This window comes from Pseudonaja textilis, chromosome Z (assembly GCF_049901715.1).
Source record: "Pseudonaja textilis isolate UNSWEBS1 chromosome Z, rPseTex1.2, whole genome shotgun sequence".
NCBI classification, from domain to species: Eukaryota; Metazoa; Chordata; class Lepidosauria; order Squamata; family Elapidae; genus Pseudonaja; species Pseudonaja textilis.
In genome coordinates, this window is record NC_142008.1 from 5,648,223 (window position 1) to 5,936,580 (window position 288,358).

The 288,358-nt window shown below is 40.9% G+C and overlaps 2 protein-coding genes and 1 long non-coding RNA gene across 13 annotated transcripts; 1 reads left to right on the top strand and 2 right to left on the bottom strand.

Annotated features, from left to right (window-relative positions):
• Window positions 1-96,708: 96,708 nt before the first annotated feature.
• Window positions 96,709-125,067, bottom strand: EXOG (exo/endonuclease G). The gene is made up of 6 exons (XM_026718501.2): window positions 123,346-125,067; window positions 120,960-121,109; window positions 117,810-117,949; window positions 116,814-116,890; window positions 113,106-113,220; window positions 96,709-98,174 (listed from the first exon to the last, which is right to left on the bottom strand). Exons 1-6 carry the CDS (start codon window positions 123,539-123,541, stop codon window positions 97,713-97,715), a joined length of 1,140 nt encoding a protein of 379 aa, XP_026574286.1. The 5' UTR covers window positions 123,542-125,067; the 3' UTR covers window positions 96,709-97,712.
• A 3,447-nt stretch (window positions 125,068-128,514) lies between these two features.
• Window positions 128,515-195,165, bottom strand: ACVR2B (activin A receptor type 2B). 11 transcript variants are annotated; one of them, XM_026718504.2, is made up of 13 exons: window positions 194,173-195,165; window positions 151,854-152,061; window positions 149,471-149,580; window positions 149,322-149,378; window positions 146,913-147,064; window positions 146,004-146,147; window positions 143,631-143,774; window positions 142,023-142,171; window positions 139,898-140,024; window positions 138,789-138,927; window positions 137,302-137,432; window positions 136,856-136,970; window positions 128,515-132,590 (listed from the first exon to the last, which is right to left on the bottom strand). In XM_026718504.2, the coding sequence occupies exons 1-13, from the start codon at window positions 194,222-194,224 to the stop codon at window positions 132,457-132,459; spliced, it is 1,662 nt and encodes a 553-aa protein (XP_026574289.1). In that variant the 5' UTR covers window positions 194,225-195,165; the 3' UTR covers window positions 128,515-132,456. The 11 variants fall into 11 exon arrangements, with proteins under 11 accessions (XP_026574289.1, XP_087773035.1, XP_087773037.1 ...); XM_087916909.1 differs by having other exon boundaries at window positions 136,789-136,970; window positions 139,910-140,024; window positions 194,173-195,146; XM_087916911.1 differs by having other exon boundaries at window positions 136,784-136,970; window positions 139,910-140,024; window positions 194,173-195,146.
• Window positions 167,780-190,033, top strand: LOC148123898 (uncharacterized). The gene is made up of 3 exons (XR_015740204.1): window positions 167,780-167,839; window positions 183,672-183,757; window positions 188,897-190,033. It is a non-coding gene; the product is annotated as an uncharacterized LOC148123898 (long non-coding RNA).
• Window positions 195,166-288,358: the final 93,193 nt, after the last annotated feature.

Consider the following 288,358-nt stretch of genomic DNA (forward strand, 5'->3'; position numbering starts at 1 on the left):
TTTTTTTTTAAAGGAATGTTTTGGGATTGCTAGTTTTTGTACTTCTTTAACCAGTGCTATGATGGTCATTGTAGGCATGAATGCAGTGGCCATCACAAGGTATTTAACTGGTAGTGTTTCATAATATTCATACATTCCTTGATGAGTAATATACTGTAGAGAGGTCCCTTATTTTATTAATATATTTAAAATGAGTGTAATATTCTACAAAACCCACTTTTCCCCTGGCAGCTCACAACTGTGTAAATTCTCACAAAATTCAAGATGAATTAGAACTTGTCATAATGTTATAGAGGTCTAGAAAAGGAATGAAATCCTAGCCATTTCTAGTTATACATTTGTGGAGAGCAAAATAAAGAATTATTTCTCCTGCAGAAGAGTATATAATTATATGTGTTTTTATAGCTCTTTCACCCACAAAAAATTACTATGTAAAATTTTTAATATTCTTTGCTTACCTGATTATTTTTTCATCAGTGCATCCTGTTTGTGCACAGTGGGATTATACACTGCTCAGAGTCAGAGTGGCATAGAAACCTAGCAGGATAAATATATAAAACTATAAAAATAAAGTACAAATATATAGCATTATGTATGAATATATAGCATTGAAATATATACACAAATATATAGCATTATTCACAAATACATAACATTAAATCTACAAGGTTGGTTGTAACATTAAATTTACAAAAGCAGAAGTCCAAATGAAAAATGATTAAACCACCTCGTATTCCAATATCTGGCAGAATAAAAATATCTTAGCTTGATGCTCTAAAGTTTTTATTAAGTAGGTCGAAGCATTACTGGTAGTTTGTAGTTACCAACACAATTAGGAATGGTAATTCTGCCACTAAGTGACGGAGTTATTTTTTAAAAATAAATCACATGGTCGTACCTGACTTAGAAAGGCAATTCATTGGATCTGATCACAGTCATTAAGTGAATCACCACTGGTCATTAAGCACAAAGTCACACAATTATGACTTTTGACTTCCTTCAGCCTTCCCAATTGATTTTGTTGGCCAGAAGCTGGTAGTGAGGTTTTCAAATTGTGATCATGTGACTGCATAGATGCTATAATGGCAACAACTTCAAGGATTGGTCATAAGTCTCCTTATTAAGTACACCATAATATCCATCAGTCACTGAATGTATGATCATTAAGTGAGGACTATTTCTAAGTGCAAGTTTGATTCAGTACAGATTCCATTCAGATCGGATCAGCCTTTCTCTGCAAGTTTGATGAAAAGTTCAAATCTAAATATATATATGAGAGAGACAGAGACAGACAGACAGACAGACAGACAGAGACAGAGGCAGGGAGGGAGGATGGGAGAGGGAGAGGGATGGAGGAGAGAGAGTGGGGAGGGGGAGATAGATAGGAGACAATCAAAATGCCAGAAAGAAAACAATACCTTCTCGCCAGCAATCAACACCCAAATGAGTAGAAATTAACACCAAGATTAATATTAGACCAACAATCAAGAAGTAAACAACACCCCAATCAAGGAACTGCCAAAGAAACTATAAACAACAGCACAATTAAGGAACTATCAAACCATATGCACCAACACTGACTGGGCAAGACACTAGAATAGAAAATGAGAACACCCCCCTACTAGCACTGATGATGTTATTTAGTTTGGTAATGAAACATCTGCAAGAAGACAATCGAACTAAGTGAGCACCAAGGACCCCACAATTCAACTCTGAGCTACAGATATTCTCTTCTTCACAGACAAATATAAGACAACCAACCAAAGGCTTTCCAGTGGAATGCAAACATCTCCAGTACTCCCAACCAACACTGATAATCAAGGGTCAATAAAGAATTTTCAATGAAATTTAGATTCAAGTGTAGATTCAGATTCTGAGTAAAATCATGTACTGATTTTACAATCAGCAAATTGAGAATCAAACCACAGTGTAAAAATCCTAGTGTTATCCCTGTTCAGATCATCCTAATTTGGAATTTGAGGTTTTACAGAAGCAACTCATAAATGCTTAAGATGTTGGAGATCGTAATAATTAGCAGAAGTGAACTGACTACAGAATATATGAATTTAAGATTGTAGAATCCCAGAAAAGATTATGCATTGTTTCCAACTTTGATATGTGAAGCTTCAGTTCCTAGAATTCTGTAACAGTTTGGTAAATTTAGCAAATTTAAAATGTGTGGTCTTCAACCCCCAGGATTCATGCTGGCTGGGGAATTCTGGGGAAAAATTAGAACATTTGAATGTTAACAAAACAAAAGAGATTTTAGAAAGAGACAGCATAGTTGCACTTCGCTTTATATCAAGGCTGCAGCTGTGGAAGTGGTCAACAGTATTAAGTATCTGAGGGTGCAGATAACTAACAATCTGAATCGGGCTCTCCACATGTCATCCTTAGCGAAGCCTGCAAACCAGCCTCTGCATTTCCTGCATTGGATGAGGACATCTTTTTTCTTCTGTCCTGGCCACTTTTTACAGAGCCACAATTAAGAGTGTTTTAACAAACTGCATCCCTGTTTGGTTTGGGGGCATCAGTGCCTCAGATAAAAGGTCCCTACAGAGAGTGGTGAGAACAGTGGAGAAGATTATAGGAAGCTTGCTTCCCGTTATTCAAGCTTATAAGCGCTGTGTGCTTAGAGCTTGAAGCATTGTTAGAAAACCCTACACACACACCCACTGCACGGTCTCTGTTTCTGTTGCTCCCCTCTGGGAGGAGGTTTTGAAGTATTTCTAGCAGGACTACCAGATTCTGTAACAGTTTTGTCACAGCTTTGTTCCTTAATGCCATCCCTCTTGTAAATTTGCAAGATTTTTTTTTTGCCAAGTATATGTATGCATCTGAACTAGACTTTGATGTTTCCGTGTTATATGTGTGTGTGTGTGTGTGTGTGTGGAAATGCATAATGTTATCTTTTGAGAACTGAATGCAACAAAATTTCATTTTAATGTATGAATGCTTAGTGTACATTTCAAGTGACAGTAAAGTTTTATTCTATTCTAACTAAGAAAAATTTTCTGACAGAACAATTCAGCAATGAACGCCTTTCCTCCAGAAGTTGTGGCTGCTTCATCACTGGAGTTTTTTAAAGAAGAGATTGGACAGCCATTTGTCTGAAACGGTATAGGGCAGTGGTGGCTAATCTTTTTGGACTCCTGTGCCAAAAATTTTGTGTGCGCCAGCACCCAGAAGGCAATACACACGCCCCCCCATGCTCCCTGCACATGCACATGCAATTTCCTCCCCGCCACCATCCCCTTACCTGCACTGCACCTCCCAGCTAATTTAAGGCCTTTTTTGGCCTTGCAGAGGCTTGAGAGAAGCATCTGCAGGCTTTGCAGGCTGAAAAATGGGCCTGTTTCATCACTTTGGGTATTTCTGGAAATACAGAAAGTGATGAAACAGGCCTATTTTTCAGCCTGCAAAGCCTGCAGAGGCTTCCCTCAAGCCTCTGGCAGGCCAAAAAAGGCCTGAAAATCAGCTGGGAGGGGCGCGCATGCACAGTGAGGTAAGTTTGCCTGGGGCTCGCATGCCTGCACAAATGGGCCTGCGTGCCACTTGTGGCGCTTGTGTCATAGGCTCACCATCACGGGGATAGGGTCTCCTGCTTGGGAAGGGGGTTGGGCTAGAAGACTTTCAAGGTGCCTTCCGGCTCTATTCTATTCTGTTGTCTAAAATTTGGCCCTGGGCTGGGTTCAAAACCATAGAGCTGTGAGTTTCTGTGTGCTGCAATGACACATTTTTCAAAGACGTAAAAAGGACAATGAGAACAATTAACCAGTGGAACCACTTCCCTGCAGAAGTTGTGGGTGATCCATCACTGGAGGTTTTTAAGGAGGAGGTTGTACAGGGGTTGCAACATCCTTTCCAGTTTGCTTACTGTGTTAAGGTTAACCCTAATCCCTAACTCTAACCCTAATCTAATACAAAGAATGCCTACCTTCATAACAACCCCAATATGGGTAACCCAAATGAAATGCCATGGCTGAGCAGACTTGCTTTTATCTCGTACATTTTCAAGTCCTTTGGGGAAACAAAATCTGGGTTTCCATATGTGAGGAAAGAGACATTTGAAAGAGGTGGGAATCGTGTAGGGTTGTCCTTAGAAGGTTAAAATTCTGCAAAGTCAGGCCTTCCAGCAAACTCCTGGCAAGCTGATTTGCTTGCAACAATCGGAGACTACAGAACTCTGCAGTCAGACCTGAGGCTCTGCAAAGCGTTGTTGATTTATCATGGCTTTTCCCACACAGCATATTTGCTATAGTTGGGGAGAAGCCTATATAGGTCAGAAATGCAAAAATAGGCTGCCTCCGCCCTCCTGCTTCCAAAATAGAAAGCAACAGCCCTCCTGGTGTTGCAGCCTAAACATTCAGAAAGTGAAGGCACGGTGGGACAAGAATGAATGGAGCCCAAGACGAAAGCTTTAGGGGATAGGAGTTCATTCAGGTGGCCTCCAAAAAGCTAGCATGGCAGGCAGAAGACATTCCCGTGCTTCTCATCCTTAGCATCTCTAAGACATATGGACTTCAACTCCCAGGATCCCCAGCCGGCAAGAATTCTGGGAGTTGAAGTCTACGCATCTTAGAGTGGCCACATTTCAAAAGCGATCCTATAGGAGTCCTGACAGAATGGTGACAAAACAAGTAGGGTTTACTTAACAAGTTCAACTACTACTTACTAGCCTTAGTAAGACCACATCTGGAATGCTGCATCCAGTTTTCTGGTCACCATTTTATAAAAAAAGAGATATTGAGACTCTGGAAAGAGTTCAGGAAAGAGCAGCAAAGATGATAAGAGAGCTGGAGGCTAAAACATATGAAGAACGGTTGCAAGAATCTAGTCTAGTCTAGTCTAGTGAAAGGAGGAACTAGGGGTGGCATGATAGCAGTGTTCTAATATTTGAGGAGTTGCCACAAAGAAGGGGAAGGTTCTCCAAAGCACCTGAAGACAAGAAGCAATGGAGGGAGACAAGGGGGACAAGCCACCTAAGACAAACTAAGGAGAAGTTTTCTAACGATGAGAACAGTTCAACCAGCTTTCCTTCAGACATTGTGGATACGCCATCACTGTAGGCCAAGGGTCTTCAAACCTGGCTAGTCGAAGACCTGTGGACTTCAGCTCCCAGAATTCCTGCGCTAACAAGACTGGAGGAGGAATTCTGGGAGTTGAAGTCCACAAGTCTTAAAGCTGTCAAGTTTGAAGACCCCTGCTGTAGGCTTTTAAGAAGAGATTTTAAGAAGAGATAACCACTCGTCCAGAATGATATAAGGTCCCTTGCTTGAGCAGGGGGTTGGACTAGTGGATCTCCAAGGTGCCTTCCAACTCTATTATTCTCAGTAACTCTGAATGAGAGCCAGAAGCAGAGTGACACCTTGCGAAGAAGTTTTCTCAACTGTTGACTTCAGAGGTCTCGGGGGACTTACTGAAATGAAATCTCGGCAATGTGTTTTCAGTTTCAGACACACGATGAGAAGACCTAGCTCCCTGGAGGAAGTTCTGAGGCTGAGAAAGGCAGAAGGAAAGAGGAGGAGAAGGTGGCCAACGCGATGGTGGTTGGATTCCATTATGGTGGCATCCCTGGGAGACCTGAAGTGCCAAGTTAGGGACTGATCATCTCAGGAAAAAAAATCATCCATGTGGTCGCTAACAGCTGACATCAATTTGATGCCACTTGATCGATCAATCAATTTGCACTCAGGAGCAATAGGAGCAGGTAAGGTTGGAGGAGAAATTTCCTAAAGTAATAAGGAGCTGAATACAAAACCCCACTCGTAGATATTGTAATTCCCAAATCCTGCCTCTTTTTCCCTTTTTCTTATTCCCAATTCGCAGCTAGGCCACTGAAGATTTTTTTCCCCCTCCCCCATTATTTAGCGAGTTGTCCCTTTTAAGGCGGGATTCCCTGTAGGTGGCTGGTTCTCAGGCAAGCTAAAAAGCAGAATTTAATTAACACCTTCGCCAGCGTTTCTGTCTGCCGCATTCAGACAGGCAAACAGTGCCCTCTAGTGTCTGAATTGCTCAACAGCTCGGGCCCCGCCTGGAAGCCCAACCTAGTTTCATCCTTGCAAGGATCAAAGCTCACACCTTTTGGGACTGGTTGTGTGAAGTCAGAAAATCCAGGGAGCTGTAAGGAGGCCTATTGGCACATGTTTCCTTTGAGTTCTAACAACCAGCAAATCTTCCCCCACAAATGTGATAATATGCAGCCGTCTTAACCATCTGTTCCCAGTTACAAAACCACATCACAACTCTGACAAAAATTCCCAGGTCACTTACAAGAACATACACTTTCCAACTCGCCAAATACTTGATGCAAACATTTATTTGTTTTTTTCCCCCAAAAAGCACATTTGCTGTTTTAAAATGCCCTGTGCAATCTCCTTCTGTTCAGTCAGCCCACTTCTTCCTATCTCTGCCTTTTCCCTCCAGACTCAGTCCTCTATTTCGTTCAAATACCAGCCTTCTGTCCTCTGGCCCACATCGCAACTGCGTTAGTAACATTAAAAGAATAATAATAAAAATGCAAATTCTAATAAAGAAATAGAAATAATTTCTCATTTACAATTCTACCAAACAGCTTTCAAACAGTGTCTCTTCTCACTATTCAAATGGGCAAGTGCATCAATTGGTGCCGTGTCTAGGATAGAAACATAAAGCACTAGTAGCATTAGTGGTAGAGACAGATCTAGATTAATTACAGGTAGTCCTTGAATTAGGGCCACATTTGGTACCAGAACGTCCATTCCTAAGCAGGACAGTTGTTAAGTGAGACATGCTCAACATTATGACCCATTTTTGACCTGGTTGTAAAGCAAATCATTGCGGTCATTAAGAGATGCTGCAACCATCATAAATACATGCCAGTTGACAAGGGTCAAAATTTTGATTATGTGACTGGGATGAAGCTGTAACTGTCATAAGTGCAAGGACCAAATCTCACTGGAAATAAGGAGGAACTTTCTGACAGTGAGAACCATCAACTAATAGAATAGAAGTTGCATTTGGAAGTTGAGACTTTCAAGAAGAGATTGGACTCCCATCTACCAGAAATGGTGTACGGTCTCCTGCTTGAGTGGGGGGGTTGGACTAGATGACCTACAAGATCCTTTCCAACTCTGATTATCTGTTATCAGTCACTAAATGAATGGTTGTAAGTCAAGGATTACCTGTTCTTCAGGTTGAACCCAGGGCATCTCATAACTGAAGATCGCTGGCAGATTAATTTCCTTTAATAGTTGCCCTCTGTGGCAAGTTCTTCCAGAAAGTTGTCAGAAACACAGATTCATGACTAATTAAACCTCAGGTGAGGTTGTCCTTAATGTGGGATACGTGTATAGGTTTCAGAGGTTCTGTGAACTTGGATGGGGAAAAAAATACAGGGAGCCCTGGCTTACAGCCAGTTGTTCAGCAATGGTATAACGTTATAACAGCACTTAAAAACATGGGTTATGAGGCCCTTCCATTAACGATGACCATCAAATTTGCAACTATCACAGCATCCTCATGGTCATTTGATCAAAATTTGGGCACATGGCTACTTGCATGTATTTACAGTGGTTGCAGCATCCTGAGGTCATATGGTCAAAACCCAAAAACTTGGCAACTGGATCGTATTTACGACGGTTGCAGTGTCCAGGGGTCACGTGATCACTTTTTGCAACCTTCTGATAAGAAAAGTCAATGGAGAAGCCATTGAACCACTGTGATACTTACTTGACAACTGCAGTTATTCACTTAACAATGGTGGAAAGAAAGGCTGTAAAATGTGGCAAAAGACACTTAAATTTGGGGGTCTATATATTGCGGTTGTAAATCGAGGACTATTTGTGTATTTATGGGGAACTCTTGAGAGAAAGTCAACAATCCTGTGTCTTGGATAATTTAGCTCGGCGTTTCTTAACTTTGGCAGCTTTAAGATGTGTGGACTTTAACTCCCAGAATTCCCCAGCCAACATAGGGAATTCTGGGAGTTGAAGTCCATGTAGTTTTAAAGTTGTTGAAGTTGAGAAACACTGATTTAGTTAATGCTAGTAAGACTCATAGTCTGTACCCCATTCTTTTTACTATCCCTTTTTTAATCTCAACTATGAAGAAACAATTACAGAAAGAGGAATCAGGTTTTGCATTATCTTGGTAGATATTTAGATTTTTTTTTTTTTGTACATGGAACAAAATAGCTGCGTCTTCCCTTCCCTCATTAACTTCTCAAATAACTTCGCTCCCCGATAGAGGTTCCCCCGCCCCTTCTGCCCTTGATATATGCATGCAATTCCCATTTGAGTTCTCCTAGCATTCTAGCAGGAGAATAGACCCCTATTAGAAGAGGTGGCAGCAAAGAACAACGCCGTGATTAAATGCAAAATTGAAATTATAATGAAAATTGGGGCACTGAAAAGAAATTTAATTAAGTAAGCAACTGCAAATCAAACAGAAATGTATTCATTATTTAATCAAGTAGTGAAGTGCAAAATTTCTTCTAATCAGGAAAAGACTCCGAGAGCAGATAAAGGACCTGGGAAATCAAGGAACAATTTCAAAGCCGAAGGAAAATACCACCTATACCCCGATACAAAGGAACATTTGTCTGAAAAACAAAAGGTTAGCAAGGGAAGCGTTTCTTGCTTTTTCCCCCCTCTTTTTTCCTTTTTAACCCAAACATCAAGACATTGTGATTAGCTGAGCTTGATCAGAGTCTGGGCAATTTTCAAAATATAAAAAGCATAATGCAGATGAATGGAGCTGACCCTTGTTGCCTGAATGAGTCAAAAATATAATCCTTGTGCCATGATTGTCATTTTTTAAAGACCAGCTTCTGTGTCTTTCATAGAGCAACTGGGTAAACCCAGGGGTGGGATTCAAATTTCTTAACAACCGGTTCTGTGGGCGTGGCTTGATGGTCATGTGACTGAGTGGGTGTGGCTTGTGACTGGGTGTGGCTTGGTGGTCATGCAATTGGCTGGGTGTGGCTTGCATGTAAATATTGAATTTTTTATTTTAAAAAAGAGCAACTTTTACCCAAAATCAGGCAAAGCAGGCAGGCAGATTGAGTTGCTCGCAGAATCACAGATTCACTCAGAGATCTACCTTTCTGCAATCTGATGCCTGAGTCTGTCACATAAAATTTGCTTGCAAGCAGATTCATAAAATTTACTAGCAAGCAAGCTCACAAAATTAACTCACAACACACTATCTATGTAAATATTGAATCTTTTATTTAAAAAAGAGAGCAACTTTTACCCAAAACCAGTCAAAGCAGGCAGGCACATTGAGTTGCTGGCAGAATCATAGATTCACTCAAAGATCTACCTTGCTTCAATCTGCTGCCTGAATCTGCACTGAAAAATAGAAGTTTCAGTCCTAAGGAAGGTTCAGGTCTGCTCCCAGGCCACTTCTCCTCCCCGCAACCCCCTGAATACCACCCCTGACTGGGCCTTAGGGAAGCCTCCTGTACAACAGCCATTTAGATTAGCTAGAAAGCGAGAAATCCTATATCGGAACTGTGCAGAATTGTAACAACTGGTTCTATAGAATCCCATCCCTGGATGGACCTCCTTAAGGGAGGAGATCTGTAACATGTCCTGCCTCCCCGCTCTGGTGAGTCAACTAGATGTGGCTGGGAAAAGACAGTCCTTCAAATAACAAGCCAGGTTGGGCTTTGAAGGTGATAACCAACTCCTTGAATTGGACCCAGAAGGAAATTGGCAATCAAGGCAGCTCCCTCGAGACAGGAGACACATGTGCAAATCTAGATTTGAACAAAACTGGGGGGGTTGGGGGGTTGTCCAAACTGCACAGAATCTTAGCTAGGGGTTCTCCCCAACCCCTGCGAATCCCCAGTATAGGCCACCCCTGATCCTATGCCGTACCAGACAAGTGGTTGTCCATTCTCTTCTTTAAAATCTCCAGTGATGAAGGCAAGCTGTTCCATTGGTTAATTGTCCTCACGGTTAGGAAATTAGAAAGGGGGCAGGGCTTTGGCCAGACGTTGTGGCCACTATGTTGACTTTCTTCACAACCACACTCAGATGCCTCCACTTGAATGAACCTTCAGGGAATGAAGTGAGCGAGAGTCCTTGTTAACACTGGGACTTAGCATGCTTAACTAGATTGGTTAAAGTTTAGAGATTAGTTCTGAATTTGATTTATTTATTTGAGGGGCTTTGTAGGTTATCAAGCCCATGTTACGAGTTTATGATTCAATGTGTAACCCCATTTAGCACAGCTGTTATCTCAAAAATCCAGGCTGCCTTATTTTGAATGGAATCTGTGCTTTGGAAAAGATTTTGTACCAAAGTGCACATCTGTTACACTTCGGTACTTATTATTAGCATATTATTGTATGGATTTCTCTCAAACTGGGCATTTACCCCAAAAAATGAAGTTTGAGAAACTCAGCCAGGAGTAGTATTTAAATATTGAAAAGAATATTAAATACTACTTAAATAGTAGTTATACTACAAGAAGTTACAAGAAGCCATGGATGGAAACTAATCAAGGAGAGAAGCAACTCAGAACTAAGGAGAAATTTCCTGACAGTGAGAAAAATTAACCAGTGGAACAACTTGCCTCCAGAAGTTGTGGATTTTCCAACACTGGAAGTTCTTAAGAAGAGACTGGACAGCCATTTGCCTGGAATGGTGTAGGGCAGTGATGGCGAACTATTTGGGCTCCAAGTACCCAAAGTGTGCATGCGCATATCCAAAATGCAAGGTGGGCCCCCCATGTTTGTGCATGCTGCCCCGCACATGTGACCACACTCCCCACATGCGTGTGCATCCCCACATGTACCTGTGCCCCTCCGTGCATATGCCCCGCCCCCATACATGCGTGGCAGAGACCCAAAGGCCAGCTGGCTGGTGGGAGACATGCGCACATGTGTGGTGGAGCTGAGCTGGGGCAAGAGCATGCATGTTCTCTTCTCTGTGTGCCACCTGTGGTATAGGGTCTCCTGCTTGAGCAGGGGGTTGGACTAGACGACCTCCAAGGTCCCTTCCAACTCAGTTAAAAAATAAAATCAGATTGCTGTGTCAAAGCCTCATGTCACATGGAGATATTTGTGTATCATAAATACAGAATTGTTCAGGAAACTTTAGGATAAATGACTTCATGATAAAGCATGTAAAACTAAGGCCACTGCTCTGCATAGAATTTATGTTGATGAAAATTCTGAAGTAATTATTCTTACATAAATAGAAATGAAGCACCTGCTAATTAAGCCGGCTGCAAAATAATAGCGTTTATCTCTTTCAAATGGTGTTTTAAACAAAGTTTAACGAATTGCTAATACGGTAGAAGCATGTCCTTTGCAATTGGTCATGCCACGTGGAGACAGAAGGAACCTTCCTTTGGCTCATTTAGTTCTCTTTCCGTGGGTCATCGTTTTTCAAGCTTGCTGAGGAATTCTGGGAGTTGAAGTCTTAAAAGTTGTCCCATTTGTAAAACACGGCCATGCGTGATTTTAAGATCTGCCATCGGGGTTCATATTCTGAGAAATGGGCTCTGACCTATAAAGGGCTCAGCCTTGGAGGGGTTTTGAATATGCTGTGGTTAATGACCACGGGCAGAATGAGAGGCTGGTTCAGCCGCCCTTGGAGCAGACGGCAGATTGGAGTCCCGATGAAAGGCAGCAAATTCTTAGTTGTTCAATTTGCTATCATTTGATTTTCACGACTGAGGATGGGAATAGCTGGTGAAATGAGTCTGAAATTTTCCATTTGTGCCAAGTAGAGATGTCCTACCAGAAAGCTTTTCTTCTGAGATGTTGCTCAGAGCAACCTTCTTCTTCTGGCGGTCCTACAGCTCCCTACAGAGGCAGATCGTAGTCATGTCTTATCCTGCATCTTCCTTCCTGCCTGAATTAAATGCACCTATGAAGGCCAGTCAGGACTTAGAATTAATGGAGCGGCTGCTCCAGAAGCAAGAAGTGGCAGCTTGAAATATCTTGGCTTAATGCAAGGCCTGATGTTCGCTTGGATGGTTTGGGACATTACTGGTTATTAGGAACCACTCAGGAAGATGTCTCAAACCAGACATTTGTTGGATCCTCTTCTCTTCTCTTCTCTTCTCTTCTCTTCTCTTCTCTTCTCTTCTCTTCTCCTCTCTTTTTCTTCTCTTCTCCACTCTTCTCTTTCTCTTCTCTTCTCTTTGTCTTCTCCTTCTCTTCTCTTCTCTTTCTCTTCTCTCCTCTCCTCTTCTCTTTCTTTTCTCTTCTCTTCTCTTCTCTTCTCTTCTCTTCTCTTCTTTCTCTTCTCTTCTCTTTCTCTTCTCCTTCTCTTCTCTTTGTCTTCTCCTTCTCTTCTCTTCTTTTCTCTTCTCTTCTCTTTGTCTTCTCCTTCTCTTCTCTTCTCCTCTCCTCTCTTCTCTCCCCTCCCCCCCTCCATTACCTTTCTTCTCTTCCTTCTTTTCTTTCCCTCCACACAGTTTTACTCTTTTTTTATTTTCTCTTCTTCTCTCTTCTATCCTCCATTGAAAGGAATTTCTGGTTAAAGAATTCTGAGAATTGAAGTACGCACATCTTAAAGATGCTAAAGCTGAGGATCATTAAAGGCACTCTTTGACTTACAACCACAGTTGAGCCCAGCATTTCTGTTGCTAAGTGAGGCATTTGTTAAGTGAACTTTGTTAATGACCTTCCTTGCCACATTTGTTAAGCGAATCATAGCAGTTGTTAAGTCAGCAATGTGGTTGTTAAGTAAATCTGCTTTCCCCATTGATTTTGCTCACCAGAAGGTCACAAAAGGGGATCAGGTGATTCCAGGATGCTGCAACTGCCCTAAATATGCCAAGTATCCAAATTTTAATCATGTGCATTGGAGATGCTGCAATAGTCATAAATGTGAAAAATGGTTGTAAGTCATTTTCAGCGCTCGTCGTAACTTCAAATGGTCACTAAACAAATGGTTGTAAGTCAAGGACTACCTGTAGTATAAGGCAAGCTGGTTTCTTCCCAACCCAACGCTCTTCTTATAATGGCCAACCACCAAAAGTCAATTCAGACTTCCCATCTTCTAGTCCAGGGCAACTTAATTTTCGATGGTCATCTTTTAATCTATTTTCTCCCCAACACATTCAGGAAAAAAGGTGTAATTACGGACTGGTCTCCAGTTCAGTCGAATGTCCTCCCCTCTCCTTCCCCTCCCTCCCCTTCTTTTTTTTCATTGGGGAAAAATGCAAGCAAATAATAATTCTGCATACTTTAAGTACATTGTATCAGAGTCTAAACAAGAGAACTGTCAGGTTTAATTAGCAGCTTAATTTAATGTTGTGTGAACAGTGACTCACTCTGAGTGAGCAAGGGAGGCTGTGACTTGTCTGGGAGAAAGGAGGCTTGTCTGGGAGAAAGATGTGACAGCGGGAGAGAAATGGAATTGGGGTGGGAGGAGAAGAGATTTATGGTTTGAGTGCAGCTGAATTTGGACGCAGGTAGAGTGAGAGACACCTGGCCGACAAAGGTACATATAATCAAAGCTGTGGTTTTCCCACTAGTAATGTATGGCTGCGAGAGATGGACCATAAGGTAGGCTGAACGCACAAGAATTGATGTGTTCAAACTGTGATGCTGGAGAAGACTCTTGAAGAGTCCCTTGGACTGCAAGGAGATCCAACCAGTCAATCCTCTTCTCTTCTCTTCTCTTCTCTTCTCTTCTCTTCTCTTCTCTTTCTCTTCTCTTTCTTCTCTTCTCTTTCTCTTCTCTTCTCTTTCTCTTCTCTTTCTGTTTTCTTCTCTTCTCTTTCTCTTCTCTTTCTCTTCTCTTTCTCTTCTTTTTTCTTCTCTTTCTCTTCTTTTTTCTTCTCTTTCTCTTCTCTTTTCTTCTCTTCTCTTCTCTTCTCTTCTCTTCTCTTCTCTTCTCTTCTCTTTCTCTTCTAAAGGCAATCAAACCTGACTGTTCTTTGGAAGAACATGAAGCTGAAAGCTCAAATACTTTGATCATGTCTCGTGACAGTTAGAATAATTAATCAGCAGAATGGCTTGCCTTCAGAAGTTATGGGTGCTCCAATCCTAGAGGTTTTTAAGAAGAGATTGGGCAGCCATTTGTCTGAAGAGGTATCAGGTACAGAGGTGGTAATTCATCAGGCTCTGACCAGTTCTGGAGAACTGGTAGCAGAAATATTGAGTAGTTTGGAAAACCAGCAAATCCCACCACTGACTGGAGATTTTACAGTATCCTTCCCCTGCCATGCCCACTAAGCCATGCCCACAGAACCAGAAGTAAAAAAAATTGAATCCCACCACTGATCAGGTCTCCTGCCCGAGCAATGGTTTGGACAGGAACAGGGATCTCCAACCTCAGTAACATTAAGACTTGTGGACTTCAACTCCCAGAATTCCTCAGCCAGTTTGCTGAGGAATTCTGGAAGTTGAAGTCCACAAGTCTTAATGTGGCCAAGGTTGGAGACCCCTAGACTGGAAGACCTCCAAGGTCCCTTCCAACTCTTTTATTCTATTCTCTTCTGCAAAGGAGAGGGGGACGGCAGAGGATGAGCTGGTTAGATGGCGTCATTGATGCAATGAACATGAATTTTGGGCACATACTGAGGGATAGTGGAGGAAAGGGCACCTGGTGTGCAAGCAGGGCTGGACTGTACCAGTTCTCCCCAGTTAGGGCAAACTGGTAGCTAATTTTATCATTTTTAATTACCGGTTCGGCAAACCAGCAAATCTGACTCCTGGCTAGCCCCACCACCCCACCCCAGCCCTCCTAGGCGTCTCCATGCAGCCTGTTTTGGCCAGGTCAAGTGCAGGGCCTGCACAGAGACTCGGGGAGGGCAAAAAACAGGCCTCCCGGAGGCTCCAGAAGGCCAAAAATGAATCCATTTCTGGCCTCCAGAGGGCCTCCGGAGCCTGGGGAGGCCATTTTTGCCCTCCCAGAGGCTCAAGGAAAGCCTCCAGAGCCTGGGGAGGGCAAAAACGCTCTCCTGCCGTGGTGCAGGAGGCTGACTAAGCCACACCCACCATGGCAACGCCCACCCAGCAACAGGGCAACCAACAGCTTGCTAAAGTTTTTGAAGCCCATCCCTGTGTGCAATGGTCCACAGGGTGGTAAAGAATCAGACAAGGGTCACATGACTTAGTGACTGAACAACAACAAAAAAGAGTGAAAAAGAATTGGCATAGTTTGCAGCTTGGGCGTGTTGCCAAGTAATAAACTGGGTGGACACTAATTTTGGAGCTGGTGGATATCTATGGGGACATTTTGTTGTGGGCACTCTTACAAGATAGCAACCCATTTGCAGAACAGTTCTACGGGGACTGGACCAGTTGCAATACTCCTTCTTTATAGTCTTGCTTTATACTACAGCGGTGGGACTATGCTTGCAATACAGTATTGGTCACTACGATACTAAAGAGATGTTGAGACTCTAGAAAGAGTGCAGAGAAGAGCAATAGAGATGATTAGGGGATTGGAGGCTGAAACATAAGGTAGGCAAGTGACAACAAAACATCAATGCCCTGGTGCTTTTTTCTTACAAAGATGGGTGTGGTCAAGCATAATTGTAAAGATCAAACAACGATGCTAAAGAACCTTAAAAGGTTACTTGAGCACTGAAGAGATGAACTTAGTACAAGTGGAGATTTGCTTAATTTTCATTAGCTTATTAATAAGTAATTAAAAACTTTTTGTAATCTATGAATTAACTTTAGCCAGAGTTATTAGTTCTGCCTCTCTCGGCTTGAAGGGTTGACCACAAAGACTCTTTAGGCTGGCCACAAATGTCTATATAGTGAGAGCAATAGGAAAAGTACAAAAGAAATCTGTTTTTTTAACTCCCACTGAATGCAAAGTTGAAAAGTATAAAGCGAGAGATCGCTTCCTGGGTATGCCAGACAGGCTGATCCCTTTATTAAGATGAGACCTTTCGAAGAAGTTAGAAGCAACCTTAACCTATGAGACAGACCAAATAATAATGAAGATTGACAGGCATGCAAAATGGGAAGTTATAGTAGCTATATTGAAAACAAAGAGCACAGTCCAGGCTTAGGAGAGCTAGAGAAAATAAAAAATATGCTGTGTAGGTTGTTAAACAACCAAGAAAAGGTTAAAAAAAATGTAACTTTAATGAAAATAAAAATGAAATTTAAAAAAATCCATTCTATGCTTAAAGCAATATTCAGTTCCGGTAGAAGTCAGGAAAAGTGAAGAAGTTTTCATAGTACATGAAAGGAAGCATTGCAAAGGGATACTTAAAGGTTCTGTCTTGGACCCAGAGCTCTTCAACATCTTGATAAATAATCTAGATCAGGGGTGTCAAACACAAGACATGAGGGCCAATATGGTCAGATCTGGCTTGCAGGGCCGGCCTGAAAAATGTAAGGGGCCGGCAGTGGTGGGATTCAATTTTTTTTACTACCAGTTCTGTGGCCGTGGCTTGGTGGGTGTGGCTGGGGAAGGATACTGTAAAATCCCATTCCCTCCCCACCCCACTAACCTGCTTTCCAGCTCCGTTGTCCTCTGCAGGGCAACAAAAGAAGACCCAGCCAATCAGCTGGGACTCAGGAGGCAGAGAAGAGATGGGGGCGGGGCCAGTCAGAGGTGGGATTTGCCGGTTTTCTGAACTACTCAAAATTTCCACTACCGGTTCTCCAGAACTGGTCAGAACCTGCTGAATACCCACCTCCGGGGGCAGGCCCATGTTGGTTCGGCCAGTCTACCCAATGATAAGAGGAAACATCAGGCCAGCATGGCTTCGGACTGGTCTACCCAGTGCAAAGAGGAAACATGCCAGCAGTTTGGGGAGTGGTGACAATCTGGCCATGCCCACTCAGTCAGCCACACCCAGTGAGTGGTGCCAAGCTGGCTACACCCACCCAGTTGCCCTCCTCCCTCCCCCTGCAAGATCAACCACAGCCCTCAATAAAATTGAATTTGACACTCCTGATCTAGACGTTGGGATAGAAAAGGAACTCCTCAAATGTTCAGGCAGCACTAGGCTGGGAGGAATTGACAACCCTTTGGAAGGTAGACTGAGGGGAAGCTTGTTAAAGAAATATCCAATCCAGAACTAAGGAGAAATTTCCTGACAGTGAGAACAATTGATCGGTGGAACAACTTGCTTCCAGAAGTTGTGAATGCTCCACCACTGGATGTTTTAAAGGAGAGATTGGACAAATATTTGTCTGGAATGGTGTAAAGTCTACTGCCGTGAACAGGGGGGTTGGACTAGAAGACCTCCAAGCTTTTCTAACTATGTTACTCTATACTCTGAAGAGATTACATAGTAGAATATCTTTGACTAGCTCCTGTTAGGAATGTAAGTCACCTAACAGTTGGGTTGGAAATGTATAAACCAGGATAGACATTTTAATACTGTCTCTTTAAGGAAATGCTAAAATTGTAAATGGGTGTGGTTACTCAAACAGCCATAAGATGGAGCCAGAAACCTGGGGTGTTCTGTCCTGAGTGTTGTTAGTTGCTAGATGTTCTGATGTTCGCTGTTTTTGGTTCCTGAATTTTTTCCCTGTTGACTGTTGCTGATCAGAGTTCTTCATGGATTTGATGTAAGTCTGTTACTGAAATGTTTATGATACTGGACTTTGTTTTTGGATTATCCCTGGACTGAATACTGACTGCCTTAACTGTGTATGACTTGGACTGTTTGTTGGACTTTGCTTATCCGTTTACATTTTACCTAAACCTACATTTTACTATACAGTGTATCTGTGTGCTGGTTGTGTGTTATTCCTCACCACTCTCACTACATCTCCCTGTGTGCGCTCATTCTCCTAACTTTTAATACTGTAAAGTTCTTAACAGTTGACCTTCTTAGTGCAGTTCAGTTGGGGGCTGGGGGGTGGGAAAAAGCTTGTTTTGATGGGATGGATCAGCATGGATGACTTCACTTCCTTGCAAAACTGCAGAAATTGTACTGCGGCTTGAAGGCTCCTGAGCTTACCCAGAACAACTTGGGAAAGGGAAAGAAAACGTATATCAACTCACTCTCCATGACTCCAGGTGGATTACAATTATATAAAAAAAACCTCAGTAAAAAACAATGCAGATAGTTCTCGATTTTGCAACCATTTATTTAGTGACAGTTCGAAATTACAACAGCACTGAAAAAAAATGATTTATGACCATTTTTCACACTTACAACCATTGCAGCATCCTCAGAGGCTTGGCCACTGGCGTGTACTCACAACGGTTGGAGTGTCCTGGGGTCATGAGATCCCCTTTTGCAACCTTCTGACAAGCAAAGTCAATGAGGAAATCAGGTTAACTTAACAACCATGTTACTAATTTAACAACTGCTGTGATTCACGTAACAACTGTGGCAAGAAAGATCGTAAAATGGGGCCAAACTCATTTAACAACTATCTTGCTTAGCAACAGGAATTTGGGGCTCAATTGTAGGCGTTAAGTCGAGACCTACCTGTACTTCAAAGGACAAATACCACCAACTCAAATTAAGCCATTTTGCTTGGGTGGGGGCACTTAGAGATCCTCCCCCTGCCTTCCAATTCACAGCCAAATCAAAATTCAAGGCAGCGGCCGAGCCTCTTCCTCTTTTCATCAACTTCTCTGCTCACTAACTTTCTAATCTCTTGGCTGCTGTATATTCAGCCGGTGGAGTCACGAATCTACCGTCCCGTCCTGTTGAGACCTAACAATCTGAAACCTATCCAAGCATTTGATAGAGTGAATGCTATGTTGAATGTATGACAGACATCACACCCATTTTAATTTTTTTCAGGCAGTAGAGCATCAGCAGTGTAAATTTAGCAGGTGCATCTTCTTCTTTTTTTATGCTCACTTCTTGGGCCCACCAGATCATTTTGCTACGGGAAAACGTGCAAAATACTTTGGTTTGCTTGGACTGCTTTTTCCTTCATTCTCGAGAAAACTGGAAATAGGAAACTCTTGGAAAACTCTGAATAGGATCTACACCCTTGCATGTTATCTGTCGAAACTCTTGTTTATTTATTTTTTGCCATCAAATGTTTATTTTACTCTGTTCAAAACTTTAAAATACAAACTTCAAAAAAAAGTGATACAAAAGCAAAACAAAACTAGACAAGACTACACAAAAGTGCATATAAAGGAAAACAAACCCAACATAAATTGTTGCCCCTAGTTGAATATAATCCTGACAAATATATTTCAAAGTCAATAACTTCTCTCCCCCGCCCCCCTTGCAAAGCAAGCATACAATTCATAATTGGGATTTTTAAAGAAGAAATTGGAGAACATTTGTCTGAAATGGTATAAGGTATTCTACCTAAGCAGGGGGTTAGACTAGAAGATCTCTAAGGTCCCTTCCAATTCTGTTATTCTGTTCTGTTAAACACTGGATCACATAGTGATCAGCTGCCATTTGAGAGCTCATAGAGGAAGAAAATTAGCTGGAGAAAACGACTTTCTCCAACTAACGAACATTTTAATTGGATAAATAGCCTAGAAGTTAATATATGGAATACTTACTCTATGCTCATGAATCAACTTATTTTAAAATGTAACCTGTCATTAATATATAATTTCTTAAACTTCTCAACTCTTACAAAATGGACTACATATTTCTATCATACACATACCATAGTATTACATGTTCCTTCTATATAACTTTATTACTATTAACCATGTGTACTGTGCCATACTCTGAATAAATAAATAAATAAATCCTTCATTCTCTCCAAGTTGAACACCTTCTTAGCAATTTATTAGCAATGCTTTTTTTTCTCTCTTTAGCATGATTTGAAAAGAATCTGTTTGAAAGGAAGGAGCATGGTGGATAGTTGATTATTAAAAACTTTTAATTGAAATTTGTTATAAAATAAAATACAAATAGAAACAAAAGTTGAGGATGAAAGAAAAGGTGGCGGTGCAGCCAAATACAAAAAGATACAACCTTAATCTTTTGTTTTCCAATTCTACATATTTCATGCAGTTTCTCTGTAACAATAAAGTCATTCTGGTCATCCATATCTAAAATCAAAGTTTGTTTGTTTGTTTTTCCATTTTGAGCACAAAGTCCAGAAGAGGTTTCCAGGTTAAAACAAACATAGATTCTTCTTCTTAATTAAAGCAGTCCATTCTGCCATCTTCATGAATTGATGTCTTCAGCAAGAAGTGGGAAGACCCACTCGTATACCTACTTGGCTCCTTCTGGGCAGAGATAACATCATCTTGAGGTTCTGGAAAAAAAGATATAAGTGCAAATATTTAGGAACATTGTAGATCGGAGGAACATTTCTGTATAAACTTTCATATAAAAGTCAACATTTTCTGGAGTATGAACTCCTGTATCAGATAAAGGTAAAATGTATGGTCTCTTCTATTTATCCTATGGCAAATAATTTCCAAGAAACTTTAAACCCGGCTTGAAACACCTGCAAAATCTAAGGTGGATCAAGATACTTCCCCAAGTCTTCTCTTTCTCAATTGAGGAGGAAGAGGAAGAGGAGGGGGTTATTCTGAGACCATTTCCCAGAATTCAGCCACATTTGCAGTGGTGTTATCTTACTAACTCAAAGAAGGGGGATTTAATCTTCCTGAAAACATGTCCATCTCTATGACCAGACAGGCCCTGCATTGGGTGGCAAAAATTGGGTTCATTAGCTTCTCAAACCTTGTTCTGCCTCCTTGAAATATATTATCACATCTTTTTCTTAAGGCAGGAAGTCCGGAGTGAATAGCCCTGTGGCTTGTGCAACTTTTATTTATGTATTTATTAATTATTTTATTTATTTTGATTTGTCCATCGCTTACAAGATAATAGGTATAAGTATATACATAGTTATGAATACATGAAACGGGTACATATAAGAAAAATAAAAAGAAACAATAGGACAGGGATGGTAGGCACATTGGTGTGCTTATGCATGCCCCCTACAGACCTCTTAGGAAAGGGGTGAGGTCAATAGTAGACAGTCTAAGGTTAAAGTTTTGGGGGTTTGAGGAAGAAACCACAGAGTGAGGTAGATTATTCCAGACATTGACCCCTCTGTTGCTGAAGTCGTATTTCCTGCAATCAAGTTTGGTGCGATTAACCTTGAGTTTGTATCTATTGTGTGCTCTTGTGTTGTTATGGTTGAAGCTGAAGTATTCATTGACAGGTAAGTCATTGCAATGTACGATTTTATATACCATACTTAGATCAGACTGAAGATGGCATAATTCAAGGTTTTCTAGGTCAAGAATTTCAAGTCTGTTGGCATAAGGTATTCTACAATGAGTAGACGAGTGGAGAACTCATCTTGTGAAATATTTCTGGACCTTCTCAACTGTATTAATATCAGATATGTGATGTGGGTTCCAGACTGATGAGCTGTATTCGAGTATTGGTCTAGCAAATGTTTTGTATGCTCTAGTTAGTAGTGTGTTATTACCAGATAAAAAGCTACGTAAGATTAGGTTAACAACTCTTAATGCCTTTTTGGTTATGTAGTTACAGTGGGCTCTAGCACTTAGATCGTTTGAGATGAGTACTCCAAGGTCTTTTACACAACTTGGATCATCAACAAGGTCTTGACTATTCAGCTTGTATTTTATTTTCTGATTTTTTTAACCTTCTCTCTCCATGGGTGCTAAAATCTGTAATGCAAGCAGTAAAAGAGGCACATTGCTAACATAAAGCAATCCTAGAACTGGGAAGCTGGAGGGATTAGTCAAGATCTCCACAGTGTGCAGGAAAACCAATTAGACCACCCTCTCAAGACATTCAAAATCTCCAAAGAGGGAGACTCCACCATCTCCATAGGTCTATTGTTCTACTGTGGTGCAAACTATACTGCCAGGAAATATTTTTTCTTATACTGAAATGAAATATAAGTAGCTGCAACTTATACCCATATTTTCTCGTCTTAGTTTCTGTGTCCATGGAAAAGAATTCTCGGTCATCTTTCCTGGTTCATGTACTTGTCCTCAACTTACAAGCACAATTTGGATGACAATTTCTATGGCTAAGCAAGCGATCGGTTAAGTACACTGTGCCCGATTTTATGACTCTTTTGCTAGGGCTGCTAAATGAATCACTGCTGTTAAGTGATTTCTGAGATCATTAAGTGAATCTAGTTCCCCACCTCCACCCCGTTGACTGTTTGTCAGAAGCCAGCTGGGAAGGACACAAATTGTGATGCTGCAATTGTTGTCAATACCAGTCAGGTACCAAATTCTCAAATATTTATCACATGACTGTGAAGAGAGTATGACAGTAGACCCGCAAGCCTGTTTTTCCCCCCTGGAAATGAGAAACAACATTCTGCTTAAATCCTGTTGTTTCCAATTTGCATTTGTTGTGTTGGGGTATCCCAGGCAAGCCACAGTTAACCATGGTTTAGGTTCCTGTACAAACATAGTTCCCTAGGGCTTAATGGTTGACCATCCTTGGACAGCCATTTGTCCAGAACGGAATAGGATCTCCTGCAGCCCTCCCAAGGGGGTTAGGCTACTAGAAGAACTCCAAGGTCCCATTCCTTATTCTGTTGTTCTGTTATTATATTAGCAATAGAGATTTATTTTATAGATTTTGGGGCGGGGGAAGGTAAGGAACCAAATTTTAATGCCTATGAAGGGACTGGAAAAATACTGTATGAAAAGGCTTTCTGCCTATTTAAAGAAAATAGTTAAATGGTTTTTCAGCCTCCCTGGAATTGCTAATGACAGCAGGAAAAAAGTCCATCCTCAAGCATGAATGTAAGAAAGCTCTTTTGGAAGACGAGAAAATAGCTTTTATTCTACCTTCCTGTTTATTCAATGTTCAAGTAGATGCTTTGAGAGAAAGGCTGAATCATCTACACTGCAAAAGGTCTTAAATTAAAATGTTGCAAGCCTAAACTGGGTCAGAATGAGACTGAGATAAAAAAAAAAAAACTTTGGTAAACTATTGTCCCTTAATATAGTGATTGATTATTAATGCATCATTCCATGTGTAGAGCTCCTTATTTCAGAGATAAGATCAAACTGAAAATGAGATGAACTTTTATTGCCTGGCATTTTAGATACAGGTATCCTTCTTACAAGCCTTCGTTTAGTGACCGTTTCTAGTTACAGTGGTACTGGAAAAAGTGTATTACAACCATCCTCATACTTACAACCATCACAGCATCCCCCAGGGTCATGTAATCAAAATTCAGGTGCTCAACAACTGGTATGTATTTACAAATGTTTTCAGCATTCCAGGGTCATGAGATTGCAATTTGCAACCTACCCAGGGGGCTTCCAACAAGCAAAGTCAATGGAGGAAGTTGGATTCATACGATTCACTTAACAACAGCAGAGATTCGCTTAACAATCATGGCAAAAAGTCATAAAATTGGGTGTGATTCACTTAACTTGCCTTGATTACCAATGGAAATTCTGGCTTTGATTGTGGCTGTAAATCGAGGACTAACTATACATGGGACAAACCCAAAAGGTATCTTTTAAGAAGCAAACTAGAGCGTGTACCCAATGCACCACCGGATGTAGTCCAAAAAAAGGCAAAATGGTGGCTATGATGGTGAAATTGAAGCTCCACTCATTTTTTAGAAAAATGTGTAAAAAATGGATGCTAGCTAGAGAATTCTGGGAGTTGAATTTCACACATCTTAAAGTTGCTAAAGCTTGGAAATCATGCTTTAGAAAAATCTTACATTATTGCCATTTAGATTTCTCCTGTCCAGGTTATGAATTAATCTCAAGTTTAGGATCATAAATAATATCTTAACAGCTCAACCACTCCTATTCCATTGATTGAATTTCCATTCTTAGGATCCTTTTTTTTTTTTGACATTGATATCTAAAATCCTTTGTAACTGGAGATGCAACTGAATTTTTGCACGTGGAACTTGAGCGTGTTCACTCCTTAGCCTGTTGCTCTAAATTCCATTTTTCCTTCTTCTTATTAATATGTTTATAACGTTCCTGCTAATTAATCTCCTATATTTCCTGCTCATTGTTAAAGGTCAGATGGAATACTTAGAAAGCGTGCATTTTAATTCACCTAATTAATATGAAGCATTGTTCACATTGTTGAGCATTTACAAGATTTAACAGAAAAGATCAACAATTTCTCTCCTTGACTTAGGAGACACGGTCACACAAGCATACAAACCTCTTTAAGCAGGGAAACCCTCCACCCCATATAATCTCAAAAAAAGATCTTCCTATTCATTGCATATTACACTGCATATCTTAGAGGTGTCGTACTTGTGTCGTCATGGCGGTGTCACATAACATATCAGGACTTTTTCCCCCTTCACTAGACCGGGCGGGGACAGGGCCAGCATGTGACGCATCTGGCCTGTGTGCCATGAGTTTGACACCCCTGGTGCATCTGGTTAAGCTACAAAAACAGATTCCCATCAAGTTTTTCCCTGATTGCAGATTCAGAAGTTCAAGGTCAGTCTGAGATCAGTTAAACCTGGCCTCATTTAAGAATAATAGAGTTAGAAGGGACATTGGAGGTCTTCTAGTCCAACCCCCTGTTCAAGCAGAAAACCCTATACCATTCCAGACAAATTGTTGTCCAATCTCTTCCTGTAAAACCTCCAGTCTTGGAGCACCCACAACTTCTGAAGGCAAGTCATTCCACTGATTATTATTCCCACTGTCAGGAAATTTCTTCTTAATTCTAGGTAGGTTCTCTCTTTGGTTAGTTTCCCATCTGTTGCTTCTTGGCTTGCTTTCTGGTGCTTTGCAGAATAAGTTGACCCTTTTCTTTGTGGTCGCCCCTCAGATATCAGAACATCACTGTCATGTCACAATTCTAGAAAAACGAGCTTCATTTCAGAGGTGAAACGGGGTTGGTTGTTTTTATCTTGAAAGAGAGACCACCAGGAAATGCCGAGAGTCTAGGTTCAACTCAGAATGTACATACAGTCCTTCCCAGGGCTACTTATGTCCTAGATTCAAAGTTCCAACAGCTGTCTGTTGCCAAGAAAGCTACGTGTTTAATTCATTAATTTATATGCCACTTTAGCTCTGAAAGATTTTGTAAGTGTAACTATAATAAAACCATTCAAGTCCCCTCAAAGGGTTGAAACTCTGAATGTGTCTTTCTCCCCCTGCCCTTTATTCTAAAGTGAACTAGGGGAAGGTCATCTCTGAGATGCTTTCCTGAATTGCATTCCTGCTTGGGCTCAGATTTCTCTTATCTAACCTTGTCTAGGTTGCTTCTCTCCCTCTTCTTCTTCCAGGTAATTCTGTCCATTACAATTAGATACTGCTAGACAGGAAAGATGATTCCTCGCACTGCCTTGACAGTTAAAACCCCGCCACCAACTTCCCACACTTTACCAACACCACTGAAAGACCTAATCTATTTTATGGATGTAATTCTGCTTTTTAATGACTGCCCCCTGGTGGTTCCACAGTGTAAAATCCAAAGATGAACAAACCAACGACAGCCATTTTGTTAAGGATCCTGCAGCGGCCATTTCCCAAAGCACAGTGTCAACTTTTCCGCTCTCACAATAAGCAGCAAAATACTTCTATCACACTTCAGGAAGAGGCTGTTTAAGTAGTGTTACAACCGCCACCCAACAGGCCACTAAACCATATCTCTGGAGATAAGATAAAACATCAAAGTGATTGATTCCTAACTGTGTATGTCATAGCTCAACATCACCAGTCAACTTCAGCTTATGAAAACTTAGTCCTTGTCGGCGTGAGACTGAAAGCGGAGAATGGGTTGTCAAATTCTCAATTGCTTTTTTTGGTCAACTTTATCTTCCTGCTGTTTACAGCAATTCCTATGCAAAGCCAAATCTCTCTCTCCTCTCTCTCTCTCTCTCTCTCTTTCCTCTCTCTCCTTTCTTTCTCTCTTTAATTTTCTCTCTCCTTCTCTCTCTCTCTCTCTCTTTTTCCTTCTGTCTCTCTCTCTCTCTCTTTTTCTTTCTCTCTCTCTTTTCTCTCTATTTCTCTTTCTGTTTCTCTATTTTGTTATTTCTCTCTCTTTCTCTCTGTCTTTTTCTTTCTTTCTCACTCTTTTTAAAGTTCAACATGGTTTATTATTTATTTAACAATCTTATAATCTGCACCAATATTTATGATATGCTAGCTGAGGTCAAAGTTTCATGGGATTAATCCTAGTTTGAATCACTAGCAAAACTTCAGCATAGCAGAGCCTACCTATACTTTTAGGAAAAGAGAATTTCCTAAGGCTCCTATTGTACAGTTGAATCCAGAACTAGTTTATACAGGTCCTTTTCAAGTTTGGATGTTCTTTTGACAAAGACAGAGCAATGCCAAAATGGTCACCTCAACAGTTAAGCTAGGAAGGCTTCTTGTAATTAACTTTTGTTTAATCCTCTTGACTGCTGCAGCTATGAATAGCATATTTGAGAAGAATCTAGAGCAACTTTGGCAATTTCCCAGTATATGGGAAATTGCCAGAGTTCCAGAATTCCATAGCCATTGCTGAAAATGGGAGTCGAAGTCCGTTCCCCTTCAATTTGTCAAGGTTGGGAAACACTGATCTATAGCTTCATGATCCTTTTTATTCACTTCCATGCTTTCTACACATTGCTCATTGTGATACTGAGGGGATTTACTTTGCATTGTATTAATGAAAGATGCTACCAGATTATAAAACTTTTTCTCAACCTGAGAAACTTTTAAGATGTGTGGGGAAGTGGCTGGGGATACGAGGTGGCTGGGGAATTTGGGGAATTGAAGTCCACACGTCTTTAAAGTTTCTAAGGTTGAGAAATACAGCTTTAAAGGAAACCAGTTCTGCTTCCCAGAAGTTAACAAATTATAAGAGACCAATGGCAAGTTAATACAATTATGTGCAATGAGTACATAGAGAGAGACATACACTGTGCAGACTGTGACTCATTCCTGCTATTGTGTTTCAGTAGGGATATGTTCCTGCAGGGATATTCACATAGGATCTTATTTTTGTAGCTGCTTTTAGCAACCTTGAGACATAAATTTGGAATATGTTGCCACATATTCTGCGTTTGACTCAGTTAAGAGGATGTGGGCTCTTGGGCAGAATTCAGACTGGACAGTTTAATTAAGGCAAGGCTTTGATTAGTTATTTATATTCTATTTCTTTACAGGTATACAACAATTTTATTTTTTTGTCAATTTTCTACACTGCCCATCTCACCTAAATAATCCTGGGCAATTTGTAAATAAAACCATAGAAAGAGACATACTTAAAAATAACATTAAAATAGTTAAAGAGTTAAGAATTACAATTTCACTAGGATTCCAAAGTCTGTCTCACAGTTACTATTTTTGAAACCTGGTTCAAAAACAATAACTGGGAGAAGGACCTTGGTGTCCTAGTGGACGATCCTTTAAATATGAGCTAGAAGTGTGCGACAGCAGCCCCCAAAAACGAATGCAATCCTTGGTGGTATAAACAGAGGCATAGAATCGAAATCATGTGAAGTATTAGTACTGCTTTATAAAACCTTAGTAAGACTACATCTAGAATATGGCATCCAGTTTTGGTCACTACATTATAAAAAAATATGTTGAGACCTTGGAAAAAGTGCAAAGAAGATCAACTAAGATGATTAAAGCCTTGGAGACTAAAACATATGAAGAATTGCAATATTTGGGTTTTCTAGTCTAGAGAAAAGGACTAGGGGTGACATAATAGCAGTATTCCAGTATTTGAGAGGCTACCACAAAGAAGAGGGAGGCTACTTATTTTCCAAAGCACCAGAAGATAAGATAAGAAACAAGGGATGGAAACTGATCAAGGAGAGAAGAAATCTGGAATTAAGAAGAAACTTCCTAACAGAGAGGACAGTTAACCAGTGGAACAGCTTGCCACCAGAAGTTGTTCACCACTGGAGGTTTTTAAGAAGAGATTGGACAATCACTTATCTGAAATGGTACAGGGTTCCTGCTTGAGCAGGGATTTGGACTAGAACAGTGGTCACCAACCAGGAGTGGGATTCAAATTTCTTAACAACCAGTTCTGTGGGTGTGGCCTAATTTATGGGTGTGGCTTGGTGGTCACGTGACTGGCTGGATGAGGCTTGTATGTAAATATTGTAAATGTTTGTGTAAATATTGAATTTTTTATGAAAAAAGAGCAACTTTTACCCAAAATCAGGCAAAACAGGCAGGCAGATTGAGTTGCTCACAGAATCAGATTCACTCAGAGATCTATTTTTCTGCAATCTATTGCCTAAGCCTATCATATAAAATTTGCTAGCAGGCAAACTCACAAAATTAACTCACAACACACCATGTATGTATGCATGTAAATATTGATTTTTTTTAAATAAAAAAGAGCAACTTTTATCCCAAATCAGGCAAAGCAGGCAGGCAGATTGAGTTGCTCACAGAATCACAGATTCACTCAGAGATCTAACATTCTGCAATCTACTGCCTGAGTCTGCACTGAAAAATAGAGACTTCAGTCCTAAGAAAGGTTCAGCTCTTCTTTTAAATTAGCTAGAAAGCAAGAAATCCAACAATTTCTTGCTTTCTAGCTAATCTAAATCTCCTGGCCCAGCAGAACAGCTGACGGTGTGGAAAAAAATAACAATTTACCAAAGGCAGGCAAGTTGAATGGTGCGCATGCCAGGTAAGGAGTGAGTGGGTGGGGAGGGGAGGGGCCAGCTAGTGGAGCGATTTGCCAGTTCTCTGAACTGCGCAGAATCATACCAACCAGTTCTATAGAACTGGACTGACCAGGTAGAATCCAACCCCTGTCACCAACCAATGGGCCGGGGACCACTGGTGGTCCGCAAAGAAAATTTTGGTCATTTGCAGAGAAATGTCACCCCCAAAGCACCCCCCAAAGCAATGAATCCAGGCTGCGTGGGAACACAAGGCTGCGCCGCCCACATGGCCTGCGGGAACACAAGGCTTGTGATGCTTGCATTGCAAACGACATGAGGTAGTGAGAGGAGGGGGGGAACTTGCCCCACTCGCCTCACGAGCCTCGCCTGGCCACTGGGCTGCTTCTTTCCTTTCTTTTTCTGCTTTTGGCTGCAAGCAAGGACAGCAGCAAAAGTCTTTCTTTCTCTCCCCCAAATTCCACCAGACATGCATCTTTGGGACCCTGCAAGGCCTCCTGCTCCAAGAGGCTGCGCTGGCATGACAAGTTTCACAAAGACTCATTTCTGGCAGAATTTGAGGGAGAGAAAGAAAAACTTCTGCTGCTTCCCTTGCATGAAGCCAAAAGTCTATCTGTCTGTCTTTCTCTATCTCTGTCTCTATCTCTGTCTCTCTCTCCCCCCCCCCAATCTTCCCTCTCCCCCCCTCTCCCCCCTCCCCTCTCCCTCCCTCCATCTCTCTCTCTCTCTCTTCCTGAGGACAGAGCTGGAGATGGTATCCGGTATCCGGTGATCCCAAATAAAGAATGATCGATTGGTAGGAAAACGGGATGGGGAATTTTCCTGCAGACTTTTTTGGGGGATTTTCCCAGGGTCTCTGGTTCGCAGGATTTAAAATTATGAATTTGATGGTCCCTGAGATCCAAAAGGTTAGACTAGAAGACTTCTAAGGTCCATTCCAGGTCTATTATGATTAACAAAAGTTAAAAAGTTAATAAAGAGAAGTTGGGATAAGATATGAAGTTGAACAGATAAGGTAAATGTATATATTAAATTGTGTTCATATGGAAATATGATAATTTGGAATTATTCTGTCTTTAAATAAGATGTCTTATTGTTTTTTTCAGAAAAAGATCTCTTATGTTATTATATCCTATGCTTTGTTTGTCTGTATATTGTTTTGTAAAATAAATAAAATTTGTTTAAAAAAAAAGTTTAAAAGGATGAAGAGTATATCCTCAAGCTACCAACTACATTCAGGATTGCATGCTACTCTTAGATCTCTATATTGGCATAGCCAAATCTTTATGCTTTCTGGAATGATGGAAGCCCACCTCACCTCTGTATACTTTTTACAATGTATTAATTGCATACATTGTACCAGACAGGTAGTCCTCGACATACGACCGTAATTGGGACCGCAATTTCCATTGTTAAGCAAGGCAGTTAAATGAGTTGTGCCTGATTTTATGACCTCTTGTCCATGGTTGTTAAACAAATCTAGCTTCTCTCCATTGACTTTGCTTCCAGAAGCCATCTGGGAAAGTTGCAAATAGAATAGATCAGTATAACAGAATTAAAAGGGATGTTGGAGGTCTTCTAGTCCAACCCCCTGCTTAGGCAGGAAACCCTACAATATTTCAGACAAATGGTTATCCAGTCTCGTCTTAAAAACTTTCAGTGTTGGAGCATTCAGAACCTCTGGAGGCAAGTTGTTCCACTGGTTGATTGTTTTCACTGACAAGAAATTTCTCCTTAGTTCTAAGTTGCTTCCCTCCTTGATTACTTTCCATCCATTGCTTCTTGTCCTGCATTCAGGTGCTTTGGAGAAGAGTTTGACTCCCTCTTCTTTGTGGCAGCCTCTGAGATATTGAAACACTGCGATCATGTCTCCTTTAGTCCTTCTCTTCACTAGACTAGCCATCCCCAGTTCCTGCAACCATTCCTCCTATGTTTTAGCCTCCAATCCCCTAACCATCTTTGTTGCTCTTCTCTGCGCTCTTTCTAGAGTGTCAACATCTTTTTTACATCATGGTGACCAAAACTGGATGCAGTATTCCAAGTGTGGCCTTACCAAAGCATTATAAAGTAGTATTAACACTTCACATGATCTTGATTCTATCCCTCTGTTAATGCAGACTAGGACTGTATTTGCTTTTTTGACAGCTGCAGCACACTGCTGACTCATATTTAAATGATTGTTCACTAGGACTCCGAGATCACTCTCACAGTTACCACTATTCAGCAAGGTACCTCATGTACCTGTGCAATTTGTTTTTCTTGCCTAAATGTAGAACCTTACTAAATAGTTGAAGCATGTTGCAACTATTGCAAATGCCCAGATTTTTGACCCGGTGACTCTCAGGATGTTGCGACAGTTGTAATTGAGAGGATTAGTTGTAAATTACATTTTTCAGTATTCATAGCAGAGAATATTTGTAGGTTAGGGCTGAACTGTGGAGTCTGGTGTTCTTTGAGCTTGGTGATTTTCTTGAGACATTTTATTATCAAACTAAGTAATATAATCAGTGCTAGAAAGGTGTAAATTCTGCTCTTGTTTTTATGTAGAAGTTGCTTGCCCTGACAGTGTTGATGGAAGTATTCTTCGTGGTTTCTTGATTAGACTGTTGTAAGCTTGTGTGTCTGTGTTGTTAGTTGCTTGATTAGGTACCTAGTCTGGTAATAAAACATCTGCCAGAAAACCACCAAGCTCAGAAACCAGCAAGTACCCCACATTTTTCAGCACCTTTGTAACTTTGAAAGGTGACTAAACTAATAATCCTAAGCCAAGGATTACCTGTCCTGTAACAATGTACTGAAAATTCAGAAAGCTGAGTATTGAAGACTGGCTTCTTTAGACCAGAACAATCCTGAATTTTAAGAAGGAAATATAGCAGGAAAGGTGGCAACGTGACTAAGCTTGTACAAAAAGTCACCATGGCTATTCTGCCATTATCTCCAGTGCTACCACAGAGATGGAGAAGGCATCTAAGTCAACTGCTAGTGATAGCATCAAAGAAGTAGATAGGCATAGCCAATAAGAGTAGGCAAATTTCTAATGCTGATAGCACAACTCTATTAGGGAAACATGGTGAGGTCTGCCATGGATGTGACAATGATGAACAGTCAGGAAGAAATCCTGAAGGTGTCCCAAAGGTGCTTTTTCAACAGTTGGACTTTCTTTGTTTTCCCTTGAAGACACTTGGCTTCTAATCTAAGAAGCAAAACTAGGCACGCACCCCACCCTAACTACCTCAATTCCAACTACTGCTGGCCTTAAATGCAAGCTACTCAATGCAAGAAGCCTTGTGGATAAAATACCTGAATTTCTCCTCTTACTACATACGGCAACATTCGACATCATATTTGTTTGTGAAACATGGCTCAACGCATTTCTCCCTGACTTCATTACCACAGTAAGAGACTATCATGTTTACCGATCAGATCATGAAATCCGTAGAGGAGGTGGTGTTGCTATCTTACATCTAAAAAACATCCAAGTTACCCAGGACACTTTTATCTTTCTTGGTGACTTCAATCTACCTCACATTAACTGGACCCTAAACAAATGTAAAACTGAACCCATACATGCAACCTTCTACAATGCTGTAACAAATCTGGGACTGGAACAACTAGTAACCAACAATACTAGGCTTAACAACTGCCTCGATCTCATCTTCTGCAATAGTTTGAACTTAATTTATGGAATACAAATTAAAGAACCTTTTTCCAACAGTGACCACAGCATGATTGACTTTTGTCTCAACACATGTCTACACAAAAATCAACACAACGATGTGATCCCCAATTATAACTTCAAAAAAGGCAACTATGATCTTATAGACAATGATCTCTCATCCCTTGATTGGCAATTTCTATTCACTGGATGCAATACTGTTGAAGAGCATTGCAACATATTTTTACTTGAAGTCAAAAGAGTCATCAAACTATATCTACCAATAACAACTCCCCAAACCAGAAAAAAACAATTACCCATAACAATAAGGAAGCTTCAATCCAAAAAGAGATCACTTTGGCGAAAAAACAAATCTGGTCATGTTGCCAACTTCCAAAGCCAATACAAAAAATTATGCCACCAGATAAAGACCGAATGCACCAATGATCACATTAAACAAGAGGAAAACCTTCTACACACCAATTCCACCCGCGCTTTCTACAATTTTGTAAACAACAAACTAAAAGACTCAAGGTCCATCCCACCCCTGAAAGGACCTAATGGTAAAGACTGCAACGACGACACCATTAGAGCCAACATCTTACACACATTCTTTGGCTCAGTATTTGTAAATAGCAATGGATCATGCCCAGTATTTCCTAGTCGAACCACAGACAACTACAATGATCTAATACATATCAATTTTACAGTAGACAATGTTGAAAAAGCACTACGCAATCTAAAACCATCTCTATCTATTGGATCAGATGGAATATGTGCCTACTTCTTAAAAAAGCTATCCACTGCCATAGACGAACCTCTAAGCATAATCTTTGAAAAATCTTTCAGGACCAGCTCCTTGCCAAAACTATGGTCACAAGCCATAGTCATCCCCATCTTCAAAAAGGGAGACCACAGCCTAGTTGAAAATTACAGACCAATCTCTTTATGATGTGTCACCTGTAAAGTCATGGAATCAATTATTAACCAATCCATTATCCTCCACTTAGAGACAAACAACCTACTCACTAATAAACAATTTGGTTTCAGGAAAAAACTATCCTGTAATCTGCAACTCTTTCACTGCAAAAACATATGGACTACACAACTCGATCAGGGCAAAGCAATAGACGCAATCTACATAGACTTCTGTAAAGCCTTTGATTCTGTAGTACATGACAAACTACTCCTAAAACTAAAATCTTATGGTATCTCTAGACACCTGCATAACTAGATAGAAGCATTCTTTCCAAGCAGACAACAAGTGGTCAAAATTGGGAGCGTCCTATCAAATTCTGTACCTGTCAACAGTGGTGTCCCCCAGAGCAGTGTTCTAGGACCAATTCTCTTCATACTCTGCATAAATGACCTCTGTGATCACATTAAGAGCAATTGCATTCTCTTCGCTGACGATGTAAAGCTATTCAACACCACCAACAACACTGCCAACCTTCAAAAAGACCTCGACTATGTATCAGAATGGTCAAATAAATGGCAACTTCAAATCTCAACAAATAAATGCTCTGTCTTACATATTGGCAAAAAAAATAATCCGAAAATAAAATACAGGCTGAATAGTCAAGACCTTGTTGATGATCCAAAGTCTGTCAAGGACCTTGGAGTACTCATCTCTAATGATCTAAGTGCTAGAGCCCACTGTAACCACATAGCCAAAAAGGCATTAAGAGTTGTTAACCTAATCTTACGTAGCTTTTTCTCTAGTAATATTACACTAATAATTAGAGCATACAAAACATTTGCTAGACCAATAATTGAATACAGCTCATCAGTCTGGAACCCACATCACGTATCTGATATTAACACAGTTGAGAAAGTCCAGAAATATTTCACAAGAAGAATTCTCCACTCCTCTACTCGTTGCAGAATACCTTATATGCCACCAGATTTGAAATTCTAGACCTAGAAAACCTACAACTACGCTGCCTTTGGTCCAATCTAAGTATAGTATATAAAATCATACATTGCAATGTCCTACCTGTCAATGAATACTTCAGCTTCAACCATAACAATACAAGAGTAAACAATAGATACAAACTCAAGGTTAATCGCACCAAACTTGATTGCAGGAAATATGACTTCAGCAACAGAGTGGTCAATGTCTGGAATACTCTGCCTGACTCTGTGGTTTCTTCCCCAAACACCAAAAACTTTAACCTTAGACTGTCTACTATTGACCTCACCCCTTTCCTAAGAGGCCTGTAGGGGGCGGGCATAAGCCCATCAACGTGCCTACCGTCCCTGTCCTATTGTTTCTTTTATTTTTCTTTTATGTATCCATGTATTCATAACTGTGTTTTTACTTGTTCCGATTATCTTGTAAGCAATTGACAAACCAAATAAAATAAAATAAATAAATAAATAAATAAAAATAAATAAAGCAAGCAAGCCTCCTCGGTTCAGAACTGAAGAAATTTCTTGGATGAGAAGTAAAATGTCTTCAACAAAGAAAGTCCAGTTGCTTTTTGAAAAAGCACCATTGGAACAACTATGATCTGGATTTGTCCACAGACAAATCCTGCAAATGGATAGTGGGAGAGATCCTTTATTTGTTCCTATCTGAGGAGAGAATGTGGTGAAGTGTAGTCTGGATTCCCAGGAGGAAGGAAGGGGCTGCATTCCGGAAGACAAACAGTCTGCATAGATTAGTTTTCCAGGTGGAAGAGAGTTAAGAAGGCTCAGAGTATATTTTTCATGATGCAATCAGTCAGTTTGGGAAGATTTTTGTCTATCAGTGAGGAACACAAAAGAAAATTCTGTGTGTCTTTCTTGCTTCTTGTGTTCTGACAGAGAGATTGAGAATTTGGGTGAGGGTTATACTGTGTTCATTTAGAGATCATTACAGTTCCTCCCCTCAGCGTCTCCTCCTCTTTCTCCTTTTTCTTTTCATCCTCCTCCATTTCTCTCACTCATCCTCCCCCTCCCATTTTACAGCTCGCTTTTAAGTCAGGAACTCAAAATGATGATTGAATATGTACCTACAATATAGATAGTCCTCAATTTACAACAATTCATTTAGTAACCGTTCAGAGTTACAATAGCACTGAAAAAAGGACATATGAACATTTTTCCCACTTAAGACTGTTGCAGCATCCTCATTATTCATGTGATTTACATTTGGATGCTTGACAACTGATTCATATTTATGACTGTTGCAGTGTCCCAAGGTCACATTTTTGTGATCTTCTGACAAGCAAAGTCAAAAGGGAATCCAGATTCACTTAACAACTGTGTTACAAACTTAACAACAGCAGTGATTCACTGAACAACTGAAGCAAAAGAAGTAATAAAATGGAGAACAAATCACTTTAAAAATTTCTAATTAAACAACAAAATTTTTGGGATCCATTGTGGTCGTAAGTTGAGTACTACCTGTATTGGTGGTGAAAATCCAGTACAAATGTCTGGAAAGTATCAGATTTGGGGAGCGCTAGTTTGAACTGTGTTTTTCACTCTTTAACAACATTCAGAAATCACCCTGTTATTGAATACGCACAGAACAAAACTGGTCTTTGCATGATTCTGTACTAGGAAAATGTAACTTCATGGACTTCTGAACCAAACTGTAACCCAAGAAATGTGGATTTGCTATGTGACAAAGAGATCTGTTGTAAAAGTGGATATAATTTGACAATGAAATGTCCTGATTTTGACATAACTTGCACATAATCCCAGACAGAAGATCCCCAAATAGGTCCTCTGATATTAAATCCTGTTCCAAGTTTTCTTTTCTTTCCTGAATGGAAGCCAAACATTCATGAAATCTCTTATCTGGCAGAGAAAGGATGAATTTAACATGGTAAGACTCTCGTTACAGCACAATTGAAAAACTATGATCCTGGTATTCCAGCCCTTCTGAATGTCCTTTTGCATTTCATTCAGGATGTGTCATGATAACCCACTTCATCAGGGCTGCAGGGACAGTGGGGCACCAAGGAACTGGATCTTCAGGAAAAAAGAACATCATAATTCTCAATCAGAGAAGGTGGAAGATAGGAGAAGGTATGTTGAAAAAAAATGAGATAAGCATTGTGAAGATAGCCTTCACCTTCCAAAAAATTTCAAAACCTTAACATCCATCAGAAGAAGAAATGTAGCACTTACATCAATCCAAAACAGGACACAAAAGGTGTAAGGGAAGTAAAAGGGGAAATTAACTCTGTTTTTAATTTTCTTTTTTTTCTTTGTGGTATACATGTAAGAGAAAATGCAATTGATTATACAAAAGATATGAGAAAATAGAAAACATGAACTAGAAGGGATTATGTGGGAATGTAAAATATTTATAATGAATGTATTATATTTTTGACTAAGTGGAAACAAAGAAAAAAATGAAATGATTATATGAATATCTCTGGAATATATATATATAAGAAATATAGTAGATGGGGGGATATACCATGTGGATCCTAAATGTATTAATCTTATTTTACTTTTACTCATTTTTTCTTTCATCGACTGTCTAATTATATATTGGTCTTGAGAAAGTTATAGATGATAACAATACATAATGTAACGTAAAATAGGTGGTAAGCTGAAAATGGAAATGGGGGATAAAGAATTGAAAATATGTGTGAGGATGAAATGATTTTGATATTGAATTAATGAATTGAAATATGAAAGGGAAATTTATCTACAGATTAATTGAATGGATAATAATTTGAGATGATATTAAGAAAGTTGAAAATGTAACCATGACTATGTTTAAATATTGTAATCTGGAACCACATTGCTCACGTGAAGAGATGTGTAAAAAATAAAAATAAAAAAACTTTGGGGGAAGAAAGAAGAAGAAATGTAGCACTTACATCAATCCAAAATAGGACACAAAAGATGTCTGTCTATGCACATACCCATAATTCTAATTCAACATTCACACATTTGATGCATGCCAGATATGTTGGTACTAAGATGTTCAGCCACATGTTCAGCCAGCATAAATGAATTGTCAGGTATTTCAAGGTCATCCTTTCTGTTTTGAAATCCCTCAGCATTTCTGTATTGAATTATCAGCATTTTGATCTAAGACACCATAAGGCCATCAAGTTGGAAAACGTTGATCAAGAGGCACAATCTATATCCAAACTGGACATTTTAGAACATTGTGGTGAGGTCAACATTTCCATTCTCCAAGTGTAAGAAGCAAAGTTGTACTTTGCAAAGAGCCTGTCAGAAGTGCATTACCACAGTTAGTCCACCACACAGACTGGCAAGATTATCCTTTCTAAGATAGGTTGGCGGGCAAAGTGTCAAGACAATGCTTGATAAGGCAAATTCCTGAGGTCTTGTTTTCCTCTTCTCTTCAAAACTCTGTATGAGAATGGCGATAGTGCTTGACCCTTCCTTAACAAGGTATGCTTTTGTCCAATGTTTTAGTTCTGCTTGAGGACTTCTGGCAAGAGCTCTAATTGCATCCTTACCCCTTCACTCTCAGATCATTTGTGACAAGAAGGCACATCTAGGTTAGAGATGAAGAGTTGCTTCATTTGCAGTTGAATGCAAATGGACCCAATTTTATATTTTTGAACTACAGCATGAAAAGGAATGTAGTATCTTTTAACCTTGCTTCAAAAATTCATCTCTTTAAATAGGTAAGCCACTGTTCATTCCGTTAAGATGTCTCCATGGTTCTTGATGGGTGAGTGCTAATATGTATCCTACTTTTATGAGCGATTTAAATGCCAATCACTGCAGTATTCCCCGCTCAGTTTATTATGGCACTGCTTTGGAAACTGGTCTATCAATCCAGAGCTGTAAAAGTTGACCTGACCTGTCATAAACCATTTACATCAACAAGTGTTTTCCATACATTGGAAAAATGGAAGTGGGTATGTCTAGTCTAGCAAAGGGAAGGACTAAGGCTGACATCATAGCAGTCTTTGAATTTCTAAGGGCTGTCGCAAAGAAGAATGGATCAATCTATTCTCCGAAGCTCCTGAAGGCAGGATAAGGTAGAAATTTATGAAGGAAAGATCCAATCTGAGACAGCCAGAGGTTTAGTCTTCCAGGCTTTCAGATTTATGCTGGAGCCCATCCTCTCTCTAGCAGAGTGGTTTGGGATATTGTATATGTGGTATTTGTTTGCGGCTTTTTAGTTGTTGACTGATAAAAAGCCACACACAACAGGTACTATATAAATACTACACACATAATAGCCCAAAGCATACATTCTGTTAGAGAGAGGTTCCCTAGGGATGGGTTCCAGCAGAAGTCTAAATCCCTAGTCCTGTAACCAACACAGATCCTACAACATTATCCTTGGACATGTATATTCTCCTTCATTTGTGAGATCCAATCTAGAACTAAGGAGAAATTTCCTAATAATGACAATAATTTATCAGGGTTAATTAATTGAATAAGAAGTTGTAGGTGTTCCATCACTAGAGGTCCCGTCACTAGGTTTTTAAGAAGAAATTGGACCGCCATTTGTCTGAAATGGTATAGGTCTAGCTTGAGCATGAGGTTGGACTAGAAGACCTACAGGGTCCCTTTTAGCTCTGTTACTCTAATGTTATTCTGTTAAGATTTTGCTTTTTCCTATTCCATGCCATGAACAGAGGCTTGTAAAGAGCCCTCAATTACTTAACAACCCAAGCAATTAAATTGATGTAGTTCTCTCCTGTTGCAAAGAAGGAAGGGGGACGTGTTGTTGATGAAGTGAAGATCACTTGACTTTTACCATTATGTTATTTATAAGGTCAGGCTGATATGTAGGTAACTTGTTAGCTTTCTGGATTCCTCTTCTTCTCTGCCTTCTTAGAATGGATAAGGGTGGTTGCAGTTCAGATCTTTTGTTCAGAAGCTTTAAGTATTTGAACCAGAAAAGCCTGTGTTTAAAAGCACCCTTTTCACAAGTCTCTCCTATTATGGTTGAAATTATCATTAGGGCTGGAGCACTCACCCCAAGCTTAGAGAATGGGTTAAATTGGATGAAGCTTGTTAATGGCCAATAGAGAAAGTACTCAGAGGTGCACGTATGGTTGTGTGCATATTTTTATGTTTTCTATAAAGGCAAGATGGTAGCAATGGCCATTCAAGCAAATTCCTGTCCTTATGGGTGTTGTGATTGATAGCCCTGATGATACAGGAAAGCTCGGTTTTCAGAGCTGCGGAATTTCTAATCATCCCGTGTTAAAGAACCTATTGTAATCCTAGCCAAAATCTAGCAAAACACTCAATCTTATTATGTTAATACTTGAGAGGCATAAGTAGGCATTATGAGCGCATGATGAAATACCAATAGAAGAGAATATTTGCAGCTCTGTGTTGAACTGTGGAGTCCCTGTTGCTCTCTGAGCTTGGTTGTTTTATTGCGGATACCTCATTACCAAACTGATAATGTTACCTAGTTTGGTAATGAAATGTCTGCAGGAAAACCACCAAGCTCAGAGAGGACCTCACACACAATAATACATCAGTTAATTATCTGCCTTTGCCTTGCCCTGTTTTGCCTCCCTTTCATACTTTTTTCACTCTCCTTCCTCCTTCTCTCTTTCCTTCACTCCCTGCTTTCTTTCTTTTTCTTTCCATCTCAGTCAATGACTCTGAAGCCACTACAATTTTAAAACTATACACGCAATTTAAAACAACTAAAAACCATAAAATCCATGTGTTCAGGGCACTTCTTAATCCAGCCATCTTGGTTCCTCTCACTAGCCACCATATTCAAGTCAAAGATTTTTCATGCCATCTTGAACTGTATTAGAAGATGGGTATGATTTCAAACCGAGGCCTTCAGCATGGAAGGCACAGCCTGTCACATCAAATCCTAGTTCAGCTTCTTTGTGGTTCTTGGAATAACAAAAGAAGCTACTTTCTTCCTATTTAAATGGTTTATCTAGCTCAACATTAGCTGTTCTGACAGGCAACTGCTCTTTCAGAATGCAGCCTAGAAACCTCTATGCGTAACACCAGCAGTGTCCACGTATCCATGGGAATTAATTGTGTGTGTGTCATCAAGTCCTTTTCAACTCTTAGTGACTACATAGATTTTCTCGATCGGTACACAGGGCAGGGGTCAAAAAGGTAAGATGGAGGCCACAAGCGTGCAATCCCCTACCCTTTTTTAAAAACATACACCAATACTTCAATTCCACCTGTAGGAAGTTGGCTGGATCCACACCAAAACCAAAGCAAAGTTTGGAAATTGTGTGAGGCCAGCCAGTTCTTGACTAGATTGTGAAGAAATTCATGTGATCACAACAGCTTGCCAAGGATATCTGCAAGAAAAACCACTTGCTGGTAAGCAAAAACTGGTGAGACTACAAACTAAACAAAGGAATAGACATTGAAGAAGCTAAAGGGCTCTGGGACTTCAAAGAGACAAGTACTTGCCATATAACATGCCAGGTTTAACAATTGTCAATAACAAAGACAAAAAAAATATGGAGAAAATCACAAAATAGAAAGACCTGCAAATAGAAGTCTGACTGGTAAAAGAAAGCAAAGATAGTACCAGTGGTGACAATCCCAAAACATCTGGAGCACCACTTGAACACTGCATTGATAAAATCCCTATCAGTCAATTGCAAAAGGCCCGTTGACTTGGAGCAGCTTACATCCTGTGATGACACCTTTAAGTGTCATCAGACAATTGGACTGGATTGGATTCGGCCACTCCCAAATCCTTGGGAAGGACTCAATAGGTGGACAAAAATGCCAAATCCAGTCTAAACATCGGGTTGATTATATGACCAACCACAACATACTAATACAGCTTATTTATTTAGCATATGGCTAAATACAGTAAACTACAGGTAACCCTTGACTTAAGGCCACAATTGAGCCCAATATTCCTTTGTTAAGTAAGACATTTGTTAAGAGTTTTGCTCCTTTCTTGACACAGTTGTGAAGTGAATCACTGTAGTTCTTCAGCCAGTAGCCCAGTTGTTAAGTGAACCTGGCTTCCCCAATGACTTTGCTTGTCAGAAGTTCGCACATGGTTATCCCATGACCCTGGGATGCTGCAACCATCATAAATATGAGTCAGTTGCCAAGGGTCTGAATTTTGATCACATGACCATGGGGATGCTGCAATGGTTGTAGGTGTGAAAAATGGTCATAAGTAACTTTTTTCAGGGCTGTTACAACTTTGGTCACTAAATGAAACATGGTAAGTCGAGGGCTACTTATATATACTATACCAGCTATACATAAGACCAGAGGTCTCCAAACTTGGCCACTTGAAGACATGTGGACTTCAACTCCCAGAATTCCTCAGCCAGCATAGCTGGCTAAGAAATTCTGAGAATTAAAGTCCACAGCTCTTCAAGTGGCCAAGTTTGTGGACCCCTGCATAAGACAAAGGACAACTACAGAAAAAAATAGCATTAGTCCTGAGCATAATGTATCTTGTTTGGGATATACCTTTGGGGATAACAGATTGGCCTCCAAAATTTTAGGTTCTTCCTCATCACAGTCTGTTGAGGCAGCAGCACCTTTCAATGTGTGCAATCTTAAATGTGTTAGGGCTCAGAACAAGAAGTTGCTCCCCTGGGGAAAAAAATCCAAGAGTTAATTTTAATTGACCAGAATTCCAAATTCTCCTTTGAATTCCAATTTTAATATTCTGTCCTGTTGGATTGCATCCCTAACTTTAGCCAGCACTTTTTTCCCTTGCCAAACACACACCCTAATATAATACGTAGCATATATGTCCCATTTTCACCTTAAAAAAGAAATCCAAGCAAACCTGGGAGCGACAGAGAAAAAGCAATAATTAAACTGAATGCTTGGTGGATTTCATTGTTGCTTTCATTTTTTTCCAGACAGAGGTAAAATATGTCACACTTAATTGTAGCAACCTATAATTCTTCCTTGATAGCACTTATGAAAAAAAAATAATTAATCATGAAATTAGCAAAAACCCCACTCCCACTCTTAATTTTTGTGGCCCAGAATATTACTATACTCTGTTTCCAGGTGGGTATCCCAAATAAACAACACAAATCTTTTAAAAACAGTTTTACCACAATAATTCAGATATGTATTCTTCTTCTTCTTCTTCTTCTTCTTCTTCTTCTTCTTCTTCTTCTTCTTCTTCTTCTTCTTCTTCTTCTTCTTCTTCTTCTTCTTCTTCTTCTTCTTCTTCTTCTTCCTCCTCCTCCTCCTCCTCCTCCTCCTCCTCTTCCTCCTCCTCCTCCTCCTCCTCCTCCTCCCTCTTCCCCTTCTCCTTCTTCTTCCCCTTCTTTATCCATACTTTTTCCATTTTCTCCTTCTCCTTTATTTTCACCTTCTCCTTGTTTATCCCCTTCTTCTCCTTCCCCTTCACTATCTTCTTTTCCTTTCTCCCCCTCCCCCCTTCTTCTTCTTCTACCTTCTGACTTGATTGATATGAAACTTCCTCAACTTTTCTGTATTAACTGCATAGTCTCCCTCAGAGCTGGGTGAAGTGAAAATAGCCCTAATGCAATATTTTTCCATCTCAAAGTTCTATGTACTAGGCAAGTCATTATTTGTATAAATGCATTTAATGTCCTGGTTTATTTTAAAATAAGTGCAATCAGGAAGCAGAGTCTGAGTGAACAAGATTATTTAGCATTGAAACTCTCCTTGCCTAAACCTTGGGCAGTTTGAGGGTTTATTTATCTGTGAATTCCAAAATAAATTGAACCAATCCATTTTACTGAACAACCTTTTCAAACATGGGCCTGGGAGCCTGGGAGATCGTTTGGACTTCATCTCATGCCAGGTCATGCTGACATGCTCAGGGATTATAAGAGTTTTACTTCAAAATATCCCGAGGGCACCGGATTGATTAGTTTTGGGCTGATGAGTACATCTGAACACAGATTTCACAGTTCTCCCAATGCTGATGTGAATTCTCAGTTTACAAAGAAAAAGCATGTAAAGTTATGTATGGAGGGATAAAATATATTTAGAAATCTGTACTTTTGAAGCACATTTAGAATTGCCAATTTTGAAAGTTTTGTATCTGTATTTTTAAAATCACAAAACCTCATTAAAAAAAGGGACAGGGTTAAATTATTAGGGGTATGGGATAAACACCCCAGATCTAATTCCAACCAATTGAATCAAATCAATTTGGAAAAAGGCATGAATATAGAATAATGGAAGGAGATCTTCTAGTCCATCCTCATGCTCAAGCAGGAAATCCTATATACCATTCCAGACAAATGGTTGTCCCAATCTTTTCTTAAAAATCTCCAGTGTTGGAGCACCCCCAATTTCTGGAGGCAAGCTATTCCACTGATTAATTGTTCTATCAGGAAATTTCTAGGTTGCTTCTCTCCTTGATTAGTTTCCACCCATTGCTCCTTGTTCTGCCCTCAAGTGCTTGACTCAGAGGTGGGTATTCAGCAGGTTCTCACCAGTTCTGGAGAACCGCTAGCAGAAATTTTGAGTAGTTCGGAGAACCGGCAAATCCCACCTCTGACTGGCCCCACCTCCATCTCTTCTCTGCCTCCCATTGAGTCCCAGCTGATCGGCTGGGTCTTCTTTTGTTGCCCTGCAGAGGAGAACAGAGCTGGAGAGCAGGTTAGTGGGGTGAGGAGGGAATGGGATATTGCAGTATCCTTCCCCTGCCACACCCACCAAGCCATACCCACCAAGGCACGCCACACCCACCAAGCCACACCCACAGAACCAGTCATAAAAATTTTTGAATCCCACCACTGCTTGACTCTCTCTTCTTTGTGGCAGCCCCTGAGATATTGGAACATCGCTATCATGTCTCCACAAGCCCTTCTTTTCATTAAACTAGACATACCCAGTTCCTGCAACCGTTCCTCATATGTTTTAGCCTCCAGTCTCCTAATCATCTTTGTTGCTCTTCTCTGCACTCTTTCTAGAGTCTCAACTTCTTTTTTTATATTGTGTCAACCAAAACTGGATGCAGTATTCCAAGTGTGGTATTACCAAGGCATTATTAAAGCAGTATTAACACTTCACATGGTCTTGATTCTATCCCTCTGTTAATGCAGCCTAGGGCTACTTCGACTTTTTTGGCAGTTTGGCAGTTATTGATCAACAGTAAAGGAACAAGCAGTCAAGAAATATGACACCAACTAGCACACAGAGATAGTATTGAAGGACTTTGAAAAGGGATTCAAACACCATGAAACTCAAGATTAACATGGTGCATGGTACAGTATTCCCTGTGACAGGGAGTTAAAATTGGACTTCGAAGAAGCAAGATAAGAAAAGTATCAGCTTCTTTAAATTTTGGTGTTGGAGAAGATTCTGGGAATATAGTGGACAGCCAAGGGAAGCAATGAATGGATCATTAAAAATGTCAACACAGAATTCTCGTTCAAAGCGCAAATGTCCAGGCTCAGTTTACCATATTTTGGATATATTATGTGAAGACCTTGAATCATTTCATCACAATTACCGTCATCATCTATTAAATTTATATCCTGCCTGTTATGTCCTTGGGACCAAAGTCCCCAACCAGGTCCGTCCATACTGCGGGGGTGTTTGCAGCTCCCATTGGTTGGCTCCCTTCGACAGCCGGCTATAAAAGCCGGCTGCTAGGTCGAGCCAGCCGCTGTTCGCTGGGCATGTCTGCTTGTTAGTATGCAGACGTGACAGCCCTTTATTCTGATGAATAAAGCTTGTTCTAGTTATTGCTCTGGTCTAGCCTCCCTTATTTCGAGCTACAACATTGGCGACGAAGGTGGGATGTGGCTAACCAGAAGCAACTATCCGAACAGAGCTGAAGACACACCAAGCGCTGAGCCGGAGCCGCGCCGTTTTGAGAGCTCGGTCAGTCGCTGATTGCTGAAGTGAAAGTAGAGCGTTTGTAGCCGCTTGGTTAGAAAGCTACAATAGTGAAAGTCGAGTGCTGAGAGCCTCAGCCGCTCAGCTCGTAAAAGAGCACAGAATTCAAACCGCTGCTGTTTGAATTCTACCGATAAGCAAAGCCGGCACTGTATTCACAGTCGCCCAAGCTCTCCAGAGAGCGCGCAATTTGAATAACTGTCAGTTGCGGCGCTACAGTCATTAGCCGCCAACGCGCTGCGTGAGCGCGAAATTCAAATTGTTGTCAATAACGGCACTATAGCCATAGCCGCCAAGCGCTCACAGGGAGCGTGTTGCACAGAGAACCTCTCAGAGCTGTAAGCACGGAGCAAGGTAGGGCGCTGCAGCCACAGCCGCCTTGATCATTAGGGCCTCGTATACCCAGAGAGATTGATCAGTCTACCAAACAGACTGTTAGCCAAAATGAATTCAAATCCGGCGTTCCCGCCATTTAAGCCAGATGAAGAGAAGTGGGACTCTTACAGAAACCGCTTCAATCACTACATTGACGCCATCGGTCTGGCCGATGCTGCAGAGCACAGAAAGAAGTCATACTTTCTATGCTACTGTGGGGCAGCAGTTTTCGATACCGCCACAGCGTTGTTCGCGCCACGAGAGATAAAGAACGTCCCATGGGCCGAACTATTGGAGACACTCTCCAACCATTATTCCCCAAAGCCATCGCAGATCGCGAGACGTTTTGCCTTCCGGATGAGGAAGCAAGTTGAAGGGGAATCCATCAATCAATACATGGCCGCTCTGAGAACAGCAGCTCTCCACTGCGAGTTCAATAATTACTTGGACGACATGTTATTTGATCAACTCGTCTGCGGAATCAAAGACTTAAGGCTACAGAGGCGTTTGCTGGCCAGAAAAGATCTCAACCTCTCACAAGCGGTCGAAGAAGCCTTAGCTGCAGAACTAGCGACCCAGTCAGCCGCTGAAATCCAAGGTATCGTCCCCAAGCCCGTTCCTGCCTCTGTTCACTCCAAGGAAGTGGTGAGTGAGGACAACCCTGCCGAACACTCAGATGTTCATCGCCTCAAACCTTCTAGACAACCACAGGTAGGGGCAAAGCTCGGGAACAGCAACGCACCAAAACACACCCTGTTATGCCTGTCCTGCGGAGGTTCCCACTCCCGGACGTCTTGCAGGTTCAGAAACGCTACCTGCAACAACTGCAACAAGAAAGGTCACATCGCCAGGGCCTGCCAGGCAACTCACAGTGCACCACAAAAATCTTCGACCTCTTACTCTCCTCCGGGGCCACCAAGGCAAGTAGAAAACTGTTATACGTGCTACCAAGCTAATCACATTTTTCTGACGCCTAATAAAATCACACTTTCCATTTATTTAGAAGGTAAACCTTGTCACATGGAGGTCGATACCGGGTCAGCGCTCTCGATCATCTCGTGGAGTACACTTAAGAAAATCCGGCCCAGCCTGTCTAGGAACCAACTCCAGAAGAGCCACCTCACCTTGAGAGACTATCAAGGAAAGAATATTCCAGTACTCGGAAAAGGCAAGTTCCTCATTAAATTCAAATCCTTTAAAGGCCATCTGCCTTTAGTGGTTGTTGACGGTGCCCTCCCTAGCCTTTTGGGGTTGGAGTGGTTCCCCTATCTCGGTCTTAGCTTAACGGGAGTCCATGCTGTCTCAACTTCTGATATTGACTCCCTGTTTGCAGACTACGCTGATGTGTTCAGCAACGAATTAGGTTGTTACAATGGCACACCCATTTCTTTTTCAGTGGACCCCCAAGCAGTTCCCGTCCGCTTAAAACCGCGTAGAGTACCATTTGCACTATGCCCTAAACTGGACGCAGAACTGGACAAATTACTCAGACAAGGGGTGATTGAGCCCACGGATTTTGCCAAGTGGGAGACCCCGATTGTCACGCCCCTTAAGAAAGATGGCAGTTTAAGAATTTGTTCTGATTATAAGACCACAATCAACCGCTACCTACAGGTCAGCGCTTACCCAGTCCCGGTAATCCAGCACTTACTTCACACATTTGAGCCTGGCACCATTTTCGCCAAATTGGATATGTCACAGGCTTATCAGCAGTTTCCTGTTGACCGTCAAACGGCCGATTTACAAACTATTGTCACTCACAGAGGGGCATTTAGGTGCAAGCGTCTCCAATTTGGCGTTAGTGTTGCCCCAGGCATTTTTCAGTCATTAATGGAACGAATACTTCAAGGCCTCCCCAGCGTAGTTCCGTATTTTGATGACATATTAGTTTCAGCCAGGGATAGACCCCAACTTTTCCACAGAGTCAGAGCAGTATTAGACAAGTTCAGGCAGCATGGCCTCAAACTAAAAAGGGAGAAGTGTGCCATCGCCACTAAACAGGTGGACTTTCTTGGGTATAAAATAGACGCCTCTGGCATCCACCCAGTGGAATCTAAAGTCAAAGCAATCCACGAGGCACCCACACCTTCCACAAAGTCTGAATTACAGGCTTTCCTAGGCTTATTAAATTTCTACGCCTCGTTCCTACCCCACAAAGCATCAGTAGCCGAACCGTTACACAGACTTCTAGACAAAAATACACCGTGGCATTGGGGACCCAAAGAGGATTATGCCTTTAAAGCAGTCAAATCGCTGCTCACCTCGGACGCTGTCCTAATACAATTCGACCAGCGCCTCCCTTTAGTCTTAACCGCAGACACATCCCCCTTCGGGATTGGGGCTGTCTTAAGCCACAGACTACCCAACGGCTCCGAGGCACCAATCGCTTTCTTTTCCAGAACCTTTTCACCAACCGAGCGTAATTACAGCCAAATTGATAAAGAGGCCCTAGCCGCAGTTGCTGCGGTAAAAAAATTCCACGAATTTCTGTTTGGTCACAAATTCGAACTCATCACTGACCACAAGCTGCTTCTGGGACTACTGTCAGGGGACAAACAAACACCCCAAGTCTTGTCACCCAGGATGACAAGGTGGACTTTATTCCTGGCAGCTTACTCGTACAAACTCGTTCACCGCCAGGAAAAACCTAAGCCACGCCGACGCCCTCAGCCGCTGCCCTCTGCCAGCCCCTGTAGAGGACCCGGCTCCGGTCCATGCCATTTTTGATGTAAGCGAGCTCAACCTACCTGTCACTGCTGGCGACATCGCCTTTCACACCAAAAAAGACAAAACAATCGCCCAGGTTCTGGACTGGGTACGGAGGGGATGGCCGGTCACTAACTTTACATCCGAATTCACACCATTTAAAACTCGCCAGCAAGAACTTTCTAGTTTACAGGGCTGCCTGTTATGGGGGACCAGAGTCGTCATTCCAACCCCCCTTCGCACATCCGTCCTGAGGGCGCTACACAAGGGCCACCCAGGTATCGTCCGGATGAAAGCGTTGGCTCGGAGTTACGTCTGGTGGCCGGGCATGGATGACGAGATCGCCAAATGGGTAAGCTCTTGCCGACCCTGTCAGGAATCTAGGCCAGCACCGCCAATCACCACCCCAACCAAGTGGGAAAGTGCCAACGCACCGTGGTCATGGCTGCACATTGACTTGGCCGGGCCAATGCATCGGCAAGACCTTCTTGGTGGTCGTGGATTCAGTATTCCAAGTGGATCGATGTGGCCCTACTTCCCACGACCACCACCCGAGCAGTTGCCCAAGCCCTGACCCGTTTATTTGTAACACACGGGCTGCCAGACACCTTAGTCTCGGACAATGGCCCCCAATTTACATCTACAGAATTCAGCCGGTATGTCACCAACCTAGGCATCCGGCACATCCTAACAGCCCCCTTTCATCCTGCCAGCAACGGGTTGGCAGAGAGAGCTGTTAGGTCAACAAAGGAGGCATTGGCCAGATTCAATCAAGAGGACTGGCATTCTAGACTCTCCCGTTTTCTCTTAAGCCAACACACGACCCTCTGTACAGTTACAAACAAGTCTCCAGCCGAGCTCCTAATGGGCAGACGCCTGAGAACTGTGTTAGACAGACTGCATCCTCACTATTGCCCCAACACACCCATCGGTTCTGACAGTAGGGTTAGAGATTTTGTGTTGCAGGACCCAGTGTTTGTCAGGAACTACGCCGGCGATCCGCTGTGGGTACCCGGGAGAATCGTGGCCATCACCGGTCCAAGGTCGTATCAAGTGCAGCTGGAGGACGGGCGCATTTGGCGGAGGCATCTGGATCAGATAAGGAAGCGCCAGAGCGGTCATGCCAACGCAGAACCATGGACTCCAGTAAACCTCCAATTACCACACCAGAGTCCGATCGGGAACCATCTGCGGGGCCAGTCACCACTGGCCGAGCAGAGGGAACGGACGGTAGACCGGGACCGTCCGCCAGAGATGCCAGCCTTGTCGACCAGTGATGCCACCGGGTTATTGGACAATGACTGTATAACAAACCAACCCGAGGGCAGGGACTATTCACAGACGCCGGAGCAGGTCCCAGAGCAAACCCGCTCTCCTGCACCCACCAATCCTGATTCTCCGAACTCTGTACCACTCAGTGACTCACCAGAACTGCGCCGGTCCGGGCGGCCGCACAGACCACCAACTTATTTAAAAGACTATTCATGTTCGCATCTGGGGGGAAGGGGTGTTATGTCCTTGGGACTGACCAAAGTCCCCAACCAGGTCCGTCCATACTGCGGGGGCGTTTGCAGCTCCCATTGGTTGGCTCCCTTCGACAGCCGGCTATAAAAGCCGGCTGCTAGGTCGAGCCAGCCGCTGTTCGCTGGGCATGTCTGCTTGTTAGTATGCAGACGCGACAGCCCTTTATTCTGATGAATAAAGCTTGTTCTAGTTATTGCTCTGGTCTAGCCTCCCTTATTTTGAGCTACAACACTGCCCATCTCTTAGTGAAGTGGTAGAAGAGAATATTGGTAGCTCAGGTTTGAACTGTGGAGTCCTTGGTGCTCTCTGAGCTTGTTGTTTGGTTTCATTATCTAACTAGGTAATGTTATGGGTGTGATAACATTAGTAATGATGTTACCTAGTTGGGTAATGAAACATCTGCAAGAAAACAAGCTCAGAGAGAACCTCCTGGTAGATTAAATTTCTTTGAAACAGCAGCATTTAAAAGTGTTTAAAAGAACACAGCAAGAGCTGAAAAAATAATACAAGTTTTAAAGAATCCAATAATTAATAAAAGTACTTAATCAAATCCTCAAATTCACACACACACACACACACACACACATTACTTGATATACAACATTACAGAAATCTGAATATGGATGTTTAAATGTTAGCATTTCTCAGACTATATATTTATTATGTATTTGTTCATTAACTATATTACCATCCCTCCAAGGGATTTCTGGGAGGTGACAACGTAACATCATGTAACGATGTCCAATAAAATATTATACAGCCCTACATAATTAAAAATAGCTATAGTTCTTATTTAATGTTTCTCAAAGAACCTTTAAATGTGCTCCTAAGCAATTCTGTCTTTACTGGCTTTTTTAAAAAATGTGAAGGAGAAAGAGTGGTAGGAATCAAAAATTTGTTTACTATCAGTTCTGTGGGCGTGGCTTGGTGGGCATGGCAGGGGAAGGATACTGCAAAATCCCATTCCCTCCCCACACCACTAACCTGCTTTCCAGCTCCGTACTCGTGTGCAGGGCAAGAAAAGGAGACCCAGCCGATCAGCTGGGATTCAATGGGAGGCAGAGAAGAGATGGGGTTGGGGCCAGTCAGAGGTGGGATTTGCCGGTTCTCCAAATTACTCAAAAAATCCGCTACCGGGTCTCCAGAACTGGTCAGAACCTGCTGAATACCCACCTCTGGGGAGAATATTATGTAAATTTCTAGGTAAGGCTGTTTCCTTTCCCACAATTCTCTTGCATGGCAGCAGGGGTACATCAGCATCTATACAGGTAGTTCTCGACTTACAACCACAATTGAGCCCAAAATTTCTGTTGGTAACTGAGACAGTTGTTCAGTGAATTGGCACATTTTACAACTTTTCTTGCCACAATTGTTGTTATGTGAATCACTGAGGTTGTAGTAACACGTTTGTTAAGTGAATCTGGCTTCCCCACTGACTTTGCTTGTCAGAAGGTCGCAAAAAGTGATTACTTGACCTCGGGACATTGCAATACTCATAAATTCAAATCAGTTGCCAAATGTCTAAATTTTGATCATGTGACCATGAGGATGCTGTAATAGTAGTAAGTGTCAAAAATGGTCACAAGTCACTTTTTCCTCCTGTTTTAAAATGGATACCAAATTTGAACTTTGAAGATGTTTAATTGCTTTGGTAGAGAAATAGAATTTCAACACATTCTATTATTTCAATCCTGAAAGTTTTTGTTTCTTAAGTTTAGTTTAGTTTAATTTAGTTTATTGTCATTGCACCTCCTACAACGAAATCAAACACCGTCTTCAGTGCACCTCATGACCATGAAAATAAACAGAAACACACATCCTTCACCCTCCACACATTGAACCGAAACCCCCAACACCGCACCAACACTGCACTATACAGCAGAATTCAAAAGAGCCACTGTCCTGGGATAGAAGCTGTTTTTCAGCCTATTTGTCCTTGTTTTTGTTATTCTGTACCATCTGCCAGATAGTAATAGTTCAAAAAAAAAGGGTTCCCAGGATGAGATGGATCTTTGAGAATGTTTTGGACTTTCTTAAGGCAGCGGGAGCTATAAAGCTCTTCCAAAGAGGGGAGAAGGCAACCAATGATCCTCTGAGAGGCAATGACATTAACCCTCTGGAGTGCTGTCCACTGTGCAATTGGCAAACCATACAGAGGTGCAGTAAGTTAAGATAGTCTTTATGGTGCAGCGGTAGAAGGTCACCAGCAGTTTTTCATTCAATTGTTGTTTTCTGAGAAATCTCAGGTAGTATAATCTCTGCTGGGCCCTTTTGACCAGGCCTGCAGTGTGAGCAGCCCAGGTCAGGATCTCTTTTATGGTAACACCCAGAAACTTAAAACTGGCCACTTGCTCCGCTCAGTCTCCATTGATAAGTAAGGGCTGGATGTCTGACCTGTTCCTTCTATAGTCTACTAGAAGCTCCTTGGTCTTATTGGTATTGAGGACCAAGTTGTTGTCTCCACACCATGAAAGCAAGCGATCCACCTCATCTCAGTAGGCAGACTCATCCCCCACCAGAGATGAGTCCCACCACTGTTGTATCATCTGCAAATTTAGTAATAGTATTACTAGTGTGAATGGGAATGCAGTCATGCACATAAAGTAAGGGACTCAACACGCAACCCTGTGATGCACCAGTGTTAAGAATAAGGGCTGAAGAGGTATGATTACCTAATCTGACCCTCTGTGAGTGTCCAGACAGGAAATCCATAATCCAAAGGCAGATTAAATAAGAAAGGCCAAGGTCCAGAAGTTTAGAAACTAGTCTATGTTGAAGAATTGTGTTAAACGCAGAACTAAAATCTACAAAAAGCATCCTCACTTAGCCCCCCTGCTGTTCTAGATGAGTCAGAGCAGTGTGAAGAGTGATGGCTACAGCTTAGCTATAGTTACTATTGTGTCATTAATGGGACAAAGGAAACAGAAAGTCTTTCAAAGATGATGACTTCAAGCTCAGGATTTTTTATTTTAGTTGTTTGTTTATTTGTTTATTACATTTATTCAACAATTCATAACTTGCAAATTCATAATTTTCTTTAGTTCTTCCAAGAATAGTAGTGAGCAACATTTATTTTTTTCCCCTGAAACCTCAGCTGGATCTGTCCGAAGCTTTCTCCCCATTCCCAGGTGGTCAAATTAATATTTGGATCAAGTTAATTTTCCCATGACTCATTGCTAAGTGATTCAATCTCATTTTGAACAGCTTTGAAATGGAAATGATCTTTCTGTTCAGCTGCAGCAGGCCCAGGTAGAAATTTTAAATCTGATGGAAGCTATTCACACATGCAGAGGCCAAATACCAAAAAAGGTTCATTAGACAGCATGTTGCACACCTAAAAAGAACTGCTTGTGAGGTTTTGATTGCTCATAATTCCCTTGCTGTCTTTTCAACAATACATTTAAAAGCAGTTTTAGACAAATACAATGACAGGTTTCAAAGGTTAACAATACGCCTGGGGCATGTTTTTGCACCAAACACAACACAGGATTTGCATACAATTATAAAATTGGTTCAGAAAATACAACTTCTTTCTTCTTCTTCTTCTTCTTCTTCTTCTTCTTCTTCTTCTTCTTCTTCTTCTTCTTCTTCTTCTTCTTCTTCTTCTTCTTCTTCTTCTTCTTCTTCTTCTTCTTCTTCTTCTTCTTCTTCTTCTTCTTCTTCTTCTTCTTCTTCTTCTCCTCTCCTCCTTCTCCTCCTCCCTCTTCCTTTTTCCTTTCCTTCTCCTCCTCTTGCCCTTTTCTTCCTCTTCCTCCTCTTCCACCTCCTACTCCTCCTTTCCTCCTCCTTCTCCTGCTTCTTCTCCTTCTGTTTCTTCTTTTCTTCCTCCTCCTTCTGTTCAAAACTTTTATTTCAGTACTGAAACAGAAGAGGGTGTCTCTGAATTTCTGTGTTTTTTATACAATTTACCATAGGAAATAAAAGTAAGTCTAGACTAAGGTCTTTGTTTTCAATAAGGCTGTTTAGTTTTCCAAGTTTCATGCTTGGGAATCTTCTTTGTTATTTAGTGTCTCTGAAAGGATAAGGTTGCTAGTAACTTCTTCAAAAGGTCTTATCTTAATAAAGGGATCAGACAATCTGGCATGTACAGAAAATAATGTCTTGATTTCTTTTTCTCAAGTTTGCATTCAATGGGAACAAACAGAATTCTTTTTTCATTGCTCTCACTACAGAAATAGTCTGTTTAGATTATCGGTAAATAATGGAGAAAGAGGCTTAGTTACCACCAAACAAGTTGTTCCTGAATCTACTAAAAATAGTTTCTACTCCATCCCCAGTTTGTTTGGGGGATTGGAAACTATAATATATGAAGAATGAAAGAAAAGAGGCCAGCCTATTCTCCAAAGCACTTGAAGACAAGACAAGAAATAGTGGATGGAAACTAATCATGGAGAGAAGTAACCTAGAACTAAGGAGGAATTTCCTGACAATTAGAACAGTTAATCAATGGAATGACTTGTCTCCAGAAATTGTGGGTGCTCCAACATTAAAGGTTTTTAAGAAGAAATTGGATAATCATTTTCTTGAAATAGTATAGGGTTATCTGCTTGAGCCTCAGGGACCAAAGAAACCGTGCTCCCTTCCTGCTCCAGGCTCCTGCTCCAGGCACTTAGGGTGGGTGTTTCTAAATTGAAAACACCCATCCTAAGTGCCATAGGACACTCACTTTTCTGGTGCTCAGGTTTTTTTCAGACAGCTCGCCCATTTTTCCTCGGGCTTCATGGTTTTTGTTGTAAAGGGGCATTGGTCCTACCTAGCATGGCTCCTCTCAGGGAGTCAAAGGGAGAATCCAGGCTGGGCTGTCTCAAGCCTCGTAGCTCTGCAGACCGAATTGAGATCTGAGGACATGCCCCTCCTGGTAACAGTTCCCAGTTCTGAACAAAGTCAAAGCAAATTCCGCTATTCCTTGTCTTCTGAGAGATAGTCCTTTCGATGAAAATTCCTCTCCTGACTCTGGCCAGACAGACTTCAGTGTGGGACTGGATTCTCCCTTCGACTCCCTGAGAAGAGGTGTACCAGGTAGGAACAATGCCCCTTCTCCACTGAGCTGAAGGGAGAATCTAGGCCGGGACATACCAAAGCTAGCTGATGGCTGTCTTACGGGTGGGAAAAGGTCTGGTCTGAAGTCCCCACCTCTCCATGTATGCCCTGCAGGACTCGCCTGCCAAATGTCACCTCCATTGAGGCAAAAGAGTCAACCCAATAATGTCTGATGAATGGGGTCACAGATGACCGTATTGTAGCTCGAGAAATGTCTAGTACCGATGTCTGCATTGCCCAGGCCACAGTAGTCGCCGCACTTCTGGTTGAGGGCGTGGTGATTCTCCTGGGCACAGGAAGAGCCTGAAACTCATAGGCTTTAGCAATACAGGCTCTGAGCCAGTGACCCATGGTGGAAGGTGTCACCCTGCGGCCTAAAGATGATGGCTGAAAGGAGACGAACAATCTTCCTGAAGGAAGAGATTCGCTTGATGTAGATGCAGAGGGCTCTCCTGATGTCCAAGGTGTGCCATTTCCTCTCCAGAGCATGTTTAGGCTCTGGACAAAAGTCAGGCAAAATCAACTCCTGTGAATAAGGAGTTCACCTTGGGCAGAAAGGTAGGGTCCAACTGCAGAACTACCCTGTCCACATGAAAAATACAAAGGTCCTTTCTAACAGATAAGGCCACCAACTTTGAGATATGCCTGGTCGATGCAATGGCCACTAGGAATGACACCTTGCATGTGAGCAGACGCAGGCTGGCTTCATGCAAAGGTTCAAATAGAGAAGAAGTCAGCACTGCAAGACCTTCGGCAAGTCCCAGGTGGGGTAACGATGAACCACCAGTGGCTTCAAATTTTGTGGCTTCCCAGAGGAAGACTCTCACCCTGGGGTGTTGGGCAAAAGTGTTGAATCATCAGATGAAAGCACTGAGGCCAAAACAGCCACCTCTGTCTTTAAGGTATTGGAGGACAGTCCAAACCATCTTGCAGAAACTCCAACACATCTGCCACTGACACTGAAGTGGGCTCCAATCGATGGCTGGCACATCAACCACAGAAAATCTTCCACCTGGCAGCATATATTCTGGTTGTGGAGGGTTGTCTGGCTGCCTGGATCATTTGGATGACCTGTCGGGAAAACCTACCCCATTTCAGGACCCTCCGCTCAAGCACCAGACTGTTAACTGAACCATTCTGGCTCTGGATGCTCAGTTGGACCCTGGCTGAGGAAGACTCTTTCTGGGAGAATTCTCCAAGGTCTGGTGACCGATAGGCCTACCAGATCAGCGAACATGGTCACCTGGGCCAGTAAGGGGCTACCAACAAAACCTCCACCCTCTCCAACAGAACCTTTCTGATTGTCCCTGGGATCAGGGGAAGGGGGAGGAAGCATACAATAGCCCCTGTGGCCACCTGCACCAGAGAGTGTTGACTCCTTCCGCCACCAGTGCTGGAAACTCGCAAAAAATCTTGGGAGTTGTGAATTCTCTGGAGAGGAAAAGAGGTCCAGAATCGGTCACCTGAACCATTCTGATATCTCTAGGAAAAGACTGGGATGCAGTCACTCCTCCGACTGGGCGACCGTGGCTCTGCTCAACAAGTCTGCCTGCACCTTGGAAACCCCCGAGGTGTGTTCTGCTCATATCAATAACAGGTGTCTCTCTCTGCCCACTGGCACAATGGCGTCGCCTCCTGAATCAGGGATCTGGAGTGAGTATCCCCCTGGTGATTTATGTGGGCCTTGGGGGCCACATTGTTTGTGAGGAGATGGACATGCCTCCCTGTTACCTCCTGCCTTAGAACCTTAAGAGGTAAGTGGGCCACCCTGAGCTCTAGCCAGTTTATGTTGTGGGTGAACTCCTCCTGTTACCACCAGCCCTGGGTAACCTGGGTTCCTAGGTGAGCCCCCCAACCATACAGACTGGCATCAGTGGTGATGGAAATTCTCTGGGGCTCCCTGTACAAACACCCCTGAACAAATGGCTCAGGACTGCCACCAATGGAACGAGCGAAGTACCGCCACAGGCACTCGAACCTTTGTCACTGAGTTTCCCCTGACCTCCCTCTGATAGGGAAGCAGGAACCACTGCAGAGTCTGGGCATGGAAGCAGGCCCAGAAAACAATTCCAATACTCACAATCATATTGCCCAGAAATTGAGACTAAAGTTGACAGGAGCCTCTCTGGAAGACAGGATCGGTGTCACCATGGACTTTATGCTGTCCCAATGCTCCTAGGAAAGGAAGACCTGCCCTGCCAAAGTGTCTATGATTGCCCCCAAATGCAAGAGATGAGTCGATGGAACTAGATGGTATTTGTCCAGATTTATCAAGAACCTGTGCTCCTGAAGTATCCTGATTGTTATTATCAGATCCTCCTTGCCTAGGGTTGGGAAGAGGATTCTATCAGGATGTCATCCAGATAACACAGGATCCTTATGGGTATGGACCTGAGATATGCCGCTAGTGCTGCCAGGAGCTTAGTAAATGTCCATGGGACTAATGCCAGGCCGAACGGAAAAGCTCTGTATTGGAAGTGGCGGCCGCCATAGCAAAACTTCAGGAACTGGTGGTGGTCTAGGTGGATGAGCACATGGAGGTAGGCCTCCATCAGGTCTACCAAAGCCAAAAAGTCTCCCTCTCAAATTCCCTTGAGGATTGAGTGAAGGGAGTGCATCTTGAATCTTCGGTAAATCAGATGTTGAGCTCTTTCAAGATGACGATTGCTTGCCACCCCTACCCACCCCTGAGGCATTTGGGATAACAAACAAAATTGAATAAAAACCGCATCTCCTCTGGTTCCCTGGAACCGGCTGGATAGTGTGGATGTCTAGCAAATGCTGGATCACCAATTCCATGAGAGCCCTCTTTGTCAGGACCCTGGAGACAGGGCAGCATACAAAGGCTTTTTTGTGGGGGGTGGAGAAAGAAACTCCAGGGAGAGCCCTGATCATAAGGTTGCCAGGGCCCAAGCATCTGTCATGGTCTCCTTCCACTTCTGCCAGAAAAGACCCAGATGGCCCCCTATGGGAAAGCTGACCTTGGCATCACTTGTTATGTCTAAAAGGTCTACCGGAGCCTCAGAAAGATCTCTTGCTCTCTGGCCTCTGACAGCCTCTGGCAGAAAAGACCTGTCTGCCTGCCTGAGAAGAAGATCTCTGGAAGAAGGGTCTATTTTGATGGGAAAAGCTTGCCCCAGCCTCCCCCTGTCTAAAGGAGGGCCTCCTGAAATAGGGTGAAGACTGGTAATCAAAACACCTCCCCTGAGATGGGAGGATCTTTCGCTTATCTCCGGTCTCCATTAAAAAGGGGTCCAGAACCTCCCCCCAAAGTATTTCCCCTTTAAAGGGGGCTGACTCCAGCTTCCATTTATTCCTGGAATCCATTTTCCAATTTCGTAGCCAGAGAAGCCTACGAGCTGTTGCAGAGGAGGCAATGTCTCTGGACGAAAATTTGGCTGCAGTGAGGGTGGTATCTGCTGTCAATTGTGCTGTGGCTATTATCTTATTTAGGTCCTGATGCACCCTAAAGTCCTCAGGTGGAATTCTGCCCTGCAACTGCCTCAGCCACTGCAGAGAGGCACATGTGAAAAATGAGGCAGTCGTGGCTGCTCTGGTGGCCCAGGCGTCAGCTTGATGTACTCGGTGGAGCGCCGTCTCCTCCTTCCGGTCCTCCACCTTCAATGCATCCTCCACATCCAGTGGGATGTTGGATGAGGATGTTGAGCTGCCACTGGACAATCCACCTTTGGCATTTCAATCATATCTAAACGGTCCTGGTCTACATTAAATAGAGTCAATTCCGACCCAGTAGGGTGAGTGAACCCCCCCAGGGGAGGCCCGGTGCCTCTTGGTCACATCCAAAAACATTTGGGCCACAGGAACAGCATCCACCACTGATGTTTTCTCAGTGAAGAGATAATCTTCCTGCTTCTCTCCCTCTGGGGGAAGATCTCAGGTGACAGTGTCCTTCTTTAGATGGGCCGTGCTCTTAGCCTTAACCAGCAGAGTCTTAAATAGAGCTGGCTTGAAAAGGCCCTTAAATGAGGGGGTGCCTGCTGCGTCTGTCTCATCTTCCAAAAAGTCCCTTTCCAGTGGGGAGTCCATTTTGGAGCACAAGACTGGCTCCTCCCTGATGGAGATGGAGAACAATCCGTGTTAGGTCAGCTGCTCCCCTGAGGATTGCCAATGCACTCGAGGAATGTCTCTGCCAGTGGCCAAGGATGATAACTGGTGCTGCTGGTTGAATTCTGCTTGAATTTCTTGTCTAATTGCTTGAGAGAACCAGGGTCTCATGAAGGCTGGCATGTCTTGCACCTGATCTTCCTCTGGGCGAAGTCCCACCGCTGTAGGCGTAAAAGTGGCCCCTGGCACAGATCTTGTTCTGCTGGAGGATTGGCCTCCCAGTCTAACAGCCATAAGACCTTCTGACTGCTCAGAAAAAGGATAAGCATCCTCTGCCATGATTTGGAGGTTTCCTTGCAAATCTTGGTTAACTGAGCACCCAGGTGATCAGGCTGTCAAATATTGTCTACTATTTGCCAATTGGTCCTGCCGCATGCTTTCTTGGGGAATCTGAGGAGATATGGCACTAGTGTCCGCCATCTTGGATTCCCTCAAGGCCTTGTTGAATTCTTTATCCAAGACCTTCTGTCTGTGCCTGGCCTGTCTTTCCTCTGCTGTAGAAGGTGCTAGGGCCCTGGCTTTAATTCTTGCTGCTGCCTCTAAACCAGCAGACCTGGGCTTAACTGATCCTCTGGCAGCTCTCTCTCTACGCTGCTGAGGAGCTGACAATTTCTGAGCAGCTCCCCTGGCCGCCATTTTGAGCCCGCCAAAATCAACTGTCAGTGACAGCACAAACATAAGTATTAAAATATTTTTTTAAAAAAATCCTCTAGCCCAAGGCTGGATGGTCCATCTAAAGCAGCTGCCCACCACTTCAAGAGGCAAATGTGATCCAGAAGTGTTAATTAGCTCAGCACAGCTCCACAATATTAGGCAGTTCAAAAGCCTAGGGGAAAAAAGGCGACTGTTTAAAACTGCAGCAAGCCCTGATGGGTCAGCGACTTGTGAGCTGAAGTGCTAGCTGCACTGATAACTCCAGGCAGTCTTAAGCGTCTCGCAGCTGCCACCGTGCTCTGGTTACTAGGAAAAGGGGGTCTGGATCTAATATCCAGGTGGCAGACACTCCCAATCAAGACAAACCTAGAGCAAACTGAAGGATTGTCCAGATAGTTGGAAACAGCCGCCCACACAAAAGGCAGTCTGGCGCACCTTGTGGCTGCTGCAGCTCTCAAATTCAATGGGAAACGTCTTTGGAGACAGACCAAATTCTCGGTGCTGACTCCAGCCCCAGCCCAGGCCACACAGGCTCTCAGGAGCACTCTCTGCCCTCAGTCTGATCGGAACTAACAAAAAATCAATAACCAGCCAAAAATAAAAAAAATGTAAAGGCACAAAAGGAAAAAAAGATGTGAAAAACAAAAAAAAATGGCTAAACCAGCAAGCCAGATAGCTGTCAAACCTCTCCTAATGCCAACGAAAAACCTAGAATCCAGGGAGTAGAAATATTCTTCAAAACGTCCAACAATCTCTTCAACAATTTCAACTATTCAGAACCCTGTAAGGGTGGTCTGATCGAGCTGGTATCGAGTGAAGAACTGGGGACATGTCCTCAGATTTCAACTCTGTTTGCAGAGCTACAAGGCTTGACACAGCCCAGCCTGGATTCTCCCTTCGGCTCAGTGGAGAATTCCTATTCATCTTGATTTCGCTTTTAAAACAAAAACTCTTGTGAAGTCTCCCTACCCACCTCTTGTGTGAGAACACCTTCCTCTCCCCAATTGTTTTGCATACCAAAACCAAACCAAGTTTAGGAAATCACGCGAAGCCCATTTCTTTATCTTGACCACCTATGAATATCGTAGCAGTTTTTGAAGAAGTATAGTTACAGTAGCTTTCCAAAGATAACTGCAAGAAATACTAACTTCATGCAAGCAAGAACTGGTGGGACCACAAAATAGACAAAAATAATAGAAAATGTTTTATTTTGTTCCATGCCAAAACTCAGAATTTTGTCTTCTTTTTATCTTTATTCTTTCTCTCAACTGTCTTTATTCACAAATTATATAACAAATTTCTGCTAACTGGGAATTGGGTATCTCAGCCTCCCCATCCAAGTTCTATTACTTTTTCTCAATATTGTTACTATTTGGTCTGTAAACTGCAGATTCAGCTCCATGCATTTGCTGAATCCTTTTGAACTTGGTCTGTAAACATTCTCAAGGAATATCTAAAAGGCTTGAATGTTGACCCAAGTTGGATTATAGGTTCGAAAAATAATACAAACAACATGGTTAGGATCCTTTCTCTGTAACTATCCCCAACAATTTTGGCATCAGGGATCGGTTTCATGGAAGACAATTTTTCCATGGATGGGGTGGGTGGGAGGCGAGTGTAATTGCACATCCTGCATATGTGCAATTGCACTCACCTCCAGCTATGTGACACTCACCCGCCAGGACTGGTATTGCTCCATGGCACAGGGGTTGTACTAGAAGATTTCCAAGGCCCCTTACAGCTGTAAGAGTCTATTTGCCAGGGTATTGTTTTCCAATTATGGCAGAGATGGAGAATGGGATATAAATCCAAATCATTTCTAATCCAGATCATTCTCACCGCGGTCTGCTTTAAGGTTTGATTGATCATCCCTACTTTTGTTCAAACTTACAAGTGGGTTAGGGTCCTGTACAATTATTCTATTGGAGTCTTTAGTAATTTTCAAATTTACTTTTAGCCCCCACTGCAACATTACTTGTGGGGGGGAGGCAGCGGGAAGTCTCAGGGATGTAAATTAGATATCTCTGAGGTAAAAGTAACAAATTACTTATCTCAATCCATGCAGCTGGGCATCTGAGCATGGACCTGAATTTCAGGGGTGAACTGGATTCAGTAATCCAAGTGTGGTCTTACTACTGCAGTATAAAGTGATACTATCGCTTCTCGTGATCTTGACGTAATCCCTCTGTTCACACAGCCTAGGACTGCATTGGCTTTTTTGGCAGCTACAGCACACGGCTGGCTCATACTTAAGCTGTGGTCCACGAAGACACCTAGGTCCTGCTCACAGTTGAGCAAGGTACTACCTATTCTGTGGTTTTTCATTTGGTTTTTCCTGCCTTAAAAGCTTTTCTCACCACCAAGCTGCATGTTGCTGGATAGGCCCCAATGATCAACTCTATCAATATCCTTCTGGATCTTGGAGTCTTATCTTCCAAAGTGTTGGCAACTTCCCCCAACTCTGTAAATTTGATCCCTGCATCCAAATAACAAAATAACAGAACTGGGAGAGACCTTGGAGGTCTTCCAGTCAAACCCTTTTGCTCAAACCTGAAACTTATACCATTTTGGACAAATGGTTGTTCAATCTCTTCTTTAAAAATTCCAGTGTTGGAGCATCTACAACTTCTGGAGGCAAGATGTTCCACTGATTAATTGTTCCAACTGTCAGGAAATGTCTCCTTAAATTTAGCTTGATTTCCCCCCTTGATTAATTTCTATCCGTTGCTTCTTGTCCTGCCTTCAGGTGCTTTGGAGACTAGGTTAACAGAACAGAACCAAATAACAGAGTTGGAAGGGAACTTAGAGGCGTTCTAGTCCAACCCTCTGCTCAATAGGAAACCCTATACCATTTCAGGTCATTTATGAAGCTATTGAACAGCACTGGGTCCAAGACAAAATCTTTAAGTACCCCACTGCATATTTCCTTCCACACAGATGTAATTCTAGTAAAAAGTGCTCCACTTTTTCTCAGCTGTATCAGAACTGGAAATTGCTTTAAGCATTGAATGGATCTTTTTTCTTTCAATTTTATTTTCATTGAAGTTACACCTTTACTTTTTCTTGATTATCTAACCACCTATATATAGATTACCATGGCATTTTTAAAAATTTCTTCTAGCTCCCCTAAGCCTGGACTGGGCTCTTTGTTATCAATACAGCTGCTGTAACTTTCTATGCTGTGTGCTGCATGAATCTTCATTATTATTTGGTCTGTTTCATAGGTTAAAATTGTTTGTAACTTTTTCAAAAGGTCTCATTTTAATAAAGGGAACAGTCAGTCTGGCATATATAGGAACTGGTGTCTTGCTTTATTCTTCTCAACTTTGCATTCTGTAGGAGTCAAAAAAACATTTTTTATGCTTTTCGTATTGCTCTCACTATATAAATATTTGTGGCCATCCTAAAGAATCTTTGCGGTCAACCCTTCCAGCTGACAGAGGCACAATTAATAACTCTGGCTAAAGTTAATTCATAGATAACAAAAAGTCTCTAATTAATATGTTAATGAAAATTAGGAAAAACTCCACTCATCCTACTTTCTAGCGCTTTGATCATTAGATATGAGTACTCCGAGGTCCTTGACAGAGTGAGAATCATCAACGAAGTCATATCCACCTAGCTTGTATTTGGTGAACTGATTTTTTTTTTAACCAATGTGTAGGGCAGAGCATTTGTTGGTCAAGATTTGGAGTTGCCAACTGTTTGACCATTTGGACACAGAATCAAGGTCACTTTGAAGAACAACTAAAAACGCACAGAGTTTTCAATTAAAAAACTCTGAGCATTTTAGACCAACCCAAGTCCAAAAATGCTAGGGATTTCCTGGAAGCCTGGCACTCAAACAAATCAGCCATTACTGGTCACACAGAGATAAACAACATCTACATATCATTCAAAAGAGATTTAAAACAAAAACAAAAACAAAAAAGGAAACAAAAAGACCAAAACATATCCTCACTAGCAATGAACACCCAATGAGCAGAGATTGACATCAAAATTATCACAGAAATAATCAGGAAGTAAGCAATAGCCCACTCAAGGCATTACCAACTCAGACAAATAAGCTAACAATAAACAAAAGCTTAATCAAGGAACAATAAGACCACTCCTGCCAACACTGACCAAACAACCACTTCTATATAAACAGAGAGCAAATTCTACTCCCTTCTAGTACTGATGATGTTACCTAGTTTGGTGATGAAATATCTGCAATAAAATAACTAAACTCGGTGAGCACCAAGGACCCCATAATATTCTATTTGAATTTGTTCTGTGTTGAGTCTCCTAACCACAAATCATTTACCTACTGCAGTATAGTATTTTGTATCCTTGCTTGGAATTTCCCCTACATCTGAGTTATTAATGTGATATCTGGGTCTTCAAACACAAAGGCTTTCTGGTCCTCCTCATCAGGAGGTATAGAACAAAAAGCATATTTCAAATTTAATACAGTAAACTATCTTGATTGAGAAAGATGGCCAACAAAATATAGGGGTTTGCAACCAGGGGTGGGATTCAAATGTTTTAACAACCGATTCTGTGGGCATGGCTTAGTTGGTGAGCATAGCTTGGTGGTCATGTGACTGGGTGGACATGGCTTGGTCATGTTACTGGCTGGCCGTGGCCAACTCAACATCACTCACATCGAGGCACGCATCTCCTCGCCTGGCCTCTCGTGACTGTGGGGATGCTGCAACAGTGTGAAAAATGGTCATAAGTCACTTTTTTCAGTGCCATTGTAACTTTGAATGACCACTCCACACGAGCAAAGTACCAGCAAAGGAGGGGGAAAAAACTCCAGACACATTCCTGAGACAGGAAGTCTAGACCTGGCAAGAATGTAATAAGGGTTAATGGAGAGGCAGTTTCTGTAAGCAACACCAGAATGTTTCCTTCCTGCCTTCCTTACAGGATTAGCCCAGTAATTTCTTCTAACAACCAGTTCTCCGAACTGCTTAGAATGTTAGCAACCGGTTTTAGCGAACAGGTGCGAACTGGTAGAATCCCACCCCTGTTTGCAACCACTGGGTGGAGAGTCTCAGTTATTTTGTTTACCCCAGTAGTTGACTATTGGGTTCCTTCACTAGTAATATTGGGGTGTTAAAAAGATATTGTCTTCCTTTAATCACAACTTTTTACAAATTTATTATTGTCTTTAAACTTAAACATCAACTTAGAATCCTAGGTCTGGAAGAGATTATGGAGGTTTTCTAGTATCTAGTTCAAACCTGCCCAAAGCAGGAGTGCTTATTGCATCCTGGACAAATGGCTGTCCAGACTTTTCTTGAAGACCTCCAGAGAAGGACCACCCACAACTCTGGGAGGTAAGCTGCTCTTTGATTAATTGTTCCTACTGTCAGGAAATTTCTCCTTAATTCTAGGTTGGATCTCTCTTTAATGAGTTTTTACCCATTGTTTCTTGTTCTGCCTTCAGGTGCTTCAGAGAATAGGTTGACCCCGCTCTTCTCTATGAGAGCCACTCAAGTACAGGAAGGCAGATGTCATGTCATCCCTTATTCTTCTCTTTGTTAGATTAGAAATAACCTAATTCCTTCCATTATTCATTATATGTTTTAGTCTCCAGACCCCTGATCATCTTTGTTGCTCTTCTCTGCACACTTTTTAGGGCCTCAACATCTTTTTTTTTGTAGCATGGTGACCAGAACTTCATGCAGTAAAAGTTATGTGGCCTCACTAGTACATTATAAAGTGGTGCTATCTTGATCTAAACCTTTATTGAAAAATTAAAACATTAAAATACAATACAAATATTTAAAATAAGTGTTATACATGTTACAATCTATTTGGACAGTGCTTGCATTTCAATTGTTATTTCAGTGCATATTTTCTACTCCTATTTGTTCTTATATCTCTCTATCATTCTACATTCCTTATTTATTTATTTCATTTATCCAATGGTACCAATTTTCTCATACTGTATAATAAATTGAGTTGTCCTTCTCTTTTAATTTTGTCCATTTCCACATAGTCAAAGATCTTTTGGATAATTAGACTGTCGGCATCGAATCTCCTTTCCAACATTGTGCAAGTGCTAATCTCACTGCAGGATTAAATATTTTATTTCTTTTGTGTAATTCCCTTTAATGATTCCCAGAAGAAATAATTCTGGTTTAACTTTTATTTGGACTTTCATAATTTCTTTTAACCAATTTTGTATTTTGGCCCAATATTTCTTAACTTTTGGACAAAGCCACCATATGTGAAAGAAGGTACCCTGTATTTGCTTACATTTCTAACTATTTGAATTTGTTAGGATACATTTTAGCTAGTCTCGAAGGAGCTAGATACCACTGATAGCACATTTTGTATTGATTTTCTTTATATGACGCTGATTTTGTTATTGAATAATTTTTTCCAAATCTTTTCCTAATCCTCCAATTCTATTTTATGTTCCAAATTCCTGGCCCATGCTATCATCAGTCCTTTCACTATTTCTTCTGCTAAGTCATATTCTAATGAGTAATTATAAATCTTAGATATCAATTTTTCCTCTGTACCTGTCATTAGTTTATCTAGTTGATTTGGTTCCATCTCAATTCCAAATTCCTCTTGGTCTTTTTTACATTTTGATTTTAATTGAAGGTACAGCATCCAATCTATATTTAAACCCAGACCATGATCTTAATGCTATCTCTCTGCTGATGAAACCTAGGAGTGCATTGGCTTTTTTGGCTGCAGCACAACTGCTGGCTCATGTTTAAGCAGCAGTCCACTAAGACTTCTAGATCTCTCTCACCGTTACTACAGCTGAGCCAATTACTGCCTTTTCTACACCTGGGCACGTGATTTTTCCTGCCTAAATGCACAACTTTTCACACTGTTGAACTGCATCTTGTTGGATAGAGTCCAATGCACAAGTCTGTCAAGACTTTTCTGAATCCTGAGTCTATCTTCCAAAGTGTTAGCAATTCTCCCCAGCTTGGTGTCTTCTGCAAATCTGATGAGTTCCCCTTCTATCCCTACATCTAGATCACTTACGCAGATGTTGAAGAACACTGGGTCCAAGACAGAACCTTGAAGTATCCCATTACATGCATCTATCTATGTAGATGTAGTTCCTTTGAAAATTTCACTTTTTCTGACTTCTACCAGAACTAGATATTGCTTTATGCATAGAATGGATTTTTTTCCCTTTCAAATTATATTTCTAGTTTTTTTTGGTGGTCTAACAGCCTACACAAAAATTGCCACAGTATTTTTTATTTCCTCTAGCATCCTTAAGCCTGGACTAGACTCTTGTTTTCAATAGAGCTGCTATAACTTTCCATCTTTATGCTTGTTGATCATTATTATTTAGTCTTAACTCATAGGTTAAGTTTGTTTGTAACTTTTTCAAAAGGTCTCATCTCAATAAAGGGATCAGACAGTTTGGCATAAACAGGAAACAGATTTTTTTGTTTTACTTTTCTCAACTTTGCATTCAGTGTGGATGGGGAGTCAAAAACAGATATATATTTTTTGCGTTTTTATTCTTGCTATCACTATATAGACATTTAAGGCCAGCCTAAGGAGTGTTTGTCATAGACCTTTCTAACTTGAAAACTAGAAACTTGCTAAGTTCATTTGAAGGGGGGCAGGGAGAGGAAAAGTGGCAGCAGGGATTGAGAAAAAAGAGAATTGGAACAATCCTGATTTCAGAGTGGCTCATGCAGACACTTACTTCTAGTGCTTGATTTATAATCACAACTGGGACCATAGTCCTGGCTGTAAGTCATTGCAGTCACAAGTTGAGGCATCACATGACCAGACCCAAATTTTATGACCATTTTTTGTGGCACTTATTAAGCAAACCTTGCAGTCGTATGTCTGGTTCCACTCCCCCAAACAGGCACATTTTTGCCTTTAAAAAACTAGTTGTAGATTGAGGACTACCTGTATTTAAAACATAGTAATACTTTAATTTTAAATTCAGCCAATCTAAATGCATTTGTTATGGTCAATAACAAATGTATCCAGGAACCATCTGTTGCTCTTCTACCTATGTCTATACTGCAAGTGTTCTTTTCTTTTTTATTCTTTCCAATCCAAATGCCAGAAAGAAATGATATAAAATCACCTGGGGTTTTCAACTATCAGCATAACTTTCTGAAAACTGAATGGGACAGAACAAAATCGGAAGCAGGGAAGAAGCTGCCAAGGAAAATCTGAGTTTTGAAATGGGACTGATCCAGCCCCAGGGGCTAAAGAGGAAAAATATTCATAAATAATTATCTAGGGTAGTATTTCTAAAACTTGGCAACTTTAAGATGTGTGGACTTCAACTCTCAGAATTCTGGGAATTGAAGTACACACATGTCAAAGTTTACCAGATTGAGAGATACCAACTTAGAGCGTTCCTATGTTGCTTATTGCTCCATTTTAAGTCCTCCCCCTTGTCATATGACTCAAAGAAAAGCATATGCAGTCCAGTTTGTGCTTCTCAGTGTGCACAAATAATCCTTGCTTAACAACCGTCCTGTTTAGCAACCATTCAATATTAGAATGGTGCTGAAAAAGTAATTTTGGGACTAGTCCTTGGACTTATGATCACATGTAATTACAACCTGTGTGTGCTTAGTACCAGCACAGCGTTGCAATGTCACCTGACTCCATCTGCACAGTTCACAGCCTGCAAAACCCACAAGCAGAGTCAATGGAGAAGCTAGAAGCAAAACTACAAGTCATGGTTACATGTTGTCTCACTTAATGACTGTGAGTGATTTGCTTATGGCTATGGTGGAAATGAAGTAATAACTCTGCCACAGTTGGGTGATGTCTCACTTAATGCCAGTCCTAAGCAATAAGTGAGGGCTTAAAGCAAGGACTACATGCACAAACACACACACACACAAATGTGCATACACAGAACATAAAGAGAAAGTAGAAACACATAGAAACCCATGCATATGGAACATATATTATCACACAAAACATCACCTATGCCCACTAACATTAAGGTGGGGAATGAATTCAGAATATGGGGCTTGGTAAATATATTCACAAAAAATAGATTTGCAAAAGGTTGTGTAGAAAAATAATTGAAAAATGGGAAAATATGTAGATAATAGCTACACCATTATTCCAAGATATGGTAAGTTTGGGAAATGTTCTAGCTTTGAAATGGTTTTTCCTCCTCCTAAAATATAATGTAATGTATAATAAGTGTGGCTGTGCATCTCAAGCTATCTAAGTCCTTCAACTATCCTAAAGCAAGTTTAGATAATTTCCAGTAAAATATGTCTGTGTTTGTTGCAGGAGGTACAAGAAATAGATGAAATAGATCCAGGAGGCTAGACATAAATGTGCAATTGAAAAAATCCTGATGGAAACAGATTGATCTGTGCTAGGTATTGTTGGGCACAGATTGCTATCCACCATTCTTAAGCTACATTGGAATAAAATGTACCTGTCAAGGTTTCCTTTTGAAAGAGGAGAAGTCCACTTAAACCTAGAAAAAGAGCTAGGTTATATCATGGGTAGGCTGCTGATTTATATATTTATTTGCTACATAGATCTCCAATAGCCAACTCTAAGAAATGGGTGGAGGGAGGAATGGAATTTTAATTAAGTGGTTCTATCACAATCAGATACATTACAGGTTTTCTGCTGGTTCTATCAACAATCTGTATTGGTTGCACTTTTTAACACCCTTGTGGGAAAAGCCAATTCCTTTTTGTCTGGGTATGAGCCATCAATGATTGCCCTGCCTTTGCAGCACAAAACAAGTGCAGAATCCACTTGTTAGAATGCAGAATAACAGAACTGGAGGGACCTTGGATGTCTTCTAATCCAAACCCATGTAAGCAGTCGGCCCTATGCCATTCCCAACAAATGGCTGGCCAGTCTCATCTGAAAAGCATCCAGTGGCGGAACATCCATAACCTCTGGAGACAAGTGGGAAACACTGAGGGAGGAAGGAAGGAAGGAAGGAAGGAAGGAAGGAAGGAAGGAAGGAAGGAAGGAAGGAAGGAAGGAAGGAGCGAGGAAAAGCAAAAGGAGGGAGGAATTAGGGAAGATGAAAGAAAAAGAAAGAAAGAAAGAAAGAAAGAAAGAAAGAAAGAAAGAAAGAAAGAAAGAAAGAAAGAGGGAGGAAGAAGAGAGGGAAGGGAGGGAGGGAGGGAGGAAGGAATGAGAGAGAGAAAGAAAGATGGAAAGAAAGAGAGAGGGAGGAAGGAGGGAGGGAGGGAATGAAGGAAGGAATGAGAGAGAGAGAGAGAGAAAGAAAGAAAGAGGGAGGGAAGGAAGGAAGGAAGGAAGGAAGGAAGGAAGGAAGGAAGGAAGGAAGGAAGGAGTGAGGAAAAGCAAAAGGAGGGAGGAATTAGGAAGATGAAAGAAAAAGAAAGAAAGAAAGAAAGAAAGAAAGAAAGAAAGAAAGAGGGAGGATGAAGAGAGGGAAGGGAGGGAGGGAGGGAGGAAGGAATGAGAGAGAGAAAGAAAGATGGAAAGAAAGAGAGAGGGAGGAAGGAGGGAGGGAGGGAATGAAGGAAGGAATGAGAGAGAGAGAGAGAAAGAAAGAAAGAGGGAGGGAAGGAAGGAAGGAAGGAAGGAAGGAAGGAAGGAAGGAAGGAAGGAAGGAAGGAGCGAGGAAAAGCAAAAGGAGGGAATTAGGGAAGATGAAAGAAAAAGAAAGAAAGAAAGAAAGAAAGAAAGAAAGAAAGAAAGAGGGAGGAAGGAGAGAGGGAAGGAAAGAAGGAAGGGAGGGAGGAAGGAATGAGAGAGAGAAAGAAAGATGGAAAGAAAGAGAGAGGGAGGAAGGAGGGAGGGAGGGAATGAAGGAAGGAATGAGAGAGAGAGAGAAAGAAAGAAAGAGGGAGGGAAGGAAGGAAGGAAGGAAGGAAGGAAGGAAGGAAGGAAGGAAGGAAGGAAGGAAGGAAAGAAGGAAGGAGAGAGACAAGACTGATGTGCACAAATTCTCAGAAGGCATTATTTAAAAAATAATCCTGTTGAATAATGGGAATAGCATTCTGCTTCTGAATCAGCACAGCTGCTTAAAAAAAATCCAGCTGGGAGGAAAGAACATTAATGTAACATAATGAAAGGTGATGCATTTCCTTCCCTGAATTAAGACCTTCCCTCATCTTAATTGTTTAATGCACTCAACCACCAGCAGCTCATCTTCAATGGACTCCAATGCTTTTCACCGACTGGTCTTTCAATCCTAATTAAACTGACCACTATGACATATGTTTGCCTCCTACCATACAATTTAGAAAAAGCTTATGGGAGTAATAAATATATGCACATTGTGGGAGAAGTGTGAACTTCTGCTTAGTGGTGTCAGGCAAAGAAAATCTAGAAATGTTTCAGGGCATTGGGCAAAATGACATCTTTGCTTTTTCAATAAATATTTTATTTTTTAATCTGCATTCAAAATCCAGAATGTAGTATGGGGAAATTTAATGTTAACCTTCTATGAGATGGAAATGCCCGTATATCGCCTGCGTCATCCACTCTAATCACAAAACTTGACCACTGCTGACCTGTCAAGGAATTCTCAGGCAATAAACTAGAGAACCCCTTAAGTTCTTCCATCTCTGTTAAAACTTAGGCTGAAACTAACTGCATTTCCCATTAGAACATTAACAAATACTAGCAACTCAATCATAACAAAAGAAAATCCCGTCTAGATATGGAAATACTTGTGGGCTATGAGGTCTAATTTAACAAAAAGAAGGACTGATATGACAGCAGTCTTCCAGTATTTGAGGGGCTGCTACAAAGAAGAATGGATTGACTTATTCTCCAAAGCAGCTGAGAGCAGGACAAGAAGCAACGGATTGAAATTTATCAAGGAGAGATCCAATCCAGAATTAAGGAGAAAATTTCCTGACAGTGAGAGCAATTACTCATCAGGATGGCTTGCTTTCACACGTTCAGTATGCATCACTGAAGGCTTTCAAGAAGAGATTTGACAGCCATTTGTCTGGAATGGTATAGGATCTCTGGCTTAAACAGGGGGTTGGACTAGAACAGCAGTCGCCAACCGATGGGCGGCGGCCCACTGGTGGGCCGTGAGAAAAATTTGATGGGCTGTAGAGAAATCTCACCCCCAGAGCACCCCCCCAAAGCAATTAATCCAGGCTGCGCAGAAACACAAGGCTGCGCCACCCACATGGCCCGCGGGAACCCTCCTCGCCCACTCACTCCTTACCCGGCAAACTTGCCTGCTAAGTTTTCCTTTTCCCCCCCTGACCATCAGCTGTTCTGCTGTGCCCAGAGATTTAGATTAGATAGAAAGCAGGAAATGGTTGGATTTCTTGCTTTCTAGCTAGTCTTCAGATCTTCAGCTCTGCTTTTAAGCACAGTCAAACCTCCCTTAGGACTGAAGGTTCTATTATTCAGTGCAGACTCACGGCAAGCAATTTTGAGAGATTGAGCTAGCCGATGGCAGATGGACAGATCGCTGAATGATTCTGTGCGCAACTCAATCTGCCTGCCTGCTTTGCCTGATCTGGGGTAAAAGTTGCTCTTTTTTAATAAAAAATTCAATATTTATATAAATATTTATAATATTTACATACAAGCCATGCCCAGCCAGTCACATGACCACCAAGCCAAACCCACAGATTAGGCATGCCCACAGAACCGGTTAGTGGTCCCTGGGATTTAAAATTATGAGTTTGGTGGTCCCTGAGGTCCAAAAGGTTGGCGACCCCAGACTAGAAGACATTCAAGATCCCTTCCAGCTCTGTTATTCTGCCTTCTGAAATCCTTTACTCATACAATGTGAGTCTCTGGATGCCAGATGTATCACCCAAAATTTAGACACACAAAGAAGCAGAGATTATCATACCATGCAGGGTGAGAAAATTGCATTTCTTCCTTACCAGACCCTGTCTTTTAAACTCCTAGCCACCTTCAATTGCTAAACTGTTTGTTATATTGTCAAATAAAGCTTTCTTTTGCTTCAAGCAATTGTTCTGTGTTCTCATTGGAACCTGGCTCAGAATGAACCAGAATTTTCTTCTCACAGTTCCTGTGGCTTTAGTTAGAAAAATAAATGTATCTATTGGGCTACATATGTCTACCTAGAATTCAGTCTGGCTGTACATGTTTATACAACATCAGGCTAAAATGGGATTGAGCAGAATCTGACCATCACACAGATCTCCATTTAACTAATCAATCTGGAGAAGAAGCTGTTATTCCAGAATGTCCATTAAATGAGATGTACATCACTGTACATCACTGCACAACTTAAGTTGCATGATGGTGTCATGGTGTCAATGAATAAGTCATTGGTATTGATTTAGGTCCTTTGTATGAAGATATTATTACTAACTGAGGTGAATTAATCCACTGATATTTAACATAGTTGGGAATAATGGACATTACGCAAATGACATTGACGCAAATAGCCCAAACTGATAGTGGTGACTTAATTTGTTATTTTGTGAATAGAATACTTTATTGGCCAAGTGTGATTGGACACACAAGGAATTTGCCTTGGTGTGAATATTCTCAGTATACATAAAAGAAAAGATACATTTGTTAAGAATCAAGAATCATAATGTACAACACTTAATGATAGTCATAGGCTACAATCAACAATCAAATCATATTAGGAGCCAATATAAATCGTAAGGATACTGTCATGCCCCTGGTGGAGACTGACTCTGAAGAAGAGGAGGAACAGCCAACAGGGAGTGGGAGTGTGACTCCAGAGGTGTTGGAAGAGGCTGGCGAAGGGCAGAGGCCAGCTGAGCAATCAGAAGAGGATCCAGGCCCATCCCCTATACATCCTAGGTCACGCAGAGAGGAGAGGATCAGGGAAAAGCGAGGTCTACTCAGGAGGAGATTACCATGATCCTCCTCGTGGCTTGCAGCTGGGAGCTATGTATATAAGTTTGTAACTGTGCAGTCAGAATTGCTGGAGTCAAATTTTAATGTTTTCTTTGAAAGAGGTTTATCTTTGCTGGCAATCTTCCCATGGACTCTCCTTGGTTAGCCTCCTGGAATGTATGATGAATTATCTTGGCTTGCTTCGGAACTCTCGTCAATGCGGTTTGTTTTGATTTTCTTTTTGCCTCATTATTTACTTTTGTGACTTTAAACTGTGCCTAATAAAACAGTGAAGTTAAGTTGAAGGCATTACCGGACTTTAATTATGTTTTGGGTTTTGGGTTATTTTGAGACTATGGGTCATCACAGGTACAAGCAACAAAGTTACAGTCCTACAATCACAAGTGGGAGGGGATGGGTGATAATGAGTGATGAGAAGATTAACAGTAATAGTAGTGCAGACTTTGTAATAGTTGAACAGTGTTGAGGGAATTATTTGTTTAGCAGAGTGATGGCTTTTGGGAAAAAACTGTCTTATGTCTAGTTGTTCTGGTATGCAGTGCTCTATAGCATCATTTTGAGGGAAGGAGTTGAAACAGTTTATGTCTGGGATGTGAGGGGTCTGTCAATATTTTCATAGCCCTCTTTTTGACTTGTGCAGTATACAGGTCCTTGATTGAAGGCAGGTGGGTAGTAATTGCTTTTTCTGCAGTCCTAATTATCCTCTGAAGTCTGGGTCTGTCTTGTTGGGTTGCAGAACCAAACCAGACAGGTATAGAGGTTCAGATGACAGACTCAATCATTCCTCTGTAGAACTGGATCAGCAGCTCCTTGGGCAGTTTGAGCTCTCTGAGTTGGTGCAGAAAGAACATTCTTTGTTGTGAAATGCAACAACTTCTATCATTATAACACAATGCATTATGGATCACCACAAAAATGTCTTTTACATAAAAAACCCATTGTATTAAGGTCTATTAAAGACTATTAAATCAAATTAAGAAGTGTGGTGCTCAGTGGTTAAAGATGCTGAGCTTGTTGGCTGCAAAGCCAACAGCCTAGTTCAAGACCCAACTGCTAAGCAAAAGGAAAACTGTTACTTGCCTCAGCTCCTGCCCACCTAGAGTTCAAAACATGTACATGCAAGTAGTAGATAAATAAGTAACACTTCAGTGGGAAGGTATACACTTTGGCATATATCCATGACCATGGAAAATAACTTTGGACAATGCTGGCTTCCCTGGCAAGGAAACAGAAATGAGCTCCACCCCTAGAATCAGAAACAACTGCATGGGGGAAATTTTTTACCTTTGTCTTAAATCAAGTTACACTTTATTATGACTTATGTGTTTTGACATTACATCATCTATACACACTGAAACTGTATTTTGTAAATTCAGATTTGGGTTTAAGGACATTATGTGAACCTACAGCCTGAGAATAATCAACCACAGGTAAAAGTAGACTTTACATTAAATTAACAAATGAATATAGAGTGATTTCTCTTAGGTTTTTATCTGAAGTAAAAATATGCAATGTTTGGAACTAGCCAGATTATCCATGAAAAAATACAAAGGGTCAAGAGAGATATGAACAAAGAAAAAATATGTGAAAATTACTCTTCTCTGTGAAAAGAACAGTGAATGATCTTCTTCAGACATAAGATACTTTCGATATTAATTTCAAGCTTTCCTGTTGATTGCCACCCTAGCAACTAATATGCCAGTCCGAACAGAATCATTGCTATATCTTTTTTTATTACATTTATGTAAACATTTCACCTTCTGGAAGGTTTTTGTCTTCAGTGAAGATGCTGTGAAATGGAAATAGGTTTTGGAGCCTGTCTAAAATTCACAGGGCTGTTTCATTTACACCTAGCCTAGGCATTTCCATATAGGCAGCTAAGACCCTGGATCTTTATATAATCTTAAAAATGAAAAGAGCCAGTTCCTGTATACCTTCTGTGAGTGCACAACATGGTAAGATTTCTAGATGTGTGATATATCTCTCCCACTTAGAAAAAAATCCTCTTTTTCCCTCTCTGAAGAAAGCCTAATTAGTGCCAACTTCTTGCAATTTCCTAAGGACAAAAAACAAAACAAAAATAATAAAATAAAAGGTAAGTAGTCCTCAACTTATGACCACAATTGAACCCAAAATTTCATTTGCTAAGCAAGATAATTGTTAATTAAATTTTGCCCCATTTTACAAGCTTTGTTGCCACAGTTGCTAACCAAATCACTGCAGTTGTAAAGTTAGTAATACAATTGTTAAGTGAATCTGGCTTCCCCATTGACTTTGCTCATCAGAAGGTCACAAAAAATTATCACATGATCTTGGGACACTGCAACCATCATAAATATGAGCCAATTGCCAGGGGTCCACCTTTTGCTCACCATGGGGATGCCGCAACAATTGTGTGAAAAATGTTCATAAGTCACCTTTTTTTCAGTTCAGTTCTGGACTTAAATGCAAGCAACTCAAGGCAAGATGCCTTGTGAATAAAATACCTGAATTTCTCCTCTTACTACATACGGCTAAATTCGACATCATATTTGCCTGTGAAACATGGCTCAACACATCTCTCCCTGACTCCATTACCACAGTAAGAGACTATCATGTTTACCGATCAGATCATGAAATCCGTAGAGGAGGTGGTGGTGCTATCTTCTATAAAAAGTTCCTACAATCTAAAAAACATCCAAGTTACCGAGGAGCTCTTCCTGAGACCATCGTCTGTGAACTCTCCTTAAATATCACATTTCAATTCTTACTATGTTACAGAGCACCTGATTATGACATCGAACATGCAAACAAGCTAAATACACTACTAACATGGGCAGCATCCTGCCCATATGCTTTTATCTTTCTTGATGACTTCAATCTACCTCATATTAACCGGACCCTAAACGAATGTAAAACTGAACCCATACATGCAACCTTCTACAATGCTGTTACAAATCTGGGACTGGAACAACTAGTAACCAACAATACTAGACTTAACAACTGCCTCAATCTCATCTCCTGCAATAGTTTGAATTCAATTTATGGAATAGAAATTAAAGAACACTTTTCCAACAGTGACCACAGCATGATTTACTTTGTCTCAACTTATGTCCACACAAAAATCATCATAATGACGGGATCCCCAATTATAACTTCAAAAAAGGCAATTATGATCTTATAGACAACGATCTCTCATCTCTTGATTGGCAATTTCTATTCACTGGATGCAATACGGTGGAAGACCATTACAACATATTTTTACTTAAAGTTAAAAGAGCCATCAAACTATATGTACCAATAACAACTCCCAAAACCAGAAAAAACAAATTACCCATAACAATAAGGAAGCTTCAATCCAAAAAGAAATCACTTTGGGGTGCATAAGCACACCAACATGCCTACGGTCCCTGTCCTATTGTTTCTTTTATTTTTCTTATATGTACCCATTTCATCTATTCATAACTATGTATATACTTATACCTATTATCTTGTAAGTGATTGACAAATCAAATCAAATAAATAAATAAACAAACAAATCTGGGCATGTTGCCAACTTCAAAAGCTGATACAAAAATTTATGGCACCAGATAAAGACTAAATGCACCAATTATCACATTAAACAAGAGGAAAACCTTCTATGCACCAAGTCCACCCGCACTTTCTACAATTTTGTAAACAACAAACTAAAAGACTCAAGGTCCATCCCACCCCTGAAAGGACCTAAATGATAAAGACTGCAATGATGATACCATTAAAGCCAACCTCTTTAACACATTCTTTGGCTCAGTATTTGTAAACAGCAATGGATCATGACCAGTATTTCCTAGTCGAACCACAGACAACTACAATGATCTAATACATATCTATTTTACAGAAGATAATGTTGAAAAAGCACTACACAATCTAAAACCATCTCTATCTATTGGACCGGACAGAATATGTGCCTACTTCTTAAAAAAACTATCCACTGCCATATCCGAACCTCTAAGCATAATCTTTGAAAAATCTTTCAGGACCAGCTACTTGCCAAAACTATGGTCACAAGCCACGGTCATCCCCATCTTCAACTAAGGGAGACCCCACCCTAGTCGAAAATTACAGATCAATCTCTTTATGCTGCATCACCTGTAAAGTCATGGAATCAATTATTAACCAATCCATTATTCCCCACTTAGAGACAAACAACCTACTCTCTAATAAACAATTTGGTTTCAGAAAAAAACTATCCTGTAATCTGCAACTCTTACACTGCAACAGCATATGGACTACACAACTCGATCAGAGCAAAGCAATAGACACAATCTACATAGACGTCTGTAAAGCCTTTGATTCCGTGGTACATGACAAACTACTCCTAAAACTAAAATCCTATGGTATCTCTGGACACCTACATAACTGGATAGAAGCATTCCTGTCAAACAGACAACAAATGGTCAAAATTGGGAGCGTCCTATCAAACTCTGTACCTGTCAACAGTGGTGTCCCCCAAGGCAGTGTTCTAGGACTAACTCTCTTCATACTCTACATAAATGACCTCTGTGATCATATTAAGAGCAACTGCATTCTTTTCACTGATGATGTAAAGCTATTCAACACCACCGACAATACTGCTACCCTTCAAAAAGGCCTTGACTATGTATCAGAATGGTCAAACAAATGGCAACTTCAAATCTCAACAAATAAATGCTCTGTCTTATGTATTGGCAAAAAAAATCAGAAAATAAAATACAAGCTGAATAGTCAAGACCTTGTTGATGATCCAAACTCTGTCAAGGACCTTGGAGTACTCATCTCTAATGATCTAAGTGCTAGAGCCCACTATAACTACATAGCCAAAAAGGCATTAAGAGTGTTAACCTAATCCTGCATAACTTTTTCTTCAGTAATATTACACTACTAACTAGAGCATATAAAATATTTGCTAGACCAGGGATTTCCGGTTTGTCGGCTTCGGTGACAGCAGGGATTCGCTTTTGTCCGCGATCCCAAGGGAAACCTGCCTTTTGATAGAAGGTAAAACCTAAACTCCTTTGTTATAAGTGGGAAGGGAGAGGCTTGGAAAAATTTTTTTTACTCTAAGACTTTGCTGGAGGAGATGCCTTGAAGATAAAGAGAATAGAAATTAATTCTAAAAAAGATTTAAAGCACAGACTGGACATTTTTTCTTTCCCTAATTTGACTTCACCCCTAGAAGAGAAATTGTAAAAAGAAGAAGTTCGTACTCTGCCTGGACTGTTTGATGATTACGGGATTTTGGGACTTTTGGGAACTGTTTTAAGTTTGGAAATAACTGATTGGCTTAATAATCAGAAGAGGATACAGAAAAAGAAGAAGAAACAGTTTAAAATGGCTCTATCTCTTGATGAACTAAAAAAAACAATATTTAAAAATAAGGAAAGAAGGCAAAGATGTTACGGGAGAAGCCCTTTGTTTCCTAGATATGGAGCTTGTCATGTGTCAGCAAATTAAACAATAGCTGGAAGAAGCCGAGGAAGAAGAAGCCATTTTTAATGAACTAAATGGTGTGACTAAGAAAGAAAGGAGAAAGAGAGGAGCGAAAAGGAAGGACTTAAGAAATAAAAAAATATTTATGAAAGAGAAAAAGAAGATGCAAAAACAACAGAATGCTAGAAAGCAAAAGGAAAGAGGAATGCAACAGAAAGGGGAAACCAAGAAGGCAGAGGTTTGGAGAGGAGTGGGTAAAAAGTTTAGGCGGGCTAAGAAGGAAAGGGAAAGGGGGGGGAAATGTTAGAAAGGTATAAAACAAGATGGAGAAAAGAAATTTTTTTTTAGGGATAATGGGTAATGTATGGGTTTTATTTTCTTTAAAAAAGGGGGGGATTCTGCAAAGTACACATGAGTATTATAATAGTGGTATTTGTATTATAAGTAGATAATCAGAACTTTTTAAGATCTAATAAAAGACTAAAATATTAAGGTATAACTTTAAAATGTTTAATAATGAATGATTTTAAGTTTTAATAAAATACTAAAGGGAATGTTTAAAATATTAGTTTAAATATAGAGTTTAATGGATTAATGTGTTGACTGTTATGGATTTATTATTGTAGTATTGGTTTCTGAAATAGTAGAATGTACTAAGCAGAATCTGATTGGGATTTAGGTGTTATTTTAAATTTTAATTTAGGGGAATGATAGAAAGGCATCATACTCTGATTAGTGATTCCAGGGGAAGCTATTCTTTTTTATATCGGAAATGAGACAGATGTAAATGGAGAAATGGACAAAATATATAAAAATATTTTTTTTAAAACAAGATTAAATATATAAAACAGAATTAAGACGAGGCAAAAGTGGAGAGGAGTTATATAATAGATATAGAATGGTAAACAAGATAGGTAATGGTATATAAGAAGAGCATGAATTCAATTGAAGTCCATACAAAAAGAGGTAATCTGGGGCCAAGTTACTTTCTAAAAGAAAGTTCTTTGTTTTTATGTTTATGTCTTATGTGTGTGTGTCCAATTAAGAATTAAATAATAAAATTTGGAGGAAGACTAAAAGAGAACAATTATAAACAAGCCAGAGGAAAATATAAATGTGATGATTGAATAGCAGATAAATTAGAAAGGAAATATGATTGAATAATGATTAAAGAGAAACAATGTGGAATTTGGTAAAGGGAATTTACGTGTTTATATGGAAATGGGATAAATTATAAGTATGTGATATAAAGCAATGTGTTACCTGCCTTGTAAAGATTTACAATGGAAAGAGGTTTTATGTTTTTAATGTTTAATGATGTTTTGTTTTGTTTGTTTGTTTGTAAAATCAATAAAACTTGTTTTTTTAAAAAATAAAAAAAATATTTGCTAGACCAATACTTGAATACAGCTCATCAGTCTGGAACCCGCATTACATATCTGATATTAATACAGTTGAGAAAGTCCAGAAATATTTCACAAGAAGAGTTCTCCACTCCTCTACTTGTTGCAGAATACCTTATGCCACCAGACTTGAAATTCTAGACCTAGAAAACCTAGAACTATGCAACCTTCGGTCTGATCTAAGTATAGTATATAAAATTATATATTGCAATGTCCTACCTGTCAATGAATACTTCAGCTTCAACCATAACAACACAAGAGCACACAATAGATACAAGCTCAAGGTTAACCGCACCAAACTTGATTGCAGGAAATACGACTTCAGCAACGGAGTGGTCAATGTCTGGAATACTCTACCTGACTCTGTGGTTTCTTCCCCAAACCCCAAAAACTTTAACCTTAGACCATCTACTATTGATCTCACCCCTTTCCTAAGAGGTCTGTAGGGGGCGTACATAAGTGCACCAACATGCCTATTGTCCCTGTCCTATTGTTTCTTTTTCTTCTTCTTATATTTATCCATTTCATGTATTCATAACTATGTTTATGCTTATACCTGTTATCTTATAATCACTAGACAAAATAAAATAAATAAATAAACTTTGAATTGTTATTAAACAAATGGTTGTAAGTTGAAGACTACCTGAAAAGGGAATTGTAGGAGATGATAAACCAGATTTGGGACTATATACAATCAAGCTATTAATTTTAAATGAGCTTAAAGTAGTCATCTTGGCCTCTAGCAGTGAGCCAGACAGCACCAAGTCAAAATATAAATTTAATAAATAAATAAATAAGCCCACTAGAGTTGCTTTGGATAGCAAGTTGGATGGCATATAAGTTTAATAAATATCATCTATCTATCCCAAGGAATCAATATTTCAAAGTCTCACTGCTTAACCTCAGGCCCATAATAACTCAAGACTCCCAACAATTTGGATACAGCCTGGAAACCCACAAAACCTATCAAGGAAGGAGCATCTTCATTGTTAATGTTCATTGCTTCCTTTTAGATTCCTTTTCTGCTGGCATCAACTCTCAGATGGAAAAGCAAAGTGGCTGTTATAATCCGCCTCTTATTTATCAGAGGACTAGTTGATTAGAAAGAATTCCAACTTTAATTTAACCACAGCATCAGACAAATGCTGTAGATCAGTGGTGGCTAATCCTTTAGGGCTCCTGTGCTGAAAATTGCGTGTGCTCACGTGCCAACACCCAGAAGGCAATGCACACAGGGGGGCTGCCCCCTGTGCATGCACGTGCAACCTCCCCGCACGCACTTTGAGTCTCTGCGCATGTGTGCACATCTCCCACACACCCCCGTGCTTCCCCCCGCGCATGTGCGCCAGATACCCATCAATCATCTTTTGGGCGGGCAGCGCACACGCATTTGCAGTAGACCTGCTCGCCTGCCAGCAGTAATGGCTCTGCATGTCACTTCCAGCAATGCGTGCCATAGGTTTGCCATCACGGCTGTAGATCATGCCCATTTGGAAATACAGAACTCCCCACCATTCTTGGCTGAATACAGGTAGACCTTAACTTATAACCGAGCCCAAAATTTATGTTGTGACGTGAGACATTTGTTAAGTGAGTTTTTGCCACATTTTATGGCATTTCTTCCAATCATTGTTATGTGAATCACTGCAGTTTGTAAGTTAGTGACCCGGTTGTTAAGTGTATCTGGCTTCCTCGTTGACTTTGCTGATTAGAAGTTTGCAAAAAATGATCACATGACCCTGGGATGCTGCAATGGTCATAAGTATGAACATTTGGCAAGCATCTGAAATTATGATTTTATGAAAATGGTAATGCTGCCAAGGTCGTCTTGGTGAAAAACGGCCATACGTCACTTTTCTTTCAGTGCTGCTTAACTTTGAACGGTCATTAAATGAACTGCTCTGAACGGTCATTAAATGAACTGCTTCATTGTATATCAGTGAAGACTCAATCATCCAGTCCAAAGGTTAAATCATGGAAAACTGGACCAAACATTGTTAATCTTGAGATGTTTCTTTTCCTCATTTCTTTCCACGGTCAGAGCAAAATCAGTTAGGCAGAGAGTCAGAAAATCGTTGGAATGTACCAACTCTTGCCACACCAATTTCAGGGGTTTTCTGCCTAACTCATCTTGCTCCGACTGATGAAGTTGCTCCTAATTGTATTTATTTTCTCAATTAATTAGACTTGTTCGTTGAGAACTCACTGTAAATTGAAAGGGAAACAAAAATATGTATGATTTTGTATCTGGGGAAGAAATTAAATGATTTATATTTTTTTTTTAAAAAAAAACCCACTACTGTATTTTTAATTGGAAAAGCCCAAATGCCAAAATAAGGGGCTGCAATGGCCAAAACTTTGGACCAATTGTAAAACGCCTCATTCAGTGCTGTTATAACTTTGAACAATTACTGATACATGGAAAGTGTGGGCTACCTATATCTACCTATATCTCTATATATTTCTATATATGTGTTGATGGCTGATTTGTCATATTTTCTACTATTTAATGAACTGCATGAAGCCAGTTTTAAGGGTCATAACAAGATGCAAATATAGAACATAGAATATAGAAAAATGGGGTTTCAGGTCTTCCAGTCCAATTCCCAGATCAAGCATTTACCATTTCAGGCAAATTGTCCAATCTCTTCCAGTGATGAAGCACTCATAACTTCTGAAGTTGTTTAATTGTTCTCACTGTCACGAAATTTCTCTTTACTTCTAAGATTTCCACCTATTTCTTATCTGCGCTCAAGTGCTTTGGAGAATAGATCGACCCTATCTTCAATGTGAAAGACACTCAAATACTGGAAGACTACTACCATATCACTCACAGCCTTCTGTTTGTTAGACTAGATGTACCCAATTCCCTCAATTTTTGCATCATAAGGTTTAACCTCCAGACACCTTGTGCTTCTCTCTGCACTTTTTCTAGGGTCTCAGCATCTCCTTTGTATTGAAGTGACCAAAACTGGATACAGTATTCCAAGCGTGGTCTTATTAGGATATTATAAAGTGGTACTAACACTTTATGTGGTCTTGATTCTACCCCTCTGTTAATGCAACCTAGGACTTCATTGGCTTTTTTGGCAGCTGCAGCACACTGCTGGCTCATGCTTAAATGGTAGTCCACTAGGACAGGGGTCCCCAACCACCAAGCCCCGGACCGGTACCAGTCCGTGGATCATTTTCTACCAGGCCGCCGGTTTGCTGGGCGCCACCATCTTGTTTCGACGAGAAAGTGCTTCCGGGTGAGCTTTTCCAGTTGGAAAGCGGAGTTTGGGTCCTGAAGGAATCCTCACGCCTTAGTTTCATTGAAGTGGGGTGGCTTCGAACGAAGAGCTGTCCCGATGGCGGAGGAGATTAAGAAAGCACAAAAAAGCACAAAAAAGGTACAAAGGAGGAGTTGAAGGTGGCAGTGAGAAGTGGGGGACAGCTGGCTGGCCAGTCGCTCAGCTCGCCTTGCCTTGTCATGCGTGCTGATGCCAGTACCAGGCCGCGGATCATTTTGTGATGCCGGTACCGGGCCGTGGCACAAAAAAGGTTGGGGGCCACTGCACTAGGACATCTAGATCCCTCTCACAGTTGCTATTCTCACAATTGCTATATATACGTCTGTTGTGTAAATTTCCTGTGGGTGCAGTAAATTCCAGGGCAGGATGTCTTGCAATCACTTCCTGCCAAAACCTAAATTTATCCAAGAATTAGATACCCATTAGTAAGTGTGGCGGTTGGGTGGTTACTGGTGCTTTTTGGTACTTTTATAAAATGGGTGTCATGCAATGGATCCTTTAAAGAGTAAAAGTATTGCTCTTTCTTAAAAACAAATTGCACAAACCACTGTGACGTGTACAATTTATCCTACCCCCAAATATAAGAATTGCAAAGGATGTGAACATCCTTGTTCAGATATTTCTTAAGTTGGTTCTGCGGAAAGGGAATTAGCAGCTGTTTATGTATTGATTGAAAGGCTTGTCTGGGTGAACAGAAATCCAGTATGGGGAAAGGAAATATTGCTGCCAGCTATCTTGGCCTGGAGTGCCCTAGACTCCTGTCTCCATCTGAAGTAAAAATTTATATGGGATCTCACCAGCAGCTGCTGGCCATGTTCCCCCCACCTCTTAAAAGGCTTGGCAAGTTCATTATAGGAGTGTTAGGGCAGTGTATAGTTTAAAAACTATTTTAAAATCTTCTTATGCAAATACAGTATACCCTCCCTCTATTCTTCAAAGCTGCCCCTCTTTGTTTTAACTTGGGGAGTTTGATTATTCTTCCAATATTTGAGGGACTGCTACAGGAAGAGTGGGGGGTCAACCAGAGGTGGGTATTCAGCAGGTTCTGAGCAGTTCTGGAGAACCAGTAGCTGAAATCTTGAGTAGTTCGGAGAACCGGCAAGTACTACCCCTGACTGGAGATTTCACAGTATCCTTCCTCTGCTACGCCCACCAAGCCACGCCCACAGAACCGGTAGTAAAAGAAAATTGAATCCTACCACTGGGTCAACCTATTCTCCAGAGTACCTGAAGGCAAGACAAGAAATAAAGGGTGGAATCTTATCAAAGATAGATCCAACCTAGAAATAAGGAGAATTTTCCTGTCAGTCAGAAGCATTAATCAGTGGAACAACTTGCCTTCAAAAGTTGTGGGTGTCCAATCACTGGAGGTTTTAAAAAAGAGATACAGTCATTTGTCTGAAAGGGTATAAGTTTTCCTGCTTGAGCTAGGGATTGGATTAGAAGACCTCCAACTCTTATTCTGCAATTCTTTTCTTTTCTTTTTATTTTATTTTTTTATTTTGATTTGTCAATCGCTTACAAGATAATAGGTATAAGGATAAACATATTTATGAATACAAGGACACATATAAGAAAAATAAAAAGAAACAATAGGACAGGGACGGTAGGCACATTGGTGCTCTTATGCATGCCCCCTACAGACCTCTTAGGAAGGGGGTGAGGTCAACAGTAGACAGTCTAAGGTTAAAGTTTTTGGGGTTTGGGGAAGAAACCACAGAGTCAGGTAGAGTATTCCAGACATTGACCACTCTATTGCTGAAGTCGTATTTCCTGCAATCAAATTTGGTGTGGTTAACCTTGAGTTTGTATCTATTGTGTTGTTATGGTTGAAGCTGAAATATTCATTGACAGGTAGGACATTGCAATGTATGATTTTATATACCATAATTAGATCAGACCGAAGACAGCGTAATTCAAGGTTTTCTAGATCTAGAATTTCAAGTCTGGTGGCATAAGGTATTCTGCAGCGAGTAGATGAGTGGAGGACTCTTCTTGTGAAATATTTCTGGACTTTCTCAACTGTGCTAATATCAGATACGTAATGTGGGTTCTATCATGTTTGAAAAAGAGTGGAATAGAGCTACAGAAAGTGCAGAAGTAGTTAAGCAAAATGTTTTGAGGGGGTTGAAAGAAGCCTATTACAAGGAAAGGTTAGAATTTGGGGACCTTTCTGCTTAGATTTTTTTAAAAAACTAAGGGGATAATGTGATCCTGGTTTATAAAACTATAAATGATAACAGGAGGAGCTTTTCTCCTTTCAGGATTAAGACCAGGGATTCTCTAGTGAAACTGATTGGAAGGAGATTTGGAAGAGAAATAATTCTTCCCATGTAATTTGTGCATAATTAACCTATGAAATTTGTTATTGCAAGATGTGATGATAGCCATTGAGTATCTTTAACAGGAAAGTGAATAAATTTGAGGAGGGCAGATCTATTAAGTCTTGTGACTCAATGGTACCTCACTGCTATAGGAAATGAGAATAAGAAAGGGGTAGATTCCCATCTCCTATTTAGGAAAGTCCTAGAATATCTGACCCATACTGTGAAAAACAAAACGCTAGATGACTGCAGAATAGATTGCGACCTGATCCTGCAGGATGTTCTTATTTTCTAGTTAACTAAAGTTCTGAGATACATCTGCTATCTCCAACCTTCATACACACACACACACATATAAATTTATATTTTATTTATTTTATTTATATCCTGTCTTTATATCCTAGATATGTTTGCTGCCTTGAATTATTTATAAAAAAAATAATATTTTTTAAAAAATAATTCAAGGCAGCAAACATATCTAATTCTCCTTCCTCCCTTTGTTTTCCCCACAAAAACACCCTGTGGTGTGGGCTTGGCTGTGAGAGAGACAGGGATTGGCCCAAAATCACTCAGCAGGGCTTTCATGCCTAGGTAGGACTAGAACTCACCACCGTCTCCTGGTGATTGGCCCAATGTCACCCAACCAACTTTCATGGCTGAAACTGAAACTCATAATCTCCCAAGTTCTAGTCTTTTAGTGTCTTAGCAGCGGTTCTTAGACTTATATACCACTTCCCAGTGGTTTACAGCCCTCTCTAAGTGGTTCACAGATTCCCCCAACAATCTGGCTCCTCATTTTAGTGACTTTGGAAGGATGGCAGGCTGAGTCAATCTTGAGTCAGTGAGACTCGAACTGCCAAACTGCTGGCTGTTGGCAGTCAGCAGAATTAGCCTCCAATGCTACATTCTAACCACTGTGCCACTGTGCCACCACTCTTAACTACCAGACCAAACTGGCTAGATTGAACTATTCTGTTGATCTAATTAATTTCCTATAGAATTAACGTCTAGGAGCAAGGCCAGTACTACTGGCCCCAGTCTAGCAATTAAAGCACCCAAGTTTACTGGTCCTTTTGTAGAATCATCAGCATCTCAAGAGCAAGCTTTCCTCTGTTGGTACATTTCTATGTGATGTATAGATTCTCAACGTTTTAAGAGGAAAAGCAACTTCATTTCTGAATTGATAGAGACTATACAGGTAGTCTTTGTCCTTCAACCCTTTGTTTAGTGACTATTCAGTTATGATGGCACTGATAAGAAAATGGCTTGCAATTGGTCCTCCCACTTAGGACAGTAGTAGTACTCCTTCAATCACAGGATTAAAATTTGGGCACTTGATCGCCATTTGTGCCCTTATCAGCTGTCTTCCTACAAGAAAAGTCGATGTGGGAAATCTGATTTGCTTAATGACTGTGAGGTTCATTTAACAACTACAATGATTCGCCTAACAGTCCTAACAAAAAAGATCATAAAACTGGGCAAAATGCATTTAAGAGCCTTGCTGAGCGATGGAAATTCTAATCCCACTTGTGGTATACATCTAGAACTACTTCACCTGTAGAGAGGGAACTTAATTTAATCTGGAATTTTGCTTTCCAAGAAAAAACCCTAAGTGTACAAACATTGGGTATTCTGATTTTCTACAAAGCTCTAACTGCACTTCTAGTAAAAGATAAATTTAAAAAATAGACTGGAACCATAAATGTTATATATCTTATCATTCCTACATTACAGATAGTCTTCAACTTCTACGTGAAGTTGGTATTATAATAATAAGATGCTCTGGTTGTTAACTAACCACGACTACCATGAAGTTTTTACCTCCTTTTTTGTGGTGGACGTTAATTGTATCCATTGTCCCCAATAGGCATTTTTTTTTGCCAGAAACTAGAACTAAACACAAGTTTCTGGCAAAAAAAAAAGGCATAAATCGTGATTCCATGACTGCGGGATACTACAAATGGCCATAAATGCGAGCTAGTTGCCAAGCAGCCAAGATGCAATCATGTAATTGTGGAGCGAGGGATCTGATGTCAGAACTTTGAATCCAAGTCATAATGGTCTCTTGTAAACTTGATATAAACAATCATTAAGTGACATGTCATAAGTCAAGGACTACCTGTTCAGGTTGACGAGGAACCATTTAAATAAGTGAAAGAGAAATGGCTCATTCAGAAAGATTGAAGGGTACTCTCAATCAGCTAATATAAAGGGTGGCTTTCTTTATTTGTGTCTGTCCACTGTAGGACAGAAAAATGTGTACATTTATGACCACAATTGAGCCCAAAATTTCTGTTGTTAAGTGAGACAGTTGTTAAGTGAATTTTGCTCTATTTACTACCTTTCTTGCCACAGTTGTTAAGTTAATCACAGTAGTTGTTAAGTGAATCCGGCTTCCCTATTGACTTTTCTTGTCAAGGGGATCACATGACCTTGGGATACAGCAACGGTCATAAGTATAAACCAGTTGCCAACCCTCTAAATTTTGATCACGTACCATGGGATGCTGCAATGTTCGTGTGAAAAATGGTCATAAGTTAGAACTTTAAACTGTCATTAAATGAACTGCTGTATGTCGAGGACTACCTGTATAAGAAAAATATATAAAGAAAAATCTCTTTGGAGGTTGTGGGTTCTGCACCAATGAAGGTTTTAAGAAGAGGCTGAAATGGATAGGTTTTCCTACATAGTTGAAGTGGGTTAGACTAGATGATCTCTGCAGTTCCATTATTTTGTGCTGCAGACTCTGTTCTAATTAAGATACCTGCCTTTCGTTGTAGGCTGTAGCCCTTCACTCTGTTTTGCATTAAAATCAATAGATTGAAGGTCATTCATAAGAAGCTGTGCCTCTTCTTCCTGGAAGCCAGAGAATGCCATAGAATCCCCACACAACTCAATTAAAGTAACACAAAAGTGATGATATATATGCCCAATGCCTGGCCAATATCAAGCAGCTATCAGCAAAGCTATCAGCAGCTCGAAAATAGCTACCAGCAATAACCAAACTATTGTGTTCCATTCGGAGAATTTACAAAATTAATCTGCATTAGTCATCTACCTGATGTCCTCCAGAAAAGAGAATAACAATATAACAGGGTTGCTGGGGACCTTGGAGGTTTTGTAGTCCAACCCCCTGCTCAGACAGGAAGCCCTATACCGTTTCAGACAAGTGGTTGTCCAATCTCTTCTTAAAAACATCCAGTGTTGGAGCATTCACAACTTCTGGAGGCAAGCGGTTCCACTGATTAATTGCTCTGTCAGGAAATTTCTCCTTAGTCGAGTTATTATTTCCATTTCCCCTCTAATGGCCAACATTTTTCCCTTCCCTGAAAGACCCACAACAATGGTGAAGATTTTTCTGAGGTAGCCAATTTAGCTATCTCAGAAAGAGGAGAAGATTTTAGAATGCTTAGCACCTCCATGAAATCTCCCAGGTATTTCTAAGCAATTCACAATATCCTTGTGTAATAAAAAAAAGAGATATACAGAAGTGGTCCTGAACTTACGAACACCACTGAAACCAAATTTCAGTTGCTAAACAATGCAGTCATTAAGCAAATCATCAGATGACCAGACCCAATTTTACATTTTTAGTGTGGTTGATAAGTGAGATGCGATTATTAAGTGAATCACACATTGTTTAAATGAATCTAGCTTCCCCAATTGATTTTGCTTGTCAAAAGCTGGCTAGGAAGTTGCAAACTGATGTTCACATAACCACAAGATTCTGCAACCAACGTAATTACAAGCTGGTTGCCAAGTGTTCAAATAGTGATCACAGACTGTGGGGTGATAAGATGGTCATAACTTCAAGGACAGATAGTAAGTCACTTTTTTCAGCTCCGTTATAACTCCATCATAACTAAGTGTATTAAATGCACTTAGACTTATATACCACTTTATAGTGCTTAAACCTTAAGCGGTTTACAGAGTCAGCCTATTGCCCACAACAATCTGGACCCCCATTTTACCAACCTAGGAAGGATGGAAGGCTGAGTCAACCTTGAGCCTGATGGGATTTGAACTGCCAAATTGCAGGCAGCCGGCAGGCAGCAGAACTAGCCTGCAGTACTGCATTTTAACCACCGCACCACCATGGCTCATGAATGATTGTAACTTGAGGACTACCTGGAAATTCCTAGGTAAAATGCTACCAAAGGGCTATAAGCTGTAGCTACATTTTATAGCTATGAATGATGAAACAGTGGAACTGCTTGTCTCCTGAAGTTGTGGATTTTCCATCACTGGAGAAAAGATTGGACAGCCATTGCTCCAGGGTGATGATGATTGCTTGACTGATTGATATACCACTTTTCCTTTTTTATGATTATCTCGAGGTGGAGAGATAATTTCCTCCTCCCATTTTTCACATATTAACATCAACCAAAACTGTCTGACTTGAAGTTCTCTAACCCTAACAATCTATGATCTTATGAATCTAATAACTGTGTTCTTCAGAATTATGGTCGTAAGCCGAAGATACCTGTACTTAATTGTAAGGTTATAGTGGCAGAATCTTGCAAGCCAGAAAGTACCGATATGTATATCTCCCCTCATTTATACAGCCAAAGAAACTAGCTAGGGTCCTTAAATGTGAGATGTTTGCCATGTCCCAATTCCTTCTGTGGGCTCAGCTGCCTCTTATCTGACTGTTGCTTAGTCTGTGGCTCTTCCTCCTGTCTCCCAAGGTCAATTCGCATGCTGTCATTACAGCATACATACAGATGGCTTCTACTCTATTTTGAAAAGGAGGAAAGCAACCAAGGTTGTATGCAGGGAAATGGAGGGTCAAGAGAATCAAGATGGTGGCCACAACCCTGCTCCTCCCCTTTTTTGCATGTAAAAAGAGGTGGGGTTCCAATTGCATGATTGTGATTGGCACCTTGACTTTTTTTCATTCTTCAGTAATGTTTCTGCTGCTGGGAAGTGTATATGAAGTTCTATGTCCTCTGCATTCTGATCAAACATTGCTGCAAATCACCTGCTCTTACTTCAACTGCTTTGCCCGTTACTCGCCTCGGCTCCTGCCCACCTAGTAGTTGAAAGCATGCAAATGTGAGTAGATAAATAGGTACCCTTTGGGTGGGAAAGTAACATTGTTTTGTGTGCCTCGGCATACAAAACTTGCTGGCTGCATAACATGGAAGCATCTTTGGACAATGCTGGTGCTCTTGGTTAAGAAATGGAGATAAGCACTGCTCCTAGAGTTGTACATGACTACACAGGGGAAACCTTTATCTTTACTTTTTACCATATACCTAAACTTGGTTTTCAAAAGATTTCTCCCCAGATTCTTTGCTATATTCTCTTGCAACTGAGTTCAGGATGTTTACAGGTCATTTGTTGGTTGGGTTTAAGCCAAGTCATGGTCTTGTTACATGTTTCGATAGACACCATACTTGCTCATGCTTTTTCCAAGACTTAGTATTACAGCTAGTCTTCAACAATATAACGGTCATTTAGTGATCATTTAAAGTCACAACAGCACTGAAAGAAGTGACTCATGAATGTTTTTCACACACTACAGTACAGTAGAACCTCTGGTCATGAATGCTTTTGACCACGACCAAATCGGGTTCCAACCAAAAAATTCACAAAATTTTTGAATCTGGTCATGAACAAATACTCGGGTGGTAATCAAACATGACCCCTGACCCAGAAATTCCTGAAGATGAAACATTGGAAGATGAAGAAATTGCCAAAGTTATGGAACAAATTATGGTCATGACCACAGGTTCTACTGTATCTCAATGGTCACATGATCAAAATTTGGATGAACGTACTTATGATGGTTGCAGTGCCACTGGATCATATGATCACCTTTTGTGACCCTCTGACAGACAAAGTCAAGGGGAAATCAAGATTTACTTAGTAATAGTGTTACTAACTTAACAACTGCAGTGATTCACTTAAAGATTGTGGCAAGAAAGGTTATAAAATGGGGCAAACTTCATTTAACAACAGTCTCACTTAGCAACAGAAATGTTGGGTTCAATTTTGGTTGAGACCTATCTGTATTGTTGTACAACTGCTAAATTTGCCCTTCTCCCTTGGTTCTATGACGGAGGTGAGAAAATACAATGGAAACACATTTTTGTGAACAAAAATGGTTCCAGGAAGCAGAGAATAGCATGATTTTTTTTTAATGTTTTCTTGTTTGACCTGATCCATGAAGGTAGGTTTTCCCAGTATTTTTAGGTACACACCTCAGGCCACTATAGAACACAGTTCCATGATTTATAGCGAAACCAGGTCTTCCCTTAATTATAGCTGTAGATAGCTATTAAGAAATAGCACCATGAAATCTGTGTGTAGGTGGTTTGATTAGACAGTCCTGCAACTAAAGAAAGCACATTTTTCCAACTCTGCTGATTGCAACCCCTTTTCGAGTACACAAGGGAAAGATCCTTCTGGCATTTGCAGGAGAAGCCAATTCCAAAATAACAGGGCAAAAGAGCATCTCCCAAGCAGAGCCAACCTTTTTGAGCCCTTCACATTCACATCTTTCCCTAAAGCCTCATTGCTAGGCAACTAAATTTGCCAGAGAAGATTGATCAAGGCAACATGCTTAATTCCTCATTTGGCTGATGAAGGGGTAAGAGTTGGCAGTACCTAACTTTGGATTCAGCTGGCTGGGCTTCAATTCCCACAATTCCCAGCTAGCATGGGAATACATGAGGAGGACACTTGTTCCAGGAAGGCTACCACTCAACAACTCACCATCACCATGAGGATCAAGTGTCATTAGGAATTTCTCACAAGCCAACAATCCATGCAAAGATTATCAAACAGGCTGTGCCAGAGAGATACATTTCCATCTGCTTCAGACCTGATGCAAATGTTTCCCACTTCCCATTAGCCAATCCTCTTTTTGCAAGCATGTATCATCAGCCAAAACAAGTCCTGCAGTGTAACAGATGGCATACAGAACATCTCTCCTGACTTGACCTTCTGGGTGGTGGCCCATCTCTTCAACCTTTGTTCCACCCAAGCCTTCTGCCTGTTGCATTTAGGGCTTCCCGCAAGATACCTGCCAAAACTCCACACAGAGAGAAGGTACCACAACCAGTGCAGGATGTCACATCCTCTCAGCTGGGTGTTCTGCCACATAACATCCATGATACCAGAGTCAGAAGAACGCTCCAACGATTCTTTCAAAAACAGCTAAATATAATAATGTGAAACGCTTTTCACCAAAGAATGAATCATCTACCAGCTTCAGGTCATTGCTGCCAAAAAATGTGTACACCTGGCAGAGAATTTGATAAGCAGAATTTTTAGGAAAAAGTGTAGGATTTTAAACAGTTTTGATAGGAATGAATTTTTTCCAGCCCTGCCTGTTTGCTTATCCTGTTTCCAAATTAGTACAGGTAGTCCTCAATTTATGATCGGTCTTATGATGAACTCCAAAAGGTACTTAAGACTTGCTTCTGATTATCACATGCTCATCTATTCGTTCTATTGCGTGCCCAGAAACCAGCTTATCTTTATGGCAGTTTGCAGCATCCTATGGTCACATGACTACGATTTTTTTTAATCAAAAAAACATTTACTTCCAGTTGTTGGCAAAAACTGCCCAGAGCAAACAGTGGGCTCTTTTAATGGTAAAATTGGGTTGGTCATGTGAGTGGCCTGCTTTACAACTACCATGACTTATACCCTAATGGGCAAGCTCTATTATGGTTATAAATCAAGGACTTCCTTGTCATTTGCTTTTACATATCCCTTTAACTATCCATGCAATTATCTTGCTGTCTTCCTCACCAGATCCCTGTAAAAGGTTTATTAATCCTTATAAGGCCTCATGGTTAACTGAAAAAAAGAAATAAATTTGAAAAACAGTCTTTCTTGATTTATAGCTTAGATTCTTATCAGTGATTATTCTACTTTTAATTCTAAACTTATTATATTTATTTTGTTTTCCTTGCTAAAATGTTCCAAATCTCTGAAAAATCATTTGCTAGCAAAAGAAGGAGAAAAGAAGCAGAATCGTGCTGAACAGAAACTTAGAAAATGTGGTGGCATGATAGCTGAAAACTGGGACCAGGAGTTTTTAACATTATGAAATAGAAACTTGCTCAGTTTCAGTCTCTACTTTACACAGGAATCCCAGGTTGAGTAACGAACATTTAATGGCCAACCTGAAAAATTTTAGTTTCCTGGGTTTAGCATTAAAAAAATGAAAAATGACTGCATTAAACTTCTTCCAACCAATAGTTTTATAAAACAGATAGGTAGCTCTTGCCTCCACTCTTTACTTCTATGATTTTATAATTAAATAAACAGGAAACCTAGTTTTGTTTCAAGTGCTATTGCTCCTTTTGAAAACTTTAGAAGTGAAATTTCCCATTTAGTTCAAAACTCGAGGTCAATGACAGGAAGACCAGGGAATGTTTTGTTCTGAAACGGCCTTCAAGCCAAGAACATTTTGCCCAATTATGCTACTTTGTTCTCCCATAAAATTTGGAGAAGCTTCTTCTGACCTGGAAAATCTACCCAATTAGATATTGGGGGGAGATTGAATGAGGCTTCTGAAAAGAAAAAGTTAAGATAGGATGTAAGTCTTCAACTCATCCATGCATTCCAACTGCTATCTTGACTTTTCTTTCCTGCCCAGTTTCTCTTTCAAAACCTTAACAGTTCCAATAATCACATTGTCACCAGCAGTTAAAAAAAGTCTCAATCAATAGGGGGGTCTTTCTGAGTGTGTTCCCTTCATCTCAGGAGTAAGTGGTTAGTCCTTCAATTTGCTGCTTGAAAGAGCACTGTTATGTCATTGCTTGTTGTATTCCATTGTGTTTGTGGAGAACCAATTTCTCAAATATCATAAGTCCGGCTTGATTCAGATCCTCAATGAAATCTCATGCATCAAGAAAACCAAAACCAACTGCTTTAGTTATTTGAGTATAGAGAAGGAGAAGCAATTTAGAGATACTATGAAAATCCATTTCCTCGCTCATCCTTTACTAGTCATGAAGCATATTCATCTTCAATTTGCTATTTTTACTGGAACGTTCACAATTTCCCTGAATTACTTGCATATTAGTCTGTACTAATAAAGTAGATAGATAAAGTATCTATCTACTTTATCTACTATAGATAAAGTAGATAATGTATCTGTAGGTCTGTAGACTCTACTTTCCCTTCACTCTACCAACAGGCCATACGGATTTAACAGTCTGTAAATGTGAGTAACACCACCTCTTAGATTATCCTTGGTGATGTTCCCACATCTCAGAAATCTACACAAACTTTTTAGTCATGTGTTTTATTTTCTTACATTGTTGTAAACCATTGGGAGTCACTTATAAGATGGGCAGTGAAGAAATTTAATAAATATTGAATTAATGAATGAAGTAATGAATATAACAATGAGAACAATCAGTGAAAAGGCTTATCTCTAGAAGCTGTGGATGCTCCATCACTGGAGGTTTTCAGAAGAGACTGGACAGCTATTTTGTCCGGAATAGTATGGAATCTCATATGGCAGAACTTCCTAAATTTTTAAAGAGTTTGGTGAGATAAGCCAACCAACATTTGCAGTTCTTGAGTGCCCTCTAAAAACTAAGCATTGTGATTTTCATGGAAATTCTTGGCAAGATGTAAAGCCAAATCTCAAAATTATTCTCCTGAATTTGGCACTTGATAGATTGGACTGGAATTCCAGAAACTTCCAATCGTCTTGCCAACTTTGGCATTGTTCACTGGGAATTTAGGGAGCTGGGATCCCAACATTGAAGGGTATCAGTGTTTTGGAACTATTAAACTCCTGGAAAGCTAGCAGTTTGGGATCAATAGAATCCATAGCATGCTAATTTTTAGAAAGAGTGGAAGCATTTTACGTAGAAAATTTCAGGAAATATTTTTCTGGATGTGAAGGTTAGTAAACTTAAATGTGTTCAATTGCAGAACAAATCAATTACTCTCATTTATCCTTTTTGTTCCTCTGTTATTTTTAAGTAACAGAATCTCTTTAAAAAATCAAGAATATACTTATATTGCTGTTTTACATTTCTGGAGTTTAATTATAAAGCATATATGCAAATGCAACGTAGTCCTAGCAACCTTTTCTATCTTAAAGTGATGAGTTTTAAATAATCAAACCAGACTCCTGAATATGTCAAGATGAGATGGATTAAAGGTTTCTTAAATTCTATGGGCACAAGAAGATGTATAATCCTTTCCCTTTCTTTCTTCTTGTCTGAAATGCCAGTTTGGACAACCATTTTTTAAATTCTCCATTTGTTTTTTTTTAAATAATAATAACCCTGGAATCTCTTCCTTAAGTCCAATACAGCTAGTCCCCAGTTTTCAACCATTCTTTTAGTGACTGTTCAAAGTCACAACAGCACTGAAAAAAGCGACATATGACTAGTCCTAGCATTTATGCAGCATCCTCACAGCCATGTGATCAAGGTTCAGATGCTTGGTGACTGGCATGCATCCCAGGGTCATGTGATCACCATCTTTGACCTCCCCGGCTGGCTTCCGACAAGCAATGTCAACTGCGGGTGGGGGGGACGGGGGAAGGACGGACGACCCCAGATTCACTTAACAACTTCAGATTTGCTTAACAACTGTGGTAAAAAAGGTCATAAAATGAGGGGTGCAAACTCAACAACTCCCTCACTTAGCAATGGAAATTTTGGGCTCAGTTGTGAATGTAAGATGTGGGCTACCTATACTTTAATTGTTATATTGCTGTATTGTACTTTTCTGCAACACAACTACCAATCCTCCTTTTTTCGTGAGGGTTGGTCAAATGCCCAATCCTGCTGCCAAATCATTAAAACTGGTCTACAACTCTTGCTGTGGCCATGAACAGTGAAAACCCCTTTATAGTCTAGAAACGTTTCCTTTAGAATATTATTTGCAACTCTAACCCAAAAACTATACATTAAAATTGAGGCTTCGGCTGTGATTCAGAAAATCACTGAAACAGATGTAAATCTTTGTTTTCCCCTAAACAAAAGTGGTCTTTCCTTCTCATTTTGCAGCTTAAAAAGCAATTTGTGATTTGAAACTGTGGGATAAAGATGGAAAAATAAAAGGAAAACAGTGAAAAAATACCTTTAACTTGCACAGAAAAATGCTAAGGCAGGGTCTCATACCTGATCTTATAATTCTGATAAAAAAACAAAAATCAGAATAGAAATCTTGGGAAAACCTTTATTTCAAAACACTTTATTTATTCAAAATCACAAAATAGCGCTCTCAGGGCATCAACCTATACGTCAAATAAACAAGTTGCATATGGGGAAAAATAAAATCAGTATTAAAACAGGATGTTAATTAGCCAATCCAGAGATGAAGCCACTGTGATAGTAGTAAGAATGCTTAGTCTGAAGAATCAAGAGAGATTTAAATTCAGGATAGTAATACCATTAATATATTATAATAATGTTATTACTACAACAAAAAGCAATCCGTTTTCTTTTTAAAAAAATAGCTGGCCATAATAAAAAAAAATGAGCTGGCCTACTAGAGCAATAAAGATACTCAAATGACTGGATTCACACAGGAAGATATTATATGGTTCATTTAGTTTTACTTTACTAAATTGCCTGACCCAGCCATTGTAAATCCAGTCACTGATGTTTTTATAATTACATCACAGTTTAACAAACCATGGCAGTATATGTGAGCTCAATGTGAGATATTATTGTAAGATGTTTAAACAGAGCGCGTGTGTTTTATGCTGTATACCCAGATTTTAAATTAGAAACGTGGGTTTAATCAAATTCCCATGAAGAAAGCAGCTGAATGGGGAACTGGAGATCAGGGAAGGGAAGAGGAAAGAAGAAAATAATAGATAATATTCTAAAAAACATCAAATTAAAATCAGTGATATAATCTTAGCAGGAAAGAATAAAACACTTTTAAAGTAAATATATTAGAAAAGCATTGAACAGATAGCAATGAAAAAATCCTGCTTATATTCCCAGTAGTTTTTCCCTAGCATTATATGAAAGAATCCCATAAATTTGAATATCTGATGGCTAGCTTAGAAAAGCAGCTCTATCAACCTCCAGCACAGAGAATCTTTCAATTTCATATGGCAAATTATATATTTTGATCATTGGAGAAGAGCCAGATAATGGTTATGAAAGCTTTCTTAACAGCTACATCTCTGAAAATACAACACCAAACTTTTAAAGTTCAACCAACTTTTCTTTCTCTAACTTCTGCTGTGGTTCGTTCAGCTAATTCTTCTTTCTTCTTATTATAAATCTTTAAGAGATACTCATCCGGTTCAATTCCTTTTTCACGTAACTCAGACATGATTTTCCCCAGCCTTTCTGCTGTCCTTGCATTCTGTATTTTCCGAGTTGTGATATACAAAGTAAATTCTTCCAGGGTCATTAGCTTACAAGTATCAACCTCACAGATATTTCTAACATCTTCAGATTTATTCAGTTCTGGAAAGAAAACAAGGCCAGACATTTTCTCCAGATCTTCGATGCCAACTTGGAATTCCTGGAGCTGATGGTCAAATCCAATAGGACGGTTTGGTATCACAAAGGCTCCAAGTAGCAAAGGATCTTGAAGCACTTCACTTCGCCTGGCGAGAATGACTTTGTAGAGATGAGAAGGTACAGCCACTTCATCTTTCCCAATTACCTATCAGCAGAAGGGAGAGACTGTATTACTCAAATTCATCTATCTGTGCAGATTCTCAGTCACCCAGGCATGGTTGTCTCAAAGGTGCTTTTCCAAAAGGCAACTGGACTTTCTTGTTGTTTTCTTTGAAAATATTTCGCTTCTCACTTAAGAAGCTTCTTTAGTTCTAACTGACTGGTGGAGAATGGAAGCATTTATATTTTTGTAGTAGTGATCTAGTCATTAGCACTTTCTCTGAGAGCCATTAAGGCCAATTTGAGGATTTATCTGTATCCTCAGGATCATCTGAATCACAGTGCAAATGAGTGTGGAACTTTCTTGGGACTGCTGAAAGGATCGTGCTGTAAACAGGAGGAAGGTGGTGTCATATCCCTCCCACTCTGTTGAGAGAGGGTTGTTCAACCTTAACCCAGGTGGCCTCTTTGACTCCTTTCAAAAATGTGGTCCTCTCGGTCCAGAATGTGGACTTTGCTGACTTCGCAAGACTGACCCTTGTCTTGCAGATTCAGCAGTCCATCTTCGTCCCCACCATCAAACTAGAACCGAAGAAGCTTCTTGGATGAGAAGCAAAACATTTTTCAAAGAAAAAAAATCAAGAAAGTTCAGTTGCCTTTTGGAAAAACACCTTGAAGATTCAAATTCATCTTAAATTAGGGCACAATCCAGATCTCATTTGGACGAACACAGAACTGCCAACGCAACATTAAGAAGAGTTATTGAATAAACACAAGCCAATGGTTGACAATGTTTCTACCCATTTAAAAAGAAAACAGTTAAAAGGGAAACCAGTTAGGTAATTATCCCTCTAGTTTGATAAAAGGCATTGCAAACAGATTGGAAAGGAGTTGTTAATTCCTGGGAAGGTGGAGGTAGTCCTCAACTTATTACCACAACTGATGCTAATTGAGTCATGGCCTATTTTACAAACTTCACTGCCACTGCTGTTAAGCAAATCACTGCAGTTTAATTTAATAATTCATTAATGAGAGCCAGTTTGGTTATGACACTAGACTAGAAATCAGGAAACTGTGAGTTCTAATCCTGTCTTAGCCATGAAATCTGTCTGGGTAAATTTGGGCCTGTCACTTTTTCTCAGCCCAATCCATCTCACAGAGTTGTTGTTGTAAGGAGGAAGAAAGTGCATTAAGCACGATCGCTTCATTGAGTTACGCATAAAAGTGGGATTAAAAACACCTAATACATAAACAAGTGATACAATCCCTACACATGAACACCTATGTAACAAATATAAGCAGATATATGTAACAGATTGCTGCCCCAAACAAGCCACACAAAAGGGAGACAGAACATTATAATATGTTTGACGATTAATTCAAACTTCAGTAAATATACCACTTTTAAATGGTTCCATGTTGCTGGGATTCTAAATCACAAGAATAAAGCAACACACCAGTGCATCCTGGCTGATATGTGGAGAATTCTTAAATTCTTCATCCTTTTTCCTTTGAGGGTGTATCTGGAGAACATTAGCAAAGAAAGCTTAGTGGTCCCACTGAAATTCTCAAAGTAACATCTGTGCATTTTATCTTTTTAAAGGCTAAATCCACTGAGCGCTATAAAGATATAAGCCTTTCCTGCTTTGTTTGTTATTACAAGAGAGTTTGAAAAATGTGACATTCAGAACATAGATCTGAAATGAAAAGTAGATGGATTCTGCATGTTCAAAGCTTCAGCATCCCTGGGGAGGCTAGGAAGAGGATGGAAGAGAGAGCAGGCCCACTGGCAAACTGTGTGAGACTTAACAATCCACAATGCTCTAAAAACAGGGGTGCCAAACTCAAGGCCTGCGGGCCAGATTCAGCCCATGGGGTGCTTAGATCCGGCCTCTGGAGCTGCCCCGGAAATAGCGAAGGACCAGCCCATGGTGCCTCTGCCAGAGAAAACGGAGCTCGGAAGGGCTGTGCATGGGCCTCCAGGGCTCCGTTTTTGGCCACCCAGCTCCGTTCGCAATCTCCCCAAGCTCCATTTTCATTGGCAGAGGACTGCAGGAGCCCTTCACAGTCCCAACCAAAGGCTGGGCAGGCCACAAGCGGCCTTCTCAAGCTCCATTTTTGCTGGGAAGTGTGGCGGCTCAATGGAGCCTCACAAGTGGCATCGAGCTGGCCACACCCACCCCACCCACACCCATACCCCGGTCTCTTGAGGTCAAACACCATATGGCCCTCAATGAAATTGAGTTTGACACCCCTGCCTTAGAACAAAGGTGGAGAACTATGGCCCTTTTATGACTTGTGGACTTCAACTCCCAGAACTCCTGCACCAGCTGTGTATACCTGACGAGTAGCACGTATGTGTGAGGGGAACTTTTACCTCACTATCTCTGCCTTAGAACATCTGGACTGAAGGAACGGTGCCTATGGAATCATTGCTTTTCAATTCTGGGCTCTAATATTCCTTTGTGATTTACAACGGGTGGTAACAGCATCTTGCCTAGAAGTAGAATCTAACTATTAACCTCCTGACAAACATAGCAACTAAAATCTTATTTTTCACCATGTGAACTGCACTAAGAGACCTTTTGTGATTATAGGGCGTTCTTTAGAGAAGTAATGTACATTGTTCCACATGATTGCTCAGCTCAAAGAAGCCGGAAAAAAAAAATCAGCATGTTAATAAGCTATGTCTGTATAGATTTAAAAGGATTAGCCTCATCCTGAAATATACCATGAGGAAATCCTGAAGCTTGGTTTGTGTGATGCTTTAGCGCCACCCAGTGGATGTTGTAGCCATCCTTCATAACTGTAGCATTCTATCTCCTTTATTTAAGGCCAACAATTCTCTCCCTGTCATTTAGGACAGACAGCTGTGCCCTTCTATGGAGAGACTAGGAAATATAAGAAGATAAAGCCAACACAGTCCTAGGCTGCATTAGCAAAGGGATAAAATCAAGATCACGTGAAGTGTTAATATTGCTTTATAATGCCTTCTTAAGGCCACACTTGGAATACTGCATACACAATACACAAAACAGTAAAAAAGATGTTGAGACTCTAGAAAGACTCTATAATCGCAATCATCCAATATTTGAGGGGCTGCCACAAAGAAGAGGGGGTCAAACTATTCTCCAAAGCAGCTGAGGGCAGAACAAGAAGCAATGGATGGAAACTAATCAAGGAGAGAAGCAACCGAGAACTAAGGAGGAATTTCCAGACAGTGAGAACAATTAATCAGTGGAACAACTTGCCTCCAGAAGTTGTGGGCACTTACTTTATCATTGAAGGTTTGTAAGAGATTGGATAGCCATTTGTCTGAAATGGTACAGGGCTTGAGCAGTGGCTGGGCTAGAACAGGGGTAGGGAAACTTGGCTCTTTTATTACTTATGGACTTCAATTCCCAGAATTCCTGAGTGAGCCATAAAAGGTCCCCCATCCCTGGCCTACTGGTTTTTCAGTTGTGGGGGAAATCAATTTCTGACTTGAATGTTTAATATACAAATGTAGGACAAATATAAGTGTAAGTTTCCCTGCCCCTGAGCTAGAAGATCTCCAAAGTCCCTTCCAACTCCGATTTCTGTCTGATTTGTGAACATCTATTGTATCTACACATAAGAAATGATAAAGGAATAATTATTTATGACAGTAGCAGGGAAACATATTAGCTACAGAACCTTCTTTTCCTTCCCAGCTTAATAGTGACTTGCTATGGTTAAAAGCCAGTACATATTAAACAAAATATAGAACTTTATAGTGCAATTATTTGACATCTTATGCTTCAGTACACTTATATGTTCACATCTGTCCTCTTCTGAATGTCATTCCTGTAGTCAAGGCTCAATATCTCCCTATTTAACTGAAATTAATATGTATCAACCTAGATTTACCTTATTTTGGAATTCTAACTCATCTGAACTTTAGTGCTCGGGCTCACTCCCCCGATCCCACCCCCGTTTGGTGTATCTAAAGCTCACATTTGAAGCTTATTCACAGATTTTTGTTACTGGTACTGTTGCCTATTGGGAGTCACAAGACTGTTTTTATTCCTATATTCTAAACAGAGATAACCAGGAATTCTAGGTATAAGCCCCCACAGGGCTCACACCAGAATTATAAAATTAGTAATAACAGAAGGAAGGATATTGGTTGGCAGCAGATAAGAGGAGGGAAATGGAGTTTAGGGCTGTGATATGTTGAAAAAAACCTGCAGTGAAACAATCACATTCTCTCTTCAGTATCATCTGGTGTGGCTCAGCTCCCCTTGATATTTCATTTTTCATGTGTGTTGTGCTAAAAGAAAGGCTGCAAGGAACTGTTCTGCTTAACCAGAAGTGATGCCTTTAATATGCTATTCTCACACAAGGTAAAACTGCCTCTGCTGAGCACATGAGAAAATGCCAGGATATGGAAGGAAATAGGAAATAGTCAGGTCCTGAAACAGGAAGGCAAAGAGGGCATTCAGGTAGTCCCCAACTTAAGCCAAAATCTATGTTGCTAAGCGAGACGGTGGTTAAGTGCATTTCGCCCCATTTCCCCACTTTTCTTGCCACAGTTATTAAGTGAATCACTGCAGTTGTTAAGTTGGTAACACAGTTGTTTAGTGAACGTGGCTTCCCCATTGACTTCCCTTGTCAGAAAGTCGCAAAAGGGGATCCCATGACCCTGGGACACTGCAACCGTCATAAATATGAGTCAGTTGCCAAGCAGCTGAATTTTGATCACGCAACCACGGGGATGCTACAACAGTTGTAAGTGCAAGAATTAGTTATAAGTCATTTTTTTCAAGTCGCTGTTGTAATGCTAGATCCGTCAATGGCGAACCAATGGCAGGCGTGCCACAGGTGGCACACAGAGCCATTTGTGTCGGCACGTGAGCTGCAGGCAAAGTTACCTCACTGCGCATGTGCGTGCCTCACAACTGATTTTTGGCGGGTTTGAGGCCTTTTTCTGCCTCCCAAAGGCTTGAGGAAGGCTTCTGCAGGCTTCTACAAGCTTTGTAGGCCAAAATCTAGCCCTGTTTCGTCACTTCCAGTATTTTCAGAAAAACAGGAAGTGATGAAATGGGGCTAGATTTTGGCCTACAAAGCTTGTAGAAGCCTGCAGAGGCCTTCCTCAAGCCTTTGGGTGCTGAAAAAGGCCTCAAACCCACTGAAAATCAGTTGAGAAGCATACTGCAGGTAAGGGGGCGGTAGGGGGTGGGGGATTGCATGCACATGCGTAGGAGACTGGGGGGGGGCGTGCATTGCCTTCTGGGTGTTGGAACACAAGTGTGAGCATGCAAAGGAGCCCAAAAAGATTAGCCACCACTGCTCTAGATAGATGCTCTGTGTAGCGGATCTCTCCTTAATCAATGATATAAATGATTGTAAGTGGATGACTATCTGTGTTGTCGAGCTGGGCAGGTGTGTATGAGGAAAACTAATCCTGGGCCACTAGTCACATCCAGAGTTCTTGCAATGAAAAGTATTCCCCTGCAGCTGAAACAGACTAAAACTAGGCACCTGGGCACCCAGTCTGGATGGTTTTCAAAGGGAAGTGAATAGCTTCACGAAGCTATAAATAGCTATTAATGGCTACTCAGTGACCCAGAGTGCTGGACTAAAAAGAAATTGTTCTTTCAACACAAGCAACATAGGAATGTATGGTTTATAACAGAACTTGGCCCCACAATTGGTACGGAGCACAGAGATTCTGAAAACATGAAGTACATAACTTGGGCAACTACTGTATACAGGTAATCCTTGACTTACGATCACAATTGAGCCCAAAATGTATGATGTTAAGTGAGAAACGTGTTGAGTTTTCTCCCACTTTGCGACTTTTCTTACCACATTTTTAAAAAGAATCCCTGAAGTTGTTAAATTAATAACTCAGTTGTTAACTGAATCTGACTTCCCCGTTGTCTTTGCTTGTCAGGGTGTCGCAAAAGGTGATCGCATGACCCCAGGACGCTGCCACGGTCATAAATATGAGCCAGTTGCCAACCATCCGAATGTAAATCGTGTGACCATGGGGATGCTGGCACAGCCATAAGTGTGAAAAATGGTCATGTCACTTTTTGCAGTGCTGTTGTAACTTTGAATGGTTCTCTAAATGAACTAGTCTAAGTCAAGGATTACCAGTATACAGGAAGTTCTCAACTTAAAATTGCAAGCGGGACCAGAAATTCCATTGCTGACCAAGGTGTAGTGAAGTGATTTGTGCCTGATTTTACAACTTTTGTGGGGGGGCACAGTTGTTAAGTAAAATCACTGTAATTGTTAAGTAATCACGCGGTCATTAGGTGAGTCAGGCTTCTTCCACTGACTTTGCTTATGGGAAGCTGGCTGGAGTGTTTCAAATGCTGATCGCATGACTTTGGGATGCCGTAACCATCTCATATATATATATATATGTGTGTGTGTGTGTGTGTGTGTGTGTGTGTGTGTGTGTGTGTGTGTATATATATATATATATATGCCAGCTGCCAAGTGTCCGAATTTTGATCATGTGACTCTGGGGATGCGGCAATGGTCATTAGTGCAAGGACAGTTGTAAATCACTTAACATTTGGGCAAGAAAAAACAACTGTATAAGGACAGACTAGTTCATACTTGGCTTAAGGCCAGTAACACTGAGAGGGATTTTGGCATCCTAGTGGACAATCACTTAAATATGAGCCAACGGTGTGCAGCTGCCGCCCAAAGAGCCAATGTAATCCTAGGCTGCATTAACAGAGGGGCAGAATCATACATGAAGCTCTAGTACCGCTTTACAAAGCCTTAGTAAGGCCACACTTGGAATACTGCATCCAGTTCTGGTCACCATAATACAAAAAACATTTTGAGACTTTGGAAAGAGTGCAGAGAAGAGCAACAAGGATGATTAGGGGGCTGGAGGCTAGAGGCTAAAACACGCAAAGAAAAGTTACAGGAATTGGGTATATCTAGTCTAATGGAAAGAAGGACTAGGGGAGACACAATAGCGGTGTCCCAATATTTGAGGGACTGCTACATAGACAAGGGAAATCAAACTATTTCCCAAAGCATCAAAAGGCAAGATAAGTCACAACGGATGGAAACTAATCAAGAAGAGCTCTAACAGGGATAGCCATCAATCACTGGAATGGATTGCCTTCATAAGTTGTGGGTCATCCATCACTGGAGGCTTTCAAAAAGAGACTGGACAACCATTTGTCTCAAATGGTGTAGGGTCTTCCGTTGAACAAGGGGCTGGACTAGAAGACCTCAAAGATCCCTTCTAACTCTATTTCTCTAGGATCTAGGTTTTATGAACTTTTTTTCAGTATTGCTGTAACAATCATTAAATGAATGGTCTTCAGTCGAGGACTATCTGTACCTCATCAGGACTATTGTTTGTTTATTGGGATATATTTTGACAATAGCGCATTTCTGCTTAAAGGAAAATCTCAATAAAGGCATGCATGACATACTTGTGCTTCATAGGTGTAATCTCAAAAGTGATTTTTATTTTTGAAAAGGCAACTGGGTCAATTTTTTGAGGATTAAAAAGATGTTTCGCTTCCCATCCTGAAAGCTTCATCAGTTATAATGGATGGCGTTTAGAGATGGAAGGACAATTATTGACAGAGGCACCACCAACCCCAATTTATAATTCAGTTCTTTGAGCTGTTTCAAGAAGATTCCACACATCTGATTCAGGTGACCCTGAGGTCACAGATAAAACCTCAAATAACCACAATGGCTCTCAGAGAGGGTTTGACTGCATACAAAATAACAATCTTTCCACTTCCCTCCTCCCTATCTGTGAGAACCCTTCATTCACCAGCATCCCCAAATGAATCTCAACTGTCAATAACTGTCTTTCCATCTCCAATACCATTCATTACAACTGATGAAGCTTCCAGGATAGGAAGCAAAACATCTTATTCTTCCTCAAAAAATCAGTCCAGTTGCCTTTTCAAAAATAAAAAAGCCACCACTTTTGATATAACCAGGGGTGGGATTCTACCAGTTTGCACCTATTCGCTAGAACCGGTTATTAACAGTCTAAGCAGTTTGGAGAACCGGTTGTTAGAAGAAATTATTGGCCTAATCCTGTAAGGAAGGCAGGAAGGAAACATTCTGGTGTTGCTTACAGAAACTGCCTCTCCATTAACCCTTATTACATTCTTGGCAGGACTAGACTTCGTGTCTCAGGAACGTCTCTGGAGTTTTTTTCCCCTCCTTTACTGGTACTTTGCTTGTGTGGAGTGACCATTCAAAGATACAATGGCACTGAAAAAAGTGACTTATAACCATTTTTCACGCTTACGACTGTTGCAGCATCCCCACAGTCTTGAGAAGCCAGGCGAGGAGATGAGTGCCTCGATGTGAGTGATGTTGAGTTGGCCACACCCAGCCAGTCACATGACTACCAAGCCATGCCCACCAACGAAGCTACACCCACAGAACTGGTTGTTAAAAAATTTGAATCCCATCCCTGGATATAACTGTGACCTGGATGACCGAGAATCTCCAAAGACATACTGTAGGTGTAAACTTAAAGTTTAAACTTCACATGCCACACAATGCAAAGAAACTCTATAGCTGTGTGAGAGCTTCTTCAATTCTACGATTCTAATCAGTACTGTACTTTGGAATAAGCTGTTAATATAGTCCAAACGTAATCAGAAAAAAAATCATTACTTGATTTCAAGCCTGCCCCATTTATTGCAATGGAATTTATATGTTCTAGTTTTTGTTGTACCATCATAATAATTTAGCTTATGGCTGATGACAAATGAAATAATCTTCAACAGATTAATCATCACCCTTTCAATCTCTCCCCCTCTCTCGTTTAACAATTAATCCAAATTTCCTATATAATAACAAACCTTTGCTTTTTCTAAAACATTAAAGCAATTTTAAGATATAATAAGCAATACATTATTTTCTATTGTTAAGGAAAGGCCTTTTAAAAATATTTTACATCTCACTTTATTATAGAACAATGCTGCAAAAGCAAAGGATTCTGACTGAGCTGGCAAGCTAGGAGATTTAGTTTCACCAGCTCTTTTGTAATTCTAGATAGGCATCTCATTCTAAACTAAATTATAATGGAAGGAAAGAAATAAAAAGAAACCAGCAGTCCAACACTCTGCATCGCAGGTGTCCTGATGAATGTCTGTCTTAGGCTGAAAACACGTTGTTAAAAACTTTGGATGAAGCTTTGGGCCTGAAAATAAATACTATTTTGAACATTACTGAAAAGTTTTTTCTTTATTTGAAAATAAAAAAATAGGATTGTATGAGTGATCAGATACAGGTAATGCTCAACTTACAACCATTCGTTTAGTGACCGAAGCTACAATGAAAAAGTGATCTGGGACATTTTTCACACTTACAACCATTGAAGCATCCTTATGGTCAAGTGATCAAAATCCAGACACTTGGTAACCGGTTCATATTTATGATGGTTGCAAGTGTCCCTGGCGCTCTCTCTCTCTCTCTCTCTCTCTCTCACACACACACACACACACAGAGAGAGAGAGAGAGAGAGAGAGAGAGGTACATAATTTGCATTCTACAAATTAAATTAAAATTCTGATTTTAATTTAACCAGTGTTGCGTAGAAAATAATACACACATTTAAAAAAAAAAAAACCTGTAATTTATTATTTTAAAAAAAGGCAAGGTTTGTTTTTGAAAAAGAAGGAAAGCCAAATGGAAATCTGTTTTCAACTTGTCCCTAATAAGCAGCCTGAAATGTGACAGTAGTGCGTTCAGCATTTCGGAATCCGTGCGCACAATGTCAAAGGACTCTTTTTCTATACAGGGAAACATCTGTAGCTCAGGGGTCCTTGGTGCTCTGTGCGCTTCCTGGTTTTACTTTGACCACCCGAACAGTAGAAGGTTAGAATTTTGAGCTGTTTTGCTGCCATCTCGTGGCTGTTTGCCATCTGCAGGCCAGCTATGGCAGCCTTAATTAAATAAGAAATATCCTAGTTTGGATTATGAAACGTCTGCAACAAAACAACCAAACTCAGAGAGCACCAAGGACCCCCTCAACTCTTTTCCCTGTTGCCCCAAAGGATGTACTGGAGAAACTAATAGTGGTCAACACCTGAAAACAGAAGTTTCCTGCTGTATTGCAAGGAAGATGTAGAGGATGAAAGATTTATCATGCTCTTACAGACTCAGGGGCAAAGCTACAGTGACCAGAATTAACAAAACTAGGCTTTTGTCACCCTGACTTATATTTTGGGAGTATGGCAATTGCTTAAGACTTCTGCAGGTCAATAGACATAAAATTCCATCAAGACCTGACAGCCAACACACCTGACTGAGCTCTGCAGTTCTCTCTGTATTGAAGGCAATGTCAACAGAAAGTCAAAGAGAAGCCACAAATATTCCTTTTGCAGCCCAATTATCTTTTTGTTTCCAAAACTGCTTCTTGGCGTGAAGATCAAGAATGAATAAACGAATAAATAAATATACTCTACATTATTCTTAAACTGTGTTACTCAACTATAACTGAGGCCTCACCCAATCATGATAAAGGTAGTCCTCGACTTACAATCATTCGTTTAATGAACATTAGAAGTTATAACGGCACTAGGAGAAAAAAAACCAAATTATGACCGTAAGTGTGAAACTTACGACCGCTGCAATATCTCCATGGTCACGTGATCAAAATTTGGGTGTGTGGCAATTGGAATGTTTTTATGATGGCTGCACTGTCCCTTCCTATGATCACCACTGGAGATCCTTCCCAGGTGGTGTCTGATAAGCAAAGACAAGAAGATTTATTTAATGACAATATAAATCACTTAACAATGGCAGAGATCCACCTAACAACCACAGCAAAAAAGGTGTAAAATAGAGCATGACTCAATTTACAACTCTCTTCCTTAGCAACGGAAATCGGCAATTGAAGTCATAAGTTGAGGACAACCTATAATGTCTGTAAAGATGATAAATCAAGCCAAGGAGAGTCAAAAGTAAGAGATGATGGCAATATCAATATCGGCTTACTTACAAATGAACTACTGTAATCCATTTTAAAAGATACTGAGGCTAGGGGGCCATTAAAACATTTAGTTATATCGTAATAATACTACCAATTAATTATATATGGTGCAGACGTTTATTGATTTTAATTCCAGCCAATGGCAATGGATCCTACAGTCAAACTGAACTACAAATATTTCTGATGTATCCTGATTGAAATTAATTTAGCCACAAATTTAAAACCAGAAATGAGGAAAGAGATTGATCACTTCTAGACATCCATTCCGTTGCAGTGGTCTTCTGATACAATTTGGAATCACAATGTCCTTATTTTACATGACGTTTAAGGCTTCTTTTAACTCCAAAGTACTACTGTACTTCACCTGAATTGATACTTGAGTGATGACATAGTGAAGTATAATGTTATTCCAAGGGATCTTACCCCTACAGCCTGGCATCTTTGAGCTATCTTAAAAGGGTCCTTTCAAGAAAGGGAATTAATAAAGAGATCCCTAAATCCACTTGTTACCTTTGTGTTCAGCTAGAATAAGTAGGGTTGGGATATTTTATTGATTTTGTTTGGTAGGAGCCTATTCCCTACCAGAAAATCTACTATTAGAGCTTTTTACAATGTTTTGAGTCAATATTAAGTAAAATATTCTTCCTTTAATGTGTTTTGGGTCAACAATAAGTGAAATCTGATTCCTAGAGGCTTTGAACCCCGTTTCAAACATTGTCAGAAATTATGAAAACATGCAAAACTGATTAAAACAATTCTTCAGAAAAGGTTAATAAATATTTGTTACAGCCCTCCATAAAACTGTAACAAATTCTTCATTATTAAAAGGTCATTATTCTTTTTAAAAAATTGAGAAAACATTAGCATATGCTTAGAATACATTAACTCTTACATTCTGCGTTATTGTGTGTCCTTTTTCAGACTTGTTTCAAAATACTGATGTTACTCTTTAAAAAGATGTGCATGATTCTACTTTTTGTCCTAAACTATAGAAGCAGCCCTGTTATATACTTGCTTTTCAATATCATTTGAAACAATTGCCAGTATATATTTTGGCTGCTAGTCAAGTATACAGTTTTCTTTTATGTTCACTGTTTTGTCAAATTTATAACCCAAATTATAACGCAGGAATGTACAATGGTGCATGTAGCATTTCCTTTTTCAATTTCTCCACTAATAATAACTGAGAAAATATTTAGCCCAAAGTCTTTCAGGTACCTTCCATAGCAAAGGATGGATTTGAAATTGGATCTTTTTCATAGTGACCCATCATCTTAATCCATACATTGCTGGTTGGAATATCTGCGGAGATTCTCAGTCATCCAGGTTTTGTCTCAAAGGTGCTTTTTTTCCCTTTAAAAGGCAATTGTTTTGTTTTGTTTTGTTCTGTTGAGGAAGAAGACATTTCACTTCCCATCCAAGAAGCTTCATCCGTTCTAATGGTAGGGGGATGGAAGTTTTCTTCTCCCAACCGAAGCGATGAAGCTTCTTGGATGAGAAGCAAAACATTTTTCTTCTTCCTCAAGGAAAAAACAGTGCAGTTGCCTTTTGAAGAAGAAGAAAAGGCCCTTTGAGATTGCAGTTGTATCTATCACTGACATTTTCCTGGCTGACTGAAAAATTCACTGTTTTTGACAGTGACGCTGAGGAAAAGCTTCAAAGACTCAGAGGGTTGTGCCAGGAGGACAACAGCAGAGCCAAACTGATTATGCATTTTGCAGCCGGCAAAACTCTACGGAATTGTAATTTCTGCTTTTATTAAATGAAAGGGGTGTGCTCCTAAGAGCAATGTTGCTACATATAAATAGTGAGCCAGTCGACAAATTATAAGAGTACCTCTGCAACAGGCCAATCAGTTCATGGGAAAATTCTGAAGCATCTCCGACTCATTTGATCCCAATATCACCTGGCCACCTATCATAGAAACATAGAATGCCATTCTTTGCAGAAGTTCTACAGGAAATCAGAGACGGAGGGATGGAGGAGGTGTGGGAAGTGACTGATTGTGTGAGTGTTTGTGAATGTGTATAACAGACAGATAGACAGGGAGGGAGATTCTCCAACGCACTTAAGGCTATATGGCTTACAGTCTAAAATGATATCATTTACTTAAACATAACTGTATTTAATTCACTAAATATACCTTTTTTATTATTCCTTGATCTATTTTAAGATTTTTCGACGATTTGTCACAAAACAAAAATTAAACGACGTGATTTCATAAATATGAAGGAAAGCTCAGATCATAGCAAGTGCTGTGATGAAGCTTTAAATTATGTTTTTAATCTGGGTTTGATCTGAGTGAAGCAGAGGAAGAAAAATTATTGGAAAAAAGTTTATTTAGAAGCAAAAAGCTGCCAGAGGACAAAACTCACTATACAGGGGATCCCTAGAGAACAGCATCCCCAAGATTAGATGCTGTCATTTTTATTTATTCTGTTAAAAAATGAAACAGTGTGTTTTGCCTTGTGGTGACATGAATTTTTCCTATGGGTAATTTTTTTTCAATTTCCACACTTAAGAGTATATTTATATTCTGCAAGCGTATCCTCAAATTCCAAGTGTGGTTATCACTCTATATTTTCACCAGACAGTTGGTTTGGGATATGCCAAATTCAGCTGAAGTGAACATGAGCCAAAAGGCAGAAAACTGTTATGTCCAGTGGGCACACTTGGAACTTTGAGAATATTTATGTATTTACTTATATACTCAGAACGCTCAAACTGCCCAAGGAGCTGCTGATCCAGTTCTACAGAGGAATGATTGAGTCTGCCATCTGCACCTCTATAACGGTCTGGTTTGGTTCTGCAACCCAACAGGATAGACCCAGACTTCAGAGGATAATTAGGACTGCAGAAAAAAAAAATGCTACCAACCTGCCTTCCATGGAGGACCCGTATACTGCACGAGTCAAAAAGAGGGCTGTGAAAATATTTACAGACCCCTCACATCCTGGACAAAAACTGTTTCAACTCCTTCCCTCAAAACAACACTATAGAGCACTGCACACCAGAACTAGACACAAGGAGAGTTTTCCCCCTGAATACCATCACGATTTATATTGATCGTTTCCTAGTATGATTTGACTGCTTATTGTACCCTATGACTGTTATTAAGTGTTGTACCTGATGATTCTTGACTCTTGACGGATGTATCTTTTCTTTCATATATACTGAGAGTATTTGCACCAAGACAAATTCCTTGTGCATCTAATCACACTTGGCCAATAAAGAATTCTATTCTATTCTATTCTATTCTATTCTATTCTATTCTATTCTATTCTATTCTATTCTATTCTATTCTATTCTATTCCATTCCATTCCATTCCATTCTATTCTATATCCTACTCTTATTTTTACAAATAACTCAAGGTAGCGAAGATATCCGATAAATACATATCTTCCTCGTTTCCCTCATAACAACCCTGTTAGGTAGACTTGGATGAGAGAGAGAGTAAAAATGAGAGGCCCAAAGTCATCCAGATGGTGTCCATGGTTGATGCAGGAATAGAATTCACTATCTCCTGGTGATTGGCCCGAAGTGAAATAGCTGATTTTCATATTTGTGACAGGACTAGAACTCACCATTTCCTGTTGATTAGCCCAAAGTCATCCAGACGACTTTTATGCTTATGGCGGGACTAGAATTCCCAGTTGCCCAGTTTCTGTGTCTCAACCACTAGGCTCTCGTATATACAGTGTGTGTGTGTTTGTGTGTGTGGAGACTTGTTAATTATCACGTATTGTCACTTACTGTCACTTACCTTTTTTTCAGTAATTCAAGCCTCTAGACTACGTATTTCCTGCGCATGTACGTACACACACACACACACACACACACACACACACACACAGCAAAGTACTCTTCAACTGTCCAGACACTTCTATTTCTGAAACACGTTTTCCTCATGCATGTGAAAACGCAAGACTGCATTCATTACAAGTCCACACAAAAAAAAATGTGCAATAAAATGAAGAGGCAGCCTTCCCAGATTATATTCTAACCTGATAGATAACCTTCTTCTTCCCATCTTCCTCCAACTGAGGTAACGTCAAGGGTCCTGAAACAATCCAGACGTCTTCAAATCTTTCAGTCAGCTCCCGGCAATACATCTCCACTCTGTAAGTATGTCAAACGGACCAGGTAAACTGACAGGCTGGTTCCTTTAATAAAATATCTCGCCTCACCCTCTATAGCAGCGGTGTCAAACTCAAGGCCCCAGGGCCGGATCCGGACTGCAGGGTGCTTAGATCTGGCCCCCCGGGGCCAGCAAAGGACTGGCCTGCAATGCCTCTGACAGCAGAAACGGAGCTTGGGAGGGCTGTTTGCGGGCCTCTTGAGCTCAGTTTTCACTGGCAGAGGGTTGCAGGAGGTTGTCACAGTCAAAACGGAGCTCATGAGCCCGTTTTCCCTGGCAGAGTGCTCAAGCCGCCACAGGCACCCCTGACATGAGCTTCTGGGAAATTCTGGGAGTTGAAGTCCACAGGTCTCAAAAGTTGCCAAGGTTGGACGCCCCTCCTGTATTGCAAAACACCGTTATTTGCATAAGGCTTGAGTTGCACTACTAGATGTTGTTCCACAGAACAGACAGTAAAGCTTCCAAACCTAAAAACTCTGTTTACTTCTATTTTTATACTTTATCTTTATTTCAAGGCAAACTGTACATGGTTAGAAGCAAATTTCAGCCATTTTAAACATTCCTACTTTAAAACTGCAACTTCCTCACGCCAGGGGAGAGGGGAGAAAACTTGGGGCGTGCTTTGCTCTAATAAAAAAAACCTTCCGATTTCTGCCTGATGAAGCAGTTCTGAAGGGCTTTTTTTTTTTTTTTCCCTCAGCATCATCATTTTCCAATGCACAAGTTTCTTGGGGGAGAAAAACACAAGGTTAACTTGTATCTACTGATTTACATTCATTCCTTTCCTTGGGGAAGTTATTAGTGGTGACATTTTAGTGACATTCTGCCTCTGAAGAAGTCGTTGCATTGAAGAGCCCCGGGGATGCAGTGGTTAGAATGCTGCATTGCAGGCAAACTCTGCCCGCTGCCAGGAGTTTGATCCTGAGACCGTCTCGAGGTTGACTCAGTGTCAGCTTTGGAAGCCCTATTCCACACTGTCACATGGCCTGAGAAAGGGTGTGTGGGTGGGTGTGTGTGTGATTTCAGTGGAGTAGTTCTAAGTAGACAAAATAAAATTCTTTTGTAAGCTCAAGGTTATTAAGTGTGGCGCAGGATGGAAAAAGGATCTTACTCTGGAACGGATCGTGATTGGTCCATGTGATGTGATGATGGCTAAAATAGGGGATGGATTGTAGTTTGGGACATTGTGGGAAGTCCAGAAAACTTTTAGTTTCGAGATTCCACAGATGTGCCAGGTGCTATTTTAATAAAGGTACTTTTGAGATTATGCTGGTCTCAGAGTGACTGATTGGAATGGAGGTTTGCTGGAACGCTGAAATAGAATAGGACAGAATAGAATAGAATAGAATAGAATAGAATAGAATAGAATAGAATAGAATAGAATAGAATAGAATAGAATTCTTTATTGTGTGTGATTGGACACACAAGGAATTTGTCTTGGTGTAAATACTCTCAGTATACATAAAAGCAAAGGTACATTAGTTAAGAATCAAGAATCATAATGTACAACACTTAATGATAGTCATAGGCTACAATCAACAATCAAATCATACTAGGAAACAGTCAAGTGGGACGGGATGGGTGATACGGAGTGGTGAGAAGATTAACAGTAACAGTAGTGCACACTTTGTAAATAGTTGAACAGTGTTGAGGGGGTTATTTGTGTAGCAGAGTGATGGCTTTCAGGAAAAAAAAACCTGTCCTTGTGTCTAGTTGTTCTGGAGTGCAGTGCTCTATAGCGTCATTTTGAGGGAAGGAGTTGAAACAGTTTATGTCCGGGATGTGAAGGGTCTCAGAGTTACTGATTGGAATGGAAGTTTGCTGGAACACTGAAATTCCATCCTTCTGAGGTCAGTAAAATGAGGATCCAGGTTGTTAGGGGTAATATGTGACTCTGTAAACCACTTACAGAGGGCTGTAAAAGCACTATGAAGCGGTATATAGGGCTAAGTTATATTGCTGTTGGATTTGCATTCGGCTGATAGGGAGGAAGCAATGGAGGGAGGGAGTTGGATAGATAAGAAATACAATGAATGAATGAATGAATGAATGAATGAATGAATGAATGGCTTGCACTTTGCTGTGGGAATAGAAGTAACAGCATCTCTTTATGTATGGCAAACAGAGAATTGACCATTCATGGACTTGCCTGCATGAGTAGCTACCAAATTAACAAAACTATTATCAATAAAGGAGACTATTTGTAGCTCAGGATTGACATGAGGGGTCCTTGGTGCTCTCTGAGCTTGGTTGTTTCCTTGCAGACGTTTCATTACCCAACTAGGTAACATCACCAGTGCTAGTGATGTTACCTAGTTTAGGTAATGAGACATCTGCACGAAAACAACCAAGCTCAGAGAGCACCAAGGACCCCTTCAAAAATTATTATCATACTGTGTGTCCCGAAGATGCTTTCTCTCACAAGAGAGCTGAACTTTCTTGTTTTGCTAGAAGATATTTTGCTTCTCTCCCAAGAAGCTTATTCAGTTCTGGAAGCTTCTTTAGATGAGAATTGAAACATATTCTAGCAAAACAAGAAAGTCCAGTTGCCCTTTGAAAGAAAACACTTTGGGCACAGCCATGACCAGGACAATGGAGAATCTCCATAGATATTTATCACACTGTTTCCCTTGCTTGAAACTGACTAACTCTGTTTCTCAGCAGTATGGGTCTAATTCATCGATTCCCATCCCATTTCATTAGATCTGTGTATCTTTTAAAGCAGCAGCCCAGAACCCCCAGTCTGCAGGCAGTTGGGAACAGGCCACGCAAATGGCCATGTAGCTGCATTTGAAAAACTACCATCGCTCCCTCCTCCACTGCTGGTCCACAGAGCTGGAAAGGTTAGAGACCACTGCCTTAAAGTGCTATGCGCCATGAGTATTCAAGAAGGGAGGTATTATATATTGTCTCCACTCACACACATACACATAGAGAAACTCTGGACTGGCGTGTCCACCATACATTCTGGGCCAAAATTCTCTCAACTGGATGAGGAAGTTGCAGGGGGTTTGTGGGGCCAGATCACCCAAATTCAAATAGCAGAGATGGTCTTTGACTTACAGGCATTCATTTAGCGACCACTGAAGGTTGCAACGGCAATGAAAAGCCAGCCCTCATAACTGTTACGACACTCCATGGTTGGTGATCAAAACCTGGGCACTTAGCAACTAACAAGAATCTACCTCCGTTGCAGCATCCCTGGGTCCTTCCCAGCTAGCTTTCGACAAGCAAAGTCAATGGGAGAAGCCAGGTTTGCTAAATGATATCATTCATTTAACAATCACAGTGACGTGTTTAACAACTGTGGCAAAATAGTTCGTAAAATCAGTTGCAATTCACTTAGCAACCATCTTGCTTAGTTATAGAAATTCTGGTGGTAATTGTGGTCGTAAGTCGAGGACCATGCTTTCTTTCTCTGAGAACAGTTTTACATCTTTTTTTTCCCTCTGATCTTTTTCCTCCAACTTGAGGTGTTTTGCTTATTTTGGTTATTCCAATTCTGGTTGAAGTGTGATGGTAACAGTTAAACAAAATGCATCCTGCTTTTAGTATACGTGTTAAATGCACCCACCTATTCCAGAAACCAGCATTATTCTCATAGTTCTGAGGCACGATGTTGGATAGATAAAATGTTTCTGCCATGGCTTCCTATTTTTAAAAAATAAGGATTATAAATTGAGTTTCTGATGGATGCCTGCATTAGTTAAGAATCCAGAATTAAGCATCATATTAACAGAATTAAGGTATCAAAATAGAGCTTGTGTTCGGAAGAATATTAATAGACTCATCTACAATTTTTATATCAGTCAGCATTACAGGGCAAGGCTTGATCCTTTGAATTTGGGTCTGCTTTTTAATCAACCTGTTTCCTTCCCTAAAAAGCATAAGTACAAAATTGCAGAGATTCCATAACATCCACATCATTGTTTGGCTGTTCTTTAACAGACTTAGGAATCATAGATTCCAATGTTAAGCAGTTTTATTTATTACATCCTGCCTTTATTATTTTTATAAATAACTCAATAACATCTTCCTCCTCTCCTTTTATCTTACAACAACAACCGTGTGAGGTAAGTTGGGATGAGAGAGAGGGACTGGCCCAAGATCACCCAGTTGGTTTTCATGGCTAAGGCAGGACTAGAATTCAGTCTCCTGGTGCTTGGCACACAGTCACGCAACTGGCTTTCATGCCTAAGGCAGGATTGAATTCATTGTCTTCTAGTGCTTGGCCCAAACAGGCTTTCATGGATAAGGTGGGACTAGAACTCATCATCTCCTAGTAACTGGCTCAAAGCTTTCATGGATAAGGCGGGACTAGGATTCATTGTCTTCTGCTTTCTTGCTTGGTGCCTTAATTACTAGGCCAAACTGGTTCTCTTTGCATTCTTTTTTTTCAAAAAGAAAAAAAAAACTAGCTTTGGATTTTGCATTTTCTCATGCAAAAAAGACTGCGTATTTTTACATGCAATCTTGTTTAGTGGAAAATGGCATAGTGTGAATTGTTTTCAACCTCCCACCCCTTCCCCTTCAAAGAAACAAGGAATCAAACTCTATTGAGCAACCCTACCGGTGAATGTTTGTTGTCCCCTGCTGGTGCCATATGACCTCGTGACCAGCCACTGCCGATGTAATCTTCATTCACAGCACTGAACATAGAAGGGATGTTGGGGTCTGCTTTAAATTTACAATGTTTTCTGTCTGCACTGCCTGTGGGACAAGGCACCAAACAATTTGATTATATTTCCTTTTCAAAAATCAGTTCTGTGCTGAAAGCAACTTACACAATTACAAAGAGAGAGAGAGAGAGAGAGAGAGAGAGAGAGACTTTAAGTGCTTGTATGGCCTCCTAACCATTCTGAGCAGAAAATGTGCCTCCAACATTCCCATACAGGTAGTTCTTGACATATTGTATGATCATAATTGAGTTACAAAGTTTATGTTGCTAAGTGAGACCAGTTGTTAAGCGAGGTTTGTCCCATTTTACTTTCTTGCCACAGTTAAGTGAATCATTGCAATTGTTAAATGAATCTGGCTTCCCCACTGACTTAGCTTGTCAGAAGATCTCAAAAGGGAATCACATGATGCCCTTGGACACTCCAACCGTCATAAATATGAACCAGTTGTCAAGCACCTGAATTTTGATCAAATGACCATGGGGATAATGTAACGGTCATGTGAAAAATGGTCACAAGTCACTTTTTTCAATGCCCTTGTAACTTCAAATGGTCGCTAAACGAATGGTGGCAAGTCAAGGACTACCTGTCTAGTGTTCTGTTCTAGAGAAGATCGGAAGCAAATGATCTTTTTGGATGCTGCACCCTGCCATTGATTTTACTCACTGAGAAACCAGATATCATTTTATACTATTTTGTAATCATTTATTAAGCTAACCAGAGTTGCTGCCAACAGTGAGATGGGCAGCATGTAAATTTAATGAATGAATAAATAAATAGCCAAGCATCTGATGAAATCTAAAGCTCCTTAGAATAGAAATCTCCATGTAAGAGGTAAACTGAATTGAACTTCAAATGCTGAAAAGATTATTCCAAAGGTCTAGTCATTAACAATCTAAGCAGGTATTCCATGAGATACAGGTTCCCTAACTTTGTGACTTCCTTAAATAATACATGAATGTATAAAATTCCCCACATGATTTTTTTTGCTTTTTAATATCCTGTAATTCCTTGCATTGGGGTAGAGTCAGGCCGATTGAATGGAGCTGAGCATTTTCTGGCCAGATGCCCTTCCCAACATCTACACGGAGATCGCAGCAGATATTTTTCTTTGCACCCAGAGAGAAAAATATCTGTTGCTTCTTAGGATCGAACTCACAGCCTCCTTATTGTGAGGGTAGAGCTCCATCTAGGCCACCATGCTGCTCATAAGATTCCCTCCATGAATAATGTTAGGATAATTCTAATGATAGTAATGAGGAGGAGGAGGAAGGAGGTGATGAAGATGGGTGCTTGGTGTAGGATTCCTGTTTTTTATGGCAATTCAGACGGCTTTCAGTAAGGCTTCAAAAGTTTGGAGGCTTGACCACACAAATGCAGGGCCAAGTCAAAAATGCAAGCGAAATCATAAAAGCATAACTATAGAAGCAGAGTTCACCCTATTGGCCACTTCACTGTCCTATTACAGCACATTCCTGATCCAACATTTTGGAGCTGCATTGGAAGTCAGTTCCTATCAGCCATAATTAACAGGATCATACTGAGAACAATGGGAGTTGTAGTCCAACCTAATTGGAAGGCAGGACACAAGTGTCACTCCAAGGGAAACTGACATAATCAAACATGGTATAAAATGATTAGAATATAGATAGTCCTCGAATTACAACCATTTGTTTAGTGACAGGTCAAAGTTACAACAGCACTCAAAAAAGTAACTTATGACCAGTCCTCATTTACAGCAGTTGAAATGTTCCCATGATCAAAATTCAGGTACTGGGCAACGGTATTTATGACAGCTGCATAAATGCATATGATTTGTGGATCACCATTTGCGACTTTCACAGCTTCTGACAACCAAAATCAATCCCATACTTGCTTAGCAACCATGATTTATCTACCAGGATGACTTATTTAATAACTTTTAAAAAGTTGCAAAAGTGGGTGTGAGTCACTTAACAATCACCTTGCTTAGCAAGGAGGTTTCCTGTCTCAATGGTGGCTGTAATTTGAGGATTACCTGTATTTATCTCTAGGTGTTGACTTTCGTTTCTCTCCGCTCCCACACCACCACTACCACAGTACTCTAAAACAGGGCTCTCCAACCTTGGCAACTTTAAGACTTGTGGACTTCAACTCCCAGAGTTCCTCAGCCAACAAAACTGGGAATTGAAGTCCACAAGTCTTAAAGTTGCCAAGGTTGGAGAGCCCTGTTCTAGAATGACACCAAGCCCCTTTCACTTGCCTGAGGATGATGGGATAGGATTCACTGCACCTGGATGCAAGTTGATTGGCAGGAAAAGAAGAAGCAAGCTTGCAAGGCTTGGCAATTAGAAGCAAACTTGTGGTTCACCCCTTGCTTGCAAGCGTCTCCAACAAGGAAGCAGGAAGGCGAATGAACTTAAGAATTCCAAAGCCCATGTACGTAGAAACCTCGATTCATCTTAGACAATAACCCCATGCATATCTCTGTGAAAGTAACCTTGTCTATAAGCGTTATTTTCAGGTGAATTCAGGTAGTCCTTGATTAAATCCACTTTGAAGTTTACAGTGGCTCTGAAAAAAATGACTTATGACTGCTTTTCACACTTATGACTGTTGCAGTATTCTCACCGTCACATGATCAAAATTCAGGCACTTGGCAAATGACTCGTATTTATGACGGTTGCAGTGTCCCTGGTGTCATGCAATCCCCTTTTGTGAGCTTCTGGCAAGCAAAGTCAATGGGGAAGCTGGCTCACTTAAGAACCAGATTACTAACTTAACAAATACAATGATTCACTTAAGAACTGTGGCATGGGGTTATTTTCTAAGGTGAATCGAGGCTTCCCACTTACACACCCTTTGGATAGAACCTTAAGTCTCACTTAGCAACAGAAATTTCAAGATCAGTTGTGGTCATAAGTCAAGGACTACTTGTAAAGATAAAACTGCAGCCAGGGGAACAAATCTTCTGTTGTGATTTTATGATTCGTACATGACAAGGAGCCCTCCCTTCTTAGAAGGAAATTAATTACAATAGCCAGGCAGAGGAACCGTTTAAATACCTGAAGTTTTATATTTGGAAATATGTTCAATCACCCATCTAGGTACTCGTTTTGCCTGATCATAAGAGAGAGCATGATTGGTGTAATGTCTGATCTGAGTTCCAGCTGCAGGAAAGCCGTATCTTTCTAATATAGATTCTGGTCCAGGTTCTAAGAGAGAAAGAAAAAAAAAACACCTTTCTGAAACAAAGGCATAGAGAAATCACATCATATCTTAAAAATTGGAGCCAACTTTTTACAAATAATAGAAAAATAATTATACAGTGTTATATAATCTTTCAGAGATTACACAGCACTGTATAACTGGTTTCAATTTCATATTTTTATAGCAATAGTAATACAGATATGGTTAAGTCACTTCAGTGGTCAAAATATACAATTACCAATAATTCTGCCCTATACTGCAGAAATACAAGGCAGAGAAAACTACTTTTTCAGTAGCCCTGGGTGATTTTCATTGAATGAAGGAAGAAAGGAAATGGAAGGTGTATTTTTTTTTAAATAGACTTGAGTCCTAGGGTTTTCACTTGCAACCTTCCTGGGGAACTTCTGAGAAACAAGGAAACAGATTCACTTAATGTCCACATGATTCACTTAACAACTATACTGATTCATTTAACAACCACAGCAGAAAAAGTCATAACATGGGGCATAACTTATTTAACAACTGCCTTGCTTAGCAATGAGAATTTTGGGCTAAATTGTTGTTGTAAGTTGAGGATTTATTCAGCAACTGTTCAAACTTACGATGGCACTGAAAAACAAGACTTATGACGGCCCTTCAAAGTTGCGGTCAAAGTTGGAGCCTCCTCATGGTCATATGGTCAAAATTCAGAAGCTTGGCAACAAAACTCATATTTATGTCAGTGCAATATCTGAGGTCATGTGATCACTTTTTGTGACCTTCTGGCAAGCAAAGTCAATGGAGAAACCTGATTTATTTTTCAGCTGAGTTATTCACTTCATAATTGTGGCCAGAAGGGCCATACAATGGGGCAAAACTCACTTAACAACTGTCTCACTTAGCAACTTAGGGCTTAACTGCAGTTGTAAGCCAAGGAGTACCTGTTCTCCAAGACAAACTGAAGCTGCTATTCCTTCCCATTCATAGAGAAGAGCTTTGAAAATAATTCCAGGGAACCAAATTAATTCTGACATGATCCTTGGCAGAAGTAAGCTAAAAACAAATTTAGTTTAGTTTAGTTTATTGTCATTGCACCTCGTACAGTGAAATCAAACACCATCTTCAGTGCACATCATGACCATGACCATGAAAATAAACACAAACACACATCCTTCACCCTCCACATATTGAACTGAAACTCCCAACACCACACCAACACTGCGCTATACAGTAGAATTTAAAAGAGCTATTGCTCTGGGATAGAAGCTGTTTTTCAGCTGATTTGTCCTTGTTTTTATTATTCTGTACCGTCTGCCAGATGGTAATAGTTCAAAAAAAGGGTTCCCAGGATGAGATGGATCTTTGAGAATGTTTTGAACTTTCTTAAGGCAGCGGGAGCTATAAAGCCCTTCCAAAGAGGGGAGAGGGCAACCCATGATCCTCTGAAGGGCAATGACGTTAACCCTCTGGAGTGCTGTCCTATCTGCCTCTGTGCAAAACCATAGAGGTGCAGTATGTTAAAATGCTCTCTATGTTGCAGCAGTAGAAGGTCACCAGCAGTTTTTCATTCAATTGTTGTTTTCTGAGAAGTCTCAGGTAGTATAATCTCTGCTGGGCCCTTTTGACCAGGGCTGCAATGTGAGCACCCCAGGTCAGGTCCTCTTTTAGGGTAACACCCAGAAACTTAAAACTGGCCACTTGCTCCACTCGGTCTCCATTGATAAGCAAGGGCTGGATGTCTGATCTGTTCCTTCCTTCTTTAATCCATGCCATATAAATGCCAGGGATCTGATTAATATGAATTAATATGAACACTGCACTAGATTCGGACACCCATAGATTATGTCAAGAGAAGTGATTGATGGGATGTCACATGCTGTGTCTTTATACCGTGAATTACTTCCATCACCTTTCTCCCAATCCAAGTACCATCAGGCCTAACTACCTTACTTTCTGATGGTATGTTGTGCTAAGCCAGAGGTCTCCAAACTTGGCAACTTTAAGACTTGTGGACTTCAACTCCCAGAATTCTGGCTTTCCTGGCTGGAGAATTCTGGGAGTTGAAGTCCATAAAGTTGTTAAGTTTGGGGATCCCTGCGATAAACTACAGCTTTTGTTCTTTTCGCATGGAACGGCTGCTGGCGTTTCCCGCGCCTGCGCACTCGCCCTCTAGCCTCCGCTCAGCCACGCCCACTCTTTCGCGTCATTTCGCCTTCCCGCGGGCGGATCGATCGTTATGCGCTTGCGCAGTCGCCTCCTTACCTCCCAACGGTGGCAGCAGCGACCGAGATGGCTGTGGTTCATCTGGCTGGGGCGCGGCGTCGCTCGGTGGCCAGTCGGGCTTTCTGAGCAGTTTTTTGGCGAGCAGCCCCGAGACGGTGGTACCCAGGGCCGCTCCGCACATGAAACCACCGAAGAAGCGGCTCCGGACGAGATGGGCACCTATCGCCTTTGCCATTCGAATCCCCGTCGGGAAGACAGCCAGGCGGGGAGCGAGGCTTTCCTCCGCCCCCTGCCCGGACTGCGCAGACTCAGAACTCTGCCTCTGGCGAGGAGGGGGGCGGAGAGAGAGAGAAAAGGGCGGGAAAGTCGCGCTTCCCTCAGCCAGGCGTGTGTGCTTCCTCGTCGACCATCATCCCCATCCATCCCCGAATACAGATAGTCCTCGACTTACAACTGTTCTCTGAATCAGCATTCAGCGTTACAACTGCACTGAGAAGAGGACCATTTTTCACAGTTAACACCATTTTGACACCCCCTCCCATGGTCACAGTGATGGGAATTCAGCCACTTGGCAACTGACTCATATTTATGAGGGTTGCAGATAGTCCTCAAATTGCAACTGTTCATTTAGTGATCATTCAAAGTTAAAAGTGCACTATGATTGTTTTTCACTCTTAATGGCCATTGCAGCATTCCCTCCGTGGTCACATGATCAAAATCTGGAGGCTTGGCAACTGACTCCTGTTTATGATGGTTGCAGTGTCCTGGCGTCACATGATCAACTTTTTGTGACTTTCTGAGAGTCAATGGGGAAGCCAGATTCCATTTAACCACGTCACCAACTTAACAAATGCAGTGATTCACTTAACAACTGTGGCAAAAGTTGTAAGTGGGACAAAATTCACCTTAAAATGTCTTGCTTAGCAATAAAAAAAATTGTGCTCAAATGTGGTGATAAGTTGAGGACTACCTCTAGGGCCCAGATTCAAGAGCAGGGGTCATAAGCAGTTAGTGGAGTAAGAGTTGGAGGGGACCTTGGAGGTTGTCTAGCCCAACCCCCTGCTCAAGCAGGAGACCCTATGTCATTCCAGACAAATAACTGTCCAATTTCTTCTTAATAGCCTCCAGTGATGGGGCACACACAACTTCTGGAGGCAATTCCCGATTCATTGTTCTCATTGTCAAAATATTTCTCCTTAGTTCTAGGTTGGATCTCTCCTTGATAAGATAACCCTTACTTCCTAGGCTGCCTTCAGGAGCTTTGGAGAATAGGTTGACCCCACCTATTGTGGTCCACCGGCAGCAGGTGCAGGCAGCTGAGGTCTGGGAGAGCGAGGACTCAGATGAGGGACCTGCGTGTGATACAGGGATGGGGCCAGGACCATCAGGGCAGGGAATGCTGCCTTGGGAGATTGTGGAGGCTGGCAACAGTGAGGAAGAGGACCCCCGAGGAGCCTGTGCCCAATGCAGCTGCGTGCAGGGCTGCTCAAAGGAAAGAGCAGCTGCAGCAGCACAGACAACTCAGGAGTAAGGTTGCAAGGTAATGGCCACTCCCTTAAGAGATAAAAGCCAGCTGAGAAACCGGAGTTCTTTGCAGGAAGCAAATAAGTTTTTCCACTCAAGCCTTGTGGACGTTCGGAATACCTTGGTTGGTGTTTGGAGACTCTTTGTGTTTGAAATATTTCTTAGTAACTTTTATCTAGTGTACTTGGCAGCCTTGCACAACCTTGGCAAGGCTCATTCTTATCAGAGACAATTAGTTTGCAACAGCCTTTTAAACGTGAAGGAACGGAATTTGTAAAGAATAATTAAAAGGTTTTGCTATTACCTCTGTTTCATGTTTGTTTCCTTGGAACAAGGATGGGTCAGAATAACCCCTTTTTGTGGCAGCCCCTCAGATATTGGAACACTGCTATCATGACACCTGTAGTTCATCAAACTGGACATACCCTATTCCTGAAATCATTTTTGTGTGCTTTAGTGTCAAGAAAAAACATGGCTGCATCCATGAAATCATCCGGATTTGAGCTGGGTTTAAAGGAGCCTTTAGTATCAGCAGATAGAGCATCTCATTCAGCCAAGATGTACTCTGAAGCTAAGCAGTTTGGAATGTTTTTTTGTTTTGTTAGGAATCACCAGGAAATTTTGGCCATAGGAGAGGGGGAACCCTTGGAAAACGACTGCTGCAAAACGTGTCTGTGTTTTTTTGCATACAAAAGTCAATTTGAGGGCGTCTTTGTTGTCTTGCATAGCGGAGGTATATTTTCTTCTCTTACTCTGTGCTAGTTTGTAGGCGAAGTTGGCTGGATTCCCAAATCTATAATTGGTTGTCAATCCCAACAGTTTCATGCCATACATCAAGACAAAACTATACCAGTCCCACATGGTTTAGTAGTTTCATCTGTGAACTCAGTGCCAATTTAATTTTGCAAGGAAGCCCCTTTTTAAGAAGTATTTGAGGTTCAACTAACATCCACAGGGGGAGGGCATCGCAAAAATTAAGATAGTTAGGTGTGACATTAATTCAAGCCCTGTTCTTTTGCATGTGTCACATTGCATGTGTATGTAGTCTTCTACTTAAAACCATTTATTAGCAACTTTGAAGTGGCACTCAAAAAATGACTTACACTTACCATCGCTGCCGTATTTTCAGAATTTGGGTACCTGGCAACCAGCATGTATTTGTGATGGTTGCAGTTTCTCAGGTCACTGTTTGCAACTTTCCTAGTTGGCTTCCAACAAGCAAGATCAATGGAGAAAGCCAGATTCACTCAATAACTGTGCTTCACAAGGACTGGTAAAAAACGGTCAGAAAATTGGGCAAAAATCATAAACATCTTGCTTATCAATGGAAATCTCGTCTCAAGGGGGTCATAAATCAAAGACTATCTTTATGTATAATTATCATACTAGCTACAACTTCCACCTTGACTTTTGTTAAACCCTATGCCCCACCTGTGGATTCCTGTGAGTTCAGTGCAGCAAAGATATTTTCCAAACAGAATTCATTGTATTAAACATGGTTGGATTTGCAGTTGCCTAGTGTTTCTCTTTTAAAGAATATATAGGTACTGCATGTGATGGGTCCACATAGTTGATTTTCATGTTTAATTACTCACATCCCCATGGTGAAAATAAACATCAAATAATTGATTGCATGGGTGAGAAGAAAAAATTACAAACAGCCGGTAAGTGGCAATAAAATGTGAAAGATCCTCAATTAAAGCTGAAATGTAGTAATAGCAATTGCCAAGCACTGCTCTCCTAAATGGATACTTGCTATCTTTATTGTGTGCATTTCAGTTGTGAAATTTGATTAGTTTTTAATGTTTGAACTTCACCATCACTTAACTGTTTCCAACCTTCTTTCATATGTACAATTTGACTTTTCCACTCCTGTATTTATCAACTGAGAACATTTTTATTCATCTGATGGATACGGAATGTAATCCTAATGTTAAAATATGCCACATTAAATGTATTGATCTTTGAGTGTATCAAGTATATCTGATCAAAATTATCTTTACACTTTAAAAGCTATGAGGTATTTCCCATTAACTTAGTATGTTACCAAAGTAATTAAAAAATTAGTTGCAAAAAAAGCCATTCAGGTCTGTGAAAGCTACAGTATGTGTGAAAAAAATGTGTGCCTTATAGAAGCAACATGTTCCAGTTTTCCAATACCATATAGTTAATGAAAATTATATGTCAGCTATTAAAAGTTTAGAAATCACCGACTATAAGAAAGTTTGATTATTCTTGATCTAAATCATGACATTTTTAAGTTCTTCCATCAAACTAGAGATTAAATGAGAAGCTGGTGTACTTAAGACTCATAATTATATTAATAACGTATATGTACTTGAATAATAGTATGGGCATTATCTAAATGCATTAGATAATTTAATATAGAATTGTAACTACTGCTAAAATGATATACTTTTTGTTGTATTTTTCCTTTTTTAAAAAAAAACATTTTCTGTGGTTTTTTTTTCTTTGATGGTATATATATTTTTCTCTTGTTTTGCTTTTTTATCATTAAAAAAATATTTGTTCAATTGAGCTTATTGTATTTCTGTTCTCATCAGACCAGAATTGGTTCTGCAATCATTAGAGAGAAATATTGATTGACCATCCCAGGCAGTAATTTAATATGATTCAGTGTCTTTGTCTTTGCCTCATATAATGACCATCTGAGTTTACAATTATGATGAAAAAGTAACTTTGCAACCAGTGCCTGCATTTTACCTCTTGGCATCACCATTGCAGTCAGCAGAGTGGAGAGATTCTTGTTGCTCTCTGAGCTTGGTTGTTTTCCTACAGACATTTCATTACCCAAACTGGGTAACATCATCAGTGTTAGTAAGGAGTGTTAAAAGAGTGTTACCTAGTTTGGGTAATGAAATGTCTGCAAGAAAACAACCAAGCTCAGAGAGCACCAAGGTCAACCCTGAGCTACAAATATTTTATTTTGTTAGTGGAGAGATTGCCTAAGCGTGCTATAACTTCCTGAGCTATTTTTCTCCATAGAGGGGCAAGGCCCTAAAAAATATTTACTGCAAGTTAACAAGCTCAGTTCTGTGATCTTAATTAGTTGATTAGGATTTTTCACTCAGTGACCACTCTGCTTAACAACCAAGTTACTGATCCCAGCTATGGTTTCTAAATGTAAACTATCTAAAAAATGATCATGGGTGTTATGTTTTGATACACATAATCATCTGTACAACAGTGTCTTTTTAAAGCAGGGGTGTCAAACTGGCGGCCCATGGGCTGGATGAGTCACGCATAGGCTATGCCCACCCCAGTTCCACAAAGGGAAAAAAAAGTGAAACATCACATGATGGCAATGTGACGCTATGAGTTTGACACCCATGTCTTAGTGTATAATGAAGTTCACTTTAGAAGTTGGGGCTTTCTGCATTCCCCACAGAATTCCTTTGCAACACTGTCAACTTATTTTTAGTAATTGTTCGGTTCACCACAAATTTTCCCATTTATTAAATCTCTATACTGTAAAATGCATTGCAAGTGTAATACTGATCAATAGTTAACAGTGATTGCAGGAATTAGAATAAATGTAACAGCTACACAAATACAATTAAGTATTGTATAGGTGATTCACCATTGTGGCATGTTACTAAACTGCAAAATCTGTCGTTGATGAAAAAGAATAGAATCAGAATTAAAAATCACAAAACAGATGAATAATTTGCCATGTAATATTTATTTTAATATAGGAAAAAGATAGACTTTGAAATAGTTCTTTCTACATTTCCACCCCCTATTTGCTGCAGTGGAACTGCTTCACACAAGGCAAAAATACTACATTCATACTGTTTTATTTGGGCACCCTGTACTTAGCTGAAGCAGCGATACCCAAACTGGCAGATCTAATTTTCAAACATGAGACTTATTTCTAAAATACAACAGTAAAAAGAAACAAAGATCTATTGCAAATGCATGAATTAGGATACAATGCTTCAAAACATTTCCATTTAAAGAATTGCAATACAGTGAATGTCTTCTTTAGGGCATCTTACATATGCATATCTATATTTATATATAATATAATATATATATATATATAAAAATCAGCACACTTTTTCAGTTCAAAAGGGATTACAGCTATGAGCTCCTCTGTTTAATTCTCTTTCTTTTAAGTGGATACTTATGTTTTGTTAACTCAGTAGTACAAGCTATCTCTGATCTACATTCTTTTTTTTTTTTTAGCTACTACAGTGAAATATAACCCACAAAATTTACATTTCACATATCTTGGTATACAAACAGTACATTGGAATATGAGCTAAGGATTGATAATCTTTTGAATTATTTCACCACCTGATAGAGCTTTCTGCATTTAGTATTTCCTAAATTAATTCTTATTTCTGAAGTTTGTCAGGAATCCAAAACTGAAAATTTTGTATTTTATATCTGGTCTAAACTCCTGTTTATTTATTTATTAATAAGATGCACATTTCACTATGTTAAGGTAATTTTAAGACTTTTATCTGGTTTCCTTGAATAAACCTCACAATTTAGAAATCCTTGAAAAAATAAACAACCACCAAATAGTTGGATTAAATTAGGGATTTTTGTTTTGTTTTCCTTCCACTTTTGTTCTTCAACTTTTAATGTAAATTTCTAATGCTACAAAATAATACAGAAAGCTCCATAGGGAATTGACAAATTGTTGATTTTAGGTTGATTTTAGGTTAGGTTGATTTTACATTAGAGAGAAGTCAGTCATCAAACTTGGGGACAACATATATTGATAGGTGAAAGACTGTAGGGTTTTATTTGCATTTTAAAATGTGGACAGCAGCAAGATTGAAGGCCCTTGGCACTTGTAAATATAGGGCATAGCATTGGAGACCAAGAATAGCAACCACTTTGATGCGTCCAACAATATAAATTAATATGAAAAGTCATTTTAGTAGAGAGGGTGTTTTCCTCTCACTCATCACCAAAAAAATTACGAATAATTGATATACTTATATGTTTAAAAAGAAAAATACACCTGTGAAAGTTAATCTCTGTTGTACCACCGAACTTGAATTTTGATGGGAAGATTTTATTTCAATATATTGATGACCAGTAATGAAAGTTATGGGAATATATAAATAGATTTTTTAAAAAGTGCAGTTCCCTACCAAGTCAAGATCTGTGAAATTAATGCTATAGATTTTCATTCCATAGAAAATGGCAATGTTATATTTTGCTGTAACAAAGTAATGGGGTAGACCAATCTTTTCTAAAGGGCTCAGTAAACAATTCCTGTGCTCAGTCTGTTACACCCCTTTCCCCAAACAATTATCCTGTCGTGATATCCTTCAGGACCTCTTTGCTATTACAAGTAAAAAGCAAAGTTGTCAAGATCATCAGGAAATTTATCCTAATAGAAAACTGAAGCAGTAGAAATCCAAGTATTATAGAAAAGAAGCATTTTTTTCTTGCAACTACATAAATCCAAGAAACTTGTGTTTGACAAAGAAGCCTGTTAGCTGAATCTTTGTAGGAAATAACCACCAACTTATTTTTACATGTTTACCCCTTGATGATCTGTTCCATTCTCCTCTCCCTCAAATTTCTTCATTTTATATAATGATTTCTTGTTTATGAATGTTGCTAGTTTGTTAAGAAGAATCCAGAAATAACTATTGCATTAATGTGAAATTTGAGGATCATCAGATCCCCAAATATATTGGATGAAAGATCAAACCCAGAAATAAGAAAGTTACAAAAACAGTTTCTAACTTCTAAGCCTCACTTTACCATAACCCTGACTCAAAAAAAAGTTTAGAAGAGTTTACAGCAGTTGCTTTGCATTGCAATAAATGAAGGCACAAATTAAAAAGCATTAGAATTCATAGCTATGAGACCTCAAATGGTAACTTCCTTGAGGATGTGTCCACTAAAATAGCCAGTTGCATTTATGACTAAGGGACACTAAACTCAAGTCTCAAATCTTTAAAAATATTCAGAAAGAGCACATATACCTAACAGATTTTAGAAAATTCACTGAAAACCTTTTATTAATTAGCGGACACTGAAATAATTATTAAGTTGTGGACCTATATTCTGTGCCATTGTCTGGCAATAGATTCACCTCTAGAAAAAGTAGAAATGCATAAAATAGAATCTACTGAAAATATTAAGTAGAACATGTTTCACACTAGTACATATATGTTTTAGACCATTAAATTGATTTTAAGCTTTTTGCTGAACTGCCTAAAATTTCTACTTCATATAGCTCACAATACGTACATTATTGATAGATAAAATGGCACCACGCTATGGCATCAATCTTTCCTTGTCTCCTACCAAGCCAGGCAAATATAGCATAAGAAAGACTCAAGAGATGTTTCTTATAAAACATGGATTCCTATCTAGGTTATTGGATTTTACTGTGGGAAAACTGTTGCCAAGTTGCTATGGGTTGTCAAAACAATTATTATGTGGCTGATCATTCTGGAATGCTCAGCATATATTTAAAACTGTGTCTAATGTAGGAATGTATCCCTGAATCAAAAATTCAGATATCTATAAAAATAAATCACTACCTTGAGATATAAAAAAACCAAAACACATCTTCAGGGGATTCTACCTCATGCATATTGCCTTAGCACATCATGACTTAATTCGGTTAGCAGAACAGTCTCCAAGCATTATCATGATTAAGAATTCTGGAGAACTAGATTAAAACTATATGATTTTCTTTTCATGTTTTTTGCTAATGTTGGTATATCAGTGTATCTGAACTGGGGCAGTGGTAAACATAATTAGCTTTTCCCTTACTAATAAATATCAAGATCAAGTTTTAAACTGTTTTTATCCTGTCACTATTGCTAACATTGCAAAACAGATTCACTTGTACTGAAAAATGAGGAAACCCTGTATGTCATAGACTATTGGATAATCGTGAAAATGTTGCATAAGATTGAGGGCTCTAAATATAATGTGCTTTTATTTCTTAAATATATTATTTTTCCTGCTTCTAAATAAGAATTCAAACTTGGCAGTGTCTCTTTATTAAGATCAAAAAATGGCATAGATTCTTTACTCGCTTATTGATTTTAATTTAAGTTTCCCTATGCCAGATAAGGAACAAAATACAGCTACATGGACAGGCTGATCCTAGAGATACAAACATCTCAATTGCAGCAAACTTTTTAAAGAAAGAATTGGACTCGGATTAGACAATTTCATGATTCACACATCACATTAAACGCATCCCTCCAATTCCATTGTGGCTTAATGTGATGAATGAATACAGTATAAAATTAAGTAAGCTGGAGCTCTATCCTCCACCTAACCTGGGAGAAAAGCCTTGGTTTTTTTTTTTTAAGGCCCCTATTTCAGCAAATGAAATATATTCAAACTACCACTACTTATGGTAATTGTCATAATTATATTTAGACCAAATCTGATTTGGATTTTTTTTTCTTTCTCTCATGCATAGCTACACTTGTGATTGAGCTTCCTTATTGCTATATCAAGAACTTTCTTAACATTAAATATACAAGACCAACTGAAGGCCAGGAAGATTAAAGAGATGCACTATTTAAGAAAAAATGCGATTACACAACAGGAAAACTGCATCATTAATAGGTAAATGTGACTGTCAGACACTGGAGATGCTATAAGCTAACCTTTTTCCACCTGGAGTCTGCCAGATGGGTCTGGATTGCAGAATTTTGAGCCAACAGCAGTTTTGGCCAGGAAGTATGAGAATTCTAGGAGATGGGTACCACATTTGGGAAGGCTGAGAATCCAAGAAGCTAACAAAAAAAAAGATATGGACAACATATATTAGCTAAGGAATATGTATATGGTCACATTTGAATCATAGCTAACCACACAACCAAAGCAACTGGCAATGATCTGTAAGCTAGGAAATTTAAGTAAGAAGCCGTCAATCTGGCTGAAAATTAACTTTATTTAACTCAACCAGTCTGATCAACAGACACAGCTTCTCACTTTATGTAGGAAGGACTAAGAGCACTCCTAATGGAAAAAACACAAAAACAACTTCTATATGGCACTTTCAATAAATACTTTAAAGCTTCTCAAAACTTTGTTTCAATGGAAAAGCAAAGCAACTGCTGTATCAAGCTTATTTTAACCATTATATGAATAATGCTGCGAGACAGGAAAAAGCACACTTGAAGCAACACAGCAATAATAACAGTGTATCTTCCTCACTGCTAACCATGCACCTTGACTGTTAGTGACATACAGATGTCAAGGTTTTATTTCATTTTAATGGATCTATTTTCCTTCATTTTGTTTTGCCTAAAACCCCTGTTGTTAAGGGCAACATTATCATCCATAAAGACATAATTAGAACTTTGTTGAGGCCTCCTAATTGGTAGCCTTCTGAATAAAGCCTGCTACTCCTGTATATAAAATGATAGTCTCTTCTCAAAACATGTCTTACATCAAGACTGCAGAAATCAAAGGAGTAGCTAATAACTTGGCAAGGGACAAGTGAGTCCCATGTTGTCTTAGTTTGATTCTCCACAGTGGCTTGAGGCTTTGCAGAGCAAATGTGCCAACCACTTTCTTGTATATTCTGAATGCATTAGATCACTGACTCTTCTAAGACTTTTTTTTCTTAATAGAACCAGTGCCAAATCAAGTTTCTGAATCAATCAGATGCTTAATCTTGATATAAAACAGAGTGAAGAGCGATAAAAGTCTATTCCGGAAAAAAAAGGACAATCCATGACCAATGAAACAATTATCCTGTTTAGTCAATTGTATGCAAAATTAGTCTTTAAGATACTAGTCACTGACAAATGTTGAATAAATTCCCAAGAAGTTCGCGGCGCCTGCAGAAGCTGCAATGATGCCAAAACGACATCTGCTCAGTGATGTAACTCAGCAAATGCCACCATAATGTACAAGTTGCAGAACACCTGAGACAGAATATATACATTATGGCATCTGTATGATTACATACATGTCACCACTTGTTCCCTAATGAAGTCCACTCCAAGTTCAGAAAAGGTGTCTGCATTTGCCATCTACAACCATTTTTGAAGTAATAAATTAACTCATCTTCCTCAATTAATTTTAGCTTATGTAAAAGAAATCTTAACATGTTTCAGGGTTGCTCATAGTTACCTTAAATAGTTCAGAGATTCAAGATTGAGCAAAGAGAAGAAAAGCATCAGCATTTCTGCTTCCTTATTAAGAGAGGCAGCTGTTTCCCAAGAAAAGAATAAAAGCTCAAATTTTAATTCCCCCACCCCTTGAAAGAGATACAGAAGCATGCAGAGTGAAACTATTTTTTTTTTTTTTGCACATTCATAAGCAGTCAAAAGCAACTTTCCTCTTGTCTTACAAAGTGAAAAAGGCAGTTCGTTTTGGACACCTCTGCTTCCCACATGCCCACTTAGCAAGATTAGTTTCCCTTTGCTGTTCTTTATTTGTTAGAAAAGCTTCTCTGATTTTCTCCTGCAGTTAATTAAAATGCCTTGGGGGAAAAGGAATTGCATTGCAACCTTTTTTGTTTTTTACCGAATGACCAAATTTATATTGCATTAACTGGGGATCAGTCAACCAACAGCTGAATAACAAATGTAAAGAAAATAATTTTCATTCATGGATTAGTATCTCCCGGGGAAAATGTTTCATAAAGGAAATGCTATTACTAATAATTTTTTACTAAAACAACTTATGCTCCTACTACTTCCACCAATTTTTTTTTAAAAAAATGGAAACAAGCCTTCACAAGTAATGATGAATATGTCCAGGAATCTTGTACAGCCAATTCCTCTAAAATTGTTTACACTTATTTACAATGGTGCTTTATAGAAAGAAAAAGAAAAGAAGTGGTAGCATTTTTTTTAAAAGATCGGGGGATTTTTTTCTTTTTTCTTCTTCTTTTTTTAAAACTCCCGTTTCATAAAAGCCAACTTACATTAAAATTTACATACTCCAAGATAACACAACTAACAAAATATATAAACTCATACAAGTAGAAAATTTTGAGGTATTTCTGGTTTGAGGTGGTCTGTGGTCATGAAGGTTTTTTTTTTTTTTAGTTAAACCTCAAAAGCCACTTCATGTGTATGTGTTTTCTAAGTATTTTTTTTTTATAAATCATTGCATGTCTTGCAAGTTAAAAAAATATTTAAATGTTATATTGGCAGCATTAGGAGTATTCACTGACTAGAGCGGATTTTATGGCGTAGTAGAATTAAGTATATTGAAAATATGCACCACTGTTAAGACGAAAAAGTTGGGTGACAGACAGTCTTCAGAGAATGAAGAATCAAGAAAAATTCAAAAGCCATCAATTTCAACCAGCTGTGGGCTGTATTGAAAGCAAAGGAATTTGTGTAAAGTGTGAAAGTAAACTTAGAAACAGAAGTCTATAAAAGATGTGAGTAGCCAAGGTTGAGAAACATTGGCCTAAACTATGCCTATTCTTACCATAAATCAAAGAAAGATAGACCACTGTATTCAACTATATTCAACTATATTCAACCGTCATGACTTTTGCCAAAGGACTGTCCAGAGAAAGTGTCAAAAAAGTTAGGATGGCTGTGATCACAGCTGCCATCTTGATTTTTTGTTTTTAAATACACACACATACATTCCCATAAAGTTTTGGGGACAATCGAAGATGGCATTTCTGTGTGTCTTTAATGGGGAATGTTTATCTCCCTTTACAATGCCTGATAGTCATAGCAGCTAAACAGCCTTGACATTTGTCCTGCAGATATTAAGATCTCAGAGTGAGATTAAATTTTATTAGTCCTGGCTACATTTACTTGGAAATAAGTTTTACTGATTTCAATGAGTCTTCAAAGAAAGGCTGTCTCATATCATGAATGACATTGAATACCAAATACATAACTGGATACACTGGTCTTTTTAAAGCTCCAGGTTAGATGCTTGTTGTCTTTTGTATTTATTTATTTTATTATTATTATTATTAAAATGGCAGAAAAATTGTTTAGGGCTGTAACCTTGCCCTGTTAGACAACTGAGGGAAATCTGCAGTTATTGAATCCTAAGACCTCATTCTCTGAACTTATAAATGTAATAGAAAGGGTTGGTTTCACTTAATGTTACCCAAGCCTGAGATATATATAAGAATCCATTTGTATCAGTGATTTTTTGTGACCCAACTTTTTCTGTGTGTTGTAGCAGTTTAATAAGCCTTTCTCAAAACTTGCCCATCCTCTCATTAACTGTTTTCCTGAGAAGTAAACTCTTTAGCCACTGTTTTTGTCCAGATGCTGCGAAAGTCCAATGCCTCTTCCCCACCCAGCCCTAACTTCTCATTTTCAGTTCTACCATCAGAGTTAATATTCTCGACTCAATCACTCCCCACCCTCACCCACAAAAAAAGCACGGCAACACCCGTTAGACCCGTAAAAGACACATCTGCTTTTTTTTTCTTTTTTTTTTAAGCTCACTGTCTAAAATAGGAAAGAAAGAAAGAAAAGGGAAAGTAGGAGGGGTGATCCTTTTTTTGAGAGATGTGATCTCATGGAACAGTCTTGATTTTGCAGCATGGATAAGAAGATGAGTAGGTTGTTTTCTTGTTGTCACTGATATTTGGTGTAAAAATTGCAGGTTAGTTAGAAGAGAAAACAGGTTGAAAAAAAGAAATGAAGAGAGTTCACTGAGGTTTTGAGGTACCTGCACTGTAACTGCATTCATTAGTCGGCACCTGGATGCTTTCAGAGTGATGTCTTTCTCTAATTATTTTTTTTTCTCTTTTCAATACAGTAGAGCAATATGCTGGTAAATTGATTCAATCAAAACAACAACGACAACAACACAACAAATAATAACAATAGCAAGAAAAGTCAAGAAAATAGCAGCTGCAATCATGTATAGGTATGCGTGTGTGTGTTGAATTCTGCAATTTTTTTTTTTTTCAGAAAAAAAAAATCCACTGCGTCTTAAGAGACCAGTGGGAAAAAAAAAAGGCAAACAAGGATTTAGATACTTGACTCTTTGGGCAGCAAATCTACGTTGGTGACAGAGGTCACGATGGAAACAAGGCAGTCGAGGGTACTACCATTGGCTGATTTGCGAATCTGGGCGACACGCTCTTCCACACAACCGGCAGACAGTCTGGCCTCCGCATCATGATCCCAGCATTCTTCAATGGTAACACACAGCTGGGCTATGCCCTGTATGCCCAAGGAGAAGGGAAGGAAGGAAGAAGGGTTTAACCAGAGAAAGTACACCGATGCAAGCTTGAGGATGCCAGGGGTACAGGTCATATTCGTGGTACAACTGTAATGCAGTCTCCCCATTAAGGTTCTAAGTTAAGGGTCTTCAAACTTGGCTGTAAATTGGGGCAAAACTCACTGAACAACTGTCTTGCTTAGCAATGGAAATCTGGATCGTAAGTTGAGGGCTGCTTGAATTGACTTTTATTAAACCATACTGGCCCGCCCAGCCATGGACATTTGGGGATGGGGGGGGGGGGGAATATGCAAATATCAGGAAAGGACCTACAGGGTGTTTAAGCCAGTGGTCCTTGAACACAGGACGCATCTTCTTATGCACCACAATCTCCTGCAGCTCCTCCAGAGATGGGTGCTGGCCGATTTCTTCTTCAAAAGGCAGTAAGTAGTCATCCACGGGGCCTATATTTACAGAAGAAAGGACATTGCTACCATAGGCAATCCACTGGAACCAACAGGTAGCTCCTACCAACTGGCATCTCACAGCTGTATTCAACTGTATGCGTCACACAGATATATGCTGATTACTTATGTCCAAGTTTAAATGGAGTCATTTGTTTGAAGTTAATGTTGCAAATCAACCTTGTTAGCCATCCACCCAACTCTGCAACTCCGTAACAATGAGAGCAGGCTCTCTTGGCCTGATTCCCTCCCTTCTCAATACAATCTGCCTGCACATCACTTCACTTCCTCCTCAAGTAATAGCTGTGTTGTTTGTTTATTTAATTAAAATGTTTCTATGACTGCCCCATCTTCTAGCCAACTCTAGGCAGCTGCTTAAAGAACTACTTAGTGTATTCTTATTACTTCTCTTTATAAAGAGATAGATTGACTAAGGACAGGAAATTTTAAGAAAGATTCTCTAAAAGACAACAGGTTGAATTGCAAGAATTTGGTAAAAATCAGGGGAAAGGAGAATTGTTCTAGTTCAGATTTGTGTCATTTTTACATATTTTTATTCTGAGCTGTTGTTTTTTTCTTCATTTGTTTGTTTTTTTAAAAGCTAAGAAATACAGTGTGTTGATATGCTACAAGTCAACACCTTTGTCAAGATCAAATCAGATAAGTTTGATTTAATTACTTTAATTGGAATTTGCAAAAAGTGACTCCCAGGAAAATTCCTAAAGAAATTTGGCAATAATCTCCATCCCATAACTGTCAGAAATTCAAATCTTACTTTTCTTCACTAAAGGATCATGCTACAGTTCAGGCATGTACTGTTTGGCATTTCATTTATTAGCTTATCAATTCTCGAAGACCCTGCAGTACACATTCCAGCTGCCCCTTAAATAAATTATACTTATAAAACTTGTATATGCCAAAAATCTTAATTGTTTAGATTTACTTGGTCATCCAAACAACAAAAACATCCAAATAATAAAACTAAGCATAGGCTAATAAAGATATACTCTTTAATGACTTACCTTGGTCTCAGTAGTCTCATGTAGATGAAGCAAAGTTTATAAAACCTTTAGCTTTTTTAAAACCTTCTTTGAACAAAAGTCTACCAATTTAAGAAAGACTTTGTATAATTTAAATGTCTCAGAATGCTTACAAATTTCAACCGTTTCCATTATATGGGACTAGATAGTCTATATAAGTATGGGTGACCCAGAGTATCTTTCTTCTGGGAAAAATATCCCTACATAGATATTCTGAATTAAATGTTCATAAACTAACTCCAAATGGGTTGGACATACAGTTTTCGTAATTTCTAAGGAAGTAAGAACAGTATGTAAAAATGATATTGAAACTCACCATCAGCTGCCGTGCATCTGGAAGCCAACTCCCACAAAACCAAGCCCATGGCATACATATCAATTCTCAGGAAGGAATCTCTCTGGAAATTAATTGCTCCTTCCAGGACCTCAGGAGCCATGTATCTTCTTGTTCCCACCTATAATAGACACAGGAATCAGCTACTGAAACTAAACTCATACATTCAAACTCTGGTTCTTTAAAAAGGGAGAGGGAGAGAGGGAGAGAGAGGGAGGGAGAGAGAGGGAGGGAGAAAGAGAAGGGGGGGAACAATGAAAAGGAGAGGAAAAAAGCAGAAGTAATAGCAATTGTTGTTGATATTACCTTGGCTACAGGTAGTCCTCGATTTGTCACACCAAGATGTTGCTGAATGAGAATACTTACAACTGGTCTGTGAAGTTGCAGCTGTCACTGGATTCTCACAATCATGGGATCACGATCTGGGTGCTCAGGTGTCCAGCTCGCAATTATGATGGTTGTAGTGAGCCAATGGTCACATGATTGCCCTTTGCAACCTCTCCCGCTGGCTTCCCATGAGCCGTCAATGGGGAAGCCATCAGGAAAGATCAGAGGTTGTTTCCAACTGCTTTTGTCTCCCAGAGATCTCATACTCTGTGGCACAGACCTCCCTGCCCACCTGTGCTCTGCAGCACCTCCCTGTGGTTTCCCCACTCCCCCAATGATGACCCCATTGGCTACTAGGATGGATGACGTTACCTAGTTGGGTAATGAAATGTCTGCAAGAAAACAACCAATCTCAGAGAGTAGCAAAAACCTCACAATTCAACCTTGAGCTACAAAGATTATCTTCTATTGGCAGGCATTGAACCATCTACCAATGCATTCTTCATCATTTTGACAAGATCAATTGATTGCTGATACTTCAAAAAAAAAAAAAATACAAGTAGTTCTCACTTCCTGATCGCTCGTTCAGTGACCGTTACAATGGCACTGAGAAAGGATAAATTATACACTGTCATGTGTACACAAAAATTGTGACTTGTTTTTCAAAATATAGAACCTAGGTACTATGTGACAATAACATAGATTTGTCTTATCTTCACCTGCCTTCCCAATTAGATTTGCGAAATGAAGTAGTATAAGCTAACCTGCAGGTTTACCTGTCCATGAGTATCTCCTGGGGGCTTCCCGGGTTCAAAACGTACGGCCAGTCCGAAGTCAGCAAGCACGGCAGTCAAATCATTCTTCAACAGCACATTCTTGCTCTTGAAATCCCTGCAAGGAAAAGAAGAGGAGAGAAGAGAAGAGAGGAGAGGAGAAGAGGGGAGGGGACATAAGAGGAGAGAAGAAGAGAAGAGAGGAGAGTGGAGAAAAGGGAAGAGGAGAGAAGGGAAGAGGAGGTATTTAATGTAGCACATTATCAACAGCCAAGATAAAGCCATCTACGTGAGATTTTTGCCACCAATGCCATCAACAACAGGTGGATGCAAACCCCATTTATGAGAAAGGCCACAAAGGAGGAAGAAATCAGAGAGGACATTATCCAGACCAACATTAACACAAGTTATGTGCAGTGGCATCCTTCCCTTATTATTTGCACTCGTAATTCCTTTGTCATCTCTTTCTTAGAAAGCAGGCTTTGGCCTCTAGAACGTTGCCTTGGATTCTGATCTCTACCTGGAGTTTCACTCGGCTGCGTTACTTCCTCATCTGCCTCTTAAATTAAACCCCTGCGCTTATTAAGCGACTCCTGGAGTTTCCTTCAGTAGGGGCGGAGGAGAACAGGGGGGGGGGGTGGGGGAAATAAAGAAAGGGGTTGAATATAATTAAATTACAGACTGGAGGCAGCAGATGGTAGACCCACGTGTGCCTGGCATTATAATTCTCTTGCTGTCAGTTTAATTGACTGTGGTATCCCAGCCGGTTGGATCACAGGACAAACGTGGGGCCAAGTAATATAATTAATGAGGGCAGATTGTGTTTCCCCACCCCCCCTCTCCGGCAAAACGCTCCGTAAGAATACGTTAGGAAGAGAGATGCCACCATGGACAAAAAAAGAGCTCACAAAAGGATGGAGGGGGAATGCAATGAATTCCCAGCGTGTACAGTATCCCAAAGGAAAACCCACCCCTCCTGACCCACAATTTCGTTTCGTTTTGTTTTCCAAGGAAGGAAAGAAAAGAGGGAAGATAGTTCCCAGGCACTGGGTACATGTTAAAGCTGTTAAAGTTGGCAGAGAAACTATCGCAGAGACCTTACGCCAGATTAGTCAAACTTCTGACAGCCAAGTACACCCAAAACCAAGATTCTCACAGAGGCTTCCCCCATCCAGATTTATTAAAAGAGAAAGGGGATTAGGCTGCAGAATTCACAACAACCAAATCCTTTCATTATTCGGACCCCTGTTTGAATTCAGTAAAGCCGTAGCTTTGTGCGTTCCCCTAAGTCGCCGATGAGAGGTCTGTTTTCCGGATAAGAAAAGAAAAGAAAAGGTGCAGATATTTTGGGCTTGTAGTGTTTCACAAACCACCTTTCTCTTTTGCAGGGATTGGAAAGACTAACATTATTTCTACAAGCGGATGAAAATGACTGTTAAGACAAGGGTGGATATTCTATGGATTCCTCAGGAGAGTCCCAGTAGCTGTTTCATGGCCCTTAAGAGTTGTTTTTCTCTCCCCTTCTCTCCTCCCCCCTTCCCTTCTTTCTCTTCCCCTCCCCACCTGCCCTCTCCCATTCATTTTTGTCCAGAGGAGGGGATAGGAAGAATGTCTTTACCGAAGGAAAACGGTAGTCCCAACACAATGAATGATGAAGCTGGAGCGTGTTGGAAGTGGATTTATTGTATCTGAAATTAAGTGCCGTTAGGGGGCAGCACAGCGTCAAAAAGACCCGGGTAATAGTTTTCGATTTCTAGATCGCCACCTTTTTCTGCAGATTCCTTTTATTGGTTAAATCAATCCTCTGTGCAACTAGCACGGAAGCTCCCAGAGGGCTCAGGATGTCCCATTGGATTGCTCTTCCCCGGTCCATTTGGTTCCCCCTCAATCTCACACAAACACACAGCAGTTTAGCCTACTACTTCAAAAGGAAAAACCAAGGAACGGGCTAGCCTTCCGTTCCCATAAAAGGTCATTAATTCCCTTGGAGGAATATGTACTGTTTAGATTGGGAGAGGGAGTGATCCATACACCTCCCCTTGAGCTCCATCAACACCTAGAAGTACGTAGGACAAACTTTGATTTGGCATTAAGGTAGACGAAAAATGGGACCCACCTGTGGGCTATCGCAGGCTTGTGGCCTTCCCCCTTGCACCAAGGGATGTCCTCGTGAAGGTAGGAGAGTCCGCGCGCCATGGTTTCCGCCACGTGGCAGAGCTCATTCCAGTTGACAACGTTCCCCTTCAGATAGTCAGTCAAGGACCCCTGGGGGAACAAACCTAGGTGATGCCTGTGACTCTTTTTGACGCCCTCTCAAATCGGATCCATGAGTCTTTACGCTAGTGTGTGTTTGTGTGTGGTGTGTGTGTGTATGTGTGTGTGTGTGTGGCGTTTACTGTGAGCCCAGCCAGTATTTGAAAGCAGGAATCTTAAGCATGCTTCTCTGGAAGTCAGCCCAAGGGCCAGTATTAAAAGCATGACTCTGCATAGAATATAGACCACCAAAGAGTGCCCAGAATTAACAGAGCGTTGGAAGGCACCTTGGAGGTCTTCTAGTCCAACCCCGTTTAAGCAGCCCTATAACCCGTTTTGGGCTCCTGTGCCAAATTGTGCCAGCGCCCAGAAGGCAATGTGTGCCCCCCCACGCCCCTGCGAATGCGAACACAATCCCCCCACGCCGCCGCCCCCCTTATCTGCACTGCGCCTCACAGCTGATTTTCAGCTGGTTTGAGGCCTTTTTTGGCCTCCCAGGGGCTTGAAAAAAGCCTCTGCAGGCCAAATAGGCCTGTTTTATCACTTCCGGTATTACAGCTGTGAGGTGCACACATGCGTAGTGAGGTAAGTTTGCCTAGGGCTCGCGTGCCGGCACAAATGGCTCTGCCATGCCATATGATTCGCCATCACGGCCGTATACCATTTCAGACAAATGGATGTCCACTCTCGTCTTAAACACCCCACCCAGTGTTGGAGCATTTACAACTTCTGGAAGCAAGCAGTTCCACTGTTTATTGGTTCTAACTGTCGAGAAATTTCTCCTTAGAGAAGTTCTAAATTGTTTCTGTGCCAGTGACATTCATCTGCAGGAGAGAATTAAACACAAACTTAAATATCCTCCAATGGAATAAACAGGATTGAAAATTAATGCTCAACTTGTGTTTATAGCAATGCATCTACAATGACTGAGCCAACTTACAGGTGGGCCCGGTCACCGTAGATGTTATGGACATAATGGAGCCTGCCTACCATGGTCATAACTCCTTAAAGCCCCATGACTGACCTTTTTGGAAGTGAAGTGAATCACTCTGCAGCCACTAAGGGAACCAATGGTTCACGATGAGAGGTTTTTGCCAAAAACTGAAAGTAAACGCTGGTTTTTCACAAAAAAACACACCATAAAATGCAGTCATATGATTGCAATATTAATGTGAGACCCAGTTGCTGAGCAATGGTTGTGTGACCGCCAGGGGCTGTCAGAATTTTTTAATCCAAATTGTAAATACCCCCTCCCCTCAAGTTAGTATTCTGGAACTTCAAACGGTCATTAAGTGACAAAGCCATAAGTCAAAGACCACCTGTACTTAGATCTGTGGGAGCAGCTCTTCTGAACAGGCACCTGTTTGCAGAAGCTCATATATATATATATCTGTGAAATGCTCTCCACGAGGAGATGCGTTCTTGGTCTTTCTGCCATCAACAAAGCGTCAACCTAACGAGTCCTTGTTACCTTCTCGTAGAAAGCTGTGATCAGCCACAGCTCCGTCTCCAAGTTTGTTCCCCTCTTCTCAGCTGCAATAAACTGCAAAAGGTTTTCATGTTTCATTCCCGGGGTGTTGAAGATATCCTTCTCACTTTGCCAAGATTGTTTGTCCTAGAGAGACGGCAGAAGGTTAAAAATGTGAAGAAACAAGACGAAATCTCTGTTCGGAGAACAAAGGACATCCCTAGACATTTGTGGTGCTATAGCCCCCTGAATGCTTCTTTTTATCTCCATCAATAAAAAAAAACATATATATATATAGTCCTGATAATTTGACCATCTTTGTACTTCCTCCCTTTCTTATTTGGCAGAACTCTGACCTTTTCGTAATTTGCAAATGCGAATAGAAATGGAATCAGCAAACATTGCGAGGGGTGTGTGTGGAGGGGGTAGGGGAATAAAAAACGGTATCCTTGCAATTGTAAAACATGTTCAACTTTGCTCAGAAACAAGTATGGCGGGCAGAGGAAGGTGCTGATTGCCCCGCGGATGACTGGTTCACCGGTTCAGACTGCTACCTAGGCCAGGTAACACGATCAACTTTGCAGGGAGGGCCACCTTCTGCGTTTCCTGGATTTACTTTAAATTTAGAAAATTGGGGGAAAAGGCACAGGAACCTGGTAACTCCCACATGCTTTTGTGTGTGTGTGTGTTGTGTGTGTGTGTGTTTGTGTGTGTGTGTGTTTCCTCTTATACTTTGTGTTTCTCCTAGCTACTGCCTTGGCTCAAACTTTCCATTGTCAGTTGGAAAAAGTAGCTAAGCTAGGAAGTCCTTCAAACCTGCAGGAGCAGAGGTTATATCCGGTTGATCGCTTGTCATGTCTCCCCCACTGAAATACCCCTAATGAAGGAGCAGCTATCTGCTTCCTCCTTCGCGTTCCGTTTTCTGATTTATCTGTACGGGAGGATGGTGGATTTAAATAAAAAACCAGGAACCAGAAAAGAAAGTCTATGAAACGATACGAATGCAAATAGACCTCAGCTTACAACCACAAAGGAGCCCAGAATTTCCATTGCTAAGCAAGACAGTTGTTAAGCGAGTTTTGCCCCGTTTTATGATCTCTCTTGGCCATAGTTGTTAAATGAATCGCTGCAGTTGTTTAGTTAGTAAACCAGGTGGTTAAGTGGCCTCCCCACTGTCAAAGGGTCACAAAAGGTGATCACATGACCCCTGGAATGCTGCAACTGTCATAAGTATATTCCACTTGCCATCATGTGACCATGAGGATGCTGCAAAGGTTGTAACTATGAAAACTGTGGTCGTAAGTCATTTTATTCAGTGACTTTATAACTTTGAACAGTCACTAAATGAATTGTTGTAGAGTAAGGAGGGCTTCCTGTAATAAATTATCCCAAAGATACTTCCCCATTTTACATGTTCGACATTGTTTAAGTCTGTATGATGAATGTCTCACAGAAGCTTAAGCTATCCCAAAATCTGTTACCTAGTACTGTAAAATTTGTTTTTTTAGATGACCCAGGGAAAGAAGAATAAAATTTTTAATGATTCCTCTCAATCTGAACATAATGGAGTCCCAGGCCTTTGCCAAGTGCATTATTTATGCTTAATTCTAGCAAGGATGGGCAATCTTTTTGACATTAAATGCAATGACAAGCCATAGATTTAACTATTTTCCTCTTCTTGCATTACAAATTACAATCCTTTGGCAATTCGTGAAAAGGCTTTAGGATATGGTTCCAAGACTTTGGAATCAACGTGCCTTGAAGTGTGATTTGAAATATTTTATCCCTGCTGTCATGCCTGAAGAAGCTGCCAAGATAAATAACATAAAACAGCAATATATAAAATGCTTGCAGATTCACGGAGCTGGGAACTTATTGCCATTCACTTGTGCATAGAACAGAGGCCGCCTGCACACTTACAGAATAAATAATGGCTTAGCGTGAAATCCAAAACGGACCCGCAAGCCATTTGGCTATGTCTTGAATCATGTGATTGGGTTGCAATCTATGAAACAAGGGAGATGTCTCTGCTCAAAATAGGGACAAGATCAATGAACCTTTAAGGGGGCAGAAACGGTAACTCAGTCCTGGGGAAGTGTGAAAATAACCCTTGATTTGTTTGATATAAGATGAGGCAGAGAGAAGCCACCAAGCATTCAAGTTTGTGTTTTTTCTACCTAATTAGGTTTTTCTCAGTCTTGGCAATATTTAAACCATGCAGACATCAGGTGGTCAAGTTTGAGAAACACTGCTACAGACTTTACTTACCTCGAAGACTTAAAACACAAAGCTCTCGATAAAATTGCTAACCTGGAGTTCTGTAAGAACATTTTTACCTTGCTCCAGGTGTTATTGGGAAGTAATTCCATTTCTCACCTGTACGGGGAAGATTTTCACTGCCACAAACTCATTCATCAATTGTGCTTTCCAGACACAGCCAAAACGACCCCTGGCTTTGACCTCTAACAACTGTAGTGGCTTCAGTCCAATCATTGGGGAAGGAGGTGGAGGACTAGGATCCTAGGAGAGAAAGGTAGGGGGTGATAGGAATCAGATAAAATTGAAATATTGTCAGGGTACGGAGGAATTTCTCGCAGGAGTTGTTATGGAGCTGGCAGGTGCCAATGACCGACACAAATTGAGAGGATGTCTATAGAATATCTTATCTTTTCTCAACAGAGAAGTTTTTAAACAAGTCTATGCAGTGGTGGTCTATAGAATATAGAATAGAATATCTTATCTTTTCTCAACAGAGAAGTTTTTAAACAAGTCTACGCAGTGGTGGTCTACACAAAAAGGTAAAGGTTTGATTTAGTTTACTTTATTGTCACTGCACCTCGTACAACGAAATTAAATTTCCCTGTCCAGTCAGGTCCAACTCTAAGGCATAGTGCCCATCTTTGTTTCTTGGCCGAAGGATCCAGCGTTGTCCAAAGACAATTTACATGGTCATGTGGCCAACATGGTATATACGCCAAAGGTGCCTGGAATGCTGCTATCTTCCTACCAAAGTGGTACCTATTTATCTACTTGCGTTTGCATGCTTCAGAACTGCTAGATGGGCAGGAGTTGGAGCAAGTGACGGTAGGTCACTCTGTTGTGTGGAACTTAAGATTTCAAACCTGGGCACTCAGCTCTCCAAGTTCAGCACTTGTAACAACTGAGCCAGTGCCCACTGCGCTCAGGTTTAAATTTGATTTATTTTTCACCACTGGGATGAAGGACAACGCTGAGTTCCTTGAACAGATTACTACTTTACCGGAAACCAATCCCCATTTTACATACCTCGCTGATATCGACGTGCCCATATGGAGGTTTGCGGTGACGGTACATCCAAAAAGCCAGCAGGATGGCAACGGAGAGAGCAGTCATGGGAAACAAGGAATAAACCACAACATGAAGCAAGGACGCATTTGGAGGAGGCGGCTCATAAACCACTGAAAGAAAGAAAATAGTAACCCTGTTTAGATCGGACACAAATGTCGGTCTCCAACATCCTGCCTTCAAGGCAAGGTAGAAGCTACAGGCAGTCCTCAACTTACAACAACTGAACCCAAAATTTCTGTTGCTAAGTCAGACATGTATGGTTTGTCCCAGATTGAGACCTTCCTTGCCACAGTTGTTAAGCGAATCACTTCAAGCTGTTAAGTGAGAAGCCTGGTTGTTAAATGAAACTGGCTTCCCCAATCACATGTTCACAGGATCCCTGCAACCGTCATAAATATGAACTAGTTGCCAAGCGGCTGAATTTTGATCACGTGACCATTCGCGGTGGTGGTAAGGGTGGGGGGGAAAAGGTCGTACGCCACTTTTTTTCAGTGCCGTTGTAACTTTGAACTATTGCAAAATGAACTGTTGTAAGTCGAGGTCTACCTGTATCCTAACGTGACCATTCCAACCAATTTGGTGTGAGGGTTAGTACTTTGCCCGTATTAATAACCGCTGCAGCTTTCTTAAGCATTTGTAAGTTCCACAATATCTTCATCTCTCCTTCTATGGAGAGCCCCCCCCCACCAAAATTCTCCCCCCCCCCACCACCAAAATGATAGTGCTTAAGAGCCCTACCATAATACATTTTTTCTCCCAGGAAAAATCAATTTGAAAGAGAGGTGATGGGGGGGATTGAGTTTGCACCGAAGACCCCAGGCTTCATGGCATCAGACACAGGTTCACATACCTAATGACTGTTACTTTGGGGTCTCAGCATTGAAGCTTTAGCTTCCATTAAGTTTATATGACAGGAATTTCTAAAGCATTATATTGTGGCTTTTAAAATGTTATTTTAATCAAAACATTTTAGAGAGGCATGCATATTATCATTGAACAGGCTCCATAATGTTTTGATTTTGGCTCCTGAAAAATGGTCTATTAGGGACCAATATTTTTCATAATTAGTGCATTCAGCTGATAGAGTGAAGCAAAATTGTAGCGTGGTGGCTTAGCTAGGAATGAACAGTCCATTGGTCCATAATGATCCAGTTATGTCCACCAACTGTCCCTTAAGTGGGCATCATTAACAAACGGCAGTTGTTTTGAAGATGGTTCAACATGTTTGCTATGTCTTCAGAACAAGAAATTCTGAACAGCAACATCTGCAAGAATCTGCAGTGAAACTGAAATGAAGAAGCATAGATCATGACTCTTATCACACAAAACATGTGACTTGAAACTTGCGCTAAGGAATTTGACTCAAGTATTCATCCACATTTGGCATCACTAGGCATTCATCATCAAATTTCCACGAAATTTTCTTATTTATGTATTATTTCATCATTTTTAAAACTCCCCTTACGTCAAACCATCTGTAGTTTGTTCATTTACTGAATCAACAGAGTGCAGCAGCTCAATGTCTATTACTTAAATGATCTCAAGAACTTTGATTCAATTTTTAAATCAGCTATTTCTCATCAGGACAAAGAGCAGACGAGTAGGGTTTGGTCTGTAAATGAAGAACATCGTGTTGTTGTTTTTTTGGATGGGACACTGCATTCTGGATTACTCGTATGTCTTCTAGATCACTGATGTCCTGAATGCCCTGAGAAGAATTGTAGGAAGCGGTGTGACCTGACCTACTACTGAAGACGTCCCTAACCTAAAAAAAACCCCAACCGATCAAAATCATATTTTATACAGGAGAAGTGGAGGAAAAGTAGGAGGGGGACGACCATGAAAGTGTTGAGCAAACTCTTTCTGTGGCCGTAGACTTTTCAACCCATAACCTTTTAACTTTAGCAATGGACTTTTAAAAGCCAGCACTCCCAACAAACGTTCCGCCTGCCAGAATATACCCCGTTATTCTACTGTAAGAGGGAAAGGGATTCTTTTATTTTCATCTCAGAAAATTGCATTGAATTTCAACCAGAATAACAGAGTTGGAAGGGACCTTGGAGGTCTGCTAGTCCAACCCCCTGCTCAAGCAGGAGACCCTATACTGTTTTAGACTAACAGGTGTCCATCCTCTTCTTAAAAACTTCTAGTAATAAAGCACCCATAGTTTATGGAGGCAAGTCGCTCCACCGATTAACTGTGAGGAAATTCCTCCTTAGTTCTAGGTTGGTTCTCTCCTTGATTCGTTTCCATCCGTTGCTTCTTGTCCTGCTTTGAAGAATAGCTTTTCTTTGAGGCAGCCCCTCAGACATTGGAAGGCTGCTCTCATGTCATCCCTAATCCTTCTTTTCATTAAACCAGACATACCCAATTTCTGCAACCGTTCTCCATATCTTTTCAAAGCCATCCTCCTTTTTGCAGGACCTGGGAAAAAACTACATTTTGTAAAAAAAAGAAAACGAAATGAAAAAGGACTTACTGTACTGGGTTCAAATATTTATACCCTTGATTCTCACCTTCTGGGCCATTAACTTCAGGTAAGTGAGTGAATTTTTCATTGCAGAAGTTCCCTTCGCAACAACAGAAATATACTTGTGGATTCTCTTCGGTGGCCACACATTCCTGCCTGTAGATTAAAACAACACCATAGAAAAGAAGCTAAGCCAGTGAATTCCTGTGTTGTCCATGCAACCAAACCTGCTTTACCGTGCAAGCAAATTCTTTTTATTTTTCCTCTTTTGTTGATGCAACGTATTTTATAAGAGGTGTTAAAGGAATAAACTTCCCGGTGGGAGATCTCCAAACCTTAAAAGAAACTTGCAAAAGGTCAAATCAGAGGAAGTAAAGCTATAGTTATAATAGTCACGGGTTGTCCTCACCTTACAACTATAATTGAGACTGGGACCTCCAATGCTAAGCAAAATGGTTAAGTGAATGGTCTGATTTTACCACCTTTTTTGCCATTGTTAAGTGAATCAGTCGTTAAGCGAAGTACCTGGCAGATAAGCACATCTGGTTTCCCCCATTTGACTTGTGCTTGTTGGAATCTGGCTGGGAAAGCCACGAATTGTGATCACATGACTCCAGGCCATTGCAACTATCATGCTAGTTGCCAAAGGCTTGAATTCTGAAACTTGTCACTGCAGGAATGCTACAATAGTTGTAAGTGTGAGGACCAGCACCATCCTAACTTCAAACAGCTGCTGAATGATTGGTTGTAAGTCAAGGACTAGCTATATAATATTATTGGGTTGCAAATATTATCCAGAGACACTTTCCTTGATGTGGGCGGCCAATATAAATTTAATTAATAAATAAACTATAGCTACTATATGTTTGTGTTCTAAGAGAATGTAAACAAACACACAAATAACCTATCCTTTGGGTTTTGAACAAAGGAGAAAGAAGAAATAATATTTCCAGCAAATCATAGAGGTAGTCCTCAACTTATTGACTACAATTGGGCCCAAGGTTTCTGTTGTTAAGTGAGATGTATGTTAAGTGAAATTTGCCCCATTTTAGAGCTTTTCTTGCCCCAGCTGTTAAGTGAATCACTGCAGTTGTTAAGTTAGTAGCACAGTGGTTCAGTGAATCTGGCTTTCCCATTGTCAGATGGTCACAAAAGGGGATCACATGACCCCCAAGGGACACTGCAACTGTCATAGATGCGAGTCAGTTCAGCCAAGCGCCTGAAGACGTGACCAGGGGATGCTCCCAGGATTCTGGGAGTTGACGTCCCCAAGTCTTAAAGTGGCTAAGCCCTTGCTCTCTACGGTCCTGCGAGCACCCTTTGGGTGCTTAGCGACCGATCAAATTCCAAAACCAGGTCCTAGCTTTTTGGAAGGTGGTTTTTTGGAGGTCCGTGGCAGCATCAAGTGGTACCTAACCAACCCATCGCAAGGACTACCTTTAATGCAAATAGAGGCTCCTTGACTCACTTCCTGGTGATTGGAGTGCTTGTAGGAATCGTGACCAGTTCTAAGAAATATTTCTGCCATCAGCCCACGTGGAAAATGCAATGCTTGAAAACAGGCTCAGACCACCCACAATATATTTGTTTTTTTCTCAGCAATGACCATCATCCCACTGCTTGTTATAAATCTAATTTTTTTTTTTCTTTCAACTACTATGACTGATGTGGTTGTAAACATTTAATAAAACTCCTGGAGCAAAGAGGGAGGGGGGGAAAGCCCAACTAAGTGCATTTAAAAGGGAATCCAGTTGAGTGGTTTAGCTGAGGCCGTCAAAAGAAAAACCCAGCAAAATGGGAAGGTGGGTGCTTGTGTGGCCATCCTGAAAAATGGGCAATTAATGGGCAACGGTAGCTCAAAAACAGGTTCCAGTCATTCCACCCTCAACCCCGACTTGTTTTTCTCCAGATTGCCGCTCCAAAATGATTAATATTCTCCTTTTCTACAGAAAACAAGCAAACAAGAGCACATGGTTTGCCATGTACAGGATATTCTTTTGAGCTGGCTGGAAAAGGAACTGGGCTTTCATTGTGCGAAAACACCTGGGGAGATTTTTTTTTTTTAACTTTCCTGGATTCTACAATTACATGGTGGGGGGAAATAGCAGGCGATGGTTGACCTAATGTAGAGACCTTAAATTGAAGTCAGCATGACCGCCAGCCTTCCCACTCCTCAAAGTGGCTCTGTGAAAATAGCCCCTTTTGGCGCGGAAGACTTTCTTAAGGCGGGTGAAGGCAGAGAGGTGTTTTGAACTCAAAGAATGCTCCTGGTTATTTGTGCCTGACAGTTGTTTACCTTATGAACCACGGAGCCCAAGATTCCATTGCTGACAGCCAATCTGTGACCATTCCTGTGATATGAAACTATTAAACAAGAATTTAGGACAATGTCTCTATTTCATGAGGAATTCCTACCTCGTCGCTCTTACCTGTCATAACAATTGAAGTCGTCAAGCCAACATCCTTTCTTCACCAGTTCGATGGATCCAGAGTTGTTTCTCCAAGAGGCATAGCAATGCAGGCGCTTGTCTTTTTCACCTTCGCAGCGTTCCACTCCACTCTGGTTAGTCTTCTCCAGTTCCCAGTTGGCATTGTAGTAAGTGCATTCTCTTGTCTCAGCCTCTCCCTGGCCAGATCCTGGAGAAAGAGGTAAAAGAATCCAACACTAATGATTATATTGTGGGAAAGAAAAATAATGAAGGCTGGTCGTTGATCATAGGTGACCAGGGATGATAAGACTTGTGATCCAGAACATCTGAAAGACACCAGACTGAGGAAGGTTACTGGCCATATTTCTTATATTCCCATAAAGATATAAATAGAATATAAAATGAGACCAAACTCCACTCCCCACTAGCATTGAAGATGTTGCCTGGTTTGGTAATGAAATGTCTGCAAGCAAAGAACCACGCTCAGAGAGCACCGAGGACCTCTCAAAAGGTAGACAACTTAAAACCTTCTAGATAAAGCTAAACCAGCAACATACTCACTACCGCTATCAAGGTTACCATTGGATGACCATGTTTGAAACCTGTAAAAGACTAGATTGTCCATTCACAGAGTCTGCACATACAGACAGTCCTCACTTCACGACACATCTGAAGTTACAACAGACCTCCCCAGAGCTGCTTATAACCAATTTTTCAAAGTTGTGATGGCCTTCATCACAGGCAAAGGACACAGAGCATCAAAAAGTTGACAAATTTAAGGGTTAATTAAGTCTGGAAAACCAAAGGAAAGGACTGGTGATGTTGCCTTGGATTGATGCCAGAGGAAGGGGACATGGTTTTGGTGGTCAGGGACCACGATTCAAAACTTTCTTTAGAAGGGAAAACCGCAGGGGTGGAAACTAAAACTGTGAAATGGATAAGGGAGAGGTTTTCCCTAGAGTAGAATGAAGCCTGAAAATTAATTTCTCATCATTTGAAGCTTTGTGTTCCTTGCCTTTGTTTTTTCATTTTGGGGGCAACTTATTTCTCAAGAACAAGAATGTTGCCATTTCCACATCTATACAACAATTTTTGCCAATTGGTTGGGAAATGAAGATTACATAAGCCTCAACTGGCAATAATGTCCCACAATGTCCTAAAGTTTCTCGGATGAAGAGAGGCGGCAAACTCATATAAAGCTAAACAAGAAATCAGTTTGCATTTCTATGTTTGCTTTCTGTGGTTTTATATATTTTAAGGCCCTCTTCATCTCACCCAAAGCAATTCTGCTCAATTTCCTTAGATTTCCAAAGCACAATCCAAATGACTAAGAAATAGAATATTGATCTTTCTTGGCTCTATCAGATCTCCCAATTTGCTGGCATTCCTAATGCTAATTATTTAACAAAAGGCTCATATTGAGTGCTCATTTTTTACATCCCCTGATCTAACACAGGGACATATCTTTAAATTGCAATGTTCAGATTATTTTAGGCTAAAGAATAGTGATCGAAGTTTATTTTCCTGCAATTAGTAAATACATATCATAATCATAATAATGAAATATATTCTATACTACTTATTTTAAGTTGGACTAGTTAAGCAGTTTTAAAACAAAGACAATTTCATATTTTGCTGATTGATCAGTAAGTATATTCCTATTGGTAGCAGGATTTATTGTATTGTTAACAATTTGCAACTGTACAGGAACAGCCAAGGAAATAATTGCAGTTTTAAAATTGTGTCACTAGTTTTGAAGATTAATGAAATTGTTTAATGCAAATGTTGACCATATCAAACTATTTTTTTTTTGCCTCCTGCAATCTGTGGTGAAACATGAACAGAATTATTATGCAGACAGATATTTGTCCACATTATGTAGAATTTGGGCATGTGTAAAGAGAAGAAATCTTCTGCAATGAAAAAAAAGTCAAGAAATGATCATTGTAGCAAAAAGCTTCATCTTGGTATCAAAAATGTATTTATATGGCAAGAAGAATTAATCACAGCTGTTTTCAAACTTCAGCTTCTACACGTAATAATAATTTATATCAGGCTTTCTCTCATACTATATAGTCACCTTAATTCAATTAGAAACTAAAAATATTCAAAGATGATAAAACTCTTATTACATTTCTTGTTTTAACCTGATAATAAAATGCATGGTTTAAAATACCAGAGAGAAAACAGTTTTAGAAAGATACATTATGACCAACTTAATCTGGTAGAAGACAATCATGACTATAAGGAGAGTTTATAGCATTCTGGAGGAGGAAATCTCCTTTCTTTTCATGGATGAAAAGGAAAATTTTTAAAGCAAGGAAAATATAAACCGAACACAACTGTTACATTCTGTAAGGCTTTGTAACTTTGATGCCTGGAAAATGCTTCAGAAATCAAAGGAATTGTTTTCAAATAACTTTGTTTCTCAACGTAACACTGCAACTTCTGCTCTGCAGAAAGATTAAAGGAACTCCCACAGGATTCTCAATTTAGTGATCAGATGGGCATGTAAACATAGATTTGCAACAGAAGGATTTGATAAAACTTTCAAAAATGGGGCAATTCCACGGAGCAAGTTTTACAGAATGCGCAGCAAAATCTAAAATTTCCCTGCCTTCCTTCCTTGCTCCCTCCTTCCTCCCTTTCCCTCCTCTTGCCCACCCTCCTTTTCCTTCCTTCCACCAACCCATCCTCTCTCTCTTGTTCCTTCCTTCTTCCTTGTCTCTCCCTCCTCTTTCCATTCTATTTTCCTTATTCCCCTCCCTGCTCTCTTCCTCCCTCCCTCCCTCTCTACCTCAGTCAGTAAATGTAGCTCGGGAGTTAAAGGTATAAAGGAGCACTTTATAGCAACGTACTGTTTTCGGGGAGGAAGGGGTAGGCTGAATTACATTGTCGCACAGATTCCTGGTAAAACCACTGAGTTGAAAAACTTACGGAAATAACACGTTAACTAATAAATTGTCTGCCTTGAATGAAAAGCACTGATTTGTTTGATTACTTCCTGATGGCTCTGACAATGTATTTTTCAACCCTGACAACTACTTAAAACTGCATGGATTTCAACTCCCAGAATTCCTCAGCTAGTATGCAGGCTGAGGGATTCTGGGATTCGAAGTCCACGCCTCTGACAAAAGTTGAAAAACACTGTCCAGGGCAACACTCTCCTGCAAACACCCTGGAAGTCTTCTAGGCCAACTCCCTGATCAAGCAGGAAACCTTACACCATTCCAGGTAAATGACTGTCCAGTCTCTTCTTTATTGCCAAAAGACGTCCAGCCTTTCTTCTGGAATCTATAGCCTTAATGAGAAGAACCAGACACTCATAGTAGAAACTGAATGACCAAAAGTGGGCAAAAAAGCAGTAAGAGTGACTTCCAACTTCCTATCTCCAATGAGTGGGAACCTAGAAGGGAGCACTGGAAACCTCCCCTTCCTTTCCCTTTCCAGCAGGCTGGTAAGTAGCTGATACTGGGCAGGGTAGGGAGCAAGGGATTACGTGACTGCCTGGGAAACTGCCATGGAACATTGAAAAGCATGTGGCTGCAGTAGCAAGCCAATGACACAGCAGTAGTAAGTAGCACATTACGAGCCACAACTCTCTCAAATTTCACTCCCTTGGGAGTCATGGATTCTGAATTTTGAACATATTCTGTAAGTTAGCTCATTTGAGGTACTTTATATCAAAAATGGTTGCTCTATGATGCACCATTTCACCCACTTAAGGGTCATAACAACTAGAGCTTTTGAGTAAAGGTCAATGAAAATTTAACTCTTAAAAGAGTTGTTTCAGTAGTTGGGGTTTTCCCCTATTTCTAGCCTCTCACTTCAAATAAAACAATGGCAGATAATATAAACCTGTCACAAGATGCAGTGGAAAATTAAGTGTGTGGTGGACAGGTGAAATGAATACTCTGCCCCTATTTCTATCAACGTCTTTAAAAATTCAAAGAAGATTCTATCACTATTTAAATATCAAGATACCGAGATGCTCTTCCTTCCAAAACTTAGCAGAAAACTCAAGGAGGTAAATCATGATGTCCTGTGTTCTTCCTCCTCAAGTACAAACTGGAGAGGAAAGCAAATTTCTTTCCATGATCCCTGCCAAAAAAACAGTGGAAAACGTAAGGCCAAGGGAGTTTTGGAATGCTGTTTACAAACCGTTTTCTCTTTTTCAGCCATACATATTGGTGGGAGTGAGTGACCTTAAATGGGTTCCTTTTAAAAGACAACAGAGCCATAAAAACTATTCTTTCTCTCTCTCTCTCTTTTAATGTTTCCACAATCTAAACCATTTGAACTTTTTAGGAATCATCTAATAACATACAGAGGCAAAGACTGCCTTCTCTTATCGAAGCCCATTTCCTAGGAAAGCTATTCTCAAGCTTCCTTCCCTCCCCCGCCCCCCCCCCTTGCTTTGAAGTGAAATTAACCTTCAGCTAACAACAAAACAAAGGAGACAAGTTGTTGTGTTTGTCTTTTAAAAGAGGGTGGCAAGGGGAATCAGGAAGCCTTTTGCAAGACCACATGCTCCTCAAGAGGCCCAGAAGGAAGCCAACAGATTCCTGAAATACTTCAAGAAGGGAAGAAGCCAAAACCCATAAAAAGATGACTTGGGTGCCTTCGGTTTTCACATTCCAGGAAAGAATTTTAAAAGCCACCCTCCCCTACTATTATATTTTAGGAGTTAGCTTCCTACTCTGTTGGGTATATTCTATTTCAGGGACCACAGAAGTATCTTGAGGCAACTGGAAAATTCCAAGAATTGTCCTGTCATCACTGTGAGTAAAAAACAGAGGAAGACGTTAGGAAATTCTAAAAGATTCAGTGATTTTTGCCCAGGTGCCTCTGTGGTGCCCTGATTTCTTTAGTCCTTCCTAGGTACCTCAAATTCTTTTGCTTTACATCCTTAAGCCTTTTTCACTAAGCTTTCTTTCTCCTTCCTTATTTCCTATATTTTTGCACTTTGTTCTAAAGTTATAAGCCTGTTTTTAAAGACCAGAAACAACCCTAAAACAGGGAGGAGCTAATTCACGGATATTTTTTTTCCTTTTCCATAGGGAGCCTTTTCAATTCTTCAATTGTAAATGGAAGAATACATCATTTAGACTCCCATATTGTTTAGTTAATAAAGCAGAACAAAATAAAAGTCCCTCTGGAAGGACCATCCAGGCTGACCATTTTTGGGGGTAGGTGGAGGGTGGTTACCAATCAGCAGTCTATTTGTCCCACCTTAAACACCAAAGAACTGTCTTCTTATATTCTTTTTTCTTTAATTTATTTATATCCTGCCTTTATTATTTTTCATAAGTAACTCTAATTGCTACCTTCTCCTGGGCTTCTGACAAGCGAAATCAATTGGGGGTGGGGAAGCTGGATTTGTTTAATGACCACAGCAGAAAGGGTCATAAAATTGGGTGCAGTCAACTGCTGACTCAGTTAATGACTACATCACTTAGCAAGGGATGTTCCGGTCACAATTATGGGCGTAAGTTAAGGACTACCTGCAAAGGCAAGAGGTGTTTCTCTCTCTCTCTCTCTCCTCCTCCTCTTTGTAAATATCATGCAGGATTCATGTAGGGAAGTCATAACTAGCGCACAACATGAATTCAGCTGAATGGAGCATTTTTGCCATCATATTTTGGCCAGATCCTGCTAGAAGAAACGGCATTCTCACCTCATTCCATTCTGACGCCATTCAGCCAATTATTGGAGCCATATATCTCCTTGCACATAAATGCGCAGGTACCTAAATTAAAGGCTACGGGCTGTATGCTTTCTGGCCCATTTTGCTGAAAATGCAGCAGTTTGCTGAGGTCCAAAGGCAGCAAATGTGTGGGAAATGCCCCACGCAAAAGGTAGCCGGCAGAGATAGCTCTTTATAAAGGACCAGCATAGTGTTGTTTTTTTTTCAACCTTGGCCACTTGATACGGATTTCAATTTCCTACACTAACTGAGGCCGTCCTTAAGTGAGTTATGCCCAATTTTACAATCCTTTTTTGTCGAGCAGTTATTAAGCGAAGCACTGCAGTCATAAAATGGACCATGTAGTCATTAAGCAAATTCAGCTTCCCCCAAAAGGCAATCACATGACCCTGGGGCACGGCAATCATTGTAAAATGCCTACCAGTTCTTAAGTGCCCAAATTTTGATTATGCAAATTGTCACGGTGCTGCAACAGTCGTAAGCACAAGGACTGGTTATAAGACACTTCTTTCAACCCCACTGTAACTTTTAATGGTCACTAAATGTGGAGTTGTAAGTTGAGGCCTTCCTTTAATAAGTGGGACTACACAGATGACCACTGAAAGTGACTTACAACTCGTTCTCGCAGTTGCGACAGTTACTGTGGAACTATCCTGCTATGGAGTCAAAATCTTGGCAGTTTTACACCCTAGAATGAAGTTGGCAGCTTCTCAACTGTGTTACAGAAACATCCTCTCTGAAATAATATCCACCCCTACGTTTTTTTTTTAACTCTTCTTGACATCTTAATAATAGCAATTCCCCAACAGGGAAGGTTATTTCTTTAAAAGTTTGAGAGCTGTGTGAATAAAATGCATTTGAAAAGTCAGCTGCCCCAAGCAAGGTTAACATTTTTGACAAGAAAGTCTATAGATTTTTTTTTTTTTTAGCTGAATGGTTATGCATTTGATTCTCTTTTCCCCTCCTCCCAACTTGGGAATCTTTCAGATGTCCTTCAGCTCTTAGGGCATAAAAAAAAATAAAATGGAAATTTAAGTCCAACCTATTTGGAAAGCGCTAGATTAGGAAAGGCTGTTCTGCTGAAACCATCATAGCCGAAACTTTTGGAAGATCCCAGATGATATTCCAACCAAACATCTGATAAAGAGAAAGGTTGAGATGAAATACACACAGAGTGGGCTAGTTTTCAGAGGAAAATGCCATCTGCGTTTTCTTAATCTGTTCCACTCGATTGAGAAAGCATTGGTTTTAATGTGTGTTTCCCTGCCCCCCCCACCTCCGCTTTATTTTAATTGTTTGGTTTTGGAAGTTGAAGAGGTTTCCAGGGGTTAGCAGATGGCCCTCAAGTGCACAGAAATGCCCCCTCTTTCACAGTAGAAACAGCTGTCCAGCCATCTGAAGTTTTTTTTTCTCCTAAATCCCAGGAGAAGACCTCAAGAGGAAACCGGTCAACCTTACAACAATGTGGTTTTACTTACTTACTAGCTTGTCCCGTCCTTTCGTTCAGGGCCGTCGTAATTTCGAATGGTCGCTGAAATGGTTGCAAGCCAGGGACTACCTGTTATTACACTCTCTACTTCTAGAAACAAAGGCTAGAGAGTCACGTTTTACGTAAGGCAAAGGAATATCTGAGACAACCTCACAGGAAAGAAGAACGGTGGCCGTCTTCCTTGGACAACAACTGCAGTTATGCAAAGCAATCGGCTAAAACAGCTGTTATTTATAAAGGCAACCAATATTTGTAATGGTGATGTCATACTTCCTTGATTTTATTTATTTTATTTATTTATTTTGATCTGTCAATCGTTTACAAGGTAATAGGTATAAGTATATACATAGTTATGAATACCTGAAATGGGTATTCATTTCATGTATTCATAACTATGTATATACTTATACATAGTTATACTGTCCTTATTGTAAGGACGGGGAAGGTAGGCATGTTGGTGCGCTTATGCAGATTAAGATTAATTAATTAATTAAGATTATCCAAATTAAGATTAAGGGCCACTGTAATTAATTCTTCTAAGGAAGTCTAACAGCTTGATATCAAATTTGATCTCAGCTATAAGACGCAACGGGCTCCCTCTTTCTTATCAACTTTCTCCTTGATCTGCAGTCTCCCCTGTTTTTAACCCCCACCCACTCTCAAAAAAGTGATTTGAGAATGTCTTCAAAAAGAAAAAAGCTACAAGCAATCACTCTTCTTCCTTGCCCCCTCCCTCCTCCATTCCTACTTTCTTTCCCCTCCATCATTTCCTTCCTTGCTTCCTCCCTTCCTTTTTCCTTCCCTTCCATTTTCTTCCCTCGTTCCACTCATTTCCTTCCTTCCTTCCTTCCTTTCCGCTCCCTTATTTCCTTCTTTTCCTCTCATTTCCTTCTTTATACTTTTCTTTCTTCCTTCCCCCTCCCATTTCCTTCCTTCCCTCTTTTCCTCTCCTCCCTTTCTTCTTTCCTTCCTCCCTCATTTCCTTCCCCTCAATTTCCTTCCTTGCTTCCTCCCTTCCTCATTTCTGTTATGGTTTCCCATTCCCTCTTCCTTCCTTCCCTCCCTTCCGCCTCCTTCATTTCCTTCCTTCCATTCCTCCTCCCGCCGTCTTCCATTCCTTCCTTTTTCCCACCCCCTCCCTTCATTCCTTCCTCCCTCTCTCTCTCCCTCCATTCCAATTTATTTTTCTCCATTAACCTTTCCTCCACCATCTTATGCTCACATGTGAACTTTTGTGCTGAGGTTCATTGATCTTTGTCCGGGATCTTCCTCTTTGACTTTGGGAAGGACTTCTGAGGTTCCCACACCCGTCTTCTGCAGCCCTGTCCTCATCTCTGAACTACAGCCAGGGAGCCACGACCTCTCCCCCACCTTGAATGGGAGGTCCAGTGACCTTTCACCCCTGCAGATTGTTGGAGATGGAGTTTCCATTCCTGAAACAGCTGACCTCAGCCCAGTCAGGCAAGGTCACATTGCTAAACCCACCACCACAATTCCCTAAAGAAAACAGGGCCCATCTTGGCCTGTTTTCATTGTTTTCAAGGGAAAAGCAACATCCCAAAACACCACTTTTTTTTTAACCAGCACAACTGCAAGAGCCCCCTCAATCCAAATATGTACAGACCTGCCTTAGACGAAGCAAGGAAATAGAAAGAATTGGGGGTAAAGGGACTTTCACACCCTTGCCTGTTTTATTATTTTTAATTGATGTGTTTTAGTCTTGGCTTGGAGGAAAATACTTGACTGCCCACCAGCAATATCTAAACAGGAAAGCTGAGGGGTTTTCCCCCCGCTCATTTCCCCCTCCCCAGCATTCCCTCAGCGGCACTTTCATTATTGGCAAGATCAAAGAAAGATCACCCATTCAACTGGTTGAAAAGAACCCTCAAAAGGTTCGTATTTCACCCATTTTGTACATGAACCGTCAGAAGCCCATTAATTTATTTTAAGGGGAAAAAAATTAAAATAAGATCCAATGATCAAAGGAAGATTTTGAAATAGAGGAGGGGGTCGAAAGAGTCTTTATGGACGTTAAAAGGTGTTGCAACACTCTACGCATTATTCCTCTATTACACAGAACCCACTCTTAATAACTAATTATCTATTGATTACCATATATATTGCCCTGTGTGCTGCTTGCATGAATAGCTCATCTCAAACTTTGCAACCTGCAAAAATATTTGAATTAGAGGAGGAGCAGTCAGGTTTCCCACGCTTCTTAAGAGCCCCCCCAAATATGGAAAGGATAGAGGAGCTGTTTTGTTGGCTCAGAACCCCACAGAAAGTGGGAATGTTTGGCTGGAGGGGGGGAGAAATACTCTAGTATTGGACAATTAGACAGAAGGACAATGTTTGTTTCTAGATGAATGAGACAAACCTCAGAATTTAGATTTCCTACCAATAGAAAATAACATTTGTGGGTTTTATTATTGTTGCCGGTTTGGGACGGGAGGGTTAATTGGGGTTTATTTATTCATTTATTATCTAAATGTAAATAAAATGCAGGTTTTATTTCTGCACAAGCTGCCAAGAAGCGCCATGAGAATGTTGGGTGGCCCTATAAATTTACAAAAAATAAAACAACCATACCCCTGCCTCGCTTTTTGACTCGTCTAAGGTTTCCAGCTGTGTGTATGCTGCAAAAAATCTAGTCAACACTAGAGGGAAGCCAAAGGATGCAGAAAAGGCATCTCTTTACTGCCACCTAGTGTCGGCCTGTGTTTTTTTTTTTTTTTGCAGCCCCGAGATATAAGTAGCCCTGAATTTCCTCCCTTCTCCATTTTTCTGGCCATCCGGGTGTGCCTAACAAATTGCAGTTATTATGTTCAAACCTTCATTATGAAAAAGAGGGGAGGCAGAGCACCCAAAGTCACGGGGAAGCTTTGAAGTTATCTAAGGAACCAATGGAAGACAGTCTTCCTCCCTCCTTCCCACGCTACCTCCATACATTCACTCGCAGAGGCAGCTGTCTGTTTGGCAAGCAGCCAGCTGGAGAGTTAAAGGGTTTTCCTTTTCTCCCACTTAAACTCGCTCAAAAAACTTCTTTCTCCGTACACAATGCTATTTATAGCTGCTGGCAAGGAACCAGCTTCAGTTCAACCACAAAACCACAGGTTTAACTCACGCAAAAAAAAACAACCCCCAAACTTATTATTACCGGCCGGCAGCGCAGAGCATAAAGGATGCTTCCTTGGGAATCCGGCAGCCTCATCGTCCACCAAGAGGGGAGGAAGAAGTGAGAGGCCAACAAAGATTTGGGCAAGGAATTTAAAGTCCCACCTGCCTTAAAGTGGGCATGGTTGAGAAACACATTTTATATTCCTGGAGTGGAATTCCTGGCCCAAGAGAACCTTGGCCCAAGTTTGCTGAACTTTTAGTGACTATGACTATGCATATGGAGCAAAGAAAAGTCACTTTATGACACTACTAAGCCCCCCGCCAAAAAAATACAGGAAGAAGTCATGCAGGACACATGGCTTTATCAGTGGTGCCCCTCTTGTATGACAGAATTACATAATTTCTGTTTTACACAATGTTCCAACGTGCAACTTGCTTGCCATACTCTCCTAAAACATTTAACTAGGTTTATACTAAGCTGAGATTGGTTTGTTTGCTTTTAACTTGCATTGCATTGTGGCATGTACATGGGTAATCCTCGACTTGCCACCACTCACTTAACAATTGTGTGAAGTTATGCTTTGTCTGAAAGTGGGGACTTAGGACCTCGAAGTTCCAATGGTCACTCCCCATTCCTATGGTCAAAACACCCTCAGGTGTTCAGCAATATGGCCGCATGTCCAGCCATTGCATCCTGAGGTCACGTGACCATGCTTTATGACAGTTTCCCAAAAAAAACCCGCCACTTACTTCCAATTTTTGGCAAAACTGTGCCATAGTGAACAAGGAATACACTTAACAATGGCTACAAAAAAGTTATTAAATTGCCCTGAGACCAACTTGTTTTATCACCATTATGGCTTATGGCCATAATGGGAAGGCTTCATTATGGACCTAACTCAAGGACTATCTGTACCATGATTTATTATTCAGCTTGCACTTTCAACGAACCACTGTTTAAATTGTGGTACACAAAGCCTGGCTCTCTAATGAATCTTAAACGTGCTCCTTTGTAATTCATACTAAACTGTTTCTCCTCTATTCCCTAGAAGAATCGTGCAGAATAAGCAGAATTTACTTCTCGTGATTTATAAAGGCCGCAAGATGTTGCTTTATTTAGCTTAAAAGGTTGGCCTTCCCTGCGTTATTCAGAAATTCTGACCATAACTTGTAAGGTTGCTTATTCAACACAGAAAGGGTCTGTTTGGTAATTCAGGCTCCCTCTGCATATTTTCTACAAGGAGTAAAGCCCTCCAAAGGTGATGGTGCATACGAGCTGTTTCCTATTGTGCATTGTAATTATTTGTTATAATAGGGAATAAAGGCTTAATTAGCTTCCAAGCTGCAGATATGATTTAATTAGCTCTTGCGCTGTATGCACAAGCACCTGTCTAGGTAAAACCAGAGCCTGCTTATTCCCTTCTAAGAACGACTAGATGGGCAGCTTGCAATGGTTTGGTTGATGTTTATGCCACCTTTATTATTTTTATAAATAACTCAAGACCATGTTTAAGGTGGGATTTGAATTCACAGTCTCCTGGTGGATTGGCCCAAAGTCACCCAGCCCGCTTTGATGCCTAAGGTAGCACTAGAATTCAGGGTTTTCCAGGTTTCTAGCCTGGGGCCTTTACACCAAACTGACTGCGTAATTAAAGAGAAAGAGCTAAACAAAAGAAATTATGAAGAAACAAACCCCCCAAATATGCTTATTAGAGCATAGCGCACTGTGCTTGGAAGCAGAAAGTAGCCTGAAATGTTTTAAGGAAGAGGAACAAGGATTTATAGTCTTCGACTGACTGCTCAAAGACTGTTTAGATTTATGCATCCTCTAAGAGAACATAAGTGATAAGAAGTAGCGTTAATTCCTTTTTAAAATAAGATCTGGCTTCCTTCTGAGATAAAGGTAAGCAAGTGATTCATTGCTGATAGCTGTGGAAGGAAAGGAAGGAGGGCTGCAGAATTTAACACAACATCTAGAAGATGACCTCTCTGTCTCTCCTTGTTGGGTGGCAGTATTTAAATTAAAAGTCTTATTTTTAGAACTGCGGAGCACCTGCAAGGTGTAGCCAGAAGGAACAAAACTTAAAAGCCCCATGAAGGCTTCCCAGCTCTTATTGACAGAAACGTTTCCATACCTGTTCTCAATTAATGCACTTCCGATGCATATAAACCAACTCAAGACTATCAACAGCAAGTTGGCGGATTTGAAGCGGCCAATGATGGATAATGCATAGGAAGGCCACAAATCGACTTGGGACTAACTGTAACCTGAAGCCTCCCTTTGAGTCCTTCCCAATGCAGCTTCTCTATAAGAGAGTGGTTCTCAAATTTTGAGATCCTTTGAATTCCTAGAATAATTGAGAATTCCTGTTCTGTGTAGACAGGTTTGCAGGTTTTGCTTAGTCTGTCTTTATTCCCAAAATGGCCTTCCCTGTGTTTTTTTTTTTTTTTTTCTGGAGACAGCAAGTAGGACAACAAGCCTTGTTGAAGCCTAAATGTTCTTGCTGCTACTTCTTGAAATGACACCCAGGATCAGCATCAAGATCCAGAAAGATCCTCCTGTGAAAAAGATACCCTTGGAAGGGTAAGAAACAAGATTGGAACAGGACACTAGAAAGATCTGGTCGGCTCCAAGGCTACCAACCTCTGACACCAATCCAGTTTTACACTTCACCCCTGACTTTCAGGCTGGTTCTGGATCCCTGCAGGAGATCTAGCCAATCTAAACATTGAAGAGACCTTGGGTGACTTACAGGAAGGTGGTAGGTATCACCCAGTGGATTTATCGTTTTATGGGATCAGCATACCACAACGTTTGAGGTCCACTGACTTTTGGAGATGCTGCATTGGAGGGAACTAATTGGGGTGGGTAGATCACTCTGTCTATCCCGAGGAGACCTACAGGACACATCTAGATGTTTGAGTTGGTCTACTGGTTCAGCTTATGAACAGTATCTATCAATAATTAGCTGTTGCACATCTGCCATATTTGGAGGTGAACTGCAGTTGAAAGTAGGAAAAGCCATCATTAAAGTGAATCCAGCTCCTTCCATTAACTTTACTTGTTGGGTGGGAAAGTTGCAAATGGTGACCATGTGACCTCCCCAGGGACATGACAGCTGTCAAAAATACACATCAGTTGCCCAGCTTTGGATCAGGTGATCATGGGGATGCTACAACAGTCATTAAGCACAAGAACAGGTTGTAAATCACATTTTCCCCAGTGTGTTTGTAACTTTGAATAGTCGCTAAATGAATGTTTGCAAGTAAAGGACTACCTGTATCCTTTTTGCCATTGTTTAAAGGGTACATCACCTGGTCAGAACAGGTATTATCTGATAAAAAACACACATCCTTTAGGTGAGATATTCATTTTTATCACAGTAGTTCTCCCCAACAGCGGCAGTTTTAATTCCTCCCATCTCTTAACATGTCCTTCTTTAATTTCATCCCATCTCTTTTAACATAATTAATTCATGGCCTCCTGGGTTTTTGGTCTAGCACCTTAACTACTGAGTAAACTGGTTCTGTAATGGTTCTTGCTTGTTTCCCCCAGATTATCCCCGATACTTTATACCAGTGTTTTTCTAACCTGGAAACTTTTTAAGAGGCTGGATTTCAACTCTCTGAATTCCTCAGCCAACTTGGCTAACTGTGGAATTCTGGGGGTTGAAGCCACGTATCTTCCAAGTTGCCAGGTTTGAAAACCACTGCTCTACACCCACATGCGAGGCTCTTATACCTGTTTATTTGCATATAACAACATCCCATCCAAGGTAGAGCTTTTTCAAAATTAAGAGTCAATTTTACTTACTGCAGGATTAGAGAAACGATTACTTTTGGGAAGCAAAACAAAAACAAAAAACACAGAATTTAAAAGAAGATCCCCTAAATTTTACCATACTTCCTCCAAATATTTTCAGTGCCTACCTCTGTTCCTCTGCCCCCCCCCCACACACCCAAATCGAATACAGTAACCAAATGTTTGCAGACCAAATTCCCACCTTCAAACCAAAGAGCCGGTGAAACCATTAACCCCGTTAAAACGAAAACAAAAAAGTTACCAACTGCTTACCATTTTATTCTATTTAAAAAAAAAAAAAAAAAAGCATGGGAGGCAGTTTTCGTTAAATGACAACTTTTGGAAAATGCGCCAAATTCTCCTCCCCTCCCCCGAGGAAAGGAGCAAGTTTTAAGAAACGGACGTTGTTAGAAGAGTTTGCTAACTTTCCCTCGACTGACAAGTCGGGTTGTTTTCATTTCGGCAGGCTGAGCAGCCACCAGCAGGAGAGAACACACAAAAGAAGGTTCTTATAAGCCCCTTTCATGGGATGGTTCTATTGACATGGTAGCTCTGAAAACTCCCAAGCCAATTTGAAATTTAAATAACATTCTTCTGTTACTATGCACAATTGCACACGCGCACACACACACACACACACATACCCCTCAGCTATTTTTGCTGTACAACTTTCTCCCCCCCTCCACCCCCCCCGCCCCCAATTCCCCTCCACACACAACTGCCTTCCTCAAAAGGAGGCAGCAGGACTGAATGGGTCACAGGGCAATGGATAGCTAGCAGCAAAGAACCGCCGTGCAATACAAATGCATATTATCCTGCGTTGGAGCACCAGGTGTTTAGCTATGTTTCCCACACACCCTTTTTGTTCCTTTCACAAAGAGAGCTAGACACACTAGCAGTTGGTTTGCAAGCTGCCCGCTACCCCCCTCCCCCCCACAGCCCAATGTGCACCCTCTTTAAAAATCTGCAGGCACCTTTTAAAAAAAACCCAAACAATCCCAAATCTCCCTTTCTTAAGTGACGTGTTTGTATGTTTGTGTGTGTGTGTGTGTGAGAGAGAGATAAATCTAAGAACGGTCGATATCATTTCTCACCGCTGTGCAAATGCAACTTTGCAAACACGGGAAGCTACAGGGTAAAACCCCAGAGGGCATCTGGTGATAAGCGAAAATGCAGAGGAATTCTTACTAGGAGTAAATCTATGCAGAAGGGATAGGTCTTTAGTGGGGTTTTTTTTCTTGCACCCCAAACCCCCGCCATTCCTCAACTTGTCTCCTACTTCCTACAGCTGGCTCTCTCTCTCTCTCTATTTCATACAATCTTTTACAACTTCAAAATCGGTCCAAAATCAACAAGGATTGTGATGGAATAGTCAGTCCAAAGGGTAATTGGGTTTTAGCGCTGTTGAAGATGTGTTTGCAAACACTCGCCAGCAGGGGGACCACTAAGCGCTGGCTGAAACCTCAGCCTTCAATGTAATCAATGAGGCAATTAAACAAAGAGAATTAACAATACACCTCTGGGTGGAAAGTAATGCATTATTCATTAGCGTGTAGCAACAGTGCCCCCAGGCCATATTTGGGGCCAGTTTCCACATGACTTTTCTATTCAAAACAGGCACTTATGTACAGCAGGTAAGGTAGCCTCCTTGGTGTTAACGGAGGAACAGGCCAAGAATATTTTGCAAGACAGTAAGGAGTAAGCAGCACGCTAGCCCCTTGAGGTCTTCAGGACATGGAAGGAGGCGTGGGTTAATGGTAAAGCATGCACTTCCTAGGTCAAAGGTCTTAGGATTGATTTCTAATACCTCCAGATAAAAGTTGGACATTCCTTGGCTGATGGAACCCAACATGCCTGCATGAATTGGACAGGTAAGAGCCCCCTAAGAGAAGAGAAGTCCTTAAGGTGCGAATGATCTTATGTATCATCTCCAAACTTTTCTCTATGGGAGGTGCGGGAGGGAGGGTGAAGGGCTAAATGTCCTATCTACTTTGGGGGAATTGGTTGGGGGAAAACATTTTAAAGCTTTACAGAATTCCTAGTTTGCTCCGATTGTGCAATTTGACAGCTGGCCAAACAAACTGCTCTTGCAACACGAAGGCCTTTATCCAAATACAGATTTTTCACTCCTGCTTTTGTGTCCCCTCTTTGTAATTTGACTTAAACAAATAGTGGAAAATATGTTCCCACACATAAATTAACACATGAAACTACTTGCCTAAGAATTATCTTGACCTGTCTCAACAAATGAGGTGCATTGCATTGTATTCTAGAAAATAGTTAAGACCAGTGTTTTCAATCTCAGCAACTTTAAGATGGGTGGACTTCAACTCCCAGAATTCCATGCCAGCTGGAAAATTCTGGAAGGAAGGGAGGAAGGAAGCAGAGAGGGAGAGGGGGAGAGAGAGAGGAAACAAAGAAGGCAGGAGGAAAGAAGGGAGGGAGGAAGAGAGAGGGAAGAGGGGAGGAAGGAAAGAAGGGAGGGCAGGAAGGAAGAAGGAAGGATGGGGTGGGGAAAGGAGACAGAGAGAGAGGGAGGGAGGATGGAAGAAGGGAGGGAGGTGAAGGAGGGAGGGAGGGAGAAAAGGAAGGGGAGGGGAAAGGAAGGAAAGGGGGAAGGAAGAAGAAAGGAGGAAGTGAAACAATGGAGGAATGAAGGAAGAAGAGGAGGAGGAAGGGAAAGGGGAGGTAGGGAGAGAGAGAGTGAGGAAAGATGAAGGAAGAAAATGGAGGGAGATACAGGGAGAGAGACGGGGAGAAAGAGGAAGTAAGGGAGTGGAATAGGAGGAAGAAGAGAAGAATAGGAAAAGGGGAGGGTAGAAGATGGTGGGAGGAAGGAAGAAGAAGGGAGGAAGCCACGAAGAAAGGAAGGAGGGAGGGAAGGGAGATAAGAAGGGAGAGGTAGAGAGTGTGAGGAAAGAGGAAGTAAGGAAATGAAGTGGAGGGAAGGAGAAAGGAAGATAGGATAAGATGGAGGGAGGAATTTAGAGTAGAGGGGAGAGAGAGGAAGGGAGGGAGGCAGGAAAGAAGACAAGGGGGAAAGGAGGAAGAAGGAGGAGGTGAGGTAGGGAGTGGGAAGAATGAAGAAGGAAGGAAGTGGAGGGAGGGGAAGGGAGGGGAAGGAAGGAAGGGAAGGATAAAGTTAGAGGTGGCAGGAATGAAGGAGAGAGGGAGGGATCTGAAATCATCAGAAACAGAATGCACCCATTTTATTTAAGGGTGCAAAGATGGACCTTGTACACTTCAAAACATCTGGAAAATTAGGGGAACCCAACTGTCCCTACATGAAATATTATTTTGCATTACAGTTTGCAAGAAGCTGCTGCATTTTCAAAGTTAGCATTTGACTCTGGTCATATAACTTCCCTGAGTAATGATCAATCATTGCTACCCAGAAGTTTACTCATTAACAGAAGTGAAGAAAGCTTTAAAAAAAAAAAAAAAGCTGGCAGTATTACAACCTCCACATTTCAGCTGATTTTGAGGATTCAGATGATCTTTCTTTCTTTTTTTTTTTTTTTGCAATGTTTCAATTTTTAAAATCCCCTTTAAACAGAATGGTGCCACAAACACCTCTCATATTATTTTATTTAAAGTTTTCAAAGCCAGCGTTTAATTCTTCATATTAACTTGTTGATGGGCTTGTTAAACAAGCTGGCACATGCAAAAAGAAACAAGTGGTGCTTTAAATCTAGTCTAACTTTAATTGTAATTTAAAGTCTCCCACTTAAATGAATGTATCGTTTAACCTGCCATCTTGACTTTTTTGACCTTAATTTGCAACGCCCATAAGCAGAAGCAAACCACAGTTTCAAACTTGGTGCTTCCTTGAGCACTGCCTGGCTCAGGTGTGGTTGCACCTGGGGGGACTTTTAGTAGAAGCCTGCATTTCATCACTCGGCTACAACTTTTCCAATTTATTAATCTAACACTTCAACAGTGCTTTATCTGAGGCTAATTTTGCCCAGAGGGAAACAGAGGTTGTAGAAGTAGCTTATCCTACATTACCGTGCAGCAGTTCCGTGACTAAGAAGGGATTTAAACCTTACTACTGAAAATTCATCTGTAACGCAGACAACAACACTTATTTCAGCTTCTAACCCAGAAGACATCTTAATGACATCCTGGTTTTAAGATATCAATTAATATGTTATAGGTATCCAAATTCTGAGCCAGTTTGTTTTAGTGGTTATTAAAGCACACAGCTAGAAACCAGGAGACGTGTGAGTTCTAGTCCTGCTTTTAGGCATTAAAGCCAGCTGGGTGACTTTGGGCCAATCACCTGGAGACGGTGAGTTCTAGTCCCACGGCATGAAACTTAATTGGGTGACTTTGAATCAGTCTCTCTCTCTTTCTCTCCTTAGACCAGCCTACCGCACAGGGTTGTTGTGAAAAATGGGAAGAGGAAAGATTAATATATTCACCACCTTGAGTTATCTATAAAAATAATAAGGATGGTATTTAAAAGAAAGTCTAAATCTTAATAAATAATAAATACTTTTGCCCAATAGGCATATCGTACCACCCAGTTTCAAGAAGAAACAGTGATTAGCTGCAGGCTCAGAGAAGGCACCGCATGCAAACCCCGGTTAAATTTCCAGAAGCCACAAAGTCGATTGCCAAATATGCATTTCCACATTGCCGAATTCAGCGGAGGGGGGGGGGGGAAGTAGCTTCCCAGGGTGAGCCGAGGACAGGAAGAAAACAATTTGTCCCGTTTTCCCAGGATAGGTGAGCGAAGGTAACAGGGCAGGAACCAACCACACAGCACTCTGGGGCACTTTGTGCAATTGGAATTTGTAAAAGATGCAACAATGCTCATTTCAAAAAGGGGATTGATTTATTGAGGGCAGGGAGGTTGGTTTTCCTGGTTTAGATCCTGCCAATCAGATTCTAGTCACGGTGGAGAAAAACAGAGCTGATCCAATGCATTAACTCACCTACAGCTTGCCAGGCCTCCGTGGGAAAGCGTCCCCTTCTCCCAAAAGAGATTCGCTGCGTGAACCAGGAAAAGGGTCTACCCTGCAGAGCAGATGCACTACACAGCACCGAGTTACTGATCCGGACAACAGCAAAAAAAAAAAAAAAACCTCGTTAAATTGCTCCCTGCAGTTTTGAGGCCGTTGGGTGTTCGGTGTTCGATTACAAAGTGAAATAAGTTGCTTAACCTGATAGGCAGAGCTTTGGTTTCTTTCTTTTTTTTTTTTTTAAAGCATTAGCTAGATATAGGAACTTGCATTCCCACACACAATAAACTTCAGCTGGAAATACTAGAATACCGAGCTGCCCGCCTGCACGATCAGAAGTGTGGCGGAGACCAAAAGTGTGAGACCAGGATTAATGCCACTGTTTACACCCTCATGGGCTGTCGGGGTTATGATGTTGGGCCAATATCAGGGAGAACCTGCGTTCAAGTCCTACCGCCAGCCCGAGAAGCTCCCCAGGTGACTTGAGGACAAGCCCCTTGATCTTCCTTTCTCCCTCAGCCCAAACTACCTCACAGGGTTGTCGTACTGAAAGAAACAACCATAAAGGAATTGAAAGGGGAAACTGCAGGTGTATGTCAGTGTCCCAATTCAATAGGTTTCTCTCAAAGGCCAAAGGTAGTCCTTGACCACAAGGGAGCCCAAAATTTACGTTGCCAAGGTGAGAAATCTGTTAAGTGAGTTCTGCCTCATTTTATGACTTTAATTGCCACCTTCACTAATGGAATCCCTGCAATTAAGTTAGTCGCAAGGTTGTGAAGCCAATCCGGCTTTACCCATTGACACTGCTTGTCAGAAAGTTGCAAAAGGGGGAATCCCATGACCCACCCCCGGGGGGGGGGACGACGACACAGCAGGTACAAACCCATGGCCAAGCATCCAAATGTGAATCACAAGACCACGGGTATGTGGCAACGGTCATAAAGTGTGAAAAATGGCCATAAGCCTCCTTTTTTTCCGTGCCACTGTAGTTTCGATCGAACTGTTGTAAGTTGCGGACTAACTGTACTTTTGTCTGAATGGGCCTTTATGGAAGGTAGGACAATTATTTTTAGAGCAACCACCGAAACGGCCTCCCAGCTCATCCTCCCTGCGTGCCCCTCCTTCCCACAAAGGAAGGAAGTGGGGTGGGGGGGGGTAGAGTGGGGTGTTATTTAGATTAAGGGGGATTAGGGAAACTATCACCCCTCCCCCTTCCCCCCTTGCCAATACTATCTCTTTCCCATCTTCCATGTCAGAGTTAAGCACGGGATAAACCTTGTTTGCTGCCAAATTCCCAGAGACAAAGGCGAGGAATTTCTTTTACTCTTTCTTTTGAAATGTTGACGCATTAACCTCTTCCCCCCTTTCTTTAACTTAAAGAGAGTCTTTTGCTAAAGAGATTCCCAAGAACTACCAAGAGTATCTTCCTCAACCCAGCCTTCCCCACCCCCCACCCAGCCCGGAAATTCCCCATCAAGGCATGCTGTACTAAGCCTTCCTCGGTTCGTTAGCTCTTAAGTTCGTTAATTATTATATTTTTATCCCGTCTTTATTACTTTATAAGTAACTCAAGGTGATGAGCGTACATAGTAACTCTTTCCCCTTCTATTTTCCCCACAACAACTACTAGAATCGGTTTCTTCCTGAAAAAGTCAAGCGGGGGTCCCCAAACTTGGTAAGTTTAAGACTTGTGGACTTCAACTCCCAGAACTCCTGAGCTAACATAGCCGGAGGAGGAATTCTGGGAGTTGAAGTCCGCAAGTCTTAAAGTTGCCAAGTTTGGAGACTTCTGGTCTAGTTCTTATATGATGGTTAACAAAAGTACAGGTTCTCGACATACCACAATTGAGCGCCACGTTTCTGTGGCTAAGCAAAACATTGGTTAAGTGAGTTTTGCCCCAGTTTATGACTTTTTTTGCCATGGTTGTTAAGTGAATCACTGCAATTGTTACATTACTTACACAGTTGTTAAGTGAATCTGGCTTCCCACCCACCCCCCATTGAGTTTGCCTGTTGGAAGGTCAGAAAAAGGGACCCCAAGACCCCCGGGACTCTGCAACTGTCTTAAGTACATGCCAGTTGCCCAGTGCCTGAATTTTGATCACATGACCTTAGGGATGCTGCAATGGTCTCAAGTGTGAAAAACGGCCGTAAGTCACTTTTTTCAACGCTGTGATAACTTCAAATGGTCATTAAACAAACTGTTCTAAGTCAAAGACCATCTGTATTTGGGCAAGAGCTTGAAGGTGGTTTGCTTCAGCCTCCCACACACCATGTTTAAACATCCAGAAGAGAAAAAGAAGTTTGAATCAACAACAAAAGGCATTCCTGAGCTAACAAGACCGGGGGAGGAATTCTGGGAGTTGAAATCCACAACTTAAAATAGCCAAGTTTGGGGACCCCTGGTCTAATCTATTCTTAAAAACCTCCAGTGTTGGAGCACCTACAACTTCTGGGGGTGATTTGTTCCACTAATGAATTGGAAAATTAAAACTTCTTCACGTCCATAATAAACAGGGAGAGAATTTCAGAATTCTATTCTCTTTCGATATAAATAACTTTTCTCTTGTTGAATTCCTACCACCTCATTCCCTGTTTTATTCTGAGTTCATCTGATAACCAGGACACCACAGGGTGCCTTGAAAATAAATACTGAGTCAATTATAAATACGTTGGAACGCTAGGAAGGACCCCCATGGAATGCGGTGAAGTGATAAATGATAAAAAGACTTGCTGTATTTAAGGCTCCAATCTTCAACGCTAATTCCCTCCCCCCGCGAACCAGGAGTATTACAAAACAAGAAAATGATAAGTGGGTTTTCTTCTTCACTTTCTTCATTTTTGTTGCTTCCTTTTCCTTACTTTACTAGGACTCAAGAAATGGCATTTATTTTTAATCATTTCTGGTCCTTCCACATACCTTCATTTAGTGAAGTTATAATGGCCCTTAAAAAAGTGACTCATCACCATTTTTCACGCATAGGAGCATTGCAGAGCATCCTTATGGTCACGTGATCAACAGGACAGAAATGTTAGGTCAGTTGTGGTTGCTAAGTCGAGGACCGCCTGTATGCAAAATAATCTTCAGGATTTCAGTTACTGAAATGAAACATTTATTCGTGATGGCCTAATATACTAATTCCATGGAGTATTAATTCTTCCTCTGCAAACTGACTACGCTTTTTTTCCAAAATAAGCATAAAATAAAATACAGGCTCTTTATAGCTCACAGGGTTCGTATTCTGAGCCATGGACTCCTCCTTTAAATGTTGTAAAAGGAAAACGCAACAACCCCAGGATATATACTAAGCTGGTGTTTTCCTTATTGTGCAAAGGGGGCCCCTGAAGGAAACGAGAATTACACAAACAACAACAAAAACCCAACTCTGTATAACAAGAAAATAAGCTGGGTCTTCCCTATAAAGCGAGATTTTGCTCTTGCTCATGGCAAATATATATAAGTAAACATGAGCCAAGAAAAAAAATGCTATACTCCTATAGATGGAGTTTTGTGTGTGTGTGTGTGTGTGTGTGTGTGTGTGTGTGTGTGTAAGTTAAACAGAATGGTTGGCTGGAAAGGAGCATTCATGGGAACAGATTGTGATTCTCTTTGACTCCTTTATTGCAGAAAAGCCCTAGCTGTTTTCATTCTGCCTTCTTTAAAATAGTAGCTTGAGCATTGAGGATCCAATGGAAATTTAACAAAAATAAAATAAAAGATTATTTCTCTACGACCTTCCAAGGAAAACACTGATGAAAGCCAGCCTAAAAACCCCATTTCTCCAACCCACTTGGGTGTCAAATAATGTGCTTGTAAACAAAAGTAATCAAAATAGCCTACAGGCAGACTCTTAATGACTATATTAAAGACATATAATTAAACAGCAACATTTGGTAGCAGCAAATATATCTCCCCGCCTAAAGTGCAGCTGCTGAATGCTGTCAACTCCTGCCACTAACAGGCAGCCAAAGCATTCCAGAGCAGCGTAGGAGAACCGCTCTTTACAATTTGATGGTATGATCAAAAGCACGCTTGGGCTGGGTGTAAACAGAAGATTTGGTTCCTGTCCCAGCTATTTTGGACTCCACATCAGTGTTTCTCAACCTTGGCAACTTGGAAGAGGAGTGGACTTCAACTCCCAGAATTCCCCAGCCTGCCAATCATTCCTCTATCTGCACACCACCCCTTGCAATGCATTAATAACACGGTTTAGTTTTTAACTGGAAGGAAAATTAAAACAATGATTAAATATGCAACACACAGCAGTAGTTCGGTTTACTTACTTAGCTGGCTTACGGGACACTCCATCGAACGACAGACTTTTATATAAAACAATAAAAGCAAACATGTTAGTTAGAAAGCTTTCGTGCCACTGGGGAAGGGGTCGCTGCCACTGAAAAGATGACTTACTTTTTTTTTATTGGTTTAGATTACAATTTCAATATTAACAAGGGAGATAAACCAAAATAAGCTCCTTGGGGACTAAGAAATGACCCGTAAACAAACTGCAACAAGGATTCCTGTATTGCACCAATCTCAATGCTTGTTAGCTCTATCCCAAAATTGCAGCTACCTAGTCAAACTTGGCTTCTTAGGTCAGTGTCAAAGTCATAGAAACTTTTCTACCTCGTGGTATCTAGCATCTTATCTACAGCTTTGCATTTCTATTTTGACCCAAGGGAGCGGATTTACAGAAAGCCATAAAACATTTTGTGCCCCGCACAAAAAGGCAAGGTTCAACTCACAAAACCTTGCATTAGCAAGGATTTTTTTTTTCAGCTGGTTGCAATGCTGTGGGATATAATATCAAAGGTCATCTTTGTTCGCAAATGCCAATCTTTGCCTGCAACTTTGAAATCTGGATCGTCTCTGGATGCTTTTGCCTGCAAAGAAGTTTTAGCAGGGCTGTGATTTCAATATTGTTATGCTTTCAAAGTAAAAATAAATAAATGACCCTATGCACCGAACAATCAAACTATGGGATGCATAGCCTTAAAAGTGTGCAAAAAGGTCTATTTACTTAAGGAAATATCAGGAGGATTTCATAAGATGATAAAATTAATGGATAGTTTTCCCTCCATGGTGGCAGTAAACTGGCTGTTTGTTTGCACCTAACTTTCCAACAACTTGTAAAAAGTTTTAAGACACCTAACGGAATCTGCCCTTATCATAGATTCAAACAGAAGTGGAAGCTTTTAGCATCTCCCTTTCAGAAATGAATGCAGCAAGGTGAGGACAGGTGTGGAAGGCCCTGCCCTGCAGCGATGTCATAGCATAAGCCTCTTCTTTTCCCATCTGTTATGATGATGCTGGCAGTGGGCTTTTTGCCAGTAAGAAATCAGTGAAATATTTTTATTTCACCATTCTCTGCTTGGAGTTTAAATAAAGCTGGGAATCACGTTTAGATAAATTTCCCTGCTCTCTGTCCACATTTAGCATCCTAGCTCCTGCCCAGGTAAAGACACTGCTAAGAAATGTTACCTGGGCTTTAAAAGCGCTAGGAATACTACAGCTGCTCAGATCATTCCTGGTGGAATTACAGTCCACAACTCAACTTATGATTACCGTTGAGACCAGAAAATCCGTCATAAAGCAAAGCATCATGTGACCATATCAGATCTTATAGCCCTTTTTGCCATGTTAAGCAAATCACTGAAGTCGTTAAGCAAAACATCACGACTGCAACTAGCAATCTTCCCAGAACTCAAGTCTCCTGGTGATTGGCCCAAAGTCACCCAGATTGCTTTCGTGGGACTAGAAGTTACTGTTGCCTGTTATTGGCCCAAAGTCAGCCAATTATTTTTTGTGCCTAAGGCAGGACTAGATCTCAGTCTCTCCTGCTGATTGGCTGGAAGTAACCCAGCTGGTTTCATAACTAAGGTGGATTAAAATTCACAGACGCCTAGTTCCTAGGCCAGTACATTAACCACCACATCAAACTTCTTTTTATTTTGGCCCAATTTTTAAGGTATTAATGTGTACTTAGGATTGCATAATGTGGACGTTTAATGTTGGTTCTAGAGGCAGTGGTAACGTCCTGTCTAATTGTTATTAAGGGTAACTGATTTAATTGCATTTTAAATTTCTTTTATACTACCTAAATTTTATCTTTTAACATTTTGTAAGCTATCCTTTTATTTGATAGCGTAGAATACATATCTTGCAAACAAGCAGAGAAATTAATGAATGGGTTGCATTACTTGTGCTGGTATCAGGAATAGATTTAAGCAAGACCTCCACAGAACAGGAATTCTTTTGTAATCAATTTCACACACCTCCTACCTGCAGGCAGGAAAAAAAAAAAGGCAGCGGGGAATTAAAATTATAGCTACCAAACTTTACAGGAGAAACACCAGCTGCATTCAGCAAAAGGAAATATGGAAAGAATAAGAGAGGAAAAAAATAAGAGTGATAATACTTTCAAAACAAAGAATATTTTCTCCCTATCCAAGTATACCTGTTCCCTGGACAAGTCAGCAGAGTTTTAATTATCCTGACATTTTTTTGAGATTACAGTTTGCAGGAATGGATGGGGGTAGGAGTTGTGTGTGTGTGTGTGTTTGGGAAAAATAATGCATTCTTTCTTCTTCCATTTCTTTTAATTCCTATTATCTGTGTTGGAAGTCTGAGGACTATATAAGAATGTGCCCGAGATAAGCGTCGGGAAGCAAATGTTTGCATAATTCCACCCGTCTTTCTACCAATGAAAAGTAAGGAGGTGCATCTCTCAAGATCAGTTATAAAGCAGAGAGGGGCAAAAGAGCACTTTTGAAAAGAACCTCAAGCTTTGAATGGGTATGGCAAAGAGTTAAAACACCAGGAATGACAATGGCCAAGGTCTGTGACCAGGAAGGAGAGATTAGGAGTTTGAAGGAGTGAAATAAAGTCCTTGCAGGTAGTCTGACTTGCAGTCACAACTGAAGCCAGCCTTTCCATGGCTAAGCAAAGCAGTAGTTAACCAAACTTTGCCCCTTTTTACAATCTTTCTTGCCCCAGTTGTTAAGGGAATCACTGCAGTTATTAAGTTGGTAACATGCTTATTAAGTGAATCTGGCTTCCCCATTGACTTTGCTTGTCAGAAGCCTGCAAAAAGTGATCCCAGGGCTTTAATATACACCGGTTTCTAAGCATCTGAATTTTGTTCACGTGACCATGGGGGTCTTAAATGTGGGGGGAAAAGTCATTTTTTTCAAGTGCTGTTGTAACTTCAACCATTCATTAAATGGAGGGTTGTAAGTTGAGTTATGACTGGTTGCCTAGTAAATATTTGAAATTCCAACACACAACGATCAAAGTTGCACAACATGGAGAGAAAGAGAGAACATTTACCCCGATCTCATCACTTCCTGGATGAAAATGGATCTGAATGGACCTTAATGGACTTATTTGCACCACTAATTATCTCATCCTGCCTCTTAGACATTTTCTGGAGGCTCCTGAACTACAGATCCCAGCATTCATCACTGCTGTTAATTGTTGTGGCTGTTGGAAACTGTGGTTCATCAATACATTTGTTGCACATGTTTGTCTTAAGAGAATCTTTTGGAATTTCAGACCACTTCATTCGTAAAACTTTTTATCCTGCCTCTATTATTATGATAAATATGATGGCAAATATACTCTTGCTTCCTCCTATTTTCCTTAAACAACCACCCTGTGAGGTGGCTTGGAATAAGAGAGATTGACTGGCTTCAAGTCACTCAGCCAGCTTTCAGGCCTAAGGTGGGACTAGAACTCACCACCTCCTGATGATTGGCCCCAAATCACCCAAGTGGCTTTCTTGGCTAAGACAGGACTAGAATTCACCACCTCCTGTTTGCTAACCTGATGTCTTATGCTGATAAAATCTTTGCAGGCCAAATTTAGGGGCACATTAATATAGTTAATCCTATACTGTAAATCTCTGCATAAGATCAATTCTGCATTGGTTAATATTGTGATTCTTCCTCCAATTAAAAAGTTATAGCTTTCTGTTTTTGGACCATGATGTAATGTTTCACTTTGATACATAGTCCTCCGTTTATGACCAGTCTTTTAACGACTGTTCAAAGTTACATCAGCAACATGCATTTTGGGCACTTTACAACTAGCAACCGTCAGCAACAATCCTATTACCATAATTTCTCTTCTCCCCCGCAGGCATTTACTCCCTGTCTCTGGCAAAAAAACCACCCACCGGGAAAAAACAGATTGGGGAAAACGGGCCATGGTGCTTAACTGCCACATTAGCATAACAATCCGTGTTCACTTAATGACCAGCACAAAAAATACCAAAAATCAAGTCTGATCACATGATGCCTCAACTTACAACTATAATTCCAGCTTCAATTTTGGTTGTAAATTACAGGACTACCTGGAATTGGCCACCATAGCCCATGATGTGGCTTTAACATAAATACTAGAAGAATTCTCCTTCAATTAGCCTGGAAGATAATAAAATATTCTCGATTGTGATCCTTATTTTTTTTAAGTTTTCCCCAATGGGGGTCTCTTCAGCTGGAGTGTTTTTTCCAAAGCTTTGAAAACAGCTGCCTGTTTCAAATAGGGTTTTTATTTGGGTGCCATTAACTCTGCCCGTGTTATGCTCCTTGTCCTACTGGTGGCATATGTTTGAATTTACTTTTACTACCCTTAAATTGGAACATGATGTAGATTTTTAAACATTTATCCCAGATATTTTTATCCTACTTTTCTCTTTAAAAAGAAGTTAGCCCTCATCATTTCTGCTCAGAAATACAATCCCTTGCCAAGATTCGCATTATCTCGGCAAACCACAAAGTGGTTTGCTTAGCTTGGCTTATCACAATGTTTGAATAAAGGTGCCAAGGGCAGCGTGATTTACTTTTCAATTAAGTTTACTTAGGGCTGCAATTTAAACAGTAATCATAAGAAATCTGGAAACCCTACAGGAAAGTTGGGGGAGAGAGGGGGAAATAGAGAATTAAATCAGACAAATCCAAACGTTTCCAAAGGATCTACGCTTACTCATAAATGAAGTTAACAAAGAGTGCTATCTTGTATGTGTTTAGCTGAAAGTAAAACCACTTAAATTCAGTAGGATTTAATCCTGGGTAAAGTGTGAACAAAGTTACAGCCCTAAATGAATTGTCCTGCCTTTCAAAAACGTGTTTTTTAAAGCTTCTAACATCTAGATTTTTTTTTTTAAAAAAGGACTACAATCTTCCATACAAGTTGCTGTAAAATAACACTTCTGTTTAATTATTAAGAGCTGGGAAGGCAAGCTGTAGATCCCAACAGGCACAGAACAGCTGTTAGTAGCTCAACAGAAAGTCATTCACATCCCAAAGTTGGAACTCTGAAATTCTATCAACAATAACTGTAAAATGACTCTAGGAACCCTCAGAGTTTTGAACTAGCTTTCATATTTAGGAGAGCTATTTTTAGCTAACTTGGGTTTGTCAAACACTAAGTTTGAAGAGTTTTACGCTTTAGGAACAATCTGCAAACAAATAAAGCAGAAAGGGTAGATGGTCAAATATGCAATGGGTAAGTTGACTTTTTAGCATCAATGCGTGCAGGAGAAAATTAATCACTGATGACTGGGTCTTGTGCATAACTGATTATAAACTGATTGACACAAGGATTATAGATCTTTGCATGTTTCCCCTAAAAGTTATGTTGTCAGTCCCGGAAGGTGTTTATCACTAAATAAATATTATTTGTATTGCTTTTGATTTCACAAATACACACCTCATTGTCAATGGAGGTTTTTTTGTTCAACCTTATTATTTTCCCTCCAATATTGTATTTTAAGTCACACACATACATCTGAACATGATAAAGCTGTTGGCATTTTACACTGAAAATAACGTTAAAAATCTAACCCACGGGTCTCACTTTGATTTCTTAATGTTCAAGAGATGCTAAATTTATACTTCATGACTCTCCAATGCTGGCGTTGATTTAGACTTTTTATCATGAATTCAGTGCTATGTCTCGATTATTTGTAATAAATGTCATTGTGATGACCCAAATATCAATGCAAGTAGTCCTCCCTTAATGGCTGCCCTGCTTAGTGACCAAAGTTACAACAGCACTAAAAAAAATAATAACTTGATGAACGGTCCTTGAAACAAATGACCATCACAGCATTAACAGTGATGGATTTGGGGAGCATTGGGCAACCAGCATGCGTTTATAACAATGACAGTAATCCATGCTCACATGATCACCATTGGAGTGCTCTGTGGCCAGCTTCTGACCAGCAAAATAAATGGAGAAACTGGCACGTGATGCTTTGCTTAATTACTGTATCACTGAGTGGGAGTCGTGGTTCCAATTGTGTTTGTTAAGTGATCACTACCTGCAGGAATGTAGAAGACAATCTATGGAAATGCAGAAAGCCAGTTATGTTAATGTACTTACCCAACAGGAAGACAATCCTTAATTTAGGAAGACTAGACAGGGGGAAAGCTGTGAGCACAGAACACACCCCTGAGCAACGCCCAATTAAGACTTGCCATCTTCAGGCTGAAAGCTACACCCTCCACACTGTGACTTTGGATAAATCACCAGGAAATGGTGAGTTCTAGTCCGGCCTGAGGCATGAAAGCCAGCTGGGTGCTACCTTGGACCAATCCCTCTTTCAGCCCAGCCTCTTTCCCCACAGCAGTTGTGCTGTGGGGAAAAAGGTAGAGTTGCGTCTGAATTTTGGTCACATGACAATGGGGATGTTGCAATGGTTGTGTGAAAATAGAATATAATTCTTTATTGGCCAAGTGTGATTGGACACACAAGGAATTTGTCTTGGATGGTCGTAAGTCACTTTTTTCGATGCCGTTTTATCTTCAATCACTAAATATATGGCTGATCAGTCCAGGAGTACCTGTACAGATTTGCCACTGTTATTTACTACAATATTCTGGTTTTCCTTTCTAATCTGCAGCCCCTGGATTTCTTAGTGGTCTCCCATCCAAGTGTAATTTACACCTGACCCTACTTAGCTTTCGAGGCCAGCCGAGTGCTAACCACTCTCCCCTAAACTTCTGAAAATGCGCTTTTCCATCTAACAATGATCTGCGGAAAACTGGCGTGAAACCCAGGGTGGGTGGTGTCCATTTACCCAGCCCCAGTGCCAGTTCCTCGTACGGGCAAGGGCCTGCCATGAACACGAATTAAGGCAATCTGGCCAGATCACCGCTTCTTCTTCATTCCCTTGCGGAAGGCAGAAATGACTTTCATTCATGAGGGGTGACCGTGAAACGAGGATTATACTGAAATAAATGAAAGTATTTGAAATATGGCCTGTCTCCGTGATGCCTGTTTGTTTATTGAGATCACTTTTGCCACAGCATGGCTTTGGAATCTTTGGAGGTGTGGGATATATACATGTCTATATTAACCCCTTTAATGCCGGCTTAAATGGGACCACAAATGATGTCATGCTAACAGCCTCCATTATGGCTTCTGCATTTCCTGGTGGTTCAGTGTTGGCAGTCACTCCATTAATGGCTGGTTGGGGACTTTTGGGTTTTGAAAAGCACACATCTTAAAGTTGCCACGGTTGAGAAACATTGGCCAGGACAGGTGGTCTGCAACCTTAAACACTCAAAGAGCCATTTGGACCCGTTTCCCACAGAAAACACTGGGAGCCAATAATTGAACAACTGGTATGACCGGGTGGGTGTGGCCAACTCCACATCACTCCCTCCCACCCAATCACCTCCTCCTCTGGAATATGGAGCGAGTCTCCATCCTCTGCCATTACCCTTGCCTTCTCAGGCCAGGCGAAGAGTGACGGGGAGGGGAAGGGCCAGCCAAGGGTGGGATCAGCCAACAGGAGCCGCAGCAGAGGACCAAAAGAGCCGCATGTGGCTCCAGAGCCTTAGGTTGCAGACACCTGGGCTAGGATGACGGTGCCTCCCCTTCATTGGGTATCAGCAGAAGATGGGTACCTTTTACAGATAATCCTCGACTTAGAAACCATTCAAAGTTACAATGGCACTTTAAAAAGTGACTTAAAACTAGTCTTTGTACTTACGACCATTGTCGAATTTTGGTCACATGATCAAAATCTGCACCCTTGGCAACTGGATCATATTTGTGATAGCTGCAGTGTCCTGTGGCTCCGTTTTTTGCAAACTTCTGGCAAGCAAAGGCGATGGAGAAGTCCGGCTGACTTAACCACCTAACATCTGCAGCAATTCAACTTAACAAGTATGTGTCAAGACAGATTGTAAAACAGAGCAAAATTCACTTTAATTTAATGGATTCAATTGTGGTTATAAGTCAAGGACTGTTTGTATTTATCTGCTCAGAAAGGACAAGGATGGAGAATCTGCACTTCCAAGGTTGCATAAGGCACTCAAATACTACTTTTGCTGCTATCTTCTCTCCTCGCTATGGTTACTAAAAAGGATTGTTTCTTACCATGGCAATTTAGAAAATAGGTGCCCCCAAAGGACACGCTTCTGTTATAAAAAAAAACAAAACCTGAAAGTTTACCCCAAACAAAAGTGTACCCACACAGACACTGATTCATTCTGCAAACCTAATGTTGGCCCTTCCCACAAAGTGGGGCACCCTGAGAGCATATGGACTAGTAACTAAACTAATCAGCCAGGAACAGGATCAGAAGTAAGGAGAGGCTGAATTCCACAAGAAAGAAAAAGATATGGAAGGAACTTAAATGAACAATATCATAGCATTCAATCAAGCAGGCAACACCTTAACTCATCTGACTTTGATTTCTGTTGTGATTCCATTTTAACCAAGGAAGAAAATTACACCCTCCATCCCCACCCCAAAAAGAGGTTTTGAGGGAGATTGTAGATATTACCACCACATGCTGTAATTTGTGGGTAAGTTTCAGTTGCTGAAATGTGCCAAACAGATTTGCAAACGATCGAAAATACTGGCATGCTGATTGGAGAACATGTGTTGTCTTGGCCGCAAAATGATGTTTGGGGGAAAAGGCATTTTTGTCCTTACTCTCCTCTTTGCCACAAATTATCCCAAAAGCCAGAAAAGGAGACCCTCCCCCCCTTCTCCTCCCCTCCACATCTGCTGAATGAAAGATAACACAAATCTGTGTTGAAATTTTGCTAAGGGGGGGGTTGGTTTCAACAGTTAACTGCAACTTGGTGAATCCTAGCTTTAAAAAAAAAATCCCTAGAGGAGTTCATTTTTCAATCTCTGCATATAAGAAAACTCCAAACATTTGCAGGTATAGACCCAGAATCTGGGGACGGGGGTGGGGGGACATTTGACAAAAACCTCAACCATCTTTGCAACTTATCTTTAAAATGTCCCCCCCCCTTTCAAAAAGCAGAGGAACAGAAACAAGGAGGGGTGGGAAACGCAGCAGATTTGAGTAAATGCTTTGAGAATGTAATTCCAAGAAATTCAGAAAGGGCAACCTACTCTGGCAGCATCCTCGAAGCGGCTTTGCAATTTTAATAAAACAGTATTTGATTTCTTTATTTGAGAAGGGTCTTGACATTATGAATTCTCCACCGTCCGAGGATTCATCAGAAAAATATCATTAACAAACAGAACGGAGGGGAGAAAGGATAAGCTGAAAACCCAATCAGAATCAGGTTTCATAACCTTGCCTGAAAAGAATCTTATTAAATCTTAAGGGATTTTAATACTTCTTCACCACACAATTTAACTAGGTCAGAATTAACAGAATTTGCATCACCAGCTTAGATTACTAGTTTGTTTGGGTTTTCTTACTTGGCTGTTCGAGTCCTTACCAATTAGCTTCAGATTCAGAGCATAGTGCTCACTCCCATTAAGCTCATGATGTGAACTGAACGCTGCCAAGGTTTTGGAATAATTAGGGTTTAATTGATCATAATCACTGGGTGCACAATTTTCCAGAACACTATCATATGTGATGTCAAGTGGCCATTACAGTAGTATTAAAAGTGGATTTATGTATTTCTTTAAAGGGACTTTAAAAAAAAACCTGTCTGCTTACCTATCGCGGCTTAGCAATACGTTCAAACCAACCCATTCATGCTTGTTCCACAAACCATGATTGAAAATTCTGCCTTAGCATTAGGTATGGATATAACTACGTGTATCTCATCCTTTAACTTCATATCTACCAATCAGATTGTTGATGAACAATTAAAAACCTAGATGAATTACCGTATTTCCCCATGTATAAGCACCCCCTTTGTATAAGCCACCCCCAATTTTTGGACTGTGAAGTTTTGAAAAAAATATTTTATTAGAGAAACAAGTTATGAAGAAAGAAAATTTACAAAGAAACAAAATTCGACGTCTAGATCTACAACTTCGGTCATGACGCAGCGGTGCAAAGGGCGACGCTAGCAATCTACGATCGGAACGAGAGTAGGAATGAAGCATTCAGGCCGATGCCTAGCGTATGCATTTCTATCGCGTACTCGCACTGCAGTAATCGTATCATCACGTACAATTTTTACAAAAAGTATAGCATACTGCTGGAAAACCAGTTTATTCCTACTTTATTATTTTATGCATTTTTCACGTATAAAAAGTGTACCTGCTTTGTATATGCCACCCCCCTACTTTTTGGGCTTGAAAATTTTGGAAAAAAGGGGTGGCTTATACATGGGGAAATACGGTAAATAAAATTTCTGTAAAAAGAACTACAGAAAGAACACCTGATAATAACTTGAATGCAATACAGCTAATATATTAAAGATATATTTCAGAGTTCAGAATAGTACAGAGAGCTGTAAAAACTGATGCACATAAGTCAGTCTAGGGAAAAAATGTTTGAAACCTCCTAGTTAAAAGAATTTGGGTGAACAAAGCTAGAAAAAGCTTTGGAAATTTATTTATTTAGAGCCAATAATCTCAGTGTGGAAGTATCCAAATGGAGGCTCTTCGTGTGTTATTCCTGACCACCAAATCAATTTTCACCCTCAGTGGGAGAATCTGCTATTGCTGTCAAGGCAGGCAGCAAATAAACATTACTTTGCAGAAAAATACCAAAAAAGAAGCCCCATTCTTTCCTTAGTTCATCACTGTCTTGGAAAAACATAGAAAAAAAATATCATTAATAATGTTTGTTTAGACAACATAGTCACTTCTTGAGCAGAAAGGATATAGGTTGTCTTTAACCAATGACCGTTCACTTAGCAAAGTTACAATGGACCCAAAAAGGGACTAACAACCCAGTTTGAAATTCTGATGCATGGGGGAGGGGGGCTGCCTGCATGTGGTTCACATTTACAGCCACTTGCAACATCCCACAGAAGAATTGACCACAATTCATGGTTTGCTGAAAACCAGTGTTTACATCCTGTTTCTAGCAAAAATAAATAAAATTAAATAAACCCAACACCCAAACGACTGATTCTTTGAACAACTACACAACCATGGCATTTGCTTAATGACTTCTGCCAAAGAGATTGTAAAATGAAGCACGCTACACGGTGACTTGCATGATGATTCTTATGCCTTAGGACTATAACTGTGGGCTGGATTATAGCCGTGCGTCGAAGACTAACTAAATATGTGTGAAAACTAGCCACAACATTTCCAGTTCAAAAATATCTACTAGTTAATTTTCACCCCAGGACTTGGCATCTTTCCAGATGAGTTGGGATCTTGACTTTCAGACTGCCAGATCACTGGGGAGATTAAAAGTGATGATCCCATGATCCCTGACATAAATGCATGCCCGTTGCCAAGGCCCTAGGTTTTGATTACCTGACTATCGGGATACTGCAACAGTTGCTAAGTGTGAAAAATGGCTGTAAGTGACTTTTCCGAGTGCCATTGTAATTCTGAACAGTCACAGAATGAATGGTTGTAAGTCAAGGATTCCATGTGTGAGTTCTACAAATGTTTTTTTTCTTAAAAAAAACATCTCACATAAACACAAATAGGAACAAAATACACTTTTGGGGTGCAACCATCTGTTTTGGGTTGATTTTGAGAGGGTTTGACTTGTAGATCTAAGGTGTATGGAATCTACTGATCTCACCCTTGTGCTCACCTGATCTCAACTGATTCACTGCTTTGTGGAAGCAAGATGCAAACCAGAGAGTGAGCTTCTACCAATTGATATAGATTGGAATTCATTCATAAATTGTATGCTAAATGGACCAGGATTTCAACCACATTGAGACTTCGAGCTCTTATAGCAGCAGCCGTTATATAGGATTACAGTTCATAACAAATCTGGATGTTATTATGGGATCTACTAGTAGCATTTCCTTCTTGAAACATGCTACATGTGTTTGCAATTCCTCCTCTCTCCCTCTCTCTCCGTAAAAAGGTAGAACCTCTGGAATTGATACTGGGGAATAGTTTGAAACGAGGAAATTATACATATGTGTTAGGATGATCTGAAATACCATACTGGTAATCCTTGACTTACAACCATTCATTTGAAGTTAGAATGGCAGTGCAAAAAGTGTTTTATGGCTGTTTTTCACACTTTACGTCCATTGCAGCATCTCTGTGGTCACATCAAAATTCAGATGCTTGGCAACTGACATGTATTTTATGACAATTGCAGTATCCAGGGGTCACGAGATCCCCTTTTGCTACCTCCTGTCAAGGAAAGTCAGATTAACAACTACTAACTTAACCACTGCAAGGATTCACTTTAACAACTGTGGCAAAAAAGGTTGTAAAATGGGGCAAAACTCATTTAACTGTCCCACTTAGTAATGGAGATGTTGGACTCAGTTATGGTCACAAGTCAAGGACTAATTGTATGTGTTTTATTGTTGTGGCTTTAAGCCACGAAGAATGATAATATATAATGTGTGTGGCCCTATCAATCCTTTGAATAAATAACCCCCTTATAGTTTATTTCCAAAGTTGGGGAAAATCATATAATGAACAGGAAAAGGGAGTTATTAAAACTCAAATGTATCAGTACAGAACAGCAGTGCGTAAGTGACTAAGGATAAACACAGGTAAACTTTACTCTCATGATAATAGGATCAACTGATCCAATTCTGAAGCAGAATAAGTGATTCATATTGCAGTGTGGGCTGAAACACTTCATAACTCTTCGGTGCCTCTTAAAGCAGCCGTGTCCTCTCCTAAGCTCATATGCCTCTGGGGATGGGGGAGAGGAATTTCAATAAGGTTGCATTTGCACATGCATGCATGCTCCGTATTTTCTTCTTCAATTCCAGTGCCTTGCACAGTCCTAATGGAATGAACTGGTTGGGCAGATGGTGGATTCTCACAGTAGCCCCTAAATACTGCCTCAACCCCATCCTCTAAGTCAGCTTGCAATTTTCCAACTTCAGGTTGAGAATTCACATTGTATTTTGATTGTAAATAGATGGGATTTGTCCAGAACTAGTTTTTTTTATTGACAGTCATCACTTCCTTGTCACTAAATACCGAGTTTATTTTTTCCAACAAGTTGCAGCTATCCCAAGTTGTTTCACTTGAGTATTTATTCTATATCTATGAATATGTTAGATAGAAGCATTCTTTGCCCAATCAACAGATAAAGTACACTGGGCATTTTTCCATGTAATACTAAATCATGTTGTCATTTTTCTAATGGTTCTTAAGCCCATGCCAATTCATGAAACAAGACATGGCTTGTTTTGGAATAAACTACAATGAAATCACTGGATTATGGAAGTTATTTTTCTCAGTAACATTTATGGTTAGATCCAAAGCCCAGATTCTTGGGTCACACAATCACAGCTTCCCTTGTGTTTGCATATGTTTGAGAATTTAAAAAAACACCGAAGACGACCACAATTCAAGCCGGAAGGATCTAGCTGCATTCCTGGTTTATGCAAAAAAATTGCAGGTAGTCCTGCACTTATGACAGTAATTGGGACTGGAAATCCAGCCTTAAGTCATTATGGTTATAAGTTGAGGCACCCATGTGACTGGAAGTAAACTTTGCAGCCTGTTTTGTATCAGTCATTAAGTGACTACTGTTGTTGTTAAGCAAATGCAGCAGCTGTTAAGCAGAACCATTGGTTTAATGGTGGGTGTTGTTTTTTTTACAGAAACATTGAGAAATGACTGTGGGAGATCACAACTGTTCACAAAGTTGACTCACCCAACATCTGATCATGGTGTTCTACAGGTGTTTGAAGGATCATAAAACGACAGTCCTAAGTCAAGGATTACCTGTAGAAGGACTTTTAGGGAAAATTCAAAGAGGACACACAATACCATACTATTTCCCATACCCTTCCTCCACTAAAGCGAGTTAAGGAGGCAAGAATTAGGATTTAAAATAAATTAATGACGAACATTCTCACAAAACCCTCCCTGGCTCTGACTGAAGGCAAAAAAAAACCAACCCATTTTAATTCAATTGATTCCTACTTCATTTGGTGTGTGCTTCTCCCCAATTAATTTCCCTGTTGTGCAAACCACGATAGACCATGGCTAGATATTAAAAGATAACTTTAAGCACGAAAACTACTAAGATCAGATAAAGAGCCTTATGTTTGTTTGCAACAGTGTCAAGCCAGCTACCTACGTAACGTCACGAATGTTATCTTTGCATGGAGGTTCCATTTATCAATGCAATCTGAAACTCGTCCTTCAGTTTAATTTTTCCAGTTCTTTTAGAACTGTTCATTTTGTTCAGGGACAACCGAACAGCTGTGACAGCTGATGGAAGGAAGAGGAGGAGGAGGAGCCCCTCCCGTTCAACACCAAGCCCGGCATCACGGCTTATTTAGGATTACAGGTAGTCCTTGACTTAAGACCACTATTGGGACCAGGATTTCCGCGGGCTATTAAATAAGTCAACGTGCCCCGTTTCTAGAACCTTCTTTGTCGTGATTGTTAAGCGAATCACTGCGTTCTTAAGTGAATCACAGAGTTATTAACTGAATGCGGCTTCCCCTCCACTGATTTTGCTCGTTAGAAGCCGGCTGCAAATGGATTCCCATGAATCCAGGACCTGCAACCCACCATAGCTTGGTTGCCAAGCACCTGGATTTTGATCACGTGACCATGGCAATGCTGTGATAATCCTAAATACAAGGACTGGGTCATAAATCACTTTTTTTTTTTCAGTGCCATTTTAACTTGTTAAAAGAATGGCTGAAACCTAGACAGAGCGATAAACCTTTAAATCAGAAGAAGCTAAGAGGGACAGTTCTACTAAACAAGGAGGGTCCTTTTAAAACAAGGAGGCCAACTTTAAAACTTCTGGACTTCAACTCCCAGAATGGTTCACTGGGGGATTCTGGGAGTTGTAGTCCACAAGTCTTAAAGTTGCCAAGGTTGGAAATCTCAGTCCCAAACCTCAGCCATTACTTTAATTTGTGTTTTTCCTGGCTTCTCATTCAGTGTTGGGTTACTTTTTTAGTAAACAGATTTAGGATGATTCTTCATTGTTATATCTGTATAAATTTCCTTTAAAGCAAGCACCAGGGTCATTGAACAGTCCTGATATTAAGAATGGCACAATCTACATCCAACCGTAGATTTTTGTTAATAGGGTCTTGGACAATAGTTCAAGAGTTTTGCCTTTTTAAAGCCCGGAACCATTAACCTTTTCACAGCAGTTTGTTGAGTTTAATTAGCAAGCTAATGAAACTGGTCTCCAGCACAAGAGGATAAATGAGGAAAGACTCTGGAAAAGTGCTTGGGATATAGTTGATCGCTTTTTAAGAAAGCAAGATGGAACTTTTTTCATTTTCTACCAGAAACTGCTATTCCTACAAGGCAGATTTGTGTTCACAGCAATGGGGGAAAAGAGTTATGGGATAATTGGCAAACAAAACCATAGAGATTCATCAAGTGTGTGTGTGTGTTTGTGTGTGTACTCAGACAGGTAAGCAAAATACCCAGCCATATTTTGCTTTCTTTACAGGGGGCCATTGGCTGCTCCCCTTTTAGGAAGCTCACCTTGGCATTTAAAAATGAAAGAAACGGAAACCCTGACGTCTGCTGGGTTGTTGGTATTACAGGCTGTAATATGCAATACACAGGCATGCACACATCATGCACACACAAACACAAGGCTTCAACACGTCAGTTCCAGCTTTCCAGCTAACCATTTCTACGCAGCTGTAGGAATTTAAGGCTTCATTAAAACTACCTTTTAAAAAAGCAGCCAGGGTCAACTGTTTACCTTATTCCTAGGGAGAGCCTCACTATTCCCACCCTTCTTATTTAAATTTTCAGAATTACATTTTTGGAAAGCCAGCAAAAGCGTGTTTCTAAAAGGCAACTTTTAATTGCATTCCAGCATGGCATTTGCCCCAACATAAAAAATGCTGGTTTTGTTTTAGAGAGCAATAGGAAGGACAAACAAGCAGGATTTTTCTGCTCAAGTAAGCAAGCAAGCGCAGTAGATTAAAAAAATCTTTTTAAAACAAAAATCACACAGGAGAGAGATGACCTAAAAATAGCTCCTTCATATAAATCATGTTTCCAAAACCGGGAGCAGTTGGTGACTGCAGGCATGCAGAATTTTGATACTGCAAGCACACAGGCACACATCTAATATTGTTGCTCCAACCTATCCTGGTCTTTCCAGAAATCTCTAGATGGTACAGATGGGGCTTTTCCACGCCAGCAGAATTCCTCTGGAAAAAACCCACAGCTCAATTGGGTATTTGGACCACTGGCCCACACTGCATCTCCCCCCCCCCGTGTTTTTTTTTTCTTTTTTGCACATTGAAGCTGCATTAAAATGGGGTGGGGGGACGGACGGAGAGAAAAGGAAAATGGAGCGAGCTTTGTTTACAGCACCCGACCGGCGAGGAGGCAGTGACAGTGAATGTATAATGGGTACCCTGAACAAAGAAAACCCAGCGAAGCAACCACTTCGCTGGCTTTAACCCCTCCCGAGTTTTCAAGCCCGCTCGCAAAAGGATCTGCAGGAGCCACGGACATAAAAGCGAGGGAGAAAACGGTTAAAGGGAGATAGGAGACCTACATGTATATCTAGCGTGGCACAGAATAGCTCCGGAGAACGGGTGTCCCCTCCTGCCTGGATGATTTGTGATGGGAGGGGGGCTCTTGAGAGGCAATGCCAGGGTGGAAGGAGGCCCCGGAGGCCCGTTCCCTAAAAGAGAGTAGCTGATGGTACCCATTAAGAGAGAGAGAGAGAGAGGAAAAAAAGAAACCCAGAAAACCAACTGAGCAGCATCTTGCAGCTTGCGGAAAGATGCTCGCGCAGCAAACGGGCTGGGCAAAAGGTAGCGTGGGACAACTTATGTCCAGAACCGAAGCAAGCCACCGGGCGAGCTCAGGACATGCCACCAGGGCAAACAGAAGGACCCCTTTTCTCCCCCTGGTAAGCCTTGGGATGGCTCCCTACGGCCGGGGTTGAGGGGCAGCCGCGCGAACGCTCGGCCGATGCTTTCCAGGGTCCAAGCCCCACCGCCCCCTCCTCTCCCGCGCCGGCCAGTGACGTCAGCGCTCCCTGTTGTTGTTATCCCGCGGCCACGAGATCGGCGCGTTGCGCGCGCCGCGTTTTTTTCGGCCAAGCCGGCGGCGGCTACCGCTGCCACCGCGCTCGACGTTGCTCCAATCCCCCGAAGGGTGATCTCTCTTTTTCTCTCTCTCTCCCCCTTTCGCGGACCCCTCCCCCACCTCCTAAAGTCATCCAAACAAGGGGGGAGGAAGAACGTATAACAAAAGCTGGGCTAGGGAGACGACCCCCCCTTACGCGCCAATGCTCGCCTCCCGGCGCTGGTGGAAGGTTTGCCGAGCAAAAGAAAGGAAGGCGCAACACGCCGTCTCCCGCCCCGCCGTCATCACCTCCTCCTTTTCCTCAAGGCTGGGGCGGGAAGAGAAAAGCAGATCTGCAGCGGGATCAGTGCGGTGGGACAATAAGGCAACATTTCCATAACAAGAGAAAAGGGTCTGGCAGCAAAGTTGCAGCCGGGGCCTGGCAAACATCCCTTTTGCTCTGCGCTCCCCATGCACGCGCACTTCCCCTCCCCGGGCTCCTTTCTTTAGCAATTGGGGATCATCTCCTAAGGGGAGGAAATACCAAAATAGTGAAATTCCAGACACGGTCCAGGCAGGCATAAATATAAACGAATCTGCATCGCCCCCCCACCAACCCAACCCTTCCCGATCCCCAGTGTCGAGGTTCGTTTGGGGGTAAAAGGGCTGCCTGCAAAACAGCACGGAATAAAATTCCTCCGGGGAAGTTTCTTTGGAGCAGGGCCTTGCCAAAGCCTGGGCTACACCCTCATCCGCTTGTTTACATTTGCAACTTCTCCGCTAACGTGCTTGCTCCCCCACCCTCCAACCTCCAAGAAAGCCGGCCCAACTCGGGCGAAAGTTGAAAGATTTCCCCAGGGAGGAGGAGAAAGTGTCAGCCGCCCTCCTTCTCCAGCGCCGGCCAGCAGCGTTTGCAAACTGGTTTGAAAAAAGCGCCCTGATCCGTTCAGCCACCAGGGTAGTTTGCCGCCAATAAAAGCGGAGGATCGCCAAGATCTGGCTGAAAAGAACGCTTTCCAAACCACGCCAAACCGTCCTACAGCGCTGGGTAGGAGCCGGCGGTGCGTCTGACGCCCGCAGGATTTCTGATAGCCGTTTCCACACCAGGCGTTATCTTGGAAAGAGGGTGCAGGGGATGGGAAGGGGTGGACGAGCCACGCGCATAAAGGAACCCCCCAGGGAAACTTGTTTAAGACGAGAAAAGGCGAGCGGGGGGGGACGGGGGACGGCTTGTTTGCAAGCTCCTGCATCCCCCCCCCGCCCTTCTAAGCTTAGCATCGCCTGCAAGAGACCCGGAGCAAAACCCCGAGGCCTCGCGCGCCCTGCTCCTGTGCTGGAGGGAAAATGAGATTATCTTTCGCCAGGGCGAAAAGCCGGAGCACGCGAGGCGAAGGGAAAGCCGAGCCGCGCTCTCCTCTCCGCCTCAGCTTTGTTTCCTCCAGCACATGCCTCACGGGAAGCAGCCTTGCGCTCCTAGAAGAAGCGCACCGTCCTTATCGGGTCCTTTCCAACGGGACACCGCTCCCCTCCCGTGTTTCGATCCGCGATCAAAACACGCGGCAACGAGGGGGAAGCGATTGCCCCCAGTGGCTCCCGCAGCGCCGAAGTGCGCTTGTTTTTGTTCTTTTCCCCTTTCCAGTTAACCAATCTCCCCCCATTTAACACTTGGGGTATTTCCCCGACTTGAGCGCTTGCACATTGGGGTTGATGCTGCTGGTTCCCCTTCTGGGCATCACCATTATTATTATTGTTATTGTTGTTGTGAATAATGGGATTATTATAAGGCCCAGATCACGCACACCCCCTTTTTCTTTAACGAAGAAGGAGCTGCCCTTCGCAAACTTTTCCCCATACTTACGTGTGCAAATGCTTCCCCAAAGGAAGGCGAAAGTTAGCCACGAAATCTTCATTGTCCCCCTTTCTCTCCGTCTCTCCTGTTTCTTGCCTTCTGGTGCGAGGAAGGGTCGCCGGGTGAGACGAACGGGTGGACCGGGAGGGAGGGCAGACTTCGAAAAGGAGGATTGAAAACCCTTCTCGGCTCTCGGTGAGCAATCAAAGTCCCGCAACAGGAGAGCCAAGAAGATACGTTGAGGGCGGCTTTAAATCCTCAAGACAGGTGGATCGCAGGCTGCCCGGTTCCCGGCGCAGGGAAGCTGCCGCTCCAATTCACAGAGATGCGCCGATCCGGGACTCGCTTATCCGGACCTGATGGGTGTTGGTGGCGGCAGAGAGGCCGGCAAGCCCTCGCCAGCCGCCCCTTCCCCAAAGCGTCCCTCTTCTTCTTCTTCTTGGTCTTCTTCTTCAGCAGCCGCGGCAGCAGGAGGAGGAAGGGGGGTGGGCAGAGGAAAAGCCGAGGAGGCGGAGGAGAAGGCGCGGCGTAGCCCCCTCACCGGAATTATCCGTCCCCTCCCCCAATTAAATTAAATCGCCCTCGCTCGCGCGCCTCCAAGTCCAAAGCAAGAGGCAGCGACAGCCAGCAGAACAAACTTTGCCTCGGGGAGTCCGGGGGTCTCCAGAGCAGGCACCACCGCTCAGGCAACGGCGGCTGCCAACATCGCTATCAAAACGGAGCGCGAGTCGCTCCTGCGGCTTCAGTCACGTCCTCCTCTTCCTTCACCAACGCCGCCGCCGCCTATGCCGTTCGGGCCGGGAGAAAAGGTGGCGAAGGCGCTGCTGTAGGGGACAGGCGGAGTGCGATAGCCACCCTCGCTCTTGGGCATCGCTTGCCGACTCGGCCGCACGGGAAACGGACGAGCAGCGTGCCTACCGCTCTGAGCGGGAGGCGAGACTGAGGCTGCAGTTGCCATGAACAGGCAGGCAAAAGCAGGCAGGCGCGCTCACGAGCCCGCCCCGCGCGCGTTCGAGCCCGCCCCTTTTCCCCCCCCTCCGGTACGGGAGAAGGGGGGGAGGGGGAAACGGAGGATGAGGTGTGGTGTTTGGAGGAGAGGCAGGAGCCCGGATGTTGGATGCAAAAGAGGGGGCCAGAGCAAAGAGGCGGGACCAGGGGAGGATGCTCGGCAAATGACTGGGGCGGGCAGCTGCTCGTCAGGGTGCCCGCGAGGACAGGGCGAGCTAGCCTAGGAGGAGAGAGAGGCGGACGGGCAGGTCGCGCGCCTGTGTGCGCGCGCCTTGGCGTCCGAGAGTTTGGCAGGTGTTATCCCGCCTTCGCCCCTGGAAGCGAAAGCCGCGAGGAAGAGCTGCATCGCTGGCCTCTCTACGGAGCCTGCACGTGTGGCTGCTCACACTCGCGTCCCTAGTTGGAGGCCAGCTGCTGTCCGTACCAAGTAACGCAGGACGGCCCTCGACCACCCTTCTGTCCGGAAGGAAGTCCTGCGAAGTGGAGGGGGATTTTTATTTGCTGCCCCGTAAAGCGCTAGAGGACTTCCGATCGAGACCCCTTCGGCCCTTGAGGGTCTCCACATAGGCGCGTGTACCCTGGTCTCCGGAATATCACCTTCGTAAGGCCGGAGGGAGCGACCCCACATGGGAAGGAGAATGCGGGCTAGGGGGTTTCTCGGGCCGCTAACATCTCTAGGAGAACTTAGCTCCAGCGAGCCAGGATTGCTTGAAACGGAACCTGTATAAATCCCTCGTGGAGTGGGAAATTATAGGTCATATTAATATGAGCCCCATGATCTAAAAAAAATGTGCAAGCTTGCCAGGGGTCCTGATTTTTAGTTAGTAGAAAGCCTTCCAACTATCAGAGGAGATAGTTGAGTTCTGATGAGCTGCAAAGTGTGCCAGCCTTTTCGTTTCACCCAATAAAGGCAATAGATGGTAAACAGGCACAAACTTAAGTGCGGATAGACTTGTTTCATTTTTGGATAGGAGACCTCAAGGAAATCCCAGGCACCAAAGGTGCAAGAAATAAAGATCCATGAAGATGACAAAACTGCCAACCATGCCATTGTGTTGCAAAGCCTGGATGTGCCAGTTTAACTGCCAAAACCCCTAGTGTCACTACCTCTGTTCCCAATTGCAATGATTAATAGCACAACCCTTCGTGGGAAATGGCCCCCAGGGGAGATCCATATTGGATCAGTGCTCTAGAACCTTTGCTTTTCTCTTTTCCTTCCTGCTAGGTTCAAATTGAAATCGGACTTCAATTGAAAATGCATCATTGTGGTTCTGCTATTTTCATTTTACTTATATATGAAACTTGTATGCCACCCATCTCAATATCCAAAGGACTCTTGTGTTCAAAGCATTTGTCTTGGATTATACCGGCTGCTAAAGGAACACCAAAAAATAAGTGGTCTCTCGAATTAATATTAGGGGGGAAAAGCAGAACAAGCGAGGAAGCCCAAAAGCTGAATCAACCTCCTTCAGCAGTAGACAAATTGGGAATATTGGCTTTTCAAAGCTGAAGTCAAAAGGAAATCCAATGCATTCAATCCTGAACCAGATAGGTAAAACCTCTGGCTTAAATTTGGATGTTCAGCTGTCTTTCTGGCTTTCTATAATCCCCTGAAGGACAGATTTTTGCAACATTGTATACCATATAGAGTTTTCTAAAGACTTATTTTGTGTTGCAGTGGCTTTTTTCTTTTTTAATGTTTTTAAACCAGTGTTAGATAAATACAGTATCCCATCTGAAGTCTAGATAAGTCAGTTAAATACATGAGAGCTGACCTATCTAGTGTGAATCAGACTTCAGAATGGGATACAGTATCTATCTGGAAGACAACAATCTAACAGTGGTTAAAAAATAAAAGCCTACACACACAAAAATGACCCTACACAAAAGGTGCCAGGTTTTGACCTTTCTCACCAGCATTGGTCAACTCTGAACAATTGTCCATACCTAACATGTCCATCGAGAGTTTACACCGGCCCAATGTCTGATTTTTTTCAACATAGACCACCCTATCCATTTTTTGTTAGTTTGTTTGTTTCAAGTTTTTGATTTTCTTTTATAGTATATCCATATCATTATGTGAATAGTGTGGCACCCGACATAAATTTTCGTACAAATAAAATTAGTGATATTAATCATATTTGTTGTATTCCTCAAGCTTATGTAGTTCTAGTGTTAATAATACACATATTTGTATTAAATTATAGACTTTCATTATTTAATTATTCAGTGTTTCAATGTGTTATTCCAATGCCAATCACAATATTGTTTAAACATAGATAACAATACCATCATTCAATTTCTAATATTCCCTCTTATTATTACTTTTGACAGTTGAACTATTATAAGTCCATGTATTTGCCATACACTAGATAAGTACAGCATCTAACTCTTAGCAGTTTGTGAGGAAATATTCCGGCCAACAGTGAAGGATGCTAACGAAATGAAGTTAAGCAACATTCGAAGGTTACACATGGCTCGCCCATGTGTTAGGGGAAGGTTGCAGAAAATACTTGAGCTATCTCTTATCTATATAGCATATGTACATTCTTATCTGGTGGAACATGTCCCAAAATTCTCAAGGTCTTTTGAAGACACCTAAAAAAAAATAGTATCTGGAGACCTTCCTTCCCTCCCCTCTCCCTCACCCCCCCTCATCTTTATTATTTGAATAAACAACTCAAGATGATGATCATATTCCTCCTACAACAATAACCTACGAGGTAGGATGGGCTGAGAGAGTGAGTGACTGGCCCAAAATCACCCAACCAACTTTCACAGCTAAGGTGGGACTTGAACTCAACAGTTTCCAAGTTTATCGCCTGGTGTCTTAACCACTAGATTAAACTGCTGGAAAATATAAGTGGAATTGTAAATTAGGAAGAAGTAGACAGACCCTTACACCATGTGTAATCAAGTCTCATCTACTAAGTCTATGATCTCAGAGAAATGTTTAGAAGTGTCTCACACCTACCTGATAAATTCTTCTGATTGTAGGTAGGCTGTTCCCTCAACAAGTTCTGGTGAAGAGATTGTTTTGCTCTCACTTCTTGCAACATATACGTGGCCAGATTGAACTAAAAAGTGTGTGTGTGTGTGTGTGTGTGTGTGTGTGTGTGATTTTGTCTTTTGAGTTCCACATTTCAGGATCTCCCACCACGAAAAACACTGCAGTCTTGAGTTCCAATCTTACAAGCACATTCCTAGTCAAGAGGGGGAAATAGTCCTTCAACAGAAATTGAAGGAAGGAATTTCAAGCCCCTCCCATTTCCCTGGAATAATGTCACTGTTGGGGCCCAATTCACCTCGCAATGTTGTTATGGGGAAAACAGGAGAATGGATATTATATATCTTCGCTACCTTGAGTCATTTATAAAAATGTGTATTAATTCTAACATTCATATATTTCTATTTCACTTCTGATTTGGGAAAGAAAAAGAAAGCTAATTAACTTGTTAAGATTTTCTTAATGAGATCGTGCAGTGATTATCCATGAAGAACAAATGTTTACTTAGAAAAAAAAAAGCACTCATCAAGGATTATAAAAAGACATTAACCTATTTCCTCAAGGGTGGAGATTTTCTAAGGGAGGCAGAAAGACCCACTCACACACACACATACCTTTATCTATGCAGCATGTGACAAAATTAGAAAGCAAGGTGGATTTAAGAAAGGGAGGTGATACCTATCCTCTGAAAGAGATGAGAGAAGGTAGAATTTTTTTAAAAAAAATGCAAAGCAATTATTAATATATATTTTTATCCCACATTTTAATATATAATTCCAGGCAGCCGCCATGTCTAATACGCCTGCTTCTTATTTCCTCCAAACAACTACCCCGTGAGTGGATTGGACTGAGACAGAGAGCAATTGGCTCAAAATCACCCAGTTGGCTTTCATGCATAAGATGGGACTGGAATTCACCATCTCCTGGTCATTGGCCTGAAGTCATCCAGTTAGTTTCCATACCTAAGGCAGGACTAGAACTCCCAGATTCCTGGTTTCTAAGCCAGCAATACTACATGAAGCTAGCTCTCAATGTCTTCTGTTAAATATATCCAGGCTAGTTAAAAAGTATAACCAAGCCTTGCTAAGTAATTGAAGTGTTCATGCTATGCCCATTTATCAGTAGACATTTTCTTGGAAAAACAAAGTTGAACTTTCCTTGCCTTGCTTGGCTTGTTCTCAGGAACCTTAAACAAAGCCACAAAACATGTGCGAGAGCGTGGCTGTTGGAAAGATTTGACTTGAATCTGAAGAGAGACACAAGTTGCATTTTGGAACTTGAAACAGGCAAGGATTAAATGGCGGCGGCGGGCGGGGGGGAGAAATTTACAAGATATAAACACAGCAGTTGAGTTGTGTAGGACTGTGATAGGAAACACCAGGGGTGTAGCTAAAGGAGAGAGTTAAGAAATCAACATCCTGAAAGAAAGCAAGGGTGTGCCACTTCTGAATATTTGCCAAGAAAGCAGCATGCAACAATTCCTAGAATCACCAAGAATCAAAAGGAAGGAGACTTTAGGAGTGAAGGAATGGTACTTTAATTGGCCATGTACCCCACTTTGCTGTTGTGAATGCGTTATGAATTTTGAGAACAAGTTGTGGGTGCTCTCACCTGCTAAGTTGGGCATGGCTGGTGGTAAAAAAAAATATTTACTAGAAGGTGTTTCTGCCACTAAAAGCCCAGCAGGATTTTACATGACAGCTTGGTTTTAACTTTTTCCTGAAGAAGAGAATCTCCTAAAGCCAATCTGTGAGGATTACGAATAAGAATGCGGTTGCTTCATTGTGCCACGTGTGTGGTTTTATTGCTTCCCACCCTAGTACATAGTCTGTCTAAATCAGACTCTAAATCAGTGTTTTGTCAAACTTGTTAAGGTATATGGACTCCAACTCCCAGAATTCCCCAGCCAGGATGAGGAATTCTGGGAGTTGGAATCCACTCAGGTAACTAAGGGATTCTGAGTCCATATATCGTAAAGTTGTCAAGCTTGAGAGACATTGCTGTAAAGGGACAATTGAAAACAAAATGTTAGATACTGGAGCTTAAGCAGTGTGTGGTATAGTAGGAACCAAAAAACCTAGACCCAAAATTTCCCAAATAAATAGAGAAATACTTTTTTTCCCCCCAGTGGTGGCACCCACATTAACTGAACATCTGAACTGGCTGCGCAATGAAAAATGGATTGAGGCCAACTCTAGTCAGAATAATCCAGTTGAAACCCATCAGGTTTAAATAAGAAGGATATTGAGTTCAACACTGTTGCTAAATTACCCAATTGTATTGTTTATAGAAAAATGACAACGGCTATTTTATAGTTAGGCAAGGGAATGTAGAATTGGGTGGTCCGAGATGTTTCCAAGGAGCTCTAATAAACTTTAATTGTTGTTGTGTTCCATTTGGTCATGGAGACAGGAGTTTGGAAGGATGTAGAGTTGGAGCAAGAGATGTCCTCTGTGACCGAATGAAACACAACCCCTAAAAGTTTATTAGGAAAGGAGGGGGAAGGATCTGTGAAGACAAGGAAAGCTCTGCGTTTTGCTCATCGGATTGCTGAAATGCAAGGAACGGAATCTTTTAGAGCTTTTTTCTCCACCTTGACAACTTAAAGATGCGTGGACTTCAACCCGCAGAATTCCCCACCAGCTAGGCTCGCTGGGGAATTCTGGGAGTTGAAGTCCACGCATCTTCAAACTGCTAAGGCTGAGAAACAAAGCTTTAGAGGATTGTAGTATGTGACAAATGCAAGAGAAAAAAAGCTTCCACCAAGAGACACATCTCTTTGAGCATTTTGCATAAAAAAAAAAAAAAGAATGAGTGGATAAGCATTGAGAAGTCTTATTTAGGGAACTGGATATTTTATTTTTGATCCGAGGTGTTTTGGGATTGGGATGCTGCTGGGAAGAAAGATCTGTGATAAATTCAAAAATGTATTATACATTTTTTTAACCAAAACCATTCAGTGGTAAAAGGTGAATAAGTAGGCTGTTGTAGATGTAGGGTGCATTCTATAGTATATATTTATTTTCTCTCTAGCAAGTAATGCATTCTTTTGCAGCTACTACCCTGGTAAAACTGTTAAACCATATTTAGTAGCAAACTACTGCCTGCCTCTTTCCTAAAACCCATTTCAGCTTTCAGATTATCTTTTGCTATTCCTGCTTTCCATTCCTAACAAGATTTATGCACTCAGATGAGAAATTATGCCAAGCAAACATTATTGAACCTTGTAATTAAATATTTTTATATCAGTTCCTTGGCAGATCTGGTTCTTCAGACAATTCTGTTTGTCTTTCCAAGATCTTTAAAGTTCCAGTTTTATACATTTTAAAAAATGAATCCAGGGAAGGGGAGGAGAGGGGGGGTTCACTGAAGCCTCTTTTTATAAGAGTCAAAAGCTAAGTTTCATAACAAGAAAATCACAAGTCTAAATCAGAGGGCCTAAAGATTGTATATCATAACTCGAACTGCCAACCAGGCCAAGGAAAACCAGTCTGACTAGTTTTTTGCTTTCTAGCCAGTTGCCCAAAAGGCTGTTTTGTTTTGTTTTGTTTTGTTGCCTGCCTTCAACCTTCCCCCACCCTGCACCAATGCAGAGAATTATCTATCTTTAACACAGTTGTGCACCAAGCTTCACCCCCAGACCTTAGTCTCATCCCCTACTTAAAGCAAGCTATTCTGGGTCTCATCTTAGATCTTAGCAGAGGTGGGTATTCAGCAGGTTCTGACCAGTTCTGGAGAATCGGTAGCAGAAATTTTGAGTAATTTGGGGAACCTGCAAATCCCACCTCTGACTGGCGCTGTCTATTCTCTGCCTCCCATTGAGTCCCAGCTGATTGGCTGGCTCTTCTTTTGTTGCCCTGCACAGGAGAACAGAGCTGGAAAGCAGGTTAGTGGGGTGGGTAGGGAAGGGGGATTTTACAGTACCCTTCCCCTGCCATGCCCACCAAGCCCACCAAACCACACCCACAGAACCATTAGTAAAAAAAATTGAATCCCACCACTGGATCTTAAAACTTGGATCTTGAAAATTTCCACCCTACACCATCGCCCTATGTCTACTGCAGGACATAGGCAATGACTTTGATCTTGTGAATGCATTATGAATTTTGAGAACATGTTGTGGGTGCTTTCACAAAATGACTGCTGAGATGGGCATGGTTGGTTGTAAAATATCTTTGCTAGAAGATGTTTCTGCCACTAAAAGCCCAGCGGGATTTTAAATGACAGTTTGGTTTTAACAGAGGCACACAATCAAGATCAAGTGAGGTACTAATACTACTCTATAAAGCTTTAGTAAGACCTCACCTAGAGTACTGCAACCAGTTTCGATCACCACATTATAAAAAATATGTTGAGACTCTAGAAAAAGTACAGAGAAGAGCAACCAGGATGATTAGGGGACTGGAGGCTAAAACATACAACGAATGGTTGCAGGAACTGGGCTTGGCTAGTCTAGTAAAGAGAAGGACCAGGGGAGACATGATAGCGGTCTTCCAATATTTGAGGGCTGCCACAGAAAGGAAGGGGTCAAGCTATTTTTCAAAGCACCCAAAGGCCAGACAAGGAATAATGGATGGAAACTGAATAAGGAGAGATTTAACCTGGAAATAAGGAGAAACTTTCTGACAGGGAGAACAATCAACCAATGGAACAGTTTGGCCTCAGAAGTTGTGGGAGCGCCATCACTGGAGGCCTTCAAGAAGAGATTGGACTGCCATTTGTCAGGAATGGTGTATATTCTCCTGCTTGGGTGGGGGGGTTAGACTAGATGACCTACAAGGTCCCATCCAGCTCTGATTATCTGTGTGTCTGTGTAACTTTTTCCTGAATAAGAGAATCTACTAAAGCCAATATATGAGGTCAGAAATGTGAGGACTGCTTCATTGCACCACATGTGGCTTTATTGCTTCCCTCCCTAGTATACATTCGGTGTCTCAAACTCTTAAATCAGTGTTTTGTTCAAACCTGTTAAGATATATGGACTTCAGCTCCCAGAATTCCCCAGTCAGGATGGGAAATTCTGAGAGTTCAAGCCCACACATCTTAGAGTTGCCAAGTTTAAGAAACATTGCTGTAAAAGGACAGTGGGAAACAAAATATTAGATATTGGAGCTTAAGCAGTGTGTGGCATTGTGGGAACAAAAAGACTAAAACAAAAATATTCCAAATAATTAGAGAAATGCTCTTTTCTATAGCAGCACCCACATTAGCATCCTTTTGATGCCACCAGATGCATTTCATTTTCCCAGACTTCTTAATGATATTTTAATTGTATTTTTTTTTTTTTGCATTGTTTTAGATGTTGTTTAGAACACCTTGCTCTTGCCTGGTTTTTATTTTGAATTTTTAAATTGTATATTAAATTGTAAATATTCTATTTTAACCGTGTTTTATTGTTGTCACACAGAAATCTTGACAGTTGGCAGTTTTATTTTATTAAAGAATGAATTAAAGTTAACATGGACTAAAACAAAGTGGAGAGCAAAATTTCCCAAACTGAGACCAAGAAATATTTTCAAAACTATTATCCTATATTTTAAATCAACGTGTGTGTGTGTGTGGTGGGATTCAAATTTTTTTACTATTGGTTCTGTGGGCATGGCGTGGCTTGGTGAGCATGGCTTGGAGGGCGTGGCAGGGGAAGGTTACTGCAAAATCCCATTTCCCACCCCACCCCACTAACCAGCTTTCCAGCTCTGTTCTCTTGTGCAGGGCAGCCAAAGAAGACCCAGCCGATTAGCTGGGACTCGGGAGGCAGAGAATAGATGGGGGTGGTGGGGCCAGTCAGTCAGAGTGGGTATTTGCTGGTTCTCCGAACTACTGGTCAAAACCTGCTGAATACTACCTCTGTGTGTGTGTGTGTGTGTTTGTCTGTGAGTCAGACTTTCACAGCCGTTTCAGTTTTAAATTTGGGGCTAGCCTACTGCTGTGCCAGAATGGTTTTTTCTTCATCCTGATTGGTTGGGAGTTTTGGTCTGTGTTTATTGGTCTTGGAGTTTGCTGTGTTCTGCTTGATTGGTGTTTCTAATATCTTCTGTCTGTTTTGTGGCTTTTTTTGTGTGTCTTGAATGGTTGGCCACATTGTGTTCCTGTATTGGAGGCTTTTAGTGCAGCTTGGCTCCGAGTAAATGGATGGCTATCATTTATTAGGAAGCTAGGTTTCATCTGGTTGCCTGGTTGGGGTGTGTTTGAGCTGGAGGTATGGGAGTGGGGATCTGTTTGTGCCCAGGTGTTTGCTTGGCTTGTGATGTGGAGATTTTTTTGTTTGTGAGTGCAGGCTTCCATATAATTGACAGTCTGGTGGAATCATCTCTTCTATTCATGCTTTCAGGTCTGCCACGTACATCGGATAGACCAATAGAAGAATAAGTACCCGCTTGGATGAACACAAAAATGCAGTAAAAACGCTGGAACACACTTCCTCACTAGTCCAACACATGAAAGCCACAGGTCATAGCATCAACTTCAATGGCACCAAAACCCTAGCCATTATAGAAAACCCCAGCCACAGAATGATCAGAGAAGCTATAGAGACCTGAAAGCATGAATAGAAGCGATGACTCCACCAGACTGTCAATTATTTGGAAGCCTGCACTCACAAACAAAAAAATCTTCACACAAGCCAGGCAAACACCTGGGCACAAACAGACCCCACCCCCGATACCTCCAGCTCAAACCCACCCCAACCAGGCAACCAGATGAAACCCAGCTTCCTAATAAATGATAGCCGTCCATTTACTCGGAGCCAAGCCACACAAAAAGCCTCCAATACAGGAACACAATGTTGCCAGCCAATCCCGACAAAAAAAAAAAAAGCCACAAAACAGACAGAAGATATTAGAAACACCAATCAGGCAAAACACAGCAAACTCCAAGACCAATAAACACAGACCAAGACTCCCAACCAATCAGGATGAAGAAAAAACCATTCTGGCACAGCAGTAGGCTAGCCCCAAATTTAAAACTGAAACGGCTATGAAAGTCTGACTCACAGATGGACACAGTACAGAAGCCTGATGATGGCAGATGAGATTCTGCCAAAACATTGCTACAACTTTAAAAGCACAACTATAATGACATGGGAAAATACCTGAACAAAGCTGAATACCATACATATAAATATCTGCAAAAACTTTATATATATATATATATATATACATATATACACACACACACACACACACACACACACACACATACACAGAAAGGTAGGCATTCATACATGCTCAAAACCTGATGTTAATTACCTCGGCACACTGCGGATATTCGTTTTTCTAACACAGCAGATGAGGTGACTAACTTGTACATCAGCATGCATTCCTTAAAGCTATTTCATTGTCTGGAAGTATTCCGCCTAATTGTTTCCTAAAACAATCATTCACAGTAAATAGCAAATTATGCAGTAATGCACTCACATATGTGTGCGCACAGACAGGCACACATACACAAACATTAGTTTTGCATTTAACTGCCCTGACTGAATTGAATGGATTGGATTTAATCTTCATCCTGGCGGGTTTTGAACTCTTGATGGGATGAGGGGGGAGAATTGCATTTGTGCAACCCTTAACAGTATCTGCATTTGTTTTTTTAAAAATTCTGAAACTTTCTAATACTTGTGTTTCACCAAGAGGTTTTCTTTTCCTGACTGAATTCTGTAAAGCCTTTACCAGAATTGAGGAACAGGACGTAATTTCAGGATGTTCTTGTTTGGATTTCATATGTGGCACAATAGAGTGAGGTGATCTTGAAAAGATAAAAAGGGTCATTGACTTGAGTGCTGAAGCAGTTTTTGAAATCAATTTCTGCTCGAATATGAAAGCCTTTTCAATATTTCCTGAAAATAAATACTGGCTTTCTTTAAGCCTTTGCAAGAAGGACACAGCCCAGTAATTATATTATCCAACCTTGTTGGTATCTCATGACCAGAGTTTTCTAACTGATAGGCTGGCCTCCTATCTGCCTTCCCCCAGGGTTTACTCTACTCCTCACCTGATACCTGTGCAAGTGGGAAAGAAATAAAAGGTATGACTGCCAGGCGCTGGTCCCACTGCATGGCATAATGACAGTGTTTACCAACACAGAGAGAATGAGCTTAAAATTTCTGCACCAATATCTCTGCATAAACACAGTTGGAAGGAAGGGACCTTGAAGTCTATGGAGACTGTCAGTCATCCAGGTCATGGTTATCCCAAAGATACTTTTTCAAGAGGCAATTGGGCTTTTTTTCTTTTATGTACACTGAGAGCATTTGCACTGAGATGAATTCCTTGTGTGTCCAATCACACTTGGCCAATAAAGAATTCTGTTCTGTTCCGTTCCGTTCCATTCCATTCCATTCCATTCCATTCCATTCCATTCTATTCTATTCTATTCTATTATTTCTTATTCTATTCTATTCTATTTCTTATTCTATTCTATTTCCTAATCTATTTCCTATTCTATTCTATTCTATTCCATTCCATTCCATTTCTTACTCTGTTCTATTCTATTCTATTCTATTCCATTCCATTCCATTCTGTTTCTTATTCTATTCCATTCCATTCTATTCTATTCTATTATTTCTTATTCTATTCCATTACATTCTATTCTGTATTCTATTCTATTCTCTATTCCATTCCATTCTATTCTATTCCATTCTATTCTATTCTGTTTCTTATTCTATTCCATTACATTATATTCTATTCTCTATTCCATTTTATTCTATTCTATTCCATTCCATTCCATTCTATTTTATTCTATTCTGTTTTTTATTCTATTCTATTCTATTCTGTTTCTTATTCTATTGTATTCTATTCTATTCTGTTCTGTTCTATTCTATTCTATTCTATTCCATTCCATTCCATTCTATTCTATTCTGTTTCTTATTCTATTTCTTATTCTGTTCTATTTCTTATTCTATTCTATTCCATTCCATTCTATTCTGTATTCTATTCTATTCTCTATTCCATTCCATTCCATTCCATTCTATTCTATTCTATTCTATTCCATTCTATTCTATTCTGTTTCTTATTCTATTCCATTACATTCTATTCTATTCTCTATTCCATTTTATTCTATTCCATTCCATTCCATTCCATTCTATTTTATTCTATTCTGTTTCTTATTCTATTCTATTCTATTCTATTCTATTCTATTCTATTCTATTCTATTCTATTCTATTCTGTTTCCTATTCTATTCTATTCTATTCTATTCTATTCTATTCTATTCTATTCTATTCTATTCTATTCTATTCTATTCTATTCTCTATTCCATTCCATTCTATTCTGTTTCTTATTCCATTCCTTTCCGTTCTGTTCCATTCCGTTCTGTTCCATTCCATTCTGTTCCATTCCATTCCATTCTTTCTGGTTTTTCTCTGAAGTCGTTTGACTTCTCCATGAGAAGTGAAAGTCCAACTCCCTTCTGGAGCAGGAGATCTTATACCGGACCAATAGCTGTCCAATTTCTTAAAAACCTCCAGTGTTGGAGCATTCACAACTTCTGGAGGCAGGCTGTTCCACTGTTGTTCTCACTGTTATCAAATTCCTCCTTAGCTCTAGGCTGCTTCTCTCCTTGATTACTTTCCATCCACAATCTTCCTTTATTCCTTCCCTCTGCAAAACCTGAGATTTGCAGATTATGGGTTTTTTTAGAAGCAGAACGATCACTTCCTGACCCAATGTTTTTCAACCTCAGCAAACTTTTAAGACATGTGGACTGATTTTCCCAAATTTTCTCAGCTAGCATGTGGGTAAATTGCCCGGTGGGCACCCAACCCATCATTTTTGTCGGGTCCATGATACTCTCTGAGCCTGGTGATTTTCTTGCAGACTTTTTATTATCCATATGAAACGAGTTTAGGTCTAGCCCTGATGATGTTAAGTGGTTTGCTCAATGGAACATCTGCAAGAAAAACAATCAAGATCAGAAGCAGTGGTGGTATTCTACAGGTTCGTCTGGTTCTGTCAAGCCGGTAGCGCCAATGAACAGCGGAGACCGAACCTGTTCTCTCTGCTGTGCTGCTGTTGGGCCCACCCAGGCTACCATACTCCCCTTTATCCTCTGCTTTTGAAGTACAACTGTTTTGCACGGCACAAAAGAGTGCCACGCGGCAGTTGCTGAAGCGACCGGGAGAGTGCAGGTTTGCAAGAGCTGAGTTGGAATGCCTCTGCGCCTGTGCAAATGCCTCTGTGCCTGCACAAAGTACATCTTTGGCATGCAAAGTGTGTGCACGTGTGCAAAGTGCTCCCACCAAGCCACACCCACCGAACCAGTGTTAAAACTTTTTGAATCCCACCACTGGGTTGGAAGGCATTGGGGACCTCTCATTTTCAACCCTGAGCGATAAGTTTTCTTCTTTATTGCCATTATTTTTTGACTTTGTTAAGAAGGGACACTCTTTGATGCCGATGTGAGAAAAGGCCCTCTAAAAAAAGATGCTAGCTTGGTACTTTGCTTTCCAGCATGCCTCTGGGGAAACCTGAGGAAGTGGTAACACACACACATACACTAGACGGCAGCACTGAATTTATAGCCAACAGCCCTGGAATTCCTTTAATCCTGAGATCTGCGACAGGCTGAGGCTGCCACCTGCGGAGACATGTTTTTATTCGTGGTTTGCGTGATACCACAAGAATAAGCAAGGAAGGCTTTGGTGGAGCTCCTTCCCAGCGGTCCTAATTCAGAAAACCCCAAATATTCTTAAACTCTGATTTCTACAAAAGAAGAATGGCTACAATCCTTTCAGTACTTCGGTTGACTTTACAGATCTGAATATAAGCAAGGATGCTTGTTTGATTGTGGTTTTGCAGGACTCTCAAAACCACAAACAACTGGGGTTTAATGGCTTAGCAAGCTCAAAGCAAATTATGGTTTATTCAGTAAATCATGGTTATTCAAAGGGTGGCTGAACAGGATATTTGAATCCAAGCTGTCCAAGCAAATGTGCAATATAGAGCCTCAGTGGTGCAGTGGTTAGAGTGCTGTACTGCAGGCCACTTCTGCTGACTATCGGCAGTTCAAGTCTCACCAGGCTCAAGGCTGATGTCAGGGCTCCAACATGCACCCCCATTCAAATCGTAAGTCTCTAAGCTCCACTCTCAAGAGTTAAAAAGTTTGATTCATTAGGACTTGACATGTTGGTGTTTCCTGGTTGCAGCTGACTTTGACACATCATTCATTTCCCCCTTGACTCTGGTCTTCCCCCCACCCCCTGGATGTATATTCTCCAATGAGACACATCCATAGCCAAGAGTCATCAATCATGTTCTCCAGTAATCATCTTGTGCGCCAACAGCTTCAGCTGCCAAGGCGATTATCTGAAGCATTTAAGGAATGCACTGCTTTCCCCACTCCTTTCTGCTGGCAACTAAAAAGATTTTATTTTTTTAGTTGACAATTGACTCAGCCTTTTATCCTTGCAAGGTGAATAAAATGAGGACCCAGATTGCTGTGGGCAAGAGACTGACTCTGTAAAAACTGTTTAGAGAGTGCTATAAAGTCTTAAAGTACAGTATCTGAATGCTATTGCTATTGCTATTGTTATTGTACAGAATTAACAGCCTGAAAACTTCCAGGTTTGGAAAAGGAAAGGGAAGTTAAGTACTTTTGATTGTTCAATTTTTAATACAGGTAGTCCTCAACTTGTAACAATTCATTTAATGACCAAAGTTACACAGCACTGAAACAAGTGACTTAAGACAGTTTTTCCACACTTATAACTGTTGCAGCATCCCCGTGGTTATGTCATCATAATTCGGACACTTGACATGTGGCTCATATTTATGATGATTGCAGTATCCTGGGGTCATGTGATCAGCTTTTGTGAGCTTCTGACAAGCGAAGTCAAATGGGGAAGCCAGATTCATTTAATGACCAAGTTATTAACAAATGCAATGATTCACTTAACAACTGTGGCAAGAAAACTCATAAAATGGGGCAAACTCACTTAACACATGTTTCACTTAATAACATAAATTTTGGGCTCAATTGTGGTTGTAACTTGAGGAATACCTGTACTGTTGTTGCTTTTTTGTAACACTGTTACTCGAAATAGTCCTACCATATTTAATTGTTTTCTCCAATTTGAATTTATATTTCCTTCCTTCCTTTCTGTCTCTCTCCCTCCCTCGCCCCCTCTCTTTCTTTTTTCTGCTGGATAAAAAATAAAGAGCTCACTGATCATGGTTCTTAAGGTTTGATAGGCTTGTACTTGTAATGACTTATAAGATTTGCTCTCCCATCTTTGAAGGCCACAGGAAAAGTAAAATAATATCTCACCATATTTTTTATAGGATAGATACTTTTTGTCTGGTGGTACCTATCCAGTGTGGTTAAACATATCTCTTATCTTCCTTGAAACCACACAAACACCGCAACCATATCAAGGGGACAATAACAATAATCAAACAAGAATATCTGCCTACCCCAGGTCCTTGGGGGAAAAAATCTCAATAGGTGAATAAAAAGCCAAATTCAGTCTGAACATCTAGCTGACTGTGTGATGAACCATAATGACAATAACACTCCAGCCTCAGCAATTGTTAATAAGAAGACAAGACAAGCTGGATATTGGAAGTGGCAATACTTGGAAATCACAGAAGAGAAGAGAAAGAACTGGAGAAAATCACAAAATGCAAAGACCAGGAAATAGAAGTTGAACAACCATGGCAAAAGAAAGCAAAAGTAGTAGAAGTAGCAATAGTGGTATAAGTGCAATCAGGAAACGTCTGGAGCACCACTTGAACATTATCGGCATTGACAAAATCCCCATCAGTCAATTGCAAAAGGCAGCTTTACTTGGAACAGCTTACATCCTGCAACGATATACCTTTAACACCCTCAAACATCCATATCTGCCTATTTTAGATGCTTGGAAAGGACTCAGTGGGTACACACAAATGCCAAAACTGATCTGAACATCTGGCTGATTGTGCAATGAACTATTATTTGATCATCACCAGGAAAAGGTTCCTAGCTTCCCTCCAAATTTAAGCTGAAAGAATCAGGATTAAATGTAAATTATGTGTTTGAATGAGTGTTAATATACAAGCGTATGCACACACGCAGATGCACAGAAGTACATACACACATATATGCTTTATGAATAAGATCTCAAATTAGTTTGCCAAATATGAGTCATTTTGCATCTTTGCCATATGTCACTTCAACTCAATAAAGTATTTTTGCTTGGCTAGCAATCATCTCCAAGCATTGCTATTAATGAATACATATTTTGCAACAATAATTAGGCAACAACTAATTTACACAGATTACAAACAGAGGAGAGTCGCTTTGGGAGAAAATAAAATGAAAAGATAAACACACCATAAATATACCAGAATGCTTTGACACAGAATTGCATGAGGATAGAGAACTGGGATGCAGTTTTCAATGCTGGTCTTTGCTTGCATTATCAGTTTCTGACATATTCTAGATGTCATGAGATACTTAGAATTTTAGCCAATTTTTAATCACTGGCAAATGACAGAGTACTATAGCTGTCATACTGGTTGGAAGCTCTGTGAATTATTGTTCCATCACAAAACTAATCCCGCTTTGTTTGGGTATTTTCCCACATCATTATAGTTGTGCTTTTAAAGTTGTAGCAATGTTTCGGCAGAATCTCATCTGCCATCATCAGGCTTCTGTATTGTGTTCGTCTGTGAGTCAGACTTTCACAGCCGTTTCAGTTTTAAATTTGGGGCTAGCCTACTGCTGTGCCAGAATGGTTTTTTTCCTTCATCCTGATTGGTTGGGAGTCTTGGTCTGTGTTTATTGGTCTTGGAGTTTGCTGTGTTCTGCTTGATTGGTGTTTCTAATATCTTCTGTCTGTTTTGTGGCTTTTTTTTTTTGTCTTGATTGGCTGGCAACATTGTGTTTCCTGTATTGGAAACTTTTTGTGCGGCTTGACTCCGAGTAAATGGATGGATATATCCCCTTATACCAACAATAATGACACTTGAGATGTGAAGAGCAGTTAGGAGAATTATACATCCTGAGAAAGGAAAAAAACCACTTCCAAACTGACTTCTAACGCATTTCCCCATCAATGACTTTGTTCCTTTCCGAAATAGAAGCCAAAAAGAAGACTTCTATAACTTTTTCTCTAGTTTTTTTCCACAGTTATTCTTCCCCCATTTCTTTTATTTATAGATAATTATTTGTACCTAATCAGGTTTGCAGGATTTGATTGGCTTTCATCATATTTGATTCATCACTTGATATATCCTTTATATCTGGATTCCATTTGGTAGGATTTACAGGAAAAATAACAGCAAGCAAAATAGAAGTCATAATTGATCAAATGGAAGGACTGACACAAAAGAATGGAAGGACAGATGCAAAAAGAGTGGAGAAATTACAGCAGTTTAATAGATATGCAATCAAAAGGCATTTGGGAAAGCTTTATTGGAGTGGTAGATGTCATATTAATTTATAAGGTCAGTCAACAGTAGTTAGCTTCCCTCTTTGATTTTGATTGTGGGAAACTGGCTGCAGGGAAGTTGCAAATGGTAATCATGTAACCCCGGATGTCACTGTAACCTTTGTAAAAACATGCCAGTTGCTAAGTACCCAAATATTGATCAAATGACCAGTAGGGATTCTATGATGGCTGTGAATGTGAGGAACAGTTGTAAGTTTCTTTTCCCAGTGCTGTTGTAACTTTCAATAGTTACTAAATGAGTGGTTATAAGTCAAGGATTACCTTCATTTCATTGAATTTCATTAGGTATCTTTCTGCCTCTGTGGTTTCAATGGTTATTCTCATCCTTCCAACTGAAAATAAAAAAAAAAAAAACAGAATGTTTGGTGTCTTCACTTGGGAGGCTTAAAATCCATGGAAAGATAGCCATAGCAACAGCACTTAGACTTACATACTGCTTCACAGTGTTTTACAGCCCTCTGTAAGCGGTTTATAGAGTCAGCACAGAGTCCCCAAAAATCTGGCCCCTCATTTTACTGACTTCAAAAGAATGGGATGCTGAGTCGACCTTAAGCTGCTCAGAATTGAACGCCAGGCTATGGACAGAGTTTGCCTGCAATTCTGCATTCTAACCATTGAACCACCACAGCTCAGATGACAGAAAAATCAGATATTTATATACTCTCATGGGCCAATTTGTCATTAAACAAATGGGATGAAACTCTACTACTCCTTGTGAATTCTGATAACTTTTTTCTTCTTTTTTGGAATAAAAATTAAAAATAAATTCCTTTCCTCATTTTGAATCTTAAAAAAGCTAAATAGGAAGAAAATTGACTTGTTTGAGCTAGGGTGCTAGAGGAGGCTCCTGTGTATTCCTCGGACAGCAAAGGCAACTAACAAGCAAGTACTGGAGCGCACAACACCAGATATGTCATTGGAAGGCAAAATCACAAAACTGCGTCTCACTAACATTGGCCTTGTCATGCGGGGAAATTCACTGGATAAAACAATTATGTTTGGAAGAGTTAGTGGTAAAAGGAAACCAGGTTGTCAAAAAGCCCGGTGGCTGCACACCATCAAAGCTGACACCACCCAGAGCATAGGAAGGCTCAAAAGAAGCAATGCAAGATTTGAAGATGAGAAGAGACCTGTCCTATAGAGTCGCCAAGAGTCGGACATGACTGAATTGATAACATCATCATCATCATATGAGCCATGGTGGCGCAGTGGTTAGAGTGCAGTACTGTAGACTACTTCTGCTGACTGCTGGGTGACTGCAATTTGGCAGTTCAAATCCTACCAGGCTCAAGGTTGATTCGGTCTTCCATCCTTCCAAGGTGGGTAAAATGAGGACCCAGATTTTGGGGGGCAATAGGCTGACTCTGTAAACCATTTAGAGAGGGATGTAACGCACTGTAAAGCGGTATATGAGTCTAAATGCTATGGCTATTTCTATCATCACCATCACATCATCACCATCATCATCTTGAATGAATGTGGTAGGAAAACAAACCGAAGGGGATGTTTCTGCATGGCACTTATTTAAACCATCCATGAAGGTTAATTATTATAAATGTCCCTCATCAGAAAAACATGCCTTTTTGTTCCTTGCTGAGGCATTCCAAAGTATGGTTCTCCATGACACAGCTTCACTCTCAGGAAGTTTATTTAGTAATATTTCTTGGCCAGTTTATATTTAGGGTAATAAAATTCCTCTACTGGCGCTCACCACTTTTCAAAATTCTGCCTGCACTGAATTGATCATGTGCCATCAACTCAATAGCAACCACAAAGGTAGACTTTTTCCAGGAGGATCTGGCCGTTCAGCTCTTCTAATGAGGTCCATGCCACAACTGGAACCAAATCCAGCCACCTTGCTTCCATCGTCTTTTTCTTTTTGCCTTTCCACAAAATTATACTGGCTGGTGTGTTTTCATTTTACTTTTTCTCTTCCTTATTCAGATCTGCTAGAGGATTGCTTACAACTATCCTCCCTCCACAGAAACATCTCCATCTTTAAGGCTCCGTGAGAGATAATGCACCTCATTAAGACGAGCCAAAGGAAATCTTTCTCCCATTTCTATGACAGATAACTTCATGCTGTCTTTACAGGCCAATCGTCCTCATCCTCCCTCAGGCTCACAAAGAAATTTTTTACCTCAGACAAATGTACTACTGTCACTTCAGGGAACCTTCTGGGCCCATAACGTGTCAGAGAATTGTGCAATGGGTGTCCAAAAGGAGTCAGATATGCTGCAATGAACTTGTAGTTTTATATAAATAAGTATATTTCACATCTATATGTGCTGCGAACAAGATAGTCAGGCAAAAAGGAGCATCATGAGGTAAATTGCAGAGCCATCAGAAGAAAAAAGGTGCGGAAAAGGGACACTCTTACTTCACAGCCACAGCAACCAATCACAGCGCAGATTGCCTCACGCAGGAGCCAGCCCTCTCCTATCAATCAATCACAACTATGTGTTCTGGCTCACTACAAAATCTCATTGCTCCAGCTATTAAATTTCAATATCTTAATATAGATTTTCTCCAGGAGGATCTGATCCTTCAGCTCTTCCTATGATGCCCATGTTGCCACTGGAACTGAGTCCATCTACTTTGCTGCCGGTGGTCTTTTTCTTCTCTTTCCTTCCATCTTTCCCAGGATTACAGTCCTTTACAAAGAGCTAGGTCTTCGCAAAGAGGTGGGATTCAAAAATCCCAGCAACCAGTTCTCTGCCTGGTTGCTGGGTGGGCGTGGCCATGGTGGGCGGGGCCTACCGGAACTTCTAGGAAAGACATTTTTTGCCTTCCTCAGAGTCTGGAGGCTTCCCCCAGGCCTCTGGGAGGGGTAAACCAGCCTCCCCCGTGCTCCGGAGGGCTTCCAGAAGCCAGAAACAGGGCCGTTTCTGGATTTCCGGAGCTTCCAGTTCAGCCTGTGTTTTTCCCTCCCAGAGCCTCCGTGCAGACTCTGCACTTACCTGCATCCAAAACAGGCCACGTGGAGACTCGAGTGGGCAGGGCCAGCTGGTCGGTTCAACTACCGGTTTGGTGAACCAGATGTAAATTTAACATCTGGTTCGCAAGAACCGGGCTAAACCAGCTGACTCCCACCTCTGCCTTTGTCCAAAATAGGATACTTTGATAATTTGAGCTTGATCATTTCCACACGATGAGAAATTGAAACAGTAGGCCCACCTTTTGTTAACACCATTAGTTTAAATTGTATGAATTGCAGGACTGTAGTGGCTAAATTTCTCTCTGATATAGCTTTCATAATTCCAAGGATAACACAACACCTACTCTTCAGCCACTTGTGAAAAGACTCTTTATTTGAAGAGTCATAGCTGTAAAACCACTGGGTGACAACTTAATGAAAAATTGAATGCTGCGTTTAATTTTCCTTTTTAAGATTTGGATGGGAAAGATCAAAGAGGCTCTAATGTTTGCAAATGATCTATGCAATCAGAGAAATTGCACAGATCAGAGAAGGCATGCACTTTGTATTTAAGTGGATGCATGCACCTAAATATCAATGCTTAAACCTGGATAATGGATATAAAGCATCTACATTATATAGTATGACGCTAATCCATCATCCATTGGAATCTATTTTTGCTTTTGCAATGCAATCTATTATCAATGTAATCCCACTGGAGGATTTAACACACACACACACACACACACACACACACACACATCTGGATATTGTGCAGGGCATACCTTGATTTGAAAGTGTTGCTCTTAAGCAAAATAAAGTAAGATCTCAGTTGAGCCTAATGATTTCAGAAGTTCCATTGAACAAAGTACAAAATGGATCTAGGACAATCGGTCCTACGCTGCCTGGCCACACCCACTTCACTGCCGGCCCCAGCTGTAGTTGACCCATCACAGGCATTTCTCCGTGACTGGCCTTCTGTGGCTCTCTCTTAAGAAGTGCTGCCAGTTTTTGCGCACTCCCCCCACACCCAAATTCCCTTTCCCCTTCCCTTTCAGAAACATGTCGCACAGAAGATGGGTGGAGAGAGGGGCCATGCAGGATGCAACGAGCAGTGATGGTGGCAGAAACTGTGGGGTGGAGCTCAACACCCTCCCTTTTGGGGGGGTGGAAGGGCGCTAAGCCACTCCCGGGAAAGCATGCCTGTTGGAAAGGAGCAACTTGGTTGCCCCACATGGCTATTTGTCCGGCATAGCCAATTGGTTGTAGACAAGTGTTCCTCTGCAAATTGCCTAGGACAAGGGGCTGGGGGACCAGTGGCAGGCAAACAATGGTGGTGGGGAAATGCTGGCATAGGGTCAGCTACAGATAAATGCTCACAATGGGTTGGCTGTGGTGGGCCCCCCATGATGAAGTGGGCACAGCCATGTGGTTAGTTGTCCTATTCCACTACAAAAATAACCCCATTGGACCTTTCAAATATACCAACCACAGAGATTCTAGAATTTCCAGTTTTCCTGCTCAGATTGGAGTGTGTGGATTGGTGATCCATGAGATGTAGAATCCCTTCCATCTTGTTTCCCTGGTCAACATTTGAGAGAGAAAGAGAGACAGTTTGGTCTAGTGGTTAAGGCACAAGGCTAGAAATCGACGATTGTGAATTCTAGTCTTATCTTAGGCATGAAAGCTGGTTGAGCCAGTCACCAGGAGACTGGGAGTTCTAGTGCCAACTTAGACATGAAAGCCAGCTGGGTGGCTTTGAGCCAATCACTAGGATATGGTGAGTTCTAGACGGCTGAATGACTATGGGCCAAACATCAGGTAACTGGGAGTTGTAGTTTCATCTTAGGCATGAAAACAGGCTGGGTGACTTTGGGCCAATCACTAGGGGAGTTCTAGTCTACTTTAGGTATAGAAGTTGGCTAGGTAACTTTAGATCAATCACTAATTCTCAGCCTAGCCCACCTAATAGTTTTGCTGTTGGGGGGGATACAGGAAGGGGAAGGATTATTAAGCATGTTCACTGACTTAAATTATTTCTTTCTGCTATACACACACACCATGTGTGTTTGTGTGTTATGTATGTATGTACTTTCTTTTAAGAACAGGCAACATAATTTCATTTTTAAAGTGGGGCAGAGTAAAAAAAATGATAATAAAAGTTACCTTATCTTAATAGGATTCATAGCCAGCATTTAGAGTTCTAATTTTGTTCTTAGCCTTTCCATGATTTTTGCATGGAAGAATAGCAAATATGGAAAGAAGGACTAAATATAATTAAACTACCTGGTAACTTCTGGGGGAAAGAGTAATTGAAGGAATGAGCAAACAGAGTGTACATTTACTTTATCAGTATAATAATATCAAGCTAAACTGGACAATTTGGAGTGAAAAACAAGAAAATGAATGACTACTCACTATGCATTGCATTTATTTTATTTTATTTGGTTTGTCAATTGCTTACAAGATAATAGGTATAAGTAAAAACATAGTTATCAATACCTGGATACATATAAGAAAAATAAAAGAAACAATAGCACAGGTTGGTCGGCACGTTGGTGCACTTATGCACGCCCCCTACATCCCCATAATGATATTGATAGATTATACCTGCCCTGCAGATCTGGAGGCAAAGGTTTACTTCAGGTCAAACAACCTGTCAAAGTAGAAATGCATGCATTGACTAACAACGTAAAGTCAGCCAAGAACAAACACTGATGCAAGTTAAAAATCAGATCTTATTAAATGTACAGAAAACAAAAAATGAGTATCAAAAATAATACAATAAAAGCAGGAGCAGAATGCTTGCCAAAAAAAAAAGCATCACACAGTCTATTTCTTCAAAAGATTGAGGGGAAATTGGATAAAGGTAAAATGTGGTAATGGCTTATAACTGGAACCCTATGAAAGAGACCGAAGGTTTGATTTTGGCTATGTAAGGGCAAACTATTCTAACATAATCTATTTTATTTAATTTTGTTTGGTTTGTCAACTGCTTACAAGATAATTGGTATAAGTAAAAACATAGTTATGAATACATGGATACATATAAGAGAAATAAAAGAAACAATAGGATAGGGACGGTAGGCACGTTGGTGCACTTATGCACGCCCCCTACAGACTTCTTAGGAAAAGGGTGAGGTCAATAGTAGACAGTCTAAGGTTAAAGTTTTTGGGGTTTGGGGAAGAAACCACAGAGTCAGGTAGAGTATTCCAGACATTGACCACTCAGTTGCTGAAGTGGTATTTACTGCAATCAAGTTTGGTGCGATTAACCTTGAGTTTGTATCTATTGTTTGCTCTTGTGTTGTTATGGTTGAAGCTGAAGTATTCATTGACAGGTAGGACATTGCAAGGTATGATTTTATATACCATACTTAGATTGGATCGAAGGCGGTATAGTTCTAGCTTTTCTAGGTCTAGAATTTCAAGTCTGGTGGCATAAGGTATTCTGCAACGAGTAGAGGAGTGGAGAACTCTTCTTGTGAAATATTTCTGGACTTTCTCAACTGTGTTAATATCAGATATGTAATGTGGGTTCCAGACTGATGAGCTGTATTCAAGTATTGGTCTAGCAAATGTTTTGTACGCTCTAGTTATTAGTGTAATATTACCAGAGAAAAAGCTACGTAAGATTAGGTTTCATGCCTTTTTGGCTATGTAGTTACAAATCAAGGGGAGAATTGAAAAAAATCTTCAAATGACTCAAAACGCAGATTGTGCAAAGAAGCAGAATCAAAGAAATAGATCAAGAGTCCTGAAGTCCTTGGCCGCGGTCTATCACTGGTCCACAGCGCATCAGAAACTAGTCTGCACAAATGAGCAAAGCCCCATCTGCACATATGTGGGATGCAAGCAGCACATGAAATCATGGTCCTCCAGTCCATGGAAAAGCTCTGGCAGACAAAATATTGGGGGAGTGGGGGGAACTGCAGTAGATTATATACTCAACCCTTGCAAGATGATTACGCAAGCTGACTATAAATAATGATATAACACATTCCCCAAATGATTCACTGGAATATCTGTAAAAATTATCACGGAAATGACAGGTTAAAATATTGTGGGGTTTTCTGAATGCAGACTGATAAAGTTTTGGCTCATAACATGCCAGAAGAAGAAAATGTGGATAACTGATTTGGCAATACCAGAGACGATCAAATAGAAATGGAGATCACAAAATATCAAGATCTGAAAATGGAAATGGAAATTGGCGTAAATCAGCCATGGTGGTCCTAGTGGTTATTGGCATGCTAAAAATACCAAAAAAGAAGAAGAAGAAGAAGAAGCTTGGATGGCAGATAGAAAATCTGCGCACTGACAACATTTCCATCTGTCAGTTGTTAAAGGCCACTCTGTTTGAATCTGCACATATACTACTACACTGATACATTATGATGTCCTAGGTTCTTGGGAAAACCCAGCGCTTATAAAGGCCAACACCAGCTAAAGAACTGGAAGCTGTGACTTCACATTGTTGTGAGCCAATAATAATAATAATTGACAGACTCTATTTACCAAAGAGTTGGCAAGGAATTTTGCAAGTACATCTTACAGTCAAGGGGGAGGAAAGGGATATTGGGAGAATAGCTACAGGACAGTGAAGGAACGCACTGAAGTTATGACACTAGGAAGGTTTACTAAATACCAAAGAGACCAAATGGGTTATAAGAAAGACCAGATATAGAAAAAGAGAAAAGAAAAATGACAAAGCAAAGTATTACATAGCCAGTATAGGTAACCCATAATTCATTTAGTGACCATTCAAAGTTACAATGGAACTGAAAAAAGTGACTTATGACCATTTTTCATGCTTACAGCAGCATCCACATGGTCATGTGAACAAAATTCAGGAACTTGGCAACTGACTCGTATTTAGGACAATTGCAGAGTTCCGGTATTCATGTGCCCATCTTTTGTGACCTTCTGATATGCAAAATCAATGGGGAAGCCAGGTTCGCTTAACAGATGCATTACTAAGTTAAATGACTGCCGTGATTGATTTAACCACTCTGGTAAGAAGCATCGTAAAATGGGGCAAAACTCACTTCACAAATGTCTCAACATAAATTGTGGTCATAAGTCGAGAACGATCTGTACCACCCTGGGAAGGTGTACTAAACATCAAAAGATGAAACAGCCCTATAAGGAAAACCAAATGAAAAAGAAAAGAGAGAAATGGCAAGGCAAAGTACTACATGCCCAGTGCTGCTAGTCCTCAATTTATAATCGTTCGTTTAGTAACCGTTCAAAGTTACAACAAAAAAATGACTTCTGACTGTTTTCACACTTACAACAGTTGTCACGCTTACAACACAGTTGCAGTATGTTGTTAAGAATGGTCATGTGGTCACCATTTAGATGCTTGGCAACCGGCATGTATTTATGATTCTTGCGTTTTCCCAGGGTCATGCAATCCCTTGTGTGGCCTTTTGACCCAGTGGTAGGATTCAAAATTTTTTATTACTGGTTCTGTGGGCATGGCTTGGTGGGCATGGCAGGGGAAGATTACTGCAAAATCCCCATTCCCTCCCCACCCCACTAACCTGCTTTCCAGCTCCGTTCTCCTGTGCAGGGCAACCAAAGAAGACCCAGCCGATCAGCCGAGACTCGATGGGAGGCAGAGAAGAGATGGGGCGGGGCCAGTCAGAGGTGGGATTTGCTGGTTCTCCAAACTACTCAAAATTTCTGCTACCAGTTCTGCAGAACTGGTCAGAACCTGCTGAATACCACCTCTGTTTTGACATGTAAAATCAACATGGAAGCCAAACTCACTGAACAACCAACAACTTCAGTTGTTCATTTACTTAACAGCTTGGCAAGAAAGGTCATAAAATGGGGCAAAACTCACTTAACAACTGTCCTGCTTAGCAACATAAATTTTGGGCTCAATTGTAGTCATAAACCAAGGACTACCTGTACGTTAAAAAAAGCAGTTACAACAGTGGAGTTAGTTCATTGTTCTAGTTCTGGCTAAACAAGACCAAGGCTTATGACAGACTTGGGCCTTGTATGCACTTTGGGCCACATCTGGATCTTTGGCTGCCTCTGTCCAACCCATGCAAGTTCAGTTGGAAATTAGAAATGAAATGAAATTAGAAATGAAAGTGCATTGCAGGGGGCAGGTGGAGAAACTGAGTGCACTCCTTCAGTTAGCTGGCGGGTGTGTGAGGGTGAGGAGGCAGCAGGGGTGGGATTCAAACGGGTGGGATTCAAATTTTTTAACAACTGGTTCTGTGGGTGTGGCTGAGTTGGTGGGTGTGGCTTGGTGGTCATGTTATTGGCTGGGTGTGGCCAACTTAAAATCACTCACATTGAGGCATGCATCTCCTCGCCTGGAGTCTCATGACTGTGTGGATGCTGCAACAGCTGTAAGTGTGGAAAATGGTCATAAGTCACTTTTTTCAGTGCCATTGTAGCTTTGAATGGTCCCTCCACACAAGCAAAGTACCAACAAAGGAGCGGGGAAAAACTCCAGAGACGTTCCTGAGACAGAAAGTTTAGTCCTGCCAAGAATGTAATAAGGGTTAATGGAGAGGCAGTTTCTGTAAGCAACACCAGAATGTTTCCTTCCTGCCTTCCTTACAGGATTAGGCCAGTAATTTCTTCTAACAACCGGTTCTCTGAACTGCTCAGAATGTTAATGACCGGTTCTAGCAAATAGGTGCGAACTGGTAGAATCCCACCCCTGGTTTCAAATTATTTTTACTACCGGTTCTGTGGGTGTGGCTTGATGGATGTGGCAGGATACTGCAAAATCCCCATTCCCTCCCCACCCCACTAACCTGCTTTCCAGCTCCATTCTCCTATGCGGGGCAACAAAAGAATCAGCTAGGACTTGGGAGGAGACAGAAAATAGATGGGGTCAGTCAGGTGATATTTGCCAGTTCTCCGAACTACTCAAAATTTCTGCTACTGGTTCTCCAGAACTGGTCAGAACCTGCTGAATGCCACCTTTGGGAGGCAGGTGCTGCACCTGTGCAGTATCTGCCCTTCACTTGGAGCAACCTGAGGAATTGAGCTGATGGAGTTTGAGGGCATCAATTCAGGTTACATTGGTTTGGCCCTTCACAATAGTCCAAGTTCCTCATGTAGGCCCTTGGGAAAATTAATTGCTCATCCATGTCTTAAGAACAAATGCATGTGAAGCCAGAATTGAGAAGACAGGCTCAGATAGCAAATGCTGCATCTGCAAAGAAGCTGAAGAAACGGTGGATCGTTTGGTTTGCTGCTGCAAGATTGCGCAGATTGACTACAAGCAACGGCATGACAAAGTAGCAACAATGGTGCATTGGAATATCCACTGAAAATACCACTTCCCTGCAAGCAAGAATTGGTGGGATCCCAAAATAGATAAAGTATTAGAAAATGAAGACACTGAAGTCCTCTGGACTTTCAAAACCAAACAGGCAAGCATCCGCAACATAACATCTCAGATTTAAAAGAAAGACAAAAAGAGGCTGTTTGGTGGATATTACAATAATTGGAGACAGCAGAAGAGAAAGAATTGGAGAAAATCACAAAATAGAAGATGTGCAAATAAAATAGAATGATTATGATAAAAGAATGCAAAGATAGTACCAATAAAAATAGGTGCAATCCAGGGGTGGGATTCAGAAGGTTCTGACCAGTCCTGGAGACCTGGTAGCAGAAATTTTGAGTAGTTTGGAGAACCGGCAAATACCCCCTCTGACTGGTCCTGCCTCCATCTCTTCTCTGCCTCCCATCGAGTCCTGGCTGATTGGCTGGGTCTCCTTTGCTTGCCCTGCACAGGAGAACAGAGCTGGAAAGCAGGTTAGTGGGGTGGGGAGGGAATGGGGATTTTTGCAGTATCCTTCCCCTGCCATGCCCACCAAGCCACGCCCATGGAACCAGTAGTAAAAAAAAATATGAATCCCACCACTGGTGCAATCCTAAAACATTTTGAAGACTGCTTGAATACCCATGGGCATTGGCAGAATCACTATCAGTCAATTGCAAAAGGCAGCTTTACATGGAACAACTTACATCCTGTGGCAATGCCGTTAATAACATCAAGGAACAACATCTGTCTGTCCCATGTCTTACGAAGGACTCAGCAGGTGGACAAAAATGCTAAAGCCAGTCTAAAAATCTGTCTGAATTGTGTGACCAACCACAATTCATTAAACTTGTATGAAGCTCTATTCTTAATGACTTTGGGTGGCTCACAACAATCAAATAAATTACAATAACATCACTGCTTTTATTATACACACTGGACTGCAACAGTATACATAATGGCAATTTTATTTCTGATGGCAAAGTAATTCACATTTTGTGAAGATTGCCTTCATTCTTGCAATGGAAGCTGGATAGTCATGGTCAGTAATACTTTAATTTAGATTTCTGGCCTTAGCAAGGGGTTAGGTTGGATGGTCTCCTGAAATGCCATGTTTCGCACACAGCACAAATTTTGCAGTTTATTTTGTGTTGTCCCACTGTGTTTAGCAAGCTATGGTTTATCCTCTAGTACTATGTTTCTCAGCCTTGGCAATTTGACGATGTATGGATTTAAAACTCTTAAATACTGACTAGGGAATTGTGGGAATTGAAGCATCTGCACGTTGCTAAGATTAAGTAACTCTGCATTAGTATGTTTTGTGAACTCGGGCAATTGTGCCTTACTGGTCACATATTGGTTAAAGAAGCTGAGACATGAAGGACTGGTAAACTCAGCTACCATTATCTTAACTTACCTCTTTAGAAAAATGCATATGAAGTCTGCATCTAAGCAATGTGAATAGAGAGTGTGTTTGCCAGCCAAAATATCAAAGGATCCGATTTTTCATTTGTAGGATTCATTCTAAGCTTACAAAGCCCCCAATTGGTCTCTGACATCTACATTTAGAACAGGAAGCATATAACCTGAGGAACGAGTTCAAATCATATGGCAAGATAATGTCTGAGTGGCATAAGGCAGCAATTCAGGGTTAGCAGTTGCTATGATCAACTGCAGGCCATAGAATTTTCTATGCTGTGTGGATAGGATGTTTCTTTTATAGTCCCCAATTCTATACATGCTTCACAACAATGCTTTGTTGTGTTGATTCACAAGGATTGTAGGCAGCAACAAAGGGACAGGGCTGGCAAACAATTAAGGCAACATCACCCAGATAAGTGTTGAAACAGAATATGACATCTATATTAAAGAAAACATTGCTAATATTCAGTCTAAATAAATCTGGATATAAGCATACTACCTGCATTGTTTTCAAGGTAAAGTTCAAATGGTAATCATTATGAAAATAACTGGTACTAACTCTTTTTCACTTGTTCTTTTGTTTTTTTTAAAAAAAAAATCTTCCTACTTTAATGGAACTGTCCATATATACAGGTAGTCCTCGCTTTCTGCCTGCCTCATTCAGCGATTGTTTTAAGTTAGGACAGCGTAGCAATAGCATTTGTGTTTTACAGCCCTCTCTAAGCAGTTTATAGAGTCAGCATATTACTCCCAATATTGATTTGTTGTTGTTTTTTCTCTCCCCACCCTTCCAGAGTGGAGAGATTGGAAAAGAAGGGATTACAAGAGAGTAAACTGGCACCAATGGGGAATATATATTGAAATGCACTTGGGCCATCAATCACAAGCACATTCACACAAACAGCCCAGGCAATTTTCCATTGTGTGCCTGTTTGCTCTCTTGTAATCCCTTCCTCTCCAAATTAACCTCCTCCTCCTCCTCTTTTATCATCTCGGTTGTCAGAGGAGATATGAAATTCTGGTTCTTAATTAACAAATGCAAATATTAATTTTCCTCTTGCCAATTATCCCATTGCAAAAGGGGGAGTGGTCACCTGGAAATGGGGATAAAATAAGGCCAGTTGCATTCAAGTGATTTCCTTCTTAGGGACTGCTTTGCTTAACAATGGAGTTGCTAGTTCCCATCATTAAACCTAGTCATTAAGCAAGGACTACCTGCACAGCCAAAGCACTTCTGTTACTTTCATTAAAATTATCCAAAAAGTAGTAAAATCAGGGGCAACACTCTTAACAACCACTTTGCTTAGGAATGGAAATTCTGGTTCCAATTGTGGTCATTAGTTACCTGTAATGCTTACAAAGGACACTTCCACGACTCTATGGTTTTTATATTCCACCGTCTTGAGAAACCATATTAAAATTGGACTCTAATTCTCTTGGCATCTGATGACTGAGGAACTGACAAAGAACAACTATAACTGCTTCATTGATGCTAAAGTTGCTTTCATCCACACTTTGCAAAAACAGAAACAAAAAAACAAAAAAGGAAGATAGCAAAGAAATATATACACTCTAGTCCTCTATTTTAAAGGCAAGGGGAAACGGATGGAATCTTGTCCATTTCATGTCTATGAACCTTCTAAGTCAGCATTCTTCTTGTAGCAAGGTTTCTCAATCTTGTTTCTCAATTTTAAGAACCGTGTAATCAACTCCCGGAATTCCCCAGCCAGTCTGCTAATGGGAATTCTGGGAGTTGATGTCTGCATCTCTTAAAATTGCCACAGTTGAGAAATGGTCTTATGTGATTGCTAGAGTGGCTGGGGAATTCTGGGAATTGATGTTCACAACAATGGTGGGATTCAAAAGTTTTTACTACTGGTTCTATGGGCATGGCTTGGTGGGCTTGGTGTGACTTGATGGGCATGGCTTGGTGGGCGTGGCTGGGGGAGGTTACTGTAAAATCCCCATTAACCCCACCCCATTAACCTGCTTTCCAGCTCCATTCTCCTGTGTAGGGCAACCAAAGAAGACCCAACTGGGACTCGGGAGGCGGAGAATGGATGCAGGCAGGGCCAATCAGTCAGAGGGATTATTTGCCGGTTCCCCAAACTACTCAAAATTTCAGCTACTAGTTCTTCAGAACTGGTCAGAACCTGCTGAATACCCATCTCTGGTTCACAAGCCTTAAAGTAGTCAAGTTTGGAGACCCCGGTTTAAACTGAAGGACTGGACAAAGTCCTGGATCCAATGTAGAAATGGATTGCTTCTTCCAAGCTCTGCAAAACTGTGGCTCCTTTTGCACTGCAGCCGAATCAGGAATAAATCAATTGAGTTGCCCCAATGAAACAACCACACGAGATCATCACAGGGGCATGGAGCTAACAGGGGAGCTGCACACATCCCCTTGGATGGAAGTGCCCAAAGACAGGTGAAATATTACACCATTTTGCCTCCCCTTCCGTTCCTTTTCATGACTTATGTGCTAGAAAAGATGGTATTGATGCTCGGCTGCTCTCTTCTGTCAGTTCCAATCAATTGAACTGCGCTTAGTCCTTCTGCAAAACCCATCATGCTTGCAGTTCATAAAGTGGTAAAGCCAGCCTGGGCTTTTTATGGCTCATGGGCCACATCCGGCCCTTTGGCCGCCCCTGTCTGGCTCACATGGGGTCAACTGGAAATTAGAAATTAAATGTAAATAAATGTACACCATGCACGCAATGCATCCTCTAGCCAGCATAAGCCACTCTTATTTTGAGGGTTACTACTATTTTTTTTCAATGTACTTCTCTCTCTCTCTCTCTCTCTCTCTCTCTCTCTCTGTGTGTGTGTGTGTGTGTGTGTGTGTGCTTGCCTATACATTTTCACAGCCTATTATATGAGAGAGAGAGTGGGAGAGAGGGAGGGAGAAAGAGGCAGGCGGACAGACATGAAAACATCTCTAGACAGGATAATCTCTCCAAAATTAATTCTAGGAGTTGAACTTCAGATTGCTGAGATTGAGAAAAATGGATACAGGTAATCCTTATGACCACAATTCAGCCCAAAATTTATGTTGCTAAGTGAGAAATTTGTTCAGTGAATTTTGCCCCATTTTACGACTTTTCCTGCTGCATTTGCTAAGTGAATCACTGCCGTTGTTTAATTTAGTAACACCGTTGTTAAGTGAATCTGGCTTCCCCATTGACTTTGCTTGACAGAAGGTCGCAAAGGGAGATCACATGACCCCCCCAGGGACATTGCCACGGTCACAAATATGAACCAGTTGTCAAGAATCCGAATCTAAGTCACGTGACCATGGTGACCCTACAACGGTCATAAGTATAAAAAATGATCATAAGCCACCTTTTTCAGTGTCACTGTAACTCTGAATTGTCTCTAAATAAACAGCTGTAAGTTGAAGACTACCTGCATAGCTTATTTTTCTTGGTAATTCTCTCATTGCCAAGATTTCATTGTGCATATTTTAAGACATATGAAGCTGTTCATATATTTGATAGGACACACCAAAGAAAATGGAATAAAAGGATGGTTCAGTAGGTATGGAAAAAAAGCTGTTCCTGGAATATTTGTGAGATAAGATAATTGTGAATAATAATATTGGAATCTCTGCATTTGCTCTAAGTAATGTTATTATCCTGGACTTCTTAGCTGCAGTAAACCTATCCTTTGAAAGATTACAAGCATGTTCTATGCCATGACATTTTTGCTAAAAAGTGCAGCCAGTTTATTGGGCTAGAGTGAAAAAACAATCAATGAATTTCGTTATAACTATGGATGTTTGAACGGTTCTGTAATTAAGATTTGATTAATCTCCAAAACTCAGTTTAACTTAGATTAAACCTGCATCGATTGTATTTCTTCACAATTACAGGCTAGGTGCAGCCAACTTCCCAGGTCATTACAGAGCTGATAATCAGCTGAGAATGAGAAGGAGGAAATAGATTAAAAGGGAATGCAACTTTGCTTTTTAGAATATGCATCCTCAGAGCAGAGCAACTCAGAACAAAGAGAAAAAGCCTAAAAACAGATTGCAGCACACTTTTTGCAATTGAACAAATAGTACATATGGGGGAGTCCTTTACTTACAACCTCTTGATTTAATGACCTTTGGAAGCCATAATGGACCCCGAAAAAGAGACTTATGATCCAGTTCCAAGGTTCTGGATCTACCCCCAAATCCTTATTGTCACATTATCGTATCATGAGTGCTTGGCAACTGACACACATTTACACTGTTTGCAGTGCCCTGTGATACATGACAGCAATTTATGATGTATTCGCTGGAAATTGGCTTTTACCTCTGGTTTCTGGCAAAAAAATGCCTCATAGATAATGGGTTCACTTAAGAACCACCACAAAAAAGGTTGTAATATTGGGTCTGGTCACATGTTGTCTAGCTTTACAATTGTCATGACCTGCAACTATAATTGTGGACCTTAATTTTCACCATTATTCAAGGACTACCTGTTATTGGCAAACGTTGCCAGTCCTTTGGCTTGTAGATGGCGGATGAAAGATTCAAAAACACCAGCTCTTTGCTACCCTCTTGAGGTTATCTGCAGATTTGCAGCCCAAATATAGTTTGCCTAGATAAATGGGAAACTGTACTTCCACGCTTATGAAGTCTGACAGGCAAAAGTAGATCAACAACCAGCACTTTTATGGTTAATAGTACTTAGACCGAAGCCATGAGCAGAATAGAACCCCACGATCCTAACAATTAGATAGTACTTTGGAACGACAATTCGGCATAGGTCTAATCTCAATCCACCCTATCTGTAAACCAAGAAAGGGATGATTTCTCTGAATTTTCCAAACATTTATCAAGCGTGGAACACTCCTTTGGTGAGGACAGTAGCTCTCTAGCTGATCTTCCTCCCAATTAATTTATCTAAAGGTGCATCTACTAAAAGATTTATAGACCACTTAACTTGCCAAGATGTGACTCCGGGCAGCATACAACCAAATCATAATATCTCAATAACAACAAAAATCACACTCAGTTGAAGAACAACAAGACGCTACATCCTCAGGATCAGTTCACCTGGCACCCTGGGTCTGGCCACAATGAATTTTTCTTTGGACTTAATTTAATTTATGAAAGAGTGAGAAGCAAAAGAAAGAATGAAGGTGTGAAAGGAAGGACCTTCACCCATTCCTTGGTCTTCTTATAATCAAGGGCTTGCATTTACTTAACACAGGAAGGCTAATTACTGTTTGTGTTACAATTGTTTTGTGTAAATCCAGCCTGTGCAGTTAATTTAGAGTTCAGGGTATATGTAAACAAGTAAATAGTTTAATTTAGAACCCAAGTTACTTGTAGTGGATGAATTCAGGGCAAGAATGAATGATTCCTCCTGAAATCTCCTAACCCTTTGAGACATTAAGAAATAAAGTTTTTCTTTTTGTCATGTCAAAAGGGGAGAAAATGCAGGCTAAATTTCCTCTCCAGTATCAATATCTTCCTTCCAGAGAAAGGAGAAATTCTTAAATAATCTACATCCTTCACCTAATCCCACATCACAGCAATTTACATGTGCCAATTATCCTGGCACTAAAACTACCCTGCCTGTAATTAATATTTTCTGTCTCCCAGGATTCAGGTCAAATTATGTAAAAGGTTTGACCTTTTTAAAGACCTTTTCATTATCTTAAAAGAGCCTCTTAAACATTCCACGTCTTTATCCTCTTTTGTTTAAGGAATTTTGTTTTCTTCAAAGGCACAAATATTGAAAAGATGATTTTACAGGAACTACTCGATCAGTGCAAGCCAGCTTCTCTATATTTTCATGCTTCCCGCTGACCCCCAATTCCGATTGTGAAGAAGAACTGAGCTACTGTATACCTAGCAATGAGGATTCTGCTCTATCTTTGCTGCTCTGAACTATTTTACCTATGTCTTTACCAAAATTCCTCACCTATTCAGACATCATAAAACAATCCGGGGTGCAAATTAGCGAGAGATCCTTTCAGAAAAGAAGGAGGTTGGGCCAGACAGGGTGGCATTGATACAATGTTAGACGCCTTCATAGATGTGTGTGTCAGTCTAGACAATCAACTGTGAAGCTCGGGAGCCCCAAAGCTTTGATTTATCACATTTTTGCACACACGCATACCCAGGTCTGAGCCAAATGGTGAGCAAAGCCCAGTTGCTATGCCAGGGAACTAATTGCTAAGAATTTGCAAGAGCCTCTGTCTCTCAGCTCTTGAAATGACCATCCTTTTGAGGATCATATTGCAAACAGCGGTATTTTGCACTGTTTATAGTCCATGGCTGAGGAAGAATAAAGGCTTTCAAAAGGACAAAAATACAATGAATATTTATTCTCCAAAACAACTGAGGGCAGGACAAAAAGCAGTGGGTGGAAGCTCATGGGAGGAAGACCCAAGCTGGAACTAAGGACAAATTTTCTGACAGTGAGAACAATTAGTTAATGGAACAGCTTGTCTATTTTATTTTATTTATTATTTTATTTTATTACTTTACTTTACCTTTGTAGAAAGTCAGCACTTTTCTACCCTCCTAGAGAATGAAATATTTGGGGGAACATTAAAAAGGCAGGATAGAATATTTTCCCTAAAGGAGAAATGGGGGGAAAAATCTTAAGGGAGGTAGAAATCAGCTCCCTTTTTCCTGCCCCAAGCAGAAACTGAGGAGGCCAGTTTTTAGAAATGCAGATTTGGTAATCCATTCAGAAAGACTGGATCAGAGGGATACTTCAGATAAGCAATACAATTAGGCAATCAAAAAGTTGACAAGATTAGCCCAGACAAACACCTAGGATTTGCATTTCCTCTTTTGCCTATAAAGCCAGCCATGACCCCAGAGGAATCTGACAGCAGCCAACGGAATAATAAAAGACATGTTTTTACACAGGAACAGGAATTTCAAATATAAAGCCCAAAGAAGATACACAGAATCTTTTTTTCCAATCAGCCTCCATTTTATTCCCAGCTTGGAACTAAACCTGGATTTTTCCTCCAACACTTTTACTTTACTTTGTTTTGCTTATTATTTTATTTATCATTTATATCCCGCCTATATTATTTTTGTTACAAATAACTCAAGGTGGCAGACACATCCAACATATCTTCCTCCTCCTATTTGCCTCATAACAACAACCCTGTGAGGTGAGTTGGACTAAGAGAGAGGGACTAGCCAAGGTTACCCAGCCAGTTTTCATGCCCAAGATGGGACTAGAACTCATATCTCCTTGTGATTGGCCAGCTTTCATGCCCAAGGCGGGACTAGAACTCACATCTCCTGGTGATTGGTCCAAAATCAACCAACTGGCTTTCATGCCTAAAATGGGACTAGAACTCACAGTTCTGTCCTGCTGCTTTAACCACTAGACCAAAGTGGCTCTTTAAGAAAAGCGTGGACAGAGTGGGATAAAATAAGGTCTCCTATCCTGGGCAGGTCTCTTCCAACTTTATCACTCTATTATTCTATGACAAGAGCTTCCTACCTTCTGAATGGAGAGCAGTGTCTTCAACTATCTCAGTGAGAGATGTTTGCAGACCAGCCTGGTAGAGAAGGAGTGCCTTTAATTTACTAGACCTACTTATTGATTAGCTACATTTCTTTAAAATGCATTAATCTTCATCCTATTATCTCCTGGATCAATTACTTTCATCAATTAAAGTTTAATAAATGTATCTGTTTCCGAAAGGTCTCTTGGAGAGCTTTGTTTATTTTTTTTAAAAAAGCAGCTCTAATGCTACTGACAGGACTCATCAAACTACTGTCGCATAAAAAAAAAATCCACCTCTGGTTGATCCTAATAAAGGCATTGCCCAGAAATAAAATCTGGATTCCCTCCAGAAATCAGCATAGTTGTATTTGCATGTTATTTGTTTATTAAGATATACACTTCAGTAAAGAACACAAGGACCCTGTAAGTATAATTTTGATATCATTGTTCATATTGGTTTATGTAGAATTACTCAGATTTTTAAAATTATTTTTAAATGAATTTCATATTTTTAAAATCAAATATATATGTACGATATAGTTTGAAACTAATGCATGTATATTTCTGCCCTTGCATTCTGGAGTATAAGCTCAGATCTAGATGTATTTCTTCATACAAACTCACATAATTTTAAATGAATTTTATTTATGATTTATTAAATTTGTTTGCCACCCATCTTGTCACAGGTGCCTCATATTTTTAAAGTCATAAATATGTGGTTGAAATGGTACAGGGTTTCATATATATATATGAAATATATATATATACATCTATGTATATATATGTATATATGTATATATGTCATATGTGTGTGTGTATATATATATATATATATATATATATATATATATATATATATACATACATCCATCTAGCCCTGAGCTAAATATATTTTTTAAAAAATTAAAAATACATTTGATTTTAAAAATACATAATTCATTTTAAAAGTGTGTGTGTGTGTGTTCCATAGAAATACATCTAGCTCTAAGCCCAAACTCCAGATAACAGGAGCATGTGTATATGTATTATGTAATTTTAAAATCAAATGTATTTTTAATTTTTAAAAAATTATATTTAGCTCAGGGCTAGATGTATTTCTGTATAACACACACACACACACACACACACACACACACACACACACATTCTTGGCTGGAGAAGGCAGAATCTCCTTCATTGATACAAGAAGAGGTTGTATAGGCTTACGACCACAATGGAGCCCGTTGCTAAGTGAGACATTTGTTAAGTGAGTTTTGCTCCAGTTACGATTCTTTTTGCCGCCGTTGTTAACTGAATCGCAGCATTTATTAAGCTAATAACATGGTTGTTAAGTGAATCTGGTTTCTCGTTGACTTTGCTTATCAGAAGGTCACAAAAGAGGATCACATGATTCCCCCAGGGGACACTTTAATCGTCATAAATATGAACCGGAGGTCAAACATCCAAATTTTGATCACATGACCATAGGGATGCTGCAACGGTCATTAGTGTGAAAAATGATCACAAGTCACCTTTTTTCCCAGTGCTGTTGCAACTTGGAAAGGTCACTAAATGAACTGTTGAACATCGAGGACTACCTATATTCGTCTTATTCATAGCCACCTTATACAGCACCACAATATCACAAAGGCGAGGAAAACATAATCACATCCCTTGATTGCTCCAGTGAAAGCTGGCATGACTACTGTTGACTGTAGATGAGGAGTGAGCTGCTAGCGGTTCACACTGGTTCAGGCGAACCAGGTGTTAATTTTACATCTGGTTCGCCGAACTGGTAGCTGCAATAACTGGCTGGCCCTGCCCATTCTGCCCTTCCCCTCCCAGGAGTCTCCACGTGGCCCATTTTGGATCCCATATAAGTGCAGGGCCTGGGCAAAGGCTAGGGGTGGGTGAAAAATGGGCCTTCCGGAAGGCCTGAAACCGGGCCGCTCCCAGCCTCCAGAGAGCCTCCAGAGCCCCAGGAAGACGAAAAAACGGCCTCCTGGAAGGCTGGAAATGGGCCCGTTTCTGGCCTACGCAGAGCCTCTGGAGCCCGGGGAGTTTCTGACCTCCACAGAGCCTCTGGAGCCCGGGGAGGGCAGAAACACCCCCCATGCTTCAGGAGGCTGTCTAAGCCACGCCCACCATGGCCACGTCCATTCAGCAACTGGGCAGGGAACCTGCTGCTAAGCTTTTTGAAGCCCATCCCTGCTGTAGATGTAACCCCTGGGTTGCTTTTGGCTCCGTGCATAGAGATTAGAGCATTTATTCCATCCCAAAATTAATCCCGGGAGAGCAGTCGGACATCTCCACCCACCAATAGATCATTCGTCACCTCTGCTTCTCCGTGCTCCACAAGGGAAACTGATAGGATTGTAATGCTATCAGCAGCACTGGCTTTCCTGAACGTGATCTTCTCCAGATATTGGAAGGGTACCATTCCCAGAAGACCCCTCAACTGGATGTGCAGTCCCCAACACCTTGGACGTCCATGTAGTCCTTGACTTACAACCATTCATTCAATGACTGTTATAACCACACTGAAAAAAGGCGAAACGATCATTTTTCACGCTTATGTCCGTTGCAGCATCCTCACCGTCAGGGGATCAAAATTTGGATACTTGGCCACTGGCTCATATTTATGACAATTGTAGAGTTCCAGGACCATGTGATCAGTTTTTGGGACTGTCTGACAAGCAAGTCAACGGGGAAGCCAGATTCCCTTAACAACCGTATTACTTACTTAACAACTGCAGTGATTCACTTAACAACCATGGCAAGAAATGTTATAAAATGGGGAAAACTCAATAACGTAATAACTGTCTTGCTTATAGCAATAGGAACTTTGGGCTCAGTTGTGGTCATAAGTCTTAGGACTACCTGGGTATACTTCAATCTTTCTAGTATGACTTGATTGTTAATTCTACCCTATGACTATCATTAAGTGTTGTACCTTATGATTCTCAACTCTTGATGAATGTATCTTTTCTTTTATGTACACCGAGAGCATTTGCACCAAGACAAATTCCTTGTGTGTCCAATCACACTTGGCCAATAAAAGAATTCTATTCTATTCTATTCTGTTCTGTTCTATTCTCCATAGTAATTTTGGTATAAATTTGCTTTTGCTCAGGATAGATAAGTTGTAGACTACAGTTTCCAACATCCCAGCCAAGAATGGTCTTTAGTGAAGGATGATGGGAACTGTAGTTCACCAACATTCCAAGAACTATATTTTACTTTCCTATGCTCTGTCTATGGAGATTCTCAGTCATCTAGGCTGTGCTTTTTCAAAAGGCAACTGGGCTTTCTTTGTTTTTCCTTGAAGGCATTTCGCTTCTCATTCAAGAAGCTTCTTCAGTTCTGTCTTCAGTCAGAAGAAACGGCTTCAAGCAAAAACAAAGTCCAGTCGCCTTTTGAAAAAAGGCAACCTTTGGGACGTCATTGTGGGAAACAAAAATGGCAGAAAACATTGTGAGAAATAAAAATGGCACGTTTTCTCTTTGATGCCTTTCTTGGCGACCCTCCTTTCCTGAATTTGTAAACTGTCCTGGATGGAGACGTTTTCATTGGAGTAACTAGATTTTTCCATCTTGAAATAAATATGTATTTTATTTAGGATGGGAGCTTGCATTAAAAAACAGACAGTTTTCACATGCATAGTTCCAGGTTGGGAGGTGGAAAACTTCCTTCTCTTTATAGTCATTTTTCTACCTTTTAACCAAATCCCTTCATATTTAGTATCATGCGTGCATGACGTCTGATTTTTATGATAGCACATGCCAGGCTCCTCAGTTGATTAAACTTGTTTTAATGAAAGCCACTAAGTAGCATTGGAAATCATAAAAACAGATCAACCTATTTACTAACATTGTTTAAAAAAAGAAGCATGTTTTTTATGCCTCAGTGTTTTTCTTATTCATATATATATATATATATATATATATATATATTAAAAAAAAAGACCTGAAGAAATTTGAAAATCAGCTCAAATGCCTGGGTTTATTTTATATTCCTCTCTAGTGGCAGATTTATCACAGTCCATAAAACAAGCTGCTGCATCTGGTGGTGAAAAGAACTTAAAAGTCAGAGAAAAGGAGGAGGCCATGAGGAATCCCATAATTAACTCTTGGCTAACTATTTTCTGCTCATTCCTATTTTTGCACGCTGCATTTTAATATAGTTAAAGCAAAAGTTGTACATTAAGCCTAAAAGCATTGAGGAAATGCGCATACATGCAAAGATGTTGGAAGTTTTATAGCAAGGAACTTATGGATTTTTTTTCCTCGATCATCTTCTCACTTCCTTTTCTATTTGTGTACAGGAAGTCCTCAATTTACAGTGGTTTGTTTAGTGACCATTTAGTTACAATGGCACTAAAAAAAATGACAGGTGGCTGTTTTTCACACTTACAACCATTGCAGCATTCCCTCTGGTCACGTGATCAAAATTCAGCCGGTTGGCAACTGATTCATATTTATGACGGTCGTACTGTTCCGGGGTCATGTGTTCACCTTTTGTGACTTTTGACAAACAACAGGGAAGCTGGATTCACTTAATAATCATGTTATTCACTCAACAACTGCAGTGATTCACTTAACAATTGTGGCAAGAAAGGTTGTAAAATGGAGCAAAATTCATTTAACAACTGTCTCACTTTTAACAACAGAAATTTTGGGCTAATTGTGGTCGTAAGTTGAGGACTACCTGTCCTTGCGACCTTGCATTTAATGACAGTTCAAAGCAGTGGTGAAATTCAGCCGGTTCGCATCTGTTCGGGAGAACCGGTTATTAACTTTCTGAGCAGTTTGGTGAATTGGTTGTTGTAAGAAATCATTAGGGCAGAGAACCAGTTTTTAAACTATTTGAATCCCACCACTGGTTCAAAGTTGTTACAGACTCGGAAAAAGTGCTTTACGGCCTGTATTTACAACCATTGCAACATCCAAATTTTCACCAATATCCTATAACATTTCAGTCTGGGTAGGAAATTTTCATGTCCCACATGAAAATTTCAAAGGATACAAGCAAAAGGTTGAATGTGTCTTTTCTGCCCTCCCGTTTACTAGATTTGTTTTTTGTTGGCTGGGATTTGTAACAAGGGAAAAGATATTACCTCGTTAGATATTGCTTATTACATTAGGGCCAAGTAGGAAGCCAAATAAATGTATATCTGGAAATGCGGTCCAAATGCATGCATCAGGAAAACAACTTTATTATCCATTTATGACATTTGGCGTCCATTCAAATATGCATGTACAGATAGAAAATCAAAGGCCTCCTGGATCATCCAACTGCTACATTTAAATTAGCCTGAAGACTTTAAAATGCATGGGCACAACAGCAACAATATCTCTGTGCTTTTTAAGAAGACATGATTTCCATCAGCAAATAATAGCTATACATCAGATAGAGGCAGGCCTAAGCTCCAGTTCCTTATTTGCTTATGCCTTGTAGACAGAATCTTGCCATTTTAAAGTTAAATTCTATTAACCTAATAGAGTAATCCCAGGATATTCTAGGTATGGATATGCGAAACTTTTCCTTCCTCCTGGATCCGGTTCAGGACTGTGCAGTCTCTTGTTTAAAACCCTTCTGGAATGTGCTGCCTCCTTTATTTATTAATTAGATTTTTTTTTATCTCTTATAAAGTACAGGTAGTCCTCAACTTACAATTCATTTAGTGACTGTTTAAAGTTACAATGGCACTGAAAAAAGGGACATGGCCATTTTTCACACTTTTTCACGCTCTTTGTAGCAGCCCCACAGTCATGGGATCAAAATTCAGATGCTTAGCAATTGATTCATACTTATGGCTGTTGCTGTGTCCCAAAGTCACGTGATTACCTTTTGCAAACTTTTGACAGGCAAAATCACCGGGGAAGCCAGATTCATTTCACAACTGCATTACTAACTTATCAATTGCAGTGATTTACTTAACAACTGTGGCAAGAAAGTTCATAAAATGGGGGCAAAACTCACTTAACAAATGTCTCACTCAACAACAGAAATTTGGGGCTTGATTGTGGTTGTAAGTCGAGAACTATCTGTAATAAAGTAACTCAAGGTGGCAAATATATCTAATATTCTTTCTCCTCCTATTTGCCCCACAACAACAACCTTATGAGCCTAAGGTTGGGCTGGAAGAAGTGGCTGTCCTAAAGTCAACCAGCCTAAGGCAGGACTAGAACTCACTATCTCCTGGTGATTGTTTCAAAATCACCCAGTGGCTTTCATGCCTAAGGTGGGATTAGAACTCACCAGTTTCTGGCCCAAAGTCACCTAGCTAATGTTCATGTTTAAGGTGGGACTAGAATTCACAGTCTTCTGGGGCTTGGTCCAAATTCACACAGCTAACCTTTATGGCTAAGGTGGGACTAGAATTCACAGTCTCCCGGTGCTTGGCCCAAAGTCACAAGCAGTTTTTTCGTGCCTAAGATAGCACTAGAACTCACAGTCTCCTGATTCCTAGCACTTAAACTTACAATCTCATCTGTAGGGTTCTAAGAGGAGACAAGAAAACAAACGTGGTGCTGTTTAGATATTTTGGACGGTTCCATCTATCATCTCTTCTTCTTGGCTTAAATTTTTAGATCAGATGCAGAAGCACCAGAAAGCCTCATGTTGCTTAATCTTGCTTGTCAGTAAAATCTTCAGCAAAAAAAATAATAATAATATCTGTGCTCCAGGGATGTTTGAAAATGGCTTGAAGAAAGAAGCGGGGAAAAAAAAAAAGAACTAAAAAGATTAGGCGGTAATACTAACCCTAACTCTTTTCCAATGAGGAGCAAAGTCAACTATTTTGCACACTTGTGCAAATGAACAATGCCAGCTTGTCAGTTTGTTGTCCCTCTTGTGTCCTCATCATTGTCGGGACGCTTGCCCTAAATACCCAGAATAGAGTCAGCATTTTATCTGTTATCCCAGCCAGGTGCTAAATGCGAATCCTCGTGGCCTCAACCTTTCCGCCGGCTTCTACAATGTCTCACTTGTGTGGTGTGGGAAAGTTCCTTTGGAAACCCTTGGATAGGGTTGAGGTTTCAAAAAGGGATTTTCCCAGGAGAAAATTAGTTGGACTGTGAAGAAAACACGCCGTAAGAAGGAGAATTACAGATAGAGGATTATCTTGGCTATGGGACACCTACTGTGGAAGAATGTCTGTAGAACATCTACCTGATAGCCAACTTAATATCTTTTCAGCGTTAGGTAAAGTTGTTCCTCTATTCCTAAGTATTTCTGTTGTTCTGAAGGGTTGAAGGGTATGCTTTCCGGTGTAACAATGGATTGCTTATATTTGGTGTAGTTTGATGTAGTGGTGAAAGAGCTGGCCTAGAAACCAGGAGAAAGTGAGTTCTAGTACAATCCTAAACATGAAAGCCAGCTAGGTAACTTTGGGCCAATCAGAAAGCTGGTCATTCTCTCTCTGCCCAACTCATCTCAAAGGGTTGCTGTGGGAAAAAGAGGAGGAGGAAGCAGTACTATGAATGCTTGCTACCTTTATAAAAAGGTGGAATAAACATCTACCAATCAAACTGTAGGAAGTTCACACACACCCCTCTCCTAGAAAAATGAAATATCCTGGGAAATATTAAAAAGGCAGAATATTTCCCCTAACAAGAGTAGAAATTCAGAAGCAGAAACTCACCTCAGAGAGGCAGAAACTCAGCTCCCCCCGCACTTTGCTAATGGGCCATTAAGGCCTAGGCCAGAGTATTCTACATAACAAAGGCCTCTACCAATCTCACCACCTGGCCTGGGAAAGTTGTATCAGCCAACACTCAGGTGAAGTCATGTGATCCAGACAAAGTTTACAAAGTTAGTTAAGAGCCCTGCCCCTGGGAGTCTGACAGCCAATGGGATACATTTCTTGCACAGGAACAGGAAACACCAAGGTGAGGCCCAACAGAGGTTATAAAACTAAGGGTCTCTCAGCATCTCAGCCCTTTTCCTTCTTTCTTCATCCAGGGCATGTGATCCAGTCCACCATTAAACCATCTTTCCATGTTTCCAGTGTCTTTCCCCACTTGGAAATGAACCCAGAAGAATAATTTTTCCTATTGTCCCCATTTAATCGTACCTGTTTTCGGTATTCTTACTCATGTTTATACTTATACCTATTATTTTGTAAGCAATTGACAAATAAAATAAATAAAACGAACAAACAAATAAATGTCATATCTTTATTATGCAGCCAATTAACTTCAAATGATTCAGAGAATAACTAAAAGAGACAGGACATGTTAGTTCTTGACTGGGACAGTACTACAAAACCCAATTTCTGACTAGGACTGTTCCCCTCCCCCCATTTGAAGTCCAGAAGAAAGATTGTTCTGTGCATCTCAAGGTCTGGTTCTCCGTTTTCAAATTCTTTCTTCCACTCCCCATTTCCAGCCTTGTACAACCATTGGAAGCATTTAAGAAGGATTTAAGAACTCTTTATTCCACCAAGGGTACTGCTGACTGGTGGAAGTGCCGTTGTTGAGAATAGGGTAGGCCTGCTTTGCTGCAAATCATATTATTACAGTATAGGTAAGTTTAGGCTTTTATCATGGTATTATTTTCATTGTGGTTGTAAATATCATACCGTACACATTGATTTTACACCTGCTGTTTATTTCTTCTTTGTTGACTTTTATTGTGGGTAGACTCTGACCTGGTAGGGAGCACATTTAAATAAAACTTTAGGGTTTTTTGCAGCGGCAAACTACTTAAGCCACATGCTTATATCCTTGAAGGCACTAGATATAAGGAGTCTCTCTCGCCCTACTTATTAATTATACAGATTTATTTATTTATATGAAAATAAATGTGCCATTGATTTAACCACCACTGCAGTTGACTGTGTAAGAATAGAAGTAAAACCTTTCTCTCCCTTTCCCTCATTTAAGTTGGCAGGCTCCAGGGATTTCCAATTTACTTCCCATAATTCATCTTAAGAAAAAAGATACAAGAATAACAGATTTGGAAGGGACCTTAGAGGTCTTCTAGTCCAATCTCCTTTTCAAACCCTACACCATTTCAAACAAAGGGGTGTCCAATCTCTTCTTTAAAATCTGCAGGTTGGAGCATCATAATTTCTGGAGGAGGGTTGTTTCACTGATTAGCTGTTCAGTTCTCTCCTTGATTAGTTTCCATCCATTGTTTCTTGTTTTGCCCGCAGGTGCTTTGGAGAATAGCTTGACTCCCTCTTCCTTGAGGCAGCCCCTGAGATATTGGAATACTACTATCATGTCTCCCCTGGTCCTTCTTTTCATTAGACTAGACATACCCAATTCCTGCAACCGTTCTTCATATGTTTTAGCCTCCAGTCCCCTAATCATCTTTGTTGCTCTTCTCTTTCTAGAATCTCAACATATTTTTCATGTCATGGTAACCAAAACTGAATGCAATATTCCAAGCATGGTCTTAACAAGGCAGTATAAAGTAATACTATCACTTCATGCTATCTTGATTCTATCTCTTATTTATTTGCATTCCTGCCCTGTATAGGGAAGGAGCTTTGGTGTTTCCTTCCAATTCTAAGGATTCTATGGACAATACATTATATATTGATTATATTAAATCTAATTTTTTAAAAAGCCCTTATATTGAACAAGGATTATGCAACCATCGGAAACTGAAACTAAATGGAATTGTGTTAAGCTGTCTTTCTCAGCCTTGCCATCTTTAAGATGGGTAGACTTCAACTCCTGGAGTTCCCCAGCCAGCATGCTTTATGTTGTGTGGACTTTAATTCCCAGAATTCTCCAGCCAGCATGCTGCATAAATATACCTTTGCACAACACTAGCGTTATCGCCTTTCTTCCAAAGTTATGTACAACTTTATGTACAGCGTGCATAAGTGCACAATCATGCCTACCGTCCCTGTCCTATTATCCCCATTTATTTGTACCTATTTCCTGTATTCTTATTCATATTTATACTTATACCTTATTATCTTGTAAGCGATTGACAAATCAAATAAATAAATAAAATAAAATAAACTTTGAGGTCAGGTCTTGCTCTCAATACTATGAATCTCTGATGGTCATTTGCTGTCAGAACAAGGAGGGCCTTCTTCGCAGTAGCCTCTGGCATTTTCTTTTTATAGGCAATTACAAACTGCTTCAGGGTTTTGGCATGGGGAAGTAGCACAATTATATCTGCAGTCCGAAGATTGTAAAACAGCTTGAAAGGCCATTCAGAGGAAGCCAGTCAAGATTCTACCTAGAATACTATGCTACTTTTTCAGTTAGAAAGAAAGATATTTAAACAAGAAAATTAACACATTAAAAAGCTGCATATAGTGGAGTGTCCCTTTAATCCAATTTTCTTCTGCTCTCAATACTAATCAATTCAGAATTTTCTAAGAAGCTTCCAAACAGAACAGTTGGTCTCCAAGTTTCATTCTATTCCAGGATTTCTCAACCGAACAGTTGTCAGATCGGTGAACCTCAATTTCTATAATGCCACAGCCAGCATGTTCATTACAGGTCAAAATCCCTGAGAATTCTAGGATTTGAAGTCCACCCATTTGGAAGTTGCCAATTTCTGATAGATAAAAGGCTTTCAGATATAGCTTACATCCTGAAAGGATGCATCACGCTGGGTCAGAATACTGCTCCATAAATCTCAACCAGACAAAGAGCAGGATGATGGTTTCAAAACCACATATATAAGAACACATTTATCCTATCTGCTAAGATTTTCAGATTGTTCTGCCAGACCTCTTGGAAATGTCTAGTAAGACACTGATAAAGGAATGCAATCAGTTTAATTTATTCAGGTATCTCATTTATCAAATGAGAACCCTTAGGCAAAGAAGCCAGCTGAGTCATTTTGGACCAATTCTCTCTTTCAACCTTAGGAAGAAGGCAATACGAAACAAGACTGCAGTTATCAGAACTCAGAATTAACTTGAAGGCATCAAATCTATCTATCTATCTATCTATCTATCTATCTATCCACCTACCTATCATCTATCTATCCATACAGCATCTGTCTTCCTATCTATCCATCCATCCATCCATCCATCCATCCATCCATTCAGTGACTGAATGTCTATTCATCCATCCATCCACCCATCCATCCATCTACCCACCTACTTATCATCTATCTATCTATCTATCTATCTATCTATCTATCTATCTATCTGTCTATCCACCTACCTAACATCTATCTCTCCATGCAGCGTCTGCCTGTCTGTCTGTCTATCTATCCATCCATCCATCTACCCACCTACTTATCATCTATCTATCTGTTGTGGAGCGGCGGAATAACCTGAGGCAAACATGGAGCAAACTTCAGCTTTTACTTTATTGTAGCAATAAAGGGTTGCCGCGGCTGCTGCGCTAACAAGGTAGCCAGACAGCAGACAACAGCTGATGGTTTGACAGTCTTTTCCGAACGCCACACTCCTTTTCCCCAGAATGGAGCTTGCGTAGTCCTTCAGATAACTCAGGCGCTTGTGCAGGCGGCCAGATCTTCTAAGTCCTGATGAAGCTGCTGCTGGAAGGAACTTTTCTGCTTGCTGGGCAACTTCCAGTGTTGACGAAGCTGGTGTCTCAGCTTCAGGTGTTTCTGGGTGAGGGACAGATGGCTGTTCAGGTAGGCTTGCGTTCCTGTCGGATCCGAGGGAAGTTTCTTTGGGCGCTGGCGGTTTCTTTGTTGCAGGAACGTCTTGAGGGCCATCTGCAGACGCATTCCAATGCCTTCTAAGCTGATCGATATGGTGGCGCCAGATGCGCCTGCCTTGCAGTTGGATCCTGTAAGACTTAGGACCAGTTACCTCCACAATTTGCCCAGGCATCCACAAAGGGTGTCCCACATAGTTCCAGGCATAGACCTGGTCATTTTCAGCCTGGCTTTTTGACCCTAGGGGTGTGACTGGGGCATAATGTGGATGGAGTCTGTCTAGGTGGTCCTCAGACGTCTACCCATGAGAAGTTTAGCTGGAGATCTATTAGTGGTGGCACAGGGAGTTGTATGCTGGGTCGGAGATACTTAGCGAGCCTAGAGTGCCAATCTATAGGCCCAAACTGAACCAGATGGATATTTCTTCCCATAGCATATCTGTCTGTCTATCTATCTATCTATCTATCTATCTATCTATCTATCTATCTATCTATCTATCTATCTATCTATCTATCTATCTATCTATCACTATATCTATCTATCTATATCTATCTATCCATCAGTCCATCCATCTGTATCTATCTATCTATCTATCTGTCTGTCTGTCTGTCTGTCTGTCTGTCTGTCTGTCTGTCACAGCATCCCTACAGTCATGTGATCAAAATTCAGGTGCTTCGCATCTATTGGTGGGATATCATGGGTTCTTGGTAATTGCCACTATGTGGCTTCCACCAAGCAAAATCCAGGGGAAACCAGATTCACCTAATGACCATATGATTCACTTAACTTACAGTGATTGTTTAACAACCATGGCCCCCAAAAAATGTAAAATCAGACTTGATTCATTTCACAACCATTACTTGCTTAGTAATGGAAATTATGGTCTCCCAATTATGGTCAAGGTTGAGGACTACTGGTATATGCATACACCAGCCTTTCACTACCCAAAACACTCTGGGAGATTGATTCTAAACCTGAACAACTCAGCCAGCTGGGCAGAAAAATAACAAACTTATTCCCATCTCCTGCTCAGTGCTCTTCTTCCTTCTGATTTTCATTTGTTTCCATCAGGGAGATAGAGAATTGAATTAAAACCTAAATAAAGACAACCAATCAAGAGATGTGGGTGGGGGGAAAATGTGGTATGCATAAACATGAAACCCAGACTTGGAAGCTGCAAAGGGAGTGATTAGAGAAGCAAAAGGAACAGGCACTGCTGCAATCAGCAGAAGAGGCCCGTCTAGTGAATAACAGAGACGAGAGATGTTCTTTAAAAGCCCTTTCAACTTTCTTTTTGCACATGCGTGCAATACACACACACACACACACACAGGTCTCTTCCATGCATTCTAAGCTGAGTTATGCCCTGAAAATCAGAATAGGACAACATTTAACATCCACTCATCTTCAAGTTGCCAAGCTGAGAAACACTGGCTTCCAGTTGGCTTTATGTGGACTTCAACTCCCAGAATTCTCCAGCCAGCATACATGGGAGTTGAAGTCTACACATGCTGGCTTGAGAATTCTGGGCCTTGAAGTCCACACATCTTCAAGTTGCTATGGGAAGAAATATCCATCTGGTTCAGTTCCAAGCTGGGAGAAAGACGTTGGAAACATGAAGGCTGATTGGAAAGATGGTTTATTGATGAAGCAGTACCACATGGATTTTGGTTCTGGGCAGCTGACAAAAATGGACTTGAGAGTGGGGTTTTTAAATATCTTTTTTGAGCTTTGGATTTGAGCTTCCTGTTCCATGTATATTTTATTGGCTGTTGTCAAATTCCTATGGGATCAAGTAGGGGTTATGTAGGGGTCATGACTGGCTTTATAGTCAAAAGAGGAAATGCAAATCCTAGGTGCTTGTCTGAGCTAAGTTTGGTAGAAGTTTGGACTGCTCTGGGCTGTTCCTAATCCTACCATTCTGCCTTTGTTTCAAAATATCTTGAATGGATTACCAAATCTGCATTTCTAAAAGGTGGCCTCCTCAGTTTGGTCTCTGAATAGGCTGCCCCAATCTTTCTTAATGGGCACAAAATATCTGCTGGGGCTATTAAGAAAGACTAAGTCTGCTTCCTGCCTCTAAAAAACTCATGTAGGGAAATATAATATTCTGTCTCTTTAATATTCCTCAAAATATTTCATTCTTTTAGGAAGGTGGGTGCTGACTTTCTACATTGCCACGGATAAACCTGTGCAAAGGCCCATGTAGTTATAGCTTCCAGGAGATCTAACAAGAAGGATATGTACGATGCTCTCAATATTTCTAAGTTCTCTGGCATTTCTCTTAGTGCCAATCAGTTTCCTTACCCACCTGATTTAAAAAAAATTTTTTTTTTAAATAAAATAAGGAAAGTGGAAGTTGGCTTGCTACAAAACAAAGTCTAAGCTCTGTGATCATCTTAATTTTTGCCTGTCCATTTGAGTTCCAGACAGGGGCTTCTGCAGGGAGAGGGGTCAAAAAAGTCAAGATGGCAGCAGCAAACCCCACCCCCTTTTAAGGTAATGATCTAAAAGGGGTTTGGTTTCAATGCTTTGTTGGATACCAGTGTGATAATAATGATGTGAATATGCTACAAGAGAAGGGGGGAAAAAAGTTATATCTTGACAAACAGAATAAGAAACGGTTAGATGTATAGAAAATATTGCAGAAAAAAATCAACAAAGTTTGGCAAAAAGTCAACACTTGTCATGCGAGATAATTCAATTTCATAATTTTCATTAAGTTTTGCTAAGTCTTTTTTTGTCTGGTGTTGGTGTGCTGTTCTCAAAAGAGAGGGTGTGAGGAAAATTGCAATTTTAATAATGTGAGCAAAGCTAAACATGCATCACAATCCACAACACACGCTTCCTTTGTGAGATGGAAGAAAGGAAGAATCAGATAATAAACGAAAAGGAGTAACTGAAGTAGGTAAACCCTTTGTTTCATTTCTGGATTCCTGCCAATCTGTGTCACCGTTTGTCACCTTAAACGAGAACTTCAAATATTAATTATAAAACCCTTCTTTTTCTGTTACTGCTAATGAAAAGAACAACGGCTCAAGGTTATTGACATATGAGCCTGACTTTTCACATTTCGGTTACATGTTTTCTGTAACAAATTACAGAACTAATCTGACAATTTCTTTTACCTGCTAAAATCCTGATGGGATCTGACAGGTTAGTTTGGTGGAAGCCGCACTGATTGTACCAACAGTAACAGCAATAGCACTTAAGACTTATACAGTGATAGCACGGTATTCAACTGCTTTGAAATGCATCAAATTTGGCACCCAGTGCATTTTGATGAGAATTTTTGTCCCTAGGACTTGTTGTTTGTTCGTTACTTAAAGCACAAGATAAAACTTGTCATTGTGAGTTGCCTTGTGACTTGCTACCCTTTCCTGCCCAAACAAAAGTTAAGTGGTAGCTCTTGCCCTGTGAACATCTTAGCTTTTGTGGTCATTTTGTGTTTTGGTTTTTGTGCCTTTTCCCCCTCATCAATACAGGTAAAGCGAAGCGTTTATTTTATTTAATCCCAGTATTTATTATTTTTTAGGTTTATTTCTCACCTAAGATGTGGAGACTGCAGAAAGAGTGCAGGGAAGAGCAACAAAGATGATTAGGGGACTGGAAGCTAAACATGGAGAACAGTTGCAGGAACTGGGTATGTCTAGTCTAATGAAAAGAAGGACTAGGGGAGACATGATAGCAGGGTTCCAATATCCAAGGATTGCCCCAAAGAAGAGGGAGTCAAGCTATTCTCCAAAGCATCAGAGAGCAGGACAGGAAGCAATGGGTGGAAATTAATCATGGGGAGATCCAACCTAGAACTAAGGAGAAATTCCCTGACAGTGAGAATAATTAATCAGTGGAACAACTTGCCTCCTGAAGTTGTGAATGCTCCATTTTAAAAGATGTTGGATAACCATTTGTCTGAGGTGGTGCAGGGTTTCCTGCCTAAGTAGGGGATTAGACTAGAAGACCTCTAAGGTCCCTTCCAACTCTGTCTATTCTATTCTGTTCTGTTCTGCTCTGCTCTGCTCTATCTTATCCTGTCCTATCCTGTTCTTCTTATTCTTCTATTCTATTCTTCTTATTTTATCCTTTCTTCTCTCTTCTCTTCTTATTTTATTTTATTCTATATTTCTATTCCATTCTTCTCATCCTATTTTATTCTGTTCTTATTCTATTCTATCCTATTCTCTTCTCTTCTCTTCTCTTCTGTCCTGTTCTATCCTATTCTTATTCTATCCTTTCTTCTCTCTTCTCTTCTCTTCTTATTTTATTTTATTCTATAATTCTATTCCATTCTTTTCATCCTATTTTATTCTGTTCTTATTTTATTCTATTCTGTTCTATTCTATTCTATTCTTCTTATTCTATTCTTCTTGTTCTATCCTTTCTTCTCTCTTCTCTTCTCTTCATCTTCTTCTATTTTATTATATATTTCTATTCTATTCTTCTCATCCTATTTTATTCTGTTCTTCTTATTCTGTTCTTCTCTACTCTATGCTACTCTACGCTGCTCTACTCTACTCTACTCTACTCTACTCTACTCTACTCTACTCTACTCTACTCTACTCTACTCTACTCTATTCTATTCTAGACAGCCCTCCCAAGCTCCACTTTTGCTGGCAGAGGGTTGCAGGAAGCTGTTGCAGCCAAAAACAGAGTTCAGCAGCCAGTTTTGACTGGCAGAACACTTGGGCTGCCACGGGCACCCTGATCTGGGTGATGTTGAGCTGGCCACACCCAACCTGGCCATGCCCACCTGGCCCCCAAAGTTTAAACACAACCCTTGGGGCAGCTCTCAATGAAATTGATATTGACACCTCTGGCCAGAGGTGGTATTCAGCAGGTTCTGACCAGTTCTGGAGAGCCGGTAGCGGAAATTTTGAGTAGTTTGGAGAACCGGCAAATACCTCCTCTGATTGGCCCTGCCTCCATCCCTTCTCTGCCTCCCATTGAGTCCCAGCTGATCGGCTGGGTCTTCTTTGGTTGCCCAGCACAGGAGAACGGAGCTGGAAAGCAGGTTAGTGGGGTAGGGAGGGAATGGAGATTTTGCAGTATCCTTCCCCTGCCACGCCCACAGAACCAGTAGTAAAAATGTTTGAATCCCACCACTGCCCCTGCAATACAGAAAGTAAAGTGTGGTGTTATCCTCAATGGAATGAAGATCCAGAACTTCACATCTTGATCCTATCTAAAGCAGAATGAGACAACTTGATGCAGTCAACATCTCGCTGTGGCTAACTCACTGTGGGACAACTGGTTCACCGTGGGACAATTCAACAATTCTATTTAATTATTTAAAATAATTTTAAAATAATTTTAATTTTTGTCATTTGCATTCCATTTTCCCTCTCCTTTAGTATTCTTTCTTTAGTGATTCTATTCCATCATGTCTTGATATTAGTGTAACTCTTGTCTCGTGGCGAGATCGCTGCAGCGAGTTGGCCATGGCGATGGGTTGTCCTGGACCTTATCCAAAGAAACCCTTCCTGCAAATGTCCAATCATCATCCCAGTCCCAGTTGAAGTAGGGTTGGTGAGATGGAAAATGGAGACGAAATCCACAAAAGGTATACAGGCAACCCTCGACTTACAACAGTTCGCTTAGCGACCACTCAAAGATACAACAAGAATGACAAAAGTGGCATATTATCATTTACGATTGTTGCAGCATCTCCACAGTCAGGTGATCAAAATTTAGATGCTGGGCAACTGATTCATATTTATGATGGTTGCAGTATCCGGGGTGTGTGTGTGTGTGTGTGTTATGTGATCCCTTTTTGTGACCTTTTGACAAGTAAAGTCAACGAGGAACTCAGATTCACTGAATAATCATACTTGACTGCACTTATTCACTTAAGAAAGGTTGTAAAATTTTCATCACCCCAACAGAAAACCGGGAGCAAAGCTATCCTTCTCTACAGTGCAAAAATTCATACAAGATTCATCAAATGCAAAATTGATTTAAAATATTACATAATAAGCCCCCATTCAGACATTCTTGTTTCAGATTTTTTTTTTTTTTTAAAAAAATCATGTCTTCCAAATTGCTTGCAAGCTGTACCCAAAAGCTAAACTTTTAACGCAGGGCCTGAATGTCCCTGTTCAAACCCGGTATCAAAGGTCCCAACTTAGAGGGAGTGGAGGAACAAGAAAACCCATTGTAAGCAAATGGGATGCAATTTTAATGGGATGAGAAGTGAAGCTATTTTTATGGAGGAAGCTGTCTGGGAAAAGTCCAGACATCAATAACTTAGTACCTGCAAGGATTTTGTAAGAGAAACATGTAGCATGAGCAAAACTCATGCTGTCACTCCAGTGACAGTAGAAAATATTTTCAAAAAATCTTTATTTTGTGGTTTAAATAAAACATTCTGTTTTTCTCTTCCATTAAAAATATGTTCTTTGATTTCTTGCTAATGTCTTTGGGTAGAGAAAATTTGAGGATCATACTCCTATCAGGCATTTCTGTTCAAAGTTACAACGGCACTGAAAAAAGTGAGTTACGACCAGGGGTGGGATTCTACCAGTTCGCACCTATTTGCTAGAACCGGTTGATAACATTCTAAGCAGTTCAGAGAACGGGTTGTTAGAAGAAATTACTGGCCTAATCCTGTAAGGAAGGCAGGAAGGAAACATTCTGGTGTTGCTTACAGAAACTGCCTCTCTGTTAACCCTTATTACATTCTTGGCAGGACTACACTTCCCGTCTCAAGAACCTCTCTGGAGTTACTTTCCCCTCCTTTGCTGGTACTTGGCTTGTGTGGAGTGACCATTCAAAGTCACAATGGCTCTTTAAAAAGTGACTTATGACCATTTTTCACACTTAACAGCGGTTGCAGCATCCCCACAGTCATGAGAGTCCAGGCGAGGAGATGGTGCCTTGATGTGAGTGATATTGAGTTGGCCACGCCCAGCCAATAACATGACCACCAAGCCATGTCCATCCAGTCACATGACCACCAAGCCATGCCCACCAGTCACATGACCACCAAATCACGCCCACCAATTAAGCCACACCCACAGAACTGGTTGTTAAAAAATTTGAATCCCACCCCTGCTTACGACTGATCCTTGTTCTTATGACCATTGCAGCATCTTTCAATCAATCAATCAATCAATCCTATTTTTGGGAATAGAGCTGAAAGCAACCTTGGACATCTTCTACAGTAGTCCAACCCACACCACTACTCAAGCAGGAAGCTCTAGACCATGTCAGACAAATGGTTATCCAATATCATTTTTAAAACCTCCAATGTTGGAGCATTCACAACTTCGGAAGGCAAGTTGTTCCACTGCTTAATTGTTTCAACTGTCAGGAAATTTCTCCTTAGTTCTAAGTAGCTTCTCTCCTTGATTAGTTTCACCCGTTGCTTCTTCTCCTGCCCTCAGGTGCTTTGGAGAATAGCTTGACTGCCTCTTCTTTGGGGCAGCCCCTCAGATACTGGAATGCTGCTATCATGCCTCCCCTGGTCCTTCTTTTCATCAGACTAGAAATACCCAGTTCCCGCAACTGTTCTTCATATGTTTTAGCCTCCAGTCCCCTAATCATCTTTGTTCTTCTTCTTTGTATTTTTCTTCGCGCCAGGAGGCCTGTTTTTCACCCTCCCCGAGCCTCAAGGGGCGCCGTGCACTTAAACAGGCCACACGAGGACTCCTGGGAGAGGCGGGGTGGGATAGGTGGGGCCAGCCAAGAGTGGGATTTGGGAGTTCTCCGAATCTTAGCTAGAGGATCTCCTGAACTCCTGTGAACCCCCAGAAGCCCACCCCTGGCTTTGAGCCAATTTAGAACTGGGCTTCGGAAGTCGTGGGCGAGCACACGGGGGCATCCCTCGGCTGAACCATGTGGCCACGAAGCCAGAAGAGCTGGGGAACTCTGGTTCAGGCTATGTTTGTTCCCTTATGGGTCATCTTTGTCTGGACATTTCTCTAATTTTATTTCCATTGTTTTCTTTTTCTTTTAACGGTGAACCAGAAAGAGTGATATTTTTTGTGGGGGCGGGGAGTTGTGTAGTGTCTACATCTAAATAATAATTACGATAACCATTTCATTTTTCTACATTAGTTCCAATCCAGGGAGAATGAACTTTATAGGGAGCTTTGCTGACTAGCTGTGCTTTTCTTGATATCCCTTGACAGAAGGTTCGGCCCTGTGAGCGTGCTTAATTATACACAATCCAAGTTTAAAAAGATAAACAGAGACACCCACAAAGAAAGTTCTTCCGGGCAAATTAATTGGAGAACTCCTGATGTTGTCCTACCTTGATAGTTAGGTGAGTGACTCTTGGCAAGAGAATTAATTCACCAGAGAAAGAAATAGTTTGTGGACCTTAGACCAGTGTCTGCCACTCCAATTTGAACAATTGAAAGAAAAATCAACTTTTGACTTTGGATTTTGAGGATCAGATTGGACTTAACAACAACAACAAAAAGGTTATAGGTAGTCCTCAACTTATGACCACAGCTGAGCTGAAAATTTATGTGGCTGAGTGAGACATTTGTTAAGTGAGTTTTGCGCCATTTTGCAACCTTTCTTGACCCAGTTGTTAAGTGTATCACTGCAGTTGGTAAGTTAGCAACACGGTTGTTAAGTGAATATGACTTCTTTGTTGACTTTACTTTTCAGAAAGCTGCAAATGACCCCAAGAAACTGCAACCATCATAAGTATTAACCAGCATCTGAATTTTGATCTTGTTACCCTGAGGATGCTGCAACAGTTGTGTGAGAATCGGTCATAAGTCACATTTGTCAATGCCCTTTTTACTTTGAATGGTCACTAAACAAACCGTTGTAAGTTGAGGACTACCTGTATTTACATTTGATATCTTACAATCTTCTAGATGAAATTAAGAGAAGAACATTTAATGAATACTAGTTTTTAGTATGTAGACTATGAGTATTTTAGGCAACTTATCAATTGGTGTTGTTTCTTTAAACTTAGAGAGAGGTCGTTTTTTTGGTAATATCTCTGTATTAAAAGAAAGATGGAGATCACTTTTATTATATTTGTTTGTGGGTGGGTTTTTTTGTCATCTTAATTTGTTTTGTCATTCTCTTTCCCTTTTAGGTTAGTCTGTATTTTAGTTATGATGTCGGAACTTAAAGATTTTTTTAAAAAACCAATTGAACAATTGAGAATTTCTCGCTAGAAAAATTATTTGCAAGAAATTAAGTGGTGGTGGTGGGTGGATTCAGCAGAAAAAGTTCTCTTTGCAGTGGGTGAACAGTATAGGTTCCTTGTAATTGTATTTCCAAATTTTATTTTTTGGTCTGCGAATGGAGAAGAATATGCAGAAAGTACAGTCTAGTTGAATGAAATTTATTTAATTTCTCACAAAATTTATAAGAAATCCAGGACTGTTCCCAATTCAGTGTGGCTTCACCTACTTTACCTCTTATATCTATCTATCTATCTATCTATCTATCTATCTATCTATCTATCTATCTATCCATCCATCCACCCACCTACCCATTTGTCTATCTATCCATCCATCCATCCATTGATTCATCCACCCATCTATCCATCTATCCATCTATCCATCTATCCATCCATCCATCCATCCATCCACCCACCCACCACCTATCTATCTATCTATCTATCTATCTATCTATCTATCTATTATCTATCTATCTATCTATCTATCTATCTATCTATCTATCATCTATCATCTATCATCTATCTATTCATCTATCATCTATCTATCCATCCATCCACCCACCCATCCATCTATTATCTACCTACCTACCTACCTACCTACCTACCTATCCACCCATCTATCCACCCATCCATTCATTCACCCATCTATCCATCCAAACATCCCTTTCTTTCTTTCTTTCTTTCTTTCTTTCTTTCTTTCTTTCTTTCTTTCTTTCTTTCTTTCTTTCTTTCTTTCTTTCTTCTTTCTTTTTCTTTCTTTCTTTCTTTCTTTCTTTCTTTCTTTCTTTCTTTCTATCATCTATCTATCTATCTATCTATCTATCTATCTATCTATCTATCTATCTATCTATCTATCTATCTAATCCTGCTTTTATTATATTTTACAAATATGCTGGCAAACGTATTTGCCCATTTATTGGGATGTCACCATTATTGCAACTACTGAATAAGGCTTTCCACTTCCCAAAACTTGTCCTTGCTCTTCTTATTAATACTGTATTTATTAATTTTTCCCAGGAGACCCAGCATACAGATTTGCAAACCCTGTGGCCATTTGATACGAGTAAAGAACAATGCAACACACATTTTTAAAAAAATTAAAATAACGCTTTTCCTTCCTGTCCTAACATACCTTCCCTGAAAGAGGCTTTATTGCTATTGATATACTCGTCCTCTGTCCTTGCCTGCTGAATTTGGGCATTTAACTTGAAAAAGGATAAAAATGGATAATGAGTTTGTTTCAGTCAATTGTTTCTGAATGTCGATAAAAGCCAGCATCGCCAACTCACAATATCATTATGCAATCAATAGCAATTAGAATCTCATCAAGCCCTGGATTTTAATCATTCACACCAAAATACCCGTTGTTGCATTGTTGTATGTAAATATCTGAAAGAGCTGGCTGGTTGACAGAATTAAGGGCTGCTGGTAAAAAGAATTGTTGACTTAGAACAATTCATTTAGTGACCGTTTGAAGTTATAACGGCACTGCATAAAGGTGATTTATGACCACTTTTCATACTTACAACCAGAGGTGGGCATTCAGCAGGTTCTGACCAGTTCTGGAGAACCAGTAGCTGAAATTTTAAGTAGTTGAGAGAACCAGCCAATGCCGCCTCTGACTGGTCCCACCAACCCCATCTAAGCTCCACCTCTTGAGTCCCAGCTGATTGGCTGGGTCTTCTTTGGTTTCCCTGCACAGGAGAACGGAGCTGGAAAGCAGGTTAGTGGGGTAGGGAGTAGGGAATGGGGATTTTGCAGTATCCTTCCCCTGCCACGCCCACCAAGCCACATCACACCCACCAATCCATGCCCACAGAACTGGTAGTAAAAAAATTCGAATCCCACCACTGCTTACAACCTTTGCAGCATCTCCATGGCTATGCGATAAAAATTCAGATACTTGGCAACTCAGTCACATTCATGATGGTTGCAACTTGCAATTTCCCAGGGTGATGTGATCCCTTTTGTGACCTTCTGACAAGTATAGTCAATGGAGATGCCGGATTCAGTTAATAATCATGTTAGCAACTTAACAGCTGCAGTGATTCACTTTCTAACAATGGCCAGAAAGGTCGTAGAATGGTACAAAACCCACTTAACACCCGTCTCACTTAGTAACAGATATTTGGGACTCAGTTGTAGTCATAAGTTGAGGATTATCTGTACATGAAGCTGAGGATTGGACTATGGAGTCCTCGGTGGTCTCTAAGCTTGGTTGTTTGCTGTTATTACTTGGTCAGGAGGTGACATGTCCGTATGCAAACAACCAGAGAACACCAAGGACTGTAAAGATACTTTTCACTCAAAAGCATTAATGACCAGGCTTCTAATATTGTGGTTTGGACACTTCATATGGAGACTCAGTTCCCATGAGAATCCATAATACTTAGAAAAGTTGAAAGAGAAAGGACCCGACTTCAATGATTGACAACAGAAATTAAGGCACCATGCAGAACCCCGAAAGACCAAACCGAATGCAGGTCCTTCTGAAGAGAACTTATACAAGGGTCATTAAGACTTCCCACTGACTTGATGACAATCAATCAATCAATCAACCAAAGATTCAAATTATTATTAATTCAACACAAATTATTATTTTATATCCATTGGATACTATTATTATTTTATATCCATTGGATACCTATTCAGCTTTTGAGAGAGAAGTTATTCCTGTATTAATTTTGACCTAGAAGACTTATTGATTTTTGTAGATACACATATTCCTTTGAACGGTCTGCTAATGGCTGGGGCATTAATAGGAGGACAATGGAAATGAACACTATGTACTTCAGAAAAACCCTGATATTGTACATTTAGAAGGATAGCCATTTGCCATCAATTATATAGTAGCCTAAGTTAGTGGACTCCAAGCTGGGATACACACAGTGAAGTACAGAGAGCATATTACAAAATATTACTATTTTTATACATTTATTTTTATGATAAAAAGAAATAAATTAGGCCATAATGATACTATATATACTGTATATACATAAAGGAATATGTATGGCATTCAGCTTTGTTTGGGCATTTTCCCACGTCATTGTAGTTGTGCTGTTAAAGTTGTAGCAATGTTTCGGCAGAATCTCATCTGCCATTATCGGGCTTCTGGAATATACATATACATATACATAAAGGAATATACATATACATATATATATATATATTTTTAAGTTTTCGCAGGTATTTATATGTATGATATTCAGCTTTGTTCGGGTATTTTCCCACATCGTTATAGTTGTGCTTTTAAAGTTGTACCAATGTTTTGGCAGAATCTCATCTGCCATCTACAGAAGCCTGATGATGGCAGATGAGATTCTGCTGAAATGTTGCTACATCTTTAAAAGCACAACTACAATGACGTGGCAAAATACCCGAACAAAGCTGAATGCCATACATACATACATGTATGTATGTATGTATGTATGGCATTCAGCTTTGTTAATACTTAATACTTATGAGACAGCAGAAAATGACCAACAAATTCAACAGCATTCAGTGACCCCTTCTAATCATAATAAACATCTAATCATAATAAACCCCAATTCAAAGTTCCTTTTAAAATTATTATTGATAATCTTTAGTATTTTTATATATTATTCTTATTACTAGTGTTTTTCCTGTTAACTATTTTGTTATTGTCATAGTATATAGATGACAGGCTAACAATTTGTAAACACATTTGGTAGTTGAGTAGTTTAAAATTCTTTTGGCCTGTTTTCTAAGGGGTGGGAGATTAATGTTGTTGTATTATATTCATCAGCGTTGAACTAGGGAAGATGTTAAGTATGTATTATTCTTTTTTTTTTTTCAAGATACTTTTAAAATATCTTGTTTGTTGTGTTTTTCTCTTTCTCTTTTTCTTTTGTTTTTTGTTTTAATATTTTGGAGGTTTGTAGTTTAATTTTTCTTGAATAAACTAAATGTTAATTGAACTTCTGATAGCCGTGCCCCGTAAACCCCCCTCGTGGTCACATGATAGCACTTGGAAGCTTAGAAATTGGCTGTTTGCATTGTCCAGCAGTCACATGATCTCAGTTTACAACATTTTTCTGCCAAAAGCTCATCAGAAAGTCACAAAAAGTTGATCACATGACCCCCAGGACGTTGCAATCTGTCATAAACACGAGTCAGTTGCCAAGCATCTGATCATGTGTCCATGGGGATGCTGCAGTGGCGATAAGTATGAAAAATGGTCAAAAGTCACTTTTTTCAGTGCCGTCGTAACTTTGAACAGTCATTAAACTGTTGTAAATCAAGGACAACCTATAACAGCACATGAACAAAAAGATCATGAGTCTAAGGAACTGACTTTGCTTTTTACATTCAGTCAAGGATTTTCTGAGAGGATGTTTTGACTAAAGAGATGGAAATTTAAAATGCAAATATTACTTTACCTGTTTGCTGCTGCATTTTCCTTTATTATTAAAGAAACTGACTGAAATATTAATAATTAATTGTGGAACGCTCTACATGTTAAACATTATGTATGTAAAAATAAGAGCACTACATTTGGCAGGAAAGCTCTTCTTTTTATTTCTGCAAAGAAAAGAAAATATTTTTTTTAAAAAAAATTATGCAGAATCAAGGTTTACCATTTTAGCTTTGTTTTGTTTCCCTGTGTATACCCCAGAGCTGAAAGATGGAAGAGGAAAAAAACCCAGGCAAGGGATTTGAAACCAGACTGGGCAAAATCTGTCGGAATTTAATTTTAAAAAATCCCTTTCTGACATTTTTCAAAAGCAGAGTCTTTAACTTCTGTCACCATCAAACTTGTGCTGAGCCTGATTTAATATCTAATAAGGTCACTCCGTTTTTTTTCCTGCCCTCTTTTCCTGGAACTGATCGATTGAAATGAAAGAGAAAATGGAACTTCAGAAGTGAAATGTGTGCTAAGACATTTGTACCACGACTGTTAAAAGAACTGACGGTTTTCTTAGGTGTCTGCTAAGTGCGACAGAGAAGTCTTGCTCTGTTTTTTTTCTCCCTACTATCCCCTTTCAATTTGATGGGTGCGAGGCTGCTTTAAATTTGCTTTTTGCAAAAGACAGAACGGTGGAGAAGTGGCCACATACTTGATCAAAGTTATTTCCTTGCACACCAGTGGGTCGTTCTGCCAATTAAGGAGGTTTCAGAGTTCAAAGATCCAGAAAAGAACCCCAAAATCACCTTTTCCGTGGATCTCCAATGAGACAGTAAGCTCAAAAACATCACCAAGAATAATGACCCTGGTGGAGACTGACTCTGAGGGAGAGGAGGAACAGCCACAGGGAGGGGAAGTGTGGCTCTGGAAGTTGTGGAGGAGGCTGGGGAAGGGCAGAGGCCAGTTGGGCAGTCAGAGGAAGAACCAGGCCCATCCCCTCTCCATCCTAGGGCACGCAGGGATGAGAGGATAAGGGAGAGATGTGGTCTACTGGGGAGGAGAGCGCCTTGATCCTCTTCCTGGGCTGCAGCTGTGACAACTCGATAAGAGGACAGGACATGCATAAGGGGCAGTGCTGGAAACAAAGCACGGAAATATCTCTAGGTTTATTGTTCCTCTTTGAGTTTGGCGTCCTTTCCAGTGTGTGTTCTGATATCTGTGGATGTCTTCAAGCCCTTATCTTGCCTGGTTTGTACTGCTTTTTACTCTTTATAATTTAAACGGCATTTTCCTCCTTCTGGTAACTGCTTGTGGGGGAGTTTTTTGTCTCCAGTCAAGGATATTTGGAGCTTGAAAGCAAAGTGAAGGAATAAAGGGGGCTTCACCTGTTTTTTGTGACTGTGTTTATTTTGTATCCCACCCTGGGTCATCACACTACAGATCGGCCTGTTTTTCAGGGAACACAAATCTGTAGCATTACAAGCATCCCTCAACTTATAACCACAATTGAGCCCAAAATTTCTGTTGCTAAGCAAGGCAGTTTATTAAGTGCGTTTTGCCTCATGTTACGATCTTTCCTGCCACAGTTGTTGTTAAGCGAATCGCTGCAGTTCTTAGCATAGTGACAAGGTTGTTAAGTGAACCTGGCTTCCCCATTGACTTTGCTTGTCAGAGGGTCGCAAAAGTGGGTCACGGACTCTGCGACCATCATAACTACGAGTGCCAAGAGTCTGAATTTTGATCATGTGACCGCAGGCATGCTGCAACAGTCATAAATGTGAAAAACACGTGTGAAAATCAGTGCAATTGCAACAGCTATAAACCAAGGATTACTTGTACAAGGCAGATCTCCGCAGTCTGAATCTGAACATTTAAGAAAAAAATTGGAAAGAAACAGGATTCACTCTTGCAAATAACAATGATCGCCCAAGCCTTTTAATTCGATCTGGAATCTTTGGTCTCAGTGTTTCCACATATGGCCTGGGTCTTTTATCTGCTAATGGATCCAACAGCAGCACTAAATCTAAAGCTTAAATCTCTCCTGCAGGACATTTGCTGAATTATGGGACTAACACCTGTGGGGACCTTTCTGCTACCCTCACTTCCCACCAGGCAGAAAATGCAAGGCATTTCTGGAGAAAGAGGGAAACTCAGAAAGATTCCTTGGGTGTAACGTTGTATAAGGGAATCTTATTTTTAGGCTGAAGACTTTGACTGCTCTAGCAAGAGCTTTGCACAAGAGATACGGTTTTATTGGCTTTCAATGTTTGTATGAGCTGCCCAGAGTCCCTTCGAAGTGAAGTGAGTGACTATCAAATCTAATAAATAAAATAAATATATATACGAGGTTACAGCAATGGATTTTTTTTGTGTGTGCGTGATTATTTTATGCAGCTTTTACAAAGAAAGCCTCAAGGGTGTCTGGATCTGGATGGTAAGTAGGAACAGGTTGTGTAAGTATCTGTTTGGGCACCCACCAGCCTGCATTAATAACCTCAGCTTGTCCTCGACTTGCAACAGTTCATTTACTGACCATTCGAAGGTTGCAAGGGCACTGAAAAAAATGACAAGATTTTTCCACTCCTAATGGCCGTTTCAGCATTTCCGTGGTCATGTGATCAAACTTCAGACGCTTGGCGACTGGTTTCATACTTACGATGGTTGCATGTGTCCCTTAGGGGGAAGGTCATGTAATCCGCTTCCGTGACCTTCTGACAATCAAGGTTCAATGGGGAATCCGGGTTCACTTAACAACCACATCACAGACTAAACAACTGCAGTGATTCGCTTAACAACGGTGGCAAGAAAGCTTGTAAGATGGGACAAATTTAATAAATGTTTCATTTAGCAGTGTAAATTATGGGCCCATTTGTGATCGTAAGTTGAGGAATAAACGTATTTGCAGGGTCCTGTAGTCACATGACTGTGATTTAGAATGTTTTTGCCTGAAAACCATAATTTACTGCTAGTTTTTGGTAAAAAATATCCCATAGCAAACAATAGGTTTGTTTAATGACCATGTCATTCCTTAACAACCGTGCATTCAGTTGATGATCATTTAATAGTTGTGATTAAAAAAAGGTAAAATTAGTCACGTGATGACTTGCTTTGACTTACAAGCATAATGGACACGCTCCCCAACTATTCGTTCTGTAATCATTCAAAGTTAACCCAAAGGTACTTTTTGTTCTCTTTCTTTCAATAGGACTTTCTTTCAATAGGACGATGTTTCACTTCTCATCCAAGAAGCTTCACTCAAGAAGCTGAAGAAGCTCCTTAGATGAGAACTGAAACTTCTTCAGAGGAAAACCAGAAAGCCCAGTTGCCCCTTGAAAGAAAGAAACTAAAAAAAAAAAAAGAGAGCACTTTTGGGACAACCATGATATGGATGACTGAGAATCTCCATAGACATTCAAAGCCAAGATGGCGCAGAAAATTTAGGTCCTCACACTTGCCATGGTTGCAGCATCCATGGGGTCATGTGATCACAATTTAGGCAGCACGCATTTATGGTGGTCAAAGCTTCCTGGGGTCATGTGATTGCTATTTGCAACTTTCGTAGTCAGGTTCCTATAAAACCAATGTGGAAGACAGCAGGAAGTCACAAATCACGTGACGTGTTAACAGCTATGAGTGACTAGCTTCGTGACCACTGCTGGAACTAGCGGCCTAAGTTGGACACAGTTGATGTTTCCCCTTTACAACTGTATTGCTTAGTGATGGGAGTGACCGGATCATATGGCAGTCGGTAAATGAGGACTATTTCTTCCTGTCCATGAAAAATCTCCTTCCCTTTTAAAGGAAGGCCCAGGCTCTACCCCTCTACAAAACCCCGTTGGTTCCCCAGCGCCTCACAATCCCACTGCTTCACATGATCAAAATTGGGACATTTGGCAATTGGCATATATTTATGATGGTTGCATTGTCCTGGGGTTATATAATTGCCTTTTGTGGCATTCTGACAAGAAATTCCAATCGAGAAGCCATTTAACAAGTAACAAATAAGAACGGTGTTACTAACTCAACAGCTGCAGTGATTCCCTTAACAACTGTGGCAAGAAAGGTTGTAAAATTCACTTAACAGCCATCATTTAGCAACAGAAAGTTGGGGTTTCAATTGAGGTCATGACTTCATAGCAGACTCACCAACTATTTGTTCTGTAATCATACAAAGTTAAGTCAAGGACCAATCCCATCTACAGGTTTGTAGGATACTGTAGATAGCCACAAATGTTGTCAAATCAGAGGTGGTATTCAGCAGGTTCTGACCAGTTCTGGAGAACCGGTAGCGGAAATTTTGAGTAGTTCAGAGAACCGGCAAATCCCACCTTCTGACTGGCCCCGCCCCCGTCTATTCTCTGCCTCCCATTGAGTCACAACTGATTGGCTGGGTCTTTTTTGGTTTCCCTGCACAGGAGAACGGAGCTGGAAAGCAGGTTAGTGGGGTGGGGAGGGAAGGGGGATTTTGGAGTATCCTTCCCCTGCCACACCCACCACACCATGCTAACAGAACTGAGAGTAAAAGAAATTTGAATCCCACCACTGACCCAAATGCAGTCACATGACCACAGGGGAGGCGGGGGGGCAGGCATTCAAACTCTGAATTGAGATCGTCAATTCAGGATCTATCATAACTTTGTTCAATCACTAAGCAACCAGCCATAAGTTGAAGACAAACTGTGTACTTTCCTAATCTGAAGGAAAGCAGAAGAAGGAATTACCAACTTGAAAACAAACAAAGGGAAATATACTTTTCTGTGCCTGTAATCCTTGTGTTCAAAGTGAATGCTGAGATCAGCATGGAATCAGGGGAAGCATTTTGCAAAATTGGTGATCCTGTTTCTAAATCTTTATTTCTGGTGGCAGCTGAAGAGCCAAGAAGTGGAGGAAAAACATGAAACTTGGCTATGAAATTCTCTTCAAAACTACTCCTGTTTTGGTAGCGGCTTAGGGATTTTGTCAAATAGAAGAACAGTTACTTTAAGACCCCTGTGTTGGATGAAAAATCCGGTCTAGTTCCAAACTAGGAGAAATTTAAAAAAAAAAATCAGTGGGGGCTGGCTAAAAGGAAAGTAGGTCTCTGTTTATTTGATTTCTAGAAACTTTAGTGACAGCAGCATGTTTCTGGGGTGGTGACAAAAATGGCTGAGTGAGTGGATGGATCCTTAAAGGGTTTGTGTTTAAGATGGTCCACGGGTTTATGCAATGTAGTGAGCCTTGTGTCTTTGTTATTCTAATGGTGGTGGATAAATTCTATTGTAAATTTTAGGAGTCTTTGTTTTTCTATTTGTTTAAAAAATCCCATCAGCTCCAGCCTTTGTTGGGAGCTTGTGGCTGAAGGTGTTTTGTTTATGCATAGATTGGCCCAATCTTTGTGAATGGATACAAAATATCCATTCCAAAAGACCATTCTCTTCTGCTTGAGGCTATTTTCCTATGGCAGGAAGACTGGGGCTGCTTTCTGCCTTTAAGAACATGTTTCTCCATTTCTCCTTTGGGGAAATATAATATTCTGCCTCTTTTAATATTCCCCAAAATATTTCATTCTTGGGAGGGGGCTTCCTATCCCTGGTTGCATCTGATTGTACCAGGCAGAGCCAGGGAATTTTGTACAGAGATACTTCAGTATTCAACTGCTTCGAAACTCATCCAATTTGATACTCAATGGATTTTGATGAGAAAATTTTATCCCGGTATTTCTCTGTTGTTTAGTACTCAATGTGCAAGTTGAACTTGCTGGTTGCCTTGTGACTTGCTATCTTTCCAGATGAAGCAAAAAGTTGATGCATTAGTCATGCAGTATATCATGCCCCTGTCGGAATCTGATTCAGAGGGGGAGGCTGAGAGCTGCCAGGAAATGGGAGTGTGGCTCCTTTGGCTAAGGAAGAAACTGGGGAAGGGCACAGTCTGGCTGGGCAGAGCAGGGGAGAGGTAGAGCAAGGGAGAGGGAATTCAGAGGAAAGCACAGGCCCACCACCTCTTCATCCTAGGGCACACAGGGAGGAACAGAGAAGGGAGCAACATGAGTTGCGTGGCTTACAGGGCAGAAAAGGGCCCTGATTCCCTTCATTAGCTTCAGCTGGGAACACAGTGTTTAAAAAGGGAAGCTGCGCACAGCAAAGTTGTTGGAAGCAAATCGTGAATTATCTAGGATTGTCGAGGCTTATCTGGGTTCCTGGCGTCTTCCCAGCTGTGTGTGTTTTGCTGGGCTTTCAAGTTTGCAATTCCTTCTCCTGCCCTGTCAAATTAATTACTGCAGCCTGGTTTGTGTGGATTTTTATTTACAGTTTGTATATATTTTGATTTCGGACTGAATTTCCTCCACTTAAAGACTGTTCTTGGGAGAGTTTTTTCTCCAGCTAAAGGTAGACAAAGTTGGAGGTACTAAAAAGACACTTCTTGCTTATTTGACTGTGTTGCCTTCATGCCACGCCCCAGGTCATCACATTGTAGCTGTTGCCCTCTGCAATTCCCCTTGTAGTCTTATCTTAGCTTCTGTGGTCATTCTATGTGTTTTTTCCCCTTTTTTCCCCTCATCCATACAGGTAAATCGAAGATTTCATTTTATTTCATCTAAGTATTTAATTTTTAGGTTTATTTCACATGTAAAATATTGATACACAATCCTATCTTTTTATATATTGCCTTAAAATGTGCATTGTCTTTGGCTTGGGAATGCATCAAATTTATTGACATTATTCCTAATGGGAAAATTTGTTTGGTACTCATTATTTTAGATGTTCATTGAGCCTCTTGGAACCAATTCATGATGAGTCCCGAGGTTGCACTACAAATAGTTGTGAGTGTTAAAACAGTTAAGATGCTCAACCGGAGAAATAGAAAAAAAAAAGGCGGGGGGAGGGATATTGCAGTCATGTGGGTTGGATTGATTATTGTGGTTTATTTTGCTGACCGATCAATTCCATTTTAAAATTATCGGGAATTGCTATTAAATTATAGCTCTAGGAATATCGTATTTGCAATTTTGTAATAATATCAATAAAGGAATATGGACAACTTGCTCTGTGTTATCAGAAAGCAGTTTAGGACTGGCTTTTTAAACATTTCTTTACTTGATTTTCAGCATGTCTGAAAATTCCTTTCAATTTTCTTTTGGTCAACTGGAAAGAGCAGTTGATTCAGAAGAAAGGAATTTTCATTTCTTTTAGGGCTGGTGCCCTGTTTTAAAAGAAAAACGGCGGAAACGAACTGCTGACATTGTGCACAGGTAGTTCTTAGTGACTGAACTTAGAATAGCATTGGAAAAAATTACTGATGACCTTTAGGAATTGTAGTGGCGCAATGGTGAGAATGCAGTATTGCAGGCTAACTGGCTTGCTGCCAGGAGTTTGATCCTGACTGGCTCAAGGTTGACTCAGCCTTCCATCCTTCTGAGGAGGGTAAATTAAGGACCCAGATGGTTGGAGGCATTAGGCTGACTCTGTATACTGCTTAGAGAGGGCTGGAAAGCCCTGTGAAGTGGTATATAAGTCTAAGGGCTATTGTTTTGCACACTTACGACCATTCTAGCACGCCCCTGGTCACATGAATAAAATTCTGATATCTGGCAACTGGCATGTATTTATAACTCTCGTGATGTCCTCGTATCATGTGAACCCCTTTTGTGGACGTCTGAGAAGTGAAGTCAATGGGGAAGCCAGATTCACTTAACAACTATGATACTAGCTTAACAACTGCAGTGATTCACTTATGGCAAGAAAAGCCGTGAAATGGGGCAAAACTCAATTGTCTTGCTTAGGAACAGAAATGTTGAGCTCAGTTGCGGTTGTAAGACGAGGACTACCCGTAGAAGTCTTCTACGGTATCTGGGTTCTCTTGAGAGAATAGACTTTCAGCCATATCGGGTCCACCTCTCACTATCGCAAGCAGCTCTTGAGAATTCTCCATCCAGGATGACAGGAAGGTACATGAATACACATCCATGATGATATCATCACACATACATTCGAGCACCAGAAGTCATGACTCCAGTATGGAATTTGCAGTGGTTCATTGCTAATTTTGCCAGGTGGATGTCATTGCCTTAATGTCTTTAGTTGCAATGATATGGGGGGGAAACTTTGGGAAACAAGGAGAAGAAATGCTGCCTAGATATCAGTGGATATTCGCAGTCACCCAGGACAATTTTCGGTTGTCCCCAAAGTGCTTTTTCAAGAGGCAACTGGACTTTCTTCATTTTTCTTTGAAGATGTTTCATTTCTCAAATATTGCAAATGACCAGCTGCCTGCAAGAAGTATAAATCTTTCCATTCCCCACCATTCAGTCAGGGCTGAAGAAGCTTCTTGGACGAGAAGCAAAACGTCTTCAAAGAAAAACCAGGCAGTCCAGTTGTCTGTTGCTAAAAAGCACCTTCGGGACGAGATCAGTGGTGGGATTCAATTTTGTTTTTACTACCGGTTCTGTGGGCGTGGTTTGGTGGGTGTGGCTGGTAGGCCTGGCAGGGGAAGGATACTGCCAAATCCTCATTCCCTTCCAATCCTACTAACCTGCTTTCCAGTTCCGTTCTTCTGTGCAGGGCAACCAAAGAAGACCCAGCCAATCAGCTGGGACTCAATGGGAGGCAGAGAATAGATGGGGGCGGGGTCAGTCAGAGGTGGGATTTGCTGGTTCTCTGAACTACTCAAAAATTTCTGCTACTGGTTCTGCAGAACCGATCAGAACCGGCTGAAAGCCACCTTTGGGATGAGATGCTGCCTAAGTAATGGTCAGGGAAGAATCAGAATAGCCCACAACCGTAACGTGGATGGGAAATAGCATCAGAAGAGGCCCACCCCAGCCTCTTGGGCTGTAAAGGAGACAGCTGAAGAACGGAGCTTTGAGACTTTGTAGACTCAAGTGATGTTGAGTCTGCCTCTCAAGGAGCTTGGGGGCTGTGGGGCAGGGGTCTGGATGCGGGACAGCTGGCTTTGGCTGAACACTGGCAAGACTGAATGGCTTTGGGCGCATGGAACTTCAGGACCCGGGACTTTGAAATCTTTAGTTCCACATAGCGTTGTCAGACAGACCAGGTTTGCAACTTCGGGTTCTCCTGGACCTGCGACTCCGGTTCAAAAAGCAGTTGGTACTTCGTAGGCGGGAATGTATTTTACAGGAGCTCCATCAAGTGAGAACTTCAGGATAAATGTATAAACAGCAGAAAATGACCAACAAATTCAACAGCATTCAGTGACCCCTTCTAATCCATAACAAACAACTCACAGGGGAAAGGGAGGGTGAGATTAAGACACAAAGTCCAAAATTACCTAGTTCCCTTATTCTGTGAATATGTCTGTATGTGTTTGTGTGTCTACATCCCTGCTCTGTGTGTCTGTGTGTGTCTGTGTGTGAGTGGATGAGTGAGTGAGTGTGAGAGAGAGAGAATGAGAGAGAGAGAATGAAAGAGAGAGAATGAGAGAGAGAGAGAATGAGAATGAGAGAGAAAACGAGAGAGAGAGAGAATGAGAGAGAGAGAATGAGAGAGAGAGAGAATGGGGAGAGGGAGAGAGAATGAGAGAGAGAGAAGAGAGAGAGAGAGAGTGGGGGAGAGGGAGAGAGAATGAGAGAGAAAATGACAGAGAGAATAAGAGAGAGAGAGAATGAGAGAGACAGAGAGAATAAGAGAGAGAGAAGTAGAGAGAGAGAGAGAATGAGAGAGAGAACAGAGAGAGAGAATGAGAGAGAGAGAGAGAATGGGGAGAGAGAGAGAGAGAATGAGAGAGAGAGAGAGAGAGAATGGGGGAGAGGGAGAGAGAATGAGAGAGAGAATGAGAGAGAGAGAGAGAATGAAGAGAGAAAAAGAGAGAGAGGGAATGGGGGAGAGGGAGAGAGAATGAGAGAGAGAATGAGAGAGAGAGAGAGAGAGAGAATAGGGAGAGGGAGAGAGAATGAGAGAGAGAGAATGAGAGAGAGAGAGAGAGAAAGGGGGAGTGGGAGAGAGAGAGAGAGAGAGACTTATTAACCTTTGCAACTACTGTATGATGGGCAGTTTCTAAATATGATGTATAAATAAAATAAGTAAAATCCATAGCGGCAACATTTGTGCCTGGTTTTGTCTCACTATCTTTGATTCACTGGAGTCCAATAGCAATAAACACAGACAGAAGAGAAGGTTTTTAAGAAAACCTTTGGGCCAAGAAGCAAACTACACCCCTAAGCAAAGCAAAGCAGAAATGGTCATTCTTCTTCATCTTCAGAAGAATGGACCAAGTTGGGTTTGTTTTGTTTTTTACAGCTGGTTGAAACGGATCCACGTGGAATGGAGGGAAAACACAATACCCAGACAGGGATTTAGCTGCTCAGTATAGGGGCTCATTCAGAATTCCTGAATTGCTGGAAATGGATAGAAAGACTATTATACCAGCGGGCAGGGCAGAAACAGCCAGACACCCAGAGTCGAAGGGGGAGATGCAGACGGCAATATTTGAATAAGATGGGCTAGTTTCAGGCAAAGGAGGTCGTGCTAATACGATGTCACAAATGAGCGAGAGAGAATGGTTAAAGTAGTCCATGGTCAATTGGGCAGTGAGACACTTAGAGGACTGGTTATGTTCTCGCTACTTGCCTTCTGATTATTGCTTTAAAAGAAAACAAAACAGCAGATAGAGAGGAAACAGAGAAAGAGCTGTTGAAGTGCATCCTCTGGAACACCACCTGTTACAAACACCTTTCATGACACCTGAAGATCCCTCTCTTAGATGAGGCAGCTATTTTTGCATCCAGGCGGAATACCTTACAAGGCAACCTTTTCAATTATAGATAGTCCTTGATTTCTGAACACCATTGGGATCATAATTTCTCTTGCTAAGCAAGAGGCTCCTTTGTTAAGTGAGCTATGCCCAATTTTATGACCTCTTTTTGACACCGTTAAGTGAATCATGCAGTTTTTAAAACAAACCTAGTTTCCCCCTTTGGTTTTGCTTGTTGTAAGCTGGCCAGGGAGGTCACAAATGCTGATCACATGACCCTGTCATCAATGCAAGCCAGTTGCCAAATGCCCAAATTTTGATCAGGCGATGCTGCAATAGTATGCAAATGCAAAGAACAGCCATAAGTCACTTCTTTCAGTTCTGTTGTAACTTTGAACAGTCACTTAATTTAATGGCTGTGAGTTTGGAGAGTATTGCAAACTTCTGAGTTTGTAAAAGTTTGGCATAAAAACGCAGAGTAATCACATTACACAGATTTATAACTTTTGCGTAGCAAGCCGGGGACTGCTTACCCTAAAAGTGGAAGCTGTGAGTTCTGGTTCCACCTTAAGGCATGAAAGCCAGCCGGGTGACTTTGGGCCAGTCACTCTCTCTTACTTCAGTCTACCTCAAAGGGTTGTTATGATGGGGAAAATAAGAGGAGGAAGGTTGGATATGTTTGCCGCTTTGAGTTATTTGCAAAAATACCAAAGGCAGGATAGAAATAAATAAAGAGAAACGGGCAGGGCAGAGAAGTGGGTGGCATGGGGTCATGATGAAAAATAGATGCCACTGAACTGAAATATTGTTTAACAAGAAGCAAAACCAACACCTGTTTATCCAGATCTACTCTTATTAAAAAATGCAATTTTGTCCTCCTATTAAATCAGAAAAAAGGGGATGTGATGGCAACCACTGGAGGGTGATTGGAAGACCACACCCAATAATTTGTGGGGCTACAGGCTAAGAACCTTATCCTAGGGATCTTTGATCTAGAAATGGAACCACAATGTAGAGTTTATGTTTCAGTCAGAGTTGCTAATCCTAGTTTCTTGACAAGATTCCTACATGACAATGATGATGACAATGATGATATTTCTGAGAGTTCAGAGGCCTCCTCTTGCAATAATCATTTATAAGATGATGTGTTATTATTCTCATTACACTGCAAAGGAGAGTTTAAGATTGAGAGATAATAGCTAGCCTAAGGCTATATAATGCATTTGCTGATAATAAGATATTCCATCTAGGTGCCCAGCTAGATGATTTTATGGTCCTGTTCATGCAGCACCTTGTTGCCGGAAGAAGCCACCTATACTCCTCTAGGATGCTGAGATGATGAGCATAAAAGGCATAATTTTACTCTGTGGTTCCTTCACCGCAACTGGTATTTAAAACTATATTTCCCCCGTTTCTGAAAATTCCATGATTTTTTCCTCTTCCAAGTCATACTTTGCTCTGGCCATTAAACACAACACCTATATTCCTAGATAGCAGATTCCAGCATTCTGGCGATGTCCATCTCTGCTTGATCTGTTTTTAAAGCAGATTAGGAAGTTGGCCCTAGCTATCGTTTTAATTTCCCCAGCTTGAGGACAGAATAACAGAGTTGGAGGCTTTCCAGTCCAACCTCCTGCTGAGGCAGGAAACTCTATACCATTTCAGATAAGTGGTTGTCCAATCTCTTCTTAAAATCTTCCAGTGTTGGAGCATTCACAACTTCTGGAGGCAAGTTGTTCCACTGATTAATTATTCTCACTGTCAGGACATTTCTCCTTAGTTCCAAGTTCTCTCTTTGATTCGTTTCTATCCATTGGTTCTAGTCCTGTTCTCAGATGGTTTGGAGAATAGCTTCTCCCTCTTCTTCGTGGCAGCCCCTCAAATATTGCAAAACTGCTATCATGTCCCCTCGGTCCTTCTCTTCACTAGACTAGCCATGCCCAGTTCCTGCAACCGTTCTTCATATGTTTTAGCCTCCAGTTCCCTAATCATCTTGATTGCTCTTCTCTGCAGTCTGTCTAGAGTCTCAACGTCTTTTTTATAGTGTGGTAACCAAAACTGGGACGCAGTCTTCCAAGTGTGATCTTACCAAGGCAATATAAAATGGTATTAACATTTCACACTGTGAACATTGTAGAAAATTTATTTATAAGGTCCTATCTGTTGCATCCCAGAAATATCTACAGGGCGAGAAACACAGAACAAGGAAACTTTCTCTGGGTGGACATTTGACCTCTATCATGTTCTTATTTACTTAAAATCCAGCTGGAGGCCAATTATCATTTTATTGATTTAATTAATCAGTTAAACTTACTTATTTGCTTTCATATTTTGCTAACGATGGCTAACACTGCTTTTCTAGATTTATTTATTTGTTTATTTAATTTATATCCCACCCATCTTGTTCTGTATGGACATTAGCATTCTTGGAATCCTGCAATCCTGATTGGACAAGCGCACAGCAACCGGTTTGGTCGAGCGCGTGGCACTGATTGGCCGTTCTGAATCGACCGCGATTGGCCGAACCGATCGCGGGTGATTCGAACGGCTGTCATTGGCCGCGGCGCCCTGCGCCAGTTCAATATAAGCCGCCACATACCCAGCCGGCGCCAGATTTTAAAAGCTAAATAAAAAGAGCTAAACCCAGTCACTGCCTCACGTCTTTTGTGATCGTATCGGCCGATACGACACATCTTACCTTCCAAAGCAACTCTGAGCTGCTTTTGCAGCACATGGCCTATGATACACACTCTTCTTGGACATCCTGCATTAATTTAAGAACTAGAACTGTGATGGTGAACCAATGGCACAGGAGCCAACGGTGGCACACAGAGCCCACTCTGGGCACGCAAGCCATCGGCCCAGCTCAACTCTGTCAATGCACACGCACGCCTCCTACCAGCTAGCTGGTCCTTGGGTCTCTGCCACACATATGTGGGGGTGGGGCACATACACGGGGGTCGTGCACACATGCACTGGGGGGAGAGCCACATGGGTGGGGTGAATGCATGAATGCATGAGGGTGGTGGTGCAAGGGGTGCATGTGTGCGGGTGTGGGATGGTCATGTGCACATGTGCAGGGGCAGGGTGTGTGCACGGTGCATGCACACGCATTGCACTTTGGGGATGTATGCATGTGCATCACATTTTGGGGGTGGGTGCTTGCGTGCACACTTTGGGCACTTGGTGCCGAAAAGGTTAGCCAAAACTTCAATTTTTGAAAAATATGCACTAAGATCTTCAAGCTACTGAATTTTATTAGCCAGGAAAAGCATTTCTACATGTGTTCTCTCCTATAGAAATACGCATGACACTCCCTTCCTCCCTCCCTCCCTCCAGAGGTGGGATTCTACCAGTTCACATCTATTTGCTAGAACCGGTTGTTAACATTCTAAGCAGTTCGGAGAACCGATTGTTAGAAGACATTACTGGCCTAATCCTGTAAGGAAGGCAGGAAGGAAACATTCTGGTGTTGCTTACAGAAACTGCCTCTCCGTTAACCCTTATTACATTCTTGGCAAGACTAGACTTCCTGCCTCAGGAACGTCTCTGGAGTTTTCCCCCCCTCCTTTGCTGGTACTTTGCTTGTGTGGAGTGACCATTCAAGTCATGAGAGGCCAGGCATGCCTTGATGTGAGTGATGTTGAGTTGGCCACACCCAAGTAATAACATGACCACCAAGCCACGCCCACCAACTAAGCCTTGCCCACAGAACTGGTTATTAAAAAATTTGAATCCCCTCCCTCCCTCCCTCCCTCCCTCCCTCCCTTTCTCTCTCTTTCCCCCTTCCCCCTTCCTCCTTCTCTATCCAATTTTGCTGCATTACTGTCACGAAGATGAAATTACAGCCCCAGCTGCAGAATTCACCATGATAAACGTTGATTGATGGGTCTTCCTGGGTTAAAAAGGGAATCGGTGGGTATACAGCAAAACCCACATCCTCAACGCAAGGCAGGCAAACAGCATTTGCTTCCACTGCCCCATTAACACACAAAAAAAACCCTCCTTCTATCTTTTGGTGATGGGTGAGAGCAAAGCTTTTACTTATTGGCTCCCTTGTGTGATATAAACCATCATTACAAGATACATTTTCTTTCCATTATACCGTAAGAAAAACCTTCCACCTTCTGACCTAAATATATATTTCCTCCAGGGCATTCTATTTGGTAAAGAACATGGTGGAAATCTAATCTCCTTTTTATCAATAAAACACCAAATGATGTTTCTATTTAATGCAAAAAATTTGCTCCTTGCCATGTAATGAACCTGTTTCTATTAAGGATACAACCATTAATGGAATAAGTAATGCGTTCCTGCTTAAGTTTCTAAGGCCACATGCTTCTAATTTCGCTTTGCAGTTGTGAAGCTTAGGAAAAGCACTCTAGCTGAGGAAATGCACGGAGAGCTGCTTTTTTTGGGTCATAAAACGTCTATTTCCTGCCTCTGATGAAGATAAAGATGGTGATGATGACGATGATGACTTTCAGATCTCTGATAGCAATTCATTCTTGATAAGTGGCTGTTACGATGACATATTACTGGAACGTGGAGAGCCGGCATACAGAAATACCGCTTACACTTAATATCGTTAATGTATTCCGCTGCACTTCATGCAGCTCCGGCTGCCATTCCAACAGAAGTTTTGAAACGGGCTTTGAGCTTTCTGCTTTCCTCCTCTGGCCCCAGACCTTGTTCCTTGTGTGCTGTGACTTGTAGATTGTAAGTCTGAGAAGCGTCTATGCGTCAGAAAAGTCATGGTTGTCCGAAAGGTGCTTTTTTCAAGCCTGAGAAGTGGGACTATTTCCCCCACTGATGAAATCTGCAAGCTGCTTCAGTGGTGGATTCAATTTTTTTTTACTACCGGTGTAACTTGGCGGGTATGGCAGGGGAGGGATACTGCAAAATCCGCATTTCCTCCCCACCCCGCTAACCTGCTTTCCAGCTCCGTTCTCCTGCCCAGGGCAACCAAAGAAGACCCAGCCAATCAGCTTGGACTCGGGAGGAAGAGAAGAGATGGGGTTGGCGGGGCCAGTCAGAGGTGGGATTTGCCAGTTCTCCCAACTACTCAAAATTTCCACTTCCGGTTCTCCAGAACTGGTCAGAACCTGCTGAATATCACCTCTGAGCTGCTTTGATGTCTAAGGGGGTGCTAGAACTCAGGGTTCAGCCTTGTGCCTTTAACTACCACAAGTTAAAATTGACTTGTCTATGGAGATTCTCCATCATCCAGGTCATGGTTGTTCCAAAGGTGCTTTTCCAAGAGGCAACTGGAGTTTCTTTGAACTCAAAGAAAAACCAGGAAGTCCACTTGCCTCTTGAAAAAGCACCTTTGCGTTAAAATGGTTTTATGTCCATTTAGTGTTGTTGCTAAACAAGACAGTTGTTAAGTGAGTTTTATACTACTTTACAACCATTCTTGCCACGGTTGTTAAATGAATCTGGCTTGTCAGAAGGTTGCAGCAGGCGATCACATGATCCCCGGATGTTGCGACCGTCATAAATATGAACCAGTTGCCAAGCACTCAAATTTCGGTCATAGGACCACAGGGAGGCTGCAATGGTCACGAGAGTGAAAAAATGGTCATAAGTCACTTTCTTCTGTGCCATTCTAACTTCGAATGGTCTCTAAATGAATGGTTGTAAGTCGAGGACTACCCGTATATCAAACTGAGCACTTCAAGAGCCATTACAGGCGTCTCCATATGTGGTCTGGGTGACATAAAAACTTTGGCAAAATCTTTTGAAACTTTTAGTCATTCTTTCCCATAAAGAGGGAAGTGAGAGTGAACAATGAACCAGGAACAAAGACTAGAGAACTAAGGATGAGAGAGAGAGAGAGAATGAGAGGGAGAGAGAGAGAGAGAGAGAGAGAGAGAGAATGCCATGGAATATCTTTGAATTTTGCTTCCCAATGAATCTGAGATAATTAAAAAGATATGAAAATGCACCAACATGGATAAATTAACATTGGAAATAAAAAATAAGGACTGCTAAATGCTATAAAGTATGGGATAAATTTTACCAAAAGTGGGGGAAAAGGAAGGACTTAAAATTATTAAAATAAGATAAGGATGTTAAGACAGTAGCTTAGAAATATGGAAAATTACTGTAATGTATAAGTGTATATATTATATAAATTTGTCTTATCCACAATAAATATGTATGACAAATAGGTTTGTCAGGATGATTACATCACGTTCATTGTTTTTAATGTTTTTGCTCAATAAAAAAAAAAAGAATATCTTTGAATTTTGCAATGCACGTTGGTTCTGCCACTCCCAACTTGCCCAAAGAGAAGAGAAGCAGACGGGGAGCTTGGATATTGCCAAGAGCAGGGGGAGAGGAAAAGATGAAAAATGCCTCTGTGATTTGCAATCTGACAATCTTATTCCATTTTGAGTCCCTTTTTAAAATGTATAGGTGCTGTTTCAGTGTTAACAAATGGCCCTTTGGGGCAATAAAGCATGCAAATTGGCCTGCGGAGTATTTTAGAGGCAAGAGATTTCCCTGTTCAAATATCATAAATATCACCATGGTGGGAGCTGTGCTAACACTGAGCGGGCCCCTCTGAGTGTTAACTAATTCTCACAGAAGTGCCTCTTGCAGCGGGAAGGTTTTTCATATGTCGTCTATCAATTCTTCGTTTTTTAAAGATGGAGGCAGTTTGAGACACAGCCTCACCTGACATAAATCAAAAATGGCATTTTCTGCTACCAAGAGTTTAGGATCTTGTTGCGGATCTGTTAAGGGTGTGCATTTATGTTGGTGAAAAGGCACATGGTGAGAAGCTGGACTGGGCCATCCGTTAGGAATAGGAGAAAAAAAATTGTGAACAGTAAGGGAAAGTGGGGTTTGGGTTTGGGTACCGTGCCCCACACAATTGATTGAGAAGAGGAAGAGGAGGATCTATATTCATTTGGAGAAGAAGGGATTACAAAAGAGTAAGGAGGCATACAATGGTAATATTGCACTACTAACTAGAGCATACAAAACATTTGCTAGACCAATACTCGAATACAGCTCATCAGTCTGGAAACCACATTATGTATCTGATATTAGCACAGTTGAGAAAGTCCAGAAATATTTCACAAGATGAGTTCTCCACTCCTCTACTCATTGCAGAATACCTTATGCCACCAGACTTGAAATTCTAGAAAATCTAGAACTATGCTACCTTCGGTTAGATCTAAGTATAGTACATAAAATTATGTATTGCAATGTCCTACCTGTCAATGAATACTTCAGCTTCAACCATAACAATACAAGAGCATACAATAGATACAAACTCAAGGTTAATCGCACCAAACTTGATTTCAGGAAATACGACTTCAGCAACAGAGTGGTCAATGTCTAGAATACTCTACCTGACTCTGTGGTTTCTTCCCCAAACCCCCAAAACTTTAACCTTAGACTGTCTACTATTGACCTCACCCCTTTCCTAAGAGGTCTGTAGGGGGCGTGCATAAGCGCACCAACGTGTCTATTGTCCCTGTCCTATTGTTTCTTTTATTTTTCTTATATGTATCCATGTATTCATAACTATGTTTTTACTTATACCCATTATCTTGTAAGCAATTGACAAGCCAAATAAAATAAAAATAAATAAATAAATAAATAGTCTGGGCTGTTTGTTTAAATGTGCTGATGACTCCAGTACATTTCAATATGTATTCCCAATTCTGTGCCGGTTTATTCTCTTGTAATCCCTTCTTCTTCAGTGTCTCTATTCTGCAAAGGGGGGCGGGGAGGAAAAAAACCTCAGGCATAGGATAATATATATTGACTGTAATGGTAATGATAATCGCATGACAGGGACACTGCAATGGTTAGAGTTAGGCGTTACCAGTCCAATCCTTTGCAAGAGGCGTGCATCCCTCTGAGGGGATCCTACTTTGCAAATGCTCGTCTTTGTTGGAACCTGGCTTAATGTTGGCCTAACTAGAAAAGCAACCACCCACGAAGTAAATCAGCCTCCCCTCCTTTGGGTAGAAATGAACCTTTGGGAAATCAAGACCTCTGCTGTGGTTCCTCCTTGCTGAAAGCTACTTCTAAACATAATGTGGTTGCAGTTCGGCTTGTTACTCTTTTGTTTGTTTGTTTGTTTTTCAGGTTCTATTTTCTGAGCCATTACTGCATCAGAAACGAAGATCAATTGAATTTGATCCCAGCACAATTGCATTATGCAGCCAAAAGCTCTTTTATTTCAGAATGGATAGGGCAGCTCGCTTCGTATGCAAGTTCTTTTACAGCCTCCTCCACGTTCACACCCATGCATTTCCAAAATGCAATACAGGTGGTCCTCCACTTACGACCACAACTGAACCCAAAATTTATGTGACTAAGTGAAACATTTGTTAAGGGGATTTTGCCTCACTTTGGAACCTTCCTTGCCACAGTTGTCAAGCAAATGATTGCAGTTGTTAGGTTAGTAACATGATTGTTAAGTGAGTTTGTCTTCCCCATTGACTTTCCTTGTCTGAAGGCCACAAAAGTGGATCAAGTGACCCCTGGACAGTGCAACTGTCATAAATGTGAGTCAGTTGCCAAGTGTCTGGATTCTGATCACAGGACCATGGGGATGCTGCAACTGTTGTGAGTGTGAAAAAAGGGTCGTAAGTTGCCTTTGTTCAGTGCTGTTGTAACTTTGAACGGTCATTAAATGAACTGTTGTAAGTTGAGGATTCCCCACTCCCCAAATGCATGGGATGGAAAGTGAGGGTAGCTCTCTTCTGCAGCTCTTTCCTCTCTGACCTGATCCTTCTAACAATGTTACTGTATTTCACCAATGGGATCTACCCTTCCCGTTCAGGATAGGATAGGAAAGGATAGGATAGGATAGAATTAGAATAAAATAGAATTAGAATAGAATAGAAATAGAGTAGAATAGAATAGAATAGAATAGAATAAAATAGAACAGAATAAATATTGGAATGAAGAATAGGATAGGATAGGATAGGATAGAATAAGAGAAGAGAAGAGAAGAGAAGAAGAAGAAGAAGAAGAAGAAGAAGAAGAAGAAGAAGAAGAAGAAGAAGAAGAAGAAGAAGAAGAAGAAGAAGAAGAAGAAGAAGAGAATAGAATAGGATGAGAAGAGAAGAGAAGAAGCGGATGGAATAGGATAAGAATAGAATAAATATTGGGATGAAGAATAGAATAGAATAGAATAGAATAGAATAGAATAGAATAGAATAGAATAGAATAAATATTGGAATGAAGAATAGGATAGGATAGGATAGGATAGGATAGGATAGGATAGAATAAGAGAAGAGAAGAGAAGAGAAGAGAAGAAGAAGAAGAGAAGAGAATAGGATGAGAACAAGAGAAGAGAAGAAGCGGATGGAATAGGATAAGAATAGAATAAATATTGGGATGAAGAATAGAATAGAATAGAATAGAATAGAACAGAACAGAACAGAACAGAACAGAACAGAATAGAATAGAATAGAATAGAATAGAATAGAATAAATATTGGAATGAAGAATAGGATAGGATAGGATAGGATAGGATAGGATAAGAGAAGAGAAGAAGAAGAAGAAGAAGAAGAGAATAGAATAGGATGAGAAGAAGAGAAGAGAAGAAGCGGATGGAATAGGATAAGAATAGAATAAATATTGGGATGAAAAATAGAATAGAATAGAATAAAGAAGAATAGAATAGAATAGGATGAGAAGAAGAGAAGAAAAGAAGAAGAGGATAGGATAAGAATATAATAGAAATAAGGAGAAGGGAAGAGAAGAGAAGAGAATAATGGAATGAAAGAGTGGAATGTAATAGAATAGCATAGCATAGCATAGCATAGCATAGCATAGCATAGCATAGCATAGCATAGCATAGCATAGAATAGAATAGAAATAAGGAGAAGGGAAGAGAAGAGAATAGATGGAAGGGACCTTGGAGATCTTCTAGTCCAACCCCCCTGTTCGCTCTACCATTTCATACAAATGTTGTCCAATCTATTCCATTCAAAAGCCCACACCTTCCTTTCCCAAAAGCCCAGCAGCATTCAGTCTCAGAAGAAGCTGGCTTGTAGTATCACAGTCTGCTGACCAAGTAGAGAACCATTCTTTTAAATCCATCATCCTCCGTTTTCTTTAGCCTGAGCTGGGATATAAAGTGAGGACTCGGGAGATTTCCTTTCAAGCCAAGATAAATGATGTGTGTCAGTATTTTCTGAGAAGTGGTGACCAACCTCATTTTTCCCTGTGTAACCTCAGCAAGAGTGATATCCGCATCTTGTAAAGTGAAGTGAAATGGTTATTTGTGTGAAACCTTGACCCCAGCTGACATTGCTCGCCCGGCTCAATGAAGCTGTCACAGCTTAAGAGGGCATTCAGCCGAATTTAGGGAAGGTAATAACCCCTTTTCCTTTCAGCTCCTTTTGCAAAGGGGCAGCAAATAATAACTTGCAGTGTGTTTCTTTGGTAATTATCCATCTGCATCCATTCGTGGGAGCGAGGAAGGAAGGAAAGAAGAAAGGAAGGGAGGAAGGAAGGAAGGAAGGAAGGAAGGAAGGAAGGAAGGAAGGAAGGAAGGAAGGAAAAAGAGGGAAGGAAGGAGGGAGGGAGAAGGGAGGAGAGAAGAGGGAGGAAGGAAGGAAGGAAAAGAGAGGGAGGATAGAAGGGAGGAAGGGAGAAGGAAGGAGAGAAGGGGGAGGAAGGGAAGAAGGAAGGAGAGTGGGACAAAGGAAGGTGAGAAGGAGGGAGGGAGGAAGAAAAGAAGAAGAGAGGGAGGGAAGTAAGGAAATACAGAAGGGAATACTGCAAAGTTTAATCAAATCCCTGCTGATAATCTGTGTTCCAGCCCTCAAGGCCAAAATTAGATATTTCTGATCCAGGTGCATCTGAGGAGGGCTATGAAAATTCAAGCTAGCACTTGCAACTGTGTGATCAAAACTCTGTCCTGATTATATGTCCGTTGGCACAAGAAAAGAAGGGGGCAGGAATGAAGCTGAATGTTGGTGGGTGCCAGCATGACTTATACAAACTTCCCCCGGTGCCGTTTTGCTATGTTGTGACCCAGCCACCTCAGAGCAGAGCCAGCCAGCACATATCCATAGTGCTATACAACTCCCCCTGGAGACCGAAGTTCCTGTCATTGGAAACTGCCCCAATACAATGAAATATGGTACAGTCCTTAGTTCTAAATGTCCACATATAGAAATTTAAGAAAGATAACAGATAATCAGAGTTGGAAGGGTCCTTATAGGTCATCTAGTCCAACCCCCTGCCCAAGAGGGAGACCCGACACCATTTCTGACAAATGGCAGTCCAATTTCTTCTTGAAAGTTACAAGTGATGGTGCTCCCACAACTTCTGAAGGCAACTTCTGTTCCATTGCTTGATTGTTCTCACTGTCAGGAAATCCCTCCTTATTTCCAGTTTCCATCCATTATTCCTTGTCTGGCCTTCAGGTGCTTTGGAAAATAGTTTGACTCCCTTCTCTCTGGAGCAGCCCCTCAAATATTGGAAGACTGCTATCCTGTCTCCCCTGGTCCTTCTCTTCACTAGACTAGCCAAGCCCAGTTCCTGCAACCGTTCTTCATATGTTTTAGCCTCCAGTCCCCTCATCATCCTGGTTGCTCTTCTCTGTCCTTTTTCTAGAGCCTCAACATCTTTTTTACAGTGTGGTGAACAAAACTGGATGCAGTACTCTAAGTGTGGTCTTACTAAGGCTTTATAAAGTGGTATTAGTACTTCCCTTGATCTCAATTGTATCCCTCTGTTAGTGCAACTTCTATTGTGGTCTTCTATTGTATAACATCTTTGAAAGCCTGTCCAAATTTGTCTCTGTTCCATCTTACACTAAACAAGATCAAGCTTTTTCTTTCTCAAACTTTCCTCTTTCTCATATCTGAATTACCTTTTACTATTTGCTCATTTGCTTCTTTTTCTCAAAGTTAGAGCTATTTTCCTTCACAATGAATGAGAATTCAGGCAGTCTTTGAGTTACAACCATAATAGAACCTGACTACCATGGTCATAAGCTGTGGCGATCGTAAAATAGGTCGGTTGTGTGATTTTTACAGACAAGATCAATTTTACAATCTTTTTTTGTGGCAGACATTAAACAAAGACTGCTGTCATTAACTAATGGCTAGCTGTGGGTTCAGTTTTGCTGAAAATTGTAAATACTATTTTTTGGCAAAGCCATCATAAAATGAAATCATGTGACTACAGGAGATGGCATTCTGTATGGAAAGATTGTAAAAATTAACGCTGTTCTTTTTATGTCAGTCTTTGTCACCATTTCCAGATATTTGGGGTGATGTCTAAGGGCCATCATAATCACAGCCCACATTTGGAGCACACGGGCTCTAAAAATTGGATGCTTTATCAATAATGAACTTTAGTTACACAATAAAGTGTACACCCACTTGTGATGCTAGACAGCATATTCCCACGTATATCTCTGTGATATCCTGCGGTTTGTCAGTTAATTGATGAAAGTGAATATTAATATTCTATGAACAGAGGAAAATTTGTTTGTGCATTTATATATTAAATGCTATTTGAGGTAATAACATAAAACAAGCAACAGTAAATATCAATAAAACATCAATAAAAACCATCCAAGCTAATAGCAGAGGCAGCGGGAAAAGCACACATCTCCAATTCAAGAGAGGATATGTAGATCCAGGATGAACTATTGACTCTTTTTGGTTGTCCGCGCTTGGTTGTTTGTCTGGTGTTAATCCTTGTTTATCTGGATGAAGGCTGCTCCAAAAGATATGTTCTACTCTTTTTGTTTCCTTCTTAGTTTTTTTTTTTTATTGTCTCTTTTGAATCAAGAGGAAAACAATATCCTAATTAAGGAACTTCCAAAGAGAACATCTTCTATCCACCTGCCACAACTGACAGGACAAGCTTCTGTTCAGGTAATCCCTGACTTACAACTATTCATTTAGTGACCGGTTACAACAGCACTGAAAAAAATAACGTGACTATTTTTCACATGATTATTGCAGCATCCCTACGGTCACATGATGAGTATTACGGGCATTGTTTGCCATGATTTTCTCAAGGATTGTATTTCTCAAACTCAGTGATTTTAAGATGGGTGGACTTCAACTCCAAGAATTCCTCAACTGACATTGATGTTCTAGGACAGAGGTCATCAAACTTGGCAACTTTTAAGATTTGTGGACTTCAACTCCCAGAATTCTCTATGCTGGCTGGAAAATTCTGGAAGTTGAAATCCATAAGTCTTAAAGTTGCCAAGTTTGGTGACCCCTGCTCGAGGATATTTTTGTACCTCTCCAATGTAGTCAATCCTTCCAGAATTCTTAAATGGTCCCTGCAGCCAAAAACTGACCAAGGCCAACAGTGGTGGGATTCAGGTTTTTTTTACTACTGGTCTGTGGGCATGGCTTGGTGGGCGTGGCAGGGGAAGGATACTGCAAAATCCCCATTCCCTCCCCACTCCGCTAACCTGCTTTCCAGCTCCGTTCTCCTGTGCAGGGCAACCAAAGGAGACCCAGTCGATCAGCTGAGACTCAATGGGAAGCAGAGAATAGATGGGGGCGGGGCCAGTCAGGGGTGGTATTTGGCAGTTCTCCGAACTACTCAAAATTTCCACTACCGGTTCTCCAGAACTGCTCAGAACCTGCTGAATAACCACCTCTGAAGGCCAACTATGTTTAGCTTCTGAGGTCATCCATGCTCGGTTAGGTACGGCCCCTACTGAATATACACTGCTCAAAAAAACAAAGGGAACACAAAAATAAGACACCCTAGATCTGAATGAATGAAATATTCTTATTAAATACTTTGTTCATTACATAGTTGAATGTGCTGACAATAAAATCACACAAAAATTATCAATGGAAATAAAATTTAGCAACCCATGGAGGTCTAGATTTGGAGTTACACTCAAAGTTAAAGTGGAAAAAAACACTGCAGGCTGATCCAACTTTGATGTAATGTCCTTAAAACAAGTCAGAATGAGGCTCAGTAGTGTGTGTGGCCTCCACGTGCCTGTATGACCTCCCTCCAACGCCTGGGCATGCTCCTGATGAGGTGGCGGATGGTCTCCTGAGGGATCTCCTCCCACACCTGGACTAAAGCATCCCCCAACTCCTGGACAGTCTGTGGTGCAACGTGGCGTTGGTGGATGGAGCGAGACATGATATCCCAGATGTGCTCAATTGGATTCAGGTTTGGGGAACGGGCAGGCCAGTCCATAGCATCAATGCCTTCGTCTTGCAGGAACTGCGGACACACTCCAGCCACATGTGGTCTAGCATTGTCTTGCATTAGGAGGAACCCAGGGCCAACCGCACCAGCATATGGTCTCACAAGGGGTCTGAGGATCTCATCTCGGCTCTTAATGGCAGTCAGGCTATCTCTGGTAAGCACATGGAGGGCTGTGCAGCCCCTTAAAGAAATGCCACCCCACACCATTACTGACCTACTGCCAAACTGGTCATGCTGGAGGATGTTGCAGGCAGCAGAACATTCTCCACGGCATCTCCAGACCCTGTCAGTGTGAACCTGCTGTCATCTGTGAAGAGCACGGCGCCAGTGGCTAATTTGTCAATCTTGGTGTTTTCTGGCAAATGCCAAACATCCTGCACAATGTTGGGCTGTAAGCACAACCCCCACCTGTGAACGTCGGGCCCTCATACCACCCTCATGGAGTCTGTTTCTGACCGTTTGAGCAGCCACATGCACATCTGTGGCCCGCTGGATGTCATTTTGCAGGGCTCTGGCAGGGCTCCTCCTGTCCCTCCTTGCACAAAGGCGGAGGTAGCGGTCCTGATGCTGGGTTGTTGCCCTCCTACGACCTCCACCACGTTTCCTGATGTACTGGCCTGTCTCCTGGTAGCACCTCCATGCTCTGGACACTATGCTGACAGATACAGCAAACCTTGATGTGCATTGATGTGCCATCCTGGATGAGCTGGACTACCTGAGCCACTTGTGTGGGTTGTAGACTCCGTCTCATGCTACCGCTAGAGTGAAAGCACCGCCAGCATTCAAAAGTGACCAAACCATCAGCCAGAAAGCATAGGAACTGAGAAGTGGTCTGTGGTCACCACCTGCAGAACCACTTCTTTATTGGGGATGTCTTGCTAACTGCCTATGCTTTCCACCTGTTGTCTATTCCATTTGCACAACAGCCTGTGAAATTGATTGTCAATCAGTGTTGCTACCTAAGTGGACAGTTTGATTTCACAAAAGTGTGATTGATTTGGAGTTACATTGTGTTGTTTAAGTGTTCCCTATATTTTTTTGAGCAGTGTATAAGGACCACATTTCTGTTTTTGTTTTTTGCTATTTCAAATTGATGGGATACCATGCCCTTTTATTTTTTTTAACAACTTAAGCTATAGCTGCCCAATCCTGCTCTGTTTATACTGACCACCAGTTATAGCTACACCAACTCCAGTTAACTTCCACATCCTTCCTTCTACAATCACAATAAATAATTACTGGTTTTAGCAAAGGCTACTTTTCCTTCAATATCTCAAAACAGCATCCCAAGAGAACTCTGGGTTTTTCATAATTTGTAGTTGGTTGATTGATTGTTTATTAATCATTTCTTTATTAACTGATTAACCAGTTAAAAGGCATGTCATTAATCAAAGAACACACTTGACTGGAAGGTGAATCATCTTTTTTTCAGCACTTTAGGTCCGGCTTCATTTCCTCTGTGGACCCCAGAGAAATGCTGGCTGAATTGGAAAGTAATTACGAATATATTCTTTTTTTTTTCATATCCTTTAGAGAGCACCTAATGTTTAATGCCTGGAAATAACAATTAATTAGTCAATGTTTGCATCACATTTTTGAAGGTGTGAAGTGCTTGAGCGGTATTGCCAAGTATTTTTGTTAATTGTTATTAGCAGGGACTAAGGAGCCAAGAAAATAAGCAAGCAATGTGTTCGTCTGTGAGTCAGACTTTCACAGTCGTTTCTGTTTAAAATTTGGGGCTAGCCTACTGCTGTGCCAGAATGGTTTTTTCTTCATCCTGATTGGTTGGGAGTCTTGGTCTGTGTTTATTGGTCTTGGAGTTTGCTGTGTTCTGCTTGATTGGTGTTTCTAATATCTTCTGTCTGTTTTGTGGCTTTTTTTGTGTGTCTTGATTGGCTGGCAACATTGTGTTCCTCTATTGGAGGCTTTTAGTGTAGCTTGGCTCTGAGCAAATGGACGGCTATCATTTGTTAGGAAGCTAGGTTTCATCTGGGTGCCTGGTTGGGGTGTGTTTGAGCTGGAGGTATCGGGGGGGGGGGGATCTGTTTGTACCCAGGTGTTTGCCTGGCTTGTGGCGTGGAGATTTTTTTGTTTGTGAGTGCAGGCTTCCAAATAATTGACAGTCAGGTGGAATCATCTCTTCTATTCATGCTTTCAGGGAGGGGTGGTTTTGCAGATGCAACTGAGCTCCTATGCATGTGCAAATGAGGCTTTTCATACTCGCCTGCCACTTGCCTGGCCAGGTTCCCAATGTGCTAGAGACTGGGACTGGTCCTCAGTCTGGGGGTAGTTGGTTTAGAACCTGTCTCACCAGTTTGGAGGTCTCTCTACATGTGATACACCTATCCATGGCACAGTCTTTGTGTCTTCCTTCCTTCCTTCCTTCCTTCCTTCCTTCCTTCCTTCCTTCCTTCCTTCCTTCCTTCCTTCCTTCCTTCCTTCCCAACCTTAAAGGCACCCTGGGATTTGCACAAGCAACATTCCTTTTCCTGCTGACACTGGCCCCATTTCATCCCCAGCCAATGAGGGAGGCAGGTTTAAGTCATCTTTAGCTGCACCTGAACTCAAGTCACCTCCCCTCCCCCCCCCCAGCCCACCCCCCCACCCCCCGCTTGCTCTGAAAATGCATTAGGGTTTGTCACCCTATGATAAGTTCATGAGATGATTAGTAGAGAGGAGGCAAGAGAAAGGACCCACATGGAGGACGGATACACAGCAGGTTGGCCTATTTTTCTGATGATTGAAGGAAGGAGGAAAGCTCTATTGCATAGAAAGGGCTCAGTCTTGCAAAGAAGTGTTCAAATGATCCCTGATTCCTCCCATTGTGACTATGAATTTAATAACATTTTGAAGTTACAACTGGGCTGAAAGTATTGGCTTATGGGCAGTGGTGGGATTCAAATTGTTTACTACTGGTTCTGTGGGCGTGGCTTGGTGGGCGTGGCTTGGTGGGCGTGGCAGGGGAAGGATACTGCAAAATCCCCATTCCCTCCCCACTCCACTAACCTGCTTTCCAGCTCCGTTCTCCTCTGCAGGGCAACCAAAGAAGACCCAACCGATCAGCTGGGACTTGGGAGGCAGAGACTAGATGGGGGCAGGGCTAGTCAGAGGTGGAGCTACTCAAAATTTTCACTACCGGTTCTCCAGAACTGGTCAGAACCAGTTGAATGCCACCTCTGCTTATGAGTGGTCAAAATTGTGATCAAAATTCGGATGTTTGGCAATGGGCATGTATGTACGATGGTTGCAGGGTCACGTGATGGCCGTTTGCGACCTTCTCGGGGCAGGGGCCAAAGTGGAACTGGGTTCACTTAAGGACTATGGTGATTTGTTTAACAACCATAGCAAATTCCTGTCAAACAGACAACAAATGGTCAAAATTGGGAGTGTCCTATCAAACTCTGTACCTGTCAACAGTGGTGTCCCCCAAGGCAGTGTTCTAGGACAAACTCTCTTCATACTCTACATAAATGACCTCTGTGATCATATTAAGAGCAGCTGCATTCTCTTTGCTGATGATATAAAGCTATTCAACACCACAGACAATACTGCTACCCTTCAAACAGACCTCAGCTATGTATCAGAATGGTCAAACAAATGGCAACTTCAAATCTCAACAAATAAATGCTCTGTCCTACATATTGGCAAAAAATAATAATCAGAAAATGAAATACAAGCTGAATAGCCAAGACCTTGTTAATGATCCAAATTCTGTCAAGGACCTTGGAGTACTCATCTCTAATGATCTAAGTGCTAGAGTCCACTGTAACTACACAGCCAAAAAGGTGTTAAGAGTTGTTAACCTAATCTTACATAGCTTTTTCTCTGGTAATATCACACTAATAACTAGAGCATACAACACATTTGCCAGACTAATACTCAAATACAGCTCATCAGTCTGGAACCCACATTACGTATCTAATATTAACACAATTGAGAAATCCAGAAATATTTAACAAGAAGAGTTCTCCACTCCTCTACTCATTGCAGAATACCTTTTGCCACGAGACTTGAAATTCTAGACCTAGAACTACGCTGTCTTCGGTCCGATCTAAGTATAGTATATAAAATCATACATTGCAATGTCCTACCTGTCAATGGATACTTCAGCTTCAACCATAACAATTCAAGAGCACACAACAGATACAAACTTAATGTTAATTGCAGCAAACTTGATTGCAGGAAATACAACTTCAGCAACAGAGTGGTCAATGTCTGGAATACTCTACCTGACTCTGTGGTTTCTTCCCCAAACCCCAAAAACTTTAACCTTAGACTGTCTACTATTGACCTTTCCTAAGAGGTCTATAGGGGGCATGTATAATAGCATTTTTTTTTAGTATTTACTATTTATTTGATTTGTCAATTGCTTACAAGATACAGGTATAAGAATAAATATACAGTAGTTTTGAATACATGAGATAGATACATAAGAAAAATAAAAAAAACAATAGGACAGGGACGGTAGGTACAATTGGTGCACTTATGCATGCCCCCTACAGGCCTCTTAGGAAGTGGGTGAGGTCAATAGTAGTGGTGCCTTGGGGGACACCACTGTTGACAGGTACAGAATTTGATAGGACGCTCCCAATTTTGACCATTTGTTCTCTGTTTGACAGGAATGATTCTATCCAGTTATGCAGGTGTCCAGAGATACCACAAGATTTTAGTTTTAGGAGTAGTTTGTCATGTACCACTGAATCAAAGGCTTTACAGACATCTATGTAGGTTGCATCTATTGCTTTGCCCTGATTGAGTTGTGTGGTCCATATGTTTTTGCAGTGTAAGTGTTGCAGATTACAGGATAGTATTTTTCTGAAACCAAATTGTTTATTAGAGAGTAGGTTGTTTGTCTCTAAGTGGAGGATAATGGATTGGTTAATAATTGATTCCATGACTTTACAGGTGACGCAGCATAAGGAGATTGGTCTGTAATTTTCAACTAGGCTGGGGTCTCCCTTTTTGAAGATGGGGATGACCGTGGCTTGTGACCATAGGTTAGGCAAGAAGCTGGTCCTGAAAGATTTTTCAAAGTTTATGCTTAGAGGTTCAGCTATGGCAGTGGATAGCTTTTTAAAGAAATAGGCACATATTCCGTCCAGTCCAATAGATAGGGATGGTTTTAGATTGCATAGTGCTTTTTCAACATCATCTTCTGTAAAATTGGTATGTATAAGATCATTGTAGTTGTCTGTGGTTCGACTAGGAAGTACTGGGCTTGATCCATTGCTGTTTACAAATACTGAGCCGAAGAATGTGTTAAAGAGGTTGGCTTTGATGGTGTCGTCGTGGCAGTCTTTGCCATTAGGTCCTTTCAGGGGTGGGATAGGCCTTGAGTCTTTTAGTTTGTTGTTTACAAAATTGTAGAAAGCATGGGTGGAATTTGTGCATAGAAGGTTTTCCTCTTGTTTAATGTGATAATTAGCACATTCAGTTTTTATCTGGTGGCATAGATTCTTGTATCGGCTTTTGAAGTTGGCAACGTGACCAGATTTCTTTTTTTGCCAAAGTGGTTTCTTTTTGGATTGAAGCTTCCTTATTGTTATGGGTTATTTGCTTTTCCTGGTTTGGGGAGTTGTAAGCACACCAACATGCCTACTGTCCCTGTCCTATTGTTTCTTTTTATTTTCCTTATATGTATCCACTTCATGTATTCATAACTATGTTTATCCTTATACCTATTATCTTGTAAGTGATTAACAAATCATATAAATAAAACGAACAAATAAATAATAAATAAAGGGCATAAAATCAGGCACAACTCGCATAGTGGCTGCATCACTTTGCGACGGGCTCTGGAAGGAAAGCTTTCCTAGCACTGTTCTGGAATGCGGTTCCGTTAAGCCTCCATTAAGCCATCTTGGTCCATAGGCCACGGCAAATGGTATCCAGCCCCTGTTCCCACCCGTCACTCCTGCTTAATGCAATCAGCTTAGCAGCAGAAAAGGGTCTTTTGAGCCGGGACTTGCTTGAATATAGCACAAGGGCCTCCTTAATTTAATACAGCTTAGAGAAGAGAAATAGGCAAGGACAGATGTTCAAATACTTTCACCTTGGCAACGGGGAACGCAAGCATGCCAAAGACATGGAAGGGCCAAAGGTTGTCGGGGGGAAGGGGTTGTGGAAGAGACGGGGGAGAGGAAGAGAGGAAAACTTTCTTAGCAGCGGCCATAGCTTCAGAACAACCCATTCCAGACAGAGGAAACAGCAAAACAGGAGATGATGATGATGATTATATTTTTAAACGCCCCCCCAAAAACTGAGTAATGAACTCAAGGCTGTTGTGGAAAGTGGAAAGAGCTTAACTCTGAAGCAATTGTATTTAAACCTGTCGCCATAACACCAGAAGTTCAAGGCCAACAGATTCCTCATGCCAGGTGCCGAATTCTGGTTTCTTCTGCTGCACCCTCTTTTCCCTCTGTTTTTGCGCATGCACGCGCACGCACACACACACACACACACACACCAGGAGCAAAATACAAAATTCCACCCTCCAGCCAAATGGTGAGAGAGAAAATGAAGTTGACCCAGGAAAGATCTCTTCCTCCGCCTCCCCTAAAGGCCAGGGGGGCTCCCTCGTAAGTTTTCCAATGGGTGGGGTGGGCGAGGGGCACGCAGCTGCCTCCATGGTTGGGGAGGGACCGAGCCAACCC

Excerpts from the sequence above, each read along its gene's own strand:
- EXOG (XM_026718501.2), bottom strand. The coding sequence starts at position 123,541 with ATGGCAAAGGCGATAGGTGCCCATCTCGTCCGGAGCCGCTTCTTCGGT. Across the intron at positions 116,891-117,809 it reads GGGACAACAAACATTCACCG|GAAGCCATGGCAGAAACATT; the intron begins GTAGGGTTGCTC and ends TTTTAAAAATAG. Across the intron at positions 113,221-116,813 it reads AATGCTGGTTTCTGGAATAG|AGTGGAGATGTATTGCCGGG; the intron begins GTGGGTGCATTT and ends ACATACTTACAG.
- ACVR2B (XM_087916908.1), bottom strand. The coding sequence starts at position 194,224 with ATGAAGATTTCGTGGCTAACTTTCGCCTTCCTTTGGGGAAGCATTTGC. Across the intron at positions 149,379-149,470 it reads TGAAGTTAATGGCCCAGAAG|GTCCTGCAAAAAGGAGGATG; the intron begins GTGAGAATCAAG and ends GTTTTTTCCCAG. Across the intron at positions 138,928-139,897 it reads ATGGACAGGTAAACCTGCAG|GTGGGAACAAGAAGATACAT; the intron begins GTTAGCTTATAC and ends TGTCTATTATAG.